At 40.4% G+C, this 279,847-nt stretch overlaps 3 protein-coding genes and 1 long non-coding RNA gene across 6 annotated transcripts; 2 read left to right on the top strand and 2 right to left on the bottom strand.

The window, feature by feature from the left end:
• Positions 1 to 58,905: 58,905 nt before the first annotated feature.
• LOC139470487 (calcitonin gene-related peptide type 1 receptor-like) lies at positions 58,906 to 178,671 on the top strand. The gene is made up of 13 exons (XM_071252893.1): positions 58,906 to 59,002; positions 83,864 to 83,974; positions 88,625 to 88,731; positions 94,187 to 94,302; positions 114,691 to 114,817; positions 116,385 to 116,538; positions 150,845 to 150,911; positions 166,276 to 166,339; positions 167,604 to 167,683; positions 168,587 to 168,722; positions 169,439 to 169,480; positions 176,445 to 176,621; positions 177,783 to 178,671. Exons 1-13 carry the CDS (start codon positions 58,906 to 58,908, stop codon positions 177,840 to 177,842), a joined length of 1,338 nt encoding a protein of 445 aa, XP_071108994.1. The 3' UTR covers positions 177,843 to 178,671.
• Positions 123,108 to 126,509, bottom strand: LOC139470314 (uncharacterized). 2 transcript variants are annotated; one of them, XR_011653770.1, is made up of 4 exons: positions 126,293 to 126,509; positions 125,761 to 125,819; positions 124,535 to 124,613; positions 123,108 to 123,785 (listed from the first exon to the last, which is right to left on the bottom strand). It is a non-coding gene; the product is annotated as an uncharacterized lncRNA (long non-coding RNA). The 2 variants fall into 2 exon arrangements; XR_011653771.1 differs by having other exon boundaries at positions 124,542 to 124,613.
• Positions 178,672 to 238,156: 59,485 nt separating the features above from the next.
• On the top strand, positions 238,157 to 239,687 carry LOC139470175 (uncharacterized protein 1-like). Its single transcript, XM_071252477.1, has 2 exons — positions 238,157 to 238,211; positions 238,984 to 239,687. The coding sequence occupies exons 1-2, from the start codon at positions 238,157 to 238,159 to the stop codon at positions 239,685 to 239,687; spliced, it is 759 nt and encodes a 252-aa protein (XP_071108578.1).
• A 19,877-nt stretch (positions 239,688 to 259,564) lies between these two features.
• On the bottom strand, positions 259,565 to 276,949 carry LOC139470163 (glycoprotein 3-alpha-L-fucosyltransferase A-like). 2 transcript variants are annotated; one of them, XM_071252465.1, is made up of 2 exons: positions 276,881 to 276,949; positions 259,565 to 260,902 (listed from the first exon to the last, which is right to left on the bottom strand). In XM_071252465.1, the coding sequence occupies exons 1-2, from the start codon at positions 276,932 to 276,934 to the stop codon at positions 259,565 to 259,567; spliced, it is 1,392 nt and encodes a 463-aa protein (XP_071108566.1). In that variant the 5' UTR covers positions 276,935 to 276,949. The 2 variants fall into 2 exon arrangements, with proteins under 2 accessions (XP_071108566.1, XP_071108567.1); XM_071252466.1 differs by lacking the exon at positions 276,881 to 276,949 and adding an exon at positions 264,320 to 264,456.
• Between the last annotated feature and the right edge of the window lie 2,898 nt (positions 276,950 to 279,847).

The following is a 279,847-nucleotide window of genomic DNA, read 5'->3' as shown; positions in this document are numbered from 1 at the left end:
GGTGAAACCAAAAGCATGGGAAGGATGTTGAAGCAAGGTGGATAATCAAGATGAATTTTAGTATTCGAACCCAAGATTTGCGGTTCTTGGAACGGGGACGGAGGACGCAAGTCAGCTAAATAAAAAAAATCAAATTAATTAATTCGACACCCAAAATGAAAGTGAACTTGAAAACGCGAAACGAAAAAATAAAATATTTAATGAATATCAAACTGTGGACAACTTAGGTCCCCTAATTTGTTTGGTTACCTATGTCCAAGCGTACATGGGCGAACACCTTGTTTCTTGTGGTACACGATGTATTACCAACGTCATCGAAAAATTAACAAACTTCATGACTTAAGATAAAAAACGTACAAGGAAAAAGCACTTACCAAAGGGAAGGAACGTCACTCAAAAACGCATGTGAAAAACGAACTTTTTCCAGGACCCGACAATTACGGCCTAGTTCTGCAAGGAAGGAAACTGGACTTTTATTGTCAGTTAACTCCCTTGCCTCGTGAAGATGGCATCTCTTCAGGCGTTCGCACAACAGCTGCTACGTAAACAATCTCATTGTGGACCGTAGTTCATTAAACAATACTAGTCCGAACTTTCTTTAGACTTTTGTTTTAAGTTTAGCAGAGTTGACTTGTCTAATGTGAATCCTTTTTACTCAGACTGGGTTTCCCAATAATATTGCTACAGATATCCACCACATTGATCTAATTTTGATAAATGTCTAATATACTACAGAAACCTGCTGAAAGGTTCTATCGTATGATGCAAAGAAGCTGAAGAATCAATTGAAATGCTTGTAAAATAAATATTCCACCTTCGACACGACAAAACATGTCGTTAGATCGCTTTCGCTTTCCTTATTTCAATGAGCGCCATGTGATAAAAATTGTTTAAACAGCGTTACCACATTCAAGGTAGACATGTGGTAGACATTCCCATAATTGACGCATTTGTGACTAAAATTAAGTTTGATACAATTCCCTATTTTGACTTGTACAAATATGTTCCCGTATAGTTGTAAGTGAACATTTGACTTGCCTTTTCATGTGTTTGTGACGGGTGACACCTGGTATCATCACTTATTGATAATGATAAAATATGCTTATGACATAGTTTAACCGAACAAATGACACTGCTGTTTGGTAGAGATTTCTTATTGTCATGGAAATGTTTTCGTCGCTATGCATATGAATTGTGAGTGAGTGAATATACTTTTAGCAATATTCCAGCAATATCAAGGCGGGGGACACCAGAAATAGGCTTCACACATTGTACCCATGTAGGGAATCAAACCCGGGTCTTCGGCGTGACGACCGAACGCTTTAACCACTGGGCTACCACTACCTGTTACCGACCCTGTCATTTGTGAACACAATGTGTGTCAGCGCTTTTAATACAGGATTCCAATTTTTAAATAGCCATTTAATATGGCAATATATATTAGCGTTGTTTCATTTTCTTCCTGGTGAATACACATACAATAGTCGACTTGTGAATTCTCAAGGTTTAAAAATTGTAAATTTGTCAACACATTACTGCCCAAGGAACTGATATGGACGAAAAATGACAGACTATGCCATAGGTCACTGCGCTGATTAATCACGGAAATACCCAGCAACTGACCTTATCAAAGCATAAAGGCACTTGGAGCAAATATTGTCTAAATGCAAGAAGAAATCAAACGCGTTGATCATCCATTGAATACAAGAGTAAATGACAGAGGCCTCACACATTTCAATTACAAGTGATATTTATAGATGCTGACCAATCGGAAGTGTATAATTTCAGCCCCTTGACCAAATATGTCCATCTTTCCACCTTGGGAGACACTTACAGGCCTGAAAGTAATCAACGCGTTTTATTCGCGAGCAGAATGATTTTAGCAAACGTGAGTTATCTACCTTTGCTTAAATAACCCCGACCCCCATATCATATCAATAGATTGAACTTATCCAGGTTCAGTTACATTTGCACTAAGTAACATATACTTTTCTATACAAGGAACACGTGTGTCGGACCTTGACAGACATGGACGGGGGCTTATTGATCAGGTTTTTGAAGATCGCTGTGATTGATGTCTGGCCGCAGCTACATGTATGACGGTACATGTATGCCTAATACGATATCTGATGGGATTTACCGTTTTTATATATTTTCCTGACAAATATAAGTTGTTTTTCACGAAAACACTTAGGGCGTAATGTAAATAGGTACATGTTGATTAAGCTTGTTATTGGTATAATACTAGATACATAATTTGATACTAATTTGAGGGTGGGTGGTGGGGGTGGGTGGGGGGTGGGGGGTGGGGTGGGGGTGGGGTGGGGTGGGTGGGGGGGGGGGTGGGGGTGGGGGTGGGGGGGGGGGGAAGGGGCACGGGTAGCCCAGTCGTGTAAGGCGATGATTCGCTGTGCAGAGTTGCGTCCCTTGGGCACGCCAGAAACCTATGATTGTGGGTTCGAATCCCGGTTCGCCCCGATTATGTTTCTTGGTTTGTCAGCACCATACCCGTGCTCGTGGGTTTCACCGAAGTGGTAAACGTCTGAGACCTGCATCACTTCGGGCTTTCCTTCCACATTAATCTGACACGCAGTGATATAACTGGAATACTGTTAAAAGCGGTGTTAAACCCAACTCACTCACTCACTAATGTGAGTAATTACCTATCTTACTAAAAGTAAAGGTAATATTGTTGTGTTCTCGGACACTCTGTTGGGCCAGTGGACACCAGTTCTCCGATGCAGAGCTGCTCTGGAATGTGTGCCGAGTACCACTAATCATGGGTTCGAATCCCAGAATCATCCAGATTATGTTTCAATGTTTGTCATCACCATATCCGTGCTCGTGGATTTCACCAGACCGCCTCTGTGGTCTAATGACAGAGCGTCCGCCCGGAGAGCGGAAGGTCCGGGGTTCGATCCCCGGTCGCGTCATACCAAAAGACGTTAAAAGATGGTACTTGTTGTTACCATGTCTGGCGCTCGGCATTAAGGGCTAAAACAAGGACTGGTCGGCTCGGAGTCAGTATACTGTGTCTGAGTGGGGTATTCATGTTAAACTGCGGCATGGTATCTCAGTGAGCTAGCACTATAAATCGGCATCAGTCCGGACTAGTACAAGCAGCCACACACACATACACGTGCATGCACGTCGCTATTTAGGTGCAATAATCTTGGACGCGACGTTAAACCCCATTTCACCTCACCTCACCCGTGGATTTCACCAAAGTGTGCTTTTAGACCTGTATCACTTCGGGAAAGCCACCTGCAGTTGACACACCGCGGCATGAAGGGGTTTGAGCAGGCTCATTATGTCCCGGGGGCACGGGTGGCCCAGTCGTCTAAGGCGCCGCGATTCGCTGTGCAGAGTTGCGTCCCTTGGGCACGCCAGAAACCTATGATTGTGGGTTCGAAACCCGGTTCGCCCCAATTATGTTTCTAGGATTATCAGCACCATATCCGTGCTCGTGGGTTTCACCGAAGTGGTAAACGTCTGAGACCTGCATCACTTCGGGCTTTTCTCCCACATTAAGCTGACACACCGCGATATAACTGTAATACTGTTAAAAGCGGCGTTAAACCCGACTCACTCACTCATTATGGTCCATCGTTCATCGAATAGATTAGTCCGAACTTTCTTTAAGATTTTAAGAATTAATATTTAACTCTAGCGGATTTAGTTTATTTTGTAATGTGAATGCTTTTCAACCAGAATCATATTACTACAATGTACTGAACGATTTCAACGTGGAACTATTGAAATCCATTGAGAGTATGCAGCCATTAACAGAAACGGACCGAGATATCTTATCGGGTGTGACAACATCGTACATAAGTTCTACTCCGATGGCGTGGATCGTTGATGACAATAATCACTGGTTTGCCTGGTCCAGACACAATTAGTTACAGACCGTCGTCATGAAGCTGGAATGCAACAGAAAAGGAAACACATGTAGAATGTATGTCAAATCATTCAGTACAAGATTGCGATATGGCAGTGAGAGAGGGTTGACATTTCGAAATTCTGATATCTTACAACGGATTGCCTAGTTCTTTTCAAATCAGGATATACCTCTAATTGTGATGGAGATAGCGATGGGTCGGCGGCATCTGACGCAAAGTTGGGATTACACATCTAGGACGACATTTCATCTGGTGGCAGCATTAAACTAATTCCTTTTAAGGATAATTCAAATTGAGCGGGCAATACACGTACAGTTACATGAACAATGTATCCCCCTCCACCCCCACCCCCACCCCCACCCCTCTCCCCACAGGCAAAACATAAGGTGCAAACATAAGGTGAAAACATAAGGTGCAAATATAAGGTGAAAAACATAAGGTGCAAACATAAGGTGAAAACATAAGGTAAAAACATAAGATGCAAACATAAGGTGCAAACAAAACGTGAAAACATAAGGTGCAAACATAAGATGCAAACATAAGGTGCAAACATAAGGTGCAAACAGAACGTGAAAACATAAGGTGCGAACATAAGGTGCAAACATAAGGAGCAAAACAGAAGGTAAACACATAAGGTAAAAACATAAGATGCAAACATAAGGTGCAAACATAAGGTGCAAACAAAACGTGAAAGTATAAGGTGCAAACATTAGGTGAAAACAAAAGGTGAAAACATAAGGTGCAAATATATTGTGAAAGCATAATGTGCAAACATAAGGAGCAAAACATAAGGTGCAAATATAAGGTGAAAAATAAGGTGCAAAACATAAGGTGCAAACATCATTTGCAAAACATAACCATGATAGCCGTATCAAATACATCACCATCGAATAACCACTTGTTTGTTTGGTTTATTTCAGCCACCATCAGATATGGGTGTAAACTTTCTTTTGCATGGCAGCAGATTTCGACACATGGATATACAGGATGTTGATCTCAGCAAGCTGAGTTGAATGAACCAGCCACAGCCTTGAGAGATGTTTGTGTTGACTTCCAATAGCTAAGTCTGAGTGAGAGTAACACTCAAACGTCAGTGGTTCATTCACTGGGAATACATCAATCTGTCTTTTGAATGAATGCAGTAGCAGAGAGCATGATCGATGTGCAAGCCGTGCCATCATCATAAACCATTGCCTTTGAGGCTCAGTCAATATGCATGTTTGTCAGAGAAAGGCGATATTTCAGATGCCTGGCCTACATACACTGCATGTGTAAACACAATTAACCTTGTTATGTCGAAATTGTTGGCATATTAAAATATTTCGAAGTTCGAGTTGTGACCGAAGGTTTCGAGTAATGGCGCTCGAGTAATGGCGTTCGAGTGGTCGGTGTGTTCGAGTTCAGTTGTACTATATATCGAGGTTGTGAGTTGTAGTTTAATGAGTGACATGGCATACCTTTGTGGGGAGTCGTGGAAACTATAATGCGAGTTGGAATAAATAACACAATCTACATTTGTCTATGTTTTGTGGGGCCACCAGGATCGAAAGGACAATGTTTTAGTGAACAGTATTTGGCAGAAAAGTGTTCGAGTTAACAATATTTCACAAAAGAATATTTTGGATTACACTGTTCCTACGTTGGTAAATAGACGAACACAGGTCTCTCGATATGAAGGAAATGACCGTTTATATGGGTGTAGTGAGTGAGTGAGTGAGTATGGTTTTACCCCGCTTTTAGCAATATATCAGCAATATCACGACGGGGGACACCAGAAATGGGCTTCACACATTGTACCCATGTCGGGAATCGAACCCGGGTCTTCGTCGTGACGAGCTAACGCTTTAACCAATACCTCTGAACTGGTATAGTTCTGAAATGTTTGAGTATTCGACATATAAGTATCATCGAGTCCAAATGTTCTATTTATCTCGTCGTTTTGCCAGCAGTGTCAAGGTACTCATGGCATGATAACCATTTTTGTTGACGTAACTTATGTGTTACCTCAGAAATGTTCGAATTAGGAGCATGTTCGAGTTAAAGTGTTCAAGTTTTATGTATCATGATTATCATGATTGAGTGACATGATATGCATTTATGAAAGTGAAACAAGGAAATCGCCTAAATTTCGTGAGAAAAGAGGTAAGTATTTGTGAGCAGTAGTGTACATGTACTTCACGTCAAAGGTAAAATGTGTCATTCACGCCACTACGTGTAGGAAAACTTATAATGTCGCTCTCCTGGTCGACATGCCAATAACATGGGTTTCCCGTCCCTTGACGTACACTTGGTATTCCGTTTTGTCTTTAACGATCCACAAAGATGGGCATAAAAGTTGAACTGAGAAGCAGATGTTACTATGACCATGCTTGCTCATCTTATTGAATGTGAGCATTTGAATATGCAAAACTCAACCCCCTCTCCCGTGCAACTTTAGAATGTAATTAGGGTGAACTCTTTACCTTCTAAAGATGTAGTATAAAATGAGTAAATTTTAATCAAATTTATAGCGGAAAACATAAATTGTCTGCCTTAACAAATGTTTATATTTTTTTATATTTAAGGTCATAGTCTTAAGTAAAAATGTATATGGTTTTGTAGGTGTAACATAAAGTACATAAAGAATATAACTGTCCAGAACGTCTTTAAATGTATAGATGTAGATTTCTTAAATCTCCCCACGATTTAACTATTGTACCCATTGTCTTTGGTTATCTTTTATGCAATGTTAAACAGGAAAATGTTCATTCATTATACAACTCTCCTACCTATCAGAATGTATTGTATTATTTATTTATAACTATAGGCCTCCTCAGTACGGAAATAAAACTATTCATATTCATGAAAGTGAAGAATGTTGTTACAAAATTAAAGTTGGCATAAATTATAACTGTCTTTATTTGTATGTATGCGTCTGTGTGTGTGTGTGTGTGTGTGTGTGTGTGTGTGTGTGTGTGTGTGTGTGTGTGTGTGTGTGTGTGTGTGTGTATCGGTGCATATGTGTATGTGTATCTGTGCGCGTGTCATTCGTATCATGAAGAATACTAGAGGAAGCATCAACGCTGTGTTGTGTTTTAATATGAAATATATTCGACTGCGCAATCGAACTGCAAGTACTTATACATAAGATACAGTTAAAATAAATTATAAAGTATATGATGCATAATAACTTCTTTATTGATATTATACACAACGTTTCATGGCTACCTCTTGACGGTTCAACGGGTGAATTGGAGTGACAGAACATGACATCCATTTATCCATCCATCCGTCTATCCATACACACACACATACATACACACACACACACACACACACACATACATACAACATACATACATACAGAGAGACAGACATACATACATACAGAGAGACAGACATACATACATACATACATACATACATACATACATACATACACACATACACACATACACACAACATACATACATTCATACATATATACACACATACACACAAAATACATACATACATACATACATACATACATACATACATACATACATACACACAACATACATACATACATACATACATACATATATACACACAAACACACAACATACATACATACATACATACATACGTACATACATACATACATACATACATACATACATACATACATACATACATACATATGTGTGTGCATGTGTGCGTGCGTGCGTGCGTGCGTGCGTGCGTGCGTGCGTGCGTGCGTGTGTGTGTGTGTGTATGATGTTCTCCCATTCCGTCCATTCGCCTTCTGAAAAAAACCAGCATGAATTACGTCAATAGATAAGATTTACTTACAAATTTAGTTAAACATGTAAAACAGAAAGCAAAACATACATATAAACGAATCATGGTTTTGAGACATATACTTATAATTCCCTGGAATAGCAATAATCATAATATCGTTATTATTCAAAGGCTTAACTATATATATAACGATAGATACGAGTTGTTATAAAAGTTACCCACTCACAGTGAAACCTGTTAACCCAGACCCTAAGGTTTCCAGAAAACACTCAGGATAAAAGAGTTGGGATTAGCGAATCATGGCTTTGAGAAATGGTTTCTTTTCAGTCAACACCGCTGTGGATTTCCTGGCAGTGATTTACGTGGGATCAACATCGTCATCGTAATGTTGCCATGCTGTTTGATAAGGTGCTTCAGAATCAGGAGTCCGAACATCCCGATGGCACTGACATTTAAATCCACAGAAAGTTGAATTCGATCCTATAACCATGTGTCTGATCATCATCATGATGGATAATGGCTTGAAATAGTGTCGCATTCTCTCCTACAGGTCTTTACTTAATCCATCAACCCTAAAGGTTAAAAAGGAAAGGAAACACGGCATTATACATCCCTGAGACAACTTAATAAACGTTGCAGGGGCATCATCTTCGCTATGTGTTAGGTAGCTCACAGTGTTCTGAGCTGCATCAGAATCTACGAATTCAGAAGCAATATATCACGAATGATATGGTGGATGTATTATGAAGACGAAGGCTAAAGTTGTGGAATCGCCCACGACTGATCATGACCCCTATAACAGGTATTTCTCTTAAGTTAGCAGTTTTGATAAGGTTATCCTCCGCGTTGTAACTCGAGGAGACGATAACTCTGGATACTGATGACTAACTGTCCGGACAACGGAGAAAGCTATCGGTACGAGTCATGAAATTGTAGAGTTATCCACTCTGTTGTGAGCGGGCACGGTGGGGCGTGATACAGGTTTAACGTTCACTCGTAGCGCCGAAGACATGGAAGCCCACGTTTCAGCACCACACATAGAAAACATCTGGGACCCGTATCATTTCGGGATTTCATCCCATATTATGTTTACGCGCCGTGATATAACTGAAATTCTGCTGAAAGCGTAATTATATGTAACTCGCCCATCTCTCACCTCATTATATAGTAAATGAATCTATTATAAATATGTTCTGACACTTCTATTTTAATATCTTACTAAGTCATCATTTATAGAATAGTTAAGCACACACGAAAAAGAGATATCCGTACTTTAAATGACTTTCTCTTTTATCGTGGATAAAAAAGATCAAAGAGTGTTAGAATAGAATACGTTTCAATTACATACTAGGCTATTTCATATAACAGATGACAATGATGATAATGATGATGATGATGATGTTGATGATGTTGATGATGGTGGAGGTGGTGGTGGTGCTTGTGTTGCAGGTGTTGGTGGTGGTGACAATCACATAGGCTATTTCCTATTCAAGATGATGATGATGATGATGGTGATGATGATGATGATGGTGATGATGATGATGATGATGATGATGATGATGATGATGATGATGATAATGATACATATACGATGACAATAATTCCCTTTAACTCCTTATGCATCTTACATGATGATGATGGTGATGATGATTGAAATTCGTAATGAAATCACCCACGAGTGAATGAGAATGGGGTTATTGAGCTTGCGCTGAATAAACGATATAAGTCCGGAGTCAGTATCACTCGGAGTTCATATGGTAATAGGCGTCTCGCGTTGGGTTCTATCGCACGAGCCGGACGCGAGTGGCTTGAGTTACATGCGGGACAAATAAAACCGCTCGCATGTACCCCGAGTTATACTGCTACAACGAATTTATCTCACCGACACGTTTTAATCTGCTATCGTAGATGAATTGAAACAAATTCAAAATTGATAGAAAACAGCTGTTAGATTTAGCTGAGGTTAACTTGTGCAATGTAATGTGACTTACATTGACTCTGAAACGTTTTTGTTTTGTTACCTTGTCCTCCATGATAGAGGATTATATATATAATTATTAAAACTTAAAAAGCATACCATTAACAACATAACATAATATAATGTAACAGTACCTGTCCTTAATATCCTGGAAACTTCTTAAACCATTTTCGTTAAGTTAACCATGTCTATAATTTGATATATATTTTATATTCACTCAATTGTTCTTCAAAAAGTCGGAATCTTTAAAGCGATTAAGAAAGTATTAAGGCTCCATCATTATTATATCTTAATCATATACATATTTCAGTCTTGCTGTTGAGCTTACACATATAACCCAAATATTTAAAACGTCTTTCCAAAAGAGATTATAGACATGATAATATTGGTATGATCTCCTTTATAAAAAATATTAGGGAAATAGAAAAGTAGGATAGTTTGGCTGTATTTTTATTGCTAGACCGTTTCGGAAATGAAAGTTCTTGAGAGTCATTAAAAGCCATGAAATCGATCATCCGTGAACCACAGTCTTCATTGGTCTTAATAAAATTTATCCTTTTCATTCCATTCTAAATAAAGTACCAGAAAATCGGATTCGGTAATGAGGTAAAAATAACCATTATTTTTGACAAGGCAAGTGTATTGATGATGATGATGATGATGATGATACATATACGATGACATAATACCCATTGAATTCCTTAAGCATCTTATATGATGATGATGTATAGAAGATCACTTATTCCATCAACATAAAAGGTTAGAAAGCTTTTCAGTTACGTATTCATAGCGTTTATTTAGTTGCCAGAAAGGAAAAATGAATTAATTTACTGGACTGTATTTTTTTGCTGATACAGCAACTATCGTATTGAAATCACCCACGAGTGAGTGAGAATGGGGGTTGAAAAAAACGGTATTAGTCCGGAGTTGTGTGCAACAATGCCATATGGATGTAATGACAAAGTGTACGACGTCGGTAGTCTTTCCAACCAATGCACCAACGTCAATGTATACTGAGTCTGTTTCCGGCATCCCAAAGACGCCGTCGCAGCCATGGTCACAAGAAAGGGCGAATGCCAAATGATACCATTGATTTGGACGATATCTTACCCCTCCTTCAAGAACCATTGAAACTGTACAAAGTAGGTAGAAGACAAAACAAACAAGAAATCAGACGGTTTCATGAACTTTTACTGATGGATGGTTCTACAAACAGTAAGAGGCCACAGTATCGACTAGCGAACAGAGTTCTTGATGTTCTTTTGAAACGTTTGGCCAAACCAGAAGCAGATTACACTGACCCAGAAAACAAGAAATTTGCAAACGATGGTATTAATCCTTTAACCGTAAATAACATTCTTAGAAAAAAATATATATTCAGCTTCCCTAAATCTCTTGCAATATTTAAAATTTGAGGAATCACCAACCACTTGATTTTACAAAACGAACGCCGTGTCATCCAAGTTGTTCAGTTATACCGCCATTCAACTAAGCGGCGCTCTCACAAAGCGCCATAGATCGCAAAATAGAGCGCTAAGATCTCCAAAAGCGCTAACGGATCGCTATCTGACTTCTAACTGATCTCCATGATCGTCAAGGTCGCCGCCTGTCGACTCCCCTGCACTAAGATCCGTGGCGCTCCGTCCAGAATGCCGTCAGATCGCTTCTTGATCGCCAAGATCGCCATCGGAGCGCTACGTGACCGCCAAGGTCGTAATCAGAGCGCTACCGTATCACTTTAGAGCGCCGCCGATCGCCACTAAAGACGTGGAACTACCCCTCTACTACCAAGCGTAGAATTGATGGGCGCATCAGAACGCTAGGAGGTCTTATAGGGTCGGACCCAGAATTCGCCGATCGGGTCGCTATAGGATCCCACAGAACGCTGATTGAGTGCTGATGGATCTCCATAGGTCGCCTTGGTCGCTATCGGATTGGAGTGGAACTCATTAGGTTGCAATGATCGCCGTCGGAGCGCAGATAGAGCGCCATTTGATCGCATCATGATCGCCTTGGGTCGCAAAGGGAGCGGGAAATGATCGTACAAGATCGCCTCATTTTGGGTTGTTTTGTTACGATCAAGGGTCTTCAAGTCGCTATCGGGTCGCATAGATCGCTACTGGATCGCAACAGGAGCGCTATCTGATCGTAATCAGATCGTAAGTGCCCCTAAATCGCCGAAAAATGAGGAGATCTATGGCGCTCCCCTAGAGCGCGTAGAGTGCAGTAGAGCGTCGCCTAGTGGAATGGGGTTACAGGAACGAAGCGTGGGCCAAAAAATGGTGAACAACTGACTTGCCTTTGCATGAATTCGTGACGGGTACCGACGGTGGGGCAGGATACGCTAATCTCGTTGATCACTATTTGATAGTGATTCATATACACCTGCTTATCACATGGTCAGAATCGTGGAAATTGTCTGGTTTTGGGAAGGGTTTATTTTATTTTGGTACAAGAAACCACACAAACACAAAAACACCCACCGAGACGTGCATGTACGTCACTATTTTAACGCAACGTTAAACGCAATTTCACCTCAAACAAGCAGGGCATGTTAGGTTTGGGCGGCATGCTGCTTTAAGCTGGCATGCCGATATAAATTTATAAATGTTTAAATACTGTTCTAAGCGGGTTAAGCCCAACAAGGCATATATATGTAACGATTCTGCTTCATCTGAACAACAAAGATGCTTGTCATGTAACGTTAATTTGACAAAAGACGAAGGATGATGTTGTCGTCATTATCTTTACAACTCCATGTGCATAACCGTAAATCAAAGTCATGTCCTACGGCAACATCATTATATAACAGTAAATGACAAGTTGGATTAGCCGACAAACATTGCTAGCAGGCTTCACGTTTCTTCCATTAGGGAAATTGTACCGATGTTGCCGTTTATCAAAGGGAGACGGATACAGAAAAATTGTCATAACCGTCAGTGTCATAGAAACATTTTAGAACGAGCACAACAGAACGCAGTTAAAAAAATGGGAAGCGAAAACAATCCACATGGATATCACAACAGAGGAATGATTGCAAACGTATGAAATGTACAGCCATGTTCTGTGTAAGTAGCTGTGCAGGTACATATATATCTGTCAGAATCTGTGACCTCTGCTGAGATCCTCGAAATCCTTGTAACTGTCTCAATCCGAAATTGGACACATTTCTGAATAATGTTTATCACCTATAATTAAACTACAGATTGGAAAGAGAATCAAGTTAAACTCACTTGGATTAATTTTCCAATGGCATTTCCCTCATTGTAAATATAACCTCAACCAAATACATTTTGAAATCTTGAAACCTTTATTGATTAAGATATCATTATTGCGACGTAATTATTCACGTGATGATGTATTTGAAAAACGGCTTCAATTACTTCAGCAGATCAGGTTTAGGTACAGATTATTCAAAGTGTCCGACACTTATGGCTTATAGTGGCACACAACAAAGGAAGACGTCCAGATTGGGGAATCATGGTTTTGACAAATATCCTTATTATTCCTCGAAATAATCGTTATTTCGATGTCATTTTTCACGTGACCAGGTGACTGAAAAACGGCTTCAATTACTTCAACAGATCATATTTAGGTACAGATTATTTAAAGTGCCCTACCCTTATAGTTTATCGTGGAACACAACAAAGGAAAACGTCCAGATTGGGGAATCATGGTTTTGACAAATAGTTATTATTCATCGAAATAATCGTTATTTCGACGTCATTATTGATGAATTGAATTGAGAGAAAAACGGTTTCAAATAACTCGATAGATACGAGTGACCAGACGTTATACACGTACAATGAAACCTGTTAAGCCCGACCTTTCGGTTACAAGTGACAAAAAACGGATTAAAAAATGTATGGATTAACGAATAGTGGTCTTTAGAAACGTCACTTTAATAAAGGATCGTCCGGGAGAAGGAGTTTCGCGACTTTTCAGTCACCTTCACCCACACATGTAATATATCTGACTGCGATCGACACGGTCGGGTAGCCTAGTAGTTAAAGCGTTCGCTCGTCACGCCGAAGACCCGAGTTCGATTCCCGACATGGGTACAAAGTGTGAAGCCCATTTTGGTGTCCATTTTGGATATTGCTGGACTTGCTAAAAGCGGCATAAAATCAAACTCATTTACTCACTCACTGACTGCGATCCTGACACCGATACGTGAGAATGCCCTGACAGTGCCGTGATTCGTGGGTGTGGTCATCTCAATCCCGGTGCCATCCTGTTTGATCAGGTGAATCAGTCTGAACATCCTCCTGGCTTTGGAATATATATTTAAAGAAAGTTGAATGCTAAAATTCGATCCTGTAACCAGCTGTCTGATAATCATCACCATCTGATAATGGATTGAAATAGTGTCACATTCTCTCCTGCAGATCTTAACTTCGTCCTCAACATTAAAGGTTAACCAGGAAAGGAAACACGGATTCGACATTATACATCGCTCAGGTGGCTTTATAACAGTTGAGTCATCATATACACCACGTGTTGGATGTTTAGGGTGGTCCGGACTATAAATGAATCAGATAAGTAATAACATGAAACCGAATTGATTAAGAAACATAAAAGGCTATTAACGAAAGTAAATCTACCATACCTGATCAAGTAAAATTTACTAGCGATCGGCTAACAGGAAGGTGATCATCTATGTGTTTCGTCAGATTCTCTTTGTGTTATTTAACTCATTATATATTTGTGAGTATCAGAATATGAAGTCAAAATCCGCGGAACGATACTGTGAGTGTATTTGGAAGACGATGTCTAATGGTGTGGAATTGCTCATGAGTGATGAAGACACCGAAAGATGTGGTATTTCTCTGATGTATGATTGATGAGCTCATTTTCTGTGTTTGTTCTCGAAGAGACGATAACTATGACGACTAAATGTGCCATGGATAAAGTAGTAGGAGACTGGTTCCCGTTCCCGTTCTTGTGTTAAAGTGTGGCAGTTACAATCATCTTAACGCCCAGATCGCTATGTAAAAAGAGGCCATGAACTTACTAAGACTATATCATAAGCATTTGTTTATGAATCACCATGAAATGGTGATGACAGCAGATGTTCACGAAAATCTTGGCGTATCCTGCCACACACGAGGCCCCTGTCACAAACACATGTAGAGGCAAATCAACTGAAAAAGCACAGGTGAGAGACATAAAGAGAAAATTAACTATTGGAAAATTGAAGTCATCCATCCCTCTTGTCATACAGTCTTGTGGATAGGTTTTTGACCACTCTGCATCTTTATGCAGACATCTAAATATAGAACTGATGAGGCGGTTTTACTGGTCTCTTTTATTTCTAGTTCAGGCTCAGATGATGGGAATCGGCTGTTTGACCGTTATTGATCGATATGCCATCATCGACATACTTAAAGCTTGGCCACATTATTTTGTTTCTTTCGATCCGAGCAGAAATTCTGATTCATTATGCATAAAGAAATATATAAGTAAATAGCGGAACAAAATTGGTGCACATGGGGACGGCTACTTCTTGCCTCAGTGTATTTTGTCTCATCTTTTATATAGATATTCTCAATGAGGAAGTCCAAAAAGTAGTCATTAATGGTTATACCTCAGAATCAAAATTTGTACAAGCTGGGGTCCCCCAAGGGTCGGTCTTTGGACCACTGCTTTTTATTGTTTATATAAAAGACATTTTCGAAGGTATCGAGAGTAATATACGCCTGTTCGCAGACGATACGTCTATATATGTCATCATTGATGATCAAATCTCTGCAACAAATTGTATCAATAATGATTTGACAAAAATCTCTAACTGGGCCCGAAAATGGCAAGTAGGTTTCAATCTTGATAAGACCAAAACTATAACATTCAGTCGCAAAGTCGATTCTGGTTTTAGACTAAATTTATACATGGAGAGAACTGTTATTGAAGAGGTACAAAGTCATAAACATTTAGGAATTACACTTCAATCTGATTGTTCATGAAAAATACATATTAACGAAATCATTAGAAAAAAATTGTCCAATGATCAACTGCCTAATTTATAAGGAGCTTTAAATACAGACTAACAAGAAATACGCTCGAAACTATGTACACATCTTTTATCCAACCAAACTTTGACTACTGCTGTCATGTTTGGGACAACTGTACAAACGAACAATCATTGTTACTCGAGAATTTACATTTGGACGCATTGAGAGCTATTTGTGGGGCGGTTCGGGGTACCAGTCATGGTAAAATTTATAACGAAACAAACTTTCAGTCCTTAAAAGAACGACGACACCGCTTCAAATTGATTGCATTTTACGAAATGAAAAACAGTATTTCACCTGTATATCTCAACGATCTCAATCCAAGTCAAGTCTCTGATAACAGCAATTATAACCTTAGAAATAGATCTAATATACTAACAATCAAATGTAGAACCCAGACCAATGCTAAATCATTTCTTCCGGATACGATTAACCCGTGGAACACTCTACCCAATGAAGTTACTAATGCTTGCTCATTAAAAGAATTCAAATCCTTAATTAATCGTTCTGATACAATTATTAATAATTTTGACTTCAAATAAGGTCATAGATCATGCCAAATTGTCCAATGTCGCCTTAGGCTCGGCTGCAGTGACTTAAACGCTGATAAGTTTAGACGACATGTATCAGACATATCAGACTGCACTGGTGGATATCACATTGAAGACGCAATTCACTTTTTCTATACCTGTCCAAAATACGATAATATCAGAAACACTATGTATTTCTACACTAAGGGGTTTGATTTAAAAACAATATTCCATGGCAGTAGTTTAGTAAGCAGTTCTAACAAACATGACTATTCTTAAATCAGTTCACGATTTCATTGTCAAAAGCAAAAGATTCGAGTAGCTTAATTTTATGCATGTGGTAGTGGTAAACTGCATTATCTAATTTCACAGACACCACTTGCCTCAATGTACTGGCTTCATGTATTTCATTTGTGCATTTAATATGTTTATGTTTAGCGCTATATCTTATATACTACTCAAAAGAAGTTAAGGATCACCCGATTCTTCCATATTACAATTATAGTTAATCTCTCATGCTATGACAGATTAACATTACCAATATGAAAGAATCGGATGATCCTTAACTTCTTTTGAGTAGTATATATAACCCGCTGGTGTAAAGTTATTACCCGGAGTGGTATTTACATAAGCAGGTTTTGTTTGTTTACCGATCCAGATTTCTTTTGAAATAAAAATATGCTTAAACCATGTAGTGTTGATCCCGTGAGATCTCCAACTCTATCAACACAACTGAAATATACACTGAGTCATGTTGCTTCTGAGGCAAGTGTTTATGATGATTACAACCGTCAGATACATGACATAGGTTAATATATTTTCAGTAGATGAACCACTACCATAGAATAACACGACACACTCTGACGTACACTAATGCTCACAACTCCATACCTCTTTATTGCGGTATGCATAGAGCGGTTCTTATCGATCCGCAAAACTAGCCGCGATACGAACATAGTTCATTTGCGGAATTTAAGCGGTACGTGTGCGAAAATAAACGGTTCTTTTGCGGAACAGCACTTTGAACATAATTTCAGTGCTGTAATTGAGTGAGTTGGGCTTAACCTCATTTTGAACTGTCAGTATTTCAGTGCTGTCATTGAGTGAATTGGGCACAACGTTGCTTTAAACGGTATTCTATGCTACAGCGGCGTGAGTTGGGCTTCACGTCATTTTGAACAGTATTTCAGTGGTGTAAATGAGTGAGTTGGGTAGAACGTCGCTTTGAACAGTATTTCAGTGATGTAATTGAGTGAGTTGGGTAGAACGTCGCTTTGAACAGTATTTCAGTGATGTCATTGAGTGAGTTGGGTAGAACGTCGCTTTGAACAGTATTTCAGTGATATTATTGAGTGAGTTGGGTAGAACGTCGCTTTAAACAGTATTTCAGTGATGTCATTGAGTGAGTTGGGTAGAACGTCGCTTTGAACAGTATTTCAGTGATATAATTGAGTGAGTTGGGTAGAACGTCGCTTTGAACAGTATTTCAGTGATGTCATTGAGTGAGTTGGGTAGAACGTCGCTTTGAACAGTATTTCAGTGATGTCATTGAGTGAGTTGGGTAGAACGTCGCTTTAAACAGTATTTCAGTGATGTCATTGAGTGAGTTGGGTAGAACGTCGCTTTGAACAGTATTTCAGTGCTGTCATTGAGTGAATTGGGCACAACGTCGCTTTGAAAGGTATTTCAGTGATGACATTGAGTGAATTGGGCACAACGTCGCTTTGAACAGGATTGCTGTGCTACAGCGGCGTGAGTTGGGCTTCACGTCATTTTGAACAGTATTTCAGTCATGTAAATGAGTGAATTGGACACAACGTCGCTTTGAACAGGATTGCTGTGCTAAAGCGGCGTGAGTTTTGCTTAACGTCACTTTGAACAGTATTTCAGTGATGTAATTGAGTGGGATGGGCACAACGTCATTTTGAACAGAACGTCACTTTGAACAGTATTTCAGTGATGTAATTGAGTGAGTTTGGTAGAACGTCATTTTGAACAGTATTTCAGTGCTGCAGTGGAGTGATTTGTGCACAACGTCGCTTTGAACAGTATTTCAGTGCTGTAATTGAGTGAGGTGCGCTTAAAGTAATTTAGAACATTATTACAGGTATATCACGACGTGATAACTTTTTGTTCCAGGTAAACCTGAAGTGATGCGTGTACAAGAAGCTTGATGAAATCAACAAGTAGGATATCGTGTGACAACAAGAATCACAGCCAGATCGAATCCAGGGTTCGAGCCCACCGACATCATCGTTCTGGAACCATTAGGTATTCTGACATAAATGAAGGATCACACTTGCTCATCCAGGTTATAAATCACGCAAGAAATTGCTTCTGGACCTCATGTGACTGTACCCGACAACACAGATAGCAATGTTATCCTAATTGATCGGTAGGTTGTACACCCTAACACCGCCCCCCCCCCCCCCCCCCCCCCTTATCAAACTAAGAAAAGAAATATCACACTTTTTTTAGATTCTGATATCCTGAGACGATCATTCATGCATATTATCATGCATAGAGAATCGTACACCTAAATATTCGGATCATTGTGCGATTCTGACGACATCAGATCATGTGTTTATGAACCACGATCAAATAATGACTATACTTGGTGTCAGCGAAAGGTGAATGTATCAAGTTTGTATAGCTTTCGTAATAGGCTTTTATGTTTCTGAATCTAGGACTAGGATTAGTTTTATTACATACTGAAAGGCCTCAGGCCCATAGTACAATTCTGTTTTCGGGATGGTTACAGATCCGTTTAACAGGTCATATTCTAATTAACATAGCATGATAAATGAACATTGACAGATTTTTTAGAGTATCTTTATGAGTTGTTGACATGATCGTTGTAATTGTTTGTAGAGTGGGATGTACATAACAAGGCGGATCAATATATTTTCTTCTAAGGTGGTCGTATTTTGGACAAACTAACAGAAAATGAAAATCATCTTCAATCACATTTAAATCACATTGCTCATATATTCTCAATTCTCTGGCTATGTTTCTATGCCTGCCGACTTCGATCCTAAGTCTATGAGAGCTGCATCTAAATTGTGCTAAACTTATTCCAAACCTTTTAAAGTTGATGTCAAACAAATAGTATTCTGGGGAAATTGTTGTCTTGAAAAGCTTGTAATAACTGCATTTTTCTGAACTTAAAACATGCGATGCCCATTTTTGTAAGTATATATCCTTACGTCTTTGGCGTAAAGATACTGAATCAAATCGGTTTCATGTTAGTACTCTATATCTGATTCCTATGTATCTCCGAGCCCTGTAAAGTATCCCACGCATTGCGAAAATGGTGACTCAAAGTTTATTTTGTCGTCTCAGCGACGGATAATATAGACTGCTGATTTCCATTCTTTTAAAACTTTTAATGTTGATGGATTTAGTTAAGATCTGTAGCGGAGACTGGTACTATTTCAATCCAACATCCGACACTGATGACGACAGTGATGGCCACAACGTTGATATGACGACATCCACGAATCACGGCCATGGATGACACCTGGACAGGTTGTGTATATGTTGGAAGAACGAATAAGGGCATATTCAGTGGCCATTAGTACTGATTTGTAGTAGAACCTCGACAGTTTTGAACCCCCTTCTTCCGAACGATCTTTCAGTGAAATTACATTTCTTGATTCAGACATCCAGACATTTTGTTATCCTGACTGTTTCGCTTGAAATCACGAGGTCCAGATTAACTGGGTTCGCTATAAGTGTATAACTTCTGATAACTATCGAGTTATTTGAAACTTTTTTTTCCAAATTTCCACAAGAGTAATGACGTCGAAATAATGGTATTGCTAAGTTTTCAAGGAAGTTTCAAACGACAACATGGTCGTTTTCTTTACAACCTATATGACTCTTTCTTGGGTAAATAATAAAAAAATGAATCTAACTTGATCCCCTTTTCCCCCCAAAAAGTCGTCAATGTTGCCGAATTGACGGAGTCCGGACTAATGAGGTTTCATCTTATTTTGATACAAACAAATCATCAACAAATAATAACAAGAACTGAATGTAAAAGAACCAGTTGGAATTGTTCAAAACGATTCACATAACAAATGAAATATGGTACGTTTGAGCTTTGTATATTGACGTTTCTTGTTATTACAGTGCCTGATCCTTACACGATCAGCTTGTGAAGAATGTGAAGCACCTCACGCATTGCGAAATTGATGACTCCCGATGTTGTTAAGCCGTCTCAGTGTATAAGCATGTGAATAGTTCTAACACATCTAAAGGTACCTGCACAACAAGTCCAAGGACTTATACACTTTGTTCTCTTAACAAATAAGAGTCAACGACTGATATTATTGGGGTTTAATGGCAACATAAAAATATCCCCTGAAACTTGTGTTTAGCACACACGGTCGTTTAATAATGTGTAGCGGGAATATGTGAGGTGAAAAGGGAATTATCGTCGCGTTCAAGATTTTTACACTTATATAGCGACGTTCATGCACGGGTGCAAGTGTGTGTGTGTGTGTGTGTGTGTGTGTGTGTGTGTGTGTGTGTGTGTGTGTGTGTGTGTGTGTGTGTGTGTGTGTGTGTGTGTGTGTGTGTGTGTGTCCAGTTAAACTTTGTCTGAAGTCAAAATGGTTCATTACATTGCAAAAACATGGCGTTGGAAATGTCAAAAAGGTTCTCAGACATCACCTGTTTTCCTATGTTTTCCTAAGGGCATTGCATCCATGATATGTTAATGGCGTTGGAAATATTAAAAAGTATTAAACGTTTACAACTATATGTCATCTGGTCACAAATATAGAAATATTTATAGAGTAAATGTCTGTGAATGTCACGAATGGCAATTATTCCAATGGAATGGTATTCATGTGGATTGTGTTCGCTTCCCATTCTGGAACTATATGTTGAATTATTCTGGAGAAAAAAATACAGCCTTAAATGTCTTAGAATGTTAAGAAACTAATTCTGTCTCTGTCTCTCTTTGACTAACAGTACCATTGTTAACAATAGTCACGATTTCATTATGGAAGAAATTTGAAGCATGCTTGTCGGTTAATCGAACATGTCATTAACTGTTGTATAATGATGTTTCTGTTGGGCATGATTTTGATTTACGATGTATTGCAAATGGATTAGTACAGATAATGACTACAACAACTTCCCAATATAGCCTGTAGAAAATGCGACGCTATATGCACAAGATTTTCTCTGTTCAGAAGTAAAAGTTTAAGTAAAAGAAGTGGGTGCGAGTTTAACCGACAAGCATTGCTACCAGGCTTCAAGTTTCTTTCATGATGAAATCGCGAGGTTTGGTAGCCATGTTGCCATTTTTCAAAGCGAGATATAGTCAGAGACAGAATCAGTTTCTTAACTGTTTGTGTCACAGAGATATTTAAGGGCGTATCTTTTTCTCCAGCATAATTCGATATAGTTCCAGAATGGGACGCGAACACAATCCACATGCATACCATTACATTGGAATAATTGCCATTTATGACGTTCAAAGACATTTACTCTCATAAATATTTCGACATTTGTGACCAGATGCGATATAGTTGTAACAGTTTAATACTTTTAGATATTTCCAATGCCATTTACATGCCTTTTTCATGGATTCAATGCCATTAGGAAAACATGGGAAAACACGTGATGTCTGTGACATCACACAAAGTTTAGCTGGACAATATTTGCTTATAGAAGTGTGTACACAGTCACATCTCGATACAATTACCGTAGACGCTACAGGCAGATTTTCTCTGTTCATAAGAAAAAGTTTAAGTAAAAGAAGTTGGAGCGAGTTTGTTTCAACACATGGTAAAAGACATAGGGCGAGTTTGTTTCAACACATGGTAAAAGACATAAGGGCGAGTTTGTTTCAACACATGGTAAAAGACATAAGGGCGAGTTTGTTTCAACACATGGTAAAAGACATAGGGCGAGTTTGTTTCAACACATGGTAAAAGACATAAGGGCGAGTTTGTTTCAACACATGGTAAAAGACATAAGGGCGAGTTTGTTTCAACACATGGTAAAAGACATAGGGCGAGTTTGTTTCAACACATGGTAAAAGACATAAGGGCGAGTTTGTTTCAACACATGGTAAAAGACGTAAGGGCGAGTTTGTTTCAACACATGGTAAAAGACATAAGGGCGAGTTTGTTTCAACACATGGTAAAAGACATAAGGGCGAGTTTGTTTCAACACATGGTAAAAGACATAAGGGTGAGTTTGCTTCAACACATGGTAAAAGACATAAGGGCGAGTTTGTTTCAACACATGGTAGAAGACGTAAGGGCGAGTTTGTTTCAACACATGGTAAAAGACATAAGGGTGAGTTTGCTTCAACACATGGTAAAAGACATAAGGGCGAGTTTGGTTGGACACCAAAAATTCACTGAATTTCAGTTGCTCATTCATATAACGTTCATCCCTACATTGCCTGTTACGCCTAGTGCAATCTGTCTCGGCATGAAATCGAGACTAGTTCCCCGACGTTGTCATTATGTGGGTGTTTTTGAACATTTAGACCACGGCGTGTCAGCTTGTGGGATGAAACCCCAAAGTGATGCAGCGAGATGGTCGATCCATCCTGGCATTTCCTGCTTGTTAGATATTCATTCAGAAGATTTTGACTTGAAAATGATGACGGTCGTCTTCTTTCGTTGCCTCATATTGTTAGGTGTAAAGGGACACTGATGGCACATTGATCTACGGTGCTGCAATCTGTCAAGTAGAGCTGTTTGCATGTTTGTTTGTGAACAGTTAGAGAATAGCGTTCTCACCAAAAGCTCAGGACATTCATTACAACTTTCATTTACTCGGGGCAAATGATTCGTATTTCCGAGTTCCGAGGATGTCATTACATGTAGTAGTATGATGAGAGCGGATCTGGGATTCTAACTCAAGATCATCGGATCCTGGAAGGGTTAAGGGAGGCAACTTTGGACATGCAGGTTATTGCGTCGTCTTTGGCTGATTTTCGAGAATTATATCACGTGAATCTATTTAACATTAACAATGGACACAGATATCTTAACACAGATATCTTAACATTTCAACTCTCACAAATTTGTAATAACGGGAAAACTGCAAACTGAAACTCAAACTCGACCAAATTAAACCCACCTCTTTCGAACATTGCAAGTTTAAACCCTAACTTCTCGAACACGGCAATCTGGGACACCGCAAAGTGAGCCCTAACATCGCGAACACGGCAATCTGGGACACCGCAAAGTGAGCCTTAACATCGCAAACACTGCAATCTGGGACACCGCAAAGTGAGCCCTAACATCGCGAACACGGCAATCTGGGACACCGCAAAGTGAGCCTTAACATCGCAAACACTGCAACCTGGACACCGCAAAGTGAGCCCTAACATCGCGAACACTGCAATCTGGGACACCGCAAAGTGAGCCTTAACATCGCAAACACTGCAATCTGGGACACCGCAAAGTGAGCCTTAACATCGCAAACACTGCAATCTGGGACACCGCAAAGTGAGCCCTAACATCGCGAACACTGCAATCTGGGACACCGCAAAGTGAGCCTTAACATCGCGAACACTGCAATCTGGGACACCGCAAAGTGAGCCCTAACATCGAGAACACTGCAATCTGGGACACCGCAAAGTGAGCCCTAACATCGCGAACACTGCAAAAGCGAACACTTCATCTCGAACACTGTTAAGATATCAGTGTTCAGTGTTCGAGTTTGTATTGTTCGAGATGTTAGGGTTCGCGTAAATAGATTCACGTGACATAAATTCTCGAAATGCAGCCAAATTCAGCCAATAACCCGTTATTATTTAGCGTCAATAACCTGTATGTCCAAAGTTACCTCCCTTAGCCATTCCGTGATCCGGTGATCTTGGTTTAGAATCCCTGATACGTTCTCATCCTAATATTACCGTCTGGCACTCGGTATTAAGGGACAAAACAAGCACTGGTCGGCTGGGAGTAAGATAACTGTTTCTGAGTGGAGTGTTCACGTTAAAACTGCGAAATGGTATCTCAGTGGGCGAGCATGCTAAAATCCGCATCAGTCCGGACTAGTACAAGTAACCACACAGATACCCTCAACTCACACACGTGCATACACGTCGCTATATTAGTTCAAAATTCTTGAATGCGACGTTAATCCCAGTTTCACATCACCTTTTCACCCTGCACATTATTATACGAACGTGTGTGCCAAACAGTTTCATGTCCAATGTGATATTTTTTTTGTTATCTTTAACCAGTATTTAATTTCGGAAGCATTGCCATAACACCCCAAAAATATAAATAGTTGACGCTTATCTGTTAGAAACAAAAAAGCGTATACGTCCCTCCTGTGTATGTGTGCAGGTACCTATGTGTCAGAACTGTGCACATTCTGGTACACCGTGACGGCTTTGTCACATTTGAGTCATTATTTTCGCAATGCGTGAAGTGCTTTCATTCTTCACAAGGATCAGATACAGTAATAACAAGAAACGTCAATATACAAACCTCAAACATACCATATTCCATTTGATCCGTGAATCGTTTTGAACAATTCCAATTGGTTCTTTTCCGTTTAATCCTTGCTAGTATGTGTTGCTTTTTTCTTAACGTACATAATCAAATACAGTGAAACCATATCAGTCCGGATTCCGTCAACCCGGCAACATTGCCTACTTCTTTTGGGAAAGAGGATCAAGTTAAATTCATTTGGATTATTTACCCAGTAATAACATGAAACCGATTTGATTCAGAAATAGGCTATCATCGAAAGCAATACAAACTGGAACTCTTACCTTTCGCTGACACCTAATCAGAATCGCCCAATGGTCTGCTGGAGAATTCTTATGATTAGGAAACGGTTTTGTCGCTTTTGATTACTCTGCTCAAGTGAGATTGTTTTACGTTCGCGATTGGATAACATACAGATGATCTGAATATTTATATGTATGAATCTCCTTGCTTGATTTAACACAGTACTGATTTGTCATCTGAGGACAGTAGAAAATTAAAAACATATATCAAAATTAGCAAGAAGGATAGTATTTCGGTGAGTCTATTTCGAGAACGGAGGCTAATGTCGTGGAATCGCCAAAGATTGGTTATGATTAATAAGTGTGAAATTTCTTTCCCGAGTTTGATAAGGTCATCCTCCGTGTTGTACTTGAAGAACTCTGCGTACTGAAGACTAACTATCTTCTGGATAACGGGATCCGGGTTAGAATACGTCTTCAGCATCCTATGCTTGCCGTAAAGGCGACTATGCTTGTCGTAAGAGGCGACTAACGGGATCGGGTGGTCAGGCTCGCTGACTTGGTTGATGCATGCCATCGTATATCCCAATTGTGTGGATGTCAATCACTGGATTGTCTGGTCCAGTGCGGCGTTAAACAACAAACAAACAAACAAACAAACGAATAACGGATAAAGCTGTCAGCATGGTTGGTAATTCAAATGTCATCAGGGAGGAGAATACATACATTGTAGGTAAATCATGAAGACACTACATGCTTGAAAACCTGCATAATCTACAAGTGGTATTCTGATCATTAGCAAGGGTTGTTTGTTTGTTGTTTAATGACAACACAAAATCAGTGAATTATCACTAAATTATATTGATATACACAGTGTAAGGTTTATGATCCAAGAAGGCATTACAATGGATCGGAGGGGACAGCACCAATAAATAACGTGCCTTACAATAAATGCCGGGGGCACGGGTGGTCCAGTCGTCTAAGGCGCCGTGATTTGCTGTGCAGAGGTACGTCCCTTGGGCACGCCAGAAACCTATGATTCTGGGTTCGAATCCCGGTTCCCCCCCGATTATATTTCTAGGTTTGTCGGCACCACACCCGTGCTCGTGGGTCTCACCAAAGTGGTAAACGTCTGAGGCCTGCATCACTTCGGGCTTTCCTCCCACATTAAGCTGAAACGACGCGATTTGACTGCAATACTGTTAAAAGCGGCGTTAAACCAAACTCTCTCACTCACTATAATAAGTGTCAGTGCGCTCACGAATGTTCAGAATTGTTCACTTTCGAATGACTTGAAAACAGGCCAATCTCTGTTCTGTTCCAGAATTGTACTGGAAGCTGGAAGGAATTCGGGTTTTAGATAGACATCCCATGTAGACTTGACATGTAGATACCACTCAAGTCAGGTTGTCAAATCCCCGAAATCGTCCTTGTGTCGCTCTAATAAAATAGTTCGAGCCATTCTTCTAGAAACTGCCCCATCCCCAAACCTCCAACAACGAAGCTTGCTATGTTTGTTTACAACAAGGGTCAATAACTCTAATCACACTTCCAGGTAGCACTTCCCCATTACAACAGTCGACATTTTACCAGCGCTTCAACCATGTGCTGCCACTGACAATGACGACAAATACACATACAACAATCCCTTCTGCCACATGACAACAGCCACAAAGCAATGACTAATGACTAAACCTGCTTATGTTCAATGTAATAATTCAATTTCTAAAAGGGTGTTGGGGTAGCCAAGGGGTTAAAGCAGTCGCTTGTCACGCTAAAAGCCCGGGTTCGATTCCCAAGTGGGTACATCGTATCCTGGAATAGTGAGTGAGTATGGCTTTACGTCACTTTTAGCACATTTAGGGCTTCACACATTGTACCCATGACGTTACGAGCGAACGCTTTAACCTCCCCCCCCCCACCCCTCCCCGGAAAAGGGTATACCACAATGATGAAAACGACATCATCCCCTGCGCATCAGCATCACACCATGACGTCACAGAGGAAACGAAGATGACGTCATCTCGGACATGTTCTCACGTGTATGGTTTCTGCCATGAACTAGATAACCTTCAACAAATGAGAGACCCAACCAACGCCTGAGGTTCGAAGTCCTACATACAGTTTAAAACGAAACAACTAAGTGCCCCTTTTAAAAAAATGGGTTAACTTTCTTTGGAATTTATGATGTTAGCATTGGAATCTCTGACAATAAACCAGCAAGATCTGAGGCCACGTGTGATGAGTGCCCGGATGTCCGCTTCTCAACGGTCACAGGCTTGACCGATTTCAGAGTTCCATTAAACGACGCCAGCGAAGACTTAGGTAAGTCCTTTGATTCGAGATCAAAGTTACCGTGTGAATAGATCACGTAACAATAAAGAAACAGAGACAGGACTGTGTTCGCCCGACACTGGAGAAGAATACCTTACAGCTACGTGCGCGGGGCATGAAAGACTTTCGCGATCACTCCTCGTTATATTCATCTTGTTCCAACCTCCTCAATTAGCTTTTGGTGGCACTTTTTTATGTTCGCGGTTTACGGATGCGCCATTCGGGATGAGAAAAGAAAATGGCATCTGAGAATTGATGTCATGATTCCCCAGCAATCCTTTTGTCTGTGAAAATACGAAAACAATAATACTGGTAAATAGAAAAGATAACAAACATGAAATATTCTGAAAAACTGAATAAAAATTCGGCATGAAATCCAACTCTGACACTTGAAAACACAAGAATTTCAAACTTCCTTCAATTATGACAACAAATTGTATTTTGACCGATCGACTGCTTTATTTTAAAAGAAAATTGAAAAATGAATATAGTATGATGTTTGATTTGATTTTTTACGACCTACATTGAATATAATATCTGCAAACAATTAAAATTAAAATAGATAGAATACCCAGCTTAACTTGTAACGACGTTTGTACTGTTGATGCAACAGTTGGACTAACCATGGATCGAATTTCTACGATATAAATTAAATCTGTTTTGTTGGAAGTTGCAATGTCATGGCCAGATGTGGAGATGGTTTAAAAGATTCCCGTGGTATTTCCAATGTTTGTCGTTAGAGTTAATCGGTTGGTCAGGTTGTATGACGAGGCTGATTACATATCATTGTACCTCGTTAACGTGGAGCGTCGTTAATACTTGCAGTCACTGGTTTGACTGGTCCGGATTCGAACATTTCGCATCTGCCCATCCAACCGTGATCGAGAGTCTTGTGGCCTGCATAACAGGGATGATGTGTCGCACAGAATTGCACACCATCAAACTTCCACCGAATCTGACGACTTTCTGTGGGTAGTTCGGCACACAATGTTCACGTCGACGTCTTTCCATTTGTGCGACGAAACAAACCACACAGCTCTCCGCTAGTGAGGACATACTCTGTGGACATGACACCACTGACGTCGTAGTCGATGATGTCGGTCCGTCAAAATGACAAAGACCTGTCTCACGTAAGCGGTTCCTTACCCTCTGGACTGATACCCTCCGTAAACCCGGTATGGCGGAAGCTGTGGAGGCTGCAGTGGTGGCCATTTGCCGAAGGTTGCAAATCCCGATGTTGCAGGCCTGGGCTTTGTTGATGACATACAGTCTACCGGATCTTGCAAAGTTAAGTCTTGTTCGCTCCTTGGTGGTGCCAACGATTCCGAGAGTCTCCTAAATGTTCACCCTTTTCCAAACGACCGATGGCGTTGTTTCTCTCTGCTTCAGTTCGTCACTGCATGGGTTTGCTGTTAAGCAATCGCAGATATGAGGAGGTAAACGTGAACACCAAAAAAACAGGCACTACAATATATAGGCCTTGTGCAGATCGCGCTCGTGCAAGAAATAGGTTTTGGGTGCGTTTTGGCGAATTTGCCCGTTTGTGGCCTGCATGTTTGCCTCTGAATCGCTATGTGGAAAACCTAAATCTATCTATCTATCTATCTATCTATCTATCTATCTATACCACCATCTATCTTTCCAACCATCATCTATCTATCTATCTGTCCAACCATCATCTATCTGTGCAACCATCATCTATCTATCTATCTATCTATCTGTCCAACCATCATCTATCTGTCCAACCATCATCTATCTATCCAATCATCATCTATCTATCAACCATCATCTATCTATCTATCTATCTATCTATCTATCTGTCCAACCATCATCTATCTATCCAACAATCATCTATCTATCCAACAATCATCTATCTATCTATTTATCTATCTATCTGTCCAACCATCATCTATCTATCCAACCATCATCTATCTACCTATCTGTCCAACCATCATCTATCTATCCACCCATCATCTATCTATCTGTCCAACCATCATCTATCATTTCAACCATCATCTATCTATCTATCTTTCCAACCATCATCTATCTTTCCAACCATCATCTATCTATCTAACCATCATCTATCTTTCCATCTATCTATCTATCTATCTATCTATCTATCTATCTATCTATCTATCTATCTATCTATTAATTTAAATGTATACACACTGTATACTGTTGTGTCATTTTACAGGCGCTTCAAGTGGATCCGATTCCAGTGATTGTGGGTTCGATTCCCAAATTCGTCCTTATTATGTTCCTTGGTTTGTCAGCACCATACCAGCATTCGGGCAACCAAACTGGTAAACGTTTAAGACCTGCATCACTACGAGCATCAACCTGACCCGGCGTGATATAACTGCTATACCGTTCCAAGTAGCGTTAAACACGACTCACTCACTCACTGAAATGAATCGTATTCACACCATTAGTTTCCAATCCAGCTGTATCTAACGTTAATACCAGAACATATACCCCTACAAACACACGGTCTCTCATTATTACGCATTACCGCCTTACTTTATCACGTCTAAAATCTGTTAATCACAATCTGGAATAACAATGTTCAGTTGATTAAATCCCAGTGATTTTCGGCATGAAATATCAGCGGGGGTCTTGCACATGTCACTGTGCGTAAATACTCTTCTGTTCTATTCTATTGTAATTGACAGGAGTGGTGAACCAGTAAATATATTTACACACGTAAGGAGGTAGAAAACATACAATTGTGTCGAGCTTAAAGACCCCGTAATTCATTAATCCCTTAATGGACTGACATTTACAAATATTTACATGGCAGATTTTGTATTACTGACGTGGGTTTTGAAGAGGCTTCGAGAGGAACAGATTCACTTAGCAAATGTGTGATTTAAATCGGATAAGTAATAGATTTTTTTCAGTGATAAGTGATTATGGCTGGGTGCTACTTTGCCCGTTATTTTCAGGGATCTCACGACTTGTCATCGAGCACAGTAATAACACTGGGTGATCGTCAACAACATAGAAGCCCCACGCTTAAAAATTCAAACTGATATCGAAGGTTTTATGAGCAGTATTTTCGATATTCTCAGTTTTGAGTGAGTGAGTTGGGTTTAAGGCTGTTTGGAACAGTATTTCAGTTGCGTCACGACGCTTCAGCTTGATATGGAGGAAAGCCCGAAATGATGCAGGTCTCTGACATTCGCCTAAAGTATTGAGTTTGCAGTAGTTACATGAATGTATATATTATACACAATTCAAATTGAATGAAATTAAACTTGTTTAAACTGAAACAACAAAAGATCGATTATTATTATTATCATAGTGATTATCATTATTATAGTTATTATCATTATCATTATCATTATTAAAGTTGTTGTTATTATTATTAAGACATCGGAGGCCTCACTAAAGCATTTAAGACGTTTTATGGTGGACATGTGGAACACATTTCTAATTTGACGCATCAGTGACAAAAGTTATGTCCGATGCAATTCCCTATTTTGATCTGTACAAGATGAACAATTTACTTGCCTTTGCATGTGTTTGTGACAGTTGCCACCGTTTGGGCAGGATACGCACACCTTTTCGCGAACACCTGGTATCATTACTATTTTATAGTGATTCATAAACACATCCTCATGATAAAGTCGGAATTATTTTTAACAGGTTAAAATAAAAATTGCAGCAAAGTGGGTTTGGGTGATCCTCGCACAGTCAGGCTCATCATCAGCTCAGGGCCCTTGCCCCCTCTACACGCAGCCCAGACAACGAATGGAACTTCTCCCAGGAAGCGATGCTTAGTCGGACCCACCCAGAACTAAATGTGAACTCTGCCTTATTGTGTATCATGCCCGATGGCGTAAATCTTTGTTCACACTATCAACCACTCGTCTACGTGACCCAGATACAATTATTTACTTGCCGCGGCGACATAGCTAGAATAATGCTGATGTTTGCATGAAACATCCACTCACTAAAGGTCGACCATAATCGCATAATATAAGCACTGCGCATCTATCATGGCATTGAGACTGCACGTACAATCGAGATCACGTAATGTAGGCCTTGATACCAAGGAACAGTACGGATCACCGCTAGTCTCTACGCTATGATCAGATTATGCAAGGATTCAAGCCTGCGTTGTCTCCATGATTGACCTATGTAATCTCCGTGTCTATGTATACTATACCAGTCCTATGCTTCCATTTAGAAATCAATATGCGCCATCTATTCACAGAACAGACGGCGGACAGGGTCCCAGTGCAACACCCAAAGCCTATGTAAAAGGATTAAGTAGGTTGGGCCCACGAAATAAATGATTTATCTTTTATCAAAATTTCGGACTCATGCCCGCTATTAACAAAGGGTTTGAAAGCGATATATCATTCATGTCTACAGCTAATGGTGGGGGGTACTCTTCGGCTAAACTGAATGGCCATGCTTATTCACGTGTTCCCAGGGGCACGGGTGGCCCAGTCGTCTAAGGCGCCGCGATTCGCTGTGCGGAGTTGTGTCCCTTGGGCACGCCAGAAACCTATGATTGTGGGTTCGAATCCCGGTTCGCCCCGATTATGTTTCTAGGTTTGTCAGCACCATACCCGTGCTCGTGTGTTTCACCGAAGTGGTAAACGTTTGAGACCTGCATCACTTTGGGCTTTCCTCCCACATTAAGCTGACACGCCGTGATATAACTGGAATACTGTTAGAAGCGGCGTTAAATCCAACTCACTCACTCACTCACGTGTTCCCTGTAGACTTAAACTGTGTTTTCAGTATATATCATCATGATAACGCATTTAAGCTGTAAATTGTAACCGTATGCCCTTTATTTATATCAATATGATACCCCTCTCAGTTCTCATCTTTCAGCATCCTGTTGAAACTGGAACTTATATATCCTTCATTTCATATGATGTGGGGAAGCGAACCCCGGTCTTCGCCGTGACGAGCGAACGCTTGAACCGCCAGGCTACCCCACCGCCCCTGATAGTGATTAATATACACATGCTTATTAGACAGTGAGAATCGTACAATGCACTCTTATGGAGATCCTTATCATTGTGGAAAGGGTTTTGTGATATTATGGCACACTTTCACCTATCATTTGTTCGAGTCAATAGTATATTTCAAAGTTTAATGTAGGATGGTCAAATTTGACGCAGGACGTAGACTTAGTGAGTGATGCGTTACGCCGCTTTTAGCAATAGTCCAGCAATATCACGGCGGGGGACACCAGAAATGGGCTTCACACATTTTACCCATGTCGAGAATAGAACCCGGGTCTTCGGCGTGACGAGCGAACGCTATAACCACTAGGCTACCCGACCGCCCCCGCAGGTCGTAGATATTTACCAGATTGGCGAAACGCATGAGCACTGTATGACGTGGGATTCGAACTCCGTAGGAGCAGATACTGATCTATAAATGTGATCCACAGTAAACATCACAATCCCAGTGAATGAGTTACCGTAAACCACATTTATAACGAACACGCTTATAACGAACTGACGGATATAACGAACTATTTTTTTGTCCTGTCTTTTTGCTGTATATTTTCCGTATATTTGCTTATAACGAACTACGGTTATAACTAATTAAAATGAGGGGTCTCATTGAGTTCGTTATAACCGTAGTTTTCTGTAGTTTAGTATTTGTTCAAATGATTAGCTTGATACGGAGGAGGTTTTTAATTTGACCGTCATCGTTGTGTGTTCCACATCTTTGTTTGTTTATTTAGTTTTCTCCTCACGCAATATTATTTAGCCCTTTATAATAATGACATGAAAACGTTTTCCAAATTTCCTACACAGTAATTACCCCACGGGCCAAAACGTGCCATTGTTATACAGTAAACTACGTTTATAACGAACACTCTTATAACGAACTGACGGATATAACGAGCTATTTTTTGTCCTGTCTATTTGCTGTATATATTCCATACATTTGCTTATAACGAACTACGGTTATAACGAATTAAAATTAGTGGTCGCTTTGAGTTCGTTATAACCGTAGTTTATTGTACCTTATCGTTTGACACATATTCTTTGTTTTCGTCTGGTTTAACGCCTCACTTATTCCAGCTATTTGTCTCGCCAGACAAACCATAGAGAACGTTGTTGGGGTAGAATGACACCTACCAGGACACTGAAGCTGAGCACCCAATCAATGTTTATGTTACTCCCAGTCTGTGTAACTGACCAATGTGTGCAATGGACAGTGACGTGGATGAGTTATAAAATCTTATTCACAGAAGTCAAAAGGACAAAGTTATTTTATAAGGATCTATTCACCGAAATATTTTTTACAAATATCTGTTCACTGAATAGTTTTCACACACAGATGCATCAACATTAAATCATAAATTATATGTTTTTTTAACAACAGTAAAACACAAATAAATACGGCTCGAAAATAATACGTCTGACCAAATGTAGACTTTAATGCGCACCAAATAAATGCGATCATGCATTATTTTATTTTTTAAATTTCTAAACGATGATCTTCGCTGAACTATGTCTACTCACGAAATTGTATTTCCTGCTTACATGGGTCGGGTTATGTATAACTGACATACAGTATATTGTTTTCATATAAATTTACCTGAATAAATAAAACAAGTTATCCTTTGTTCATTGTATTACATTTAGTTAATTTAGTTTCTGCATCTTTGAGAGGTGTATTGATAAGGTAAACAAGTACACCCTTCATCTAATTGCAGTTTGCCTTTGTTCTTCCCAAAGCATTAGCAAAGGCTTTGTCGACAACTAATTAGTCGACCACAGTTGGTTGAAGGGGCCCTGCATAAATTCTATCCAAGTTCTTCTAGTAGCTCCGGCATCTAAACATCAATCTTTAACTACTTTAAGTAATTATATATAATACCATTTAACATAGTCTCGTTAAGTATAGTAAAACATATGTAAATATCGTATCTATTCTGTTCTAAATGTGTGTAATTTATGTCGTCTTTGTTGAGCAATACATATTATCATAATTTGGAAATAACAAGCACATTATTATAATTTGGAAATAACAAGCACATTATTATAATTTGGAAATAACAAGCACACATCATAATCTGGATGGAGAACAAAACGGTGCTGTTTGTTCGTGTACATCGATATGCAAATGTGATAGTTGGCGATCCTTTACAGAGGTTTCTTGAAAACACGGTGCTTGAATGCACGGGCGAGGTCTGGGCGCTTCGTGATGGATATAGGACGCCAAGGCTGTTTTAGACTCAAAAGACTGTATTTCTGTTGGTAAAGTACATGGTCAACACTCCTGGCTGGAGGCTGCCATTTTGGTACATATGGAAATTGGAAAATGGTAAAGGAAACGAAATCAAATATAACAAAAGTGGAAATAAACAACGAAACGAAATAATAGACATTTTGGCTCAAACGGCTTTAATTTCTGACAGTTCTTACAGGATTGATCATATTTTGTCGTCACGGTCAAACAACCCCTTTTAACGAATGCAAACAACCCCTTTTAACGAATGACAGGGGTTGAAATAACAGAGACAAATTAAGCAAAACCAAGTCCGGATTATCGACAAACTGTCATTGCCATTCTGAAATCTCGTTCACGCAGATATGATTAATGAGTTTAGAGTGAAGAAAACTATTTTTTTCGTACGTAGCATGTGGTGGTTATATTTATCCCTGAACGACTCGTGTAAGCTTTTAATACTTAAAGCGACATATGTTGGAGCGGGGTTTGATTACTGCCATACGAATAACATGCAGTGAATTACAGTGGAAAGTTGTCGCCATAACACGGCGATGACGATGCTGTTGTGCAACGCTGTCGACGTGACGTGACGATTTTAAGGCGCAACGATGATGACGTCGACGTGACGACGATAGGATAAACCTATGGAACAACGTTACTGTGATGGCCCCATAGAGCGAAACACTACCGTTGTGAAATGGATATGCCGATCTCATTGAGCAACGTTGATGACTTGACCTGAATCTCATGGAGCAATGCCGACGACGTACACATACGTGACGTGGATATGATGATCTTATGGTGTACAGCTGACGGCGTGACGTAGAGGTGGTGATTTCATGGAACGTTGACGATGCGTGGTGGACATGACGATCTCACGTAGCAACGCTGAAGACCTGAGGTGGAAGTGATGATAGGATGGAGGTACATTCACAACGAGGGTTTGATTGTGATCTCATCAAACTACCATGACGACGTGACGCAAAGGTAACGATTTCATGGAGCAATTTATGGCGTGATTTGAAAGTGACCTCATGGAGCAAGGTTAATGACGTGACGACATGACGTGAGGAGATGACCTCATGGAGCAAGGTTAATGACGTGACGACATGACGTGAGGAGATGACCTCATGGAGCAAGGTTGATGACGTGACGACATGACGTGAGGAGAGGACCTCATGGAGCAAGGTTAATGACGTGACGACATGACGTGAGGAGAGGACCTCATGGAGCAAGGTTGATGACGTGACGACATGACGTGAGGAGAGGACCTCGTGGAGCAAGGATGATGACGGGACATCATGACGCAATTGTGACCTCATGGAGCAAGGGATGACGTGACGACATGACGTGAGGAGATGACCTCATAGAGCAAGGATGATGACGTGACGACATGGCGTAATTGTGACCTCATGGAGCAAGGATGATGACGTGACGACATGACGTGAGGAGATGGCCTCATGGTGCAAGGATGATGACGTGACATCATGACGTAATTGTGACCTCATGGAGCAAGGATGATGACGTGACGACATGACGTAATGAGTGACCTCATGGAGCAAGGATGATGACGTGACGACATGACGTAATGAGTGACCTCGTGGAGCAAGGATGATGACGTGACGACATGACGTAACTGTGACCTCGTGGAGCAAGGTTGATGACGTGACGACATGACGTAATGAGTGACCTCATGGAGGAACGTTGATGACGTGACGACATGGCGTAACTGTGACCTCATGGAGCAAGGATGGTGACGTCACGACATGGCGTAAGGGGTCGATCTGTTGCAGCAAGTCTAATGACATCATGGAGCAATAATAACGACGTGACATGGCGATCACGATGTCTTGGCGCAAAGCATGGAACAACAATGACGATGACTTTGAGGCAGTAGACGTATATATATTGCATCCACAGCTTAATAGGAACGAACACGCCAAGATCTTGCAGAGTGTACATTCAGAGGTTTAACAATATGTTTTATAACGTCGTACTAGGAATATTCCAGCAATGTATCGCCGTCGAACATCACAAAAGCTAATATCACTGATATTCTAGCACACAGACTGTGATACCGCCTCAAAGTAAGACAATATAACTCAAGCCTTTCTGTTCTGTTTCCGTTCCATTTCCAATTTTCAGCAATCTATTACTATCTTTACAGCAAGCAATAACAATCTTACATTTCCATACATTGTTTACGTTCATGTCGGATTTCCAAATCGTTCTACAAAGGCGACAGCCCTGAAATTATTACAAACCTGAAGCCATAAAATAAATATCAAAATGAATATATTTTACTTTCGGACTGAACGTATTTTATTAATCTTTATTCAACATGGTTACGACAATACCAGTAATATCAAAGTAACTTAAGAGAGAACTGTGTCAGTAGATTGACCATTAACCGATTCTGTTGACATGGTCACCTCGGAGGGCCAGGGGTCGCCACGGTGGCCTTTATGATTTATTAGCATTGCTCCATCTGCCGATAAGTATTGACCAGATATCCGTCCCGGTGCCGTGAACGGCCAAACTCTTTACGACTTGCGAGTCGCGATGGAAGAAAAACTATTTGGTCATCAAGAGAGTTGTGCCCTGCCAATGGAACCTCCAGCACTATGGCACTGCATCCAGTGTGGGAATTAAAAGGCAAACAATTGTAGTCTATCCTATGCCAAATCATGGTGAAGGAAGCCTTAACAGCTAGCCACGAGGTTTTATAGAACGTGTAATTATTATTGAAGAGCTAAAGGATTGCACGTATTGGCTAAATTGAAACGGCAGAGGAAAGCTCCGACGATTGACGTTGCCTTCAATGCTCCGAGTCGCGTTTAATGGTTGCGTATCGGCACAACTTTCTGATTGAATTACAAGCTACCCTACTGCCCCGAAGCAAACCTTGTCTGTCCTGCGGAAGGCGCATGGGGACGCCTATATAATGGCAACGTGCTGCAGCACAGATGGCTGGTAGTTTGTGAGAGAGATAGAGAGCGCAACAGATGACTACACGTTAACGTGGAGTTCTCGCATACTAGCTTTCCCTGCCTACCTACAACAGGTGTAGGCGTTTGTGTGTGTGTGTTGTGACGACTTGTCGAGTGAAACATCTATTGGAAAAGTATGTCTACAGAAGATGAAGCCGTTGGGAAACTGAACATCATCAAGGGACACTTTTTACATCCAACCTTGATTGCTAAAACGAACTGTGAATTAGAAGTATTATCCAAGACGGCGCCAGATGATGGTGAGAAAATATATTTCATTTTATTGATGTCTCGATCGATAGTTTGCACATTTATTTTTATTCAATATTGTGTGCGAAAAGTTGAATGAAGTTACTAATTTGATTTTGATATAATCAATACCACACGGTGCACAGTGGGCTCACGCTGAGAGAAACTAATTTACATTCATGTTACAAATATTATGTTTCCGCCGTAAATATTAATGTATATTTACCTTTTCATTACTTTTCAAAACTAAATAGTCCAATATGCTTAATACATACACCATGTCAAAACTAATAACGTCTTGAAATAATGATTTTGTTGAGCATACACACGTGATCAGTACTATGTAGGGTATATACTTTATTTGAAGTTATCAGGTTATACTCATTAGATACACAAACACGTTACGTATTATACATGTTGGTTGGTGAGTTGGTTGGTTTGTTGTTTAACGCCGCACTCAGCAATATTCAAGCTGTATGACTGACGTGCATTATACATGTACCATTACAACAAACAACATATAAATGCATAGACATGCCACTTTAAAATTTATATAATGTAATATGTGCTTATATCTACCAATTTTTACGCGAGTATTCTTTTCTCCATAAACTGTGACACCTCGTTAGTCCGGGCACTCGGCTTTCCGGACGACAACGTCTTAAAATTGCGTCATTTATATAACGTCATTTATACGGCACTGTGACTTGTTAACCAGGGAATGTGACTTGTTAAGCAGGGCATGTGACTTGTTAACTAGGGAATGTGACTTGTTAACCATGGAATGTGTTTATTCGGTTGAACAATATCCGGATTAACAAGTGTTCTCTGCATCGGATTTCCAACCTTCATTACCCTTACACTACTGTTTAAAGCAGCCAATCTGCTTCCAGCGAACCATAGAACAACCATCCTAATAACTGGCGCCTTACCATGACATGAGGGTGCGTGTCGAAATTGCCTCGATTCGAAGCAGATTCTAGTCCCACCTGTTACTGCTTTCTACTAACCTCCCCGAAATATCCCACTTTGTCATATCCCCTATTATCCACACACCAATATATTGATAAAACACTTCTTTTAAAACTAATGTAAAAAAGATGATATGTATAAAATAAAACGAGATCTATAACATGGAATCCAATGTCAGTATGTGTGTAACTCGAAACCCTGTCAGAGTACATACTGTTATTGCTTACTGACAATTAATTATCACTTTCCTCTTGTTAATAAATTAATTTCATATCTGTAATGATAATATGTTTTTCAATAAACACTGAGATTGGGTTTCTAATTATAGCTAGGGATACACTGTCAAATGGGCAAATGACAGGGGGTGGGGGTGGGGGTTGGGGTAGGGGTGGGGGAATGTCATGAGGAAAATGAGCGGCGGGGTGGGGGTGAAGGGGATGGGGTGAAATTATCAGCGATTGTAGGGGCTGGGGCGGTGGTGGTGAAATGAGGGGTCGTGACCGGGGATGGGGGGAAAGACCAAGGGAGAAATAGCCTGCTTCACATGCATCAGGAAACATACAGTCAGTGATTGACAAAGTACCGCTTATTGTAAGATCATATAAAATACACAACCAATTTTTAAAATATCCGTGATAAGAACTGATGTACTGTGACTATAACACATTTAACAAAATTAATCATGGGATTATTTCCAACCAAATAACCGAATACATCTGACGTGCAGGTTGACATTCAACTATTGAAATGTAAATAGAAAAGTTCTTGTGACTTTAAAAATGCTTAATATTCATCGCATGATCGTACCAAACTTAACTGATGAATTAAAAAGTCACATACATTTGGCTGATATATTTTCTATTGACAAAACTAAGAGGACAACACAAATAAAATGTTATGAATCTTATTAATCGGAGGCACGCCTACAGCCACGAAAATGAATTCATGATTTAATCAGAACAGTATAAATATTTATTGTGAAACTGAAGAGGTTCGGTAAACATCAGATTTGACTGATGTACTGATATCTATTGTATTAGCACAATGGACAGACGCGCCGCACCTTGTCAAAGTGACAGACCCATTCAAGCACACATATGCTATCACTCTCAATTTACTATATCGGGAATTCTGTATTGGTCTTGTAGGCATGAATCCCATTCAATTAGTTTAATCCCACCTGTGACTTTATATTAACTGTCTACATCTCGACACCATTGCTATTCCGACACTGAGCAAGTCATTTGGAAGTCATTTGTCATAGCCTGTTGTGCAGAGAGAGTTTTAATGTCAACATATAATTTGTAAATAGGAGTTTGTGCACCGAGCGTGTGCTCTGATTATTTGATAAAGCTTGTCAGTCTTGAGTAGGGACGTGTTAATGGAGACAAGCAGCTGGTTATACAGGAATCTGAGTTTTTCATGCCCGTTGATTTGATCGATCTCGTTCATCAGATCGATATATTTTACATGAAAGCTGATATGCTTCGTTGTAAAGATGTTTTGACATTGTGTTCTATAATGAAATACTTTTTATGCATCGTTTGACAGTTACCTTGGAGCTTTCAAAGTTTTATCATACTGCCATATGATACCATATTTTGTCATTTATTAGTTTTGTTTGTTTATCTGTTTTTGGAATGTCTTCGCCTGTTTTTCTTTGTTACAAATACGATGATTATGATGATGGTAAAAACGACAAAGGCAATAGAGCACCTTTCAGCAGTCCTCATACAAAACAAAGTGACCGGACTTATAATCGTCCATCTACGTTTCATGGAGATGTTGACTGAACTTCGTACATGTATCAATATGTACATGTACTCGCTGGGTATTTTTGGACATGGTACACTTTGCCATTGTGTCTAGGTTGATGAGGTCTCGAGTGCCCCGTGATTTGGCGTTCGTGTAGTCTTTGTGTGGATGCCCGCGTTGATGAGTTCTCGGGCACCCCGTGCGTGGCGTCTTCATGTAGTTGTTGTGAGCATCCCCGGGTTGATCAGATCTCGAATACCACGTGCGTGTCGTTCCTGCAATCATTGTGAGCATCCCCGGGTTGATCAGATCTCGAATACCACGTGCGTGTCGTTCCTGCAATCATTGTGAGCATCCCCGGGTTGATCAGATCTCGAATACCACGTGCGTCTCGTTCCTGCAATCATTGTGAGCATCCCCGGGTTGATCAGATCTCGAATACCACGTGCGTGTCGTTTGTGCAATCTTTGTGACCATCCCCGCGTTGATCAAGTTTCAAGTACCACGTGCTCGTCGTTTGTGCAATCTTTGTGATCATTGCCGGGTTGATCAAGTTTCAAGTACCACGTGCTCGTCGTTTGTGCAATCTTTGTGACCATCCCCGGGTTGATCAAATCTCGAATACCACGTGCGTGTCGTTTGTGCAATCTTTGTGACCATCCCCGCGTTGATAAAGTTTCAAGTACCACGTGCTCGTTGTTTGTGCAATCTTTGTGACCATCCCCGGGTTGATCAAGTTTCAAGTACCACGTGCTCGTCGTTTGTGCAATCTTTGTGACCATCCCCGGGTTGATCAGGTCTCGAATACCACGTGCTCGTTGTTTGTGCAATCTGTGTGACCATCCCCGGGTTGATCACGTTTCAAGTACCACGTGCTCGTCTTTTGTGCAATCTTTGTGAGCATCCCCGGGTTGGTCAAGTCTCGATTGAATACCACGTGCGTGTCGTTTGTACAATATTTGTGTGCATCTCTGGGTTGATCAGGTCTCAGGTACCCCGTGCGTGGCGTTTGTACAATCTTTTTGTGAATCCCTGGGTTGATCAGGTCTCAAATTACCCGTGCGTGTCGTGTTCATGTAGGCTTTGTGTAGACACCTGGGTTGATCAGGCCTCGAGTGCCCCGTGCTTGGCGTTCATGTAGTCTTTGTGTGCATCGGGTATGTTACGGACAAATCAAGAAACATAATCCAGGCGATTATATGTGTTTCACAATCATCAATAAAGGTAACATGTGCATCTAATGTATATACATTTGTTTCTTCTACATCGAATGTTTTATATGATCCAGAAATCTAGGGTCGTTCGCTCGAATCCCATATTGGCCTTCATTATATGTTTCTTGATTTGTCAGCACCCTACCCACGGCTTCATAACAGCGGTAAATGTCTAAGACCCGCATCACTTCTGATTTTCCTCCCACGTCGGGATGAAACTAAATAAGTGTTCAACCAAACGCTCACTGACCTTGGTCTTGATTATTTGCCTATTGTATGATCACAACAAATTTGGAAATGTATTCCTGGATGATGAAGACCCGACAACATATGTTATTAGTTAGATTCAGGCAGTATTTGCAGTTCTGAAGACCAAAATTACACATATCTGCTTGTGTGTAATCCATCTTTGTGATCATAGAGATTGAAATCCTATATCCCAAGGAGAAAAATTAATAAGTCTGATATCTATTTTGGCCCTTTTGATAGGACATTTGGCATCTTTCTCAATGATTTTCACACAGATAGACGTATGGTTCAGAACCCTCACTAGTCTGTTCGGAAGTCTCATATTTACCGTCGGGTAAATACTTAACCTAACTATGCTGGGAAATGGCAAATGTCGGTGAACCCAATATCTCAGGGCATCACCATTGTGACAGCTATCGAAATGGTTTCTGACCATAAACACATCTGTCAGTGTACCTTGAGTTATGGTAAGGAGAAGTATATATATAAGGAGAAGTATAAGTATATAATATATACACAGAGAGAAAGAGAGAGAGGGAGAGGGAGAAAAAGAGAGAGAAAGAGCGTATTAGAGACAGCACACAGAGGAAATCAACACATACAGTGACAGCTGTTGAAATGGTTTCTGGCCCTAAACTTGTCTGTCAGTGTACCTTGAGTAATGCTGAAAAACAGAGTTAGTGAGTTATGTGAAGATGTTAAGAGTCCAGATATTCGTGCTTGTCAAAACTCCTTTATCGACCCAACCTTATGCTGTCGCCTCGGACTACGTTTTACTTCTCCCTCTATTGTCACTGTTACATCATAGGCATTATGACGCCACAAATACTACTGTTGTGCGACCCTAGGACTACAATGTAAGTTGTAGTTTTCATTACACCTGAAGAGCGGTTGTACGGCGAAAGATCTTGTTTGGATAAAGCAGTTTTGGACAAGCTCGAATATCTGGACTCTGTTTTTTTGTATTTTTAATACCTATACACCTGGTAGAATAATTTGTTTATATATATGAGGAAAATATGAGGGAATGATGATCAGAGAAGCACGAAGTGTTAACGAGAGTAACTGGAGAAACAAGATGACACAGAGAGAAGGTGATAGGTAGAGGAGTGAGTGAGTGAGGTTTTACGTCGCTTTTAGCAATATTCCAGCAATATCACGGCGAGGGACACCAGAAATGGGCTTCACACATTGTACCCATGTCGGGAATCGAACCCGGGTCTTCGGCGTGACGAGCGAACGCTTTAACCACTAGGCTACCCGACCGCCCCGATAGGTAGAGGTCGGGTAGCCTAGTGGTTAAAGCGTTCGCTCGTCACGCCGAAGACCCGGGTTCGATAGAATGACTGCGAGTAGGTAGAATGACTGCGAGAGAGTGATATTGGGCGAAACAAAAGACATAGAGAATGATAGTGTATGAGAAATGAGGGACAGGTAGAAGAGAGGGCAACGAACACGCTTATAACGAACTTACATTTTTGGTCCCGACTATTTGCTGTAGCTATGCTGTATACATGCTTATAACGAACTACGGTTATAACGAACTAAAATTAGTAGTCCCTTTGAGTTCGTTTTAACCGTACTTTACCATATATATATATATATATATATATATATATATATATATATATATATATACGAATTTACACGAAGAGAATGATAATGGGAGGTAGGTATTGGACAGAATGTGAGTGGCAGAAACAGTCGAAACTTAGAATGAGAGAGTGTGAAACAGAAATGATAAATTGTGCAGAAACAGGAGAGTGAATGAGAAACAGGAGAGTGAATGGAGAAGAAATACAGCGGAGAAATGAAAGAAAATGAAGAATGTGAGATCAACGAGACACGTAGAAGCAGACCGAAAAAACGAATGAATGGAAAATAGTGGAGAAGGGGACAAGACTGTCAAATCAATATTTCCCTGATCAGTTCACCACAGTCCACCCTATAATTCCACAACCATTATTACCACAACAACTCGTTGCCGACCCAAAACCAGTCTATTGGAGCATACAAGACAATTATCCGTTTTAGTGACGTTTGCCAAATCCACATGCAACGCTTCTAATCCCATAACAAAAAATTGTGAATAAAAGCTATTTTTGCAAGGCAATAATGCCTTTATTTCCTTTGATTTCAACAAGAATGCCCGGTTAGGTAACTGTTAAAATAACGCTCTGCTGAACGTCGCCAAAGACATCGACTTTTGGCGAGACGAATTTTGTCCGTGGCAATAAGGTGATTGCTTACTCGTTTAGTTCTCACTGTTTCATCAATACAGTGCAGGAAGCAGTTCTGTGATTGTCCATTGCTTCCAATATAAAGACCACAAACCCGGAAACCTTGGCGTTATATTTGGAACCATCAATGCATTCTCTGAACAACTCATTTCAGCATTAATGCTATGACATTTCCGTAGCTAATTGACTGACTGTTTTTGCCGTGGATTTCCTGATACACATTTAATGAGATAACGAGGGAATAATCACAAGTGTTAGATATTTGTTTTACATTTCCTTTGCACACATGGATAATGACGTCATGATTCCGGATTGGATTACGTTTTAGGTAAGAAGGGAGGAACTGTTTATACCAATGCTTTCTTTTGATAATAACTTGACGATGGCAGTTTTTTCCGCGAACACCTGTGTCATCACTGGTTTTCAGTGATCCGTTTTTATAAGTTTAACCAATATTTTACCTTTCATGCCCAATGGAATCTGTCTCGGCAGATAATTGAGATTGATTATTCTCTGACGTTGATATTTTATATTTATGGATCAAAACATTTTCTGTTCACAACATGTTGTACCGTATTGTCATTCATTGGTCGATAATATATTGCATGTTCATAAATGAGTGAGTGAGTATGGATTTACGCCGCTTTTAGCAATATTCCAGCAATATCACGGCAGGGGACACCAGAAATGGGCTTCACACATTTTACCAATTTTACAACCTCTGATATTTTGTATGGAAGCTTGTTTGATGACTTGTAGAATTGCAGTTATCTCTTCCATGTGAAAGAGTCTTGTTTTCACAATTTTCAAAATTCTCGGCTTTGAATTGGGGTGGGATTGCTTCAGGTGTCATTTCATAAACCTTCAGTATTATAAAGTATAATTTAGTTCACATAGCATAGTGTGCCATTCTGACAGGTCTTTACAATCATTTGACCCGTGAACATCCGGGGTAGAATAGGTCTTCAGCAACCCATGCTTGCCGTAAAAGGCTAATAGTGAGTGAGTGAGTATGGTTTTACGCCGCTTTTAGCAATATTGCAGAAATATCACGGCGGGGGACACCAGAAATGGGCTTCACACATTGTACCCATGTCGGGAATCGAACCCGGGTCTTCGGCGTGACGAGAGAACGCTTTAACCACTAGGCTACCCGACCTCCCCTAAAAGGCTAATATGCTTGTCGTGAGATCGGATTGTCAGACTCGCTGACTTGGTTGATGCATGTCATCGACCCCAATTGCGTGGATCGATGCTCACGATATTAATCACTGGATTGTCTGGTCCAGACTCGATTATTCATAGACCGCCGTCATATAGCTGGAATACTGCTGCGTTGAACAAAATCCAACCAACCAATTATAATCATTTAAACGACTACTTCACTCTCCTGTTTCCTTTTCGTGTTTGTCTGCGTATTCAAGACAACGTCATGGATGGAAAAGGGATGTGACGCAACGGTCCACCTTAATAAGATATTGTTATAAACCAGAAACAGGAGGCGATTGCTGCTTGTCTGCAAGAAAGGTTAAGCCGACTGTCGTAAATGGCGATGGCCAAATGAAGTTTTTCACCGCGGGAAAGTACAAACTTTAGAATTGCTCAAGTCGTTTAATGGCATTTAGAAGCGATATACATAAGGGGGAGAAGTTTTGGATGTCAACGTCTTTATTATGACGAAACACCACGTTTCGGAGTATATGCTAACGCCTTCATCAGGTGAATGAAGGAGTAAGCATATTTTCCGAAACGTTGTATTTCGTCATAATAAAGAAGTTGACATCCATAAATAATAGCATTGCATTGTGTGTTGTCCTGAAGGTATTACATGTTCCGTGGTGTAGCGGAGAGATTGTCTTCCAGAAAAGCGGAAAGTCTGTGGTTCGTTCCTTTGGCCGCGTCTTAGCACAACGTGAACAGATGGTACTTGCAGTTAACCAGCCTTCGCTCGGTATTCTTTGTCCGAGTGTGGTATTCATGATAACCCGCAGACTGTTATCTATTAAAAACACCAGCATGAGTCCAGACTAGAACCAGCAGCCAAACACTCAGTACAAGCACGTCACCAAACACGACGTTGACCCCGATTTCACCTCACTTGAATATGCAATATTTAAGATTTCTCTTTCTCATTCATTATATCATATGAACACATTTGATAACTCTCATAATGACTGATATGAGTCCTCATTTTTCCTTTGAGTAATTGACCGCCTCCGTGGTCTTGTGGTAGAGCGTCCGCCCGGAGAGCGGAAGGTCCAGGGTTCGATCCAGGGCCGCGTCATACAAAAAGACGTGAAAAGATTGTACTTGTTGTTACCCTGTCTGGCGCTCGGCATTAAGGGGCTAAAACAAGGACTGGTCGGCTCAGAGTCAGTATACTGTGTCTGAGTGGGGTATTCATGTTAAACTGCGGCATGGTATCTCAGTGAGCTAGCACTATAAATCAGCATCAGTCCGGACTAGTACAAGCAGCCACACACACACATACACGTGCATGCACGTCTCTATATAAGTGCAATAATCTTGGACGCGACGTTAAACCCAATTTCACCTCACCTCACCTTTGAGTAATTGTCTTTAGATTCACGCGTAAGAGATGACCCAGACGAATATAAACTTAAATATAGTCATGCTTCACAATTAATTGACATTTTATCTTTAGTAATAACGTACGTTGCTGCACAGCTGGTCATCAATAGTTTGTGGATAGTTCACCTGGATATGAAATATATGCTATAAGATTTTATAAATGACAATACGATATTATTTGGATCATCACCTTAGACATCCCAGAATCACGCTAATCTACAACAAAGGTGCAACGTATTTCTGCCACTGGACCGTGAAATAGTTCAGATGAATTGAACATTCTGGACCCGAGATGAATTAGCCTGTCTAGTCAATATAGTTCGACGCAACACCTGTGTATTTATGGTGTACCAGCTGCATCTACACAGGTGTCGAGAGTTGTGTGGAATAGGTGTAAAAAACGTGACTGCGATAGGATCACTACGAGACGTGTTGATACTTGACAAAGCTAAATGTAGATGAATTATTAATGCAGAATCTTCAGTGTCACTGATTGCGAATAAGATACCGTGAAACTTAATTAATCTGGGCGGACTATCCTTTGTGTTTTGTTTGTTGTTTAACACCTCAGTCACCAATATACCATTACAAGTTATGTGAACATAATTTATCCTCTATGCGTACCCTTATGGGTATCCTGCACAATCGTCATCCATTGTAACAAATACGTACCTTCAGAGTACACGTGTTCAAAGAAAAGACGATTTCTTGCGTGTGATTAAGCCGAGTTAAGTTTTCACGAACGCTACATCGACTTTCCCCAGAAATAACTAAAATCAAGTGGCGGAGATCAGACATGACAAATCTAGAACACTGTTCCTGAAGGTATATAAGAGTGAAGGATGCTTCAAAGAAACATGTAACCGGCTCTTACTCAACTTTCCTGTCACTTGGAACAGTGGATATCGACTCAGGAACATATGTGTTTCAGGGTTTTGATAAAAATAGTTTCGACAGATGTTGGGTTGTCTGAGACATGTTTGCACAACGCCCTGTCAGAAAAGTTGAACACCAGTGTCAAATGTTATAAGGGCAGATATATTTGGGTCGGAGGGTTACAATGTGTGACCAGCTGATTGTGGGTCATCTTGCCCCGACGGCGTCGGTCGTTGCTCTTGCTATCAACCATTGGTCTTGGCATTTATTTACGTTTTGAACACCATTTTGCAGTGTGAATGATTTTGCAAATGGCGAAACAGGAATTTTGTTATCCGATACTAGTTTCCAAAGGTGATAAACACATAGGATATGTAGGCATATGATCATTTGGAGATGTATATTTTCTACATTTTGATTGGTTGCGTGATCATAGATCTCCGATTGACCTCCAATTTGATATAAACGTATGCTTGAGGAATAAAAATTAAAACCAAGAAAAACTTGAGACGACATGTCACCTAAAAATCGAAATGCCCTACCTGTTTGTTTAGCGAGAATTTGAGGGCAATGCGAAAAAGATATATGTGACGCTGGATATTATCAACGTTACAATTTGACGTCTACATTTTGATTAGTTGCGTGATCGTTTTCGATCATAGATCCCCGATTGACCTCCAATTTGATATAAACGTATGCTTGAGGAATAAAAATTAAAACCAAGAAAAACTTGAGACGACATGTCACCTAAAAATCGAAATGTCCTACCTGTTTGGTTAGCGAGAATTTGAGGGCAATGCGAAAAAGATACATATATGTGACGCTGGATAATATCAACGTTACAATTTGACGTCACTTTCGTCAAGAAACGTCACCACAACTCTCACCCAATGTCATGTTTGTGCGAAAGACAGAGATGTCGTTCAACTTTTGAAACAAGGTTGTACCCACATGCAGATACAATGTTTGAGTAAAGCAACACAACTGATTTCACTCTGGTCACGTACATACTAACGACAAACTAACGACATATTTTAAGTTTAATGCATAGTTTGATATTTTGCTTGATCTCTGATACTCCCTGAAACTTTCAAGTTTATCAAATCATTACGTATTTTCTTTGTAATTATTGGTTGAGTATGACGTTGTTAATGGATAAAGTATCACCCTCATATTTTTTTATACCCTCTATTTGTCTTTAAAGAAGCTGGAACGGAGAAATATATAAATAAAAACGACGAAAAACCTTTTCCATAATCATAAGAAATCTTCACAATTAGAATAGTCCGTGGGACACACACACACCGAAGATGTAAAACACACCCTCGAAATACTCTTTTTACCCCTTATGATTTGTGTTCATATAAATCATATGAAGTTTCACTCTGGAGTCTCGATATATCCATGTATCTATGATGTTTCTCAAGGACATATGCACACAACATGGATGTCAAAATAACGTAGCGGGCAAAAGAAACGCCACGAAACAATTTTCTGGCCTAAAACAAAACAGATGCAAAATGTAGTAACAGTTGATGTTTTATTATAAAAAACAATTATTCAAACACGGTATTTGAAAATGACAAGATCAAAAACCATGTACTTAAAGTTCTGCAGACACGTTTATCATGCTGGGTGCACTGTCCAGTACTCGATCACCTCCGCAGAATCAACGTCGGTCTCTTTTAAAGTCCCAGTATCGGATGTGATCCCCTCCAGGAACGATGCAGGCCCTAACACGACGTCGAACTGAGTACACGCGTCTCCTGTCATCCTGATTGGGGATCCTACGCCATTCTTCCTGCAGGGCAATTGCCAAGGCATCGCTCGTCAATGGCGGCTGTTGACGTTTCCGAATCCTGCTTCCAAGTTGGCCCAAGAGGTGCTCTATGGGCGAAAGGTCCGGTGATCTGGCTGGCCACTGTAATACGGTCACGTTGTTGGCGTTCAGAAAGTCGCCAGTGATTCGAGCTGTGTGAGGGGTGGCGTTGTCCTGCTGAAACAGCGTCCGTGGGTGTCGTTGCAGGTGAGATTTCCGTCGATGATGATTGTCCCCGCAGATGCCACCCCAGACCATGACACTACCACCTCCATAAGGCTCCACTTCATGGACGCAACAACGTGCCGTCCGTTCACCACGTCGTCGGTAGATTCGAACCTGCCCTTCAGACTTGAAGAGCTGACACCTACTCTCGTCGCTGGAGAGCACTCTTCGTCAATTTCTCTGCTGCCACTGCTGCACAGTCCTGGCCCATCTCAGTCTGTGACGACGGTGTAGAAACGTTAACGTCATGCCCTTGAAAGGTCAACAGGCACAGAGACCATACAGGCGAAGTCGTCTAGCAACGGTCCTTCTGCTGACGGGATGTCCAATGCTGTTTGCGTATGATGACGTCACAGTTAGGAATCTTGACCTTAGGTAAAGTACCCGTAAATACCGGTCTTCCTGTGGGGTCGTGACCTTTGGTTCTCCACTCCGCGGCCTGTCTGCAGTACTGCCAGTTTGCCTGTGACGTGTGACAAGTCTGGCGATGGTGCACTTGAAGCAGCCCATGATCCTGGCAACGTGCTCCTGCGTCGTTCCCATTTGCAACATACCGATGGCTCTCTCCCTCTGCTCTGCGGTTAGTCGAGGCATGTTCGTTGTTTTAAACGGTTACATGTGATGAGAGAGTACAATCCTGCTCAAGTTTTATACCAGAATTTCATACGGGTAACTTTGTGCGCATTTTGAATTTTTTAGTGATTAAATTCATTTTTCTCCCAAATCACGTGAAGCACGTGCACATGTTCACAGGGAATAGGTAAGTTTAATTCCAGCTATGTGTTCCCAACTATTTTCGTGCTGTTTGGCAAATTTGTTAAAAACTGACGACCATTATTTATTTGGTTCCGTTTCTTTTGCCCGCTAGTTTATATGAGAGAATGCGTCGAGAATGTCTATCTGGGACACAAGAAATACCTAGACGCTTTGATACAGGATAATTGGGACACATTATGAAGACCACAGCTACTGTGTTGTATTTTCTTTCACACGCAAACGCTGTGTAACAGTTACGGTAATGGATGAGATTGTCTGTGAGTGTTCATACTGGCACGGCGGTTCCTGTACATGACCCAGGGGTATACTTGCCAACCTCGTTTACATGATAAATTGGCGGAGCCCTGGGTTCAGTCCGAGTCAAATTTCTTTTCTGACTTCAGCTTGGGAAAAGAAAATGGCACAGAAAAGTAAAATATCCGCAAGGGGTGCTATAAAATAATCCACAAGAAAGTATTTCTAGAAATGGACAGGGGCAACTTAGGTCAACTCTCGCCATGGTGCCGTGTGCCTTCCAAGAATTGCCGAAAAGCGCTCTTCCCCTGTTTTCCCAATCTTAATTGACGTATTTTTGCCACACGCGTAGGTTTAAAGAGTGAGTGTGTACATGTGCGTGCGTGTGCGTGTTGGTTTGGGTAGATTAGCGAGTGAGTGCGTTTGGGTTTGGGTGATCATGAGTGAGCGAGTGAAAGGGTGAGTGAGTGAATGATTCATGAACGTCCCCTCAATTGTAATAAAAAAATTGTTTATCCAGAAGAACTTGCCCTCGTTCCAAAACGAATATTTTGTCAGTCTCTTGCACATTTTGAGTGTGAGTGAGTGACAATGTCTTTAAGCCCCTTTTAGCAATATTCCAGCAATATCATGGAGGGGGACACCAGAAATGGGCTTCACACAGTGTACCCATGTCAGGAATCGAACCCGGGTATTCGACGTGACGAGCGAACGCTTTAACCACTCGGCTACCCGACCACCCCTGCACATTTTAAGAACATTGCTGACGGGAGTCAGATGACATATAAAGATCTGAACAAGACTATATATGTTTCGATTGTCCTTTAAAGTTAAATAAACCTTTAATTACACAAACGTTTGAAAATAAATATTGTTTGTTTCACACCATGTTATCGATCATTTCACGTTTTAAATCAAACGATGCGGGTTCGACCCCGCTGGACCCGTTTTCCGACACTTTTGTGAAAACAATCATTCAATGTAAATACCAAAAAAAGTTCTGTCAACTCCCCCCAACACTCCATTCTAAGAAAATAACGGATCTTTTCAATAAGAGTGGCATCAAAGATCTGTTTTAAGTAGGGCATGCATAATTCAGATTCCCAAAACGACCCCTTGATAAAAGAATACCTACTGTTACGAAAGGGGGAAATCGTAAAGGTTAACCCCATGTGTTCGTGAGGCGAAGGAGCTGTCAAGCCCAACAGGTCACACCAATCGTGATAAATGAATCTCTTTCCAGGCGGCCCTGGTCCTCTATATATTTTTTTCAAATTGAGCCAAGTCTCTAAGTTGCATTGGCACTTATCCCTAAGACGTGAAAGATTTGGAAATGCCACTGGCACACTGTGGGTACGACTAAAAGCGACATGCAACGTTCCTCGGTGTTGTGGATAACTGTATTTTTTTAGGAAACTAGACGGCCAGTCGACATGTTACACTTATGTCGTTGACTTCCCTGGACAGATATCGGAATGGATGTTTCAATTAAGTATTTGTTCCCCACTGATATACATGCTGAAGTGAACAAATCGTAAGTGCCACACAAATCGATTGACTTAACGGAAGAGTTTTATCAGAATCCGAAGGAAGCCTTTAACAAGCCTGTTATTTCAATTGTATCACGGACTGTCAGATTAATGTGTTAAGAAAGCTCAAAACAGACAGGACACGTTATCACTGTAATAAAATCCACAAATCGATGGGTTTACTCAGTTTTGCTTCATCTCTTGTAAATGAAGGATGCTTGCTTCATTGTAGTACAGTAAACTATGTTTATAACGAACACGCTTATAACGAACTGACGGATATAATGAACTTACTTTTTTGTACGGACTATTTGCTGTAGTTATGCTGTATATATGCTTATAACGAACCACGGTTATAACGAACTTAAATTAGTGGTCCCTTTGAGTTCGTTATAACCGTAGTTTACTGTATTGAAATATCAGTACAGATGTCATACTAATACCATATGTCTCCGATCTGTAAACTTCACTTGCATATATCCCTAGCTCTTAAGTTAACACTTGACTTGCCATTGCATGTGTTTGTGTGGCACCACCACTATGACATGTTATGCTCCTTTTCGCGAAAAAACTAGTATAAGCATTATTTGATAGCGATTCACAAAGACATGGTTGCATATATATTACAGTCGGAATCGTACAATCAACTCTGCTATAAGTGGATATTTATCATAATTATAGAAATGGTTGTGGCTCTTTTAATGATTGTGATCATGAAGTACACGTGCCCTACTTGCTATAGTAGTGGGGAAAAATGGTTGAACTTAAAGCATCCACAAGGTAACTAATTTTAATCTGAGTTATGGTTGGGAAATATGACCTGAATTTCTTTCTCATTTCCATGTCTTCCCTCTACACGTAAATCTCAGTATGACGGGGAAGAGCTTTTGATGTTGGTACCTAAGGTATAGCAGTGTCAGCTGCCATTGATAACCACGGAGTCCACGAGAGAAAAAAAACAAGGACAAAACTAATTCACTAATGAAGAAGTGGACCAAGGACAGATTTGAATTATAAAAAGAACTCTTTAATGTGTAAAGCGCATTATTGATTTGAAAGAGACAGTTCAGAAGACGCCGTGTTTATTTTGTTAGAAATCTTTTGAAGTAAGAACCTCTTTAATATGTCGTTAACTATTTCTCAGTAAGGAACACGTAAAAAGGTCGTAAATGAATATAATTTCAAGCTGTGCAAAAGAAAAAGGAAATGAGCAAAGATTTGGTAATTTGGTTTTATTCATGTATGAATGCAATGAGTTTATGATTTCATAATGTTAATTATTTATGAAATGAATTTCTTCTTACATATTCACTCAAGATTAATACTTTTAAAATAAACTCAGCGTCATTATTGAGTGAGTGAGTGAGTATGGTTTTACGCCATAATATCACGGCGGGGGGCGGGGGGCACCAGAAATGGGTTTCACACATTGTACCCATGTCGGGAATCGAACCCGGGTCTTCGGCGTGACGAGCGAACGCTTTTACCACCAGGCTACCCGACCGCCCCGCGTCGTTATTGAAAGGGCACCTAGGTATGTAGGGTGTCAAACATGAACATATGCCATCTAGCGTCATCAGGTCGAAGTATTTTGACAATATAAGAACACCGACAGCGACTATTAAAAACAATGAAATGTGCGAAATTAAAGGTGATGGGACAAGTCTGTGCAAAACACACGCCTGAAAACAACGAGTGGTCTACCCCATGCACGAGCAATACATGACAAGTAACAGTTAATGTGGGTATAAAATAGTTCATTCAAGAAAAAACTGTTATGCTCTCTTGTAAGTTTAAATACGACGTTTTATCTCTTATCATCTCTGTGTCCCCGCAATATTGCAATTGGCGCTGAATAAATAAAGACCAGATTAGTGAATGGTGTATTCAATGAACTACACATTTTGCAAGGTTTTTCGAGGTTTAAACATTTAAACAACGCCTCTCTTCTCCCCCCCCCCCCCCCCCCCCCCCAAACGCTGGTATTTATTTGCGATGAAATGTCCGTGAACACATGGTGTTATCACTGATTTTCAGTGATCAATCAATATAATTGTCATCACTAAATTTCCCTTTGGAATCATTTCGGGACCTTTTTTTCTGATCTCATAATCGCGAATATAAATTGGGGAAAATGATAATAAAACACAACAATTACATTCCATAATAACACTTTGTAATAAAAGTTCATTGACTAAAAATGAATGTTGAATTTGTAGCGTAACTTGTAGTCCAATGTTCTCTGGTGTTAAAGGTTCCCCGCAAAATTAACTATCAATAACCATGATCAGGAATACATGGGACTAAAACCATCACATTTGATAACGGGATGAAGCCCATTCAAATGATAAAACCAGGAACGAAAACACGATTTGTCAACTAGGAAAACATGCTGCAATTTTTCAACTCACCGGGAACATAAAACACCGCCCATCAACCCCATTAGAACAACATTGCCATCAAATACCATCGACGAAGTGCAACACATAACGGACTACCAACGTAGTTATAACACTACAAGACATTTAATGTCTCGTTCCATTGCCTATAGAAGACTTTCAGGGTCGGAAAGTAGAATTATAGGGGTCCCAGATTGCCACTAGTCAATATCAGAAACAGAAACGCCTTTATTGCATTGGAGCCGAATGTCAGGAAGAGCACTTTGTTTACGAATTGAAACAGGCATACGTAATGGAATGAATGTTCTTTTCAAACAGGAGATTCAATCTTCAAAGCATTTCATCCACGTATTGCACTGAAGGTACATGTATTTTTTGTCATCTTTGAATAACATTTATCATCCCAAACTGGCTCCCACCGGAGATATCGACTGTAGATATCGCTGCAATGAAATTAATTCACAATGCTTTGCAGACCATTGTGACGTCACTGGTTACCATGACGTAACAACCAAATGACATCACTAATGGCTCTGCTACTGAAGCTGTTTGCAGTACTTTTTACACTGAAGACACTGCTAATTACTGTCTACAAATTGAAAAAGTTGAATGAATGATGTTGGATGATAAATAAAATCTCATCCTCGTGTCTTTTGATATCAAATATATCAACACTCGTTGATAAAAGTGGCAAAAATCCTCGGCAAGCCTCGGAATGTTTCCACTTTTATCAACTCGTGTTGATATATTTGATATCAAAAGACACTCGGATGAGATTCTCTATGTATATTTATTTAAATTGCTAGAGTGGCAGAAATTGTTCCAGATGCACATCTAGATCAATTCGATAATTCAATAATGTGTTCCTCAACATCTATTACATTAGAGTTGTGTGCCACATGTCAACTTTTTGTAAAATGTCTGTTCGTAAAGTTACATCCTATTAAATATAGGTAAACAGTCTTCTTTGTTGCGTGTTGAAATCAGTTTGGATTAATGTTTTAATGAAGCATTTTACATGGTAACATTCTTCAACGGGATTGGCTGCCATCGTTTATCAGGAATACGATTTTTAATAAAATACAGTAAACTACGTTTCTAACGAACACGCTTATAACGAACTGACGGATATAACGAACTGTTTTTTTTTTGTCCCGTCGATTTGCTGTATATATGTTGTAAATATGCTTATAATGAACTACGGTTATAACGAACTAAATTTAGTGGTCCCTTTGAGTTCGTTATAACCGTAGTTACCAACAAAATTCAGAACGACGTTCCTTTGAATTTTGTGACTAGCTCGCCCAGATAAAAAGTCAATGGTTAAATCATATGTGAAATGTACATAGGAATCAGTTATATATAAAATGAGTTCCATATATAATTTGTCTATCTATCCTTAGGAACTGAAGGTGCCTGAAGCTTGCATATACCGTGTGGATACAATACAAAGTCAATAAAGCTTGTTGCTCATTAGCGAAACGTCGAATATATAGTCACTATAGGACACATTTACAAGTAACGTGGAACAAGCATCTGTTTATATTATAACGTCATGGTAACCAGATGGTTAATTATGTCGATTCCTATACATGCGGCCACAAAGATATGTCATATATGTTTTAAGTGAGCTATATCTGAAACAAGCTAGGACAAAATGGCTATTTCACCAGGGGCAAAAAGCATATATCTAAAGAACTTGTTCGGTTTATATACAGACTTAAGAATAACAGTGCAATAAACACGGTTATATATTTTTTTTTAAAAAAAGCTCGTTATGTAATTTGAAAACCCAAAGTACAGCTCAGCAGGACTTTAAAAATAGTCCTAACTGACACAAGAGAGTCATTGGCAATATAGGATATATACACAACGACTGGTCAAGATGTCATTCACTATTTACATGAAATAGATATGTACATATACACAACTGCAATACAGTGAGTGAGTGAGTTGGGTTTAATGCCGTTTTAGCAGTATTTCAGGTATATCAGGGCGTGTCAACTTCATGTGGAAGGAAAGCCCAAAGTAATGCGGTTCTCAGACGTATTCCAGAAACCTAGGAACATTATCGGGGCGAACCGGCATTCGAACCCATGAGTTTCTGCCGTGCCCAAAGGATGCAACAATACAACATACAACACAAATGAAAGACTCACTGTTTGAAAAAAGGTGATTTTAGATATTCAATATAGATATACCGGCGGCGTAAGACATATATTGTCTCATTATATTGATATTATAAATTGTGCAGCATTGGTGTTTCTATGGTCTAATAAGGCGCCTAAAATCATTGCCGCACTGTAATGGAAATTAATTGTCATGCTTCAAGGGGAGGCCTTTTCGCCTAAGGCGTCGTGATTTGCTGTGTACAGTTATGCCCCTTGAGTGGTCCAGGAACCTGTGATAATGGGTTCGAATCCCTGTTTGCCCTGAAATTGGTTCTAGGTTTGCCAACTCTACACCCGTGCTTGTGGGTTTGGGGCTGTTCAGTCACATCTGACACGTCGTGCTAGTTGTGACACGTCGTGGAATAGTTGTTAAACCCAACTCACTCACTCACACACCATTTGGGAGGAACATGACGTGTAGTGAGGAGTAGATAGCCCTGATACACAAACTGAAAACATTTAGTACGGATAACTGTAACTACAAGCCCAACTGTTATTGTAGACAACCTTTTAGATGACAATTACCCACGCAACAGATATATCATACGTACAATGCACAAGGATATTAGGGTTGCATATTTAGGCAGACCATGCTTTAAGCACGGTTTTGGTCGAACTCTGTTCATGACAAATGTATACCATTTTCAACCTGTTGTCCGATCAAGTTTTGTGGCGTACATTTGGAGGACTTTCCAAATTCGACTAATCAGTGACAAAAATGAAGGCTTATGCTATTCCGTATATTGAGGTGCACTACGCTTTCCTTACTTCGCCTTTGCATGTGTTTGTGACGGGTGTGACGGGTGGGACAGGGTTAGCTCGTCTTTTCGCGAACACCTGGCATTATCACTATTTGAAATCGACTCATAACACGTGCTTTTGATATATTCGGAATCGAACAATGGACTCTGCTTTTAAGTAGATATTTCTTATGATTATGTAAATGTAATGTGGCTTATATTTACATCTTAATCTCCAGAGTTGGAATATTTTTTTCAACAGAAAAACATGTAAATGTGTCGCTACCAATTCGAAAACATAATTAGTTTTGACCATTTCATCAGACATTTGAAAAAATTGTTGGTTTAAAAGCAAGTGCCTACTACATTTTCAAAAACGTCACGAACTTTGACTATAAAAGCGTTGGAGTGCAAACATTGTGAGTGCGTTGATAGTGAGTCCTCAGCTAGATGTTTCCCCTGGCAAATAAAATTTTTAGACCATCATTTTTCTGAATCACGGTTAGGTTTAATCCCGTAATGCATAAAAAGTCAACCAAATAAGGTAATACAAGCCTGGTTGGCTATTCTAGGAAGGACATATCCAGAAGACGCTCATAATTCTTTTTTCGTTTTCTGGAAGCAATTGGACGAACGGGTAATTAGAGGCACAGTCACAGAATAGATGGACATTGGATGTAGCGCATCTCATTAAGACGGAGCTGGAATGCAAATTGCACTCTTCGTCCATTGCACACGATATGTCATAAGACACATTATCCCAGGACACACGATCATGGGACATTGTAAGCATTATCCAGATGCTATTTGGGGTAGTGCAGCATAGAAATGGACAAATGTTACTTGGGTCGCCAAACACAGACGTACTGCTACGTTATACTACGTGATTCTTCAGTGACATACATGTCTTATTTCTCAGGAGATTTTCATTTACATTGGAAAGATGAGACATCGGATTTAATATTGTGTCTTTATTGACACCAGGTAAGTCCAAGATGACTTACAAATGTCTATCGTGATTTGGGAGTCTTGATATGTCCGATAGTAATGGCTGGTTGAAATATCAATATATCCATTTACTCCAGTTTCTTATGAGGGAAAGGGGCGGTCGGGTAGCCTAGTAGTTAAAGCGTTCGCTCGTCACGCCAAAGACCCTGGTTCGATTCTCTTATGAGGGAGAAACTGAACTGAAAGTTCATCTTGCATGTAAGGTTACGAGTGAGTGAGTGAGTATGGTTTTACGCCGCTTTATTCCAGCAATATCACGGCGGCGGACTCCAGAAAATGGGCTTCACACATTGTACCCATGTCGGGAATCGAACTCCGGTCTTCGGCGTGACGAGCGAACGCTCCAACCACTAGGCTACCCGACCAACCCTGTAAGGTTGCGAATGCAGTAAGATCTCGTCGACTTAAAATGACTGCCCCAGTGATCTGGTGGATGGAGCGTCTGCCGGAGAGCGGAAGATCGTTTGTTCATCTGACCGTGTCATACCAAAAGACTTTAAAGGATGGTACTTGTTGTTACCCTGCCTGCGCTCTGCATCAAGAGGATAAAACAAGTACTGGTCAGCTCGGAGTCAGTATAATGTATGGGGTATCCGTGTTGAACTGCGGTATGGCATCTCAGTGGGCGAACACTATAAAACTAGTCCGGGCTAGTACAAGTAGACACACACGTGCATGCATGTCGCTATATAAGTGCAATAATCATTGACGCGACGTTACCCTCGATGAAGACTTTGTAGCTTTATTGTCCACGTAGAATACTTATCGGTAGTTGAAAGACGGAAATACGGTATACTCGACACGTAATGAATGGTCCGCATGACGAGGTCTACAGTATTCACACATATTCATATAAGTACATGAACGTTCATATCATACCCTGAGCATTGTATTTGACTGGAACATGAAACGTGTCTCACACATGTACTGGAGGCACTGTCCAGTCGCCTATAGCGCCGGAATACACTATGCAGAGTTGCATTCCTTAGATGCAACAGGATCCACGAATTGAATGTTTTGGTACAACTGTGAGGGACAACTTCTCACTCACTCACTCACTCACTCACTCACTCACTCACTCACTCACTCACTCACTCACTCACTCACATGTTTGTGTACAAATGTGAGGGACGACTCCTCACTCACTCACTCATGTTTTGGTACAACTGTGAGGGACAACTTCTCACTCACTCACTCACTCATGTTTTGGTACAACTGTGAGGGACAACTTCTCACTCACTCACTCACTCATGTTTTGGTACAACTGTGAGGGACAACTTCTCACTCACTCACTCACTCACTCATGTTTTGGTACAACTGTGAGGGACAACTCACTCAATCACTCACTGACTCACTGACTCACATGTTTTGGTACAAATATGAGGGGCAACTTCTCACTCACTCACTCACTCACTGACTCACATGTTTTGGTACAAATATGAGGGACAACTACTTCTCATTCACTCACTGACTCACTCACTCACATGTTTTGGTACAAATATGAGGGACAACTACTTCTCATTCACTCACTCACTCACTGACTCACATGTTTTGGTACAAATATGAGGGACAACTTCTCAATCACTCACTGACTCACTGACTCACATGTTTTGGTACAAATATGAGGGACAACTACTTCTCATTCACTCACTGACTCACATGTTTTTGTACAAATATGAGGGACAACTTCTCACTCACTCAATCACTCACTCACTCACATGTTTTGGTATAAATATGAGGGACAACTTCTCACTCACTGACTCACTGACTCACATGTTTTGGTATAAATATGAGGGACAACTACTTCTCATTCACTCACTCACTCACATGTTTTGGTATAAATATGAGGGACAACTACTTCTCATTCACTCACTGACTCACATGTTTTGGTATAAATATGAGGGACAACTTCTCACTCACTCACTCACTCACTCACATGTTTTGGTATAAATATGAGGGACAACTTCTCACTCACTCACTCACTCACTCACATATTTTGGTATAAATATGAGGGACAACTTCTCACTCACTCACTCACTCACTCACTCACTCACATGTTTGGGTATAAATATGAGGGACAACTTCTCACTCACTCACTCACTCACATGTTTTGGTATAAATATGAGGGACAACTTCTCATTCACTCACTGACTCACATGTTTTTGTACAAACGTGAGGGACAACTACAGCTCATCACTCATTCAGTCAAACAATTCCCAACTGGCACACATAACAAATAAAACCGAACCACATTTACACGAACATGAAACAGTCTACGTGGACATCCGCTGGTCAAACGTCTATATCTTACCGTTGTTCAAACATTGTCTACGTCGACACCAGATATTCACACCATGGCGATGTAACACCAGGTTTTCAAACATTGTCTACATCGACATCAGATGATCGAAGAATGTTCAGTGACACCGAGCGTTCATGAAAGCTAGGCCTACACTTGCATTTGCACCTGTCTGGCGTTGAGTTGAAGTGCACTTCACCACTGACTGGAATACATCTAATATTTTATACCGGTTTCAAATTGATCATTTATAAGCAGCTAGTCTATTTTAAATATCGAAACTCAAGCTGACGCAATCAGGGTTCGCTATTACCCACATGAAAGGTTACAGAAACGTGTATATTCTGAGGGCGAACATCTTATACAATGGCACTGTTTCTATAGGTGTACCTGTAAATAACGATATAGCATTTCAAACTGGCATAAAAACTATGTGTTAGAAACTATGGACATATGAAGATATTTACAGACGTAATCCGACCAGTCTTTTGCTTACATCGCTGTTCCGATAAAAAAATACTATAAGCTCTGACGCATTCTAAAACCACCTACGCCAGCGGCAACTGTTTTATTGTCATGGCGGATCGTTTTAGTAGTGAAATATGATTAATATTATTGAAGTATGGTTATTTTTGTAAGACTTGATAGGACGTTAGAGCTAGTAAGGCTTCTGATTATAGTCAAACAATTTTTTTTATAAACAATGAGGCATCGATTGGCATCTTGAAGAACGACACTGGATAAGAGGCCTTTTTGGCCGAGTGAAAATGACATATTTTGAAAACTTTAATATGTTGTTTTTGAAGGTTTTTGATTATGTCCATACCACTGACAACTCATTTCCTTTTGTCACTTGCAAGCCTGGATTTCTGACATGAGCAAGAGCAGAGTTACAATGTATATTAGCTTGACGAATCTTCGAACTCCTGGTTGAGGACCGCCTCCGTGGTCTAGTGGTAGAGCGTCCGCCCGGAGAGCGGAAGGTCCGTGGTTCGATCCCAGGCCGCGTCATACCAAAGACGTTAAGAGATGATACTTGTTGTTACCCTGCCTGGCACTCGGCATTAAAAAGCTAAAACAAGGACAGGTCGGCTCGGAGTCAGTATATTGTGTCTGAGTGGGGTATTCATGTTAAACTGCGGCATGGTATCTCAGTGTGCTAGCACTATAAATTGGCATCAGTTCGGACCAGTGCAAGCACACAAGTACACTCATTTCACCTCACCTCACCTGGTTAAGATCTGATAACGAGAATGCCCATTGCACATGATGACTTCAACTTAATGTCCTTAGAAAATCAGCTTCCGTCAAAGACTTGGCCATGTTCAAGGATTAGAGAACGCTAAAAACGCTCTCAATTCGCATTTTTGACACGTTTCGTGTTGCTACAAATTAAAAAAAAACATTCCAATGTTGAAAATTCTCAATTATTGTAATACGTACTTTTAGTACTGTTTTTAAATTTATCCTTATATTTAAATTAGTAGAAGTGGGACGTAATCGGCCCATATCTCACGTCGTCATCTACCTAGAATACCATTTGTTGCCCTTAAAGGGAGACGAGGCTATATGAGCTGGTAGCCATTTCCTGGCGAGAGCTAGACGTTGTAATTGGTGGCTTATGCAAAATTCCAACATTTTCTCTGTGTACTTAGTATAATCGTTTATCATTTATTGATAAAGATAATAAATCATGAGTCACCAGACAAGTGAAGTGTGGCTTCAATTACCTCTTTAGTGTAGACTGTCAATTGGGCTGAGCCACGGCCTCTTTAAGGATTATATAAGGGACACTAAAAGGACTTTATTGATACTGTCTCTTGCCAAGTACTACTGCTAGTGCTATCTTAGTTACGCCGGTTTTTGAACATTCAGTGTACAGTGAACTACGGTTATAACGAACTCGAAGGGACCACTCATTTTAGTTCGTTATAACCGTAGTTCGTTATAAGCATATATACAGCATAACGACAGCAAATAGCCGGGACAATAAAGTAGGTTCGTTATATCCGTCAGTTCGTTATAATCGTGTTCGTTATAAACGTAGTTTACTGTATGTCCATATGAGTGAGTGAGTATTGATTTACGCCGCTTTTAGCAATTTTTCAGCAATATCACGGCGGGGGACACCAGAAATGGGCTTCAAATATTGTACCCATGTCGGGAATCGAACCCGGGTCTTCGGCGTGACGGGCGAACGCTTTAACCACTAGGCTACCCGACCGCCCCCATATGTACATATGAAGACACCGGGGATCTTAATTCATTTAACAACCACGCAGCGTAGAGTATGTGATACTTATATTCTTATATTCCCTGTACATACAGTATGACATGATTATACCGATTCTTCCATATTACTATAGTTAAACTGCCATGCCATGATAGATTGATTATATTGGTATGAAAGAATCGGAAGTTCTTTAACTTCTTGTCAGTAGTACATTCTACTGAAGAAACACGTTTCATTTCTCGTGAAGAGAAATACACACTTTCTGAAATATACCATTGTGTAAGATATAATATCAGATTGGACATGGTCAGTCAATGAAATACATAAAAGAGATGTACGGTGCACTATTTAATTATTTAATTGAAGTGAAAAAAGCTCAAGCCTTAATATAGTTGAAGATAAAGTCGATTAATATTTGCAGTACGAGTGGAACCTATGACCTCGATAATCCAGGCGGCACCATCAACTGTGCCATCGTCCGGATTAAACGAACGTCCAGAGAAACGAATTTATGCTCCACGGTAATGAGCTTGTGCACTTGAATACAGCACCCAGAAGTCAGGTTCAGGGTCTCGACTAACGTTCCCTGCATTTCAGAACCTGTCCTTCTTAAACGTAGATGAGCATGTGTCTCTGTATGTATGTATGTATGTATGTATGTATGTATGTATGTATGTATGTATGTATGTATGTATGTATGTATGTATGTATGTATGTATGTATGTATGTATGTATGTATGTATGTATGTATGTATGTATGTATGTACGAACACAAGCAAAACCAGCTTGTCCCTGGAGTCCTACAGTGATGAATAATTCGCGTGCAGTGCTCTTTGAAGTCCAATCTAAGAACAGTTCCTGCACACAACAGTCAATGAAACACAGAAGTTCAGTATGGACTGTAACAACTGTGATTCGACATAAAGATGAAGTTGTAAATACAAGAATCATTAACTCATTACCGCTTATTCGTCCCCCTATCCCGCCAAGGGCATCAAGGGGACAACATAATTGCAACAATTCATCCCCGGCTCTCAAGTTAGTCAAAACTGATAATGAAGAGCCGTTAAACCTGGAATTATCGGAATCCAGCGACATCCCACTTCCCATATTGGAGGTCACGGCGAAAGGGCGTTGTAATAATGACCAGCCAGACATGCCAGTGCGGCATAGGCCTAACACCATGGGGCAAACAAATGGAGACAATTACATCTCGGTACGTAGCAAATACAATTATGATGGCCTTTACTTGCATTGTCCGTGTGTATGTAACCTCTCTTGGTCCGGGATTTAGGCTAATGGCCATAATAACCACATCCCATTAGCTGGATCCGAGGATTGGAAATTATGTTTCAACTTGTTTTTGTTCTTCATTGCGTTATGGTTCGGAAGGGAATCTTTTAGTTTCTGATAAATGTTGACGTTTCTGCAGTAAGGCACCGTGTTCCATAAAGCTATCTTAGTGTTGCGCTGTCTTAACTACCATTGAATACTGTACGGCAGCAATAGTGCTGGGTTCAATTTTGAACGGTAACCTTGACCCGCTCCACGAAACGATCTTAACGCTATGACTACCATGTTTCTACCCAGGCATGTGTGGACGTTGCGCTAAGCTTGCTTTGTGAAACGGGACCCTAAACTGGAGCATTTGCACAAAGCGATCTCTGAACTATGACTGTCGTAACTACCATACCTTCACAGATCTAGAGATGTACGTAGTCGTAGGACTAAGATTGTTTTGCAGAGTGCTGCCCTTGGTGAGTACACTTCCACAAAGTGATCTTAGCGCTAAGCCTGTCACAACTACAATATGCGCTTAGGACCGACGTGGCAGTATAGTAATCATGTCGAACGGGGCCTACAGCCTAATCCACACTTTTAAAGTGATGCGTCATTAATAATTCCAATACTCTAACACAAACTGATCTTTGAACGTTGAGCTTATATCTATTCCTACCCCTGAACAGAATTTACGTTCATTGTAGAGCTAAGGCCCAAGTCCCTGTTCCAAAATGCGATCATTGGGCTGCTACTAACGTAAGTAAATGTGAAAGTAAAGTCCGAACGCTTAGATCGCTTCTTCAACGCCTTGTACAGAGCAATCTTAGCATCAAGACTATTGTAAGTATATGTTATAGTTAGGTACTAATCATTGCCCATTACTAAGCTACTGATCACTGCCCATTACTACGCCAGTAATCAATGTCGATTACTACGCCAGTAATCATTGGCCATTTCTGCACTACTAAGAAATATATCCATTACTGTGCTACTAATCATTGTCCATTACTACGTTAGTGATCATTATCCATTACTACGTTACTATGCTTTGTCCATTTAAATAGTATGCCACTAATCACTAGAGAGAGAGAGAGAGAGAGAGAGAGAGAGAGAGAGAGAGAGAGAGAGAGAGAGAGAGAGAGAGAGAGAGAGATTTCAGTAAAGGGGCCACCGGCCCATTATACAATACATGATATCAGAGTTAGACAATTTCAGCGCCAATGAGAAAGTTAATACGTTTTTTAAAAGCAAGAAATATAAATTTAGCTAAAGCATTAATTATGCATGGGGTTTTAGATGTACAGAGTGTTACAAATTTATCAAAAGTTACATTTGAGTAAAAATAAATGGTAGAACCTTACGTCTCAAACTGTCATAGTATGGACATTGTAAACAAAAATGATATTCAGATTCCACTTCAGGTCTTACACAAATTGGACATAGTCTTTTAGTAAATTGGACATAGTCTCTTAGTCTCTTACTAGGTTAGTAATCATTGTCCATTACTATGCTGCTAAGCTTCGTCCATTTAATTTATTAAGCTACTAATCATTGTCCTTACTAAGTAACTAATCATTGTCCATTACTCTGCTACTTATCATTGCCCATTACTAGGTTAGTAATAATTGTCCATTACTATGCCGCTAGGCTTTGTCCATTTAATTCACTATGTTACTAATCAATGTGCATTGCTACAAAAAGCATTACTATTCTAGCAGATCTGCTTCTTGATCGTAAGCTCGACGGACTTGGAATGTTTCTTTCAACATTTGCGACCTGATTCAATCAAATGGAACTAATGATAACCGTACGGCTAGACGGTGAGTAGGGTGTGCTATGTATTTTCTAACATCCCTGGGGCAGTCACATTGGTGTTCTTTGTCTGCTAACTCACTGACTGTGTATTGTGAAATAACTGCCCGGCTAGACCAGATACGACTTTATGGGGTCCCTGCTAAAACGAGTCATAAGGCATCTAGCTATTTCATCGTCAATGTTTATTCCTTCTTAACTCCTAACTAGAAGTCAAAACATTGGAGGTGTGTGCGGAAAGAGAATTCCATATGAGGTGAGGTGAGGTGAAATGGGGTTTAACGTCGAGTCCAAGATTATTGCACTTATATAGCGACGTGCATGCACGTGTATGTGTGTGTGTGGCTGTTTGTACTAGTTTGGACTGATGCCGATTTATATCATGCCGCAGTTACCATGAATACCCCACTCAGACACAGTATTCTGACTCCGAGCCGACCTGTCCTTGTTTTAGCCCCTTAATGCCGAACGCCAGACAGGGTAACAACAAGTACCATCTTTTAACGTCTTTTTGGTATGACGCGGCCGGGGATCGAACCCCGGACCTTCCGCTCTCCGGGCGGACTCTCTACCATTAGACCACGGAGTCGGTCGAATTCCATATGAAGACGTATTTTGGTTGGGTGCTTTGTAGGTCTGTCAAACGCTGGATATCGCTGAGTCTCCGATAATTCCTTGTTGTTTCGGTACTCATTGAGGTGTGATTTCCAGCTAATTTTCTATTTCGTGCATTCCTGCTTTTAAAGTCCCATCTGTGTGAGTGAGTGATATGGGTTTAACACGGTTTTGAACAGTATTTCAGTAATATCAGTGAGTGAGTTTGGTTTTACGCCGCTTTTAGCAATATTCCAGCAATATCACGGCGGGGGACACGAGAAATGGGCTTCACACATTGTACCCATGTCTGGAATCGAACCCGGGTTTTCGGCGTGACGAGCGAACGCTTTAACCACTAGGCTACCCGACCGCCCCTCAGTAATATCACGGCGAGTAATCTAGACATGATCAATGTCGTGAAACAAACGTGTAAGGACATGGTGCTGTCAGACTGAAGGTTGATCAGGTAGAAATTACATTCCAACCCAGTATATGCCTCTACGTGACTAAGCTACGGGACACAATTCTTCCTTCCGAACTGCGGCTCCTTCATCACATTAGCCGTTCTGTACAGCGGCCTTGACAAAATTACATTGCCTTCGTTGTCTGTTTTATTTTCCTATCTTCCTCGCAAACGCCCATCCCTGCAACACTCCAGGCTTAACAGTGACAGGAGGCCAATGGGCGTCAATCCAGTAGATCTTGCTTTCAGCATGTTTCGGGGGCCACGTATTCGCTTGAAATAATCTGTCCATACCGTTATCTTATAAAAACCGAAACACTTCGAGCGTTCGAGTCAATTCGGCCCATTTAATTCACATGTCCGTTTTAACATTTTTTGCAATTTAAAACAAAACTGAAAGTCAGTATGACATTGATTCCGTCCGAATTCCACATTAAACTATCATATCAGTAACGATAAGAGTGAGTCAGTGAGTATGGTTTTACGCCGCTTTTAGCAATATTCCAGCAATATAACGGCGGGGGACACGAGAAATGGGCTTCACACATTGTACCCATGTCGGGAATCGAACCCGGGTCTTCGGCGTGACGAGCGAACGCTTTAACCACTAGGCTACCCGACCGCCCCAGTAACGATAAGAAAAAGGACGAAGGTAAAAGACCATGGGTTCATTACACTAATCATTGAACAAAAAACACGAACTAGTATGTGAAAAGCCTTTCATGACATCAATAAGGATGAGGATGCGACCATTGTAGCTTGTGTTTTATTGCCTCTGTGTTCTCCCCTACTGACTCGAGCCGCGTGTTCGCGCTGTCGGTTTTTACAGCCCATCATCTATCCCAGCAGTCTAATAGCGGACACGGCAGAAATCAACAGATCCAATTACTCACCAACTCGTGCTCCACGGCCAAGCTGTACATTCACAGTGTAAATCGGGAATCCCAGGGTGTGCCTGTATATTTCAAACAGCCACCACACGTTTTCCAGTGTTTCCAGTTACGACAAATTATGTTTTTATTTGTACGTTTTTTCTCTCTAACTCTGAAAACTCTCAATTAACTTCAAATCAAGCAGCAACGCTGGTCACAAACTCTAAGCATCTACGCTGAAACCGTATTAGGAGTTATCCAGGATTTATCCAACACAATCACGTATTAATTACGTGTAAACGCCACCCTCCCTGCTTTCAAGATGGTGTTCTGGAGCCTGTTAAACATATCATTTATGTCCAGTCGTCAGTGAGTCTGCTAACTTTACCTGAGTGAGACCTGTTTCCTATCCCTTTATCAGCTGCGTCTGCCAATTATAACCATAATGCTGTTGAAACATCCGCGTTTGATGTGTGTCGTATTTCCCCGAATAAAACTAAAAAAGATGCACCCTTTTCAATTCTTAGATATGGTTGAAATGAAGTGAGGTGAGATGAAATTGGGTTTAACATCGCGTCCAAGATTATTGCACTTATATAGCGACGTGCATGCACGTGTGTGTGTGTGTGTGTGTGTGGCAGCTTGTACTAGTCCGGACTGACGCCGATTTATAGTGCTAGCACACTGAGATACCATGCCGCAGTTTAACATGCATACCCGACTCAGACACAGTATACTGACTCCGAGCCGACCAGTCCTTGTTTTAGCCCCATAATGCCGAACGCCAGACGGTAACAACAAGTACCATCTTTTAAAGTCTTTTGGTATGACGCGGCCGGGGATCGACGCTCTCCGGGCGGACGCTCTACCACTAGACCACGGAGGTGGTATATGGTTGAAATGAACAATCAACTGGCGTTTATGAATGCGATGGCTTAACATGTGCTCCCGTGGGATTCCCTGGGAATTTGGTCCCCACCAACCTATGATGGTTGTAAGAGGAGAGGGGCGGTCGGGTAGCCTTGTGGTTAAAGCGTTCGCTCGTCACGCCGAAGACCCGGATTCGATTCCCGACATGGGTGCAATGTGTGAAGCCCATTTCTGGTGTCCCCCGCCGTGATATTGCTGGAATATTGCTAAAAGCGGCGTAAACTTCACTCACTCACTGTGAGAGGAGAACTGTGTCGGATGGTCATGTTTGGGAACCTGGTTGATTGTGTGTCATCGTTGGGTATTGCTCATGATATCAATCACTGATTTATCCAGTTCAGACACTAGTCTCAACCGTCATATTGGTAGAATACTGATGAGTCTTACTTATTAACAAACAAACAGTTCTACAGATGTCATATGCAGTATGGGTATCTGGAACATATTATCTAAATTGATCTTGATCATAATTGTAACAATGTTTTTGTCCTTTAAAAATCATTTACCCACGATTAAACGCGATGAAACATTTGATTGACGACTCAGCAAGATACTACATTGAACTGTTAGAGCAATAATAATGTATCATGAGTATAGGTGACTGAAACATGACATTTTAATCTTATATTGATGACTGACAAGTGCTATATTTCAATACTGACGACATTTAAAGGTGTGATCTACATGGACTAAATATTACCATATGTCCGAGAGCCATTGGCACGCTATCAGCACGCCCGCGTGTTGACAGTCTGTAATGTCATGAATAAATAGTAGATCAGGCTTAAGTCGGCATCATCATCTTTCATCATCGTCATTATCCCTGATTCTGACTTCCGGTTATTGTACTTCCGGCCGTGTTGAACATTTCAGCGCCATCGTTATTTGGAACTTTATATCTTTTCCCTCTATCCGGGATAAATTGACACACTTATTGAGTGAGTGAGTGAGTTGGGTTTAACGCCGCTTTTAACAGTATTCCAGTTATATCGCGGCGTGTCAGCTTAATGTGGGAGGAAAGCCCAAAATGATGCAGGTCTTAGACGTTTACCACTTCGTTGAAACCCACGAGCACGGGTATTGTGCTGACAAACCTAGAAACATAATCGGGGCGAACCCGGATTCGAACCCACAATCATAGGTTTCTGGCGTGCCCAAGGGACGCAACTCTGCACAGCGAATCGCGGCGCCTTAGACGACTGGGCCACCCGTGCCCCCAACACTTATTGAATATCCCACCTAGTGCTGACATAAAGGGAATAACACAAGGATTGGTTGGCTCGGTGTCAGTGTGCTTTACGGTAAGGTATCTCAGTGGGCTAAAACTATACAATCGGCAAGAAGCTACACACGCGCACACGCGCGCGCACACACACACACACAGCACGCACGCACGCACGCACACACACACAAAAACACACACGCACGCATGCACACACACACACACACACACACACACACACACGCGTGCATGTACGTTGCTATGTAAGTGCAATAATCTTGAACGTCACATTTAACCCAAGCACGCCTCACCTCACTTATATACTTAAATCGTATAGACTGTTTTGAATATCATAATATTCCCCTCTTGAATGTGAATCTGGACTTCGGATAGAATCCACATGCAATTAATGCTATCTCATTAACTGAAACTAGTACCCAAATCATGGCACTAACCTAAACGGGAATTCCGGAGTGGAACTTGTCCCAAATAATCATTTACATCTCGTGAGACCGCCTCCGTGGTCTAGTGGTAGAGCGTTCGCCCGGAGAGCGGAAGGTCCGGAGTTCGATCCCCGGCCGCGTCAAACGTTAAAAGATGGTACTTGTTGTTTGCCTGTCTGGCGCTCGACATTGAGGGTCTAAAACAAAGGACTGGTCGGCACGGAGTCAGTATACTGTGTCTGAGTGGGGTATTCATGTTTAACTGCGGCATGGTATCTCAGTAAGCTAGCACTATAAATCGGCATCAGTCCGGACCAGTACAAGCAGCAATGCACAAATTATAAATGCAGTAATCTTGGACGCGACGTTAAACCCAATTTCACCTCACCTCACCTTTACACCTCGTGAGAGGTGACTCTGTCCGGGTGGTTAAGGACGTGTCTCCGTACCCCGACGGTGTACAACGTTGCTCGTAATATCAATCACTGACTTGTCTGTTCCAGGCAAGATTATTAACCGCTGGGATAAAGCGTCAATATTGCTGACGCTTAACAACAAACAAACACTGTAGTGCATGCACGTTGAATTGATAAGGTTTAATATCAGCATTATTATCAATATAGCTACATTAACACGGTTCGGTTTTTACAAATGTGAAGAGGCGAGCGTGTGATTATATTTGATGATCTTCATCAACAAGTTCCAGGGTCGGAAATGAGGCTTCATCACCATTGCAATCATGCTTTGCTCTAGATTTACCACATATCAAAGCAAATCATGCTGAGTCGTCTCTCACAGAAGCTATATTTTCCTGCATATCTGTCTTCTGTGTTGTGCCATCATGGCGCCAGCATCATTACATGAACCAAAACAGCAATACGGTTGATGGTTCCAAGATATATAGAGTATTCCTGGTAGCACAGGTGTTTTTAGTTTTTCTCAGTTTCGTTTAATTTTTAATCGTGATAAAGTAATGATGTTTCGTCGAAATAGTATTGCCTCTGTAATAATTGAATGGCGATCACTGAACTTAGCAAGGGGTGTTTGATAGGATATGTACACTATCTTCACATAAACATTTTAAATCATATCCTCATGTTGCACCCCCTGACGCATCTTCCCGAGGCAAGTGGGTTAACATACTATAAAAGTCCAGCTTCCACCCTTGCCGAACTATTATGGAGTTACATTTTGATTATAGATCTTGATTATCGATCAGATCGTCATGACTGGGCGCCACCATTTTGTGTGAAGCAAACGCAAGTGATGGAATCTGATTGGCCCATAGGAGAGGATTAAAAGGGACATAACTGGTAATAGCCACTGGTGGCGCTACGGTCGAACCCAGTAATTCCAGGCTAGTTCGGCAAGGGTGGAAACTGGACTTTTAAAGTCAGTTAACATGTCAGTGAGACGGAGGTAAACCCTGTCTTGCACTCTATGAATGACATCACAGGACTGTCCAGTCCTTGTTTTGTCCTCTTAATGTCGAGTGACAATCCATAGCATCATTTAACGTTTTGTTTTATGTATGACGCGGCCGGGGATTGAACCACCTATCCCGCTCTCCGGGCAGACACTCCATAAGACCACGGAGGCGGTCAATATTGGCAAGATCAACCAGTGTTGGACAAAACGAGAAAGGGTCGATGCATCGTGGATATTGCCACTGTTCACTGTCAGCAAACACAATTACTTGTAAACACTTGATCTCATTTTAGGCCCTTCTCAAGGAAACACATCCCCGGAATCGAGACAGTGAAGGATAAGACTGAGTTTCGGCGGATAATCAAGACTGGTTATTCTCTTGCACTGGCGTTCACTATTTTAGTGGATTTCAACTTTTGGGGTGTGTTGTGAACGTTTACCGCTTCGTTGAAAGTGGGACACATGAGAAATGTTGTAACAAACCTAGAACGATAATCAGGGCAAATCTGAGACCAAGTCTCCCGATCATCATCATCATCATCATCATCATGGGGGCATGGGTGGCCCAGTCGTCTAAGGCGTGGCGATTCGCTGTGCAGAGTTGCGCCCTTTGGGCACGCCAGAAACCTCTGATTGTTTGTTCGAATCCCGATTCACCCCGATTATGTTTCTTGGTTTGTCAGCACCATACCCGTGCTCGTGGGTTTCACCGAAGTGGTAAACGTCTGAGACCTGTATCACTTTGGGCTTTCCTCCCACATTAAGCTGACACGCCGTGATATAACTGGAATACTGTTAAAAGCAGCGTTAAACCCAAATCACTCACTCACTCATCATCATCAGTTATGTAATATATTAATCATTATCGTCACATAAAAACACATGCTTTACAAACATGATGAGCTTAGAATTATCTGACAGTCATCCAATTGAGAACATGATACTTTAAAAAGACTAAACGTGGAGACCTTTGACAATCTTATCAGCGCACTCACATCAGACATCAGCGGTCAGACCAGCATCAGGGAAAGCCCTAATCCCTACTATCCCTTTAACTCCGATCAATGCTCATCGTCGGGGGTTGGTCTGTCAAGGAATGATCAAAGGGCTTTTCCTTCTATCGATAGATCGGAAACATGCAATTAACACGGAGGTATGCGAGTAAATCGCGACCAATTGAAGAAAATAGGCAGATGTATGGTCCATTGATCGCTTTCACAGCCTTGATTGTTTCATACGGATGATTTCAATTTGCAGGGCTAGACACCGAGAACGGTTTATTTGCCCATGATTAGCCAGTGTTGACTCTTCGATGACATTTACCGTTATGGATGCTGCTGTGTACATGTATGGTGATGGTAGATAGTCTGGTCTGGGATGTGGATGAACTCTGGAATTCATGGCATTTGAGATGGACAGTCAGATGTTTATTGAGACATTATTTCAACAAATGCGCAAACATATCGGTTTTGTAGCAGAAAAAAAGCGCACATGTCAGGAACGAGTCTGTTGGTTTGGTTTCATTTGTTGGTTTACGTTGGGTAAATAGTTCATGCATTATGTATTCGTTAATCTGATGTTTTATGTTGAAAGAAGCCAAAGTGATCTGAAGGAATGAGTGAACTCGGAAAGTGATGGCAGTTGGGACATGGCGCTGCCACTGACTAGTATTCATGACTTTCAATACTGTAGAAATAACTGTGATCCTTAAGAGCTAACACGTGCTGAAATGACATTGAGTTATGAGGTATTCAATATGTCTCATTCATCAACAAATAAAAGCGACAAAATAGGCGATCGTAACCTGCCCCACCGGTGGCACCCGTAACAAACACATGCAAAGGCAAGTCAATTGTTCGATGCAAAATACACGGGATAATGTGGTCTAAAAGGGCATTGCATCAGACATCACTTTTGTCACAGATGCATACAATTTGGAAATGTCCTCTACCATAAACGTTTGGAAAGCTTTAAGAAGGCCTTGAGTGTTGGTACAATAATAAAACAACTAACGCTCTTTGAAATCTTGGACGAAAGAGCATGCTCGATTGTATCTCAAATGTGGTGAAATGAAAGCACCAATACTTCAAGTTATCCGACGTTCGACACAAGAAATAAGCAGGGACCATGCTTATACTTCGAGACAACCATAAGTTCGATACATACAAGGTTTTCGACTGTATATAATTTACGTTTAGTAGCACAAAGGTAAACACTTGTCAACAATACTTTTGGCAGGGTAAGGTTTTCCAGATTAACGAATCCGTGTAAAACAAATCGGAGTATGTGCTGCAATCTGACAAGATGAAAAAAATATGGTTTAATTGGATTGCATCCCGGAAAGCTTTCCTTTTGGATCCAGGAAATGAATGCCTTTCTTGATAAGTATCTTTTTCCTCAATCGCCTTGGCAAAACGAACGCCATGTTATTAAGGTATAAAGTTTTGATCAATATTTATCAGAAAAAACTTCGATTTAGTTTTTTACACATTCTATTTCAATGAGGTGACATCACCCATTGTATCATGACGTCATCGCATTCCAGAGTGATAGTTCAACTGAAGAGAGAGGGAGGGCGCTTCTTCAGAAAATGAACTTTTTGTATTTTATTATTGTCGATAAGCATTATGCGTTTTCAGGCTTCTCTTTGTATACTTCCCAAAAGAAGTTACATGTAGAGGCCCGATTGTTTCAGATGACTTTAGTTGATCTGTCATGCCATTTACATATGTTGTTGCTTCATCGTACAGCAGTCGCACGAAAAGCCAATTTCCGGCCTGACAATGGGGTCTCACTGTAGGTAGACGTTACTGGAAACCGTCCCGAATGGGGTATTTCAGGATTTTTTTCCGCACATAAGGTTGTGTTGTAAATTACACGTTTTGCTTTAAATATGTGATAAATTAGTGTGAACAATAGCAACAGTCACGCCAATTCAGACTGGATTGTTTGAAGCAATCACAACACACGCTTATGAAAATGCGTCAGTGTACGTTTGGAGTTATCAAACAAGCACTCTTAGTTGTTTTGTAAATTTCGCACACAACTGAGCGAATTAACAAATGCCTGTCTAGCTGCTGATGCTAAAAAGGAAATGTCACTCATCTTGTTTTCTAACCAAGTAATCGTGTTTGTTTAAAAAACATGTTCTTGTCGCTCAACAAATGGTATGGAAACATGTTGTCATAGCGTTTTCTCTGATCTTTCACCGTTTCAGTACATGTATGTCAATGTGTAAATGTCAGACCGTGTGTGAATACTGACGGTGACAATATGACTGATAACATCCTGTTATTTACCATAACATTTAACAGTCCGTTTAACACAAATATTTGGAGACCGTCGACTAGCGTGACTTAAAGTCAGTCCTTTGACCCGCGGAAAAAATGCATGTACTAGAGGTGTAGAAAAAAAATTGTTTGTGAACGTTATAAGGAACACATTACCCCACGACTAACGGAACTTCACAGGCGTTTAGTCAGAGGAGGAATTGAATAAAAAAAACTAGTTTTTGTCTTTGAGGCGTTCGGTCACCTGGCTCCATTAATACATCCCAGGAGTTATTCACGTCCTACCAGCCAACACAGTTAGACAATGGTCACATGTTTAATGTGTGTGCTACTGTATCCGCCTACACAGACACTACGATCCATGCCAACTGTGTGTGTGCTACTTTACCCACCTACACAGACACTACGATCCATGCCAACTGTGTGTGTGATACTTTACCCACCCACACAGACACTACGATCTATGTCCACTGTGTGTGCTACTTTACCAACCCACACAGACACTACGATCCATGTCCACTGTGTGTACTACTTTACCCGCTTACACAGACACTACGATCCATGTCAGTGGTGTGTGCTACTTTACCCGCCCACACAGACACTACGATCCATGTCCACTGTGTGTACTACTTTACCCGCCGACACAGACACTACGATCCATGCCAACTGTGTGTGCTACTTTACCCGCCTACACAGACACTACGATCCATGTCCACTGTGTGTGCTACTTTACCCGCCTACACAGACACTACGATCCATGTCCACTGTGTGTGCTACTTTACCCGCCTACACAGACACTACGATCCATGTCCACTGTGTGTACTACTTTACCCGCTTACACAGACACTACGATCCATGTCAGTGGTGTGTGCTACTTTACCCACCTACACAGACACTACGATCCACGTCCACTATGTGTGCTACTTTACCCCCCTACACAGACACTACGATCCATGTCCACTGTGTGTGCTACTTTACCCGCCAACACAGACACTACGATCCATGTCCAATGTGTGTGCTACTTTACCCCCCTACACAGACACTACGATCCATGTCCACTGTGTGTGCTACTTTACCCGCCCACACAGACACTACGATCTATGTCCACTGTGTGTGCTACTTTACCCGCCTACACAGACACTACGATCCATGTCCAATGTGTGTGCTACTTTACCCCCCTACACAGACACTACGATCCACGTCCACTGTGTGTGCTACTTTACCCGCCTACACAGACACTACGATCCACGTCCACTGTGTGTGCTACTTTACCCGCCTACACAGACACTACGACCCATGTCCACTGTGTGCTACTTTACCCGCCATCACAGACACTACGATCTATGTCCACTGTGTGTGCTACTTTACCCGCCCACACAGACACTACGATCCTTGTCCACTGTTTGTGCTACTTTACCCGCCCACACAGACACTACGACCCATGTCCACTGTGTGCTACTTTACCCGCCCACACAGACACTACGATCCTTGTCCACTCTTTGTGCTACTTTACCCGCCTACACAGACACTACGATCCATGTCCACTGTTTGTGCTACTTTATCCGCCTACACAGAGACTACGATCCATGTCCACTGTGTGTGCTACTTTACCCACCTACACAGACACTACGATCCATGTCCACTGTTTGTGCTACTTTATCCGCCTACACAGACACTACGATCCATGTCCACTGTGTGTGCTACTTTACCCGCCTACACAGACACTACGATCCATGTCCACTGTGTGTGCTACTTTACCCGCCTACACAGACACTACGATCCATGTCTATTGTATGTGCTACTTTACCCGCCCACACAGACACTACGATCCATGTCCACTATGTGTGTTTCTGTATCCGCCTACCCAGATACTACGATCCAGGGGTGGTCGGGTAGCCTAGTGGTTAAAGCGTTCGCTCGTCACGTCGAAGACCCGGGTACAATTCCCGACATGGGTACAATGTGTGAAGCCCATTTCTGGTGTCCCCCACTGTGATATTGCTGGAATATTGCTAAAAGCGGCGTTAAGCCTTACTCACTCACTCACTCACATAAATACATCATATTGCATCAAGGGTAATAATATTAGTCGTCAGAGTTGCGGCCCTTGGGCACGCCAGAAACCTATGATTGTGGGTTGGATCACGGTTAGCCCTGTCTAGGTTTGTCAGCACCATACCCGTGCTCGTGGGTTTCACCGAGGTGGTAAACATCTGAGACCTGCATCACTTTGGGCTTTCCTCCACATTCAACTGACACGCCGTGATATACTAGTAACTGGAATAATGTTAAAAGTGGCGTTAAACCAAACTAACTCACTCACTCCAGACCTACACAACAAGAAAGCCTAATCCACATTGATATGAACATATCTATTATCTTTTATAATGGTACTAAAAGGTTTCTCCATGAGCACTTGTGAAATAATACACGTACCCACCCACCCTCAACCCCACCCCCACCCTCCTCAGATTTAACGCTGCTTTGAACATCATTTCAGTTATATCACGGCGTGATAGGAGAGCCCGAAGTAGAACCATTCTTAGATGTTAATCATGTTCTGAAACCACGAGCACGGGCATGGTGCTAACGAAGCAAAACACATTATCAGGGTGTATCAGGGATTCGATCCCACGATCATAGGTTTCTGGCACGCCTAAGGGATGCAACCCTGCACAGCAAATTGCGGAGCCTTGGGATCCCTTGTCCATCCTTCCTTTGGTGATAACTACGCGTTATTATACACCGTTCCTGAATGCACAGTAGTTAGGAAAGAAATGATAAGCTGTTGAATACAGGACTTAGAATGAATGGATTCTAACTACGGCTGCTGTAGCCCTTTACATATTGAAGTAAGACTCATCATGACTTGCAATCTGTCATCCTCTAGAGGTTTAGCATTATGTGTTGTCAATGCGTGTTAAAGTTTATTTGATGGGAGAAATTTTAACATTTGCAACTCTAGTTATCTCATTAGTTTCAGCTAAACTTCTCACCCTCAGTGTCACAGCTAATCATGTTCTAATGTTACAGTTTTCATTAGCACTGCCATAAAAGTCGATCACTTCCTTTGTAGCAATTTTAATTGAACGATAATTCAACGGCTTGGTTTGAGGAATGTGGAGCCAAATGAGTTGTGAGTGAGTGGCATGTGTTTAACGCCGCTTTTAAAAGTATTCCAGTTATATCACGGCGTGTCAGCTTAATGTGGGAGGAAAGCCCGAAGTGATGCAGGTCTCAGACGTTGACCACTTTAGTTGAAAACCACGAACACGGGTATTGTGCTGACAAACCTAGAAACATAATCGGGGCGAACCGTGATTCGAACCCACAATCATAGGTTTCTGGCGTGCCCAAGGGATGCAACTCTGCACAGCGAATCGCGGCGCCTAAGACGACTGGGCCACCCGTGCCCCCCGACAAATCAGTTGAAAAAGTTATAAAATAAATGATAATACTGTAATAGGACATTTTGCGATAACCAAAAATGTTTAACAAGGAATGAATTCCTTAGAGCCGTCTAGAATGTTCTTATCAATAAACATTGAAACTCCATAATGTGCCATACACTTATGTTTTATAGTATTACCACGTCATGTTACCACGTGTCCAGTTGGCAGAGCGTCTGCCCGGAGAACAGAAGGTCGGTGGATCGATCCCGGCCGCGTTATACCAAAATACCTTACTTGTTGTTACCCCTCCTGGCGGATTGGTCGGCTCGGAGTCAGTATACTATGTCTGAGTGTGGTGTTCATGTTAAACTGCGGCATGGTATCTCAGTGGGCTAGAACTATAAAAGAAGCAACACACACAGACACGTGCTATGTCAACTCAACTGAACTCATGTAATGTTGCTATGGATTAAACCCTTAATGCCCGTCTAAGTTATTAACAACAATATATTATTTTGTATGTGTATATCAGTATAATATATCAACTTCCATACAATATTGCACCGATCTATGTGGTCATTTCATGGAAACAACTACCTAACCCACAAGAAACTATTCAGGTAAAGACGAATCACCATTGTTAGGTTAATCAATATAATCATTGATTTCTGTAATTAGAAAATTCGATGATTTCCAAATCCATTCCTGTACAATTGAAAAAGAGCAATATTATTACCCTTGATGCAATATCATCTATTTATGTGAGTGAGTGTGTATGGCTTTACGCCGCTTTTAGCAATGTTCCAGCAATATCACGGCGGGGGACACCAGAAATGGGCTTCACACATTGTACCCATGTCGGGAATCGAACCCGGGACTTCGGCGTGACGACCGGACGCTTTATCCACTAGGCTACCCGACCGCCCCTCTATTTATGTAATAAGGAAGAACGAAGAGATATTCACAATGATGATGGTGTATTTCAGTGTTAAGGCAAACTGCCCACGTACAAAAACATTGCAGTATGAAATTAACATGATGACAAGCCAATTATGAAACAGGATGTAACTATTCAGTAACATGTTTCTTTGATACAATGGCGTCTAAATCACATAGTTGACATATTCTTTTTCATAACGTAGTCATTTCCACCGTCGGGTAGCACTTCTTAAAGGAAGTGCAGGTGCTCTCAATAGGAATAACAATTGTCATGATTCTCTGTTACAGCAATCAAGTCATATTCTATAAAGTATAGTAAAGATTGAAATTCTTTATCAGTGATTCTTTGTGTTAGAACATCGATGACGTATGCCACATCGCCAACATCTTGCGAAAGATATACAACACTTCATCTATTCTTAAACAGAATTGGCCTTTTAAGAGACCCACGTTGTTTTGTTTTGTTGATAGAAATATGTTTGTATGACATATATAAAGTTGTTGAGGGCATATGTTATGGGGCAGTCGCGGCAGCTTGGACCAATATTTGAAACTAACGTAGGCTACACGTCCACAATCTCCAAGAGCTGTAACATTTGAAACTTGTCTTCCGGTAGATACAAAAAATGTACAGAATTTAATTGAAACTGTTCGATGATTGGTCTTTTCTGAGGTTCCCATATTTCTGATCCGTACAATAGGTTTGGTTTTATCAAATATATTTAAAAGCTTGTCTAGATGTACCATGTATGTTCTTGAAACTTCTTTGTAGTGATTAAATTGTGAAGAGTGCCTTGTTTGCAATCAATGGTAAACTGTGGACGGATTTGTTCCCTGATAATTGTTCGTTCGAAAAAGAGCAGAATGCAAAAAAATTGGAGTCAACCAAATAGACGTTCAATTAACTGGAAAGTAACAATGAAGACACCAGATGTTCACCATGAAGTTTGCTTCGTAATCACTGACAAGTTAAACACGCCGTAATGTTACAACTTAATTACTCTTCAAAGTGGCTTGAAACATTCTAAAGCAAACAGACACATGTATCCTTGTCTGAAAATCACAAACTCAGGCGAATGAATCAAGGACATTGATAATATTCTTTAACATCAGATGTGCCATACAGTAAGTCAATGAACTCATTATTTTCTATACGAAAGATATTCGTTACCCCTGCACGCCAAAATTAAAACTCCTCTAAAGTACAGAGTATTCCAATAACAACCCATACAAAGTCCATGCAAATTAACATACGACCTTATCATGGATAATGAAACCGACAAAGTGCTGTTCCTGGCATGATTAGCATACATTTCCGGATTAATCGATTTATGGGTGCGTGGTATTATCGCTTAAATTACTACTTATATCCCAAACAGTGACCATCTCGGAAGACGTACGGATACGTAGGCGGCAGATTAACTGAGTATCACTGTATACTTCATAATTTACAACCTCCGTTTAGATCCGTTAGAAAAGGTGTTCAGTAACCCATGCATCTCCCTTGTGAAGACCCGGGTTAGAATTGTTCTTCAGAAACCTATGCGTGTCCCTTGTGAAGACCCGAGTTAGAATTGTTCTTCAGAAACCCATGCGTGTCCCTTGTGAAGACCCGGTTTAGAATTGTTCTTCAGAAACCCATGCGTGTCCCTTGTGAAGACCCGGGTTAGAATTGTTCCTCAGAAACCCATGCGTGTCCCTTGTGAAGACCCGGGTTAGAATTGTTCTTCAGAAACCCATGCGTGTCCCTTGTGAAGATCCGGGTTAGAGTTGTTCTTCAGAAACCCATGCGTGTCCCTTGTGAAGACCCGGTTTAGAATTGTTCTTCAGAAACCCATGCGTGTCCCTTGTGAAGACCCGGGTTAGAATTGTTCCTCAGAAACCCATGCGTGTCCCTTGTGAAGACCCGGGTTAGAATTGTTCTTCAGAAACCCATGCGTGTCCCTTGTGAAGATCCGGGTTAGAGTTGTTCTTCAGAAAACCATGCGTGTCCCTTGTGAAGATCCGGGTTAGAATTGTTCTTCAGAAACCCATGCGTGTCCCTTGTGAAGACCCGGGTTAGAATTGTTCTTCAGAAAACCATGCGTGTCCCTTGTGAAGATCCGGGTTAGAATTGTTCTTCAGCAACCCATGCGTGTCCCTTGTGAAGACCCGGGTTAGGATTGTTCTTCAGAAAACCATGCGTGTCCCTTGTGAAGATCCGGGTTAGAATTGTTCTTCAGCTACCCACGCGTGTCCCTTGTGAAGATCCGGGTTAGAATTGTTCTTCAGCTACCCACGCGTGTCCCTTGTGAAGATCCGGGTTAGAATTGTTCTTCAGAAACCCATGCGTGTCCCTTGTGAAGATCTGGGTTTCAAAAGGTCTTCAGGAAATAAAGCGACAAAACGCTTTCCATATCCGATAGAAATCTCTGCATAACGCAGAGTCGATTGTACGATTCCGACTATGTTGTGAACATTTGTTTATGAAACACTATCAAATAGTAATGACACCAGGTCTTCAGTAACCCATGTTTGTCCCTCGTGCAGATCAGGGTTAGAATTGGTCTTCAGTAACCCATGCTTTTTCCTCGGGACGATCCGGGTTAGAATTGGTCTTCAGTAACCCTTGCTTGTTCCTCGGGACGATCCGGGTAAGAATTGGTCTTCAGTAACCCATCCTTGTTCCTCGGGACGATCCGGGTAAATTGGTCTTCAGTAACCCATGCTTGTTCCTCGGGACGATCCGGGTTAGAATTGGTCTTCAGTAACCCATGCTTGTTCCTCGGGAAGATCCGGGTTAGAATTGGTCTTCAGTAACCCATGCTTGTTCCTCGGGACGATCCGGGTTAGAATTGGTCATCAGTCACCCATACATTACCCCGTGGAGATCCAGGTTAGAGCTGGTCTTCAGCAACCCATGTTTGTCCCTCGTGCAGATCCGGGTTATAATTGGTCTTCAGTAACCCATGCTTGTTCCTCGGGAAGATTCAGGTTAGAATTGGTCTTCAGTCACCCATACATTTCCCCGTGGAGATCCGGGTTAGAATTGGTCATCAGCAACCCATGCTTGTCATAAGAGACAACTAAGGAGATCGGGTGTTCAGGCTTGCTGACATGGTTGATGTATGTCACCGTATCCAAATAGCGTATATCGATGCTCATGATGTCAGTCACTGGATTGTCTGGTCCAGATTAGACTATTTACAGACATCCGTAATTTTGCTGAAGTATTACCGAGTTTGGCGTTAAACAGCAACCAACCAACCATAATATAGAACAAATAAAAAAATCCACTTTTTGAATGTAATTCTAAGAAAGAATTTATGAACAGATAACAAGACAAATCGAACCCCTTCCTTGCATAATATATGTTTGTCTGGAAAACCGTCTTTCCCGGCGTTTTCTTCATCTTCTGACATCAATCTCCCATGTTTCTGTTTCTACCAATGTTTTTTACCGTTTTTCAACAGATATTGAATTGAGTAACTATTCTTTTAGATAGTCACTGGCGTTTGTAAATTACCACTGCTAAAGCTGTTAAATGGTTAAATATTAGTTGCACTGCACATTGTACATTTTGCACATATTTGATATTGACGTGTAAATTTCATTGATGTCAACGTCTTGATATTCCAATATCACATGGAATCGTATTAATGCCACAGTCTAAAATAATGTATCATCCACGTAGATGAAACTTATATCTTACGTAGATGTTTCTACTCACATCTACGTTGAATATACTTTCATCTACGTTCATAAAATAATAATCTACGTAGACGAAAGTATCATCTACTGTCAAATTATCGACTAAGGTAAAAATATTTTCTCGAGTACTCGACACTAGTTCCGGATAATTAACATATAACCTCTGGCTTATTTAATAATGACCGATTTGTTAGACTTTCAACCTTGACATGTCTTTATTAAGGTACTACCTAAACATTGCATAAAGTAAATCTTCATTTCAATGTGTCGACGTTTCTTGAGAATGACACGCGCTACCCCCTCTTACAACTGTAATAAAGAGAGAGGATCACAAAATGTTCTCCAAAGTACAAAGAAAGAAAGAAACAACTATATATTATTTAATATTTTAGATAGCATAACATGGTTAAAACCGAAGAAATCACTCGAATATGTCATTCCAACCAGTATTCTATATGCTAGTTTGCTTATTACAGGACGGTCATACTGCAATGCCACGTTTGATGGGTGGGGATGTTGGAACCACACCCTTGCGGGGGAGACAGCCTTCATTACCTGCCCCGCCTTCATCACCTTCAACCCAAATGGTGAGTATAGGCCTTCGTGACCTTTAACCCAAATGGTGAGTATAGGTCTTCATCACCTTTAAACCAAATGGTGAGTATAGGCCTCCATCACCTTTAACCCAAATGTATAGTCAGTTTTATTTTTTAAACTGAATACGTGAGTCGAGTTTGATTCCGCGTATGTTAAATCTTCAAATTGACCTTTTTATTCTAAGATATAAAGCCAGGATATAACCCAAACACTGGGTAGATATTCTTCTACGCGGCATCATGGCAATGTATCAGTAAGATAGTGAGAGAGATACTATCTGTCTATATGACGGCTAGTGACACAGAAATAGACTCCGGGCCTTCGGCGTTATTCACTAGGCTCCAACACCGCTTCAACATTGTTTAGTCCTCTGGCCGCGTCATACCAAAATACGGCAAAAGATGTGCCTGCGCTCTGCATTAATAGGGTCTAAATGACTGGTCGGCTCGGAGTCAGTATACTGTGTCTGGGTTGGGTAGCCATGTTAAACTGCATTGTGATAAGCACAAACACACAGACACACACACACACACACACACACACACACACACACACACACACACACAGACACACACACACACACACACACACACACACACACACACACACACACAGAGACACACACACACACACACACAGACACAGACACACACACACAGACACACACACACACACACACACAAACACAGACACACACACACACACACACACACACACAAACACAGACACACACACACACACACACACACACACACACAAACACACACACACACACACACACACACACACACACAAACACACACACACACACACACACACACACACACACAAACACACACACACACACACACACAAACACACACACACACAAACACACACACACACAAACACACACACACTAAGGCTGCTGAGCCAATAACAATACATGCCTGACATCAGTAAATGACGACTATGCTTGTCTAAACAGGCGACTTACGGGATCGGCTGGTCAGGCTCGCTGACATGTTTGATGCATGTCACCGTATCCCAATTGCGTCGATCGATGCTCATGATGTCAATCACTGGAATGTCTGGTCCAGACTTGATTATTTACAGACCGTCGTCATATAGCTGCAACATTGCTGAGTTCGGCGTAAAACAACAAACAACAACATATAGAACTCATGGTGATGTGTTATATTTTTGTCAAAGCGTCACGTCTAATTTTGTGTTAAAGGGCAAGTTCACACGGAAATGAACCATTTTTTCTTGTACTTGTTCCACATTAAAAGTGTTAACATAGAAGTGTCATAGACAAAAATATGAAAACATCATATTTAATTATAATAACATATTTTTTGCACTAAAACGATTTATATTTTTTTACATTTACCAAGTGTTCTATTTCCATAACAAAAACACCATGGCTTATGCCCCTTGCAATATGACGTCATTGGTGCCAATTGATAAACATTATGACGTCATCATGCTTTGTTAGAGCCGCTTCACGTGGTGTAGGTACAATTTTGTGATTCTAGCATCTCAGATGCCAGCCAGAATTGTGTTATGCTGAGTCACCACTGCGCCGGAGTGTGTCGTAGACCATGTTGTTTTACCGCAAACTGGTCCTTGATATCTTTTGCGTTGAGAATAGACAGGGACCCAGTTGAATTGGCACCAATTACGTCATAATCTAAGGGGGATAACTCAGGCCTATTTCGCTCGTAAAACGAAGGCCTCATAACGGCATATCACTTTCGTACTATTGTGAGCTTCCTACTTTCACTGTGAAAAAAAATGAGTGTATATTTTCAAACACAGATACTAACTAATTCTAAAATTGCGTTTTGTTTAGAAAAAGAAAGAAAGTGATTTTTGCGTGTACACTTCCCCTTTAACGTCATGCAGATCATGTTGACGTCATGTATATGTTGACACTCTTCGTGATCAAACTGATATCATGAGCATCGAGCACGTTGTTTAGTTATGGCGACACAGTCAGCTAGATCGCTCACAATAACCAGCCAATCCCAACTCCAGTTGACTCCTTCGATCCGCATATATAATCAATGGGATTAGGTTTAAAATTATATCATTTTAACGTCTTTAGGCCAAGTCTTTTCATGTGAGACAGAACAATAACTGAACCACTGACGTCAGGCTTTCTCGCATGTTAAAAAAATATTTTTATGGAGACAGAATAACATTTCTGTCACTGATTCGGAATCAATACAAGCAATTTTGTTCTCTGAAAGGAAGCGCTAAAAATAAACTTGGGAGACGCAAAATATATTTTTCAGGACAACTGTTAATACGACCCGAGACAGAAATACAGTTTTACAGTATTTTCATTTCATTTCCCCCCAAAGTGTGTGGACTCATTGTTTGAGTTATTTGAGGTGGCCCGGTGTTGTATAAGCCGAAATTCACTTTACAGAATATTAATCGCTTCCCCTAACCGTGTCAGGATCCGTTGCATATGTTTCAGAATCGCACTGATTGTGAATCTTAGTCGGGTTAGAACTGTCGTAAAAGGCGACCATAAGTGTCGTGAGAGGTGCCTAACGGGATCGGATGGTCAGGCTCGTTCACTTGATTGATGCATGTCATCGTATCCCAATTGCATTGATCGATGCTCATGATGTCAATCACTGGATTGTCTTGTCCAGACTCGATTATTTATAGACCGCCGTCATACAGCTGGAATAAGCAAACACAACCATCCCCGTCCTTAGACTTGGGTTTGGGTCAATTTATATCACATTAGTATGAAACCCTGTTTAACCGTACATAACCTTCCTACTTCACATTTCCGTTCATTACTTGCAATTGCTTGATAACGGTGTTAGTATCTGCGCCGAAACGCCACAGTCATTGTAATAAAGAAGTTTTATTTCCATGGAACTAACTCCCTTGTTCATAACGGGAGGAGTGAGGTGTGAATGATATTGGTGTCAGATTAATTTTTAAAAGAAACCCACAGTGCCGCAGCTCTTAGACGTTTACCACTTTCATGATACCGACGAACATGGTATGGTGCTGACAAACCTAAATCATAATCAGGGTGAATATGGGATTCGAACCCACGATATAGTTTTCTGGAGCGTCTAGAAGACTTCACGGAATACAGCGTTGTGGACGACATTGCCACCTCTACCCCCGTAATGTGAAGACCGAGATAACGTCGCCTTTATTATATGTTCCTAAGTTCTAAATATATGATTTGTATTGTACCTTCACGAACCACATTGAATGGTGTTGTGTTTATGTTCTGAAACATAAATTCCTCTATAACTCCTCCACAAAGTGAAGAGTGTGTGAGTTTGGTTTTGCACTGCTTTTAGCAATATTCCAGCAATATCACGCCGGGGTATAACAGAAATGGGAATCGAACATTTACCCATGTGAGAAAGCGAACACGGGTCTTCGGCGTGACCAGTGAACGCTTTAATCACTAGCTACCGCACCATCCACAAAGCAAAAAAAGCTATAGTATAAATATTGATGCGGTATTATTAAACACATCATTAAACACGTGCGTATAAATGGACCAGAAGAAGGGAGATAACTTTGTAAATTACGCGTCTTTTACAGCATTTGTTGGTTTGTCCAATCACATGAAAGACTTTTAGATGTTTATAAGTTTTATATAACTTCAAACACGTCTGGAACGCCAGCATAAAGGAGTAATGGGAAAGCTATTCCAGGATCCAAAACACAAATTATGTGCTGATTCTGATCTTAAGTAGAATCTACTCTGTGAAGAACAAGCTTTTAGACCAAATTGTGTCCTTGGTTATGGAGAAAATGTTAAAATGATATAGTCATATTGACACTCCAAAAGCCATGAAGACCTTTTAATAGTTGATTCGTCTTTGATTCGTTTCATCACTGGAAAACCCAAATAAAATTCTTTTTGCGTTGATGCGATTCTAAATTGAGTCCATATTAAATAATTGAAGTATACGCAAGATATGGTTTTATACATCTGAGGCAATTACTGGCGTGAATGCAATGACCCTTTTAAATATAATGCAGCGAGTATATTATCAGTGAGTAGTTATTCTGTAACACTTACACATAACATTTTTTTAGAATATTGTTAAAGAACTCTAGTTTGGAGAAAGTCTAAGCTGACATTTGTTTTAGTAATAAACTAATCGTTACCTATAATTTTAAAACGATTGGGCTCGTATGATGCAATATGATTGCTTGAAAGCTTTGCTAACTTTTATTTGAAGACAGAAATCTTCAGGATATTCTCCTGCGGGTGAATACATTAACAAGAATAACATCAGAATGTGCGAAACGCGACATAAGGAATATTAATGACAGCAACAATGCTGCATTGTGTTTAATTCATCTTATCAGAAAGACATAAAATGAGTTGACCCTTCTGACAAGAAGTTTTCATTTGTCACAGTCATATGCCGTCATCAGTTGTATCATGACGTCATAACATTATAACCTGACTTCTTGTCTGTATCGCAGTGCAACGGAAAACTACCGATAGCGTTTTGTATATACTGTCGATAAACATTAGGTTGGAGATTTGCAGTCGTTACTGAATATTCGATGCCCGGTTAAGTGGGCTTTAAATACTCAATAACACCCTCAAATGTTCTACTAAGATCTTACGATATATGTTTGAACTGTTTCAGCGACCGCTTTCAGGGAATGCGGAGATAACGGGACATGGAAGGATCACCCGTTATCTGGTCGGCCGTGGAGCAACTACTCGGCATGCAGGCAGAGAACGACCAATCAGGTACAGAGAACATTTCTCAAACTTAAACCACTGAAGGTCATTACCACAGAACACCTCTCCCCTTTTGCTTTGTAGAAATACTTGCAGATATATACAGACCATCTTATGAAAATGGCCTTATAGACGCTGGGCTGTATACATTCACTGACAAATGACGTCATGCCTTTTTCGACGTCATCTACATTTGACGCAATGCAAGTGTGACGTCATCGAATAGACACCACTCGTGTATATCGTGTTTTAGTCTTAATTATCTTATTCCTAGCGCACTCTTTACTCTCTCGCAGGTTTGTTTAAATATTAGGTTTAATGGTTATTCATGTATAATTCACGTACATAAAGGTTACCGTATTATCTTTGTTATTGATCATGTTTGTAGATACGTCATAGAAAGATTAGTCATAGATAGGATAGAATCCGACCACACGTTTGGGGGAAATGAAATGAAAATACTGTAAAACTGTAGTTTTCAACGGGTCGTATCGACAGTTGTTGTCCAAGGGTATCCTGAAAAAATATGTTTAGCGTCCCCCAAGTTTGTTTTAGCGCTTCCTTTCAGAGAACAAAATTGCCTGTGTTGATCCTGAATCAGAAATGTTATTCTGTCTCCATAAAAATATTATTTTAAGATGCGAGAAAGCCTGACGTCAGTGATTCAGTTATTGTTCTGAGTCTCGCATGAAAAGACTTGGCCTAAAGACGTTAAAATGATTTAAATGTAAACATAATCCCATTCGACATTTACACACTTTTGGCAACGATGTTTAAGGGATTGTATCTCACTTTAGTCGACGTACATTTGTATCTTGGCTTGTGAGGTTTAGAACTTATCACTTTGCCTGACAATCTGATCCAGTCAAGATCCCTGTTTGCATTGGAACAACTGTTTTAAATCCTTTATTTTAAACTTAATATTTCACAAGGGAATTAAATTCAGACTGATGAATACATAAACATTGACGCCATGATGTCAATTATTCATACACTAGTTATTAAGTGCATATGTTTATGGTGCTTCTCAATCACCATGAAAATAACGCACTTTATTTCAAACAGTTAAGGCAGAGATTGTGCGAAACACAAGAAGTCATTCCCGTGCAAGTAAAACACTCATACGTTTTGAAAACAGAATAAAGTAACTACTTTCAACAACAATAAATAGTTTTATCACGTTATTGCATACTCTGCGTCATTTCCTAAAGGAAATGAAAACACCATCGATAATAGATGAAATCCTTTTGTTCTTGTTATCGAACATCCTACGTTATTCTTGAATAACACCTTTGAAAAAATGCTTTTTCTGTCTCTATGAGAATTGTCTAAGAGCGATCAAATGTTTCACGCAAATATAGGCCAACATCTTTCAACAGCAGTGACATATCATGAATATATGGAAGGATATTTCATTGATTAAGTAATCCTCGTGTCGGATATCATATCACCATTGACGATAATTCATATCCCCCACGCCCAGTAATGAGTCTTGATCGAGGTTTTCGCCGTCACCGTCACTCTCCTAATTGTTTTCTTTAGTAGTGAGTTTTAGTCGTATTACTCCTCGGGTCAAATACGTCCTCAGTGGACGTGTAGCCTAGTGGTCTAGGCTTTGTCAATTATGGGTCAAACATATATCATATTCGGTACAGTAACAGTCTATTTCACCAACATACATGTATACATATTCTGAAGTGGCTAGCGTTCAAGAACGGAAGGTCTAGATGTTTATATAAATCTTTTTATATGATTATATTACATTTTTTATAAAAAAAATATGATTAATTTGTTAAAGGCGTTAAAATAAAAAAAGTTTTTAGATACATAATAAAGTGTCATACATTGTAAAAAAAATCTTAATTGATCTTAAGTAATTCTTGTCAGACACCACACAGTCGAGGAGATCGGAAACATTGATATGTGTATCATCCCCAGGGGCTGATGAATGGATCGTGTTTGTGCCAGTAAAAAGAAAAGTCGTTCTTTGACAAACTTCAAAATGTAATATACTAAAGAGTGAGTGGGTATGGTTTTACGCCGCTTTTAGCGATATTCCAGCAATATCACGGCGGGGGAACCAGAGATTGGCTTCACACATTCACACATCAGGAATCGAACCCGGGTCTTCGGTGTGATGAGTGAACGCTTTAACCACTAGGCTACCCGACCGCCCCATAAACTTGAGAAACTTCTTCTCAGAAACCAGAAGACCAAGAATACTGAATTTTTACATGCTGTTTTGGACTCTAATCTTACATGATTGTTTTCGTGGCATGGATTTGACTAATTTGGTTATCTTTTCAGAAATCAAACGTTACAGAGAGTTGATATTTTTGTACGCTGTGAAGCAGATTTAATCAAGGCAGTTAGTGTAATAGATAAGATTTCTTTGACATATAAATATTGTGGTGAAAGGTTGTTCAAGATGTAATGGTGATCAGTATCTCTTAGGTGCTAAACTTTGGTTATCTTTGATAATATTGCGAAAACTTTTAACATCTCAGCATCATGGGAATGAGATAATATATTGTTATAGATATTGTCCTCTTTAAGTCACATTAACAACCTAAATAACAGCAACGGTCTCCTTATTTGATGGTTAATCATTTCATTATAACATCTAGCTGACGTGTATCTGTTGAACAACAGTGCATTGTAATACTATACATTACAGATGCTGTCATACACTGCTTAGCTATTTCACGAACATCTTTTTGTATATCAATCAACCCGCATCAATGCTTGGATTCCTCACGCATGAAGCTTGTGTAAGTTTTGATTTAAACATATTTATTCACAAGGAGTGAACGGGATTGGGGGACAAGTTCTTCCAACTTAGAATGCCCTCTCCCTGGCTTGTGTAAGTTACAGTGTTCAAAACAGAGTCGATCAAAACTGACCCCTCAATGCATATTTTAGGTAGTAAAGAGCCTCGATATGCTATGATATCCCAGAGGGTTGTTAAGATATATGCAAAAAAGTTAGTTTAACTTTTATCATTTGAGTGTGGGTGTATCTGAGGAATATCCTTCACATAGTAACACTTGAACTTCTGCCACGCAGGATCTGGGAGGCTAGAAGCATTAGTATGATCAAAGACGGTTTTTTGGTAAATCTTTTTGACACTTTCAATTGGATGTGAAAAAAATCTGTCGTTTTCGGCTCTGCAGGATCTTTATATTTCCTTTTACCTTTTGGAAAATGAGAGTGATTATTGCTTAGTGCCGCATCAGCCATCTTCCAGCTATTCGCGGAGATTTGGGAAAATGAAGTCAGCTATTTCAAACATTTGCACCTGAAAAGCTTCCTGCATTTCGTCTTGTTGTAGCCATAAAAACACATTGCACTATGTTTTGTGATATTTCGCAGGCCAGCTATATCTTGGCAGCCTGTAAAATATACGTGTCTAGAGGTGACATCAGAGATCCTTTCACGATACGATGGCGCCAGGCCTGACCACCTAATACATTAAGTCTCCTCTTACAAGCATAGGTTACTGGGGATCTAGGGATATCCCGGTGTTAGGTTGTAAATAATAATAAGTGCGTCACTAATAAGACAATTATTTATTTCTTGCATGTAACTAAAAAAGACAGAAATAATTTCCATCATCATACATAATCTCTTCTAAAACGAGGGTCCATTGTACGATTCAGACTGTATCATGAGCATGAGTTTATGAATCACTATCAAATAGTGATGACACCAGGTGTTTGCGAAAATGTGATCTTATCCAGCCCCGACTGGTCGCACCCGTAACAAACACACGCGAAGGCAAGTCAATTTCTCATTGCAAAATACACGGGATAAAAAGCAAACTTTAAGGCAAGCCAAGTACTAGTGTTCACCATATCACATGTGGTACAAAAAATAGGAAATTACTTCGGACATCATGTTTGTCACTGATGATTCACATTTGGAACTGTCCTCCACATGTCTGTCACAAAACGTTTTAAAAAACGTAGTGACGCCTTGAATGATGTAACCTTTATTAAACAACTCCAAAATATTTTTTGTTTGTTTGTTCAACGCCGCACTCAGCAATAGTCCAGCTATATGACGGCAGTCTATAAATAATCAAGTCTGGACTAGACAATCCTGTGATTGGTGTCATGAACATCCTTCCACGCAATTTGAATAGGATGAAATACATTAACAACGTCAGCGAGCCTGACCACCCGAACCCTTTATCGGCTACTCCTCTTAATTCTGTTCACATTCAACTGCCATTGTGACCACCCGATCCCCCTCTTTACGTCTCGTAAGATAAAACCAACATGTGCGGTACTGGAAGTGAGTGCTTGAGGTCGGTTTAACGCCGCTTGGAGCATTATTCAGTTATGTATCAGGCGTATCAGTTTCATGTGGAGGAAAACCCTAAGTGATACATGTTAAAACATTTTCAACATTAAGTGAAAGCAACGAGCACGGGTATTGTGCTGACAAACCACGGATCCTGGTCAGAACAAATTGGAGATTCGAACCCGCGATCATAAGTTCCTGGGACCTATAGGGGACACACGTATGAACAGAGAATTGCGTCGCAGACTTGGTTACCTTTTCCTTACAAGTACTAGCGTCTACGTCACGCCGAAGACCCGGGTTCGATTCCCGACATGGGTACAATGTGTGAAGCCCATTTCTGGTGTCCCCCGCCGTGAAATTGCGGGAATATTGCTAAAAGCGGCGTAAAACCATACTCACTCACTCACTCACTCTTCTACCAGGTGTTGAAACAAACTCGCCCTTATGTCTTCTACCATGGGGGCGGTCGGGTAGCCTAGTGGTTAAAGTGTTCGCTCGTCACGCCTAAGACCCGGGTTCGATTCCCGACATAGGTACAATGTGTGAAGCCCATTTCTGGTGTCCCCCGCCGTGATATTGCTGGAATATTGCTAAAAGCGGCGTAAAACCATACTCACTCACTCACTCACTCTTCTACCAGGTGTTGAAACAAACTCGCCCTTATGTCTTCTACCATGGGGGCGGTCGGGTAGCCTAATGGTTAAAGCTTTCGCTCGTCACGCCGAAGACCCGGGTTCGATTCCCGACATGGGTACAATGTCTGAAGCCCATTTCTGGTGTCCCCTGCCGTGATATTGCTGGAATATTGCTAAAAGCGGCGTAAAACCATACTCCTTCACTCACTTACTAGCGTCTACTGCAATCACAATGATGATGTACAGAGAAACAGAAGCTCACAAATAAACTTTATAATATAATTATAAGCGCTAGAAAGTAGAATGACATTGAGAAATATGCACACATTCAAGTACTATTTTGATGACTGTCTTAAAGACAACTTCCTGAAGGCTCCAACATTTTAGAAATGTCAAATTGTAGCCTAGAGTCCCCTTGGTGTCGTTTACTTCGGAAACCGCGGATGACCGGAAATGCTCTGAAGTGAGTTGCTTTAGATATTTCAAGAGGCAATTAGAACTGGTGCACGTTATCGTTTCAGCTGCTCCAACTTGACTCATCGGACGACGATCGCCGCTTCATCTATATTTTTATTGGTGGATTTGCCTTTTCAATCGTGATGCTTTTAATCTCTTTGATAATCTTCTTCTCATTCAGGTAAGTGAACCAATACTTATCATCTAGAAGAGTTGCGTTATCCACAGAACATGATAAGATCTTTGAAAGTGCATTGCAAATATCCGTGACAGATGTTGACTTATAGACTGATGAAGACAATGAAGACATGGCAACTTGATTGGCTGTAGTTGGTCATATAGTCAGGAAATAGCAGATACAGTGAGAATGCAACTATTACAGGTTCAGGATGTTGGAAGTACACAGATCTAGTGAACGCAACATGGAGACTTGATTGGCTGCAGTCAGACATGTTAACAAGGATGAACAAGATACAGAAACTATTTAGGGGTGTTATGTTGCTAGTACCATAATCAACACTGCCCCTGTATTCTTGGGGTAGAGCGTCCGCCCGGATAGGTGGTATGTTCACATCATATATATGTACAGCATCAAACTCATCAGTCGAATGACCGCCTCCGTGGTCTAGTGGTAGAACGTCCACCTGGAGAGCGGAGTTCCGGGGTTCGATCCCCGGCCGCGTCATACCAAAAGACGTTAAAAGATGGTACTTGTTGTTACCCTGTCTGGCGCTCGGCATTAAGGGGCTAAAACAAGGACTGGTCGGCTCGGAGTCAGTATACTGTGTCTGAGTGGGGTATTCATGGTAAACTGTGGCACGGTATCTCAGTGAGCTAGTACTATAAATCGGCATCAGTCCGGACTAGTAGAAGCAGCCACACAAACACACACGCGTACATGCACGTCGCTAAGTGCAATAATCTTGGACGCGCCGTTAAACCCAATTTCACCTCACCTACCATAATCAACCTAACGTATCATCATCGACGTATTGGCCTAATAAGCAGATTACAGGGGTGTCTTCTTGGCAGTCCATAGATCTAGTGAACAAAAAATGGTAACTAGATTGGCTGCTGTAGGACGCATTAACAATGAAAGAATAGATACAACAATCATTGAAGGGGTATTATTTTGCTACGTCCCACAATCAACCCAACATGGCAGCTGTATCTTGAGTGGCGAATAAGCAAGAAAGAATTGATCGACAGATACGACAAATATTGCAGGGGTATTAAAATGGAAGTTCCCCGAATCAACCCAAAGTGGAAAATGGATTAGCTACGGCTATGCCATAGGAGGAAGAAATGAAATAAGAAAGCAACTGTTCTGACAATACAAGCACAGACCCTAATGTACCCTATATTTCGGATTAACGCTTACACTGCGTGCATACGGAACCAACATCAGCTGGTTCTAACGTACCTATGTATGAAGGACTATGTTAATATATACATAACTGACACATAAGCCAAATGACCTTTACATGTACAAGTGTTGTCTACATTGCCTGTACTTCACATGGTAAAGATCTATCAGTTGTACATGTATGATATACCAGTACTACAGTTGTACATCCATCAGTTGTATGATATGCCAGTACATGCGCAAGGGCTGCCTACTTTGTCAGTACTACAGAACTGTACATGGTGAACATCCATCACTAGTATGATTGGTCAGTGCTACAGTTGTACATCCATCAGTTGTATGATATGCCAGTAAATGCGCAAGGGCTGCCTACTTTGTCAGTACTACAGAACTAAACATGGTGAACATCCATCACTAGTATGATATACGAGTACTACAGTTGTATGATATGCCAGTAAATGCGCAAGGGCTTCCTACTTTGTCAGTACTACAGAACAATACATGGTGAACTTCCATTTAGAGTATGATATGTCAGGACGTATGCAAGGGCTGCCTACTTTGTCAGTACGACAGAACAATACATGGTGAACTTCCATTTAGAGTATGATATGTCAGGACGTATGCAAGGGCTGCCTACTTTGTCAGTACGACAGAACAATACATGGTGAACTTCCATTTAGAGTATGATATGTCAGGACGTATGCAAGGGCTGCCTACTTTGTCAGTACGACAGAACAATACATGGTGAACATCCATTTAGAGTATGATATGTCAGGACGTATGCAAGGGCTGCCTACTTTGTCAGTACTACAGAACTATACATGGTGAACATCCATTTAGAGTATGATATGTCAGGACGTATGCAAGGGCTGCCTACTTTGTCAGTACGACAGAACAATACATGGTGAACATCCATTTAGAGTATGATATGTCAGGACGTATGCAAGGGCTGCCTACTTTGTCAGTACTACAGAACTATACATGGTGAACATCCATTTAGAGTATGATATGTCAGGACGTATGCAAGGGCTGCCTACTTTGTCAGTACGACAGAACAATACATGGTGAACATCCATTTAGAGTATGATATGTCAGGACGTATGCAAGGGCTGCCTACTTTGTCAGTACTACAGAACTATACATGGTGAACATCCATTTAGAGTATGATATGTCAGGACGTATGCAAGGGCTGCCTACTTTGTCAGTACGACAGAACAATACATGGTGAACATCCATTTAGAGTATGATATGTCAGGACGTATGCAAGGGCTGCCTACTTTGTCAGTACTACAGAACTATACATGGTGAACATCCATTTAGAGTATGATATGTCAGGACGTATGCAAGGGCTGCCTACTTTGTCAGTACGACAGAACAATACATGGTGAACATCCATTTAGAGTATGATATGTCAGGACGTATGCAAGGGCTGCCTACTTTGTCAGTACTACAGAACTATACATGGTGAACATCCATTTAGAGTATGATATACCAGTACTACAGTTGTACATCCATCAGTTGTATGATATGCCAGTACATGCGCAAGGGCTGCCTACTTTGTCAGTACTACAGAACTATACATGGTGAACATCCATTTAGAGTATGATATGTCAGGACGTATGCAAGGGCTGCCTACTTTGTCAGTACTACAGAACTATACATGGTGAACATCCATTTAGAGTATGATATGTCAGGACGTATGCAAGGGCTGCCTACTTTGTCAGTACGACAGAACAATACATGGTGAACATCCATTTAGAGTATGATATGTCAGGACGTATGCAAGGGCTGCCTACTTTGTCAGTACTACAGAACTATACATGGTGAACATCCATTTAGAGTATGATATACCAGTACTACAGTTGTACATCCATCAGTTGTATGATATGCCAGTACATGCGCAAGGGCTGCCTACTTTGTCAGTACTACAGAACTATACATGGTGAACATCCATTTAGAGTATGATATGTCAGGACGTATGCAAGGGCTGCCTACTTTGTCAGTACTACAGAACTATACATGGTGAACATCCATTTAGAGTATGATATGTCAGGACGTATGCAAGGGATGCCTTAATTGCCAGGCATTGACACGCACCCACATATATATGTTTATAAAATCTAAATACTAGTATTTCCGTCAATCGTTAACAAAGTGTGTGCGAGTTAAACATTATACTTTAAAAAAACAATCAATTCAATGATGCAAAACATTGGAACTCAATCCATTATTCCTCCTGTACTGTTACCACTTATTATAAAAAAAGTAATAAATACGTTATTTGCCATGACTAACAAATCAGATATTCTTTAATTAACAACCTTGGAAAACAGAGTTAGAGGATTAAACAGTGCCCGTAAGCGTTTCGCGAATGTTGGAACCCATTATATGAAGTGAAATTGATTTTGTCCAGGATTGTTATAAGATAATGGTTGTCTTGTGAAAGAGTAATGATCAAGAGATGAGCCTTGAGGGATGGAACGGAAATATAACTCTTGTCGAATTTATTTGTTTTGAAATTGATTATGACATGCGCGTTATCGATATGAAATCTTTACGTTCTATCTATTCCATTTGCATGGACACTCTCAAAGAATATGACAAGTGAGTTATCGATATGAAATATGCACGTTCTGTCTGTTCTTTTTGCATGGACATTATCGTGTACATATCGGATGCAACGACAGATTTGAAATTGAAATGATCTAATTTGGCTTCTTAAGTGACGCTAAGTACGGACTCTGATACATTAGATATGCTTATCAGCTTCCGATATTGAGAAGTTAAGTTCGAAAAGCCTTCCTGAGGTTTGTATTTCATATTGCTCGTGAACACTTCTTCTTGAAGTTAATGTACAAATATTGACTGAAATGAAACATCACTCAAGCGCCCAGCAGCCCAGTGCTAGCCATCAAGTTCTTGACTTTTAGACGATGGAACTCATGACGAAGATAAAGAAGTTAAACTGCATTAAGAATGATTAAAAAAAGCAGTTACCGAAATAAAGTCTTTCAGATTTCATTTGAAATGTCAGCGACTTCCATCTCAAATTCTAAAATTGAAAGGATAATGTTTATCGAGGTTTTAAACTAGCAAAATTTCAGTCATGTTTCGAAGCTCTCTCTCTCTCTCTCTCTCTCTCTCTCTCTCTCTCTCTCTCTCTCTCTCTCTCTCTCTCTCTCTCTCTCTCTCTCTCTCTCTCTCTCTCTCTCTCTCTCTCTCTCTCTCTTGGGGGACACGGGTGGCCCAGTCGTCGCTGTGCAGAGTTATGATTGTGGGTTCGAATCCCGGCTCGCATCGCGATCGGTTATGATTCTTGGTTGTCAACACCATGCCCGGGGGTGTCACCGAAGTGGTAAACTTCTCATCACGAGTCCTGCATCACTCCGGGCTTTCCTCCCACATTTAGCTGACAGACCGTGATATAACTGGAATACTGTTCAAAGCGACGATAACACCAACCTACTCACTCCCTATCGACCTTAACCCTCACAATTGTGAGACAGACATGACGTCACTCTGGAGTGCTATGACGTTACCACTGAGGGCTATGAAGTCACTATACAGTGGCGTCAGATGCTTCTTTGATAACTGGACTCGCATGAAGCAGAAAGTGGAAATGAACAACTAAATCGAAGTTGTTCTGACAGATGATATTCAAACTTAAGCTGCTATAACGTTATATAGTCTTTTTTCAATCTTTGGATTGAGAAACATATTCTTATCAAGAAAAGTGTCCCTACTTGAACCCAGTTAAAAATCGTCTTCAAACATTCAGTTTGCAGGATACACACTGCAATTCACTTTACAATGTCCGTTACTTTTCGTGTAATTTTATTCGTATTTGACCCACGATGGAAACTAAATACGGTAATTTTCCTACCCGTGAAGATCCGGGGTAGGCTACAGCTTGTTGTTAAAGGAAACTATTCTTGTGGTAAGAGGTGACAACCGGGATCGGCTGGTCAGGCTCGTTGACTTAGGTGATGCATGTCATCGTATCCCAATTGCGTGGATCGATGCTCATGATGTCAATCACTGGAGTGCCTGGTCCAGACTCGATTATTTACAGACCGCCGTCATATAACTGGAATATTGCTGAGTGCGGCGTTAAACAACTAACAATCAAACCGAGAATTTAGAAGCCTCGACGCGCTTCAACTATCGCAATCTCTTATGGAGGTGTCCGCATGCTTCACGCAGAGGTGAGGTGAGGTGAAATTGGGTTTAACGTCGCGTCCAAGATTATTGCACGTATATAGCGAGGTGCATGCACGTGTGTGTGTGGCTGCTTGTACTAGTCCGGACTGATGCCGATTTATAGTGCTAGCCCAATGACCTTCCGCTCTCCGGACGGACGCTATACCACTAGAGTTGCGTCCCTTGGGCACGCCAGACACCTATGATTATGGGTTCGAATCCCGGTTCGCCACGATTATGTTTCTATGTTTGTCAACACCATACCCGTGCTCTTGGGTTTCACCGAAGTGGTAAACGTCTAAAATAGAACTGCATCACTTCGAGCAGCTTCTCCCAAATTAAGCTGCTATGGTGCGATCAGGGTGCGATCTAAGCGCGATCTAAGTGCGATCTAAGTGCGATCTAAGCGCGATCGGGGAGCTATCTAAGCGCGATCGTAGCGCGATCGTAGCGTTATTGCATTACTATCAGTCGCGAAAGGACCGCAATCGAGGGAATGATTGTTATGAAGTATAGTGCATCCACGCAAAGCAGCCGTGACATTTAAAGAAAATCCCCAAAGTTAACGCCAGAATAATCTTCCTCTTACATTTACATATAGCATCATGCCAAGTTGTATTTTCATTTGCACATGTCCGATGTCAAACGGCATGGAGATCTAGCGTGGTTCGCAAATGGAAACACACCCTTTCCATCACGCCAAATGGTCAATCCATAGGCTAAATTAGCCAGGAGTGCACTGGTTATTCTCCCGGGTAATAAACTGGCATGTATTCCTCATTCCAAGCCACCAACCTTGTATGATTACCCACTAATATTCCTCTGTCTGATTGGCGAGTGATCGGTTTAAAACAGTCATATACGTCAGTTGTCTGGCATATTGGGCGAGATATATTGCCGTTGTGTCATAGTTTATCCTGCAATCATATCAATTCGACCTGCAAATAAACGAGCCCTTAGGTACAAGGGGTTTGTAGAATAAGTAACGATCTATCAGGATGATAGAGGACCAACAATGGTTCCCATTGCAGCCACCGCATCTTAAGGGGGACAGAGTGTAAACGTGCCTTGTGTCCGACTGGTTGTAATTGGTCTCCAGCAACCAATGCGTTTAATGGATCCTGTGGTCAAGATTCGTGAGTGAGTGAGTTTGGTTTTACACCGCTTTTAGCAATACTCCAGCAGTATCACGGCGGGGGACACCAGAAATGGGCTTCACACATTGTACCCATGTCAAGATTCGAACCCGGGTCTTCGGCGTGACGAGCGAACGCTTTCACCACTAGGCTACCCGACCGCCCTCAAGATTCGTGACTTTATGGGGTGGATCGTTACTCCCAATCAATCACTGGGTTATCTGGTCCAAGCTCAAATATTATTCTTGGAATGTGGCGTCGCAAGCATTTACACGCACGAGTGAGTGAGTGAGTATGGTTTTACGCCGCTTTTAGCAATATTTTAGCCATATCAGGGCGGGGGACACCGGAAATGGGATTCACACATTGAACCCATGTCGGGAATCGAACCAGGGTTTTCGGTGTGACGAGCGAAAGCTTTTACCACTCTACCCTACCGTCCCTACACGCACGGACACACACACGTAACTTACTTTGCGGCTTCAAACAACACACACGCACGCACGCACGCACGCACGCACGCACGCACGCACGCACGCACGCACGCACGCACGCACGCACGCACGCACGCACGCACGCACGCACGCACGCACGCACGCACGCACGCACGCACGCACGCACGCACGCACGCACGCACGCACGCGCCATACATTGTACCCGTGTCGGAAATGGAACCCGGGCCTTTGAGTTACGAGCGAACGCTTTAACCACACGGCAACAAAACCTCCCCTTATATCCCTTCAATAGTGGTGGAAATATGTGGAATCAGCACTTACCCGATAACATGACAATAATAAAACCATTAAGCGTGTAAGAACGTAAGTAACTCCGAAAGACCAAAGTCGAAACGCCAAGAACGCACATTTGATGTACTGTTAACATCAGTTTCTGCAATGTGTTATTCCTATTAAGCCATGATGCCACTGAACCTGTCTGCATCTGATTACGACACATGCTATCATTACATTACTTGTATCGTCGGGATGACATCAAGTGGCCCTCACGACCGATATCAGAAATAGTGTTTTTGCTGCTGATAATTGAAGCATATCACAAAAACATCGTACGGCGAATTATCATTTCTAGAGATTGAGTAAAGGTTGTACTTATCTGGAACCCTTCTGAAATAGCTCCAGAAGATCACCAAACAACTTAAAACATGTGAACGCTATAGAATGGAGTTCTTCTTGTAATAGAATGTAAAAGACGAGTAATAGTGCGGGTGATAGTATACTTATATGTTTATTAAGGACGAGGTTGAAATGGTTCAATTCTCATCTCGGTAAAATGTGTGAAGCCAATTTCCTGGGTCCCCTGCTGTGATATTGCTAAAAGCACATTGTCCTTGGCGTAAAACCATACGATGGGCGGCTGAAGTGAGTGAGTGAGTGAGTATGGTTTTAATATTCAATATTCCAGCAAAACCACGGCGGGGGACACCAGAAATGGGCTTCACACAGTGTACCCGGGAATCGAACCCGGGTCTTTGGCGTGACGAGTGAACGCTTTAACCTCTATGATACCCTCACGTCCTAACCAGGGGCGATGTACAGTACACTCTTAACAGTTTGCATGTATTAAATACAATAGTTTCCAAGCTTACAGACTGCATTAGAGATAAAACCACAACCAGACAGAATATTTCTGCAAGCATTAAAGTGACTAGGTATGTTGATGAAAACGTACAAAATATGCTACGCGCTATCACCAAGTAACTGCATCTCAAACTGAAAGGGTTAGCTTCAATAGCCATCTATGCAGACACAAGTTTAGGGGATGATGCTGTTCAGAGGTGGGCAGCGTTGTTCAGAGGGAAAGAGAGAGCCTCGAAGATGTTCCAAGATCAGGAAGACCTTCAACTGCCACCACTAAGGAAAATGTTGATAAAATATGTGATGTGGTTATGGATGATCAACGAGTCCCCACACGCCACACCGTTTGTGAGAGTTGAGGAATGAACTGGGCATGACACTGTTTTCAGCACGCGGGTTCCAGGGCGTGAGAATTTACGTCTTTCTAAAGCAGACCCAGCTAATTTGTAACCATGGTTGAGTGTTGGGTTTACAACAAGAGACTAAACAACAGTCAAGGCAGTGGGAACATATAAAGTCTCCTCCCCGAAGAGGAGACTAAGAAAGCTGGAATCTACTAGCCCTACAACTGAACTATCTCCCGAAAGTCAGACCATTAATAGTTAATATTATGCTAATTTGTTAAGGCAAGTGCGTGAGAATATCTAGGCTAAACGCCGTAGTTCCTCAGCAAAGGTGTTTTGTCCAGATAGGACAGTGTACATGTGCACGGGCTTCTTGTCCCCATGGCTGCAATGCAAGACTTTGGCTTTGGAGTCATTGAACATCCTCGGTAATCACCAGGTTGGTCACCGTCAGATTTCCACCTCTCTACTAACTTAAAGAAAGCACTTCCTGGCAAGCTTTATGCAAATAATGATGACATCATTTCTGCTGCGGGAAACCTTTTACGCCACCAGAAGGAAGCCGTCTACGTCAGTTGGATCCAGGCACTCCAATCATCTGAAAACGGGGAAGACATCAGTGAGGTTTATCTGTAGATGTCTTTTCACACGTTTTTCTTTATTTTGTTTCTAAAAATTACAGTGAGCAAAATATATGGTATAATAACCTACTCCAAATGTGGAGGTAAGATTAATATAAGTTGTCCTTGTGGATGTCCTTTATATATATATAAAGTCAACGCCAGTGAAGAACTAGTTCGATTATTCACAGAAACAAATACCAGTGGGCGTCAAAGGGAAATTGCGGTGACTTTTATACTGTATGATTTTTTTTAAAATCAGTGATGACACCCGGTGCTCGCGAAAAGGGTGAACATGTCCTGCCCTACCGGTAGCACCCGTCACTCAAGTTCCCGCCACTCTCAAGTTCTTCACCAAAGGCGAAAGCCTTTCACCATGTCTTCACTGGCAGATTATCAGTAATATTTGTTCACCGTAGCCAGTTGGTTGTCCTCTAAGTCTTACCATTACCCAAAAGCGTGTCCTTAACATACCTTATCCCGAGATTAAAAGTATTCCCACAAGACCATCACATATGCAATCATTTTTGCATTTACAGATTCTATCATCATTTGACGTAAATTTTACGAAACCGAAAAGTGTTATATATTAACGTCAAATGTACGCCCCAACACTGAATACAATTTCCTGAAAGTAGAAAATGAGACTCCTCAAGAAACATATTCATGAGGATTATTATTAATAATAGCATGACCATTATGTGTTGTGCTTTGAAAAAAGACCAAGTTTCGTAACATGATGCAGACCAGTTGTACACCAAAGCGTATCCCTATCATACCTTTCCCCGAAATTGCACTGTATGCAATGAGTGAATTAGGTTCTAAACCATCTGAACGCTATTTCAATCATTTTTGCATTTACAGATTCCATCATCATTTGTCGTAAATTTTACGAAACCGAAACGTGTTATATATCAAGGCCACAATGTACGCCCCAACACTGAATACAATTTTCTGAAAGTAGAAAATGAGTCTCAACATGAGACAGATTCATGGGGATTATTATCCACAAGAACATGACCATTTCCCCAGACTGCAAGTATCCCTGCAAGGCCGTCACAATATACAGTAAGTGAATTAAAATACAGGCCATCTAGACACAATTTCAGTCAAATTTGTAGTTACAGATTCCATCATCAATTGTTGTAAATTTTCAGAAATGTGTAACCTAATTAAGGTAACATCTTAGGATTTTTCAAAAGGTATAAAAAATCTCATCAGGATCCATACTCACAGGAACGAATGACAAAACAACGTAACCGTTGTGAATTGTACTTTGAATAAAGATCAAGTGACACTGAACTACAAATAAATGAACAAGTTCTTATGGACCAATTTCAAAGCATTTTGACACAAAGCAACACCGTAGAGAGCTTTTTTGTATATAGTTGTCATTTCCAATTAGGGGGGCGGTATGGACACGTTGAAAGCACACATCCCCTGTTAACGTTGAATGGCTTAATCTTAAAGTCAATTAGTGTGTGGGTGTGACTGTCATCTCAACGGTATTGGCGGCACAAGGGTCGCACAGAAACACATTACTATAGATTGCAATGAATGTCAAGTTTGGAAGGCTGTGAATACATATGTTTTACTTCCCGCTTATACTAATTTCAATTATAATATTTCATATTTGATGTGGAAGAGCGTCTGACCAGAGCGGAAGGTCGGTGATACCCAGGCCACGCCATACCAAGAAATGTTAATGAATTTTGTTAAATAACTCTTTTGCGAAAATAAACAGGAAGGACTGCCAACTTTTAAATATTTAACTTAAAATGTCAGAATACGATAATGTAACAAAATGTGCAGCTGCTATCGATAATTTGTCCTGGTCAACATGTCATATTTCTTTCATGTAATTGTGAAATTATAGATATATATGCAATAAAAATGTAAAGGAGAAAAAAAAGAAAAAAATGTTAAAAGATAGAACTTGTTGTTACCCTGCCTGACGCTCGTCATTAAGGGGCTAAAACAAGTACTGATCGTCTCAGAGTGGGGTATCCGTGTTGAGCTGCGGCATGGTATCTCAGTGGGCTAGCACTATAATACTAGTACGGACTAGTACAAGTAGACACACACTCGTGCATGTATGTCGCTACATACAAGTGCAATAATCTTGAAAGTGACGTTGAACCCTATTTCACCTCACCTCATTAAAGACTATGTAGCTTTTTTGTCCCTGTAGAATACTTATCGGCCCTTGAAAACACGGATCGGAGTCAGTATACTGTGTCTGAGTCGGGTATGCATATTAACTGGTACTTCAGTTGGCTAGCAATAATATAGAACCGGCTTTTGTCCGGACTAGTACACACACGCACGCGTTCACACTCACAATGATCTCGGCGGGCCTGTTTCACACAAAGTCTTCACCCCTGACGTCAATGATCTCGGCGGGCCGGTTTCACTCAAAGTCCTCATCCCTGACGCCAATGATCACGGCCGGCCTGTTTCACACAAAGTCTTCACCCCTGACGTCAATGATCTCGGCCGGCCTGTTTCCCACAAAGTCCTCATCCCTGACGCCAATGATCTCGGCCGGCCTGTTTCACACAAAGTCTTCACCCCTGACGTCAATGATCTCGGCCGGCCTGTTTCACTCAAAGTCCTCATCCCTGACGTCAATGATCTCGGCCGGCCTCGTGGCTAAATATGACAATGATGCTCGGATCGTCATGTTTTTGGTTAACAGATTGCAAACTCAGACTAATATTTTAATCTTAAGACCCCCCGTCTTAGTCTAGTGAGCTTTTCCAACCAAGTACCCCGTGGGACCGAGGTCCATATTACTGATATTTCTTGTCGTAAGATTAAGTGAGTGAGTAATTTAGGTCGGGAATACGACTTTGGTGAGTTCAGTAAAACCCCGCTTTGAACAGTTTTCCAGTTATGTCACGGGATGCCAGCTTAATAAAATGAAAGTCTGAAGTGATGCATGTCTCAGACGCTTACCACTTCGGTGAAACCCACGAACGCGGCTATTGTTCTGACAATCCTAAAAAATGATAGGGACGAACCGGGATTCGAACCCCCGATCATATGTTGTTGGCATGCCCAAGTGACGCATCTCTGCGCACCGAATTGCTCTTGCCGTAAGATGCGACTATTTTGGGTAGGGGTAGCAGGATCAGTGTCGTCATCAATGTCGTCAATCGTCACCTTCGGCGACATCAAAATATCGCTCGAATAATCCACGAGCTTGATAAACAACACCAGAATAACGTCCAGTGAGCTTTATCTATGCCTGTCTGTCAAATATGAGTCATTGACGTAGACATGAGGCATTACATACTCTCCTTACCCGACAACCCTATATGCAAGTTCTATAAGACCAATGCGATTAAAGAGATTTAAGTTTATGAGTCATAGCAAACTTTTGTTATGTCTTTCCGAGAATATCCACAAAATGAGAAGCAGATATAATGCTCAAGTGAAACTGGTTTTGTTCATAATTGTCTCAGGGCTAATCTTTGAAAAATATTCCCTCTTTGGTACAGTATGCCTACAGCCTCTATTCATTCCTTTGTCAGCGAGTTGTCAAGAATATACAGCCGTTACAAGGCGGTGCAAGAATTAAGTTGAAAGACGCGTTGAACGTTTATCTTACAAGACACTCTGCAAAAACTCAAGCCTTGGGGGATTTCAATCGTGACACATACATACAATGGTTAACAAATCAAAGTGCACATTCCTGTTCCTTTAGGACCTTCTTTGTCAAAAGTATCCCGATATACCTACTCCTTGACAGAAGACTAATTGAATAAATTATACCCTATCAACCTGTGGGTTAATCGAATTCAGTTAGCCCAATCACATTTTACCCTTCTGAGAAAGCAAAGGCTCACGGGACCTTTCCAAAGGGATTCAATTATTTGGTTAATCATTCTTTCGACTGGTATTATTTTTTTATTTTTTGTCAATAACATGAGCTTTGTTTTGCTAATTGTATGTAGATTGAACCAGTGAATGGTATATATATATATTACATTTGTCGTTATGAAAGTCCCTTTCGGATATCGCAAGACCGGCTCCGTGGTCTAGTGGTAGAGCGTCCGCCCGGAGAGCGGAAGATCCGGGGTTCGATCCCCGGTCGCGTCATACCAAAAGACGTTAAAATTACTTGTTGTTACCCTGACTGGCGCTCGGCATTAAGGGGCTAAAACAAGGACTGGTCGGCTCGGCGTCAGTATACTGTGTCTGAGTGGGGTATTCATGTTAAACTGCGGCATGGTATCTCAGTGGGCTAGCACTATTAATCGGCATCAGTCTAGTACAAGCAGCCACACACACGTGCATGCACGTCTGTATATAAGTGCAATAATCTTGGACGCGACGTACCCAATTTCACCTCACCTCGGATATCGCTAAAACGAAGTCAGAGAAGTAACTGCACTGCAGTTGGTTACTGTTAGCCTGTCTCACAGTCCCTGAACCGTATTATTTCCCCCTTCCATCAGCCTTTACTGTAGTGCTATAGCTACTACACATGAAGCATGTCTACATTTTCCACAAGTTCATCTCCCATCTTTGCCTCCTTTTAAAATTTAATGTAGTTGCTTGTCTCTGTCAAAAGTATATATTACTAAGCTCTTTTCAACAGGAACTGCTTGTTTGGCATGATGCTATATCTAAGCATCCTCTGAAGCTAATCGCTTGTCTTACCTTTTTCAAACATTATTGCAATGGATGTTAAAAAACAACAAATTACAGCTACTGCATGTTTGTTATGATGCTCCGAAGCTGAGCAGTCCCTGAAGCTAAGTTTTCTAACCTTTTCAAGCAATATGGTAATAAATTTTTTATCAGGTGAGGTGAATGGGATTTAACGTCGCGTCCAAATTCTTTGCACTTATATAGCGACGTGCATGTAGTCCTTGTTCATCGCAGACAGGGTAACAACAAGTACCATCTTTTAACGTCTTTCGGTATGACGCGGCCGGCTATCGAGCCCCGGACCTTCCGCTCTCCGGGCGGACGCTCTGCCACTAGACCACGGATTTTTATCAGACAACAAACATGAATTAAGTGAACGGAATTGGGTCAATTGAAAAAAAGGGTATTCTAAACAAGTCACAATAAGGCAGGGCGGGACAACTTAGGAATGGCCAGGAGTCCGAATTTGACCACACAGAAGGAAGCGAGCTACAAAAACATGTTTTATATCATTATAAAGCTCTCGAGGAGTCGAATCCAAATAATGTGTGTCCCAGTGTGTTCACATGTTCACAAGCTCAAAAATTGGCTCAGAAAATGCATTACTGCAGAAATTTCTGGCAAAATTTTTTTTTCTGCAGAAATTTCTGGCAGTATTATTTTTTTCTACAGAAATTTCTGGCAGATTTTTTTTTTTCTACAGAAATTTCTGGCAGAATTTTTTTTTGCAGTAATATTTAGAAGAATTATTTTAATTCAGGAGAAATAAGATTCAATCATTGGATAGTTTAACCTGGAGTTGCTTCAAATGACCTTTTTCCTCAAAACAAACATTTTTAGTTTACATGATTACAAGCAAAAAATAAAACTTTCAAAAAATTATTTATTCACATGCTATATTTCAAGACAATTCCTTGGGAGACTTTGCACTTTTCATTCTCATGAATGAGTCGTATTTTCTTGGGTGAGGTGATTTTTTCAGAGATGGGTCCTGTCACAAAAGAAAATAGATGTATAGATGAGTGGATCCATATTGTCTAATATAATGGATAATGGCAGCCTATACGCAGCTAGAGTTTAACTTTACAATAGAGCCTGTGGAATAAAATGTATTGAATGTTTGAGCGTGGCAATATTAAATCAACGAAGGAGTGTTCATGAAACGAACACTTGTGTATTCCTCTATCAGTCCCTAATATGTACACTACTGTCTCTTTTTCCGATAGCACATCGGTCCGATACGGTCGAAAATATATTGTGTTTCTTTGGATGGGAAGTTGCCCCGAGTATGGGGCCTACTCATTCACGTAGTTATTTATATTTAATTATTTCTTTACCCACCAAATCCATATTGTCCCCTAGGGTATCTTATAGCAGAAACAAAAGAAAATTAGAAAACACAATTCGTGAACAGATCAACTTGATAGGTTTCTTTTCTTATAATATGAAATCGATTTCCCTTTATGACAAATGTTGTTCAACAGTAGCTTAATGTGTTTCGCTAATCAATTTCACATTGTCTGAAATGCGTGTCACACTGACATTGCATCAACCCATTCCACCAGTTTTCCCAGCTTGTGTTTCGGTGTAATCTATAGCTGTTTGTTTCTGTCAAGTGAACGTCTTACGACTGCAAAGAACTACACTTCAGGGACCGATCGACTTCATTTCGATCCGTTAGCGTTGGCAGCATGGTAGTATTACGCGTTTCCAGCTCGTCTGGATATTGGCAAATGAAGGTCCAGATTAATCTTCCGGCCTGTACACAGAAATGCAGCAACTGATTTTAATCCCTTTCTACTCAAACGTAAACTCAGCGTCGGAACATGTCCAATGGGGGCGTCATTGACACCAAAAATATTTATTTTATCTCAGGTTGAAGGATCTCAATAACATGATCTTATTTCCCAATGGTTCTTCTGTCACTATTCATTTATAAAAGCAAGTACAATAGAAAGGCTAAACGTTTTAACAGGCGTTATTTATACAATCCTCTTCACACTCAAGTTCAGGGGCGGTGGGGTAGCCTAGTGGCTAAAGCGTACGCTCGACACGCCGAATGCCAGGGTTTGATTCCCCACATGAGTACAACGTGTGACAACCCGTGAACATCCGGGGTAGAATAGGTCTTCAGCAACCCATACTTGTCGTAAAAGGCGACTATGCTTGTCGCGACTAACAACAAGCATACACGCTGACTTGGTCGATGGATGTCATCGTATTCCAATTGCGTGGATCGATGTTCATGATGTCAATCACAGGATTGTCTGGTTCAGACTCAATTATTTACAGACCGCCGTCATATAGCTGGAATATCATTGAGTACGGCGTTAAACAACAAACAAACAAACAAAACAACGCGTGAAGCCCAGTTCTATTGTCCCACGCCGTGATATTGCCGGAATATTGCTAAAACGGCGTTAATCCTATTCACTTACAGTAAACTACGGTTATAACGAACACGCTTATAACGAACTTACAGATATAACGAACTTACTTTTTGGGTCCCGACTATTTTCTGCTAATTATGCTATATACATGCTTATAACGAACTACGGTTATAACGAACTAAAATTAGTAGTCACTTCGAGTTCGTTATAACCGTACTTTACTGTGTTTATTAACGCACTCACATTCAAGTCTAAATTCCTCTTTGTAGGCTGAAAGGGAAACAAAATTCATACCACGGTTGATGGAAATATGATAAACGCCTCCGTCAGTATGTCAGAATAGTAGCTTATTCCATAACTTGATACGTAGATTGACCTTTCTTATACGCTCACCTTTTCGCGAACACCTGGTTTCATAACTATTTGATAGTGATTCATAAACACATGCTCATGAGATCATGAATCGTACACTCTACTCGATATTTCTTACGATTATTGAAAGGGTTTTGTCACGTTTATTTATATTATCATGTGAACTTACATGTAGGCTTTATATTTACTGTAATATGGGGATAATTGATAAATCTAAGTACAAACTGTATACGAATTCCGATCGAATACATCCTGTATTCGTGTCCTGTCGAATACATCAAGATGCAAGCATGACATTTCAGAAATATGAAGCCTTGGTAAAAGAAAATATAAAATATACGAACAATCTTTTCATTTATCATATAATGGGTAGGTTTCTCGACAGGATAAAGCCAACGGATAAACACGATATCCGTTGGGGTCATATGCGGATAGAGATGCAAATATCAAAGGTCAAGTAGGACTACTTTCACTGTTTATAAACAAACATGGCGTCGCCCTCGTCATTCGGCGATCGAGTCAGAATTAACCATCGGGAATCTGGATAGACTACAGGGATAATTGCTATCATTATCAAAAAAACAGTCTAACATACTGAAAATCAGTGTCTTACCGTGACGTAGCTAAGGCATTTTATAAGTTTTGGCAACTTTGGAAATATAAATTTCGAAACAATTTTGCGAGGGCACGAGGCCGAGCCAAGCGGGATCAGTAGCCATATCTTTGCTTGTAGACCTCTGCGGCTTGAAACCTTCTCCCCAAATTAAAATAGTTGTATTTGGCCGAAATATGTTTGAATTGTTACCTTGTTTCGTTTTGTCGCCACTTCTTAACGTTATGACAGAACAGACCGACTGTCAACAACATCTGACTGTGGCCGTGACGTCTCATAGACTAGGGTTAGAGTAGCTTCCCTTTGGCAAAGGGCAGTTACTCTAGCGAATAGACCGATGGATTGCCGCGAAAGGCAATTTAAAACAACTGTTGTTTTCTGTATATGTTGCTTCGCCACTGTATAAGAAACAGATTTTAGTTTGAACTATACTGGCTACTGTCACTGTCCGACTGACACATCACTTACCCTGTGACGTAATAAATATTAATGCGCGCATTCCAGGAAAACTCGCAATGTTTCGGTAATGTTTGTGAGAGAGGGAAAGCGATTTTGAAACACAGAATTAAAGAATGACATTATATGATAAAGAGGTTATCACGCTTGTGTGTTTGGGGATGGTAAATATCCTGCATTAGGAATAAACACTATGTATTTAGCTCGCCAAGGCTCGCTAAATACAATGTTTATTCCTAATGCAGGATATTTACCATCCCCAAACACACTCGCGTGATAACCTCTATATATTCATGCTAGCATTTATCAAGAAAAAATATATCTAATATAAATTATATATTTCTTCGGAAACATAAATGTCCTTTCGAAAGAACTATAATATCACTCTTGCTTTCTCGATTTCGAATAATAAATTGATTATTTATTAAAAATGATTATGATGGGAGTGGTGAGGCAGAGAGCATAAAATTATCTATGTTTATGTAAGGACATATATATATGCTCTCTGCCTCATGGCATTCATTCACCTGATGAAGGAGTAAGTATATACTCCGAAACGTTGTGTTCCTCATAATAAAGAAGTTGACATCCATATAGTCTCTTCCTTGTGGAATATGGACATTCAAATATTGCCGATCTCGGTATCAATTCAACATTGAATTGTAAACGTGTGAACTCTGATTATTGAAATACACTGCTGCCCACACCTTCTACCCTTTCAATATCAGCCAGTTCCGGAGACATGCTGCTGTACCCCAGAAAACCTTTGTGGAGTTTCCGCGATACGTTTGCGTGAATAAACATGTTGGAGATTTAACGTGCGTTCCCTGAAATTATGCGTATGTCGCACACGGGTAATAAACACAGAGCGCTTGGGGAATTGATAGGTACGTTTGTTGAGTTATCGCGGAACATTTGCGGAATAATCACGGTACATTTGCGAAATTATCAATATGCTATTGAAAAACAAATCACAAAAATATACGTTCTTGTGAGCGATGGTGTGCATAACGACAAATGAGATCACACACTCATATTGGTTTTCACTGGGAATATTAGTATTATCGCGATGACAAATCTGTTCAACGGTATGGTTCCTGCATGGTGTTGGGGTCTAACATGAGTCAAGCCCAAGGTGTTTTACACAATGAAGGAAAACCTTTCTCAAGATTAATCTGATAAAGCCCTCTTTTTTATGCTGATGCCATTATTAAAACAATTGGATTGTCAAGAATTTCTTTCACCACTTTTAGAATAACAGTGTAGATCATTTGTTGGGTTAAAGGTGAGATCAGATGCGATGTATTGGCTATGCACTGGAGCACACATTGTACGTAGGATTACCTAGGTGCAAACAATATGATCTATGTTCAGCAAGTCAAATAGAACATGCATGTATTACCGATGCGACGAACACATATAAGACCCTTTATAACGATAAGCTTTTTACTTTTGGTGTTAGTGTGAGTCATACACTATATATGTTATCTTTATGCTTATACAAGAGAAATCGTTATTATTATTATTATTATTACTACTACTACTACTACTACTACTACTACTACTACTACTACTACTACTACTACTTTTACTATTATTGTATACAATGCAGCAAAGAGGGTTTGGGTGATCCTGGCACAGTCAGGCTGGTTAGGCTCATCATCAGCTCAGGGTCCTTGTCCCCTCTACACGCAGCCCAGACAGCGAATGGGACTTATCCCAGGAAGCACTGCCTAGTCAAACCCACCCAGAACGTTTCGGAGAATGTGAAGACTCCCCAACACTGCAGCCTTCTACATTATTCAGATTGTCAGAAGGGCTGTATTCCTGGTAGCAAACCCGGATATTCTCCCAATGTCAGATAACAGATTAGGAGGTACCAAACCTAAGGCACCAAGAATAATGGCGAGTCGGACAACTTGGTACTTGGGATGCAAGCGTGACATTTCGAAAGCAATGTCTGCATATGTGCCATGCTTTTCCCGAATCTTGTCAATCACATTGGTGTCATATTTACATTTTGATGCAATATCACACATTGACGTTTTGGAGTGGGAAGTGACTGGTCCTGAGCAGCAAACAGAAAGTCTTCTGTTTCACTTTTCAGGCCAGCCGACTTCATCTCAGCGAAGGACTCTACAGGGTTGCTTTTCTTCTCGACACACTGCACATAAACTCGATGCAGTGGTCGTTCAGACAGCCTCTCTTTGAAGAAACTGAGTCTGGGCTGATTTGATATGGCATTTTGCTTGGTTGACACTCATTTCTGTACCGTCCAGCAGTACAGAACAACAAAATCAACCTTAAGATTGCGATTATGTCCCACATCCTTGGGTATGCTATGCGATTGAGTTAGTAATGGAACACACTATCTTAATATGAAAAGAAAGGCACATGAATATATTGCCTCGAAGTCATGAATAGATCTCTTATAATAGCTTTCAACAGTTGAGTAAAAAGTGGAACAATATTACAGTAAACTACGGTTATAACGAACACGCTTATAACGAACTGACGGATATAACGAACTTATTTTTTTGGTCCCGACTATTTGCTGTAGTTATGCTGTATATATGTTTATAACGAACTGCGGTTATAACGAACTAAAATTAGTAGTCCCTTTGAGTTCGTTATAACCGTACTTTACTGTACATCATTAATCATTAAGAGTACGTGCTCTAGGGCTGGTAAATGCCATTACGAGGAGGATATTGAAGTAAAAGTTTTGTTTCTGTCCTGGAACAGTTTATTGCAATTAGCTTTTGGCATTGGAGGATAACAGTCGGCCACCGTGTTATGGTGCTTTAACTCTTTCTTACAGACAGCTGAGATGTGAACGCATCACAATCCACAAGAACATGTTCATCTCCTACCTGTTGACGGGCGTGGCCTGGATCCTATACTACACCCTCGTCACCCTGGACGGAACTGTGCTCGTCGAAAACCCGGTAAGTCTTTAAAACGAGTAATAAGATCGACGGAATGCATAATGTCTCCATCGTGCATACTGTCCATACTGTTCTTACATCACACATACTCTAAACCCTAATAACCCTGGACAGAGCTGAGCTTGTCGTAACCCGATGAGATTTTAAGTAGGACGTGAAATACGACCGACGACTACAATGTATTACTGTGCCCACTGTTCTGAAATTACATTGACTTATTCTAGGGGTAAATGGCATTACATTGTGGGGTATTAATGATAACTGACCATAGGACATTCTTTATCGCCAACTATTTCTTTTTCATAGGAAAACTGAAAAAAATAATTTGTCTCAAGTTGTAAATAATATTGTTCACCGAATGTTCTGAAAATATGAGCCATCGGTCCCCAAAAGCAGTAACCCAAAAATATTCTGTCGCTAACATAAATATCCCAAATCCTTAAGTACCCCTCTGGACGAAGTAGTTCCATTTATTTTCTTCTTCATTCAACGTGCTCAACGTACAGGAACCAGCATACTGAAAATATTACACTATCTTGTGCCATTCGAGTTGAAAATAGCACACACCCTGTTCACAATAGTACCAGTTTAAAAAAATATATAATTCCACTTCCTGCTGACTTGAGAGTTTATACCACGTCTGGGGGTTGCATTCGTGGTTTATCATTCTTATATTGAGTCCTGGACAACACGTTCCACTTCCGAGATCTATTCTAGAATGTTAAACGTCAACGCCCGAAATGGCTTCCATCTGGCGTTAAAAGCAATACAGCGGGGAAATTGTATGAATAGATCACTGAAGACGTATACCTTTCCCATGTTGCATTCTTTAATACTCCTTCCTAACACTAATCCAGGGAAGTCATTGATTGACTCGTCACATTCTGTAACCCCATAGCCATCCCTATTTGCATGTTTGTCTTCAGGCACTGGCAGCGTGTCTGTCAGGCACGTTCGATCATGAATGTTTTAGTTTAATGTGTTTGTTTACGTATGAAAATACTCTGAATTCTTATTTACTAATAAATATTGAATATGTATCCGCACGATGATAATACAAGAGCATCTAATTAAAATCAGATCGTGTACTTCCATACGAGCTCTCTCTCTCTCTCTCTCTCTCTCTCTCTCTCTCTCTCTCTCTCTCTCTCTCCCTCTCTCTCTCTTTCTCTCTCTCTCTCTCTTTTTCTCTCTCTCTTTCTCTCTCTCTCTCTCTTCTCTCTCTCTCTCTCTCTCTCTCTCTCTCTCTCTCTCTGTCTACGTGAAACATGCGGACACCTCCATTCCATAAGATATTGCAACAGGTGAACGCTCAGATCGACGAGGCAGCGTCGAGGCTTCCAAATTATCGGTTTGTATGTTGTTTAAAGCCGCACTTAGCAATTTTCCAGCTGCATGACGGCGGGCTGTAAATAATCGAGTCTGGACAAGACAATACAGTGATTGACATCATGAGCATCATATAGTGGAACATTGCTGAATGCGGCGTTAAACAACAAACAGAAAATATTGCTTAAATATCGCGTTGGTTTTATCCCACTATATCACACGTTTATTGTTTTGGCAGGTTTGGTGTAAGGTGTTGCATGTGATTGCTCAGTACTGTACCGTGTCTAACTTCGCCTGGATGTTCTGCGAGGGCCTCTACCTCCACACTATAATGGTGCAAGCCTTCAGGACAGGAAAAGCTCTGATGGTCGTTATTCTCATTATCGGATGGGGTAAGGCACTTAAATAAATATAGAAGTAGAACCAAAGGACAAGTCACGGATATAGCTCTGTGATTACTGCTATTAACAATACTTTTGAATGGACGGCTTCCTGATTTTTGCTGTATTGAGTAGGTAACCAAGGACATAACGATCTAAATAGATCACGTTGGATTTGAACAAAGTCAGTACATGCGCTATCGTGTCACTGGATTGTCTGAGCAAGATCCAGGCAACAAATATTGCGTTAGGCAACAAATATTGTTTTTTGCAAATTGTGTGAGTGGCGGGTCACGTCCAAGATTATTGCACTTATATAGCGACGTGTGTGTGTGTGTGTGTGTGTGTGTGTGTGTGTGTGTGTTTTGTGTGTGTGTGTGGCTGCTTGTACAAGTCCGGACTGATGCAGATTTATACTGAGATACCATGCCGCAGTTTAACATGAACACCCCACTCAGAAACAGTATACTGTTTTCGATCCGACCAGTCCTTGTTTTAGCCCCCTAATGCCCAGCGCCAGACAGGGTAACAACAAGTACTATCTTTTAACGTCTTTTGGTATGACGCGGCCGGGGATCGAACCCCGGACCTTACGCTTTCCGGGCGGAAACTCTACCACTAGACCACGGAGGCGGTCGGCTCGCATGGAAAAATGACAAGTATTATGTAACTGTGTTATTTTTATTCTTTGTTTCTTGTTTTATGTCACAAAGAACAGTATTCCAGGTATATTAAGCCAGTAAAATAATACCCCAGCCTACAAACCAATGATTGATATTATGATCATTGTCGGAGTAGGACGCCATGGTAGTATAGACGATGAGGGTACGACAACATGCGGTGCCTCAAAATTTAAAACTTTAAACCTCCACGAAAGCTTGTCACGATCTTGGTCTCATCCAGATGGGATGGCGTCGTGCCCCCATCGTCTGTACTACGTTGCCACACAGCAACCCATATATCGCCTCGTACAAGCAGAGGGTACTTGGGACCTTTTCTCACCTGGAATCCCCAAATGGTTGTTTTCCATTCGTACTTTGAGTTGTTCAACTTGATAAAGTACCTCACTGGAATATGCGATGAAACAAAGTAGCTCTTTAACAGTGACCACAATGATATCCGATGCAATTCCCTATTTTCATTATGGAAAACAGTTACGACTGAAAAGGTTTTTGTCCTTTACAAATCCAATTTGATGGCATCTTCATGCATAAGATAATGGGGTAATAGAAAGATCAGTCATCTTTCCTTTCCAAACTGTGACATACATGTCTAATGCGATTTTCTTTGACTTTAACAAATGTTCTTAGTTAAGTACATTTCTAGTATGAGTCCGATACGAGTGAGGCACCTAATCGCCAGAACACAAATTCAGCGATCTAATCCACTCAGCCATCGAGGCTTCCACCAAAATGAAAGTCCGGCAATAACTGGTAGTCTGGGTCACGTACTGTGTGTAACCCCCTTGACCGAAAGCTATGAACACAAAGTACCTTTTAGAAAGTTGCCAGATGTAACAAATGTTATATTTGGAATAACACTTTCTTAGTAAAGTACAGATTCTAGTACTTTTGGGGGTTGAGCCCCTTTCGAGATTCGAACCCACACTGCCAGAGTGAGGCACATAATCGCAAGCACACAAAGTCAGCGATCTAACCCACTCAGCCATCTCAACCACTTTCTTGGTAAAGTGGGGCGGTCGGGTAGCCTAGTGGTTAAAGCGTTCGCTCGTCACGCCGAAGACCCGGGTTCGATTCCCGATATGGGTACAATGTGTGAAGCCCATTTCTGGTGTCCCCCGCTGTGATATTGCTGGAATATTGCTAAAAGCGGCGTAAAACATACTCACTCACTCACTCACTCACTCTTAGTAAAGTACAGATTCTAGTACGTTTTTGTGTGTTGGGTCCCATACTGGATTCTGCCTCACTCAAGCCCAAAACGTACCAGAATCTGTACTATTTACTCAGAAAGTGCTATCCCAAATATAACATTTGTTACATCTGACAACTTTCTAAAAGGCATTGTGTGTTCTTTGACTTTGTCCAATCTGAATATATAAAATCCCCGAATCTCAGAAAGCTGATTGGTTCCTTCATCAGATGAATCTAACACTTGGCCCTGATTACTTTTTAATTTTCAAAGACAAAAGAATAGCTATGTATGTGTGAATAATGAAAGCGTATAAACAGTTACTTTACCTTAGAGGGAAGTCGTATGCCATTAACTGACGGGCAAAAGAAAGTAGACAGTCACTTAGTCTTGAAAAGTGGATTTGACCAAGATATTGCAAACTTTATGGAAACGTTACTCGGCTGATAACAATCCTCGAAACACTGCAAACTTAAGGTCCAAAACACAACTATGATCCCGTATCAAATACATCACCATGGAATAACCATTTTTTTGTTTGTTACATGAGTGGATACTTTATTTTGCCCGGCAGTGAATATGAGAGATATGTTACAAAAGGATTTCATGTAACATTGGCTTTAAACATTTCTGTATTAAAGAACTGTGATCCATGAGGTATTGTACTTCATAACCTTAAAACAATACGTATCTGTATGTCAGAACGCTTAAACCTGTATATTCAATTGACTTGAAATTGAAATTTATATACTGTAACAGTTATGTATGTAACGCAAATAGCTGTGGGCATATGAATACCAAAGTTCTCAACATTCCCAGCCGAATAGCCGCAGACCGTGAACTTACAGACATGACATACCCTCTCGAACGAACGCTATTAAGTTCACTGCAATTGGGATTTTAGTACGTTGTTTGCGCCATGTTGTGCCCTTTTGGACCAATTTTATAAATAGCATGACACAAATTACTTGAGGCGTGAGGGAGGTCGAGAGTAATAACAATATCCAAAATGGCGGATTTAAATCCATTGCACTTGCACTAAAGTTGATTCCGCCCTTGATTACTCGCGCTGACATTGGCAAACCTTTGAGAAACGTTTTCTGGGTGATGCATTGTGTGGGGATATCTTTGAGCATTGATCAGTGACGAGTACAGTTTTTTTTACAGGATATACACGTATTTCCTCCGAAGGCGTCCATCATTCTATAATTGCTTTCCTATGATCAATACTCAGTACGGGCGGTCATTCCATCAAGCTCAAATATCGCATTTCTGTACATGCTTTGTATAAAATTCTATTTTATAGCATGTTCATTATTTTGTTTCTGTAAATGTTTCATAGAAATCTTCAAACTGTATTGACTACAATTTGTATTTGTTCATAGTATTGATCATTTTAAACATTTAGGTCATATGTATCATTAAATTCTAGGCCACTTGTTCATATACAAGTGTGGTCACATGTCTTTATATATATTTAGATGTCATGATGAAGGCCTAGGGTATACGTACTCAGCTTCTATTATTGAAGGTTCACCTAGGTGAGGTGAGGTGAAATTGGGTTTAACGTCGCGTCCAGGATTATTGCACTTATAAAGCGACGTGCATGCACGTGTGTGTGTGTGTTGCTGCTTGTATTAGTCCGGACTGATGCCGATTTATAGTGCTAGCTCACTAAGATACCATGCCGCAGTTTAACATGAATACCCCCTTCAGACACAGTATACTGACTCCGAGCCGACCAGTCCTTGTTTTAGCCCCTTAATGCCGAGCGCCAGACGGTAACAACAAGTACCATCTATTAACGTCTTTTGGTATGACGCGACCGGGGATCGAACCCCGGACCTTCCGCTCTCCGGGCGGACGTTCTAACACAAGACCACGGAGGCGGGTAACCTAGGTACGTAGGGTGTCGAACATGAACATATGCTATCAAACTTGTACAGGTCTGAGTATGTGATTAACTGTTGAAGAACATGTTGTTTATGCCCGTCCTACTGATTGGATGGTGTAATGAAACTGCCAAAACGACAACTATTAAAAACAATGAAAAGTGCGAGACGGAAGGTGATGGAAAAAGCTACCAAAACACACGCCTGAACACAACCAGTAGTTCAGCCCATAGAGGTCGAAACATCACTTGTTACGGTCGATGTGGGTATATAATGATTCATATAGATGTACTGAACTGCACTCTTGAAAGTTTAAACTGCGACTTTTTTTTATACGTTAATGTCTTATTACCAGCGTGAACCCACAATAATGACGTTGAGTATATTTGGTTTTCATTACTATGGGTAACAATGCATGATACATGAAAACATCTGGGTTGCATTGTGTAGTTATCCCGTAAAGATTCCGGGTAAGAATTGGTCTTCAGCAATCCATGCTTGTCGTAAGAGGCGGCTAACGGGATCGAGTGGTCAGGCTCTCAGATTTAGTTGATGCATGTCATTGTATCCGAATTGTGTAGATCGATGCTCATGTAATCAACCAATGTATTGTCTGGTCCAGACTCGATTATTTACAGACCGCCGTCATATAGCTGGAATATTGCTGAGTGAGGCGTTAAACAACAAACAAACAAACAAACAAACATTGTTTAGTTTCCCTCATTTCCAAACATTCATTTTCGTTCTGAAACTGTTTTGGTTTATAAAACATACATCCTTAAAGGAATGGTATGTTCAATAGAACGCCTGTGTAATATCAAACGCTCCTTCGAGGGATCAAGAGTAATATCTCACTACTCTGAGGTCAACCATTTGGCTATTTTCTCTACGTTTCTAGAAAGTAACAACACACCAATCGTTAGGCGGAATCTTCACTCTAGGATGTGGAATAAGGAAGCCAATATGACCACTTCGAGAATGTTGTAGTTGGATTTATTCGGTTCTATCGACGCCATATCACAAGGAAACTGATCGGATTTACTGAAATTGATCAGATGTTCACATTACCATAACTCTCACAATTAACGTGACGGTGGCTGTTTTTTATTGAACGGTCGAGTTTAAGGTCGATGTGCTGGTTATAGTTCGTCAATAAATGTCTCGGCTCATTCGACGTGATTTTGACACTAAGACGTGTTTTAATTACTTTGTTGACAGATTCGTCCACATGAAATTCCACTAATGTGGCATCAATGTGAGTTTTTACAACTTCCCATTTGCCCCACGAAGTCTTTTCACTAGTTTGAGCGAAACAAAAATAGATAAACAAAGGAAGCGAACTTACCCTTCTATTTGTTACCAACAACGCACTTTTCATGTTGTCATTATTTCACTGGGCCGATAGTTCTTTTCAGAAAGAGTGAGTGACTGAATATGGTTTAACGCCGGTTTTAGCAATATTCCAGCAATATCCTCAGACACCAGAAATGGGTTTCACACATTCACAGCAAAAAAAGTGTAGGTTTCCGTCTTCCGGAAACCTTCCGGAAACCTTCCGGATACCTTCCCATTTTGGATCCGGCCCGGATACCTTCCGGAAACCTTCCGGAAACCTTCCAAAAAAAATGTCAAATTTTGGGGGGTGAATTTTGTTCACTTAAGTGTGAAACACATAAAAAAATTAACTTGAAAATACCAAGCAATTTGAAGGTTGTTGAAGGCATCTGGAAGGTTTCCGGAAGGTTTCCGGAAGGTATCCGGATGCAAATTTTCTTCATGACTTACTTCTGGTAAATAATGTTAGCCTGTGCATTACAGATACCTGTTGTAATATTCTGTGTTATTTGAATGGTAAATATCCTCCTAAAACATTTTTGGAGAAGAAAATTTTTCAATTTCATATTTTGTCCTTTTTGGATGTTAATGGTATTTAATGAACAAACATCAGTTCTTGTATAATGATATCCTTAAATTTCATGTCCAGACTTCCAGTTTGTACTGAGAAAAAGAAAAAGTCATTGACAATGTGCTCACTTGGGCCTTTGGTCCTAGTGAGATGATAATAAGACTATTTGTAACGGTACATGTACCAAAATACTAACTTCATTGACATTTGCCTCACCCTAGTTTTATGGTACTACAGTAAGCTCTTCCTCAGTTACTGTGAATTATTTTATTAAAAGGGATTGACAGTTAATTTGACACTGGAGTTGTAACCACTGCACATATATGTGTATTCAAATAATATAACAACGATGTGCTTAATACTTCACAAATATCTCCAGAAATGGGCATTTTAGTTATAATTGCAGAAATACTTTATGAATGACCCCTTCACTGTTGCCTTGATCTTACACTTCAACCCCTCATGAGTTATCACTTTTGAGTGTGAATTTGACCTTCAATACCAGTGATAAATATTTCAAAAACATTTCAAAGAGCTATCCAGCACATAAACCAAATATGCAGTCCTTTGGTAGAATTCAACATATCATTGACCAAAATATGGAAGTAATGTAACCAGTATATGTATAAGAGTTACTAAGACTTCTGTAGAAAAGGCAATTTAAGGGAAAATGAAGTATATATAGATCACACACGACCTTTTTCCAACTTCGACCCCTGCCCAAAGGAAGAGTTAGACCACAAACAAACTTTTTGTCTGGTTGTGACTTTAACCTTTGACATAACAGATCAATGTGTCATCAGACGTTTTCAGAGCAAAGGAAACATGTGTTATTTATCTTGAGATGCCCAAGCAATGCATGGTTTCATAAGATAAGTGTGGCTATTAAACTAAGGCAAAATCATGAAACATCCCCAATTACACAGCTGGTAAATGAAACATAAGCAACAATCAAATTATCAATTTCTTTTATTCATATGCCTATAGTATATCGCACATTGAACAGTGTTCACATGATGGTACCTGATGCAGTATGCAATTTCATCCTATTCTTCAATACTCATAACAGAGTGTGATAACTGTTCGCTTGACAGTACCTACGGATTATGTTCACCAGTTCAGATAACTTACTTTCCCTCAATCCTCCTTTTCTTTCTATATTGCCATGGATGAACAGGAACCAGGATGAGGGGATAACAGTTAGACTCTATCTCTGCTGCATTGTGTTAGTAGAATTGTGAACTTTCCATTTGGTGTTTGGGTCCACATTTAAAGACAATAAGTCCCATTTATCATTCCTTTCAAGTGTTTACAAGAATTTCCTGAATGTCCTGGAAGAATTACACTCCAGCTTGGCATTGGTTGGTCTTCTCACATTAGCCAGACCAGCCTTTGTGTGTCCCAGTACCATTTGGCATACAATTTCTCGGTCGGCCTCCATTGAAATAACAGGACCCTCATCATCGCTGTCTGCAAATCACCTCTGATATCTGAAGGGGTGCAGCCTCTGTTTAGGACTCCCTTGTCTGGTCCTTCCAGACTGTCAACCTGGAGTACTCATCCAGGGATCTCAAGCAGGACTTCAGTTTCTGCAGCATTATGTAAAAAAGATTTTAGCAATCAAAAAGAATTGTTGCCACATGTACTTACAGATAGAAGGCAGCAAAATCCCTTAAGTTGTCATATGTGAGTCTTGTTATATGCTAAACATTTAAGATAATCACATCTCAAATCTCAACCAGGCAAACCAGTGACTAATGTTATGAACTCGGTCCAGACAAACCGATGATAACTATTATGGACAATATCCCACATCAGTGTGGTATGATTACATGTGATCAATGAGCCTACTCAATCACAACCTTATCTATTAATTAGGCTTGGAATGCTGGGAATCTTTTTAAGAGATGTCATTTAGTGATTGTTTCAACTCATCAACATGGAAAAATATATATTCACAATCCTTGTCATATAGCCAAACTATTGCTGGATGCAGTGTTAAATAAATGATTTGGCTTTAACACTGCTTTGAACAGTATTCCAGATATATCACCGCATGTTAGTTTGATGTGGGAAGAAAGTCCTAAGTGATGCAGGTCTTTGATGAATCCCACGAGTATGTGTATAATGCTGACAAACCTAGCAACATAATCAGGGAGAACCAGGATTTGAACCCATGACTATAGGTTTCTGCTAAGCCCAAGAGATGCAACTCTGCACAGATAATTGTAGTGCCTTAGATAATAGGACATCCGTGCCTACAGCGATAAGGAACAAACTGAAGACATATTTGCAAAATAACCATATGAACCAAACAGAATAATTTCAAAATATTTACCACTCACTGTTGCTCTTCTATGGTCTTTCTTTGCATTGATGCTGCACGGATGACTGTCTCTTTTATTCATCCGGACATTCTACAAACATAAGTAGCATTCACATCACAGAAATGTCCAAACTGTACATGTTGTACATTTGATTCAAATGAAAAGACCCTGGTTGTGATTCCGACTTAGAACTACCCTAATCATAATAATTCATGTCAAACATTCAGAGATGACATTTATCCCCATATTTAACAAATGTTAAAACAATATTTTGACAACAAAGTCAGGGTCATTCAACACATACATTACATAGGAAATAACTTGTTCGACAATGCAGAGAGATCCTCACTGAGGTGAATATCATTCCATGAATTATTGCCACATTTTCTTGAAATGCAGATTAATACAATGCAGTATTTACTTTTATTTCTAGGCTATTTGTTTGGCTTTTCCATGGCACTGTTTTGACAGAGATCTAACCTTGATATGACACTTTGTTCAGAAATGATATAAATAAGAGAAGACTTTATTATTCCAGAGAAAATTTGGGTTACATAGTAAAAGCACAGAGAAACAAGTATAAGATTCATGATTTAAGTTAAATACACTCGACCCGTGAAGATTCCGGGGTAGACTAGGTCTTCAGCAACCCATGCTTGCCGTAAAAGGCCATTATGCTTGTCGTAAAAGGCGACTAACGGGATCGGGTGGTCAGACTCTCTGACTTGGTTGATGCATGTCATTGATCTAAATTCCGTGGCTCGATGCTCATGATATGAATCACTGGGTTGTCTGGTCCAGACTTGATTATTTTCAGACCGCCGTCATATAGCTGAGTGCGGCGTTAAACAACAAACCAACCTAAATACACTCATACATACACACACAAACACAACATCCAAACACCAGGGTTAGAAATTGGCACTAGTCATTTTGACATTTTAAAGGTTTTGCTATATGCTATCATTTTAGGACTAGTGGACTGAAAGTGTTAGTTTCTACCGCTGCAAATACTAATCAACTAATGAATTGAGTGGTCAGACTAGGTTGTCATCATACTCTGAGGGCATGGATCTTTGCTGAAAATAACAATCACTAGATTGCCTGGTCCATGTTCAATTATTTACAGGCTGCCATCACAGAGCTGGACTATTGTGAGTGTGATGTTTCACATTACATTGAAATATACCATGATGAATACATGTAGTTTGTATTTATCACAAACAAAAATACTCACTCAATACTTGGTATCCTCCCTGAGGATGTCTGTGAACCTGCCCACAAACCCTGAACATGCTGAAACAGAAAACAACAACTTGTCTTTATCCTTTCAATGTTTCAGTGTGAATTTGTTAAAGATTGATAAGCTGTCATTATTCATTGTAATCCATATCTCACTTTCAGGTGGTTCAGGTGGCAACACATGATTGGAATTGAATGCCACGTTTTGTTTGACATGCACTTTGCCAGATTTATACCCTTGGTAACTAACCCTCATCATCAAATCCCAGCGTTATGTTGAGAATAAGGACACGACCCTTAAAAGTCCTGCACCTGTAGCTCTTATGCAATCCCAAATAGAAATACCATGTCACAACAAACACTTGATCATAATAATAACAAAGGGTTTCCGAAAACAACAAAACTAAAAGGGCCCTTGACGTTTACAGTAGTAACATGGAGATCAGGAAAATATCTAAATCAATCCATTCCATAAGATCTCTGTATAGAAATCATGGAACATTATGTCTCGAAGCCCTGCTACGTACCTGGCATCTGCAAGCTGCTCTTCCTTCCTTCGGCTGTCAATCGAGTTTTCGAAATACTTGACGTCCTCGTTGTGGATGGATCAGGTGGATTTCGACCGGGATTTCCGAGTTAGAGGTGATTGAGAACAATGTATCGATACACGAGGTAAGCATATCGCAATCAAGCATCACGGTGTACATCGATTACACGAGGTTTGAGTGTTTGTTTACATTTGTGTTCCAAAATGGCGCCCTCGGCCATACATGGAATTATGGGTAGACTTGCTTGTCCCGGAATAACACGAGTTGGTCACGAATGACGAGCGGTCATTTCTGCAGCAGTTACGGAAAGAGACGAGGTTGGCCGATTACAGTTCACACAGGCCATATTGGGAGCCGCGGGGATTTCGACAGTGTGTATTAGGAAGTATACCTATGTGGTGTATGGAATATGCGTTTGCCTACCATGCCAGGCAGTGTGACAAGGGATATCCCAGCGGATGTAATATTCCTACAGCAGAAATGTTTCACAACCTCGATTGCAGGGAGCTGAAGATGTGACATATTCAGACAGAGACCATAATACATAGACTGTTATATGGTCTCTGATTCAGGTAAGGAATATGTTAATAATATTGATCACGTATTAAAGTTATTTATCTTCTGTAAGCCACTTATTCTGTTTTATATATGTTAGTAAATGTGTGATTTAATTTTTGTAGGATAAGCAATCTACCTAACTTATGTTAATCCTTGCTAATTTATATGATGTAGAAATATGTTTGCTTATTTATATTCCTTTATCTAGATACTCTATAGTGACTCATTTTTTTAGTTCATACCGTACCGACTAAACTTACTTTTGCAGGTGTGAATAATCAAGAACAAATTAAATGACAGGAGTTTTGCAACAGTGAACATTGTGAAGTGGAAGATAAGACATTTGAAAGGTATGGATATTTTCACTTGAACTTGTTGAAGAATACTGTGATGACAACTTTATCATGTTGGGAATTTTGGCAGTGGGGTAGCCTAGTGGTTGAAGTGCTGAAGACCAAGGTTCGATTCTTGTCATGGGTACAATGTGTGAAGTCTATGTCAGGTGTCCCTTGCTGTGGTATTGCTAAAAACAGCGTAAAACCATACCCATTCATTTGGGGATTCCGGGTTGGAATTGGTCCCCATCAACCTATGCTAGTTGTAAGAGAGGGTTATACTATAAAGGGAAATAGTACCTCGCCTACTATTGCCTGGTAAAAACAGCACCTTGTTATTTTTTTTACCTTGGGTCTGAATATGCCCGAATACATGAAATTAAACTTGCATGGTCACTTGTAAACACAAATAACTGAGAAATGTTCAAAAAGGTTTACATTAAAAACTAGCATCTACTTGCCGACTCTGATTTGGAGATGCAACTAAACTTATTGTGAAAATATAATATGCTTTGATTTCTTTGAAGTAAAATAAATGCAATTAAACTTGCAAACACAAATAATTGTTAAATGTTAGTCACCTAAAAATAGTTTACATTAGAAATTAGCCTCTGCTCAAATTTACTCATGATTCTGATTGGGAGGTGCAACTAAACTTATCATTGAAAGATCACATGCTTTGAAGTTTTAAGTAGCTTTACTCAGATTAGCTCAATGTCAAGCTGAACCTGAGTCTGGCGAAAATGTCAAGAAACTGGACAACAGGTATACTATATATGTCATATTTATTTTAGTAAGTAGGAAATAAATAGTAATTTTATATAAATTTCATTTATATATATTTCGGCCAGGAATCAACATGTCTCTCCAGATAACAGACAACAATTAGTAGCCTTTTTTGCCAAAACAAGGTGCTGTTTTCGTTGGAGAAATCAGTGACATTTTGCTGAGGTGCCGTTTTAGCCTCACCCATAAGAGATAACCTAATAGATCAGGTGATCAGGCTCAGTGACCTGGTTCATGGCATCTGACAGTGACCATCTAACAGTGTGGATTGATGTTCACAATATCAATCACTGGATTGTCTAGAATTTTGGGCCTACCTTTAGAATACAGTACCTAACTTTTCAAACAGGTCACAGTATCCTGTGATGTAATTCGTAGTATTCTGTTGCCTGGCACACTGGCAAAACAATGCATTGTGATGTCAGGGGTCATTGGATGTGCATATATATGCTCTTTTCAGTGGTCTATCGTCTCCACACACTATGTTGTTGCATGAGTTTAAATTATTTGTTTACTAAATATTGTTTTAAACATTTATATGTGAACTGGATGGGTAAACAAGCAAAAACTTATTTGAATACCGCTCCAGAATTAGAATACAATATGATATGACAAAAGTACAGTCAAGGAATACAATTATATACATGTTCTTATTATAGAAACTATGTTGTCGGCGCTGTCAGGTCGCATTTTTAGTAGTAATAGTGTAGTGCAATATACGGCAAGGAATAGTATTATAAATTTAAGATGCTATGTACAATCACAAAACCTATTGGATAGCTGAATGTAGTCTTCTACTGATTTAAGAATTTCTAAGTTTATTTTTGACGTCCTTTCAGGATTACCTAATAGAATTGAATTTAGATCATATCCCTTAACATAATAGTACATATTCTGTCTTAAATCATTGTAATTTGGACATATGAGAAAGAAGTGAAGTGCATCTTCAGTGTGATGGCCACAGCTACATGCAGGATTATCTTATAAATATTGCCTGCGGATGCACATTTTATAACAAGTGCTTGTTTATTTTCTATATACTTTTATTTCATTTTTTACTTATTACAGTGGTTAAAATGATTATAAATATAAATTGAAACTAATAATGTGCAATAAGCGGGTTATAGCTGAAACGACACCTTAGCAAAACAGCACTGACTGGCGAAATACTCGCCGAAAGCGAAAACGGCGATTATTACTTGACGAAAATGACACCTTATTTTTTTTTTTACCTTGGTAAAATAAATGAAATTAAACTAGGATTGATAACTTGCAAAGACCAATAATTGTGAAATGTTAAAACAAGTTTACAATAGAAATTAGCCTCTACTCCAACTTATCCTATACCCGACTCAATTTATTGTGATAACATGCTTTGAAGTAAAATATATGGAATTAAACACACATCGTCTCATACAAACACAAATGCATGTAGTTGTTAAACGTTGAAACAAGTTTACCTTCGAAATTAGTCCCCTACTCCAATTTACTCACCGACTCTGATTGGCAGACACAGTCACTTGTTGTGAATGTATTTTTCACTTTAAAGTTTAAAGTACTCAATGTCAAGCTGAAACTGTATTTAAGAATCCTAACATGGTGCAATTTTTCACAATGGCCTTTCGATGTGTCATTTGAACATGTTGAAAGGTTTTACAAGGGATATTTGTAACCCAATACTTTCCGTAACGGGCGACAATGCTCGTCTAAAGAGTTGACTAACGCCATCAGGTGGCGATCAGGCTCGGTGACTTGGTTGATGCATGTCATTGATGCCAATTGTGTGGGTCGATGCTCATGATGTCAATCACTGGACTGTCTGGTCCAGACTCGATTATTTACATATAGCCGGAATATTGCTTGAGTGCGGCATAAAACAGCAAACCAAATCATAAGTGTGGGATGAATGATTTGAAATTAGCAAGTTTAATGTGACCTTCAATCACTACAACCTGATCTGAGTCTTGAGAAGATATGACTTTGATTCAGTGAAAATTTGCATCATGATAGTTTCAACTGTAGATACAGTTAATCTGTTTTTTGTACAGTTTCTGTTTATTCAATATATATTTTGTTCAAATAAGCTTTGCCTCTTCACCAACCCTATTCCTCTTTTGGAATAAATAGTGTCTAATAATTCAAACACCATCACCATCATCCTAGTGAACACAACAAAGAAATGCACATCAAAAACGTCATTATTATTATTTCTGATTTCTGATAAATTAGAAAAAAACTGTTATCCAGCAAGATACATTTTCTTGGTCCCAAGAAGCATGTTACATAGTAAACTGACTCGATAAGTTGAATAGCAGTTGTAAAGGCACAACTGACTAAGCCGTCACTACTCAATTAAGTAATTAACAGACAATTGCAAGTACTAATACCCACCCGACACTAATTGCCCTGTTAATCCCTAGTCCACAATGAGTTGACATTGAGTTCATTTTGCTAATTAGCTGTTTTTAGAGTAGCAAGGTAATAAACATCAAAGGTGGGGCAGGCTTTGATCATGTGTTCTGTAGAAGAGATGATGTCACTTGTTTTATGTTTATTTAGGATTAGCTACATCCCTTGATGCTACCAAGGCAGCCCTTGAGATTATCAGACAGTTTGGCTAGACACAAACTGATGTCTCCCTTGTAGCACACTATGTGTCAGACACAGACTTAAACCACTCTGTGCAGATGCATATCAATGCATAAAGAACATTGGGTAGATGATTCAACAATGCCACACAAGTCAAAGTTGGGTTTCACTGTATTTAGAAACAGACGATGGATCCAAAACTTTATAACAGTAATTATGATTAATTTAAACTATGCCAGGCCAATATTTTGGCAGATTTGCATGTTATTGTTAATCTTCATTTAGTTAATTTTCAAAAAAGATAGGATGAATGATAAAATATGATAATGAGTCATGAATATTTGAATTCAGATCAGAACAAACAGGGAGGGTCACCCCAAAATGTGAGAGTCTCTAGGGGAGACTTTTGACAAAATGGACAATAAAATATAAAGTGCTTTGCATTTTCTTTCAGGGAGGGTTGTGTCAAAAATGAATGAGAACATACCGGTAATACATGACCGGCCCCTTTAATGTAATATACATAGTTTTTAGTTGATGGTTCAGGTTGTACTTTTCAGTTGAATTTCTTATCACTGTCTATGATGGACTACCAATTAACGGTAGATATTTAATATCCATAATAACTTAGATAAATGCTTCTACAGTCTCATCCTAATTTGTCAAAATTTGAATTTCAATATAGCTTCCATTAATGAATTAATGAATTTGGTGAGAATATCTATTGTCTGAATTCCTAATATACTTTCTTTTGTATTTGGTGTGCAAGGGTAGCCTAGTGGGTGAAACAGTTTCTGAAACCCGGGTTCAATTCACCACATGGGTACAATGTGTGAAGCCCATAGCTGGAATATTGCTAACAAGCTGCATGAAACTATACCAACTCACTCGCTCATTATGTTGTATTTTGAGATCACTTACATGACATGTGTTTTGATAATTATGAATAGTTGCATTTATGTATAAGAACCTATGTAACTTAGTTTTGCATAGTCTTGTTTACCCTTCCTTACATTTTGATGTAATCCAAACATTCAAGCAAAATTCAGGTAAACCTTGTGGTATTGTTTTAGAAGACCGGATACATTTTTGTATTTTCTGAACACTTTTCTGTTTGCAATGGCTTATTTACATGTTCAAAGATTGGTTAAATATCAGTTGCAAGATAAATTGTCAATACCTCACAGAAAACAACTTTAAACATTTGTAAATATGTGTGTGTTTCATAACTTTTGACTAACAAGTTTCTAAAGATGTTATGAAATGTTTCAGGTACCTGGATTTCACAATCTGACACCAGCTACATTTAAGAAGATCTTGCTCCCACAATTCAGACAAGGGACTCGCCGGAAGATGAACAGTACTCCTGATAACAACCAACAGATTCACCTCAGAAAGTGATGATTCTGAATGAATAATGCCATATCAGTGTGACTGTAGGTGGTTTTATTATGACACTAATGAAGTCTGAATGAATTTATGCCAAAGCACTGAGACTATGTCCAGGTTGTGTACACCGATGCTGACCATACAAATCTGAATGACTTTTGTGGTTTACTGCAGAAACATAATTTACTTTAGATATTCTTCTTCAATAAAATTCTTCTGAGATTTGACTAATTTGTTTATTTAGAAAATGGCATTGAAGCGTCTGTTCTGTAAGGCCTTGCAAACACCACTGGTTACTTTATGCTAGTTCCTCTTCTTGCTTGATCAAATTTCAATTTGTGATATGTACCAATGAAATGCCATATAATCAATAAATAAGATTTTTTTCCAAAAACATGATTTGTTTTGCTTCATTAGCATAAAGATATATAATACTGATCAGCCATAACATAGGTGCTGAACAAATATGAAATGTACTAATGCCCTGAATGTTTTCCTACTATAAATACTTAACAAAAGTTGTAGTTCCACCATAGTAGACAAATGACATTGATATTTTTTCTGTACTTTATTTAGGTGTTTTCTATGGATGCCATTAGTCTTATGCACCAATTTGGGACAATTGTATTCTGTTTTATATTCCCATGAAACTACACTGTCCCGATATAACAAGTACTGATACCGTTCCAAACTAATCTGCCAAAGCACATAGCCAATGACTTTCCATTTTTTTCTGAGTGAGAATGCTGTTTTGCCACTTTTAGCAATATTGCAACAATATCATGGTGGCGGACACCAGCAATAAGCTTCACACATTGGACCCATGTCGCAAAACAACTTGTGAACAATGCATGCCCAAATATCTCAGTTTGAGGAGGATATTTACCATTAAAATAACACAGAATATTACAAGAGGTACCTGTAACTTTTTCTTTTTCTCAGTACAAACTGGAAGTCTGGACATGAAATTTAAGGATATCATTATACAAGAACTGATGTTTGTTCATTAAATACCATTAACATCCGAAAAGGACAAAATATGAAATTGAAAAATTTTCTTCTCCAAAAATGTTTTAGGAGGATATTTACCATTAAAATAACACAGAATATTACAACAGGTATCTGTAATGCACAGGCTAACATTATTTACCAGAAGCAAGTCATGAAGAAAATTTGCATCCGGATACCTTCCGGAAACCTTCCGGAAACCTTCCGGAAACCTTCCAGATGCCTTCAACAACCTTCAAATTGCTTGGTATTTTCAAGTTAATTTTTTTATGTGTTTCACACTTAAGTGAACAAAATTCACCCCCCAAATTTTGACATTTTTTTTGGAAGGTTTCCGGAAGGTTTCCGGAAGGTATCCGGGCCGGATCCAAAATGGGAAGGTATCCGGAAGGTTTCCGGAAGGTTTCCGGAAGACGGAAACCTACACTTTTTTTGCTGTGATTGTACCCAGGTCGGGAATCGAACCCGGGTCTTCGGCGTGACGAACGAACGCTTTAACCACAGGGCTGCCCGACCGCTCTCTTTTCAGAAAGAAGCACTATTTTTTTTGTTATTGACCACCGACCAAACTCAGTTGTAGAACAGTTTATTTGAATCACGCAATTCAGCTCATTTCCATCCGCAAGGTCCTATAGGCAAGAACCAAGAACAAGAACTAGTGCACATGTCTGTGACATGGCACAACACAACCTGGCATTTCTGTTACGCAAAGAATATCCTATCTTCATGAACGAACTATATGCGGTAGGATCTGGCTTTGCGTAATTTAAAGTCAATTCATGCTATATACTCCATTAGTGCCCGAGGTATGATGTGGGTAGCGGTTGCTTATGTTGCCATCAACTAGTTAAAGCTACCAATCAATCGTAATCCTAATGGTCATATTACTAGACTTTTACCGTATTTCACCCGCTTTGTGCACATAACAGGCCGACCGCGCCGTGGTCTTGTGGTAGAGCGACCGCGCGGAGAGGGGAAGTTCGATCCCCGGCCGCGTCATACCAAAAGACGTATAAATCGGCATCAGTCCGGACTAGTACAAGCAGCCACACACTCACTATATAAGTGCAATAATCTTGGACGCGACGTACGCGTTAAATCCCATTTCACCTCATCTCACATTACAGGCTTCTCCATCCCCACAGTAACGACAGCCCAATCTATTCAGCTGTTTTAACTGTACCTCAAACTTGTTCATATGTTCCTCATCCATGCACTTCACTTGCTTGATAACGGTGTGTTACGACGTAAATTCTAATAATGCGGTAAAATGTAATAAACTGCGGTAAAATGTAATAACACTGCGGTAAAATGTAATACTACGGTAAATTGTAATACATAATGCGGTAAATTGTAATAACTGCACTGCGGTAAATTGTAATAATAATACAATATACCGCAGTTCTTATTACAACTTACCGCAGTATTACATTTTACCGTAGTTACAGTTTTATTACAATTTACGTCGTACAACGTTGTTAGAACCTACTCCGAAGCGTCGCTCTTAATTGTAATCAAGATGTTGTTCACCAATATATATTATCTTTTACTGAGTACTCAAACTTCTAAATGCCTCTCAAAGAAGAAACCGTAATATCGTTCAAAGCGGCAAAAAAAACCAACTTGAACTCAGACATGGAATATAGAGCCTGTTCTTGCCATAAATAACGAATAATGCGGACTCTTATTCTCAAGATGGTTGTGTACATGCAGCTGTACTGACAGCACAAACGAGTGACCACCGCGGAAGACTAGAGTGAGTGAGTTAGTTAATATTTAACGTCACATCGGCAGTATTTCAGCCATATCGTGACGAGAAGTTATACATTAATGATACATATATTTAGACTACATACAAATCTGTCAACGATGGATAGTACAATAACTAGAATATCACAGATTTGTTTTATAACTAGTTGAGAATATAAGGTTAGTAAGTATTAGAGAACAGCACAATATAAGAATGAGCTAGAGATCGTCAGCCACTGAAGGATGCCGAAGATTAGAAAATAAGGCAACATGGCAGTCTGTGACAGACATCGTGACAGGTGACATCATCCCCCCCGTCGGGATGTCATGGTGATTCCAGTACCCAGTGCTTGTAACAGCCGACTGAAGCAGATAGGATGATTACAATTTTTGACCTGGTTGGTAATGTGTCATCGTAAACCTTGATGACGCCGTGATGAATCTGGAATATTGCTATGTTCGGCGTAACTTCAAATAAAGAATACATGTATTCAAGTCATATTGCACCGTTTTTGCCTGGTTGGGTTATTGTTTCATCGTACCCAAATCACCATTCGATATGATCTTACACTATCCGTAGCAGCTATTTTCAGACGACTATTGATGACATGGGCCATCACACTCCTAACTGCCCTGGTATTCCGGTATTCAGATACAATGGCCCCTGATGTGTGCATAGTAATCAGACTGTGGGCTTTCTCGACAGATTGTAAAGGTTTAAGTAATTGCAAATATTCTTTCAACCTGGCTCTGTTTGCATTTGAATGTACCCTTCACAACAGTTCCATGAAATGGCATGTCCAGTGCTCTTTGATCTTGTAAACCGGCAAGAAATATGTCGCCTATCTCACCAAAATGCTTTCTGACAAAATGCTGAATTTTTACGAATTCTTCAGGCCTATCAGATTTATTCGAAGATTAAAGGTAGTGTTATTGCGATTTAGTTCGACTAATCACTGTGGATGAACTCTTACAAATACTTAGAAGTTGTGACTCTTACAAATACTTAGAAGTTGTGTGGCGTGAGTGTAAGTGATTTCCATCATAATGTATTCCAGATCCATATGGAATACTCGTCAATCTGTTTGAAGAATTAGTTTACTGTCAGACTCACTGAGACTCTGCTGTAGATCATACTTTAGAATCCATGTTGTAGAAACGTATGGATGTGTTACACGTTATCTTCATATCTCAAGGTGCATTTATTCCCACCATGTTCCAATAATATCCCTGGGCGTCTTACCATTTCGAATCTTGGAATAAGTGAGCGAGGAAATACTGTTTCTTCCTGCAGAAGTCAGCAATACATTAAAGCAAGAACACGTTTTGATGTTAATATATTCCACGACGTGTAGTCTTTTATACATAATATTTGATAGTTGAAGTTGAATCATGGATAGGTCGGAAATTAGCGTCTGCCACTGACAGAATTTCCGGACATTAACTCAAGCCATATTTCCACGTCAGTTGTTATTTCACACAACACAGACCCGTGTAAAAGGCGACTAGCCGGATCTGGTGGTCAGACTCGCTGACTTGCTTCATACATGTCTTCGTGTCCCAATTGCGTGGATCGATGCTCATGTTATCAATCAATGGATTGTCTGGTTCAGACTCGATTATTTCCAGACCGCCGTGATATAGTTGGCCTATTGATGAGTGCGGTGTTAAACAAGAAACCTGAGAAAAAACGTTGTGGGCAATTATTATTTTTGGACAAAAGATCCCAACTCCAAATGTATCTCATCCCCTCCACACACACACACACACACACACACACACACACACACACACACACACACACACACACACACACATTCAGCATATCAAATGGTCTTCGTCGCATACAAGGCCATCACTGATCCGTTCCTTGGATGAATTCCTAACAATGCATGAAAAAGTCAGATTAGAACACAATGAATGATTTTTAGAGAGAATATATATAGACACAGCTGGCAGGTTAAAATGTGACACGCCGATGTCAGAGAAACATTTCCATTTTGAGTAACCTTGCCTTGCTTAAAATTAGTGAAGGCAGAGTTAGTTCATGGCATTTTGAACTTCTGTATTCTTTCAATGCGACGTTTCAGTGCAGATGTAAGTAGCTTTATCAGAAATAGCTCTTGCTTGATAAGTGTACCAGCATCTGTGCCGACGTTTCAACTCTTTCTTGATTGATATTGCTGCCTCTAAAATATCACTCTAACATATTACTTCCAGAAGAAGTAATACGTTCTTCTCTCATTTGATCCGTGTACATATATCATTGCCTTGCTTATCAAAAAGACAGACACAAAAATAATTTGTTAGCAAAGTGAAGGAAGTGAAGTGCCCTATTAATGTAGTTTCACAGGTTCGTGATGTAGCAATCATCAGCTTTCAAGGGAAGTAGGCAATGTAACAATGGCCTATCAAAGTACACAGATTTGGTACATCAAGCATATGCTTTCAGCGGAATATAGAAGCACATCTCTGAGTGGCAAGCTAAGTGAGCTGACATACTGACCTCAAACTACAGGATTATATTCAAATATACTGGTTTTGTTACATGACACTGGACGAAAAAACATATTTCCGTTAAAGGCAAGAATATGTAATGAACGATTATTGAAACTCGACCCTTTTCATTTCTGGAACATTATTGTAGTTACATGGGGTGGGGAGCCCAACGTGATGCAGGTCTTATAACTATACGTTATTCATTACTACAGGAAAACCCACGTACAGAAGAACGGATCACAATCAGGGCAAATACGTAATTCGAATAGATTTGTGTTCGCAATTATGTGATTACACAGTATTGGATTATTTAGATTATTTCTATAGGACAGAACAGTAATTTTGATGAAAGATCAATATCCAAAGTTTTATAAAATATTTCTATATTATGCAAGGTTTGGATTGTTTGAAGTTTTTTGTCCAGTCTAATAAAAATGAGGATCACCGATTCTTGTATGTACAGTTAATCTGTCTTGGCATGACAGAGTAACGACAGGAATATGAAAGAATAGGGAGGTCCTTATCTTCCTTTGAATAGTATATGACTGACGATGTAGTGGAGTACACATATTAACTTGCAATACAATTTTCAGGGTTTGTGAATGACTATCAAATAGTGCTGTTATCATGTGTTCACGAAAAGGTGAGTGTATCCTGGCCCACCGTTGACAACGGTCACAAACACATGTAAGGGTAAGTCAACCGTTCACTTGCATCGGACTTCGTTTTGGTCATTGGTGAGTCAAATTTGGAAAAATCCTCTACACTGAAAGCTTTACTTAACCCTTGAATGTTGTAACCTTGATCAAACAACTTTTGAGCAAGAGTCAAATGAAATCTTTGTGGTAAGAGCATACTCGAATGTACCATACAAGTTGTAAAATCTACACCAAAGGTTGGGGTTGCTGGAATATTGCTCGACAAAGGTGAAGACATTTACAAATTTGACGCATCAGTGACCACAATGACATGTATCCTATGCAATTCCCTCCTTTGCCTAGTACCATATGTTCCCTTTATTCAGGAGGATACTTGACTTGCCTTTGCATGTGCTTGTGACGGGTGCCAGCTGTGAGGGTACTCACTTTTTCTCGAGCACTTGGCAGCTTCACTGCAGCGATACTATCCAATCAAACCTGCCACATATGATAGTGATAGGAGCTTGAGACAGTGACGTCGCAGCATGATGGTGGTTTTCATCGTAAACGAATGGAGATATGTTAAAACACTACTCGAACTCTGAATTGCAACACTTGTATGTTCATTGGCTTAAATGCTTTATCGTTTCATCTTCACTCAAATTTGTTTTTCACAACTTCTGTTCACAAAGTCTTGATTAGGATTTGTTTAAAATCAGCTTCAACATGTTTTAATCCCTAGCTACCATACATGCTTTATATAGACCAAATTCATACTGTAAGACTTCGCGATAAGCACAGTCGGTCTCCACACTGTTGACAAGAGTTGCTGATTGACGCTATAAATCACAGAAATCTTGACATTGTTCCCAAGTGCCAAATATTTTCCTTACGATCGAAGAAAGCAACGAATGGTTGATTAAAGCCATTCAATGCAGTCTCCAGTTAGCAGAGCCTGAAAATGTTTCTGAAGAAACGTCATTACAACCTGTGGTCCCAATGAAATCTAGATAATTATGGCCTTCACATGCAACATTGTTGTCACTTGTTTAAATGATTTTTTTTGTTCGGATCCATAAATCTCTGAAAGTTCTTTTCCAAGAAAGCGAATTATTTGAGTGATCTATCAAATTTGTAATCTACGTTTGAAAATGTTTGCGTTAGATATTCGTATTACAAACCTTGAACATTAATTGTCCCAGTCATGCTATCGATCGAGCAGGTTTTGCATTACAAACACAAATTGCAATTTGACTTTTATATAAAACGGCTTGTTTTAATAATCTCAGGCGCCAATTGTGCTTGTCATCAAAACAATTTTTAATCAAACTTTCGATACAAATTTAAAAATCTTTGATTTATTCATTGTTTACTTGATGCTAGCCTTTATACCCTCATGTATATATCAGACCTGATGTGGGACTGTTCATGAAGTATACGACATAGGAATCAATATCAGGCGCCACCGTGTAGATTGCGTCTATGACTGATGCTGAAATGATGAATATGATCCGTGTTTTGATGCTCGTAGCTGTCTATCATGATACACAGCAATGTCCACAGCTCTTCAGCAGATACCATCGGGAAGCCAGCAACGTCGCCCTCTATAATAAGTTGATATGGTGGACCCATTACACTAAGACTTTGGCATATTTTCATCTATTGGAGCAAAACACGGTTTGACAATTCAATAGTTTCAAACGTACGTTGTTTTTCTTGTGTTTTGTTTGGTTCTTGTTTTTTACAAAAAGTTCCAGTTAATTATTTCAAACGTGGTAAATATATACATTGCTTCCTAACTGAAGTGTCTGTTGACATTTTTAAACGTGGTAAATATGTTAATTTGTTCCCCCTAAAAGGTTGTAGTTATTTATTTGAAAAATGTTTGATTTGTAAATTGGTTCCTAACTGCAGTTTAAGTTGTGTGGTGTTGGGATAAACATTTTCCAATTTGCCGCTGAGTAGTTTTATTCATTGAACACTGGCCATTGGATCTTATGAGAATTTGGTAAGAATTTTGCCCTGTGGCTTGGGTAAAGGGGTAATTGTTGGAATGTGTTGTCTTTCATCTTGACTTATATGATCTGGCGTGGAATATTTATGAAAAAATAGACTCGTTGTTCAAGCAGTGTGTAGGAAGGCGTGTTGAATACATGCCTGTGTTCAATTCCGAGGCATTAGGCCTTGAGTATTTCGTTTCTTTTAACATTTCGAACAAAATGACGCAGGCCTATTGATGAATAACTATCATAATGTATCGTGGATATCTAGGATAAATGTTTTTTTTTCCTTTTATGGCTGTTTGACTAAACGGGACTAAAACCTGAGTGTTTTAACAATAAACGAATCAGAATATCAGATTGTTGTTAGAAGAAAACACAAACGATAATTGTAGATAATTACTTGGTGAAAACCACGAGAACGAACTTATGTGTGTGAGAGAGCTGAGCCCATACTTGGGATGACCTAAGGACTACCCAGTTTACCCGTAATGTGATTTAGTCAACTAATGAAATTGAATTGAATACATTTTTAAACTCCCGATCTATTCTTGGACGATCTCTGTCAAGCTATCAGTTACTGTATATTCTATAACGAGACTTGGGGTTGTACTGTATGATTGGAATTGTGTGACATCTTTGAGATGAACACTACATCGAGGCAATTAAATTCGAAATAAACGAATGTTGTATGATTATTAATTACAGAATACAAAGAGCAACTAAGAAATTCGAATTCTGTGTCCTCAGCGAAGGAGTGATGTGAGCTCCGAGATTCTGTTTAGGGACATAAATGCACGAGAGGCAGCTATTTTGAGTTGGTAATTTCAAATACTATGATAGTTTTAGTGAGTTGATTTTTATGACGCTAGGCACAGTTATATCACGGTGTGTCAGTTTTATGTGGGAGAACAACCCGAAGCGATGAAGGTCTCTGACGTTTATCACTTTGGTGAAACCAACGAGCATGGGTATGGTGCTGACAAACCTTGAAAGATTATCGGGAAGTTCCATGGGACGCAAACCAATTGCGGCGCCTTAGACGACCGGTACCCGTGCCCCTTTATTATCATTTTAAGAAAGAAAAATAAGAGAAACATTTGCAATCTCACCCCTTCAGACACACTTCCCTGAAGTCAGTTATTGTGTGGTCACATGACTAACGGACATTCTTTCTCAGATTGGATATGAGCAAATCTAAACGACATTACCTGGTCACTTTACTGGAAAAAAATGACTCCTCGAATGCTCCTGGATTCAGATAGTTTGAGTTGTGTCTTTAAGCATGATGAGTCTGTATTTGATCTAAACTAATCAATGATGTATTGTTGTAATCATTGTTATAATTGTTGTTCACTATTGCCGTCATAAACAATGGATGACGTGTCATAGTGATGTTCACAACAACGAGCCAATGTCACATCGCTTCACCTGACCAATCGGAATGGAGAACAACTAAGCTGCATTCCGTCGTTCTATCTGTTTTGCAATATTGAGGAATTATGTGATTATGATAATGAAATATTATCCACACATGTTACATAATATGAGGCGTATAATATTGATACTGTTTAAAGTTATTCTGAAACTGGAATATATCACGGCGAATACGTGAAGGATCTGTGACAGAAATACCTGGCAGTTCACAGATTCCCAATTGTTTACTGCACTGAAATAGAATAGGAAATAAAATAGGAAACCCTTAAACAACCGACTATTTTTGCGCTCATTATATAATTGTGGCACGTAAAATGAAATCACACAAAATCCATATAGAATTGCTTTGGGTGTAACAATTTTGTGAACCATTTGATCATTTCTACACACGAAAAAGACTGATTTCGCACACCCTTGAAGGTTTCTTTTACCACGAACAGCTTCCTCCTCCCGGATAGAATTGACTTTTTCTTTTTAAAAATACGACTGATTCGCGATACTTCTCGTCATGATGTGGCTGAAATATTGCCGATGTAACGCTAACTTTTAACTCAATAATTCTAAAAGGTTCAACGCAGCTGATTAGGAAATATAACACCTTAAGAAATGCATACACTGCACTTCAAAACGTCCTCTCGATCGCGGTCGGGTTTTGTGGACCGATCGATCCTATCGCGATCCGATCCCGATGCGATCGCAACCAGAAAATCCTTCGATAGCGATCGGATCGCGTTCGGGTTGTGATCCGGTCGCGGTCAGGTCGCGGTCGGGTTGATGTTACGACAAGGTCGCGATCACGGTGACGTTAGTTTTGAATATAGTTTGAATATAGTTAGTTTTAAATATTATGAATTCTCTCCGAAAAAAATTATCAGTGTAGTCCATGACAACATTGATTGTAATGTATGTGAACAAAATTATTATCGAAACGTTGACGCGAATGTGGGTTTTCGTTCTGTAAATGCAATATTTATTGTTTTATCTTGTCTTGATGACAGACTAGGTAGCAGCTAAGTGAGTGTGTATGGTCTTACGCCGCTTTGAGCAATATTCCAGCAGTTGGGCTTCCCATATTCTACCCAAGGAACAACTTATCAACGGCAATGTAGGTATGATGTGCAGGTATATAAATTTATTGTGGTGGTACTGGTGGATCATTAGTTGTTAGGATCCGTTGGTGGTGGGTTCAAATCCCAAGTTAAACAACAATATACAAGAATTGCGAGTGGGTTAAAAATGAAAGAATGAAATGGACAGGATTACTGAATAATTATGTTCTCGTATAAAATGTTTATGGAAACTATTTTAGTGTCAGTTGTCGAAAATTCCAATTACAACTTCAACACTTAAGATGTTATACCAAATATGTTTGTCCGTTTGTTGTTGAACTCCGCACTCAGCAATTTCCCAGCTACATGTATATGACGGCGGTCTGTAAATAATTGAGTCTGGGCCAGACAATCCAGATGATCGACATCATGAGCATCGTTCTAAGCAATTGGGATACGGTAACATGCATCAACCAAGTCAGCGAGCGTGAACACCTGAACCCATTAGTCGCCTCTCATGACAAGCATTGGTTGCTGAAGACCAATTCTAACCCGGGGGCACACTCGGGGCACAAACATTAATAGTTATGAGTGTTGTAATACAAATACTGTGAATAGTGTGAATAGTTGACGTTAGAAGCAAATAGCTGATGATGATGCTATGTTTTAAACAAGTTTTAAACAAGCACATGAAAAAGTGTTTTCAAAGTGGAATAATATTCAAGTTCTCTACTACTTATGGACCATTTAACCCCAAACATGCCGCTAAGGTTAATCCTACTTTATCCTTTATGGACATGAGTGGCAAATATGTTCTTCAGACAGCAATCAATATGGCCTGATAGCAAAAGAATACCCAGTCTCTTTACGACGCATCACGAACTACAGTTAAAAATACCCTATACATCTCAATACAATTTGATATGACAAGAAGTAATTCACACAATGCATTAGCTAAATGGGGCACAAAATCATTGTTGAATGGTCAATTCATCAGGACAATGTTAACCGTTTTAGCCTGAAGATCACCCGCTAATTCCCCCACTGAGCGACATCGTCTTAAACGTTCTGCGAAGCAACCATGCCGATGCTATTGTGCTGATGGATATCATTTCTGATTCTTTCTCAGGTCAATCTACTGATGTAGTTATCGGCAAATCCAAACGACATTTCTTGCTCACGGTGCTGGGGAAATTGACTCAAATGCTTCTTGATTCAGATGGTTTCAGTTATCTCCAGAGGCATGGAAAGTCTGTACTCGATCTCAACTAATTAATGATGTCTTATTCTATTACCGAAAATGCCCTTACGATTTATTGGTTCATACCTTGTTTTGTTCATATTTGTTCAGACAATTTGTTTTGTATAAATAATTCATTAGCCAAAGATTGATGGCAACGCCAGAAACCTATGATCGCGGGTTCGAATCCCGGTTTCCTCCGATTATGTTTCTAATTTCTCAGCACCATACACGTGATCGTGTGTTTTACAAAAGTTGTAACCGTTTAGGACCTGTATCATTTGGGGATTTAATCCAACATCCAGATGACATGCCGTGATATAACAAGAACACAGTTCAAAGCGACATTAAACCAAACACACCTAATCAACATATTGGCAGTAGTTAAACGATTTCCTCATAGATAATAACATGCTCATCAAACCAACATAGACCACTATCTTCACAATCTTGAGAGAAAACTTTAAACGTATAAACACGAAACTCATGAAAATAGCGTACAAGACCAATACTTCTCTTCGTAAAAACCTAATAGAATTTCCAGAAGTAATTGCCCAGTTAATCCTACTGACCTTTTGGTCTGTACAGTCGAGCACAAACATGCCAGTATGTTTAATCATTTTCTATGCATGTCCGGGAGATTTAAGCTCCAAAAGCCATACAATAGGCCTGGTTGATTGGCTTCTCATATTAGGCTTATTGGAGACTAATATTGAACGTAGATAGGCCTCATTGAAGCTCGCGAGTGACACCTGGTTACACATTTCTGATCGATACCGATATCGTATTTGCCTTTACACATGTATCACGCCAGACGCGTGTAGTATCTGTCACAGACCACTCGATACTCCTACTACTGGATGCTTCATGCAAGAGTAGGCGAGAGAGCAAATGGGAATTCTCAAGTAGTTTTTTCCCATCAAGCATTAGCTAGATTTTTTCACCTCAGGGAGTGATATGGAGGAACGTTGCCTTCTGGTGTATTTGTGTAGATATAATATACTTCATGTATGTCACATTCCTCTCTGCATTATTATATATGAAACATTTTGTACAGAATTATAGCTACTTTTTTAATATGATTTGGAATAGGTCAAAATCATTATTACATGTAGTTTGTTATTTGGTACTTTTTCAATACTTTTTTAAATTGGTTATTGATTCTGAATTCTTAAAGTATTATTTGTGATTGTATGTTTCTTAAAGTTCTATATGGTTGAATAGTTCAAACAAAGAAATGCTGTGATGGTTTATTTTCAAATTCTATTTCCGATTTATTATTTCTCCAAATTATTTTCTTTAAATTGTATACTTCTTCAAATTGTAACTTTATTGTATACTGCTTCTAATTTTGTTTTTCATGAAATTGTATTTGTGATGTTATATTTCTTCAAATTGTATTCGTTGTTGTATATGTCTTCAAATTGTATCAGGTGGCGGTCGGGTAGCCTAGTGGTTAAATCGTTCGCTCGTCACGCCGAAGACCCGGGTTCGATTCCCGACATGGGTACAATGTGTGAAGCCCATTTCTGGTGTCCCCCGCCGTGAAATTGCTGGAATATTGCTAAAACCATACTCACTCACTCACTCAAATTGTATCAGTAGTTGCATCTTTTTAATCGTATATGTCACTGTAGTCTTCTTGAAATTATATTTTGTGGTTGTACACATGATATTGTATTGGGATTGTTTATTTCTTCAAAGCGTAATTGTGATTGAATATTGACGGGAGACCTGTGGTAGAGAAGGCAAGACAATAATTGTGTCTGTCAAGCACATGGTCGTTGTTCCAATATGATTTGTATAAGAGTACTATTGACTAACGATGTTCACAAACATATGTGTAAACCCCTTATGAACTCGTCTTCAGTCAGGATATGTCGAAAACATTCATCCTTTCAGTGACATTCAGGTGAACAATTGGCGTTGCGCGTGTTTGTGACTGGTGCTACTGATGGAGCAGTATAAACTAACATTTCGCGAACACCTGGTATCACATAACACATGCTTATGACATAGCCGGAATCGTAAATCGACTCTGGGTTTAGCGGAGATTTCTTATGAATGTGAGGGGGCACGGGTGGCCTAGTCGTGTAAGGCGCCGCGATTCGCTGTGCAGAGTTGCGTCCCTTGGGCACGCCAGAAACCTATGATTGTGGGTTCGAATCCCGGTTCGCCCCGATTATGTTTCTAGGTTTGTCAGCACCATACCCGTGCTCGTGGAATTCACCGAAGTGGTAAACGTCTGAGATCTGCATCACTTGGGGCTTTCCTCCCACATTAAGCTGACACGCCGCGATATAACTTGAATAGTGTTAAAAGCGTCGTTAAACCCAACTCACTCACTCACGTATTAATTTGAAAAACGTTTTGTCGTTTTTATTTTATGTAACATATTTTGACGAGCGCTTTCAAGGTGTGGGTTTCAGCCACAATGCCCGATGGCTCTTTGCACCACGAAAAACTCTGATCATATCGCATACATATATTGGTACCATTATATACGCATTTTGTAAATGTAAACCTTTTCAGTGTCAGTGAAAGGGATTACATTTCCTGGAATGGACTTCCTTCCGCACGACGTATTCCCAAGGTGGAATCATCTATCGAAGTGCTTGAAGTAAGAGGCAATGACAAGAGGAGAGTGCGTCCAGTCGAGATTGCTTTGATATCCAGTGCATGTTATTCTTATACCAGCGTGGACTAAATTCGGACCGTGAGCGGGATATGCTCTGAAGCAATTTTGAAATAACATCAGTTACTTTGATCGACCTGGGGGTAGCTTTCTGTCTAAATGGTTGTTTAATGGAACTGTCTCCACGGTCTAGCGAATACAGCCAGTCTAGGTCAAGGCTTCCGAAAAAACTGCTCGTGTGACCTTTGGACGTTTCTTCGATATAACAGTCCTTTGCGACAAGATCTAAGCAGATTAACAACCTTGACATTCGTGACAAGTGTGTTTTCAATGATAGTTGTCGGTTACGGAATACGCATGACTGATTTGTGTGTGACGCCACTGTGAACAGTATTTCAGTGTCTCGACGTGTCAGTTTTAAGTGAATAGAAAGTGATGCTGGCATGAGACGTTTACAACTTTGGTGAAATCCATCAACATACTTTTGTTAGGTTTTGTGTCGACAAACCAAAACACATTGTCAGGGCCAATGTGATTCGAACCAATGGCCATAGCTGTCTGGGACGCAACCAACGGGCACGGTATGGTGTTGGAATATCAAAACTCAAACTAGCATTCCCAAGGGACCGACCATTTTCTTTTCGGGGAGGGTAGGATGAAGTGGACGGGATGTGGTTGAAATGAACAAAAATGTGGACACTTTAAATAATGATCGGTCCCTTGTGGTCGTGCGGTTTCCCAGGTTCGCCCCTCTTACAACATAACCTCACGCGTGAGATCAATGGAACCGTCTCACCTGTTTCGTGTTTCTGATCGAGTGAACAGTTGTTGATTGTTTGTTGTTTAACGCCGCCCTCAGCAATAGTCCCGCTATATGACGGCGGTCTGTAAATAAACGAGTCTGGACCAGACAATCCAGTGATTGACATCATGAGCATCCGAAACATGTCCTTCAACAAATACAGTAAACTACGTTCATAACGAACACGTTTATAACGAACTGACGGATAAAACGAATTTATCTTTAGTCCCGACCATGTGTTGTATATATGCTGTATGTATGCTCATAAAGAACTACGGTTATAACGAGTGAGTGAGTATGGTTTTACGCCGCTTTTAGCAATATTCCAGCAATATCACGGCGGGGGACACCAGAAATGGGCTTCACACATTGTGCCCATGTCGGGAATCGAACCCGGGTCGAACGCTTTAACCACTAGTTATAACCACCGGTTATAACGAACTAAAATTAGTGGTCCCCTCGAGTTCGTTTTAACCGTAGTCTACTGTACTACAAATAAGAGTGTTCTTTCTGAAACTAATTACTGTTCAGAGGTCCGATTGCAAAAGCACTATTGACACAAGACGATTGACAATGATTTTTGACGAAGATGATTAGAAATGTAAAATATTTCAAGTTCCGGACGAAGGAAATCCAAAGCGCCAGGCCAGAAAAGGGCAGCGTCTAAATACGGGACTTCCAGTCGAGCGTTGAGCATGTCACAATGACCTACAAAGAAGTTTACTGCAATTAAAGTTGGCGATCATCTCATATAAACTTATGTCTGATTAAAAGTTTATGTCGAATATGACGAATATGAGTGATTAATGCTTTCAGTAAATGATACCTACAGCAGGAATCTGTTAATGTCATTTGGAAAAATGACAAGCGTAACGATGTTACGAGTTACACAGGCTACTTCCATATTTCCATACACAACAATATTAGTGACAAAACTCTTTCCTTTCTAAATTCATGACATTTCCGTTAAATGTGGAGTAGAGTACGATTCCGACTATGTCATGAGCATGTGTTTTTAAATCATTGACAAGTAGTGCCAGGTATTTGCAAAAACGCGAGCGTATCCTGACCCATCGGTGCCACCCGTCACAACCACATGCAAAGGCAAGTCAATTGTTCACTTGAAACAAATAGGGAATTGCATCGGACATCATGTTTGACAATGATGCGTCAAATTTTAGAAATGTTCTCCACTGTCTAACATAAAACTTCGAAAGCTTTACTGAGGCCGTGTATGTTGTATCCCTTTTGAGTGAGAGTCGTATCGCGCTCTTTGAAGTCTTCGAAAAAAGACCATGCTCGATTATATGTCAAAAGTTGAGACATTTGTACGTCAAAAGCTGGAGCTGAAGGGAAAAATGCTCGACATATTGGCGATGCTGACTATTGTTAAGTTGAAGTCATCCCTTTTGTCATATAGTCTTGTGGAGACTTTCTTTTTGTCACTCTGAATCTTTATGCACATATATAGATAGGAAACAGATGAGGCGGTTACACATCATCAAACTCGTTGGGAAAACTTAAAAACTTTTTATCCGATGAATGACACATATAGGGGAACGATTGTAGTGAGTGAGTGAGTGATTTGGGTTTAACGCCGTTTTTAACAGTATTCCAGTTATATCGCGGCGTGTCAGCTTCACGTGGGAGGAAAGCCCGAAGTGATGCAGGTCTCAGACGTTTACCACTTCGGTGAAACCCACGAGTACGGGTATGGTGCTGACAAACCTAGAAACATAATCGGGGCGAACCTGGATTCGAACCTACAATCATAGGTTTCTGGCGTGCCCAAGGGACGAAACTCTGCACAGCGAATCGCGGCACCCCCTGGGAACGATTGTAAGGTCGTATTATCTGCTTGTGTCAACATATTATGTGATTATTATGTGATTATTGTAACACTATGAGTGTGGCGTCCCAAGTGTGGGGTAACCAGTTGAATGTCTACTCATTGATAGTAAATAGTTGATTTGTGTTTTCACTTCATATTTTAAATCCCTCGTGAGGATTTTCGGGTTAGGATTAGTTCCCAGCAACCCATGGTTGTTGGGGGTAGGCGACTAACGTGATCGAGTGGTTAGGCTCTTGGTCGTATCCCATTTGCATGGAACGATGCTCATGATGTCGATCATTGGATTGTCTTGTCCAGATTCGATTATTTACAGACCGCCGTCATATAGCTGGAATGTTGCTGGGTGTGGGGTCATTTGGCTGGTTTGTTGCAGGCTGCTCGTTACAAAAAAGGTCGAGAATGTATAAGAACCTTAAGCTCGTGAACACTGATTATAAGTGAGTGAGTATTGTTTTACGCCGCGTTTAGCTATACTTCCAGCAATATCACGGCAGGAACACCAGAAATGGGCTTCACACATTGTACCCATGTCGGGAATCGAACCCGGGTCTTCGGCGTGACGAGCGAAAGCTTAAACCACTAGGCTACCCCACCGCCCCGAACACTGATAGTAATGGTATCAGAGAACTCAGTAAATATAGTATTTATAAAAAGTAGACGTTATGTTCAAGATATAGTAGTTATCGGTCAGACTCAAATTTGACGATTATGAACTTAGGCCTGGGGTGAGTGAGTGAGTGAGTGAGTGAGTGATTGAGTGAGTATTGTTTTACGCCGTGTTTAGCTATATTCCAGCAATATCACGGCGGGAACACCAGAAATGGGCTTCACACATTGTACCCATGTCGGGAATCGAACCCGGGTCTTCGGCGTGACGTGCGAAAGCTTAAACCACTAGGCTACCCCACCGCCCCGAACACTGATAGTAATGGTATCAGGGAACTCAGTAAATATAGTATTTATAAAAAGTAGACGTTATGTTCAAGATATAGTAGTTATCGGTCAGACTCAAATTTGGCGATTATGAACTTAGGCCTGGGGTGAGTGAGTGAGTGAGTGAGTGAGTGAGTGATTGAGTGAGTATTGTTTTACGCCGTGTTTAGCTATATTCCAGCAATATCACGGCGGGAACACCAGAAATGGGCTTCACACATTGTACCCATGTCGGGAATCGAACCCGGGTCTTCGGCGTGACGAGCGAAAGCTTAAACCACTAGGCTACCCCACCGCCCCGAACACTGATATTAATGGTATCAGAGAACTCGGTAAATATAGTATTTCTAAAACGTAGACGTTATGTTCAAGATATAGTAGTTATCGGTCAGACTCAAATTTGGCGATTATGAACTTAGGCCTGGGGTGAAGGTGAGTGAGTGAGTGAGTGAGTGAGTGAGTGAGTGAGTGAGTGAGTGAGTGAGGTTTTTCGCCGCCTTTAGCATTATTCCAGCAATATCACGCCGGGGGACACCAGAAATGGGCTTCACACATTGAACCCATGTCGGGAATCGAACCCGGGTCTTCGGGGTGACAAGCTAACGCTTTAACCACGAGGCTACCCGCCCGCCCCCAGGTTGTGCAATACATTAGTTATTCATTGGTGTTTCAGGTTCAACAACCTCGAATAAAATACGCCCGCCCATCGATAACTGTTTAACCCTTGCTCTATATTTTCACTGTTTCGTTAAAGGTTGTATCTACTATGTTTAACGGGCGGTCGGGTAGCCTTGTTGTTAAAGCGTTCGCTCGTCACGCCGAAGACCCGGGTTCGAGTCCCGACATGGGTATAATGTGTGAAGCCCATTTCTGGTGCCCCCCGCCGTGATATTGCTGGAATATTGCTCAAAGCGGCGTAAAACCATTCTCACTCACTACTATGTTTAACAATGGAAAGAGATTATAACCATCCCAAATGTCAATATATGAATCAATGTGTAAATGCCATTAACAGTCGTGTATTTATTTCAGGTATACCTGCTCTATTAACCATAATATACACAACAGTGAAAGCTACACGGGGGCATCATAACGACAGGTTAGTTTACTTAAACCTCATATAGTTTTTACTTGGTATATGTGTTTTACTTGTTTGCGTGTTTACATATTTACTTGGCATATTTGTTTTACATGTTTACTTGTTTTACTTGGTATAATTATTTTACCTGTTTACGTTTTTACTTGCTATATTTGTTTTACCGGGTATATGAGTTTCATTTGTCTATTTGTTTTACTTGTTTTATTGATCCGCAAGCCTAACAACAACCAATCAGTATTGTAAGTATGTTTTGCCGCCGACAGTAAAAAACATTTTGAGAAGAAATATATTTCTCAAAATATTTTCCTTCGACTGATCATCAAAACTTGAAATGTCATGAATACAGACCTTTACAAATCTGACGTAAAATTATTATATGAGGGACCCATTTAAGTTTCAAAATTTCCGGGCAAGTGACTTTGTTCGAATTGTGCCTCTGTTCATCCTGCAGTGAATGGGTACCCGTTAGGATGAGATGTCAATGTGATTGTTAACCTTTGAGGGCCTCACATACAGCTTTGGTTGTATACTCCCCAGGGAGCTGAGAATGATTTTTTTTATAGTGCAAACTGATCTATTGACCGGGGTAATAAAATGACTAAGCGCTGAGAGCATGCCTATGCATGGAGTACTAAATGGATTATTATTATTATGATCATTATTATTATGATCATTATTATTATATATTTTGCCGAAGCATCATATTTTTATTTCCACCAACCGACCAAATTTTCTGCAATAAGACCTGTTACCTTACAAAAAAACAACAACAGTCTGATAGTAGTACTACCTTGAAATTCTTTCTGAACTCTCTTTGTTATGAACTATTCGATTTCCGGATTTGTTTTGGGGAAAAGCACTCTACCCCTGCGTAAACTCTCAGAGTGATAAGTGAGAACTGACGTCGCGCTAGAAATGTCATTACGTCATGAACCAACAGATTACGCCATATGACTCCATGATAATTAACCCTGCCTGCTTAATTAGCAGAATGTGGAACATTGCAATTAAATCCATATTGTTCTGTATTGGTGTGGTATCCATTTTGTCTATCCGAGTGATACGTTTACCACAGCAACGAAGCGCGCTGTGTGCTGTATTGGCAGACAGACTCATAACAGGGAGGAATGTAGACTTGGAAGGTCGAATGTAGACTAAGAAGGTCGAATGTAGACTTGGAAGGTCGAATGTAGACTTGGAAGGTCGAATGTAGACTAGGAAGGTCGAATGTAGACTTGGAAGGTCGAATGTAGACTTGGAAGGTCGAATGTAGACTAGGAAGGTCGAATGTAGACTTAGAAGGTCGAATGTAGACTAGGAAGGTCGAATGTAGACTTTGAAGGTCGAATGTAGACTAGGAAGGTCGAATGTAGACTAGGAAGGTCGAATGTATACTTGGAAGGTCAAATGTAGACTTGAAAGGTCGAATGTAGACTTGGAAGGTAGAATGTAGATTTGGAAGTTCACCTAACAAAGAAAAATTGGCATTTTCCAGAAAAGATAATATTCTTATAAAATTATAGAAAAACGCTGACTGATTTGTTGCAATATAATATTTTGGGTCGAGATTTTAGATTTCAAATGTTACGTCACCAATTATGTATGATCTATACAAATAAACCTCTCGTTGTGTATTTACAAGTGCAAAGAAACGGCGCACTGACAATCTAGTTTCAAAACCAACATTCAGTTATGTATTCACTGACTGCTTCCTTGAACACGCTTGTTAAACATCATAAAGATGCTAAATGCGAACGTTATTTAAATGACATTGATATCTGACATTTGAGACTTTGAGACATCCCCTGCGATGTATGTGGCGCCATCAAGTGAGGGATCCGAAACCTTACGAAAGTGGGCCAAGCTGTGATTGTTCGTTGAAAGTAATCCCCATTTCAAGAATGTGGCTCTAAAAACAGACGGCTATCTATGATCATGCTAGGTGCCACACAGACCATGAAGGATCAAACCTCTGACACTGAAACGGCATTGCCATTAACAGGGTGTCGAAGATGTACACTGGTTTGGCTTTATCACATTGAATGAAAGAAAAACAGCCTCATTATTTCTGATTCTTGAATCTTCTTCAGCAGAATCTGATAATTGAGTGTTAACGGTTCTTGTGTTTTCCTCTCAAACTCATATTTAATGTCATAAATGTAATGCACAATGTTCTACTAGTATCTTTTTCGTAGCTTAAAACAATGATCCTATTAATACCTCTTAAGAACGATTGTCAGTTGAATTGATGTCGTTATTAGTACGACCCGGCCTTTAGGTCTTGTGTCTTGCCCGTCATATATGGCGTTTTATGTCTTGTGCGTCATGTCTGTGCTTGTATGTTACGACTGCGTGTTGCATTTTGTACGTCATGACTACCTGTTGCGTCTTGTACGTCATGACTTGTGTGATGCGTCTTCTACGTCATGACACGTGTTGCCTTTTGTACGTCATGGCTGTGTTGCGTCTTGTACTTCATGATTTATATGTTGCATCTTGTACGTCATGACTGACTATTGCGTCGTGTACATCATGACTTGCACTGCAAACACGAAAACGTCGTTTTTTCCGTATATGGTCATTGGACGGAAAAACGACTAAAAATTCATTAAAATTGATTAATTAGTCAGCGTCTAGAAAGTGTCCAGAAAAGGGTCGAGTTTTTCAAGCGTAAAATGGACGGAAAAACGATGCTTTTTGCTCCGCCTTGTACAACTGTTAACGGCCAATCAGATGGCGCTGGTCCCCCGACGCACGTGATGTCCAAGGCTTCCTTTCGGAAGCTTTAGGTTTCGTATTTCTGGCATGCCTTGCTCTAGTATCTGTCGCGCGCAGTGCAGCGAGATTTGCTGATAAGCTAGTTTTAGGATATGTTACATGTTAATGGAATTCAGACACGCGCCAAGAAGTCAAACCAAACAATGTTACTAAGTTTATTGTGGTAACGGCTATGTACAGTTACCCCTATCGGATAATGGGTTGTGTTTCATTTGGTTATAACAATAACTAATTTTTTAATGTGAAGTTTACAAGATATACGACTTGGACGCGAGGTCGGTCACATGACGTTCTTCACGTGACTGTATTCTTGAAAAGGCGTAAACACTGACTACTTCCACATTCCTGGGGAAAACCCTTGGAATTCCCTGGTACGAATTCATACAGAAGCGTGGTTGCAAGCCCATTTAAGGATACCCTCGCTTCAACCCATCCCAGAGAGAAAAAACACGAAAAAAAATCCAAACTGTCGCAGTGACAATTTACAGAAATCTATGAATTTACCTTAGTATCTATTTGACACATCTTCACAATCACCTTTCAATGATCGGCCAATTGATCAGTGATGCCAAAGGCTTGAAATAGCCACAGGTTAATTAACAACTTCGAAAATATCTCCCGTCACGTTTATCGTGTCGGCCATTTTGACGTATTGTACTTGATGTAAATGTATTACGACGCTCTGTCATTGTAATTGACTTACTGAGGTAATTCTGTAAAAGATCTTCTCATCTAATGAGGATATTGTTTGGAATATATGTCTTGTAAACATACTAAAACATATGTTCCTCGCTTTGGGGGGAACTATTTTATTCCGGGATGGCCTATTACAGCTAGTAGTAAGTCAAGGCACCATGCGTGATCTGTTATTTTATGTGTTTAAATTACGATTTGGGGCGTTAATAAAATACACTGACGCAAGTATATTCTATTCAAATCAATTGGATAATTGGATAATTGAATATGCTTTCTTTTACATATTACATAACATCACTACACAAAATATGAACAGTTGCAGTAACACTACGGTTAACGCATTAAACATCATTTTCAACTGTACAGTATTTCAGTATTTCAGTTATATCATGGTGTATCAGACTGATGTGGGATAAAAATCCGAAGTGGTTCAGGTCATCCAATGGGTGTTCGGGAAAAGGTGAGCGTATCCTGCCACACTAGTGGCACCCGTCACAAACACATGCAAGGACAAGTCAATTGTTCACCTGAACAAAGCACGGAAACACATAATGATGCCCGTCCTCAGTTTTACCGAGCATGTAAATTATTTTGTCCGTCAAAAACATGGACGAGTATAAACAATATGTTCATTCACGTAATACATGTCATACATTTGACAAAATGTATTGACTCGGAGCATCATTGTTAATCACAGCGTATGCAGTTGAACTCATCACCCATCCCCTTATTGATAACCCTTCTTGAAGATCTATGAAATCAGAAGCTGCAACACTATCTTTTAACTGGCATGTCAGACTTCTATTTTATTACTCAGTTTTATTTGCACGGATTACTATGGAAGGGACATTGTCTCGTTGTCGCATTGTCGCATTGACGCCTTTACAAAAACAAGCAAAACGTGTCAAAATTGCGCGACAATTGGCCATTTGTCGCATCGTCGCGTGTTCGCATTGTCACTCTTTGATAATCCTTTTCTTTATTTTACAAAAGGGCGACGATGCCGTAACGCGACATTTTCAAGGTCAAAATATGTCTCGTTGTCGCATTGTCGCCCCATCACAAATGTGTATAAAAGGCGTAAAGTTCAGTTATTGTTACAGTTAGGAAGTTCAACCTGATAAATGTACGTCTTGAAATGAAAACACAAGTCCGTCCGAGAGTCAATAACGTTTTATTATGAGCTCTTCTCTAAAAGTGCTTAGTGTTCAACTCCCATTTCCAAACACGTAGTACCTCCTCAATAATCCACATACCTCCAGTGCAGTGGTCTTCCGGAAGATCTTACTCTTTACCGTATTAGACAACTGACGAGTGCACGCCTGACCTGTGACCTCGTTGCAACCTTCGTGATGTGTTTGCCGAAGAGAGGTGTAGGAAATGTGTGCTCCAGCCCAGCGCAGAGCTCGCGACACACTGTATACTGATGTATACAGTATATTGCAGTTGATATACTGTATACTGCATGTGATACTTATTTGCGGAAATGTTACAACTTTCAAGATTCAAGATTCAATTTGCATATATTTCATATACAACAGACCGCCGTCATATATCACTGGAATACTGCTGAGAGCGGCGTTAAAACAAATTGTTTTCATAATGGAGCGCTGCAGTCATTTAAAATAGAACCGTACATATGTACATGTAGTACCAACTCACTCTATTTGTTTCGAATATTCAGCAGAAAATATATTATTAACCAGGTCTTTGGGAAAAGATATCAGATTTTTATAAGCAGCCACATAGGGATGATAAAGGACCCCTCGCTGATTAGGTTCTTGTTTACTTAAGAGCAGAGTTGGCCATGTTAGATGATATAACCAAAATCCGGGAGCTCCGGCGGGGGGCAAGCTGGTCTTGTTAGTGTATGGTATGAGCTGTGACGTTGACCAAAGAGAATAATGTAAAACATGGGACCAACTCAAATCTTTAATGATTGGGAAAGTCTAGATTTCCACAGCTCTAGCCTGAAATTAAGAATTGTTCTATGCTCCATTTTAATTGTATTATTTTCATTTTGTAGACATGGATGGACCAACCAGGAAAGAAATTGATGGAATATTAATATCACATGTTACCACTGATCCAGTTAAATTCATCACACAATGATAAATTAGTATTTGACATTACGGCATTTGATTATTAGGGCATGATTATGTACATGTTCACTGTAGTAATTTACACACCAGTCAACTTGATTATAATTTTTATCAAAGTTTAGCGCGGCATCAACGATTACTTTATGATATCCTCACTTGTCATCGATGTATTGACATCGAACAATGGACGGCAATTCGAAATTCTTATGGATAGCTTCGATAGGGACAGCGCCGGTGTCAGTACAATTTTCCTAGTTAAAATAAGTATCTACAAAATATAATCTGAAGCAGACAAGAACAATATGTTTTTATTAATGCTTACTTTCATCACGGACCTATATAAATACAAGTCCGTGCTTTCATGGATAGAATTAAGGCAATCTAGGCTTGCCAAATCGTTCTAGACTTGAGTTGGATTCCTTTTAAGTTTATTATTCTGTATGGTCTGGGAGACGAACGGGCGTCAGTATCGCATGGAGAACTGGGACAGCCTTAATCAGTGTAATCGGATATGTTGTGGAGTTTCGGTTTGGGGCTGTTTGCTGAATATATAGAATTGCGAGTTATGTATACTCTGTATTCTTTCGTCATGGTAGCATATATATTTTCTATGTTGCTTTTTGAATTATCCACAAATATTGAGAACTACAATGTAAACCTCTCTCTGGAGATATGTAATAATACTACTGAAGGGCATATCTGAAAAATGGGACTTCTCGACAAATATTTCTTTCTTAAATACTACCCGTTACAGGCATTCTGATCATTATATCATACTTTGTACAGTTTAAAAGTCAAATAATGGCAAATTGTGTATCTTTCTACATTTTGAATTAATTATATTTTCTGAAATAAAACCTTAGCATCAGATAGTGATATACACGAATATGATCTATACTATTATAAATGAATTAACAATTTCGTATTATGAATTAGATAAACAGAAATATGATAGTAAAACAAATTATTTTAATCTATTCTTGTGAATAGGTAACGAGAGATCTAGGCAACGCACTAACGTAGCCATTTATGAAAAATGAAATATTAAAAGTTTAGGGGTTTGAACATGCACATTGAATGACAGGGAAGAAAGCAACGCAATAATTAAATTATGAATCAAATTATGTTATAAATATAACAGAATATTTAGAAAATATAAGTTTAATTTCTCATTGTTGGAAGGTGTTTAATAATTATATAGATTTTGTTTGATTGTTTGTTGTTTAACGCCGCACTCAGCAATATACCAGCGATATGACGGTGGTTCGTAAATAATCCAGTCTGGACCAAACAATTTAGTCATTTTCATCAAGAGCACCGATCTACGCATTTGGGATACGATGACATGCATCAACCAAGTCAGCGAGCCAAGTCGCCTTCGTACAAGCATGGGTTGTTGAATGCCTATTCTAACCCGGATCTTCACGGGTATTTTTTTAAATAATAAGGTACAATGAAATTCTGTATATGTCCATAATAAGTGTGTATAAGTAGATGGATAATATGTCCATACACGCCAAGTAAATGGTATATGCATTAATTTAAATGCAAATGATTCAATGATGAGTTCTTTCACAAGTCCATATTTCAAGGCATGTATTTGATATTCATAGTAACTCCACAAAAGCTACACAATGGCAACAAAACGGTACCAGCATCACAGATACCAATAATACATGAGATACATATAATTACTTTAAAGTTAAAACATGTATCTAAATAGAAAATTAGAAGGATACACTTCCGACATTTTTCGTATTTTGTTTTCGTTTGGAGAGAGAAGTTGTGATTGGTATCTGATGGGTGCAAACAGGTGTTCCCTTCCGCCCAGGCCTTGCGGCAATGCTATAGCCCAAAATGAAACAAGCCTTGTTCAACAGGTTCAGACTCAAATTTCTATCCCACTTGGGCTCCTTTTAAATTTAAATATAATTTCTCGTGTCGATATGTGTCAGAAGAAATGAAATATTACAGCACTGGTGAATAGGTTATATGCGCATGTCAGCGTCGATCCTATAATATCCTTTTATGCAAAATACATATATACTGATGAATTAAGGTAGTAATACTACGCAAATATATGTCCAGATGCATACATCAGTATCATCTCGTGATCTTAATTCGTGCTTTGAGCCCTTTTTCTACCGGAGATTCTGGGGTGTTACATCACATCAGAATGCCAGGTCCAAATTCAAGTCAAAATTTCATGGTCCGTCTTGTATGTTGGAAACCAATATCGCAATATGGCTAAATATTGCTGAACGTGGTATTAACCCGATTACTCACATAATTATTCCATTTTCTACAGTCATCTATGAACACTATCTTTAAGGAGGTATATCTGTATCATCCAAATGTCCATACATATATGTCCACATTTATATGTATAAAGCAAGTCGTCCTGCACTCTTCCTTAAAAGATAAATGTTAAGCATTTCCTCTGTGTGGATTTATATAATGTAATATCGTTTTAATGTAATGCTGATGCAGTAAACGTACCACAGACCTGATGCTAGAATAACATCTAATTTCTGAAATGAACATATTTTACAGAAAAAAACAGTTGTTTAAACAATACTTATAAAAAATAAGAACAAGGAGCCAAGAGCCAAATATTGGGCTATGTTGGACATATTTGTTTCGGGGTCTTATGACAGACAAACCTGGTGCCTTTAAGTATAAAGATAAGTAAGTATAGATGTTGTACATATTCAAATATGTTCGTGATTAACCCAACCTTGAAAAATATTGAAAGATGAGTGGTAACTATTTATGCCATTATTTTAAATTAGAATGAGAGCACATCAGGAAAGCATGGTACTCTAATATACGTATCTTGTTAACCCAATATTCTTTTTTAAGTAAGAGCAGCATGTATATCGAGAGTATAGGTTTGGTGCGTGAATTAACACACAGTACTTTCAGAAAGTGTGCATATTCTGTTTATCGGCAATAAATAACATAAGACGATTCATACGGGTAAATACGATTTACTTCAGAACTAGTATAGATTATTTAAGGTTAGGGGGAAATGTATGTAATTAACAGAACTTTGGCCGGGTTTGAAGGATTTGGGTCCTGGCTTGGGCTTTGTGTTGGACGTGTAGACGGCATTTCCAGGTTTGACGTATCAATGACAAAAATGATGTCAGATGCAATTCTCTGCCTTTTCGGGTGAACAATTGGCTTGCCTTTGGATGTGTTTGTGGCGGGTGCCACTAGTGGATCGGAATGAGCTCGCGTTTTTGCAAGCATCCAATGTCATCATTTATTATGATGAATCATGAAACATGCCCCTGATGTTGTCGCAATGGTGCAGTTGGCGCTACTTTTGGCAAGGGTTTCTCATGATAATGGAAATGCTTATGTCGCTTTTGTTGACCGATAAACATGAAAAGATATAATGTTAGTGTATTGGTCATGTAATTAAGAAACAAACGACGAGTGGGAGTTGTTTATTGTACGATAAACAACGACCGAGACTCGTTTATTTCTATATGAGATATCAACATTACGTACAGCCTCTTTTAGGGTGTTAAATTAGGAAAAAATACACGCTTTACAATATTTACCCGTACTTAAATAATGATGATTCCTTGAATAGAATCCGACAGCGGCCATGCTAGATAAATCCATTTTAGGATTTGAGTTTGGTCCCGCATATCCTCACAATTTTCTCGTCAATCATCTGTACCTTTTCTCCCAATACCGATTGTCATATCACTCTCACTTTCGGATTCTCCAGCAACATTTATTGGGAACAACTCACGTGACACATACCTCTCAAAAATAAGGTCAAATTTACAAATTTTACTTTTCAAGTTGCGAGTGCATGTTCGAATCTCAATAAATGACGTCATGATAGAACAATGTTTTATCGTGAAATAAATATCGCTTCCTTCTTTGTTCTTTATCGCGTAGCTATCTTATATCATCAAATGCCAACTTCTAACTGCTTTATCATGACGTATCCGTGTCATGTAGCAATAACATACACAAATATCGTTGACTTCGACGTTGAATAGTGTCATCAAATATGATTATCCTCTTGTGTGCAATATTTCTGGTTGATAAATCTAACATATTCTTACTTTAAGAATAGCGACTATACATCATTATATATCCCTTATCAGGTCTCTGTAACATTTGCAAAATGATACAAATATAAAAATACAACTGAACCTAAATGTAATGTTTTAATATCCTTACGTTGCTGAGTGCAGCATTTAACAACAAACAAACAAAACATAATATCTTTAAGAATTATGTTAACAATTCCGATGCTAAAAATAATCTCACAATCTCCATACCTCTTTCTCTCTATGAAAACATAATAACTTTTTTTTTAATAATCTGAAGGAATAATAATGGCAATACTATCATAATTATCATCATTATTTATGTTACTTATCCTCAAGTGAAGTAGTCCTCCACACTATACATTCAGTGAAGAAGCCCATGAACATATGAACTATGTAACATACATTCATGGAAATTAGATGAACAGTTGAAGTTAGCAAATGATATTATTCGGTCGAACGTCTATCAGCCATCTATTCTATTCATGAAGAACATTTCACGTGGGACCAACAGATGGAATTATGACTATCGACTTGCTAATTATTTTTTATATTCATGCCAGCTCAAACGATCTATTGACTTGATTTATTGCTATGGTATCCACAAAATAAGTAGGATCCGATTTTTTCCGTTTTTGTTGAAATAAAACTGAATAATATTTGCTTTTTACATATCAAAGTTTGCCAAATTGTTACAAAATGTTTGCCCACAGCAAGGCTACGTATCCCCAACATATTGTGCTAGGCACAGTATCACTGGACTGAGGGAGGGCGGTATTCCTCCTTGTGGGTCACCTGCTTGGCAATATGGGACGGGGAAACTGCAGGGGGTGAGGACAGTTAAGTTGATGGTACAGACAGATAAGAGAGATCATTTTACAAATGTGAAACCTCAGTCCACAAAGGAAGAGGCGAAAGCTGAAACTTGGTGAGGTTTACAGAACAAAGGCAGTTATTTCTAGTTTCTTACTGACTCTCGAAGATACATTTAATAAAACAATTAATGCGTGTGTGTGTGTGTGTGTGTGTGTGTGTGTGTGTGTGTGTGTGTGTGTGTGTGTGTGTGTGTGTGTGTGTGTGAGAGAGAGAGACAGGTAGAAGAAGAATTGTACACCATAAAAATGGCTACGTATGTAGTTGGGGTAAATATGCTGAATGCCCGGCCAGTATGATCTTTGAGTCACTACAGTTTCAGTCTGCATGTACCAATACTCATACCTGCCACATCCTCAACCACTTAACTTACTCACACAATCATCTGACAACATGTTCGCCAACCCTCGTATCACAACGCATGCACGCACGCACGCACGCACGCACGCACGCACGCACGCACGCACGCACGCACGCACACACATCACATTCTTCTTTCCCCACCATTATGTCTACGTCAGCCATCATGGATCCATGCGCATGCTTTCATACATAATCCATCCTCCCACCTTTCCCCAACATCCATCGAACTATAACTATATCCGCCCTCATGTATCGGTATTCGTGCTTTCATACATACATACATATACATACACCCCACTACCATTCCCCTACATCCATCGCAGTATAACTATGACTATAACCGCCTTCGTGCATCCGCACTTATGTTCACATTGCATTGCATATGCATCGAATTACACATTTAAAATATCGTAACTATTTTACAACATGTACATATTATATATCAGCAAACAGAGATTATTATAACGCAATAGATTTCATCCGTCAAAACATCACAGAAAGAGGGGCAGCCTGGAATTTTACAATGGCATCTGAATGCACTAAGACGTTCAACTGGTCAGGAGGTGAGAGTTGCGGAAGATTACGGTAAACTTCAGTTACAGATCTCCATTACGAATATCTAAAGTATGAATAAAGATCACAGCTTGCTATGACGTTTTCTTCATGCCTGCAGAATTAGCAATGTCCTTAGCTTTAAATTGTATGTCTAAATGCTTATGTAGACAAAGACCCAAATGTATATAGGCATGACCATATTATATTCTACGCAAAGATCACCACATTTAAAAACAAAGCTAGATTGAGTCTTTGAAGGGCATTAAGAACTGATACACACAAGGAAAAATATTTATGGATGTCAACGGAGGAACACTGCGTTTCGGAATATATACTTTCTCCTTCATCAGGTGCATATTATTAAATGCTATGAGGCAGAGAACATATATTTGTACCTGTAAGAACAACAAAAGTAAAAAGATAGCAAAGAAGGGAACGCAACAAGGGAAGCCAACAGATAACTGGCATGGCGCTGAATACCCCGCCTCCCGTTTGCCCATTGTCCATTTCCCATTACCAATCATTCATAAGTTAAGTTTTGGCTTTAATTTGTCCATTGATAATCAACCATCAACGTCTATTATCTCCACCCTAAAAATATGTAGTTTACTGAGAAAGTGGTATCCAAATATAATGTGTGTTACTGTTGACCACTTTCTTAAAGGCATTGTTGGTTCAAAGTTTTCAGTCATAGAAGCCGTGCCATTTTTCTCTTGTCAGAGGAGTACACAAAGTATGCGTCATCTGGACTAACATTTTGGGTTCGGCGGCTGGGTTAGATTGCCAACTTTGTGTTCTGGCGATTGGGGGCCTCACTCACAGTGTTGGTTCAAATCCCGGACGGGACTCAACCCAAGAAAGTACGAGAATCTGTACTTTACTCAGAAAGTGTTATCCCAATTATAACATTTGTTGTCAAGAAAACACAATAAAGGTATATTCGGCTTTGGATGGGTAATGATATCACAGACATTTACGGATATTGATGATGACTTGGAGGAGCTTCGTAACGCACGTCTTCTCAATTCAGGGATTGGTAAATCCAAATATGTGTGTGCGCGTGCGTGCGTAAATGTGGGCCTGTTGGATGTTACATAAAACATTCATCTTGAGCGGGATGGTAGTTCGAGTTGGATTAGCATGTTAACTATATGATCTTCTTTTGGCAGAGAATGCCGCGCATGAATGTATTGATGAAATTCCTAGGTACATGGGGCCTTTTCGTCCCCAGGAATACCCACAGTGGAGACTTCAATGGGGATAGGGTGTACACAATGTGCTACCTGGTAGATTGTGTGTCATCAGACCGGACAACGTTGGTCTTTGACTGATTGTGGCGTAAAACACACTTATTCATTTACTTATATCGGAAATTGAATGTTCATCTTAATTGTTATTGTTGAACATGTAATTAATATATTTTTAAAGAAATAAAACAGTGACATAATAACTACAACTTTATGTGAGCGCGAGTAGCTTTTTTGGAATAAGTCTTATAAAGTTGTAAGCTTCTTCACAACCGTGTAACTATGAATTGACTTTATTGGGTAATCAAAAAAGAGATAGGACATAAAATAGCCAAATTTCATACGATTTCACTTGTCCACCATCTTGGATGCAAGGCGAAAACATTTCAGCGCGTTTGAAGCCACTGAGAATGCCCCCTGCAGAGTTGGACGAACATTCTGCGGTGGCGCGGCTGAGTTGACCAGAGGCTATCAGCAGTATTTCCTGTCCAGGTTATTTAGGTCAGTTGTTTGTGTTTGTGTGTTTGTGTGTGTGTGTGTGTGTGTGTGTGTGTGTGTGTGTGTGTGTGTGTGTGTGTGCGGGTGCGCGCGCGTTTGGGTGTGTTCGTGTTTGCGTGCGTGCGTGCGTGCGGGGGGCGGGGGGGCGGGGGGGTGAGATTGGGGGGATAGATGATAGATATAGCAATAAGTAAGGTCATCTTGAGTGGGAGGGTATTCGCAGATGGATTAGCATATGAACTATGATTCTCTTTAGGCAGAAAATGAGGATCCACGATGTTCGACCTGGTAGAAGTGTGTTATCAAACCTCACAGCATTGGTTTTTTGACTGACTGTAGCGTCAAAACAAACTCATTCATTTACTTGAACTGAATGTTCATCTTAATTGTTATGGATAGTCACGGAGCCATGATCCAGAGTACAGGGTGTCATTAGATAGAAATAAACTAAGTTATGATAGGATTACCAGAAAAACGGGGTTTTACACACAAGCCAATAAACTTCGCTCATTTACACCAGAGTAAGTCAGTACAAGATTGAAAACTGCCCCATAATTATGTATGACATGCTTGTCGGGTATTGCTACATATATATGTGAAAACAAAGTTATTAAAATGAAGAGCAAAACTGATGAAAGTTAACAATAAACGTGTATACGTGTTATATCGTCACTGCAAACAATGATTGTTTGTCTTTAGTATTAACATTCAAATACGTTATATATGTATTAGCGATATTGTCTTTGTTCTACCGGTGAGTCAGCGTTAGCCGTACTATCTCGTAGTATAATTGTATTTCTGAAGACATCACGATACAGTTTTTACGATGCATCACGTTTGCACTAGCGCTTGATAACAGCCTTGTGATTGGGTGTTTCAGTGGTTTAAATCGCTGCTCTTGATTTTGTTGATTAAACTTTGATACTATGAACAATATAATGTTATGTGAGAGGTTGACTTTAGAACGGTAACATACTAATAGTATATAGGATGACATAAACAGCACAATGAGAAGTTCGTCCAGATTAGTGTATAGGCAACATTTAATAATTTAAATAATTACATTCAACAACTCCCCTTTTAAATCCATTTTCCTGACTTATATGCAAGAACAATCGGCCGGAATACAATGTATAGTTCTTGTCCACTTCCATATGACTATATAGCATACAATAAGCTATCGGGTCCCGTTTAGATCGGTTTGGGTGGCAGCCTAGATAGCCATAGAATAGTTTCATCTTGGAATCTCCCATATCACTGGGGATACTCTTCAATTTAAATGGAGTTACTCGTTACGATTGCGAACCTTCACGTGACTGTGTTTATGAACCATTGTCAAATAGTGGTGACATTAAATCTAGGAAACAATACGCGAAATCGCGCATGCACAGAACGGAAAATTTGGTCAAGGCATTAAGTAATCCGCATGCGCAGAACGATTGATTTCAGTACTTCCGCTAAGCGCTTCGAGTACAGCGTCAAACGCGGGCCTGTAATCTAACACGCGAGGACTGACCAATGAAAACTGAGAAGTAGAAATACCGGTAGACGCTGTTGCTTGATTGACAATGTCAATCAAGAAAGGGAGGAGCTTAACGCTATCGTCCTCTCCCAGTAAATTCCGATGTCAAATAACGACGTTATTTGGACGGAAAAAACGTTGGTTTGAAAACGTCCAAATAACGTCGTTTTTCCGTCCAATGACCATATACGGAAAAAAACGACGTTTTCGTGTTTGCAGTGTTGTGTGTTGCGTCTTGTACGTCATGACTGCCTGTTGCGTAGTGTACATGACTTGTGTGTGGCGTCTTGTATGTAATGACTTATGTTGCGTCTTGTACGTCATGGCTTCGTGTTGCGTCTTGTACGTCATGGCTGCTTGTTGCGTCTTGTTCGTCATGACGTGTGTCTTTTACCCTTTGTCTCGTGTCTTGTACGTCACATCTGGAAATTACTGTACGTCATGTCATTTACTGTGTATTGAGTATATCATACGTCATACACATGTATTCTAAACCGTGTTTGTTATCAAGTGTACGTCTAGTCAGGTTCGTCGTGCTTGGTACATATGTGGTATTTCTCGTATATACATGTGTATGGTATATCTTGTGCGTGTATGGTGCGCGCCTCTTTAATTTAACAGGCAATGCAAAAATAGTATATCTTCTTTCAGCTGCTGGGTATTTCCTGATTCTTACCAGTGGATTCTGTACGGTCCTGTAATATTTTCAGTACTGGTAAGTACAACGGAATTGTCTGAACTAGCGGCAGTACCCAAACTCTTTTCGCCAACATTAGATTACACCTCAAAACATCCTCACATTGCTTGTTCCAATATAAGAGTGTGAGTGAGTTGAGTTTTAACACCGGTTTTAACAATATTCCAGTTATATCGCGGCGTGTCAGCTTAATGTGGAAGGAAAACACGAAGTGATGCAGGTCGCAGACGTTTATCATTCGGTGAAACCCACGAGCACGGGTATGGTGCTGACAATTTGGGATTTGAACCCACAATCATAGGTTTCTGGCGTGCCCAAGGGACGCAACTCTGCACAGTGAATCGCCGCGCCTTAGACGACTAGGCCACCGGTGTCCCTCCAACATAAGAACGGCAGAACACACAGTTTCCAATGCAGGCTGGCGAAATGCCTTCACGTATAACCATTGAGTAAGTAGGTTGGCTTTTACACCGCTTTGAAAAGTATTCCAAGTTTATCAGAGCTTGTCAACGTAGGATGAAACGATAAAGCATTTGACGTTAACAGTGTTGTGAAACCCACGAGTACAGATATGGTGCTGACAAACCTAGGAATTAGGCGTGCCAAAGACTTATGATCGTGGTTTCGAATCCCAGATCTACCATGATTGTGTTTCTAGGTTTGTTAGGACCATTCCCGGGTTTATGGTGATAAACGTCTGAGACCTGCATCACATCAAGCATCACATCGAGCTGACCTTCTGTGATTTGACTGAAGTACTGTTCAAGCCGTCCTTAAACTCACTCACTCACTCACTCACTCACCCAAACGAAACCAATCCATCCACCAACCGATCCACCCACCGATCCACCAACTGATCCACCCACCGATCCACTCACTCGGTGACAAATTGCTATAAAGTTAGGTAACTTATGTTTTGTTTCATAAACGAAAAACATGAACACCATTTCATTGTACCATTTCCTCACTGTAGATACACATGTATTTTGCCCAACGCACGACATCCTGGAAGCTGTTTCTAATAATTAACGGGCCGATGTCCCCTGTGATTAATAAACCTCTCTCTTGTTGGTGTCGGGTTCTGGACAGGCAAAAAGACCTCAAAACTAAACTGGCAGAAGCTTTTGAAGTACGCTCCATCATATTAACGACACTGGGGATGGAGGTGGCATATTTTGAGAACGAAAAAAACATGGGTTGTTTGTGTTATTGATGTATCATCGTTTATTATCTTGCCACAGCTGTCGTGATGTCGTGACTTGTATCTTTTGATCCGTTGCAGGTCAACATCTGTATCTTGATCAACATCATCCGTTTACTTGTCACAAAGTTGCGACAAATTCCAGAGGCGTCACAAAGCAAGTGAGTGCATAGAGTGAGTGGTTGATTGCATAGAGAGTGAGTGGGCGAGTGCATAGAGTGAGTGGGCGAGTGCATAGAGTGAGTGGGCGAGTGCATAGAGTGAGTGGGCTAGTGCATAGAGTGAGTGGGCGAGTGCATAGAGTGAGTGGGTGAGTGCATAGAGTGGGTGGGCAAATGAATAGAGTGAGTGGGTGAGTGCATAGAGTGAGTGGGTGAGTGCATAGAGTGAGTGGGCGAGTGCATAGAGTGAGTGGGTGAGTGCATAGAGTGAGTGGGCGAGTGCATAGAGTGAGTGGGCGAGTGCATAGAGTGAGTTGGCGAGTGCATAGAGTGAGTGGGTGAGTGCATAGAGTGAGTGGGCGAGTGCATAGAGTGAGTAGGCGAGTGCATAGAGTGAGTTGGCGAGTGCATAGAGTGAGTGGGTGAGTGCATAGAGTGAGTGGGTGAGTGCATAGAGTGAGCGGGTGAGTGCATAGAGTAAGCGGGTGAGTGCATAGAGTGAGTGGGTGAGTGCATAGAGTGAGTGGGTGAGTGCATAGAGTGAGCGGGTGAGTGCATAGAGTAAGCGGGTGAGTGCATAGAGTGAGTGGGCGAGTGCATAGAGTGAGTGCATAGAGTGAGTGGGTGAGTGCATAGAGTGGGTGGGCGAGTGCATAGAGTAAGTGGGTGAGTGCACAGAGTGGGTGGGCGAGTGAATAGAGTGAGTGGGTGAGTGCATAGAGTGAGTGGGCGAGTACATAGAGTGTGCGGGTGAGTGCATAAAATACGTGAGTTAGTCGTTGAGTGCAAGTAATACCTTAGTTGGTAAGTGCATTGAGAGGGTTCATGGAGTGAGTGAGTGGAGTAGTAGTAGTAGTAGAAGTAGTAGTAGTAGTACTGTAACAATATGTATCCCTATTCCAGAAAGGCGGCTCGGGCCACGCTGATCCTGGTCCCCCTGTTCGGCCTGCAGTACCTTGTGTTCCCAGTCCGCCCAGACAAAGACTCTCCCCTCTACGAGTTCTACCATTACTTCATTGCGCTGTTGACGTCACTGCAGGTATGTGTTTTGTAACTCAGGAGGTGTACATGTAAGGGGTATGTGTGGAACTTGTGAATACAAAAAAGGAACTATTAGTGATCATAATTCTTTGCGCGTACTCAGTCTTTTGTGAGACAGACATGATGTCACTCTCAAGTTCCATGATGCAGCGTGTGCTTGTTTGTTGTAAAACGTCACACTTACCAATGTTCCAACTGACTGACAGAGGCCTGTCAATAAATGAGTGAGTGAGTGAGTGAGTTGGGTGCTTTGAACAGTACTTCAGTATATTACGCGTGTCAGATTGAACATTTATTTTGGCATCAGCCCACCGACGTTATGCTCTCCGGGCAGATACTCTGTTTACTACACCAAGGAAACGATGTTCAAGTTTAGAGGACAAATACATTTCCACAAGAGAACATGAAATACACATGTTCTATCACCAATTCAATTCTTTAGACCCACGAATAGGTTAGAATAGGTTTTCAGCAACCCATGCTTGCCCTAAAAGGCGACTCGCTGACTTGGTTGATGCATGTCATCGTATGCAAATGGCGTGGATCGATGCTAATGATATCAATCACTGGATTGTCTGGTCCAGACTCGATTTACAGACCGCCTTCATATAGCTGGAATATTGCTGAGTGCGGCGTTGAACAACTCCTAAACGAACAAACAAGCACAAAACTAAAATCCCATTCTTACCAAGTGATTTTGTTCTCTGATTACAGGGAGCCCTAGTCTCGGTCATGTACTGCTTTTGTAACGGCGAAGTAAGTACAAGTCTATTAATTCATTGTTATCCGCCGCCCAACAAAGTTGGCGGGGGATATAGAAACGGCTTCCGTCCGTCCGTCCGTCCGTCACGTTTCGTTTCCGGAGCATAACTCAGAAATCGTTCAATATATTTTCACGAAACTTTGCAGGCCTGTCAAGTACATGCAGAACTGGTGCCTTTTGCTATTAAGAAATTTTAGAATTTTTTATTTTTTACGTTTTTATGGCAACAAGATGGACTTCAAGATGGTTCCAAACTCTTCATTTTTTTACAATTTCCATGACAAGTTCCACCTCGGTTAAAAAAGGAAGGTTAGGGTTTGTTTAGATTTCATTATGTCATAAATTCTGCAACAGGGGCAGGGGGTATAGCCACGTTAGTGGCAAACTCTTGTTTCTTTTACACCACAGTGTCAAAGGTTTAAAATGACGGGGTGTAGATATTCGACTCTGGATAAGTCGATCCAATGGCCAATACAATGAGCAGTGAGTAGCACCAAAACCCCTACCCCACCCCGGGATAAGTAGATACCACCTAGGAAACTTATTGATCCCGATCATCCTATCCAACTTATGGCAACACCTAACCTGGTCCCCACGGAGTATTTTGTTACAAACACATACAAGCCAAAAAGGCCTTCAGTAACTGGACTCACTTGCAAAGAGTTCACACTTTGTTTGATTTCACGTGTATATCCTGGGTAAATATCCTTTTGTGCAAGTGATGCAAATTCTATAGCATACAGCGACCTTTGTATAATTTCATAACGTTAGCAAAATGATAATAAGATTATACCCCTGTTAACCCACCTGTGAATGGGTACCCTGTTGGATGTGATGGTAATGTGGCTGTTAACCTTCTACCACCTCACTGCGATGATTATACATTCAATCTTTTTGTTACGTATTCCCAATAGGACACAACTTCAATTTTCTCATGTCAACTGAAACTGAAACTGCAATCAAGCAATTATCATAATATGTACATCAAGAAATGTTATCATCTCGATCTCTATTAATATATAATAGTTTCTCACGCAAGGTGATGGTTTGGGGTCAGGACCTACGGCCTATGGTACGAGATGAATAAACACATTTGATGTCCCATAACTGGCTTGCTGTACAGGCGTGTGTGGGCTTTTAAGATCTTGCTCTCGCCTATCGGTGTATCGCTGGTACAGAGGTTATGTATCTGTCCGACCTACTGCAGGCATACACGCCCTTGAAATCTCTCTGGTCCTTAAGTCAGATAAAGGAAGAGCACAGCTAACGACTTATCATTTCGGACTCTATGCCAACCTATAGATTCTGTTATTGTTATGCGCTCTGATTTTGGTGCTGCAGCGATGAGTTTTTATTTGAAAATAGTACCTCCAGGATTAAAGTTGGTTCTGACCGGAAAGATCCCATTACATTGTATCCATTGGACGCACAAGAAGTATCGTAATGTTGTTTTTCATAAGGGCATGTTACAAATACATGCATATCAATGTTAATGTATGACAAAATGCTTACTTAGATGCATTGGAATCAAAACCTTACTGATATGCCTTAAATTTAAACCCAACTGATAAACCTGACACCCGAGCCTAACTGATACATTTATGCAGTGTTGGAAGAACATTAATACATGACACTTTTCTATTTTTCTTGTTTCTTTTATAATCTTTGTTACAATTATCATTTTTATTTCAGCAATACATGTATCGGGAAAACATGACACTTGTTTATGGATTACAACCCTTTCAGATATATGTATGCCTTAAAATGTAAAAAAAAATGTTGTTTAACATGATAAATCTAAGCTTGCAAATATACCTAAAACAGTTCTTGTTGGTTGGATGGAGGATGTGGTCGGTGTCGAACACAACGATCCATGACATCCCAGAGGTGTTCTATTGCGGGTATGTCAGGGAAACGTGCAGGCCACGGCAACACGTTGACGTAGTTGGCTGCATGGAAGTTCTGTACGATTTGGGCTGTATGTGGGTCTGGCGTTGTCATGCTGATAAAAGACACAACGTGGCACCTGTTGTAGAAATGGTGGTATAATCGGACGAGACATGAGCTGTCAAATTACCGTTTACGATTACCAGAGGTGTTCTCTCCTGCCCACACCCCCTGCACCTCCTCTTACAGCACGACCTCGTGAAGGCAACATGCCACAATTCGTTTTCCCCTTCGGCGGTAAACACGCGGTTTTCCATTAGCTCTGAACAATAACTAACCTTTAAAAGGCCTGGAAGCCCTAATTCCTTGAACCCTGAATCGCCTGGCCACTGTTTGTCGACTGACTATATGCCTTAAGGCATTCCCCCTTATGACGTCACTGTCGGGAATCGTTTCCGGAGATGCAAAGTACGGAAGTACCGGTCTTCATTGGGCGTAGTTACCCAAGGTCTGCCTGTTCTTGGCCTGTCTGCCCGATATATTGCATCAGGTTAGATACAGCAACACTGAAGCAACCAAGCGTGCTAGCAATGTGGGAATTGGTGGCTCCAATCTGTATCATTCTGAGGGCCCTCTCGCGTTGTTCAGTGTCAGTCGTGCATTTCTGTATTTTATCAGTGTGAGTGTCTGACATTCTGTCCGTATCATTTAATTATTTGCTTGTGTAAATTTGGCTGCCCAAGCGGCACACTTGATGCACGTGTTTTTCACTTTCTCTCATTTTCTACAAGAAAGTGCCTTGGACGTGTATCCCTTTCTGCCTAGTGCACTGTTGTGTTTGGACGATGGGACATCTTAGCTTGTGTTTTTAAATTTTTGCAATTTCTTTTTGAGACTGGTAAAGTTTCTTTTGGCCGTCAGTTCATATACGCCTAGAATAATGTTATTTCTATTTCTCATTGTTATCCCTTATATGGCAAACTACCATATTAACGAAATATTGACACATGCTTTTGACGCTATTGTGATAAATGTCCAACATACCAAACTCTGCCAGATTAACAGTTGGTGTAACACTGTATGTTCCTCCAGATGATTGCAAGGATTTTATCATTCGATGCGAAGGCTAAGAGGGAGCAATGAAAAGTGTAGAATAAATATTTGATATAAAGCACGTCATTGAATAACTAATTTTCTGTTCCTGTATCTCAATATGCATGCCACTCAGTAAACAAAACCAAATGTGCTTCGTCAGAAAATAAATACTGGATACGATTTTAATAATTGCTAATTTACATGGAAATATAGATAGTTAGCGGTGCTTCATTATTGTCCAGACGTGTATACCGTAGCCTATGTTATGTCATACTACTACATTATTTACGGATAAATCTTAATAATAACCTTTTGTATGTTTCCCGAGGCACATACAAATACAGTAGACAGTTGATTCTCAATTCTGTGCACAACGACACACTTCTATAACGTTATCACTACACGTTCACCTTTTCGCGAACACCCAGTGTCATCATTATTGCATAGTGATTCATAAACACATACTTATGATACAGTCAGAATCTTACAATGGACTCGGCTTTTAGTAGATATGTCTTATGATTATGGAAAAGGTTTTGTCCTTTTTATGTACATCTTGAATTGGTCGTCATGTACAGTTCACGGAAGGGCCACACACTGCTGCGGCCAGGCGTGGTGCCAAAGTAAATACTGATTTGATGTCAAGGGGCTGAATGCATGAAGAGATTATCAGACAACATATAACGTCTTGGATGATGAACCCAAGTGTTTACAACAGACCAGGAATATTATTCTTCCCCAGATAGCATAGCAATATAGTATAATGGTACACCTGATTAGGAGTTTATATGTCCTATTAAATATATAGGTCAAGGGGTTTCAGATTTGCTGAACCCTAATTAACTATTAACTGTTTTTTATCGCTAAGCTGTTATCTTAGGTTAAAAGCGGTTTCATGATTAGATGCTTCACCTTTAAGTATATATTGACATTGTTGTATTGATAACAACATTTAAGCATGATACGTACAAATACATCATAGGTGAGTAGCTGTTAGCTATATTCCAGCAATATCATAGCAGGGGATATCCAAACGGGGCTTCACACATTGTACCCATGTTGGGAATGGAATTCGGGCCTTTGGTGAAAAGTGAACTTTTATCTTCTTTTCTTCGTAAATACTTTGACGAAAAATTATTTCGGGAGCAGATTATTCAAACAACCATTTCGACACTTTTCATACAAGCATATCTTGTAAAGAATAGTCCAAAACTGATACACGGCTTTATTTGGTACAGCGTTTCAATAATCTTCAACCACATTTATAATTTAGAGTCTTGAGTTATGTTAGCAGAAAATCATTTAAACTGACTTATATCAGTTCAACTCTCCAAGGACCTCCACGGTTCCATTTGCGAATCCGTGTTGCCTCTCAGACGCCAGGAAAGAGGCTGTCCACTTCAAATGATTTAAGTACCTTATTCTCAAGACAAGTGGAGAGCATATCAGATTCCATTTGGACAGTGCGTGACTTGCAACCAATTGGCAGAACTGCTGCAGAATCGCTTAATATGGAAGGACCTTTAGCTCCTGGCACGAAACCTGCCAATTCTTAAAATCTCATCGACTGGATGTTTCAGTTGTTCTTTCTGGCTTAAACTCGAAATATTGCGACAAACCTCTGAGGTATCTGCGTGCTGTGTCTATTACACTTGAGGACAATTTGATTTGACGTAGCTGCAAATGGCAAATAGTTCCCCTTAAGATTCCCGACTTGCGTTTCACGTCCAATGAGTTAGCCAAGTGACGCTGTGAATAAAAATGGCTACTTATTTATGCGTTTTACTCACACCAAGCGCGTGATCATCATTTGTGTATACAGTGAAATAACGTTATTAAATTTCTAGAGGAACATGTCAGCTTTTATATGAATTTATCTAACACTAATAGTTCTAAATAGAACAGACAACCATATAACTAAGTTACAGCCTTGGTCTTGTTCCGTTCCAAAGTGGCCCTTGATTTAATATCACGTTTAATGTCAAGACTAATCTCATGAAAAGTAAACACGTTTTTGTTCACATTGTGCAGTGATGAATTTAGTTGATGCATATGGACGTATCATCGCATTGTGAAAGAACGTAAAAGTCCAAAGGGTGTAGGAAATTACAAAGTGTTACTCACTGGTATTCCCAATGTTAGTACTGTGTAAAAGAAGCGTTACTTTGTGGCAGTACATAAAACGGTTTTTTTGAAGGTTATAAGATGTCTTCGTGTTGGATTCAGTTAAAGGTACTTTGGTTGAGGTTTATTTGAGTGCATGAACACATCGAACGTGGATGAAAAAATCTATATTACCAGAGAGCTGACAACCTGTTTCAGGATATGTTGTGAAGTTCAGGGTAATGGGTATTTTTGGATGGTTGTTTACTCAGCAATATTCCAACTATATGACTGCGGTCTGTACATAATCGAATCTTGACTAGACAAAACAGTGATTGACATTATTATCCACGAAATCGGGATACGATGAAATGTAATCAACCAAGTCATCGAACCTGACTACCCAATCCATTTCGCCGTCTCTTTCAAGTACAGGTTGCTGGGACATATATTCCTACTCGTGTCCCAATCGGTCATTTCAGTGTAAACGATTATGAGGACATGAATGTATTCTCATATTTATAACCCAATGTAGTATTTTTCAACAATATCAAGTGTATTGTTGTTTTTTGTCACGTCATGGTGTACAGGGAGTGAATAAGTGAGTATGTTTTTTTGCAAAATTCCAGCAATATCACGGCGAGGCCCCGGGACACCAAAAATGGACTTCACTTAACGCCGCACTCAGTAATATTCCAGATACATGACGGCGGTCTGTAAACGATCAAGTCATCATGCATCAACCAAGTCAGCGAGCCTGACCACCCGATCCCGTTAGTCGCCTCTTACGACAAGCATAGTCACCCCTTACGACAAGCATAGTCGCCTCTTACGACAAGCCTGGCTTGTTGAAGACCTGTTCCACCCCAGATCTTCGCGGGTAGCTTTAACCTCTAAGTTACCCCACCTCCTTCATGTATAGACAAATTCGAAGAATACAATACGATCTATTTCATCTTTCATTGCACAATACATTTATCTCCTTTGAATACACAATATTTACCAAAAGCTGGCTCGACTTCGATATCATAATCTAGACTATTTTTGGTTTCATAAAATACATATATTCGACAGTCCTGCAGAACTGTATATCACTGACTTTCGTGTCACCATATATAAAATAGATTTTGTCAGGACTACATATAGTACAGACACAGATTGCCTGAAACGACATACATGTATAGTGAGTCATAACATTCGTCTTGTTAAACCTTGCACCCATACCTAACGGATATATGAACCATGAAGACATGAAGAACATATGATAAAATGATGACATATTAGGAACTCAAGTTTCTGAAATTCTACTAAAACGTATTTATTACAGGCAGTTAAGTAATTTGCTCACAAACAGAGCTCCTTAATTGTTTACAACTTCATCAGTAATATCCAGAGATCCGATAAGCAAAACGTTTGATATGATATACAGCCATAACACAAATTCTAAATAAGGTGTACGCTGTCTCGTATTTTTCAAACCAGCTCTGTATCGGAAGTATCGCTTTGATGTTGAGAGTGGGTATTGGTTTCCAGGATTCGATTCCTCAATTATACGAGCTGTGCATTGCGGCGCCTTAGAAGACTTGGATGGCAGAGTTCTAATACAAGCGTAGAATGATTCATTAATCGTATTTATGGAAGAAGAAAAAATACCATAAGAAACATATTTGCTAACAAAGAGCATCAAAAGTTGCTTAATTAGGTTAGTTAAGTAGGGGTTGTATTATGGTGGGCTGTGTCTTTAGAAAATTGGAAATAATAGTGTTACCCGAGTGTCCTTGGGCATAAATGGGTCGTTATTCTTGTGATGCTTCTTCAACGTTGACGTAAATCACTGACAAAAAAACTCATTAGTTTTGTCTGTTCTGGCAGGTGACATCAATAGTCCGCCGGAAGTGGCACCAACACAGACTGATGACTGGCCATGTCCGGAAGAACACGACCTCTGCTACCTTGTATACAGAAGCCTACTCTGTCATGCACTCCTCCAACAAAGATCTCTCTGGACAAAAGTCAAAGGTCGCTTCCGATCTTTACAATAAGGCGTTGGTAAGTAAAGTAAGTATACACTTAGCTTTTTCAGATATTCTTTGACCAGGGTTTCAATGTTTATCGAAGGTTGCATCATCAAAGGCCCCTTTTAGTCATTCAAGAAATGTTATAGCAGATGTTCAGAGGGATTTGCGTTTTTCATCACGATGCTCGAAGCTATTCCATGATATGGCCACTTCACACGTCCTTACTCTCTAGCACTTAGTTCTTTTAAGGGAAATTGTGTGAGTGGTGGGTGCTTCAGGTAGAGCAAGACATGCTTACCCTTTTTGCAACACCTCTTGTCGTCAGTCATTTTTCAATTTGTGACTAAAGGCCTTTTACGCCAAATGGATTCTGTTTCGGCAGATATTCGACACTGGCTATTCTTTGACAATGATGTTTAAAATTATTATACTGGATTCCAAAGTCCGGTGCCTATTTACAAGCATTTACAAGGGACGTTATTCCGCTGTAATCAATGTTACTGGGTGTTTATCGTCACTTCAGGAAATTATTCCTTTCATTGAAAGGAGTCATATTTTTATCCAAAACAGGCAACCAAGCATTTCCTGTGAAAAAGTTAATATATTTCAAAAACCTGAGGCCAAATAATATTTTCCCATCATTTTCTAAAACCTAATATTTATTAATTATAAAAAAAGTATCTTCTCTACTTCATTTTAACTAACTTTGAATTTTCTCTCATTCTTGACTTGGTTTGAAGAGAAAAAGACTGTTCTCAACAATTTAACTGTATTGTGCTCAAGAGATCACCAGTCTTTATTATCCGCCCAAACAGATTCCATTTGACGTGAAGGGCGAAATGGCTGTGAAATGTAAATTAATGAATCACTGGCAGATTTTATGTCTCAGCCCAAACATTTCGTGGTCCATAGACTAAGGTATTACAAAAAATGGTTTAGATTGAACTAGAAGCAACACACATTAAGTAGAGCCGTGTAACATATCGTTTCACTTATTTGATTGCAAAATTATATGATCGATTGTTTCAATTCAGTCTCATATTTTAATATAACTAGACACAGAAAAGATAGGAAGACCTAAATAACTATTAATTAATTACTCTAGATTTGATATATAAGCTTCTTATGGAAAAGGATTTATTTTGTCTTATATATCAAATATTGACCACGACCTCGTTTTAAATTTTGATAGGATTCTGTCCAAATGAAGCCTTTGAAGATAGAGACAACATCTACAACAACTCTAACGTGATAACGTCAACAACGACGTTCAGAGGTCAACGCTTGCCCTCGGGAGATTCAGTGGTCTGACGCCGACTAAGCCAAAGAAGGCATCTTCGATTGGAAGGTCTCACTCACATTCCTGTGCACTCGTTCCCACTCGCGCCTATTGTCGTGGCATGTTCGTTTGGGGAAAAGCAGTGACGTTACCGTGATACCATACACATCGGTAAATACAGAGCACGTTATGTCTGAATATTCCAAACAAAATTGGTCTGTTCTTGCAAGACATAATAAAGATGTTCTTGTAAATAATTGTGGTCCCTGGCCCATATTATTTGTTTATGTTTGTATATTATTTAAAGGGATATTCTAATCAAATATTTAAAGTATTGTATTAACTTTAAATATACCCAGTACTCATATGCATAATATGTTTAACTTGATTATTTACTCTTATATGCTACAAGGTCACGGGTGGCCCTGTATTCTAAAGCGCCGTGGTTCGAATCCCGGTTCGCCTCGATTATGTTTCTAGGTTTGTCAGCACCATACCCATGCTCGTGGGTTTCATCGAAGTGGTAAACGTCTGAGACCTGCATCATTTCGGGCTTTCCTCCAAAAATTAAGCTAACACGCCGCGACACAACTGGAATAATGTTAAAAGCAGCGTAAAACCCAATCACTCGCTCATATTTATCAGTTCTATTTATATTCTGAGTTTCTACACATACCACAAATTTTAAGAAAATTCTATGATTTCATTTTAAGGTGAAAAAAAGCTGTTGCTCCAAAAATCTAAGCATTCGTAAAATAAAGAAACTACAAAAAAACGTTCGATTAATCATAAGAAATTAAGAATCATTAGGGAAGCTTCATAGACTTTGTAGTTATGCATTATTTGATGCAATTGTATGTATGTAGTTTATTTAGATATAGTTGGTTTAGAAAAAAAATGAATTAGTTTTTCTACATATACCACATCCACAAAAGAAAGGTTTGGGGACTATTATACTTCTTAACATCTATATTTTGAGGGAGTAAGACTTATAATACATGGATATATAATCACCTCAAGCCATAATTACCATCTTGAGAATCACGAAGAGATCGCCAAGAAAGTTATCCGTCATCCGAAAGAGCCCCACTTTGAATGTACTCATAACAATAGACTGTGTCCTTCAATAAGAAGATAGGCGACTGAAGCGTGGGTCGATCTCTGAAAAAGTAATAATGAAGACTGCGTACAAGTACAAAAAAGAAAATGCAATGTGAATATGTTTAACCATAGTAAACGCTATGTTTCTATCAACAGCTAACAGCAAATTCGACTGTCATTGAACCTATCTGATAGCTTTAACCCCATCATTCTGAAGTCTCAATAAACTTTCTAAGGTGAAGTTCATCGCTTGCATCATGTCCGATCATGTCCTTGACGCATCCATTGCCATCTCACCAAAGTTTAAAAAGCTGAATTTGGGAATTTACTTCAATGTTCAATGTTCTTCTCCATCGCCATTGGATTATGCTTGCATGGTGTATCGATGATGCCATAATCTCGCGACCTATCGTTCTCGTAAGACATCCGAGACAACAAAATGGCGACCTCCACAAGAAGGCAAAACACTTTGCTTACCATAGCGCTTTAAACAGCCTGAACCAAAGTTTCAAACACATCAGTTTGCCTCTGGAATATCCCTGTATGTGTGTACATTTCTTCGGGTCAGTCATTTCTGTGTAGAATACCAATCAATATATATTTCGTTAACTTACAATAATTATTCACCTATTTAATACCGTGTTAGAGGGGTTTCGTGAAATGGTAGCACAACAGTGTTTTGTTGACATGTTAAGATTACAGGTTTATTATTTTTTTCATTTCTCATCATGTTCAGTAAAAGCATCATTTTTGTTCTGATGTGATTATGGTATATACTGTTATGTTTCTTTGTTGTTAGAAAGAAATATGTACTGAATTTGAAGTGGTATGCATATAAGGCCTCTATATATCAGGCTTGATTATGTAAAGAAAGAATATGAAAGAATGTCGATAGCGCTAAACATTAGCATTGTACATAGCATCAGCCAGTATTATAATATTTTCTATATAAACATATTTTGTATTGTGTATGTACTGTATGCGGAAGTGAAAATAGTGTCATTTGTGTAAGGTATATGTTTTTCTATCACAGTGAATCGCTTTCTTCTTTAATAAAATCACAATTATTCATTTCACGATAACGTACTAGTAAACATTTGATCGGAAATGTCAAAAGAAATGTTGTTTTAGATTGTGTATCTGCATGTGCTTGTTTTAAGATGGAAAAAGATAGACGCACACCTGCAGCTGTTTGTTGATATATACATACTGTTGATGACATAGTGAGTGTAAGTGTTTGTAAGTATTTTACAGTTGGTACTCTATAGTATTCTAGAAACATGTTGTAAATATGATAATCTATGTTTGTAGTGTAATGTTATTGTTATCATAAAGTAAGTTTTTTTTTAAAAATCTTAGTGATATAGTTTTATATATTGTTCGAAATGGTAAGCACATAGATCGTTCTCTTAACAATATACATTGTGAAAACTAGGATATATTTATATATATATATATGCGAATGTTAATGAGTATTCTATTTCTAAATCTGACAACACATGTTTTCCGACAATTCAGAATACATGCCATTTTGGTTTTCGGAATCATTCACCCTTTACGTTAACTCTCAAAGACTGACATGACGTCACTCTGATGCAATGGATGACGTCGTATGCTTCTGAGACAAGTTAACCCGACTGTAAAATAAAACATGGAGAGAACAAGCTAAGTCGAAGTTGTTCTGATTGATACTGATCACACTTAATGCATAATTAATGTGGTATTTTGCCAAGTGTAAGGGCAAGTTTTTCTTGTAACCTGGAACTGAGAAAAAATAAATGCTTATCAAGGAAGTATTCGTACGCAGTTAAAAGACTCGAGACGATGTCTGGGGCCCAACCCCATTTGAAGACGTATTTAAACAAACCAGTCTTCCATTCATTCAAATGGATTATGATATGTTATGTGCAGAAATGCAATGATGTTATGTTTGTTTCCATGACGATATCTTACATTGTTATTCCAACCTTAGAGGTGAAAACAAAACCGTTTTCAGTTTCAGTACATATGGATAGCCTTGATGCTATCTGAAGATGAGAACCATGTAATCTACGATTTAAAACGCAATTTTATATGTTTGATATTATCTTGTTCAACCTGATCCTGTAGAAATTGAAAATGATACTTTTGAACTGATAATTGGATCAAGTGTATTTATTATCAAGTCCTTTTATGACAATGAATGTTTCTGCCCAAACAATTGGTTGGTACAACAAAATTATCTTCTGAGAGATATGCAAAAGTAATTTATCATCCTGATACAAATCTGTACCTTTTTAGTTGGAAGATACTGTAACAACCATTAACATATGCGTTCAATGTACAACATGTGGACCCTAGGTGTGAACACAGTTATGTAGCTATTTGTGTGTATTTTATATCTTTTCATTTTCATCTGTTTACTATAGTCTGTGTACGACATACAAAAGATGTGCGAGAGGAGTGGTTATTACTTACAAGTAGTCACTGTCAAAATATTGTTACTTTGCGCTGTATTGTTGACGGTCAGGCATCTATTGTGATAAATAAGCTTTGCTTCAACTGAATTGTTAATTGTTATACAATGTTAATGGAGTGTTAATAAAATTTATGTTGATGAAACTTTGCTTGTATAATGTATCCTTTTTCCTGGATATGACCAAGACTATATTGTCACTGGAAGCTTCAGAATCAATGTCTTAATTATCTCCAGCTTCCAATATTATAAATGGGCATACATACGTTTCACTTCATTTTATACATCCTAGGGAAACAACTGTCATTTAGCAAATAGTTAGTCATAAATATTATGCAATCTCATTAAAATCAGATCTCTTAGTTCTCGCCACCGCTAAACAAAGATCTGAGGACATCCCATTACGGGTCACGTCAGAAAGAACTTTCATCCAACCAATCAGAGCGTCGCTTACCAGATCATGAAAGTGACAGTCGGAACGTGTTTTCTAATCACGCAACCTCGAACTATTTAACAGAGGGTATTCCGAACGATAGTTACGGGTTTTATGATTATATCCATACAATCTAAGCCATCTATAAACCATTCCAGAATGTTCTTTTGATCAGTTTTAAAAATCTTAATCGAGAATACGTCAAAATATGTTTCGAAGCTTAGTCGCCAGTTTGAAACTAGTATCGTAAAACTCGAGAAAGCTGGCTTTTGATTGGCTAATGTCGCTTTCTTGTTAGTCATTTCATTGGTCGGTCAAAGTTCGCGAAAGGTCGTTCAGACGTGACCCGTAATGGGATGCCCTCAGATCTTTGTTTAGCGGTAGCGAAAAATAAGATCTGATTTTAATGAGATTGAAATATTATGTTAATGCACAGTTATATATTGTTCAATGATCTAGTTGAGCAGTCTTATCAAAATCATATTTCTTACTCCGTTACGATACCCTCTGCATGAAGACACTTCCATAGGACATCCGGCGCCATTGCCCCACTAGTGTCTGAATAGCGACTTCAACCAATTGGACACCGTTGGGGATTTTAGTAATTAACAAGCTATGAGAAAAGGTAAAGAAACCTCGGAACTGTTTTGCACGTACATTTTCCTTCACTCACTTAATGAACCGAAAAGTGTGTAAACTGAAAATACAAATAAACATCTGAGGTCGGTGAATCGTTGTAATCGGGCTTTTAACAATATTTTAATTATTATCTGAAAATATGAAACATAAATTCGAGTGAAAATTTTATATATTGACTGATCTTACTTCATTTGAGTGAAATAATGCTTTATGCCACAGGTACTTTAAAACTGCATCAATGACAATGTGGCTTTTAGAGCTCGATCATGAAGATCAATACATTGTAAGTTATTTTCGTCATAAAAGACATGTTCTTCCTATCTCGTTACCCGACAAAGTGCCACTCATGAAGATTCCATTTGCCAGATCACTGGATAGAAAAAACATCAGTAGTGACCTGGCTAAATATATACGTACCATTTGCCACTGTCTCGTGTCGTGCACTGGTAAAGTGTTTGGTTCCATGCGTCTGTAAAGATTATTTAATCATATCACGGGGTGTCAGCTAATTGTCAAGCACAAAGTGGTGCAGGTCGGTGACATTTGGTAGCAGTCCGAATGGTGCTGACAGATCATAAAAGAGGATTCGAAGCCAAGACCACCGGATACTTGCACAAATAAGGGAAACAACTCTCTTGCCACGAACTCAACGCGAAATAGTCTCAAACGGGCAACATGCCAATGGGTTAGAAGAACCGGGTTTGATTCCGAGGGGTTCAATGTGTAAACAAGTACTGATGTCGCCTGCTGAAATGCTAAATCAGGCCTGAAAGCTTACCTACTCCGTGCATTGAAATCCCCCAACAACCAGAGTCTCCAGACCGTCAGGCACCACGCTATTCTGCAACAATGCTTCCAGATTGCGACAGAAACTGTATACCAGTATTACTGATATTGATTGCTCTTTTAGTATAATAAAATCGACAAAACCCTTTCAATAATCATAAAGAAAGCTCTTCTAAAAGTAGAAGTCCATTGTACGATTTTTTCATATGGAAGTGTTTCACCAGGTATCATCACTATTTTGATGATAGTTATTCATAAACACCTGCTTTTAGTAAAAACAGCTTCAGTAAAGCTTTCAAAGAGTTTATGGTAGACATGTGGAGGACATAATCCAATTTTGACACGTCAACTTTACACAAATGATTTCAGATGCAATTTTCTATTTTGACTTTTACCATATGTTCCCGTTTTAGGTGAACAATTGACTTGCCTTTGCATGTGTGCGCGACGGGTGCCACCGGTTGGGCAAGTTAGGCGCACCTTTTCGCGAACACCTGGTATCATCACTATTTGGTAGTGATTCATAAACACGTACTCGTGATATAGTTGGAGTCCAATCGACAATAATTCTTATGAATATGGAAAGGATCATGTCGCTTTTATTTAACATATTGCAGAGATCTCTTTTAATTATGGTATTGATTTTGTCGCTTTGATTTATGAATCACTATAAAATAGTGGTGATACGGGTATTCGCTGAAAGGTAAGCGTATCCTGCCCCACTGATGGTAAATGGCAGTTTTGGGTTGAACAGATGAAACGGTATTGCAGTTGGTGAAATCCCTCTTGCGCTGGTTGGTATCATCAGCTTGAACATATGTGTTTGTTCCTTATAGTAAAACTGTACCTCTACATCACTGTCAGAACATACCATTTGTGCGAAGCCGCCTGACGCTGTTCTAACATGCCGAGAGCATTTCTGTAATCTCGCGATTACCTTATGTGCGATGCAGATATACCAATTAGGTATTAGGTATGTGGTGATGAAATACTACATTTATCTGGAAAAAAGAAGAGACAATTTACTCGTGTAAACATCTGTTATTTCCCTCGAGTGAGTTAGTGATAGTGAGATAGTTAGTGAGTGAGGTACGATTTATGGTCACATCGGCAATATTTCAGCCATATCGTGACTATATCAAGTTGTACAGTAATAATACATAGATATAGACTATAAAACAAAGGACAGTAACAGAACTAGAATATCACAGCGATAGATATACAACTAGTCAGTAACTATAAAACTGTGACTAATCAGTACAACATTATAAAAGTAGGCTAGAGATCACCAGCAACCAAACTTAAGCCTCAATCAAGGGACCTAGGGGACTTACGGTACATCTGCTTCCTGCGTGGTACCCCAGCAGGATTTACACCATCCCTCTGGCAACTGTTGATAGAAAGTTTAAGACAAAGCATTTTTAAACAAACAAGTATTATGCAATTAAAACCATATAAAATGAAACATACTTTGAATGGAATGGAACACTTACATAACCTTTTCAAACTGCCTCCACGACACTGTGTTTTTCTTAATAATAATAATTAAAAAGATGCATTATTAATCGAACATTTACCTTTTCTTGTCCAAATACATTCGTCATCTCGTGAAATGATCATGAAAATTCCATTTAATAGATCACTCGATGAAGTAAACAAACCAACACACTGTGAAGTAAACAAACGAGGGTGACTTGGAGTGGGTGAGTTTGAATAGTGTTCAACTTTTATCACCGCGTGTCAGCTTGATGTGGAAGGAAAGCCCGAAATGATGCAGGATATCAGACGTTTACCACTTTTGGTGAAACCCACGAGTACGGGTATGGTGCTGACAAAACTAGACACATAATTAAATCGAACCAGGATTCGAACCCACGATTATTGCTTCTTGGCAAGCCTGATAAGGGATGCTACTCAGTACAGTGAATTGCGACGCTTTAAACGACTGGGTCACCTGTGCCCCCATACCTGGATGAAGAAGCTCCATTTTCAAGCAAGGAAAGAACACAGAATGTGTGACTGAAAGAACACTGAATGAACATCCAATGCCCGTGTATCGAGTGACCGCTATTTATATTTCCAGTGAGTTTCGTGTGAATTGTATTGGATGTCATATGCCTGCATTGGAATGTTTTCGATTGTGTTTCAACAGTGTTTCAGTTATATCACGACGTGTCAGCTTGATGCTAGAGGAAGGTCGTAGATGGTCAATATTTTGGTTGACACGCGTATGGTGCTAACAAAACAAGGATCGGAATCGAGACGAATATTGGTTTGAACCAGTGATCGTCGGATTCTGGCATTGGTAAGGGACGCAATCTTACTGCTGCACCTTAGACCACGGTTGCACATGTGAAAATTACACAAGCGTATTTAGGTCACGTGTTACGGTAGGTCTTCCAGCCTCGTTTTATTTTTTTATGTCTTTTCGAAACGCCCATGACATGGGTTCGATTCCTAAGCATTTTGTTTGGCGTCCACATTCGTGATGTTCCTGCAGCTGCAGCCATTGGTGTCTACATTTCATGACTTTTGAGGTACATCGATCATTCTCTTTCTTCAAACATTTTAAAGAGCTTACATTTACACGAACATTAGGTATCATCACTATTTGATACTGATTCACAAACACACGGTATTGATAAGGTCGGATTTTTCTTTAAGTAAAGATTTCTTATGATTATGGAATAGTTTTTGTCGCTTTATATTTGCTGGTGATATTGACAGTGGCGGAGAATCATTTACTTATGATATGTATCAAAACAATGAGTTTGACGTTGCAAATATTACGTGATGTGCTACATGCAATCTTCTTGAATTTGCTGCTCAGTATCTTCTTCGTAGGACGTAATATTTCTTTCATAAGACTTCATGTCTCCTTCAGAGGACTTAATATATCCTCAATTAGAGGTTATGTCTCCTTCGTAGGAATTAATGTCTCCTTCGTACATGTGCATGTAGGACTTAATATATCCTTCTTCGTCGTATGAAATATATCCTACGCAGGATTTGATATCTCTGCATGGATTTAATATCTCCCCCGTATTATAAAATATCTTCTTCATTGGACTTTATATCTTCTGAGTAGTACGTAATATATTTTTCGTAGGATTGAATATCTGCCCCGTATGGTGAAATATCTCATACGGTGGACTTAATATCTCCTTCGTACGATTTAATATTTGCCCCGTATGGTGAAATATCTCGTTGGTAGGACATATCTATTTCATACGATTTAATATCCGCCCTGTTTTAATACCTCTGATCCTACGAAACACTTAATCTCTCCTTCGTAGGATTTAATGTCCACAGGATGTAATATCTCCTTCGTAGGACTTATTATCTCCTTCGTACGATTTAATATTTGCCCCGTATGGTGAAATATCTCGTTCGTACGAATTTTTCATAGGATTTAATATTCGCCCTGATGAAATACCACTGATCCTGTGAAACACTTAATCTCTCCTTCGTAGGATGTAATATCTCCACACAGGATGTAATATATCCTTTGTTGGACTTAATTAGGAGATAGATATACTGACAATGTATTTTCAATGTAGAGACAGGTTACCTGTAGATTTAACAGCGCAGCGATAACAATAAAAAAACACACATGAAAACACAAGGTGGTGAAATAGAAATACAGGCAATAGTGGCATACATGAAACTTAAAATAAAACCCAATCAGCTGATACGACCTAGAATGAATAGACCATTGAAATAGATCGAAAGAGAATAAAACACCTTTCTTAATACCAGATTTATGTTGCACAATTTACCTATTCCAATGTACGCTGTAGGAAGAACGAATATAAACCCTTCTATTATAATGCCTGATGCCATGATCAGTCCGCAATTCTTTATAAAACCAATTCCTTCATTTCTGCACTTGCATCCCGCAGTGAAAAATGAATTTCAACCAAGACACATGACTTTGAGTTATCAATCACATCCTAGAATACATAAAAAATCGCGCTAAGCGTTCCTCGCGAGGAGGATTTGGACAGGGAATGACAAAGTTTTTGACCCCTCAAGCTCTCAAGTACCCCATCAATTTCTATGAATTCACACCACAAATCCCTATCACTATGTGATTTTTTTTATATCTCTAGCCTTGGGCAAACCTCCTCCCAATAGACGTAATGAGAAAAGAAGCATTTGTGCTCTCTCCTGATACTTCATATTCTTCTTCACATAAATGAATCAAAATCACTGGCTGATTAAAATTCTTCTCCATGTTTGAATTTTTGTGTTGAAAATTGCTCTTCTAGACGCCAGGTTTTAAAATATTCTATCACCTGATTGGTTTCTAATTATAGTCCTTAAAATAACATACGTTCAGGGCATGCATATGGTATTGCGGACCAATTCATAGAATAGTAATTAATTTTTTTTAAAGTTAACAGTAATTTTATCTTCAGGCCATTAGGCTTTACTGAACATGAAACTGTTCATTTAGAGAACACAAACAAGAATCAAGGATGAACGTTACCTCATTTTTCAAACGTAATCTTGCAATCTATCAGGATGCTGGACGCTTAATAGTTTTCTTACTTAATGGAATTGGATTGGAGGAATTCATGTAATTACGAAATGCAATACTTATCGTAATATTAATTTTATTTAATAGCTGAAGCATCAATTCGTATCAAATACAGTAATTGTCCACAGGTGGTTGTTTTGAATATGCTTTTAACTATTCCTTTTTATCTGTACCTACTTATTAATCCTTCTAATAGTCAGTCCACAAATTCATTCCGTGGTGTGGTCTACCCAGAGAGCGGGGGTCGGTGGTTCGAGCCCTGGGCGCATCACTACAAAAGACGTACATGGTACATGTTGCTACCCTGCCTGATGCTTGGCATTAGGGTATAAAACAAGGATTGGTCAGCTCGGAGTCAAAATACTGTGTCTTAGTGGGATATCAATTAGTGGTGTAACGATAAGGCGATACAGTAATGTATCGCGATACAAGGCCCACAGTATAATACGCCGATATACAACCCCTGTATCTCGATACATACAATACATTTCCTTTTACAAGTTATATTGGTGTCAAAATATGAATAATAACGGAAACTGTACAACTACCAGCTTATGTAGATTCTCTAGTATTTCATGGTTGGACAAACTTAGCATAACATTCACAGTGCCTTGTACTTTCCATCCTACAACCCAACTGTCATCTCTGAAATTTAAGAACAAATGATTCAAGGTTGTGAGTGAGTGAGTGAGTGAGTGAGTATGGTTTTACGCCGCTTTTAGCAATATTCCAGTAATATCTTCGGCGTGACGAGCGAACGCTTTAACCACTAGGCTACCCGACCGCCCCTCAAGGTTGTGATTCACCTGCAAAGAGAAAGAATATTAACTTGTGAAATAAAAGTACTATATCGCGATACGAATCGTATCGCATCCTAAGCATCGTGATACGTATCGTATCGCGACCCAACCATATCGTTACACCTCTAGTATCAATGTTAATCAGTAGTATGGTAATACGATGGCGCCGCTCTCCGAACTCAATGACGCTTGGCCTTTCCAATATGAAACAATCCACAGTATTTATTTTCAATTTCAAATATTTTTTTCGGGAGTTACTAAAAATTGACGATTAGCAAATCTGTGCGACTAACAGACATTATATAACTGACCAACATCAGTAGAGAATACCTCATTAAGTATTTATTTCTGATTTCATTTTCTAACGAAAATCTAAAATATCCGCTAATTGATTTCAAAACAAATTTTAAAGGCTTCAATTATATATAAATCGTTTTAGATATGGTTCGTAATTCTAAAAAAAACGTATATGTTTTGCAAAGAAATTATGAATCGTTACAATTGACTCGTTGTGCAGTTTGCCATATCCGTTTTAAATTTACATGTCTCCTGCCTGGTCAGTGATATGTTGTATTACTTACGTGTAACTGCACGTGTTATGACACACATTTCTACATTTGAATTTGGTCATATGCCGGATAACCCATATTTCTTTTATTCTATTGAGACTCTAACGCCGAGACTTTAAATGAGATACAAGCTTACCATGTCTTGTGTTACATTAACGTTGTGACTCAACCTGTGATGTGGAAAAGCTCAGTCGACAATCCCAAATCATCCATACAAATTTATAACTTTGTTTACGTTTGCATTCAACGATGAATTGACAAGGCAGATTTCTATCAAATCAATATGTCGTACATAGTAAAGCCAGTATCACAATTCTAACTAAATCTGAGTAACGTTCATTGCAGGAAGGACATACAATATGAGGGAAAAGTGTGATGCTGGTCGCTAGAAGCCCCTATATTGCCTCTCAATGAGTATGATATATTGAAACGGTTACATTTGTGGAGACGCTATCACAATTTCGATCGTACGAGTGAGACCTTAAGTCATTACAATAATTTTGAATGTCTGGGAGAGACAAGGAAACATTACAATAACTTCCATCGTCTAAACGAAATCTAGTAGTGTCTGTTACATTGGTTGTCAATGAAATAGGATTATTTCCAATTTAGAAATAGGCACCGCTGGTATATAACGCCCTATTAATGGAACTCACTCATTGTACTGACAGCGCCAGAGTACACCCTGGCGCCAATCGTGGCGTTAATGTACATATTTTGTCAACACATGCATCACGTATGTTATCTGCTTGTTGACTTGGCTCTCCACGCAAAATGCTGCGTCGGATTGAACCTGTGTCCATCCCTAGAGAATTTTTTAATAAAACTTGCTTTCATGTTATCAACGTCAATTGGCGTTGTATTAACGTACATGACGCGATGACGTTCTTATAGACCTCGGATTAGGTGATACCTCGCTGTGAAGGGTCCATAGATGGTAGTACTGATGGTGGCGGTGATGAGGACAGCAGATGCAGAAGATTTTGTTACCGTGACTGCACATCAAACGAAACGGTGTCTCTTGGGAAGTTTAACTATAACGACCATTTTCAGAAACGTGTTAGTACAGTAACAGATATTGGGTTAGTAATACCGGTTATATTTTTTATCACGAGAGGATGTTAAAAAACAGGACCTTTGAAATAGATCATGAGATATTGATAGGCTCGTTATTTAACAACTTTCGGACTTCATTTTGGGAATATGTTAGGCATGATGGGCTTGTGTAGAATTGAAAAGGTTTTGTTTCTCACTTGTTTTCATAGTTACACGTAAATGCAAAACGTCAACGCCAGAAAATAACCAGTCTCTCCGAAACAGATTCCATTGGGCGTTAAAGGCAAAATAGCAGTGACAGTTATATGAATGGATAACTTATAATCAGTGATGACACCAGATGTGCAGAATGGGTTTATCTTCTGAAAACTGCAAAAATGAGTCGTAGTATTTGGTTTTAGATTAGCTTTCTTGATGTTCAGGAACCCAAAACAGTTTTCCAATGAAAACAGGTGCTCAATTAATTATTATAATGTTTTTGAAAACACATAAAGAAAACGATAATTTTTATGTATTCTTTGGACACTTGTCTGCAAGAAAATGGGACATTATTTTATTCTTACAATGTAATATATCTTCAGTGACACAGGGGCTTGATTATTAACCTACATACACCACATGAAATATGAAGACGTACATTGTACACAATAATGCAAAACCTGGAACCAAGGCTTATTTCCCTCATTTAATCGAATTGTCCAAACTCAGCGCATGCACAGGACAGTAACATAAACACAGTAAACACACAACCTGCTGACATAATGGACATAAAACGCCATGGTGGCGTAACGTAAGAGTTTGCTTGTAATTGTGCTCGCCTAAAGGGATTTAGTATACAAATTTACTGCTTTGACTTGTTTCCAAAATTATAGCCCATTTCTGGTGTCCCCCGCCGTGATATTGCTGGGATATTGCTAAAAGGGGCGTAAAACCACACTCACTCACTCCAAAATTATAGTTGATGGTCTTGGTCGAACAAAATCACATAGATAATAAAGGGCCACGTAGTTAACCATTTCATAAAACAGCCTAAAAGCAAGATCCTTTGGTCGGTCAGTTTTATTCCAGAACCAGAACAAGTCATGATTGTTTCCTTAGTTCTTCATCCTACTCTTAACACTAAGCAAATACTTTCGAAATTACATTGATTGTCTTAAGACATCTAATTCCAACCTAAGTACAGTTTTTGTCGGTCGATTTCCTATCGTCTCGCCTTATTGTGTCATGCAGTACATTCTCTCTGTCATCGCAACTAAACTGTCCATCTCTCATTTCTGTAACAGCACCTCACATCAGTCGTTGGCAGAGAGACATGTCGGATCAGAGGGTCACCCAACACACCCAGAGATATGGGTCTTTGGGAGTTGCTTGCGTGTCAGCAAACTTACCAGCTGAGGGGATATCGACCAAGGGCAGGACGAACCTGTGGCGCCCCCACAAGAGGACAACGGAGAAAGGGAATCGAATCCCCAATTAGTTGGGCCTCGCTGAGAGATTATCCATGAGGGTCGTACATGTCATTGAAGGAGCCAACATGTAGCGAGCAACTACGATGGGGTGTTTTCAGAGCATATGATTTGTGTGCATCATTGAGGCTGCGTACGTGTGTATGGTTCTCGTCTTCCTGCAGCTGAGCTTTTGCAGTTGGTGATGTTTGTCTTCTGTAAATTCTTGATTCAAGTCCGTCATGATAATGATGCGCGAATTCTCTTTACAAGTCTATGGATATAACTATACTGTAATCCCCCCCCCCCCCTCCCTCAGTTTTGTGGATAATGAAATGAAACTTTTAGGGCAGTAAACAGTAAATATGTTTCTGTTTACTGTTCAGGACCAGTCACACATTGTCAGTACATATGTATTGTCCTTTTCATAAATCCAGTGAAATCAAAACATCTTTGAATTCTCTATCCCTTTTTGGCGCTTATCTGATTGACAAGATTCGGAAAAAACATGGCAAATATGCGGACCTCGCTTTCGAAATGTCACGCTTGCATCAAAGTACCAAGTTATCCGATTCCCCATTGTTCTCGGTGCCTTAGGTTTGGTACCTCCCAATCTTTTGACTAACATTGGGAGAGTACCCGGGTTTGCTACCAGAAATACAGCCCTTCTGGCAATCTACCCATGGGTAATGCAGAAGGCTGCAGTGTCGGGGAGGCTTCACATTCTCCGAAAAGTTCGGGGTAGGTTTGACTCGGCAGCGCTTCAGGGATAAGTCCCATTCGCTGTCTGGGCTGCGTGTAGAGGGGACAAGGGCCCTAAGCTGATAAAGAGCCCAACAAGCCTGACTGTGCCAGGATCACCCAAACCCTCTTTGATGCATTGAATATTTTAATCTCTACATAATAATAAAAAATGAACCGCCATTTCAACAATCACATGAAATCTTTACTGAAGGCAGTCCATTGTACGATTCCCACTATATCCCATGTCATATGTTGTTCACTTGAAAACAATCTCATACATATGGCACAAGAAAAAAATGTGAAATTGCATCGAACATCATTTTGGTTACTTAAGTAAGTGGGACGGTAGCCTAGTGGTTAAAGCGTTCGCTCGTCACGCCGAAGACCCGGGCTCGATTCCCGACATAAGTACATTGTGTGAAGCCCATTTCTGGTGTCACCGGGGCGGTCGGGTAGCCTAGTGGTTAAAGCGTTCGCTCGCCACGCCGAAGACCCGGGTTCGATTCCCGACATGGGTACAATGTGTGAAGCCCATTTCTGGTGTCCCCCGCCGTGATGTTGCTGGAACATTGCTAAAAGCGGCGTAAAACCATACTCACTCACTCACTCTGGTGTCCCCCGCCGTGATATAGCTGGAATATTGCTAAAAGCTGCGTACAACCATACTCACTCACTCACTTAAATAATTAGTGGAACTTAATAACTGTTTTACCATTTGCCTCATTTTGACTGTAACCTGTAACCTGATCGAGGAGTTCCAACTTAACCACTGCCACTTATTCCCCGGCTTGTTTTATTTGAAGCTCACATACATGTACATGTCAAGTAGAGGAGGACTCCAAGAATTTTGAATCAGGGCCCACTTGCACAAAACTGTCTTAGCGCTACGACTCTTGAATGCCTATGTTAAAGCATGGGAGTTACGATCATCTTAGCGCTAAGATCGCTTTGTGCCCTGGTCACCGGAACACCCCATTAATGTCGTGCTAAGTTACATATTATCGATAGGATTACTCTGGCAATGAATGGAACTAGGACAGCTTCACTAAAGAGATGCAATATGACACTAGACGCTCATTTAGCAAAGTCTTGACCTATGTAAGGAAATTGGCACCAAATTCTTTGAGCCTAGCGCCCTACCTTGAACATGATAAATGTTCGGGTTTTTCTTCAAAATGTCCTCTTCGGTTTCGCCATAAGTAGTGCATCGGGAAGCTTACTGACAATAGTGTCAAACAATAACACATTATCATTGAATTGCTTCTTCGAAAGTTTAATCTTGATGTTATGAGTAGATTAATGGTCAAGTAATACAAGACTGATGTTGTTATTCTCATATTCTGGGTAAAATCATTCTAGGCCTCAAGCTGTATGCTCCCCAGGGGAATGAGAATGATGTTTGAGTGCACACTGACCCCGAGATCGAAGTATCAATTTATTTTTGCTAACTTTTTGTGTGTGTTGCATTTTCATTTTACAGTTGCGCATATTACACATATAGTAACTGTAGAGAAGATTAAATGACAGCTTGACCAGTACCTGTTGAAATATCCAATATCATAATTTACATTTTCCAAGATATGTTGGCAGTGAGTAGTATTGAGCAAGCTCCAATTGCATATCCTTGAAATGAGTATTAAAGTACTCACGGAAATGAAAAAAACTGTTTTTCTCAATTTAAAAATCGACACAAAGTGTTACGTAGCTGTAAATACGAAATAACAAAACAACTCGAAAAGTACTAGTCTGGATTTGCTAGTTTGATCTCAGTGAACAATACAAAATGTACTTTACAGGAGGTAATTTGTCGGCACTTTCAACATTTAAAAATAAAACTAAGTCCAAATTGACATAGCAGAAACAGACTATAGGCATTACGCACCTGTTCTCACCTGTCGTCAAGGTGTCATAGGTCACCTTGATCTACTTACACCTGGTTATGCCCTGTTTCACAATAGTCTGTTTTATTCACATTTTTACACACTTTTACGTGCAAAAAGGCATAAAAACATTTGATACGCTGTATTTGTGCCACGGCCCATTTAGTACTAATTTAGTTGTTTGAATATTTACATATTTTGTATATTAACTGCAATAATCTAAGATCTGAGGTTGAAAAAACAGTTTTTTTCCATTTCCGTGAGTACTTTAATAATGTAGCACCATGAGCATTCACTTTTTGGTGAATGGAATCTAATGCATTATAGATGGGATTTTAAAATTACTTCAAATAAAAGTGACATAACCATTTCCATAATCATAAGAAATCTCTGCTAAAAGCAGAATCAATTGTACGATTCTGACTATATCATAAGCATGTGTTTGTCAATATTTATCAAATAGTGATGAAACCAAGTGTTCGCGAAAAGGTGAATCCTGTTCCATCCGAAGGGGCACGGGTGGTCCAGTTGTCTAATTCGCTGGAATTCACTGTAAAGAGTTGAGTCCCTAAGAATTGCCAGAATCACACTGCTTTTAAAGAATGTCTGCCTTCCTTTTCTGGGTCCATCATCACGAACTGGATGACCTGCGTCAGTTTGGTTTCCTCCCCAATTAGGCTGATACGGCTTGATTTTAATGAAAACCTACTCACAGAGGTATACTTTGATATTAGGCAGCTAAACGTAGACATCACACACAGCGGTAGAGCTTCCGGGACAATAGTTCTGCTAATGAGACCACTGCGATTCTAAGAGTATCATTTTAACGTGGACAAAACCTTGACCCGGAGTCCCTTCTAACCCTACTACTACCGCAGAGAGACCAGAAGTAGTGAGCTCTATAATGAACTTTTTGTTCTGCCTTCGTTCAGCATCAAAGGACCATAGATTTCATGATTTACAGAAAAAAATCATTTTCCTTCATTCAATCATATATTTTAACTTGATTTGCACTCTATTGTGTACCCGTATCTATTCCATTAATGCAATACAGTGTATTTATTGGAATTTGGCTGGGGTAAGTGGGGAACTTGTCAGTTTTAGTATCGTTGTTATGGTGACGGTTACAAGGGCCAGACGTCGTGCCCTCTACTGCCATTCAAACTTCAGTTGTATTATCTGTTTACTGTACAATCAAGGTTATCACATAAATACAGCATTTAAAGTGGAATTGGTTTCACTCGATGTGCCCTTGTGCTAAACTGAGCACAAATCCATCGCTTTAAGCACAACACATCCATGAAGAGACCCCCAAGTACACCAAGTTGTGTATGACTTTAACGCTACTAATTATAAGCATTCATTTCACAATTTACACATACAAATTAAAAAAATCTACATATTGTATTTTTATTTTGTACAGACCTTTTTTCACATAATTAGTTTGAAGCATAATACTTTTATTTGTCTTTATTTCGAGCATCGACTCGAGATTTCGATGAGTTATATCCGTGAAGTAAATAATATACATGTATACTAGTAATAAAGGCCTAACTGTAATGTATATTGACAACACATGTTTTTACAATACAAACGAGCATGTTCCGCCATGCTGACAGAAGCTTTGTCTTGTAAGGTAACAGTAAAGGTGGCCTAAAAGGAAATTCGCAGAAAAAAAACTGTTTTTCTTCTTCATCGTAGATGTATAGAGATTTCTTTTCGCGAACACCTAATATCATCAATAATCTTCAGTAGTCCATCCATACAACTATACAGCTATTTTGCCCTAAAAGCCAAATGGAATCTGCTTCGACTGATAATCAGTACTAGTTATTCTGTTGCATTGGCATTGTATATTGTCATACATGTATAAAGATGTCTTTATTATACACGTGTAAGGATTCTTTATCATACATGTATGGTGGTTTCAATATTTCTTGTATCATACAATGAATGAAAAAATCTTTATTTCCTTCATTAGTATCGGAGAATACAAACATGGAAATTAATTAATCAATCTCTACGCCCACGATTTCCAAGTTTGTGATCACAAATATGATCTATATATTGGGAGGTGACATACAGACAATATGTGTGAGCTTATTTCTTAGTTTCCTTTGTAATCTTGTGAATTGAGCCCATGTGTCTACTGCAAGATGCGTGCTGCCACAATGTAATGTCACAACTCTGACTTCGTTGTTTGTACAATCTTCTAGTTTCAAATATTGATTAAGGCGTAGTTAATCAAGAGGATATTTATGTCGGGAACCAGACTGTTACAGTTCATTAACTGTTGAGGGGGCAAGGTTGGGCCGCGATTCGCTGTGCAGAGTTGCGTCCCTTTGGCACGCCAGGAACCTATGATTGTGATTATTGACCTGTAAAGGTTATACATATTTCACAATTTGTTTGGAACTAGTCTGTCATGTATCATATTGAAACGTTTCAGATCTTGGTGAGACCTTTGCGAGGTACTGTAGAGTTAACAACCACTTTCCATGGTATCTTTGGTTCGAAATGTCCAGCAGAGAGATACGTGTCTATGAAATAAGATAGATTATACTTTTCAGGAAGGCCTAGTACATCATGGATACCAGATGTATCTGATACACTGTTTTAGGTGCTGTCCCAGTCTGATGAGAAGTATGGTTTTAACGCAATCTACAGTCTACCAAGTTCAGCAAGTTTAGCCTTGTCAATCACTGCTTCCATTGCCCATAGAGCATGAGGTATAGTAGTTACAGTTAGTGATCCGTTGTGGAAGGTCCGTATTGATCTGGCAAAGTGGCGTTGCAGTAGTTCTAATTCACGGAGATCATTTGATGAAAACGTTTCAACATAGTTCAGAAGCATAGATGGGTAATACTACCACGATCTGTCAAACATTCATTCCATCGACGAGGTATACTGCGTATAAATCTCCCATTGGTGACTTGAGGGAGTCTGTCCCTCTCCTCTTGCAGGGCCTGGCAAGGTTCAACCAACGTAGTCCCTATCACATCCAGTCGTTTTCAGTGGGGCTGGGCTCATTGCTGGTCATGTCATTCTATTGTGATGCTGGAGGCGAGCATTGACGATTCGTGCACGGTGAGAACGGACGTTGTCCTGAAAGACAAAACGTCGACCCACACGCCTTGCAAACGAGACAACAACGGGTGTCAGTACCTTGCCCCGATAGTACTGTTCAGTGACCCTTCCTTGCACAATATGGAGTGGGGTTTGCCATCGTCATAGTGATGCTACCCTGCACAATACCGATACACCGCCAAATCTGTCATGAGGTCTCAGTTTGACATTGGCTTGACGGTCATTTCGACTTCACCAGACACAACCTCACCTTCAAGGAAGAGTAAAGTGAATCGGGACTCACCTGACACGTGACCAGCAACGATAACTCCAATTTCGACGTTGTGTACACAAATGACGTCTGTTAGTAATGTGGGGCGGTGGGGTAGCCTTGTGGTTAAAGCGTTTGGTAGTCACGCCAAAGACCCGGGTTCGATTCCCCACATGGGTACAATATGTAAAGCCCATTTCTGGTGTCCCCAGCCGTGATATTGCTGGAATATTTCTAAAAGCGGCGTAAAACCATACTCATTCACTGTTGGTAATATGACGACTTGTAAAGGGCGGCACAGCACATGGTCGGCGAGCATGGAGATAAGCTGCATGTCTACGATTTCTAATCATCCGACCTGCAACTCCAGTAGCCTGATGAAATCTTGCTGCAATTTCATTCAGGCTTCGGATCAATCGATCCTGTACTCTTGTCGTTGACCTTGGACGCCCTGATCGGGGTCGATCGTCAACATTTGAGGCTTCTCGGTACCTGTTCCATAGTCTGCTAATCACAGACTTAAACACTGAACGTATTTGCCACTGTATGCTGACGTCTGCAGTTTCCACTTGCCAAAAGTCCGTAGACGCTTGGCGCGTTGTAGACGCCGTATTGCTTGTTCGTACACAGACAATGAACAAGTATGATAACATTTGGCTTTGCCTAACACCTTGTTGGTCTGTACTGGAGATTGACTAAAAGTCGGGCAAGAAAAGTCGGACCGGGCCAGCAGGTCATACTGTTTATCCGTGGTACGAGTGTCGTATCGGATCGCAGGCGCAACCATGTATTCCAGATTCAAATAGTATGAGTAGAAGTCCATCATGCCAAATGCGGTCAAACGCTTTCTCATGATCTAGGATTACAGCACATACACTCGTTTTTTATGATGAAATATATATATATATATATATATATATATATATATATATATATATATATATATATATATATATATATATATATATATATATAGTAAATACCAGTTGTACCTGCATGTTCTTTTCTAAAACCTCATTGAAAATGTTGGATTTTGCATTGTCATATATACTTCTAGTCTGATTAACAAATTCCGTTCAAAGATCTTTCCGAAATATGAAATGAGAGACTGTTTTGTATATGTCTTTGTTATTCATTCGTTTTCATACACCTTCACATTCACATATAATTGAATAGAATATTTATATATTAAAAAACAAAAAAGGGCATTAAAATAAACACTTGAAAATATTCCACCATATATTGTATAGAGTACACGTAATTCAAATTAGAATTTTTAAGATAATACAATTTTTAATCCGTTTGATAAACGACTGAACGTGGGATGATGATGTCCACGATTCATCAACATCAGAGAGAGAGAGAGAGAGTGAGTGAGTGAGTGGGTTTACCGCTGCTTTTAACGGTATTCCAGTTATGTAACGGTGTACCAGGTTAATGTGGGAGGAAAGCCCGAAGTGGCGCAGGTCTCAGGTGTTTGCCATTTCGGTGAAACTGATGGGTATGGTGCTGACAAACCTAGAAACATAATCGGGGCGAACCTGGATTCGAACCCATATGTTTTTGGGGTGTCAAAGGGACGCAACCCTGCACAGCGAATCGCGGCGCCTTAGACGACTGGGCCACCCGTGCCCCCGATTAATATGATCATGAACTTGTAACAATGATGGTGTCGTAATATTTGCAACCAACCATGCGAACAAGTGAATGTAGCATCTCCTGCAATTACAATCGTTCCGTGCAATAAATTGCTTTCTGTGTGAAGTATTGGGACCTTGGCGTCATAATCATAAGGCTTATGTTTTCATAATGGCGGATTGATACGATCAACGTGACTCGGTCATGACCTCTTCACAACTTTACATGCCCCAGGAAGTTCCTCCGCGTCGATTCAACATTGATCACGAGTCATAAAACCTGATTAATACAGTCTCCGTCACAACTAGTTTTATATAAGTTGACAGCAGCGATCGCCACTATGATTACATGTTCTGTGAACATAGCGCTAACCGAATTATTGCAGCGATTTTTATTGTTCAGTGGTAGTTGTCTATAAAACTTCTTGGTAAGGATAAAGATATTTAACCACCGTAAGCCTCAAAAATGGCTGCACATAAAAACTGGAACTGAAATTTAGTTGCAGATTCGGGAATTTTGTCCGATTTTATTATGGATTGGAACATTTATAACTCCATCATGTAAATACTCGACGGTACTACTGCGAACCGGGTTTCCTTTGTACCAAACCACTACTGTCATTTTATGCGAAATAAATCTCTCCATGGAGAACCATTTCAAATCTTCTCAAGAGATGCTCTTATCTTTGATAGTAAATCCAATCTAAGTACTGTGTGATCGTTTTCCAAGATCGTTTGATGTGGTGATTATTTTTTCTTTACCGACAGGTTTCTAGTTTTTATTCCCAGACGAGTTACAACATGAAATAGTTTTTTTTGGTAATCTGGTTACCAAAACATTCAGAGTTTCACTCTTAAAACAAGCCATCTTTGATGAATTAAAGTACCGCGGTAACATAAACATACTATTAGTGTACAGAATACTAAGGAATCAGTTAGGTCAGAATGCATATCAGAGGGGCAGATGTTCTTCAGGCGTTCTTTTGATGTAAAACATTTACAGAAATATTTACATTGTAGGTCGTTTACCTCATCTTCGGTTTATGAATTTGTGACAGAACACAACTTTTTTATGTAACGTTTTTTGAACACCGAAAACCTTCCGTGATTATTCGGAACAGAGTCTTACTTATTAAAATACATGAATCATAAGAAACACGAATACAACACAGTCAGAGCTCGAGGATTTTTTGAGCAGGTTTAAGCTATGCTTTCTTTATCCCGTGGTCCTGATTAAAAGAAGGAGAGTGTTCAACAAGATTTCAGCACTATAATGTAATGTAAATAATCGAGTCTGGACCAGATAATCTATTGTTTGACATCATGAGTATCTATCTACGCCATTTGAATACGATGACATGCGTCAAAAAGTCAGCGTGACCACCCGATCCCGTTAGTCGCCCTTTAAAACAAGAATATAATAAGAATAAGAATAATAGTAATAGAGAGAGAGTCCGAAGTCTTGGGATTTGGGAGACTAGTGTTACGGCGCTTCTCCGCTTGATATGGGGAGAAGGAAGCCATACGTGACCATACATGTCCAAGGTTTTTACCAACGATAAAACCCACGAGGACGTGTTTGGTGCTGACAGACCAAGAATCCCATAATAAGTGTGTTTGAGATTCAAACCAACGATTATACGTGGAGTGTTTACGGAACGCAACATTGCACGGAGAATTGCGGGGCCTCAGACAACTGGGCCACCCATACCACCCACGGGTGCTGACAAAGAAAGGATCGGCGTTAATCTGGGATTCGAACCTACCATCAGTGTGTCTTCACCTGTAGTCACGTTTCAGTTTTGAAACATAGTTTACATTAAATGTATGCACATAGTTAACATTAAGTTTATGCAAATTGTTAAAATTAATTATATGCATATAGTTAACATTAAATTTATGCATTCGTGAATTCCATATGTATTCGGGCATTCAAACATGTTGTTGTCATGACATTAATGCTAATGTAACCCAAAACTGTAAACTGTATATTAAATACCAGGCAGTGTTCCAATCCAATCGGGGGGCACGGGTGGCCCAGTCGTCTAAGGCGCCGCGATTCGCTGTGCAGAGTTGCGTCCCTTAGGCACGCCAGAAACCTATGATTGTAGGTTCGAATCCCGGTTCGCCCCGATTATGTTTCTAGGTTTGTCAGCACCATACCCGTGCTCGTGGGTTTCACCGAAGTGGTAAACGTCTGAGACCTGCATCACTTCGGGCTTTCCTCCCACATTAAGCTGACACGCCGTGATATAACTGGAATACTGTTAAAAGCGGCGTTAAACCCAACTCACTCACTCCAATCCAATCGCAATCTCGCAACTTTTCTGACTTTTAGCCTAATCCCCGATAATAATACATAATGTGGATACGTTCACATTTATCCATAAATGTATTCATGTTTCAACCTCTGTAAATCAAATATGCACATTAATTTTAAATATAGTAAGCGTTTGCATGGACCAGACTGTGAGTTCGACACAAGCGGGAATTGTACCAGTCTCCCCGAGGTCCAACTGTTTATGTGTATGTAATTTAACTGTTATGAAACCACCCAAAATTTGAAATGTAATTTCGGTTTATCCTGCACAGGGTCCCTGAAGGCATGATGTTTCTTGCAGTTCTTGAAGCAAATAACCAACCACGGCTGAAGCGAATACAATGTAGTCCATCATGAAACCAATTATAATCACATCCAAAAATCGTTTTGATGAAGGAAACGATGAGGAAAACACACGCAGAGCGTTTTCAAAGCTGTAACAAGTCCTAAGCCATTTCCATTTCTTTGAGAAAATAACGCTTTCATTTTGTTGTTACAGGCCTAATCATCACAGACAATTTCATGTTCCGTGGATGTGCATTCATCAATGTGATGAGGAACATAATTTATTTGTGTCCTCTGTCCGACGAATTCAACCGCTTTATGACACTTTAACATGCAAAAACGAGCATGTGGAGTTTTTTCCATGTTAAAATTCTTATTCGAACCACTACTATTTCAATCGCTCCTTGAATAAACAGCCTCATTCTTATTCCATGTCATTTAGGTTTTGTATTGGGCCTATGTGTCTTGTGTAAAGGACTCGGTCAAACGGAAAATTGAATTGCCGGGACTTCGCTGGGGATATTGTATGGTGTGATGCTTCAGGGTTTAATAAGATGGGCACTTTGAGTGCAAATGAAGTGAGCGATTGATTTTGATTTAAAACAAATTCGTTATCACATGCTTGTGTTTATTGATCCCCCATAGCGTTGTCTTTGATCTATTGATATGGTATATGTTAAAAGTTAAGCAAATGTTTGTATTTGAATCTCGAAGCAGTTGTGTGCCTTAAACTATGACCTGAAAGACATTGAGTGGGTGGGTTGAATTTAATCCCAATTTGAACAGTATCGCAGTTGTATCAGGTGGCACGGGGACCTAAGCGTCAAAGGCTGCGCAGAGTTGTGTCCCTTGGGCACGTTAAAATTTACGATTGATTCGGATCCCGGTTCGCAGAGATTTTGTTTCTCAGGTTTGTCAGATCCACTCGTGCTCGTGCTAAACGTCAGAGACCAGCATCAATACTACCAATATCCAATGTGAATGACACGCAATGGCGAAATAGATTATCTGGAGCCCATAAAATGGGGTTGGACGTCGCGTACAAGATTATTGCACTTATGTATGGACGTCCATGCACACGTGTGTGTGTGTGTTTGTGTGTGTGTGTGTGTGTGTTCGTGCGTGCGCGTTCGTGCGTGCGTGCGTGTGTGTGGCTGCTTGTAATATTCCGAACTAAAGCCTGTTTTAAACGCGTAGTGCTAGGCCAGTGTTACCATGCCACAGTTTCAATGGTGATCAATGCCTTACAGATTACGCAGTCAACACACGTTATCAGGACGGTACAAATATCAGAGTAAACGTCCTGATCAACTCCTTTCCAGAGAGACGCATTATATAAATAACCATTACGGAGTACTGTCCTTTGTTACTCTCTCGACTGAGAGTGTTATTTATGTTTCTTTTGTTATATTTTTACGCCTCCCAATATGACGGCGGTCTGAAAATAATGAAAACTGGACCAGATAAACCAGTGATTGATGTTACGAGTAACGGCCAACGCCGTTGGGTTACGCTGGAACTCAATCAAGTCACCAAGCCTGTCCGTCGGGTCCATTCAGTCGCCTCGTCCAAAATCACAGATTGCAAACTTCAACAATCTACTCTCACCTGAATTCCCACGGTGAAGTGGTCTCTCTTTAAACCTCAAGTGACGAATTTGAATACCATGTGAAAAATAAAAACTCCTCTGCATAAATACATGGGAAGGTAACATAACACCCTACAATGGACTAACAGCAGATCATTCAACAATTTCTTACGTCAAATAATTACACGGAATATAGTCATTTTGCGCTGACAGGTGAAGGTCAAGCAGGCAGATCTGATGATGAAGAAGGAGATGTACACGATGTTATATGGATGTATTTGTGTCACCAGTTCTTGAGACTGTCAAGTGTTTTTTTGTCGGGACTTCGGAAGCCATCAATTTTAACCTTGTAGCACTTTTTAATATCCATTTTCATTACATGCTTTTAATTTCATGTTTTTGTCTTCCGTTTGAAACCGTTCAAGAGTTGTGTATGATTTAGATGCATCTACTTCATTATGGCATTCGTGCAGTGCATGTGACCAACGGCCATTTGGTTTTACGTTTTTCAATGATTTAGTTGTATGTAGACCTTTTTTGTAATATAGTAAGTGAGTATTGTTTTACGCCGCTTTTAGCACTATTTCAGCAATATCACGGCGGGGGACACCAGAAATGGGCTTCACACATTGTACCCATCTCGAGAATCATTAGGCTACCCGACCACCCCTGTTGTACGATACGAAACACGAGATGAAAAACTGGACCATATGATTTATCATTGCTTCTCTATTGCTTTCCTATGCTTCTCAGTAAATGTAACATTATGGCTGCTTGAGGGTGTGTATATTCTCCTTTATCTGGCGAAATAGTAAGCCTTTACATTTCACAAAAGGAAACTATTTTGGTTAATTAAATCAATGACGTAACGTAAATCGAATCACTTAGTGAGTGAGTGAGTGGGAATGTGAATGAGTGAATGAATGAGTGAGTAAAACACATGAGTAGTGCGTACGAATCTTTACCAACGTGTCCCGTAAACTGCTTAACATCGCAAAACAAGTCTCCAAGTGAAATGATAGAATGTTCGTTGCATCAAACTTTGAACAGAAGTACATGTGAGATTTAGGAAGCGTCATTGGCGCTCGGGTAGCCTGGTGATTAAAGCGTTCGCTCGTCACGCCGAAGACCCGGGTTCGATTCCCGACATGGGTACAATGTGTGAAGCCCATTTCTGGTGTCCCCCGCCGTGATATTGCTGGAATATTGCTAAAAGCGGCGTAAAACATACTCACTCACTCACTCACTCTTAGTAAAGTACAGATTCTAGTACGTTTTTGTGTGTTGGGTCCCATACTGGATTCTGCCTCACTCAAGCCCAAAACGTACCAGAATCTATACTATTTACTCACAAAGTGCTATCCCAAATATAACATTTGTTACATCTGACAACTTTCTAAAAGGCATTGTGTGTTCTTTGACTTTGTCCAATTTGAATATATAAAATCCCCGAATCTCAGAAAGCTGATTGGTTCCTTCATCAGATGAATCTAACACTTGGCCCTTATTACTTTTTAATTTTCAAAGACAAAAGAATAGCTATGTATGTGTGAATAATGAAAGCGTATAAACATTTACTTTACCTTAGATGGAAGTCGTACGCCATTAACTGACGGGCAAAAGAAAGTAGACAGTCACTTAGTCTTGAAAAGTGGATTTGACCAAGATATGGCGAACTTTATGGAAACGTTACTTGGCTGATAACAATCCTCGAAACACTGCAAACTTAAGGTCCAAAACACAACTATGATCCCGTATCAAATAGATGATCTTTGGTTTGTCAGCACCGTGACCTTGCTCGCGAGTGTCAACAAAGTGGAAACACCTTGACCTACGTCACTTGAAGCTGTAACTGCACAGCTGGTATGTTGTTCAAACTAAATAGGCCAACATATTGTTCTCGTCCTGTCGCTACTAGAAATATTAGGGGCGGTCGGGCAGCCTAGTGATTAAAGCGTTCGCTCGTCACTCCGAAGATCCGGGTTCGATTCCCGACATGGGTACAATGTGTGAAGCCCCCGCCGTGATATTGCTGGAATATTGCTAAAAGCAGCGTAAAACCATACTCACTCACTCACTCACTCACTAGAAGCGTCATATCAATCATACGATTCCCTTTCAAGTCATTCCCTTACTTCTCTCTGTCAGTATTTATTCGACATTACACGAGTCTAATTGTAGACCCACTTCGTCAATCCTTCAAGTTATTCTAACTCCAAGTACTATTCATAAACAAACTGACAAGAATTTATATGATGATAAGTAGCAAATATATATACTGGTAAAATACTTTTCATGTGCAGCGAAAAGGAGATTTCGGTGTATTCCTATGAATAGTGGTTAACGTGAACCAAGGCACCATGTTCTTTGAAACCAAAACACGATATATACTCAGATAAGGATATAGGTACACGAGAGCATTATTCCGAAGTAATGGGAACATACATCGCCATGGCTGAGGAAATGAACCTTTTTTTAAAAAGCATGATAGATATATAGGGGGCAAGAGAGTACCCTTGCATTACTCCCGTCTCTTGTAATAATCGAACCACGAAACGCCTTCTTGCCTTAGCCATATCCTTGACGCCAAGCTCAAAGGGTATTTTATGAATATTCCGAAATTACCCCCAAGCCGCATCTGGCCTTAAATATACACCAAACGCTGAATTGCTGGTCATTAAGAACCTATACTTTACTGAAGAATAAAAGACAAATTATCGCCGCTTAGCCTGCGTGTTTCAACACTCTTTGTGTACACAGACAACAAGCCTGGGTTAGAGCAGTTTTATGGGGGGCAATTATTGGACTAGAATGCGGGATTTATAGAACGAAGGAAAAGTCGTGAAGCTTAATGACACATTTGTTATTGGGAAAGACGGTATGGCCAGCATATACTTCACAATGCAGACTTTTGAGAAAGCCTCGTGATGTAGTCTTGTTGGAAATCGTTGGCAGCGTCTTGCAGATGTGGGAGGTTAATGTTAGAGGCAAATGCCAATATTTTTTTCAGATGGTAGAAAGATGCAGCGTGTTTGAAAGGACACTGATTGCTGTGGTATTAAATCCTGTGGAACAGCATCAGACTAATGATGCAACATGACTTACAAGTACTGTTCATAAAAGATTTTTTTTAATTGTCACCTTTTCAGTTCGGGTAATTTTTATATATACATCTGGATATTGTTTCGGTATTTCCATATAAAAAAGCCATGTTTACAAACTCGTATCCTAATTTTTTTGTTACGAAGCAATATTCATGTTTTAGCGGGTTCGTTTCCGGAATTAACGCGGTACTAGTGCGGATTTTATTTAACGCGGTACCCCAAGAAACTACCGCCGTGTATTGTGGAATCCTCCTATCGTACCGCGGGGATATGAAAATGAAACAAAGCTGTGAAGATGATCGTTAGTGCGGGAAATGTAGAAAAATGTAGGACTATGGTCCACAAAGCGCTTATGTCGCTACGCCTATCGCAAGTCTTGGTTGTGGTATTGAGTTTGTGCTAAGATCGTTTTGTGAAACAGGGCCTTGATGATTAAACGGATCGATACCAAGAAGCGTACGGCCGGTCGTTGCATTTATTAATTATGATAAATATTGATTATGAAATTATTGACAAAAGTCGTACCTGATGCAATTACCTTTTTCACATTACCGTGTGTTCCCGTGTTTTTTTCAGGTGACCAATATGACCTGCCTTTTTTTATGTGTTTGTGACGGAAGGGCAGGATACGCTCATCTTTTCGCGAACACCCGGTAAATTGTTATGTGATAGTGATTCATAGTGAGTGAGTGAGTTGGGTTTAACGCCGCTTTTAACAGTATTCCAGTTATATCGCGGCGTGTCAGCTTAATGTGGGAGGAAAGCCCGAAGTGATGCAGGTCTCAGACGTTTACCACTTCGGTGAAACCCACGAGCACGGGTATGGTGCTGACAAACCTAGAAACATAATAGGGTCGAACCGGGATTCGAACTCACAATCATAGGTTTCTGGCGTGTCCAAGGGACGCAACTCTGCACAGCGAATCGCGGCGCCTTAGACGACTGGGCCACCCGTGCGTAAGGGGCGTAACTCTGCTCTACACTTATGATGATTTGGTCAGTGCGCAGAGTTGCGTCCTTTACCTTTGATCGTGGGATCGAATCCAGGTTCGTCCCGATTATGTTTCTAGGATTATCAGCACCATACCCGTGCTTGTGCGTTTCACGAAAGTGGTTAACGTGTAATTCCTCCCAAATCAAGCTGACATATAACTGGAATACAGCGGCGTTCAAAGCGGCGTTAAACCGAACTCACTCACTTACTCGAAATAAAGTATTTGACACATACATATACATCACATCCATCCATAAGCTTAGAAAAACAAGGTTCGAAAATACAAGAATCTGGTCAAACAGTAACCTGTAAAATCACAACCAATTATGGGGGACACGGGTCGCCCAGCCGTCTAAGGCGCCGCAATTCGCTGTGCAGAGTTACGTCCCTTGGGCACACCAGAAACCTATGATTGTGGTTTCGAATCCCGGTTCGCCCCAATTGTTTCTAGGTTTGTCAGCACCATACCCATGCTCGTTGGTTTCACCGAAGTGGTAAACGTCTGAGACCTGCATCACTTCGGGCTTTCCTCCCACATTAAGCTGACACGCCGCGATATAACTGGAATACTGTTAAAAGCGGCGTTAAACACAACTCACTCACTCACAACCAATTATAGTCATAACGCAATGATAGAAAAACTACATCACTGCCACTGGGCGTCGTACCACTGGTGTTCAAGCATGCTTAGTCAGCAAAGTGATTAATCTGTTGCGCATAACCACTATTATACTTGCAAATCGGAGCCATGCGCCAGCGATTGAATCAGCCAAGTTTTATTAGGCAGTGAACGATCCATTGATTATTCGAAATTGGCCAAAGTGATCCGAGGGTCATCGCGAAGCTCCTGAGAGATTGCTAAAGCCCTGTAATTTGTTCGTTAAATTTCACCCATAGTGTTAGTACTATTAGTATTGGGAAGTCAGCCGTCGAACCACATGACTCGTTTGCTTCGCAGGACAAGACGTGGTGCCCCCAGCAGCGATTTCCGACGTCATCGCTTTGAACCACGGCGATGATGAGTTGCAACAAAAAGATCGTCGTTAGTGGTAGGATTATTTTCGACTTAAGCCATCATGGAACTGGGCTTCTTTATTTAATTACTTCGATGGTTTGAAGCGCAGTAATTCATAGTACAAGCTAGACCTAGCTGTTTTATCGGGTCGCTTTAGTTTTTTTAGGGTAAAAGCTTATTGTATCATGTAATAATTACTCGTTGGCGTTAGTGTGGCTTTTCTGCTTAGCTAATGGCGTTGTGGGGTTTCATCGTGAACGAATTCAGCACGGCATTCAGGCTAAAACACAAAATTAGCGAATGGGAATGTGTGCAGCAAGCTGATTTGTTAAATTGAGTGCGTTGTTTCGTTGCGTGATTTCAGCGTGAACGAATTCAGTACGAGGCTAAAATGCAAAAATAGTGAACAGGAATGTGTTCATCAGATTGATTGGTTGAATTGAATGCGTTGTTAAAAGGTTTTCGGGACGCGTGGATCGATGATCATGATATAAGTCAGTGGATTTGAGTGTTTCATACGGGTATCCTGGTTGTGTTTTGGACATGAAGTTTGCAGTGTTTCGCCGGCTGTTTTAAGCTCAGTAACGATTTGATAACGTTTTTGGTCAAAGATAGTTTTCAAGCGTATACTTTCCTTTGCCCGGCAGTGTATATTTCCATGTTGAATATCGACTTTGTTAGGGTGTACAAACAAGAATGGGAAAAGGACAAACACATAGAGTATCGCAGTTAATGCAGATTGGACAATAGAGAATTACATTTCGTTCAGATTGGACAAAAGAGAATCCATTCCATTCAGCTTGGACAATAGAGAATCACATTTCATTCAGCTTGGACAATAGAGAATTACATTTCGTTCAGATTAGACAATAGAGAATCACATTTCATTAAGATTAGACAGTAGAGAAACATATTTAATTCAGATTGGACAAAAGAGAATTACATTTCATTCAGCTTGGACTAAAGAGAAACATATTTTATACTTCATATAATAAATTAACCGCTGGCATTGTGAGTTCAAATGCGGGATGGTAAAACAAAACACACTTGCTGGTTCTCCAGCTCACCAAACAGTGATACCTACAATGTTGCTGACGTTTATCAGATGAAGACGGACGATGCATCAACAGAGTATACTGGCAACGTCTCGCTGTACGACGCCGTGTCATGCCAGAAGAACCATGATGTATGACTTGAATCTCGACCGAGATATCTCACAGGGTATTTACTCGCCGCGTGGAGGTCAAGGCGAGACCAAGAGAAAGACGCTTGACGTATGGCAGTATCTATATCGTGAGCTTTGGTATGCATTGTGGGATGATATTTTTCTTAATGGCCGATTATTTTTCCGTCACACCACATACTTTTTCCTCGCATCCAATTTAAGAACTCATAAGTCATATTGATGTACACAGCTGCTTCAAGTAAATTAGTTAGTGGGTGAATATGGTTTTACGCCGCTTTTAGCAATATTCCAGCGGGGGACACCAGAAAAGTCTTCACACAATGTACCCATGTCGGGAATCGAACCCGGGTCTTCAGCGTGACTCGCAAACGCTTTAACCACTAGGCTAACTGACCGCCCCTCAAGTAAATGAGTCTTGGATTTACACATAGACTGCATGCCGAAGCTTGGTAATAAATATGCAATTGATCTGTCACGATTTGCAAGAGCGAAAAAAAACGCTGAAAAATAAAGTTCAACATTGAAATATTGGCATCCGCGTACCAGATATCCATGTTATGGTATCTAGCATACTGCACTGTGGCATCCGGATGCCCCCTAACAGGGCTCGCATCCGGAGTAGTGAGTGAGTGAGTGAGTGAGTGAGTGAGTGAGTTGAAATTTAAAGCCGCATCGGCATTATTTCAGCCACATAGCGACTGCACCCGGAGTACCAAAAGGGGTGTGACATCCTCTTTTAAGAGTGACGTTCCACGCTGTTCGGGTCAATTACAGGCATACAACCATTGGATAACCATACTTTAGGAAAAGACAGTAGAGAGTGATGGCTACATTCCTGGTCCCAGAGGGTAAAATGGTTTTAGGCCATCGTGTAAAAACGATAAATTCGTCACATATATCATGTTACATTTGTTACTCATAATATAGTTTTGTTTGTTTGTTTGTAGCTTAACGCTTCAAAACGTTGTGTATGTGTAATAAAGATGTTATCCCTAATAATACCACTTGTCATGCCTAACACACATCGGGGCGGTCGGGAAGCCTAGTGGTTAAAGTGTTCGCTCGTCAAGCCGAAGACCCGGGTTCGATTCCCGACAGGGGATATAATGTGTGACGCCCACACTTTCTGGTGTCCCCACCCGAGATGTTCCTGGAATGTTGCTAAAAGTGGCGTAAATCCTCACTCATTCACTCACCAAACGCTTACACCGAATTTAAATATTTCTCTTTTTTACATATTTCACATCATAATCAAGTATTACGATTTTAGATAGGGTTTTATGATTGTTTTAGTATCTTGAGGCAGCGGTTACACGTGAACGTTTTGCTGTTCACGTCACCCCAGCGCATGACGTGACATCTCGTTGCTTGTTGTGCACGTGCGAGACCGACAGCCGTTAAATTAGAGATCTGTCGATACCACGTGGCAGTTCATTTGAGCTGATCAGACGAGGGAGATGGTATGACTTTCCTGTACTCGTTAACCCCCCTCGACATATTTCGTGACACACTCGTAATTCAATTCAGTGACTAATACTTGTGTTTTTGTGCTCATTTCCCGTTAACATCCATCCATTTAACTTGTGGATAATTAAGAATGATACAATAGCTTGTAAAAATGTGTATCGCTTCTGTTTTTATTTCCAGCCTCCAGCCTCAAATTTGCTGTTTAGCTAGATTAACGCTTAGTCTCTGAAAATAGGTAATATTGATAGAAACAAACAACTCCTTTTAAATTGAAAAGGAGCCCATGTGAGGTGGGATATTCAGAAGCTGAGGCAAATCTAGATTTGTTTCATTTACGGTTTCTGCATTACAGTAATAGCTGGGTGGAAGGGAAAATAATATGTTCCAGGGACTGTGAGACAGACTTAATATTAACTTGAAATAAAGACTAGAACGGTTACCCGAGCAGGCGAAACCATCTGGCCAGAATCTATTTTCTAGGCCAAATGCGATGTCGCAAGGCACACACGCGCAAGAACTACACGTTTTCATCTTATCGCGGGCACCCGGTATCATCACTATTTGTAGTGATTCAAAAACACATGCCACAGTCGGAATCGTACAATGGACTCTGTTTTGTGGAGAGAGTTCTTATGAAAAAGGAAAGGGTTTTGTCCCTTTTTTATATATGTTGTGGAAACTAGATCTCTGAAACATGGTGTCGGAGGCCCGACCCCTTGATCGGGTATTTTTGCGGTTATTGTACGATCGCCATCAAAGGGAAAATGACACATCCATGCAGCAACAATGTATTTTCATTCAACATAACGGTTTGTGTAATTGAAGGGTTAGTAAAATCAGTCCACAAGTCGATCAATGGATCTCTCAGTGAGAGGAAAGGTTAGTTTGAAGTGCTTGTAAAATCCTCAAAAGTTAAAAGTTATAATATGATGTTTTAAAGTGACTGGAGTGCAATACAGGTGAGTGAGTGAGAGAGTTTGGTTTTACGCCGCTTTTAGCAATATTCCAGCAATATCACGGCGGGGGACACCAGCAATGGGCTTCACACATTGTACCCATGTCGGGAATCGAACCCGGATTTTCGGCGTGATGAGCAAACGTTTTAACCACTAGGCTACCCGACTGCCCCGCAATACAGGTGAGGTGAAATGGGGTTGAATTAAAGCACGAGTATAACGACGTATGGGCATGTGTTGTGTGTGTCTGCTTGTACCAGTCCGATACCATGCCGCAGTTTAACATGGACACACCACTCAGACACATTTTACTAAATAATATATTCGAGTCCAGACCATGAAAACCAGTGATTAGAAGCCACTGATCCTGACTATCCGACCCATTACGATACATGGACAAGCGGGAACACGTTTTTCGAAAAGGAGGTTTGTAATTTCGTAAATCGTCAATTCGTGAAGATATTATTAATAAACATTTTATGGACACTAATTATGACGTAAATCATTTGTTTACCGTTGTTGGTTTATTTGTTTGTTTGTTGTTTAACGCCGCACTCAGCAATATTCCAGCTATATATGACGGCGTGTCTGGACAAGAAAATCCGGTGATTGATATCATGAGCATCGTTCCACGCAGTTGGGATACGATGACATGCATCAACCAAGTGAGCGAGCCTTCCCACCCGATCCCGTTAGTCGCCTTTTACGACAAGCACGGTCGCCTTTTACGGCAAGCATGGGTTGCTGAAGACCTATTCTACCCCGGATCTTCACGTGTCGATTTTCTATAGATAAAGACAGCACGAATATGTTATGAAAGCATATCGTGCGCCACGGACTTGTTCGCAGTTTGATTTTCTCATGAACAATAAAAAAATCAGCATTTGAACGAGTCATTTTTGCTATATTGTATTTGTACCAATGAACCATAACAGGCTATACCCATCCAGTGTACTTTGATTAATGTTTATCAGAAAATGTCATTGTTGATCTCGGTTGCACTTATGAACCTTCTTTCAAAGGAAAGACTTGCAAATGAAGTCACTTTAGGATGCAATAGCGCATTCAAACAATGCATGTCTGGATAAGATTTTAGTACCTGCGGCGCGCCACTTCAGGTTTAGATTGAGAAGTGTTGCCGTAAGCGTGACGTTTTCTTTTCAAGTTTAATATTAATTTCAATTTAAAATTCATAAAATATTCAAATCATCTTGTTAAACACCTTTATGGCTTATTATGCAGTTGGGGAAGATTAACTGGTCCAAATACTTTCCCGGTTCAAATCGCATTTAACAACGCTTTTCAACCAATCGAACTGCTGCATACTTGTTAATGTGCATGTAGAACGGAGTGTCAGGAGTCAAGACATGTTCTTATTTGGGGGAACGCCACTCAGTCGTCTTATATACTGAACTGATGTGCGGAATGAGAAGTACATGAATGTCAAACTTTGTGTTTTGTGTGTTTTAAGATTCGTGCCATAAAATCAGCGAATGTTATGTGCCATAAAATCAGCGAATGTTATTCTGCATTATAGCATTATACAGTGTTATGTATTCAGTGAGAACGGTTTGAATATTTCTAGTGAGTGAGTGAGTGAGAATGGTTTTATGCCGCTTTTAGCAATATTCCAGCAATATCATAGCGGGAGCTTCACACATTGTACTCATGTCGGGAATCGAACCCGGGTCTTCGGAGTGACCAGCGAACGCTTTAATCACTAGGCTGCCCGACCGCCCCTAATATTTCTAGTAGCGACAGGACGAGAACAATATGTTGGCCTATTTAGTTTGAACAACATACCAGCTGTGCCGTGTCAGCTTCAAGTGACGTATGTTAAGGTGTTTCCACTCACGAGCAAGGTCACGGTGCTGACAAACCAAAGATCATCTGGGATTTGAACCAAAGACCATCAGATCCTGATACGCTTCAGCGAAATGCCTCTGCACTTCCAAAGATGATTGGGGCAATGAGTAGATGTGACAAAGATAACTGGGAACAGAAAAAAACCGAGAGATCCACTGATAGAGGAAGGGGTGGTTAGATGATGGAAAAGGAAAGGGTTACTGGCATTTCATGTGTACGTCACTGAATACGAGGAATGACAAATACATGTTAAACATCATGTTCTGTGTTGCAAGCGTCGTACCGTAAAATGTTATTGTTAATTTTAGCATCATACTCAAAGAACACTGTGTTCAGTGAGAACGGTTTGAAGATTTCTAGAAGCGATAGAACTAGAACAATATGTGAACATCCGGGTTAGAATAGCTCTTCAACAACCGTAAGATGTTTTTTTTATAACAACAAGGTTATTTTTGTAACGACGTAAGAACAGTTGTTTGTACCCTTGCTTGCCGTAAAAGGCGACTATGCCTGTCGCAAGAGGCGACTGACAGGATCGGTGGTCAGGCTCGCTGACTTGGTGTATGCACGTCATCGTATCCCACTTGCGTGGGATCACTGGATTGTCTGGTCCGGACTCGCGATCATACAGCTAATTGATGCATGGCATCGTATCCAATTGCGGATGATCTTGATATCAATCACTTGATTGTCTGGTCCAGACTCGAATATTTGCAGACAACCAACACATAGCTAGAATATTGCTGAGTGCGGCGTTAAACATCAAACAAACAAACAAACAAACAGACATTAATTTGAACAGCATACCAGCTGTCATAAACGTGTACCACTCACAAACCAAGGATAAGTATCAGGGCGAATCTGGAATTAGAACCAAAAGGATCATCGGATCCTGATACGCTTGAGCCAGACAACTCTGCAGTACCAAAGACGCGTGGGGCAAAGAGTAAAACGGAGGATGAAAACATAGCGTGACAAAAATAAAGGAGAACAGAAAAACGAAAGATCTTTCGCTGATGGATCTCTTCGAAAAACATCTTTAATACTTGTGCGTGTATTAAATCATTATATGTCTATATTCGGTGACATCAAATGAGCACGATCTCTGCCCAGGTCTCATTGTGACGTTTATAGCTCAATTGTCTGAGATTAAGGAAGATATATGTGACATGAATACACATACCTGAAGCCAAAGGGGAGAGACCGGGAAAGAAAAACATTCCTCCGAGATTAAAATGTCGGTATTAGTCATAGGATCATTAAATCATATCTATCTTCGTGTTGGAAATTACCGTCAATAATATTAAAAACGTATTAATTCAGAAATACGAAACATCATATAATGAATTTCTTTGATGCTTTTAAAACATCTTTTCTAATGTAATTTGTAAGCTTTCTTTGTTTTGTGTTTCTGGGATTATGATATTTGGGATAAAAATGACAGTTGCAGATATATCGTTATGAACATCTTTGAAATACATGTGTCACACTAAACCATGTAATACATGTGTCACACTAAACCATGTAATACATGTCCACTAAACTATGTAATACATGTGTCACACTAAACCATGCAATACATGTGTCACACTAAACCATGTAATACATGTGTCACACTAAACCATGCAATATATGTGTCACACTAAACCATGCAATACATGTGTCACACTAAACCATGTAATACATGTGTCTCACTAAACCATGCAATACATGTGTCACACTAATTCATACAATACATGTGTCACACTAAACCATGTAATACATGTGTCACACTAAACCATGTAATGCATGTGTCACACTAAACCATGCAATACATGTGTCACACTAAACCATGTAATACATGTGTCACACTAAACCATGCAATACATGTGTCGCACTAAACCATGTAATACATGTGTCACACTTAACCATGGAATACATGTGTCACACTAAACCATGCAATACATGTGTCACACTAAACCATGCAATACATGTGTCACACTAAACCATGTAATACATGTGTCACACTAAACCATGTAATACATGTGTCACACTAAACCATGTAATACATGTGTCACACTAAACCATGTAATACATGTGTCACACTAAACCATGTGTAACTTTTTACACTTTTTACGAGTATTTATGTTTTATGTAAGATTGCGCTGATGTTTATAACATAAGTTAACGTCGTAGAGTGTTTGAAAAATATTTTCATTTGTCGAGATGTAAATAAAAGCGACAAAACCTTTTCCATATTCTTCAGAAATGTCTGCCAAAAGTAGCATGGATTGTACGAATAAGACTATATCTTGAGCATGTATTTATGAATCACTATCAAATAGTGATGATATCAGGTGTTTGCGAAAAGGTGAGCGTATCCTGCTCCTCCGTTTGCCATAGGAACATAGGGTTCAAGTCATAAATGCATCGAACATAATTTTGTCAATGATTGATAAATTTTATTAAATTTGGAAATATTCTTCCCATGTCTACCATAAAACCTTTGAAAGATTTATAAGAGTCGTATGACGCGTTTTGAAATTTTGATAAGGGTGAGCATGCTCGATTGTACCTGAAAAGTGGGAAAAGGCTGGAGCTGCGGTAATATTGCTCGGGAAAGTTGGCTATTTGAAAGTTGAAGTCATCCCTCTTGTCATACGGTCTTGTTGAAGTGTATTGTCACTTTCAATGATCTTATGATCTTTGGATCTAAATATGAAACAGATGAGGAGGTCTCACTTGTCTCCTCTGCACGGCTGGAACTGAACTGATCTCTGTCAATATCGTGTGTGTCCCCATTGGTCTCGTACACGTCGTCTTGCAGATTTCGTTAGACGTTGGATTACATCATTCGGTACAAGGTGCCATTCTCTGTCCAATGCAATTCCCTATTATGACCCTGTGTTTCCGTGTAGTTTGAGGTGAACAATTGACTTGCCTTTGCATGTGTTTGCGACAGGTGCCACTGATGAGGCAGGTGAGGCTGCGAACACCTAGTACCATCACTGTTTGATAATAATTCCTAAACAATTGCACATGATGTAGTTGGAAGCCCACAATCGACTCGTTTTGCAGATATTTCTTATGTATAAATGAAAAGAGTTTTGTCGCTTTTATTTAATTTCAACCATATTGAGTTTACAGTGACAAACAACATACCCTGATGACATTGTCGTCCTTTTGGGGGGAGAGGGGGGTTGTGTTGTGGGTAGCCTTGTGGTTAAAGCGTTCGCTTGTCACGCCGAAGATCCGGGTTCGATTCCCATCATTGTCACAATGTGTGAATATAAAATGTCAATGCAAGAGAATAACCATCCAAGAATTTCTGTCGAAACCCTTTTATGCTGCTAAAATAGACGTAAAACCATACTCACTAATATACTCGACTATTGTCGCTGCCAGTGCATTAATGCGTCATTGCTATCTATAGAATTATTTCATGATTATAAACCCTCCATTATATCTGATATATTTTGGTATACAGTAAACTAAGGTTATAACAAACTCAAAGGGACCACAATTTTAGTTCGCAATTACTGCAGTTCGTTATAAGCATATATACAGCATATATACAACAAATGTCTGGGACTAGAAAATAAGTTCGTTATATCGGTCAGTTCGTTATAAGCGTGTTAATTATAAAAGTAGTTTACTGTAATTTCGTTTGCTCGCCAGTGGGACAGGTCCTTCTTGTACAGAGCAAAATCACGACTGTTTCTACGGAGAAACAAATACAAGCTACTGACGTTTACACTGTCAAAGCTAACAATGATATATAAAGGCTGTTTTCGGGAAAGGTACAAGTACAGTATATACATTGTTGGCAGCCTCATGAATAGTGTACGACCTGAGGGCATAGATGATACGCCCGGTGTTGTCCGTGGACGTAACGTGATCGTCATAGTAGCACTGTGAGCCATGCGCACCCAATACCCTTTATTGGACTCCGGTTCAATGAACTTCTTATTTCCATTGACACACAACCCATCGAACAATAATAGTTACGCTCGCATTACAAATGATGACACTACCTCTTTAATACATGGAACTATTAAGCCGTTAATGTTTACATCACGAACTGGTCAAGACATTTATTGGGTTGTTGATAAATCATGAAGATATTCATCAATAGACTACATTTATTGCTATTCTTCTCTTTTGCACTCTCGCTCTATCTCTCTATCTCTCTCTCTTTCCATTCCTCTCTCTCTCGATGAATGGATGGATAAATGAGAGAGAGAGAGAGAGAGAGAGAGAGAGAGAGAGAGAGAGAGAGAGAGAGAGAGAGAGAGAGAGAGAGAAATTATCCATCTCGTTATTCCTAACAGGGTAACAGGTATTTTTGCATCGAATTTATCTTAGGTGTAAAAAGAAAGTGGGGTTCTGTTTGCAAATGGTTGAAAGTAATGAAACTCACTAGTTAACATAAAGTTGATTTATCACTAATATATGTGAAAAGATTAGAATAAATATTACAGTGCTGGGTTTGTTATTTAATTCGGTGACTTTAGGTGCAGCGTCATCTTGTCTATATGTTGATGGTAATTAAAGAATAATGATAAATTCCTTTTGTAGTCACGTCATGTCAAAACTACCTGAAGTGCCGACCAAACGAAAGTATATATTTGAAAATTGGATTTGATCCAAGAACATTGCAAACGTAATCAAAACGTTACTAGGCTGAAAACTTAAGGTGAAACAAGATTACTATGATGCCCGTATGTAAAACATCATCATCGAATAACTCTTTCTTAAGCTTGTTTGTTTCATTCTTAGCAAGCATGGTGTACACTTTCTTTTTCCGACATTTTACTCAACCATAATAGCTTGGCATGTGCGGGGGCTATAGGGTAGCTTAGTGGTTAAAGCGTTCGCTCGTCTCGCCGAAGACCCAGGTTCGATTCCCGACATGGGTACAATGTGTGAAACCCAAAGAATCGAATTTTTTTTATCGGACTATCGAAAATATCGAATTGTCAGTAGTTTGTACCAAGCGCAATACGCAATGGGGATTATGCCGTAAGCACGCACGCACATACGCATGCGTGCGTGCACGTCGCTCAACCTACCTATTTCACGGTCGATATTTAGGGGTAAACTATAATATTCTTAGATCTACATAACTTACTTACTCACTCACTCATAATCTTAAACGCGACGTTAAACCCTATTTCACAGCATAAAGGGTGTTTGATCTAGTTAATTAAACTGCGTCATGGGCACAACTCTATAAAACCGGCTTAAGTCCGGACAGGTAAATGCAGCCACACACTCGAGCATGCACGCCACTTACCCCACCTATTTCACGGTCTACATTTGGAGGTAAAATAAAATATTCTCAGATCTACATAACTTACTTGTGTACAGTAACTTCACAAGACCGAGCTTTTGACCGACAAAAGTCAAATCAGAGGGGCATGCAGCAAATAGTTAAGACACTTACAAAACAAAACTTGTCCGCTGTACATTTTATCTATCGCACGCCACAGGGTAACATGGAAGAGAAGTCAGTACATGCGTTGTCCCTTGTCATGAAAATATATAGCAAACCCTGTACCCTGGATTGTAGGGTAGCTAGCTTCGAAACTGATTGATGAACCTGTACATGAAGCATGACAAAAGTCGTGGGTACTTCATCAAAAGGGTTTGGTTAAATCTATTTGAGAGCCTCGTGTGCCTTGTACGAAGACAAAAGGAAGGATCGTTTATCATCTGTTTAACCCCTTCTTTATGTACAATTCGGATGAACAGTTTTGAAACCGGCTTAAACACTCCATCACTACATCATTATTTAGTTTTGAACGACTAATATGTGACTCATGTTCCAGTCGACAACATGTATGTATGTATATATATGCACACGCATAATGTATTTGTACACATGTTTAGTTTTCTTACAATTAACGTTACTGTAATGAATAGTCTGCCTGTAGAATTTTGTTTAACTAGATCTTAATCTGAGAGAGAGAGATGCCATTCAAATGATAACCAACGTGTCTGTAAAATAAAAATTGTCTATAATGAACAGCCCCGACTTTTGTCGGTCATATAACAATAGAGATACAAATTATTATGTATTCGAATGCTTATTTCGTGTAGTGTAAACAGTTCGATCTTGTACGCATGTATGTTGTCCATTTTGTTTTATAAATTATCAGTTGCGTCTTCAGTTTCCGCATTTTAGTGAAGAATAAGCTCCCAGTTGCCGTATAATGAGGATTGAATGGTAGCAATGTGTAACCTTATGCATGCCGTATAATGAGTATTGACTGTGGCAACGTGTGACCTCATACATGCCGTATAATGAGTTTTGACTGTAGCAATGTGTGACCTCATCCATGCCGTATAATGAGTATTGACTGTAGCAATGTGTGACCTCATGCATGCCGTATAATGATGACTGAATGGCAGCAATGTGTAAGCTAATGCATGCCGTATAATGAGTATTGACTGTAGCAATGTGTGACCTCATGCATGCCGTATAATGAGTATTGACTGTAGCAATGTGTCAGCTCATGAATGCCGCATAATGAGTATTGACTGTAGCAATGTGTAATCCCATGAATGCCGCATAAGGAGTATTGGCTGTAGCAATGTGTCATCTCATGCATGCCGCATAATGAGTATTGACTGTAGCAATGTGTGACCTCATGCATGCCGTATAATGAGTATTGACTGTAGCAATGTGAGACCTTATGCATGCCGTATAATGAGTATTGATTTTAGCAATATTTACTTTGTTTACTTGTTTTAATTACCTTAAATTTCACCAACGTGGAATTTAAAAAAAAATATGGGGACAGTCGTGTTTTGTTCCCGCCGAGTCGGTTTATCTATTTAAAAAATGGCTGTCAGGATAAGCTAGCTCCGATGCCCGTAAAGAAAGACATTAAAGATGGTATATGTGTAATAATTGTTACAGTGCTGACAAGGCGTACCGCTTAGCTGTAAAAGTTGCTATACTGGTTATGGGCTTTAGCTTGTTTACCCATCAAATATACTGAGAGTCTTAACCTACAGACAATGCCAATGCCAAACCAAGTACATCTGACATTGTTGAGTTCATGCTTGTTCCACAACACGCACTTAGTCAGAGATAAATGTCTTCACGTTTATATATGAAGACACAATTAATACTGCTTGTATGAAAATGCAATGTCAGCAGTTTGTCCATCTTGTAATTATGCTGAATGTGACGGACAAATGAGACAAACGTGTCACGATAGTGTTTTATCATTCTTCTTGCAACTCGTAAACCTCGACCAAATAAGCCACATCACAACATGTGAGATGTTAACGATATATAAGTGTCTCCTTAGAGAGAAAGACTGCATGTAAAACATCAAAATGCAATAAAATAGTATGTATTGACTATTTAATTTCTTTTATAGGTATATATCTGAACAATGAATTTGCATATACGGAGACAGAGAGAGACACAGAGAGAGAGAGAGAGAGAGAGAGAGAGGCGGGGTTGAAAGATTGAGGGAGAGATATACAGAGAGAACGAGCGAGCAGTGTGTTGATAAAGCAATTAATACAATATCTAAGAGGTTATAATATGTATTATATACAGTTCCACGTTCATACACAAACACTACATCGTGAAGACCCATATTTAATTGTTACTAATTTAAATTTGAGGAGCTGCGACATCATGATTTCACCTTTTCACGAACACCTGGCACGAGGGGCGTTCAATATGTTTTGCAACTTCAATATCAGACCAAGTCGCAGAATATATTTTGTACTTTTGTACATTCATTCACTTCACTACACTTATTCCATTTGTCCTTCGAGGTTTGAATACCACTTTTATAGAAATCCGCAGATTGGCCTTCTAACCACACCTCTGTGGCAGCCTTTATGTCCTCGTCATCCTGGAAGCGTCTTCCACGTAGGGCAGATTTCATTTGCCGGAACAGGAAATGGTCATTGGGGGATAAGTCTGCGCTGCAGGGTGGGTGATTTAACTGTTCGAATCCACATTGACATATGGTGGCCTGTGCAATTCTCGACTTGTGAACCGGAGCATGTAAGGAACTTTATTACAGCGTGTTGTTCATGTATGAGAGAATCCATGATTGTGACCACCCTTAGGTGAAAAAAGCCATCACATCTAACTTATTGTTGTGTCTGGATCTTGTTATGACACGTGTCAACCTGATGTTATGACTAGTGTCACACCTGCCACAAGCTGACATTGTTTGTGTAAACACAAATGCCCAGGTTGCAAAACTTATTGAACGCCCCTCGTATCATCACTATTTGATAGTGATTCATAACAACATGCTCAGGATACAGTCGGAATCCCGCAGTCCTCGCTGCTTTCAGCATTTATTTCTTTTGAATATTGCAAGGGTTTTGTCGCTTTCATTTGTTCTATAAAACAGCAATCGTGTTGATAAAATCATGCAATCTTGTGTGGGAAGAATCGGGTTAAGACGCCGTTGGCCGTTCCTCATTAATCAACCACTGGGTCGATTTGTCAAGACTGCAACATTTACAGGCACCTCGAAATAGCATAAGGCATATTGCAAACTGCGGCGTAAAACAAAAACAAATAATACAGAAAAGCACAATACTTGTCTCAGACGCTGCAATTCGCTATCCATAGTTTCTGTCCTTTTGCGTGCCATAATCATATAACGGCGGGTTCGAATCCGCAGGTCGTATATATTTCTTGGCTCAGCACCATACCAATGCTTGTGATTTTCAGAACGTCGTGTAGTAGATGCGACTAAGTGGAACACCTGCCAGAATACCTTCGTCAAGTTCCGTCTCTGATATGTTTCAAATCACAGCTGAAACCTATCTATTCGAAATGTACTACTCTTGAACCAGGAACATAAACAGGAACACAGTTTGTGTTTATAGTAGTAGTAGTAGTAGTAGAAGTAGTAGTAGTAGTAGTAGTAGTAGTAGTAGTAGAAGTAGTAGTAGTAGTAGTAGTAGTAGTAGAAGTAGTAGTAGTAGTAGTAGTAGAAGTAGTAGCAGTAGTAGCAGTAGTAGTAGTAGTAGTAGAAGAGGAGGTAGTAGTAGTAGTAGAAGTAGTAGTAGTAGTAGTAGTAGTAGTAGTAGTAGTAGTAGTAGTAGTAGTAGTAGTAGTAGTAGTAAAAGTAGTGAGTATGGTTTTACGCCGCTTTTAGCACTATTCCAGCAATATCACGACTGGGGACACCAGAAATGGGCTTCACACATTGTACCCATGTCGGGAATCGAACCCGGGTATTCGGCGTGACGAGCAAACGTTTTAACCACTAAGCTACCCAACCGCCCCAATTGTAGTTGTAGAAGTGGTAGTAGAAGTAGTAGTAATATTTTGTTGTTGTTGTTTACCGCCGCACTCAACAATATTCCAGCTATATGACTGTGGTCTGTACATAATCGAGTCTGGACCAGACAAACCAGTGATTGACATCATGAGCATCAATCCACGCAATTTGGACGCGATGACATGCACCAACCAAATCAGCGAGTCTGACCACCCGATTCCGTTAGTTGCATCTTACGACAAACATCGTCGCCTTTTACGTTCAGCAACTGGTCCTATCACTAATTTCATAGAAATTAATTGACCAACAACTGATGCTACAGATCTAACCGATACACGTTTAGTCTTGTATTGTAACAGTTTAGTTATAGCTTGTTTGACCTTGTCAACCTTCTTGAAGTCTGTATAAACTCTTCCCTCAATGAACCAATCTTCTCATTAAGAGAGGCTTGAAACTCTGTTTTATTCGAATTGAGCTGTTGCAAAATGGCGTCCAATTTAGCTTCTGTATCCATATTGACGAAACAATGGTGAGGCAGTGCATGCACAGTGAGCGAGAGAGAGTACAATTCAAAATTGTACTACCCCTTATATACCCCCTTAATCACGCCACCTAGGGGCACATAATCACCTTGATTGACATTCCGCTAGGAGAAAATAATTTCTATCTTATTCATTCTTCAAACGAGAGAAATATTATTCCCTGTGTCAGAACAATTACCCTATATCAATTCTCAAGTGACACGTGGAGAACAACTGCCCTGCCCTTGCATGTGTTTGTGACGGGTGCCACCGGTGGGGCGGGATACGCACATCTTCAAAATAGAACCATAGTAGATTTGATGTTTGCTAATGACTTGTTTTTACATGTAATTTATCATGTAAAATGTAGAAGTAGTATTTATGCGATGTAGGCCATGAATAGTTCACATGTCCTCATCGAAAAAGGTCAATAACACAGTGACATGAATTCCGTGAACTCCCATAGCACGTGGACCGCATCTCACGGGGATCGTTAATGCCGTTTATAGTCCCGTGTTCAGTGTTCGTGCACAAAGAGACACATGTGGGAATGATGGGGACATGCATCATGTGATACTGCTGCAGAAAATGTCAACATTGTCATTTTCTTGAAGTTTTCATTTTTGACGCGAAGGACCTATTTATATCTAAATCTATAAATCAATCAAGTGTCAGAGATGCTAAATATATACATAAAATGAGATGTGTGTGACACGTAGTGAACGCAGAATTGATACACGAAGTCAAACCCTTGGCTTCAGAGAGCGAGTTGGGCTTCACACCACTGTAAACATTATGTCCGTATATCAAGGTGTGTTGGTTTAAAGTGGGAGGAACGACAAACTAGGTGCAGGTCATAGGCCTTTAATTACCACAGCCCAGGGAGCTGATAAACAAAGGGTCATAATCAGAGCGACTTTGTGATTCGAAACAACGATCTTGGAAACGTCAAAGGACTGCGCAAACTGACCATTTGATATGCAATGGGGCTACAGCTATGGGCCTAAATATTTGAGAAAAAAACATATTTGGAAAAAAACATTCTGCAACAATGCATGAGGAAGGAAGGCTTTGGGTGACGTATTTTCATGTCTTTGACGAAATAAACTCAAAGTAAACAATGCAATGTACTATTTATGTATTTATACTTGGAGACACTAATGAATATATTACAGTTGAAATACCCTTCTTCCGAGATAAATAATAATCTGTGGTCAAAATTATATACAATTATATAATAATCACAAAAGTAACATCAAAAGATTGATGTTTCCAATCCCCATATATCAGGACATTTTACGATATGCATATATATAGTACCTTGTTCAATTCCAAAGACTTGTGATTGTGAAACATTATAGAGAAAAAGAAATACAAGGTTAATTCAATTGTTGTCACATGTTGCAATCACATGTTAAAAGATAAAAAAATGTTATAAGTTCAGTTCAAGCTGATAAGCAGTAAGAGCAGATGGTATTTATTAGATAGTATATATGATAGTTCTTGATATTGCCTTGAAATGTTTGGCCAAACCAGAAACAGACTCTACAAAATCAGAAAAGGACCACATATATTATTATTACTATTCAACTATATAAACTTTATATAAATATTTTTGTCTTTACCCGAAATAAAAAATAATTGTCAACTGACAAGCCACAGTCTTGTTCCAAACCAACGACAGAGTAAATAAATGAATGCTTCCTTTTCAGGTCAGAAACTGGTGATGGTCATGATCAGGTTCATTTATTAGACTTGTCGTTTCGTTAATATCGGCGGGTCGTGCAAATGAAGTGGCTTACACATGCGGATTTGGACCACGTACGGAAAGCAATGAACTATTGTGAAAAAAATACAGTATGAAAACATTACATACAACAGCAGAAGAGCTCATATGCCCTGACTGTGGTAACAAGCCCGTAAGCACATTAATGTATGAATAGCGTTTATCAAACTGTACGTAGAACATGGAGAAATTACAATGTTTAAGCCAAATGGAGCATGTGAAGAAATGGCTATATTTAAGCCATATGCGAATACCGCATTTGGAGAAATGACAACATTAAAGCCACATTAAGTATATTGAAAAATGGCTACATTGAAGAGATACGTCTGATATGGAGAAGGGGCAACATTGAAGCCATATGTGTGATATGAAGCAATGACAACATTGAAGTCATATGTGTAATACCGAGAAATGACAACATTGAAGTCATACGTGCGATATGAAGAAATGGCAACATTGAAGCCATATGTGTGATATGGAGAAATGTCAACATTGAAGCCATATGTGTGATATGGAGAAATGGCAACATTGAAGCCATATGTGTGATATGGAGAAATGTCAACATTGAAGCTATATGTGTGATATGGAGAAATGTCATCATTGAAGCCATATGTGTGATATGGAGAAATGTCAACATTGAAGCCATATGTGCAATACGGAGAAATGGCAACATTGAAGCTATATGTGTAATACGAACAAATGGCAACATTGAAGTCATACGTGTGATACCGAGAAATGGCAGCATTGAAGCCATATGTGTGATACGGAGAAATGGCAACATTGAAGCCATACGTGTGATACCGAGAAATGGCAACATTGAAGCCATATGTGTGATACCGAGAAATGACAACATTGAAGCCATATGTGTGATACGGAGAAATGGCAACATTGAAGCTATATGTGTTATACGGAGAAATGGCAACATTGAAGCCATATGTGTGATATGGAGAAATGGCAACATTGAAGCCATACGTGTGATACCGAGAAATGGCAACATTGAAGCCATATGTGTGATACCGAGAAAGGGCAACATTGAAGCCATATGTGTAATACGAAGAAATGGCAACATTGAAGCCATATGTGTAATACCGAGAAATGGCAACATTGAAGCCATATGTGTGATACGGAGAAATGGCAACATTCAAGCCATATGTGTGATATGGAGAAATGGCAACATTCAAGCATTGCGTGTTGTACGGAGAAAAACCACGGGCAACATATGAATACATGAAAACATTCAAGCCATACACAGCACAATGGATAAATGGTAACATTGAAGCAATACACAACATATAGATGCATGGCAACATTCAAGCCATAAGCAGCATACGGATAAATGACAACATTCAAGCCTTACGTGTCATACGAAGAAAAGGCAACACTTCGTAATGGGTCACATGGAGACCATTAAAGCTATACGGAGCATACCGGAGACATGGTAGTATTCAAACTGTACGAAAAATATGGATAATTTACATTATTCAAGCCATATGGAGCATATGGAGATATGACAACATTGAAGCCATACACAGCATATGGAGGAATGGCAACATTGAAACCATACGTGTCATGTGGAGAAAAGGGAACAGTCAAGAAAAACGGAGCATGTGGAGAAATGTCAAGTTATACAGAGTATATTGATAATGTTTACATGTACATTCAGGCCAGGTCATATGATAAAGTGGCAACATTCACGCCACAATGAGTTACACATGGAGAAATGGAGAACTTTCTTATCATCCTCATCTTACAGGGCAATGACAACATTCATGTAACACATATTATATTTGGGATTCCACTCTCTTTGTAAAGTACAGATTCTACTACTGTTATGGTTGAGCCCTAACCGGAACTCGAACCCTCACTCTTAGAGTGAGGCATGTAATCATAGGCCCGATGCTTCCTCGGTGGCTGAGTAGGTTAGATCGCTGATTTTGTGTCCTGGCGATGGCGGGTCTCACTCTGAGAGTGTGGCTTCGAGGGGATTTTACTTATCATGACATACATGAATAATCTTATAAAACAGTAATACATCATGACGTATACTAGATAGAAGAAACTGAATGAACGTATCACTAGTATTGTTAACACCAAATGACCCCCAGCCAGATTGGTTGCCACTTTTTTTAAAAATGCAAGAAAAAGAGAAAAAGTATCAACATTACTAGTAGCATCTAAACAGATAAAAAATATCTGCCAAATACATTGGAGTCGATTGTACGATTCCGACAATATTATGAGCATGTTTGGCAGGTGAGGTTACCCGTCACCATGCCAACACATGCAAATGTTCACCCGAAAAAACATGGTAACATATGGTACAAGTCAAAATAGGGAATGACATTGGACATTGATGAGTCAAATTGGGAAATATTCAACCATAAAACTTTTCGAAAGGTGTTTTGAGGCCTTACAGGTAGTACTTTTATCAAGGAACTTATGAGCACGAGTTGTTTGACGCTCTTTAAAATCTTGATAGAATGAGCATTCTCGATTGTACCTCAAAAGTTGTGAAAAGTAAACACCAGGGACTGGAGCTCCAGGAATATTGCTCGACATGAAGGGAAGGTTCACTATTGGAAAGTTCAAGTCATCCCTCATGTCATACAGTCTTGTGGTGAGTGTTTCTCACTCTGAATCTTTATGCATAACTCTAAATATGAAACAGATGAAGCGGTCTCAGTGTTCTCCTTTTATTTCTTGTTTAGGCGGGTAAATCAGTAGGAATTAACTATTTGATTGTTATTGGACAATATCAGATCATCGATATACCTTAAGTGAAACTTCTTGGCCAATTTATCGTGTTTTGAGCAGCAATTCTGATTGATGATTTATGAATACAGAGACAGATCAACCAGAAGGGGAGAGCAGTTGGTGCCCACAGGTGCCAACTTCTTGCCTTCATATCTTACCCCACAATTATACATAGATGCTATCAATGAGGAAGTCCAGCATTTCACACATTGTTTTCTCAGTAAAACTTCAGATGGTATTCGCTTTCACGTTTGACAAATTGACCTGAACCTCTGAAGATAGAAATGTAACTATATCTGTGGTCACCACGTTTGTAACAAAATCGCCAATGAATGAAGTTTTTCCTTGAGTTTGTCATCTCGGATAGAAGTGTCCAAAGTTGAAAAATCAAACGTTTTGACAGAATTGAACCAGGTTCTTTTCTGAGAATGTTAAAAGTCAAGCAATTCTATTTTGAAAATCCACATAGTATCAATTCCACTTGTCCCAGATACTTTCTCTGAATATAAAGACAGTCCTTCCTTCATTGTATTAAGGATTAAGGTTAATCTTTGAAACAGGGATTTCGGTGGTGCATTTGCTTGACCAAGCTATATATTTCTCTTCGTACGGATTTTTGTGATGCTTTAGAATCTAGTAGAAAGGAGGAATTGACAAGTCAAAAGTTGATGGTACTGATGCTTGTTTTGGAAGATTTCTTCCTTCAGTTAACACACTGACCTTATATGTGGCATTATTTGATATGTCGCTTAAAGCTAAAGCTAGTGCACCCAAACGTTTCTCCTCAACCAAACATGTTACATCACGATTCTAATTATCAATCTTTTGCATTGAAAGCATAGCATTAAGACTATAATTCTTAGCTAAAGCCAAGAAATTTAAAAAACACAGATTTTTTCCTTATATAGTGACTCAACTCCATAATGATAACCCTTTGTAACGAGTGAGTGAGATTTACGCCGCTTTCCTGGGTGTTCGGCGTGACGAGCCAACGGTTTCACACCACTTGGCTACACACAGCCCCACACACCCACGCCATCACCAAACATCCCACTCCACCCTCCACCCACCCCACGTTCCCTCCACCCGACCAACACCAACACCACAAACACCCCACTAAACCATCGTAAAGAAACAAAGGTAGACTGAACACTGAATGTTTTTGTTTACAAATGTAGAGTTCTCAACAACAAAAAACACGTCCGGAGGAGCCCCCTATTTATCATCCAAAACTGGCTCCCACAGGAGATATCGCTTGGATTAGATCAAGCGATATCTACACTGTAGATATCGCTGCAATGAAATTACATCACAATGCTTTGCAGACCATTGTGACGTCACTGGTTACCATGACGTCACAATCAAATGAAATCACTAATTGCTCTGCTACTGAAGCTGTAAGCAGTACTTTTTACACTGAAGACACTGCTAATTACTGTCTACAAATTGAAAAAGTTGGAAGAATGATGTTGGATGATAAATATAATCTCAACCTCGTGTCTTTTGATATCTTAATATCAACACTCGTTGATATATTTGATATCAAAAGACACTCGGGTGAGATTCTCTATTTATGTTACGGTGTAATTTGAACTCTATATTTCACAAAAGGTAATACAATGGATAAAAAAGTTGCAGCAGAAATAAGTAACTGTCCCCATAATATATGCTAGTGTACTCACGAATACAGAGGTTCTACAAAAATGACATTTTTGCACTTTATCACATATCACTAATTTAAAATAAGTGTTCCAACAAAGAAAGGGCTTGTGAGCTTTTAACAAAAGGTCTCCCAGTAATATATTTCCTTTATGCAAGTACACGACGTAGTGACATGATTGTCAGATTTGGAACAATGCATTGTAGTTGACTGTCTGCCGTGACAGTGTTTGAAAATCAAATGGATTATGAAGGTTAGAAATCTGACAGCAAACGTGGAAGTGTACATGTCATCAACATGAGATCACTGATGCAGATGTACCTGCATCATAGGAAAGCTTTTTGACCGATGTTCGTGTGCGGTATGATTTGTTCTTTCACATTCATGTGAACGCATTAAGCCTTTCACTGGACCAAAACATTATTCGTTCATTTGGATACTTTAAACTTGGTTGAATACTTATCTAAGAAATATGATTACTCTTATTTATTGGGGTTAGAATTGGTCTCCAGCAAATCATGCTTGTCTTAAGAGGCGCCTAAAAGATTCGGGTGGTCAGGCTCGCTGTCACCATGTCCCAATTGCATAGATGAAAGCTCATGAAGTCAATCGCTGGATCGTCTGGTCTAGACTCGATTATTTTACAGACCGTCGCCATACAGCTGGGATATTGCTGAGTGCGACCTTAAACAACAATCAAACAAATCCAATACAAAGTGATGGATTGAGGTAAAAACCTCATCCTTGATACAGATGTACACAACAGAGATGGACGTATGAGGTGATGTAAAATGGGGCTTAACATCGCGTTTTCCAAGAACGCATGTTTGCTCTGGGATGGCAGCGATTGAAGACAAAATGTAGGGGTGAAGTTTTAGACGACAGCAGCCAGTTTAACTGTTGATGAGTGAAAAACAGTCGAAAAGGTGTATGATGGCACCGTGTGGCCGATATTTGTGGTGCAGAGACCCGCTATCGCTGCGATCAGATCATCGATGATCGGGGTCGGTGTCCGTGATTGATCATGTTAGACACGTTGTGCAGATAGATGTATTTAATAACGTGGGGCAAGATCAGCGTAAGATACATACGTAAGATCCGACAACGTAAGGCAGTGTTGATAGACATTTAAAGGTAGCGCTGGGGATTAAGGGCCCTGCCCGGAGGGGGTTATATGCCCGGTGGGGTTAAGCCGAATGCTTGCTGAACATATTAAACAGACAAAGGAGTATTTAATTGGATAGAAGAATTTCAGTGCAATTTTTTTTATGAAACCTATTGAAGCGGTTTCAAAAATGACACGTTAAAGATTAAACATTTATACAGCTACGTGCATGTGTGTGTGTGTGTGTGTGTGTGTGTGTGTGAGAGAGAGAGCGTGCGTGCGTGCGTGCGTGCGTGCGCTCGCTCTTGTACTACCTCGGGCGGAGGCGATAATCACCCCGCCTCGCCTCGCCTCGCCTCGCCTCACCTCACCTCACCTCACCTCACCTCACCTCACCTCACCTCACCTCACCTCACCTCACCTAAACAGACACTAAATCACTACATCCAAAAAACAACTGTGATACCCGAATCAAGTACATCACCGTCAAATAACCATAATTTCCTTTTTTCTATCTTTTTCACGTAATATATGTAATCCCACATTTACGTCCATTTGGGCCAATACGTAGTAAACGTAATTGCTAGGGAAGTTACGGTACGTTGAAGGGTTACACGCTGACAAAGTATGGCATTAAAAAGACAGTAAAAATGTGATGTATATAGCTGTCCTCTTTGTTTAGCAATGCTGAACACGTGCTGCGAATAAATCAACGGACCCCTGATTGAATACGATGCGTTCATGCCACGCTTTTTTTTCCTAGCCAACTGTATATCCATACCAAAAAGTAAAGATAATGTATTCAAATATCGTGGACGTTGATGTGGATAATGATTTGTATATTGTAGTATAGTAGATATAGTATACAGGTTCATATGGCTGTTTATCAAAGCCGTATATAACAGGATGGACGTGTCCCTGGGTTTGGCGTAATATGTAATCAGGGATTGAACAAGGGAAGAAAGATATGCATCTGGAAATAAAGTTAAGCACCGCCTCTTCTGTCTTATCTATTCCGAGCTGCCATGTTTGGAGTGAGTGAGTGAATGAGTGAGTTGGGTTTTACGCCGCTTTTAGCAATATTCCAGCACCAGGACACCAGAAAGTGGCTTCTTACATTGTACCCAAGTGGGGAATGGAACTCGGGCTTTCGGCGTGACGAGCGAACGCTTTAACCACTAGGCTATTTCACTGTCCCTCCATGTTTGGAAACGTCTACTTGTGACATTGTTCTGATTTTTGAAAATGACCATTGTTACAACTGAAACAGTCCACTTTGTACAAGGACCATGTAGGTGAGGCCAGTCACAGTTACAACCGATTCCGTGGTCTAGTGCAAAGAGCGTCTGCCCGGAGAGCGGAATCGCGGTGGTTCGATCCTCTGGCCTCTTCATACCAAAAGACGTTAAAAGTTGGTACTTGTTGTTGCCCTGCCTCGCGCTCGGCATTAAGGGAATAAACAATGAATGGTCGGTACCTTATCCGAGTGGGGTACCCATGTTAATTGTTTACTGGTGTGTCAGTGGACTAGGATTATAAAATGGATTATAAGTACGGACTAGCACAAGCAGCCACTCACAAAATTAGTGGAATAATCATGAACGCGACATTAAACCTCACAGGCACTAATTCACTGAAGGAGATGGATAAAAAAAAGTGTATTGCCATGGAACAGTCGCAAAATATGTCATGAGATGATGGATTATTTGGTTTCTGTAATTCAATATGGGAATGCCAATTTGTAAACAAAAAAATGTAATCCCAGAAATTAATGCAGGATGCGATTTAAAAATTGATATTTTGTAAGGAAACATGTTTCAGGTGTATAGAAGTAGTGAGTGAGCTGACGCCGCTTTGAACAGTATTTCATTTATATAACCATGTGTCAGCTTGATGTTGGCGTAGCCCGACGTAATGTATGTCTTGGAAGTTCACCCCTTTGGCGAAACTAAACAGACAAAAAGGCGGGGAAACAGAAAAATGAAAAGTGATGGAGTGACCCAGAGATGGTGGTTTGAATGAGAGCAGAGAGTGTATTAGAAAAAAGTTTAAAAAGAGGGGAGCCAAGAGGGAGATTGAAAGAAAGAAAGACGAAAGATTCCGACGTCTCATTCTAATTTAAAATATGTCCTCTCCTACACTCTCTGACGTCCGCGCGAGTTTAGAGCTTCATAGGCCTGCATTCTGATTGGTTGACAGACACATTGACTGATTGGAGGTGCGTGACGTACATGACCATTCCATCACGTTTCACAGGGAGGTACTGAATATAGACACACACTCATACATACACACACACATATATATATATATAAAACAGTCTGTCTTTTAGTTAAGAACGAACTCTGTTGTCGCTGAGGCTGATACACTGCTCATCGGTAAGTATATATTCTACATCAACGTTTACTCACATTTTTGTATTTGCTTGACATTGTCCTTTCTATTCCCAAATTCCCATTTTTTCAGTAATTGTTTCACCTAATTGGAGATTTTTTATCAAATAGGTATGTGTGTAGTGGTCCTTTTAAAAGATGGTTACATTTGAATTTGTGAGGATAAGGGTTTCTAAATCACATCGCGTTTTCATTTCAACTTTAAATTTGAAAATACTTATTAGAGATGCAATTCTCTGAAAAAAAATTCATTGACCCTTTTACTTTTTGACAATATATGCTATTTTGAACAATGGTTTCTTCTAAAGTATTCGGCTCGTGATTAACTATCTTTTATTTTCTTGTCAAAGTAGGAAACCGTGCATAATATCCCCAAGTCTGCCATGAAGCTGGCCAATAATGAGATGCACAAATGATTTTGCCCTATAGTACTTTTAAAATGCTATCAATAATACTTTCATAAAACAAACGTATTGTTCTTACCTACAAATAACATACCTATCCAGGGTGGTTCTGTGATAGTGTACATTTAGATCACTAGTACCTCATTATTCGATAAGGTTCGACTTCAAAAGAAATCGTGATGCCATAACGCCATCGCATCGCATCGAATCGCATCGCATCGCACCCCTGCGACCTGGATCATTGACAATGCTTTCATTGACAGATGCGTCTGGTCCAGACTCTGTTAGCTTGGAGCATTGATGAAGCTGTGCCTTTGTTAACTGTGGCTTGACAAAAGCATCTTTGCTTTCATTTTTAAAGAAGGCCTTAAGGGTAGACCTCCAAGTTAAGGAGATGTGAAGTAGCCTACTGGTTAAAGCGTTCGCTCATCATGTTGGCACAATGATGTACCCGTCGTGATATAACTGGAATATCGCTTAAAAAGGCGTAAACCAATTATCACTCACTCGGTCACGCTTAGGGATATATAAGTAAATTCCCTAAAATAAAACGACAGAGAAGTATCAGTCTCGAATATTTGCTGAAACAGATTCCATACGGCGTAAAAGGCACTATGGGAATGGATAACTGAAAACGAGTATCGACACCAGGTGTTCGAGAAAAGGGCAAGCCCCATATGCACCTCCTTGTCGCACACCGACGTATACGTCCTACGTTTCTTCATTTACGTTGGGGGCACGGATAGTCCAGTCGTCTTAGGCGCCGCAATTCGCTGTGCAGAGTTGCGTCCCTTGGGCACGCCAGAAACCTATGAGCCTGGGCTCGAATCCCTGTTCGCCCCGATTATGTTTCTAGGTTTGTCAGGTTTAGTGGGTTTTACCAAAGTGGTAAACGTCTGAGACCTGCATCACTTGGGCTCTCCTCCCACATGAAGCCGACACTGGAATACTTTTCAAAGCAGCGTTAAACCCAACTCACTCACTTGTTCACACCTTATTCATGAAAGTTTCAGAGGGCTTCATTTTGTTTGTATCTTTGTTGTATAGTTATTATTACTCTAACTGTGTCTGACGTTTTAGTAGCTTAATACTAAGTATTCACGAGAAAAGTTTGGTATTTATGACATACACATTATGACATACACATAAATCTACCCAATGATTAGTTATATATGGAGGAAGGGTTATAAGGCAATACTCCACATTAACATAATATCGCAGTAATACAGCGACAAGAATTATGTGTAAATAAAATCCATAATGCCCTCTATATATTCATTTGAATCTCGATTGCACAATTCCGACTATATCATGGGCATGTGTTTATGAATCACTATCAGATCGTAATGATACAAGGTTTTCGCGAAAAGGTGAGCGTACTCTACCCCATCGAAGGCACATGCCATAAACACATGCAAAGGCAAGAAAGAAACACTTGTAAGAAAGACTTTTTTTAATTACACGTAAATTCATCAACCTGTTTGTTGAAGTATGGAGAGTACCTTTTTAGTTGCTACTCAGAGAATTATGGTAAAGTATCATTTGTTGAACAGTCTGAAGATACAGTATTCACCAAATGCCAATTTTAAGTCATCGTGTAAAACCGCCTCCGTGGTCTAGTGGTAGAACGTCCGCCCAGTTAGCGGAAGGTCTGGGGTTCGATCAACGGTCACGCCATACCAAAAGGCGTTCAAAGATGATGTTTGGTGGCCCCCGTCGTGATATTGCTTGAATATTGCTAAAAGCGGCGTAAACCCATACTCACTCAATCACTCAAAGATGGTACTTGTTTTTACCCTGTCTGGCGCTCGGCATTAAGGGGCTAAAACAAGGACTGGTCGGCTCGGAGTCAGTATGCTGTGTCTGAGTGGGGTATTCATGTTAAACTGCGGCATGGTATCTCAGTGAGCTGGCACTATAAATCGGCATCAGTACGGACCAGTACAAGCAGCCAAACACACACACACGTGCATGCACGTCGCTATATAGTGCAATAATCTTGGAAAAATACCACCGTTTTACGTCTTTTGGTATGTCGCGGCCGGGGATCGAACGCTCTTTCACTAGACCACGGAGGCGGTCCTAACTTGACAGAACCTAAAAGACAACGTAAAATGCAAGGAAACAGTGTTGCAATGTATCGTTATAAAAAGCCTGTCCGTGTTCCTTTGTGTAACAAATTTCAGAGCGAGAAGGAAGTTCAAAATATCGAACACCAACAAAGTTTCATTATTTTATGACAATATCAACAATAGATATTTTACCTTCTTGGTGCATATCAAAATACATAATTGACTATCAATACCCATCTATTGTACTTATTCATTTAAAAATTGTTTTTATTTATTATTGAATCGGTTAATAAAACTAACAAGCTGTATCTTTGCGGCTCCTTGCCAAGGAGTTAGATGGGCAACATTGGTCTACGTCAATCCGTTGCAAAGTTACGTTTGTCTTCAGGTATGCTGACCAATGCTTTGTTTGTTTGTTTGTTGTTTAACGCCGCACTCAGAAATATTCCAGCTATATGACAGCGGTCTGTAAATAATCGAATCTGGACCAGACAATCCAGTGATTGATATCATGAGCATCGATCCACGCAATTGGGATCGATGACATGCATCAACGAAGTCAGCGAGTCTGTCCACCCAATCCCGTTAGTCGCCTCTTACAACAAGCATTGTCGCCTTTTAAGGCAAGCATGGGTTGTTGAAGACCTATTCTACCCAGGATCTTCACGGGTCGCTGAACAATGTTATTATATTCAACTATATATTTTTTTGAAGACTTCTTATTAAAGTTTTTTTTTCAAATAGTCTTCTAATCATCTTTGAGTCTTCAAAGATCAAGAAACCACCTGTATTTTAATTTCCCGTCGAACGTATACTGATAAGTGTTCAAAGGTTACCATTTGCTAGGGGCGGTCGGGTAGCCTAGTGGTTAAAGCATTCGCTCGTCACGCCGAAGACCCGGGTTCGATTCCCGACATGGGTACAATATATGAAGCCCATTTAAGGTGTCCCCCGCCGTGATATTGCTAAAAGCGGCGTTAAACCATACTCACTCACTCAATTACCATTTGCTAATTGATTGAATTAATATGTAGGAAACTGTGTCTAAAGCTCTTATCTGTCAAATAAAATTTGAGTTTCTGCAACTACCGGTCAAAAGTAAGTATACCCCGATGCTCAATGCTGCCTAAAAATGAAACAAACAAGAATGGTTATCCGATTGTGATGCATTTGACAGGAGTAACCATAGTTGTGTTGTGGATCTCAAGTTTGCAGTGTTTCGGCGATTGTTGTCAGCTCAGTAAATCTTTTATAGCATTTGTAATTTTTTGTCAAATTTCTGGTCATTTTTTTTCTCAAACTTTTACTTTCTGCTCTGCAGTTAATGTGATCGACCTGTATGAAGGTAGTGTGACAAATAACGGTCACGCAACCCTCCGGCTGACATATTGCTGTCAAGATTGTGAGAGGTGTTTGACAAAGATATATTGTGTTTTGCCCGTTCTGTCTTCAGGGTTAGTGGAGGCCGATCTCGCGTGTCATATAAGACAAATGTGACCCAATCTTAGCTACCGCTATTAAGTGACACGTGAGACCTAGGAGTGAGTGAATGGGTGAGTGAGTGAGAGAGTGGTGAGCGAGTGAGTGAGTGAGTGAGTTTGTGAGTGAGTGAGTGAGTGAGTGAGTCAGTGAGTGAGCGAGCGAGCGAGTGGGTGGGTGAGTGAGTGGGTGGGTGGGTGGGTGGGTGAGTGAGTGAGCGAGCGAGTGGGTCGGTGAGTGAGTTGGTGGATGGGTGGGTGGGTGAGTGAGTGAGTGAGTGAGTGAGTGAGTGAGTGAGTGAGTGAGTGGGTGAGTGAGTGAGTGAGTGAGTGAGTGAGTGAGTGAGTGAGTGAGTGAGTGAGTGAGTGGTGAGCGAGTGAGTGATTGTTGAGCGAGTGAGTGAGTGAGTGAGAAATATTGATACCCACAATGCATTAAAGACAGCCTGCACAGGAAGAATCGTGATTTCGAATCAACGGCGGATGGGTTCTTGTACGTACTACTTTCAGAGGCCGGTTGCAATATATGTCATGCATGCTGACGCCGCTTGTTTTTTTAGTAGATTTATCGTGTTTGAACGTTTTTAGTATTGTTGATACGTTTCCTAAAGTTATGTATCTTCACACAGATCTCAAGACAGCAGCAACAAGATGGTTCTTCACGTAATTACAGTCCTGTTGTCCGTGGGACTATGCTTCGGCATGCGTAAGTAACATTTGTTTTTTACCAATAGCATATATGTGTTCTTAAATGAACAAGGGGTGGTGCGGTAGCTTGGTGGTTAAAGCGTTTGCTCATCTCACCGAAAGTCCCGGTTCAATTCCACATGGATACAATGTGTAAAGACCAATTTCATGGAAATGGTTTTGTTGGCTATTTTTGCATTTCGTCAACTTAACCACTCTTAACAACCTAACATCACGATTGAAAAAGTAGAGAGTATGTTTTTGCGACCATATCAGAAATATTATATTTCGTTATGAAAATAGCAATACAAATGCGGAACCCGAATCCAATGTGGCATACCAAAATGTAAAAATAACGTATGATCCGGTCGGATTTTAAGGTTGGTGTAAGTGGATGAGTTAGATTAAACGTCGCATTGAACAGTATTCCAGTTAAATCGCGGCGTGTAAGCATAATGTGGAAGGAAAACACGATGTGATGCAGGTCTCATGTGTCTGCTACTCTGGTGAAACCCACTAGCATATGGTGCTGACAAACCTTGAAACATAATCGGGACGTACCGGGATTCGAAACCACAATCATAGGTTTCTGGCGTGCCCAAGGGACGCAACTCTGCACAGCAAATCGTGTGTGTGTGTGTGTGTGTGTGTGTGTGTGTGTGTGTGTGTGTGTGTGTGTGTGTGTGTGTGTGTGTGTGTGTGTGTGTGTGTGTGTGCAAAGGAGAAGTGCAAAACGAAAACATGTATCCGTTTTTAATTGCATAACGAAAACATGTATCCGTTTTTTTCAGCTCCCGCCAGTAATACCAAACCTGCAGTCTACACTGCCTCGCAGCAACAACAACAAGCGGCACAGGCCAGCCTCTTCAACCAACAACCAGCACAACAAGCACGTGGTGGACTCTTCCCACAACAACCACCAAATCCTTCCTACCAGCCACAACAACCAAACCTCGGTCCCTTTGCCGCGTCACTCTTTGGCCAAAGCACTTATGGTGCCGCTAACGCTCCTCGGAGACAACGAGGCGGTCTTCTGGGACAAGCCGTAGCCGGAGCCAACAGGCAGCAGGCAACCAACGCTGGCGCCGGCAACCTCATGAGTTCGATCTTGCAAAATACAATGACAGGCCGTATGATGGGATTGGATAGCCAGGAAATTGCTTACTTGAATTCTGTTCGTACCCAAGGTGTAAGACGCGCCAACATCGACCGTCTGATGAAGATTGACCAGATACCATCCTACAACTACTATCTATCTCTTAAAAACAACCCCGCTCAGTTTGCCAAAGCCCAGAGTTACCTTATGCGCTTGAACACGATGGAGAGGGTAGGAACAGATGCTCAGCTGGAAACAATGGGCTTGACCATGATGATGCAGCCAAATCAGGACCCCGTTATTGCAGGGATGCTGCAGATGGATGCTGCCAGGGGAGTCTACGGCGACGCCCTGCAGCGATTGATGCAACGTAGAACCCAGATGTCTGTATTGGGATAATTTCATTAATCTTTAAATTTTCAATGCATAGCTCTGATTGTGTCGGACCATCATTGTTTGCGTGTTTCGATTTTCTTATTTGTCGCTATTTATTAATCTGCACCGGCTGTTCTCACACCAGCGCAGGATCCGCTTTTCAAAAGTGTTTGGGAATATGATGACGTTGACTTTGGGTATGTAATAAAAGCTCAATGAGTTTTTGTCTTGGTAATTACTATCTTAGAACATTTGTCGGACAATACACGAAGGATCATTTCAATTGGTGTATGTGTTTAGAAACTAACCAATCAGCTCAGAATCACGATTAATTAATTGTTTATTGTTCAACGCCGCACACAGCAATACTCCAGCTACATGACGGTGGTCTGTAAATGATGGAGTGTGGACCAATCAATCCAGTATTGACTTCATGAACATCGATCCTCGCAACTGAGATACGATGACATGCATCAACCAAGTCAGCGAGCCTGATTACCCGATCCCTCCCGTCTTACGACAAACATGGGTTACTGAAGACCAATTCTAAACCGGATCTTGATGGGAAAGTATACTTATACCCATATTATATACGGGCGGGCTGTACGAACAGATTTCATTCTCGAGAGTCAGACGATACGCTAGTTTGTGTTTCAAGTAAGCATATATGTTTTTATTTGTTTGGTTAGTTGGTTGGTTGTTTCACGCCGCAATGTCAGCACTGATACGCACATGAATTGCCCTTCGGGTCTCCACACAGCCCATGCTGGTCGTAAGGCGACTTAATGGGACGGGCAGACAGGCTCGGTGACTGTTGATTGCATGACACCGTACCCCAGAGGCGTGGATCGTTGGTCATAATATCAATCACTGGTTTGTCTGTCCCGGATGTGGTTATTTACAGGCACCATGATATAGCTGGGATATTACTGAATGCAACGTTCAGCTACAAACAAAAGAAAAGTGAGTTAATGATGATGATGATGATGATGATGATGATGATGATGATGATGATGATAGGAAATGTGTTGTAAAATATGCTCTAAACAGTTATCATCAACAGTAAATTACTGCATATTCTATAGGACTATCTCGAAACAAAAGCAATCATGTGGTTACACATTTTGTATAGAATTTCCGTATAAATAATTACACTGGGTAGACCTCGATAGCTGATTGTAGGAATACCTTATGTAAGAGTGAGTGAGTGAGTGAGTTGGGTTAAACGCCGCTTTTAACAGTATTCCAGTTATATCACGGCGTGTCAGCTTCATGTGGGAGGAAAGCCAGAAGTGATGCAGGTCTAAGACGTTTACCACTTCGGTGAAACCCACGAGCACGGGTATGGTGCTGACAAACCTAGAAACATAATCGGGGCGAATCGGGATTCGAACCCACAATCAAAGGTTTCTGGCGTGTCCAGGGGACGCAACTCTGCACAGCGAATCGCGGCGCCTTAGACGACTGGGCCACCCGTGCCCCATCCTTATTTAAGAAATCAGTTCGCTCTACTCTATATGTAGGGTCATAAAGGTGATGTGAAATGGGGTTTAACGTCGCAATCAAGATTACTGCACTTATATAGCGCATTTATGCACGTGTGTGTGTGCGTGTGCGTATGTGTGCGTGTGTGTGTGTTGCTGCTTGTACTAGGGGCTAGTGTCTAGGGTTCGGCATTAAGGGGCTAAAACAAGGACTGGTCGGCGTGGAGTCAGTATACTGTGTCTGAGTGGGGTATTCATGTTAAGCTGCGGCATGGTATTTTAGTGAGCTAGCACTATCAACTGGCATCAGTCCGGCCTAGTAAAAGCAGCAAAACACACACTCACTAGAAAGCACGTCGCTATATAAGTGCAATAATCATGGACGCGACGTTAAACCCCACCTCACCTCACCTTGAACATTAATGCCGGGCGTCAGGCAGGGTAACAACAAGTGCCATCTTTTAACTTCTTTTGGTATGACACGACCGGGGATCGAAGTCCGAACCTTCCGCTATCTGGGCGCTCGCTCTAATATAACACCGCGGATATAATAAAGTATAGTTTTCTTCTGAACTATTACAGTTAAAGCACGAGGACGCGTATTGACAACCATCCAATTTAGTTAGAAATTTCAGGATAGCGTTAACACCAGATTGTGTTCCATATTCCGTGTTGACATCCGACTGATCGTCTTCACTCGGTAAATCTTCATCGCTTTCCTCGCTGCTGCCAAGACTAGTTTGACAAACCACTGGCTCCTATCGATATGGACGAATACGTGTGTGGTCACTGAGCGAATATTCAACGTTTTCAACGACGGAATTGTCTACCAAATACTACGGAAACAGTAGTCAATGAACAAGTCATCAACCCTAAAATTGACGTCACGTCACGTGATGACAACGCTTTTCATTAACTCTCGGTAGTTTCCGGAATACGAGTAGGTTTTAACGTTTTGTGTCACAAATATGCCTTGTAATTATTTTCCTTCCACATAGTTGTTTTAATATGCATATGAATGAGTAAATCACATATTTAAAGGTTACTGTAAATCTCCTTTAAAATGGATGCCACACTCAGCCATGGTATACTCCGAGCTGACCAGTCCTTGCTCAATCTCAGAAACGTCTTTTGGTATGACGCGGCCGGGAATCGAACCACAGCCCTTACGCTCACCTAACAGACACTCTTTATTCTCCTGACTAGGGGGGCAGTCAAATCGAGATGTAGTCATATCGAGCTACTTACCACAGTATTACGCTGTTTCAGTAGTTAACGTCGTGATTTTAAAACCAAATTCAGTGAATCGTTATAACGCCCACTCATTGATGATATATTGTATCTGTTGCATGTCATGGTATCCCAATCCAGTGATTTCGTGTATTTGTACTCATTTCATTTTACCTAAGTGGATTCTTGTTTCGTACATGTAGTGAGATCCAACCGCCTCCGTGGTCTAGTGGTAGAGCGTCCGCCCGGAGAGCGGAAGGTCCGGACTTCTATCCCCGGCCGCGTTATACCAAAAGACGTTAAAAGGTGGTTCTTGTTCTTACCCTGTCTGGCGCTCGGCATTAAGGTGCTAAAACAAGGACTGGTCGGCTCGGAGTCAGTATACTGTGTCTGAGTGGGGTATTCATGTTAAACTGCTGCATGGTAACTCAGTGAGCTAGCACTATAAATCGGCATCAGCTCGGACCAGTACAAGCAGGCACACAAACACACACGTGCATGCACGTCGTGATATGAGTGCAATAATCTTAGACGCGACGTTAAACCCCATTTCATTTCACCTCACCCCACTCGTGTATTATCTGTTTTGTCTGTCTGTCATTAAATGTTTGTTTTGCTAATGTAAGGCGAAAAATGAAAAGGTGGCAGAAGATAGAGTTTTTGTTTGCTGATATTCTGTCAACACAGATTGTCCTAACAGGATCTGAATTGACCTTCCGTCTCCTGCCTTCGTGACGTTATGGAAAGCTAAGGCAAGATATTGTTTGTTTGTTGTTTTACGCCGTTCTCAGCCATATTCCAGCTATATGACGGCGGTCTGTAAATAATCAAGTCTGGACAAGACAATCCACTGATTGACAACATGAGCATCGATATACGCAATTTGGATACGATGAGATGCATCAACCAAGTCAGCGAGCCTGACCCCACGATCCCGTTAGTGGGCTTTTACGACAAGCATAGTCGCCTGTTACAGCAAGAATGGTTGCTGAAGACCTATTCTACCCCGGATCTTCACGGGTCTGTATCCTAGTTACTTAGATCGAGGCGCATGATGCCGATCACAGGATTGCCTGGTCCTGGCAACATTATTTGCAGACCGTCGTCATATAGCCGGAATATTCCAGGGTGCACGTAAAGCAACAAGCTAAAGTAACAGAAAAAACAGCCATCAATACAATATAAAAAACTATGAATGAAACTGAATGAGTCTGGTTGTAGGGACACCAGAAATGGGCTGCACACATTGTACCTAGAACGAATCGAACCATTGTTTCCGGCGTAACAAGCGAACGCTCTCCCCTCCCCTAACGCACACCCCTCTCCATGAATAAACATGGGGAAACAGAGACAGTACAGTATTCAGTGAAAGATGTGAAGGTTTGATATTTTACACTCAATGCTCATTGATTGTCATATTTAGCGGAATAATAGGTCGTGGTATATGTTTACTGAATTGTTTTTCGCAAATTTAGATCTCATCTTTCGCTTACAGGGTTCATATCTATCTATGAATCGTGACAACACCTCATAAACGGGTCCTTGAACGTTGAAAGTCATGCTTATGTCACGTTATTCTGATAACGTCACACGTCATGTTCAATCAATCATTTTGTCAGCCTGGCAAGTAATACGTCTTTATATATGATACCAAAATAAACGTCAATTAATGACTTTCAAAATATATATTAAAAAGTAACGTGTTTATGGTTTGTTTGTTGTCGCACTCAGCAATATTCCAGCTGTATGACGGCGATCTGTAAATAATCGTGTCTGGGTCAGACAATCCAGTGATTTCGTGTATTTGTACTCATTTCGTTTTACTTAAGGTGATTCGTGTTCGTACATGTAGTGAGATTCAACAGCCTCCGTGGTCTAGATCTAGTAGTAGAGCGTCCGGCCGGAGAGCGGAAGGTCCGGGGTTCTATCCCCGGCCGCGTTCTACCAAAAGACTTTAAAAGAAGGTACTTTTTGTTACCCTGTCAGTATACTGTGTCTGAGTAGGGTATTCATGTTAAACTGCGGCATGGTATCTCAGTAGGTTGGCACTATAAATCGGCATCAGCTCGGATTAGTACAAGCAGCCACACAAACACACACGTGCAATGATCTTGGACGCGACGTTAAACCCCATTTCATTTCACCTCACCCCACTCGTGTATTATCTGTCTTGTCTGTCTGTCATTAAATGTTTGTTTTGCTAATGTAAGGCGAACACTGAAAAGGTGGCGGAAGATTTTTGTCTGCCGATATTCTGTCAACACAGATTGTCCTAACAGGATCTGAATTGACCTTCCGTCTCCTGCCTTCGTGACGTTATGAAAAGCTTAGGCAAGGTATTGTTTGTTTGTTGCTTAACGCCGCACTCAGCAATGTTCCAACTAAATGACGGCGGTCTATAAATAATCGAGCCTGGACCAATTGAGGTAATTATACCATGCATGAACCAAGGACAAGGACTGGTCGGCTCGGATTCAGCATAATGTGTCTGAGTAGGGTATCCATGTTAAACTGCGGCATGGTATCTGAGCTGACTTGCATTATAAAAAACGGTACTAATCTGGGCTAGTACAAGCAGCCACAAATACACACACAAACACGTGCATGCTATATGAGTGCAACAGTCTTGAAAGCGACGTGAAACCTCATTCCACTTCACCTCCTGGTAAATATGGTTGAGTAAGTATAGTTAAGTTAAGGACATTAAGAATGATGTTTTGCTTTGTACCCTTGTGTGGAATCGAACCCGGTACATCGGCGATACGGTCCAACGATTATTTACAAACCGATATGTATCTCCTGTGGCCACACGTGTATAACTGTATATTAAACACGTGTATAACTGTATATTAAGAGACGCTAAGAACTGCTCATGGGAGGGAGGGGTGTGTGTGTGTGTGTGGGGGGGGGGGGGGGGTGGTCTCACTAGAAAACGCATATTTCATTTTTTAAAGTATAATTGACTTTTGAGCAGCAATTTAACACGTCATTTTCATAAATAATAATTATGTATTTTATCAAATATTATCTGACCTTATTCTTACATATTCCTTTCTGAACAGGTAGTCAAAAGGGTTATCGAAATAAACATGTAATAAAATATGTCCTTCAACTTCAAACCACATTTTTTTTTATTGTTTTCTCTGTAAATGATTTGAATGATTGCAAAGTCGACATTCAATAAGCAGATACACTGGCGTTATCAACCTTAAAAGTGCATTTCGAGGAAACCTGAGCTGGCAATGAAATATTGAAAAGGTGAAATACAAATTCTGTAAAGATACAAAAAGATCAGGTAAATTATGTTACAACACCGTTGTCCTACACAAACGTCATACGTTGACGCGTTCTAGTGGTAGCCCAGTGGTTAAGGCGCTGGTTCTTCACACCGAAGACCCAGGTTCGTTTCCCCAAACATGGGCACAGTGTTTGGAGCCAACCTGGTCGTGGTGTTCCCTGACATGATAAGGGTGGAATATTGCTACAAACGTTGTGGACCTCTTTTCACTCACTTATAGTGGTATAGGTTAAGGAAACAGGCCGCTCTACGTACCATGTTGTACGAATTACACTTCCGGCACATGGACAGGTTATTTAATGTCAGCAGGAGGATCGGGCCCCTGGTTACACGTCTTAAGATTACTTGACCGAACCATGTCTTCTTTTGTGTACTGACAATAGATTCGATAAAACTGGTTTATTTATCTTATATCCTTTACAACATTGTACGAATATACTAAACTTAATATGGAGGCGGTCGGGTAGCCTAGTGGTTTAAGCGTTCGTTCGTCACGCCGAAGATCCGGGTTCTATTCCCGACATGGGTACAATGTGTGAAGCCCATTTCTGATGTCCCCCGCCGTGATATTGCTGGAATATTGCTAAAAGCGGCGTAGAACCATACTCACTCACTCAACTTAATATGTTGTACTAACTTCACTATACTAATTCTCTGACAAATATTTATGAACCAGTTTTGTATTATGAACGTATTATTTATCATAAAGGTTAATAATTCATATGGGCATAGGCAAATATCCTCTTCTAATTCTTTGCCAAATATTTATGCATCAGTTTTGTATTATGAACGTATTGTGCTTTAAGGACAGTAAGTTACATAATTGTAGGCCGGTTTATCTGCAGTCTTCCGTGTGAGCCTTTGTTAACAACAAATAGGGTTTAAATAGGAAGGTACTCAAGGCACCAGTGCAATCAGCCGTGAGTTTAAACAACAGTAGTTTCCCCAGGTTCCACGATGACGTCTGACACCCCAATAGACCATGGCTGTCTGAACAGACACAAAGAAGAATTCTCACACTGCAGCTGAACAATTTCTGAAGACATACTTTCGTGTGTTTGTGTGTGTGCAAGCATTTATCTGTGTGTGTGTGTTTGTATTTTGTGTGTGTGTGTGTGTGTATGTGTGTATGTGTGTGTTTGTGAATGTGTATGAGTGAATTGTGTGTGTATTTGTGTGTGTGAATTTATGAGTGTGGGTATGAATGTGTGTAATTGTGTATGAGAGTGTGTGTTTGTGTATATGTGTGTGTGTTTTTGTGTGTACGTGTGTGTATGTATGTATTGGTGGATGTATATGAGATTTGGGTGCGATGGAATTTGCGTGCATGTGCTTTTGTGTGTATGCATTTGTCTGTATTTGTGAATAAGTGTGTGTATGTGTGTGCGCGTTAATTTGTGTGCATGCATCTGTGTGTATTTGCCTATGAGTGTGTGAATTTGTGTGTGGTGTGTGTATTTGTGCCCGTTTGAATTTGTGTGTTTGTGTTTTCCTTTGAGTGTATTTGTGTATGATTGTATGTGTTTGTGTGTGAATTTGTGTATGTGTGAGTGTGAATTTGTGTTTGTATGTATATATGTGTGTTTGTGTATTGTATGTGTGTATTCGTGTACGTGTGAATTTATGTGTGTATTTGTGTGGAATTGTGTCTGTGTGTCTTTGTATTGGTGTGTTCGTGTTAATGTGTGTGAATTTGTGTCTTTGTATTTGTATGTGTATGTGTGTATACTTGCGTGTCTGTCTTAGTAATTATGCATTTATGAACATATGTGTGTGTATCGTATATGTGCATTTGTTTGTGGCTGTGTGTGTATTTGTGTGTAATTGTCTTTGTACTTTTGGGTACGTGTGAAATTGTGTATGTGTATTTGTATGAGTTTGTACTTGTGTGTGTATGTGTGAGTGTGAATGTGTGTATATTTGCATGTGTCTGTAAGTGTAAATGTATGGATATATGTGTGTGTGTTTGTATGTGTGTATGTGTGTGCATTTTTGTGTGGTTGTGTGTGTATTTGTGTCCATTTGAATTTAAATGTTTTTGTTTTTCTTTGAGTGTATATGATTGTGTGTATTTGTGTTTGTGTGTATATTTGTTTGAGTGCGCATTTGCGTGTTTGTATTTCTGTGTATATGTATTTGTGTATGTGTGTGTATGTTTTTGTGTATGTGTTTGTTTATGTGTGTGTTTGTATTACTGTGTATGTGTGTTTTTGTGTGTATGAAGTTGTGTGTCTATGCGTGAGTGTGAAATTGTGTAGGAATGGGTGAGTGTGAATTTGTGTGTTTGTATATGTGAGTATTTCTGTATATGTGTACTGTGTGTTGTATGTGTGTATTTGTGTAAGTTTAATTTATGTGTGTGTATTTGTATATGATTATGTCTATGTGTGTGTATTTGTTTATGTGTGAGCGTGCGTGCGTTTTGGGTTGTTCTAGAACATCGATGCATGTTTCTTTTTTCTGAAACAAACATTGTTTAAACAATAGTTTCCAGGTATGTTTTCTTAAACATATGTTGGTAATTTCAGTGCAGCTAGTTCTGTTTAAAAAGGTTGATATTATGTTCTGTGCAACTGGGTTTTTTTCCAGGTAAGCCCTATTAATAAAGAGTATATGACGACTTTTCTTTGGTCCTGACACCAGTCGATCCAGAAAAGATAACCGACTACGTACACAACTTTGGCTCAGTGCGTTTTAGTACTAAATAACGAGTTTACAAGACATTTTGCAAGGTATTACGCATAGAGGTATCGTTGCTTATGTATGTTTAAGTGCTTTTTACAGCTTGTACATAATACTTGCCAGACAAATTTCGTTTTTTCACATCGAAAAACTTCATCATTCTAAAATTATTTACAGCAGTTACAACTCTGTAAAAAGAATATCTGTACCTCGTTATTCAATAAATTGTGGCAGAACATTCAAACACATGCGCATATTTTCTCGTAAATATTTTATTGCTTTCAGTTAAAGCAGACTTTCTTGCGTCTTATTTTTGTCTCTTTTATTTCCCATTTGCATTCCTCTAACCAAACGTTATGTCGGCCACCTTCTGTGGTCTAGTGGTAGAGCGTCCGCCCGGAGAGCGGAAGGTTAGAGTTCGATCTCCAGCCGCGTCATACCAAAAGACGTTAAAACGTGGTACTTGTTGTTACCCTGCTCGGCGTTAATGGGCTTAAACAATGACTGATCGGCTCGGAGTATACTGGGGTATTCGTGTTAAACTGCGGCATGGTATCTCAGTGGTCTAGTACTATAAAATCGGCATTAACCCGGACCACAAACACGCGCGCACGCACGCACGCACGCGCGCGAAGGTCGCTACATAAGTGCAATAATCTTGGACGCGACATGCATTACCAGCCATCGACAGAACGAATCAAAGAACTGGATAATATATCGTTAAATTTTGAAGCAGGTGTAAAAGGTACTTGTATATTCCATGAACTGAATCCGAATCGGCACGACAACGCCGAGTCAACGGAAGCGGACGTAAACGAAGATACGTTTCCATAGGGAGAGCGCTCATATCATTTGTTTGTTCATTTGCTCGATTTGTTTTCGTTCGTTCGTTTGTTTATTTGTTTTTTTTTGTCATATTCCAGCTTTATGCCGGCAGTCTGAAAATTAACGAGTCTTATCCAGACTATCCAGTTATTGGAGACCTACCGACGGTCCTGATTATATCGACTTTAAATCTTAATGTAAAGATGACGGTTATCTGCCGTTACCGGATAATTGAGTTCGATGACATTGTTTTTTGACAATCCTATTTGATAAGTTACGGTACTTGTCTCAACGTTCATCAGAGGACCGAGTGAGGAATGAAAACTGACAGAGATTATTAGATTACCGTTAATCGTGAGAATTGTCAGCGGCGGAGTCTCATGGTTGGTTGCTTGGTTGGTTTGGTGTTTAACGCCGCATTCAGTCGTCTAAGGCGCTGCGATTCGCTGTGCAGAGTTGTGTCCCTTGGGCACGTCTGAAACCTATGATTGTGGGTTCGAATCCCGGTTCGCCCCGATTATCCGCGCTAGTGGGTTTCACCGAAGTGGTAAACCTCTGAAACCTGCATCACTTCGAGCTTTCCTCCCACATTAAGCTGACACACCGCGATATAACTGGAATACTGTTAAAAGCGGCGTTAAACCCAACTCACTCACTCACTATTGAAAAATGCCAGCCCATTAACAAGTACGCTTAAGCACACAACACAGGCAGAGGAGGGGAGAGGATTTTCACGTGCAGGTTATGTTTATAATTTGTTTGATGACGAATGTCACATGTCACCGTCAGGGTTCAAGGCTGCAGAGAGAAAGTTCGGTAATTTGGTAAATTAATCCATGTGTTGCATTTACCTAACCTGAGGCTGCTACAAAAGAAATGTTTGGTCCGAGACATTAAAACCGCCACCAGCGGTGTTCAAAAACGAATATATTTCTCAAACGTTTTTTCTTTACTTATGACCAGCAAAATCTCTGCACTTGTACGGAGCGAACGTAATTCAGACTTGACATATTGTGTTTAGTTTCAACAACACCAGTAAAGGTGCAATCGTGTCATTAATTTTTCTGGTCCATCGATCGCTTGATTGTCTGTTTTGTTTACTGGCCTCCGTTGCATGAGAGGGGTACTTTTGAATTACGTCTGCTGTGTACAGTTGTAGATATTGTGCTGCTTGTTAGTAAAGAAAAAAAACCGTTTAGATAATATTTCGTTTGCATGAGAGTAAAACCATCCAATTTGAGGAGTGTGGGATGTTAATTTGGATTGTTTGTTTGTTATAATTTAACGATGCACTCAGCAATACTCAAGCTATATGACGGCGGTCTGTAAATAATCGAGCCAGGACCAGAGAATCCAGTGATTAATATCATGAGCATCGATCAACGAAATTGAGATGCGATGATCTGCATTAACCAAGTCAGCGAGCCTGACCACCCAATCCCGTTAGACGCCTCTTACAAGAATAGTCGCCTTTTACGGCAAGAATGGGTTGCTGAAGACCTGTTCTATCCCGGTTGTTCACTGGTTAATTTAGAGCCGACGGGAGATGAGACACACACATAAAAATACAAACGGCTTTTGATAACCTACACCTGAATTTATTTTGAACAATAAGGGCTGTATTGGTAACCCGGACATCAATGTGGATGATAAAATAAAATGCGAATATTTTATCGAGATAGTTCGACATATCAACACTCAGCAGGTTTGAACTCTCAAAAGGTTTGAATAACGCTATTATGTATTATTCATGAGCTGCTGTAATTAACAGAAACGAGAAGGGCGTTTCATTGTCAAATAAACCTCAACGCCTATTCCTATTCATAACATTGTTCGTGAAGAGACATGACTCTATTCCGTTTGTTTGGACACCCACCAAGTGAAACATGCGGGTATTTGAGACATGAGGACAAGTGTACGTCGTGGTCACAGACTCTGCACACTGCCCTTTCATACCGTCACGGAGATTGCTGTCAGGATACTAATGAAGAGAGCTGGCATTAGAGGCTTGCATTGTTGGTTGATCATCATTAATAAAAGTGGGGACATCTCATGATGCCTTCACACTTCTCCTGTTGTGCCTGCGTACCCACATATTGCCAAAATAAATACCGGATGATATACTACCATGTGGAATGAACGCGAGTGTGTTCTACAATCTTACTGGCTGAAACACGTTGTTTCTGCGACTGGCTCTTGGAAGTCATTCGAACATTTCACTACCTGTGAATATTCTTCTTGATAAGTAGTTTGACGAAAGAAACACCATTAAAAAAATCGTGTTATTCGGCTTGCCGAAATGGATATTACTTCATTAAATATTACGTTTGATCAATGTATACAAAACAAGTTATTTTTATAATTTGTCCCACATTCTGCTGACCAAGTGGGTTCGGGTAGAACAGAAGCAAATGACGTCATCAATTGAATCATGACGTCATATATGACGTCTATTTGAAATTATGCGGGTTTCATTGACTATTTCAATTCCAGGAAGTTTGAACTTTTGAAACCTCTGCTTTACCAACACATTTTGTATAGAGACTGGATATGACTCAAGCGTCTATCATAAAACTTTTTGAAAGCTTGAAAGCACAATTTTTCAAGAACCTCGTGCACATGGTGCACATTACTGAATGCTTCTTTCCATTCATGATGAATATTTGAGATACTACAAGGGTTACCCAAACATTGTGAAACGGGAATATTTCAATCTTTATTTGTTGGATGATATTTTGTACCATCAAACTTGATCCGTAGCAAACTTTGAGTAGTATATTTTAAACTTCAACGGACCTACCCTGATTTCTGTTTTAAACAGAAATGATTGTCGGTCTTTTATGTCAAATCGCCTTAGGTGAGGTGAAATGGGGTTTAACGTCGTGTTCAAGATTATTGCACTTATATAGCGACGTGTATGCACGTGTGTGTGTGTGTGTGTGTGGCTGCTTGTACTCGTCCGATTTATAGTGCTAGCACACTGAGATACCATGCCGCAGTTTAACATGAATACCCCTCTTAGACACAGTATACTGACTCCGAGCCGACCAGTCCTTGTTTTAGCCCTTTTATGCCGAGCGCCAGACAGGGTAACAACAAGTACCATAGTTTAACTCTTTTGGTATGACGCCGCCGGGGATCGAACCCAGGACCTTACGCTCTTAAGTCTCTTTTAACGTCCACAAATATATAATTGTGTAAAATATTGCCTTGGTATGCGGGATATATTGCATCGTATTGCAAGGCGGCCTGAAAATAATCGAGTCTGACTCCTGGCCGTAAGAGAACGACGACAGGAAATCAACCTGGTCACTGCACTTGACAATCACTTTCCTAATGTCTCTTGTTAAGAACAGTAGAGATTGCTGGGGACCAACTCAAGCCACGGGATCCTCACTTGTTGTATGCTCCAGTGAAACCCGTGAAGATCCAGGGTAGAATTGGTCTTCAGTAACCCATGCTTGCCGTAAAAAGCGACTTTACTCGTCAGAGGCGACTAACGGGATCGGGTGGTCAGGCTCGCTGACTTGGTTGATGCATGTCATCGCATCCCAATTGCGTGGATCGATGCTCATACCTTACGTTCCCGTGTTTCTTCTGCATGTGTGTCTTCTTGCGTGATTTACGTTCCACATGTGCCATATATTCCTGTGTTTCGTTTTGTTATCTTCTGCATGTGTATCTTCTCCTGTGCCCCTGTGCGTGTGACTTACATTCCACATGTGCCATATATTCCTGTGTTTCTTCTTGGTATCTTCTGCATGTGTGTCTTCTCCTGTGCCCCTGTGCGTGTGACTTACGTTCCACAGGAACCATATGTTCCCGTGTTTCTTCTTGGTATCTTCTGCATGTGTGTCTTCTCTTGTGCCCTTATGCGTGTGACTTACGTTCCACATTAACCATATATTCCCGTGTTTCTTCTTGTTATCTTCTGCATGTGCGTCTTCTCCTGTGGTCCTCTGCGTGTGACTTCCGTTCTATATGAACCATATGTTCCTGTGTTTCTTCTTGTTATCTTCTGCATGTGTGTCTTCTCCTGTGCCCCTATGCGCGTGACTTAGTTTCCACATGAACCATATGTTCCCGTGTTTCTTCTTGGTATCTTCTGCACGTGTGTCGTCCCCTGTGCCCCTATTCGCGTGACTTACGTTCCACATGAACCATATGTTCCCGTGTTTCTTCTTGGTATCTTCTGCACGTGTGTCGTCCCCTGTGCCCCTGTGCGTGTGACTTACGTTCCACATGAACCATATGTTCCCGCGTTTCTTCTTGGTATCTTCTGCACGTGTGTCGTCCCCTGTGCCCCTGTGCGTGTGACTTACGTTCCACATTAACCATATGTTCCCGTGTTTCTTCTTGGTATCTTCTGCACGTGTGTCGTCCCCTGTGCCCCTGTGCGTGTGACTTACGTTCCACATTAACCATATGTTCCCGTGTTTCTTCTTGGTATCTTCTGCATGTGTGTCTTCTCCTGTGCCCCTGTGCGCGTGACTTACGTTCCACATGAACCATATGTTCCCGCGTTTCTTCTTGGTATCTTCTGCACGTGTGTCGTCCCCTGTGCCCCTGTGCGTGTGACTTACGTTCCACATTAACCATATGTTCCCGTGTTTCTTCTTGTTATCTTCTGCATGTGTGTCTTCTCCTGTGCCCCTGTGCGCGTGACTTACGTTCCACATGAACCATATGTCCCGCGTTTCTTCTTGGTATCTTCTGCACGTGTGTCGTCCCCTGTGCCCCTGTGCGTGTGACTTACGTTCCACATGTAACATATGTTCCCGTGTTTCTTCTTGTTATCTTCTGCATGTGTGTCTTCTCCTGTGCCCCTGTGCGCGTGACTTACGTTCCACATGAACCATATGTTCCCGCGTTTCTTCTTGGTATCTTCTGCACGTGTGTCGTCCCCTGTGCCCCTGTGCGTGTGACTTACGTTCCACATTAACCATATGTTCCCGTGTTTCTTCTTGTTATCTTCTGCACGTGTGTCGTCTCCTGTGCCCCTATGCGCGTGACTTACGTTCCACATGAACCATATGTTCCCGTGTTTCTTCTTGGTATCTTCTGCACGTGTGTCTTCCCCTGTGCCCCTGTGCGTGTGACTTACGTTCCACATGAACCATATGTTCCCGTGTTTCTTCTTGTTATCTTCTGCATGTGCGTCGTCCCCTGTGCCCCTGTGCGCGTGACTTACGTTCCACATTAACCATATGTTCCCGTGTTTCTTCTTGGTATCTTCTGCACGTGTGTCGTCCCCTGTGCCCCTGTGCGTGTGACTTACGTTCCACATGAACCATATGTTCCCGTGTTTCTTCTTGGTATCTTCTGCACGTGTGTCGTCCCCTGTGCCCCTGTGCGTGTGACTTACGTTCCACATGAACCATATGTTCCCGTGTTTCTTCTTGGTATCTTCTGCATGTGTGTCGTCCCCTGTGCCCCTGTGCGCGTGACTTACGTTCCACATGTAACATATGTTCCCGTGTTTCGTCTTGTTATCTTCTGCATGTGTGTCTTCTCCTGTGCCCCTGTGCCTTGTGACTTACGTTCCACATGTAACATATGTTCCCGCGTTTTCTTCATGGTCCCCTGTGCCCCTGTGCGTGTGACTTACGTTCCACATGTAACATATGTTCCCGCGTTTTCTTCATGGTCCCCTGTGCCCCTGTGCGCGTGACTTACGTTCCACATGTAACATATGTTCCCGTGTTTTCTTCATGGTCTCCTGTGCCCCTGTGCGCGTGACTTACGTTCCACATGTAACATATGTTCCCGTGTTTTCTTCATGGTCTCCTGTGCCCCTGTGCGTGTGACTTACGTTCCACATGTAACATATGTTCCCGCGTTTTCTTCATGGTCCCCTGTGCCCCTGTGCGTGTGACTTACGTTCCACATGTAACAAATGTTCCCGCGTTTTCTTCATGGTCCCCTGTGCCCCTGTGCGTGTGACTTACGTTCCACATGTAACATATGTTCCCGCGTTTTCTTCATGGTCCCCTGTGCCCCTGTGCGTGTGACTTACGTTCCACATGTAACATATGTTCCCGCGTTTTCTTCATGGTCCCCTGTGCCCCTGTGCGTGTGACTTACGTTCCACATGTAACATATGTTCCCGCGTTTTCTTCATGGTCTCCTGTGCCCCTGTGCGTGTGACTTACGTTCCACATGTAACATATGTTCCCGCGTTTTCTTCATGGTCTCCTGTGCCCCCGTGGGCGTTATTTCCTTCCGATTTGTGCCATATATTCCCGCGTTTCTTCTTGGTATCTTCTGCACGTGTGTCGTCCCCTGTGCCCCTGTGCGCGTGACTTACGTTCCACATGTAACATATGTTCCCGCGTTTTCTTCATGGTCTCCGTTGCCCCCTGGGCGTTATTTCCTTCCGATTTGTGCCATATATTCCCGTTATTCTTCCATTTCTTCTTTTGTACCCCCGCGCGTGTGACTTACGTCCCATATGTTTGCTTCCAGGTGAATAATTTCCTTGACATGTTTATTATATAGCTGGATTCAATCGAACAATGGCCTCTACTTTTAGCAAAGATTTCTGGTTACTATCGATATATTCTTCAGCCTTTGTAGACATTGTCTTCCACTGTTCCGCGGTTTTGGCAATACATAATTATCATGCACCGCGTTGAATGTGTTTTCATTAATTCAACAAATATTCCAGGTATATATAATACAATAAATATATAACTTAATGCAGTAGTTATGGTAACAACTCAAATACTTTACAAATTGGACAGAAAACAGTCAAAACTACCTTATATACATATTCAGAGATAAATTCACATACAAAGAAATTAGATGTTTTACATAATTTATTATTTATTTATTACTAAATTGTGATTTCTTGTGTCCTTCCATGCCTTATTTAGAAATACACAAAAACTATGTATGAACCAAGAAATACCAGTAAATGTAGAACGTCCACGTCAGAGAATAAGTCTGGACTATCCGACGAAACAGTTTCCATGTGGCGTGAAAGGCAAACTAGCGGTACAAATAGAAGGTTGACATGGGCAACGTTTGAACAAGGTAACGGTAAATCAACCACATAACCGGTCTTGACAGCCCGATCCAATATATTTGCCCTATTTGCCCACATGTTCTTACAACCCCGTTTATTCTATTTTATTGGACGTTCTTTTACAGTTTGTCTTATGAAAAAGAATGGATTTATTGCCATGTATATTAAAAGAAGTGCTCGGATAGACACACACTTGAATTTTCTTTAAGCTTTCGTATGACACAAAAATAGCTTTATGTGACTTTATAGAAGCACGTCATGAAATATACAACACATGTGAACAGAATATATAAATATTTGCCCCCTAACGAAACAAAGAAACATTGTTCACATGCGTGAATCGGAGCATGTCACCCTTTTCATTCGAACAGCCCTGTTTAATATGGCATACATATATACCACCGCACTGGAGCGTTCTTTGAAGTTGTATAAGTGGCGCTTAGTGTAGCCATGAAGTAAATAAAGTATTGATCGATATCCTGTATCCACTTTTATAAGTGGAATTATTTCGGCTGAGAAACTCGAGGATCGGTGAATGCCTTTATTTCTCCGAACAATGGCTGGTTAGGTGTGTCTGTAGGCAAGTCTCGTGTATTGTTAGATTTAATGTTTGAGCTCACCTTATGTGATCCCTGACGTGACATATCTGAAGTATTGCTTGGAGCTTTTCACTTAAAGTGACATGATAGCAAAGCGTTTGTCAAGTTGCATGATTGATAGTCAAGCTGGAAGCATGAGAGTACTTACTGGAATCTAAATGTCAAAATGTGCTTAATTTCAAACTTGGTAAACTTTTTGTTATTGTAAGACGTGATAGAAACCGATTTGTTCCTTTTCAGGGTGAGGGTGGGTTTGGGGTGGCGGTTGATAAAGACATTATATATTTTCATTCACTGATTTAAGACAACATATTTCTTTTCACGACTATCAACATGTTCAGTGACCATTTTTTTTGTAAAACCCGAGGACCAATTCATTTTTCCTATTATTTCTGGTTCATATTATAAATCTACCCACCAGATCACTCACCCGCCGAGAGATGGCACAGCCGGTCCCTGGGTGCCACGGACCATGGATTGTAGGCTATGCAAATTATTCATCATGGCAGACTGGGCACAATGAGTAGACTTCTACGTTTGGTGTCATGTCTTGCTTCAAAAGCTCCATGGTTTTCACCCGAAATGTTCGTGAACAATATACAAATTGAAATTAATTACTGATGTTTTTTGTTTATCTGTGGTTTAACGCCACACTCAACAATATTCCAGCTACTGATGGGGTTGGGTGGCCAGTCTCGCTGACTTGGCTGATGCATGTCATCGAATCCCAATTGCGCTGATCGATGCTCATGATGTCAATCACTGGATTGTCTGGTCCAGACTCGATTATCTACAGACCGCCGTCATATAGCTGGAATATTGCTGAGTGTGGCGTTAATTACAAGCAAAAATAAAAAAAACATTCCAGCTGTAGGACGGTGGTCTGTTAATAATCTTGGTCAGACAGTCCAGTGGTTGATATTGTGAGCAAACGATGCACGTCGTCGGATACGATAACACGCTATCAACCGAGCCTGACCACCCGATCCGTTTGGTTGCCTCTTACCACCAACGTAGGTCTGGGGGACCTTCTCTAACCCGGACTATCGGCGGGGAACCACCAGTGTTCAGGGACAAGAGTTGTGTTCCTTGTAACATGCAGTTTATCCGACTTCGCTCTATTCAGGGGGTACTAAGAAAGTGTTGAAATATGTTTCAGTGCCATAATCTAATACGTTTCCGCAAACTACAATGGTTACACAGTTTCATGAAACATTATATTCACTGGTTGTGCGTTCGAATCCCAGAATTGACCCACTTTTCATTAATGGTTTGTCAGCACCATATGCGTGCGTTCGAGTTTCACTAAAGTGGGGAAAAGTCTATTCCAACTGCGTCACTTGAGCTTTGATAGGGGCACGGGTGGCTCAGCTGGATAGAGCACGGTAGATCAGTTGGATAGAGGTTCCGTGGACCAGTTGGATGGAGGCACAGGTGGATCAGCTGGATAGAGGCACGAGTGAATCAGTTGGATAGAGGCAGAGTGGATAAGTTGGATAGAGCACGGTAGATCGGTTGGATAGAGGTTCCGTGGATCAGTTGGATGGAGGCACAGTAGATCAGATGGATGGAGGCACAGGTAGATCAGTTGGATAGAGCACGGTAGATCGGTTGGATAGAGGTTCCGTGGATCAGTTGGATGGAGGCACAGGTTGATCAGTTGGATAGAGCACGGTAGATCAGTTGGATAGAGCACAGTGGATCAGTTGGATAGAGGCACGAGTTGATCAGTTGGATAGAGGCAGAGTGGATAAGTTGGATAGAGGCACAGGCGGATAAGTTGGATAGACCACAGTAGATCAGTTGGATAGAGCACAGTGGATCAGTTGGATAGAGGCACGAGTTGATCAGTTGGATCGAAGCACGCAGGATCAGTCGGATAGAGGCACGGGTGGATAAGTTGGATAGAGGCACGGGTGGATAAGTTGGATAGAGGCACGGGTGGATCAGTTGGATAGAGGCACGGGTGGATCAGTTGGATAGATGCACGCGTTGATCAGTTGGATAGAGGCACGGGTGGGATAAGTTGGATAGAGGCAAGGGTGGATCAGTTGGATAGAGGCACGGGTGGATAAGTTAGATAGAGGCACGGGTGGGTCAGGCGTCTATAATGTTGCGCAATTCGCACTGCAGAATTGCGTCCCTTAGGCGTGCCAGAATCGTATAATCTTTCATTTGTTCTCATTATTGTTCTAGGTTTATCTGCATCATGCCCATTCTCCTTTTTCACCAAAGTGGTAAACGTGAGTGAGTTGGGTTTAACGCCGCTTTTCACAGTATTCCAGTTACATCACGGCGTGTCAGCTTAATGTGGGAGGAAAGCCCGAAATGATCATGATGCAAGTCTCAGACGTTTACCACTTCGGCGAAACCCACGAGCACGGGTATGGTGCTGACAAACCTAGAAACGTAATCGGGATTCGAACCCACAATCATAGGTTTCTGGCGTGCCCAATTGACGCAACTCTGCACGGCGAATCGCGGCGTCTTAGCCGACTGGGCCACCCGTGTCCCCGGTAATATAAACGTCCAAGACCTGCGGGATTCGATCCTACCTTCGACATATCAGGCTGGCCTACAGTGATATAACTGAAATACGCGTCACACCAAACATAACCAGCAAGAGACCGGCATGGCTGAAGTTGTTCCCAAACGCCGTTTAACTCTTTCCTCTCACCAATGCGGAAAATGGTTCCAGATTGTCGCTAAGCTGGGAGAAAAGCTTCAATATTAACTAAAATGAATAAAAAAAGATTTTACTTTATTATGTCATTTGGTAAATGACATTTTTCTCTGGACAACCAGTGGTTGATATTAGCATAGTTTTTCTTAACTAAAGGTTTGTGTAGCTTTTCACACAGACCACACCATGGTAATGGAAAATATACCCGTTGTTTATCTTTTTCTCTCAATAGTTCTATGTAGGCTTTATCATTGGTTAAAAGAAAGTTCAAATAATAACCTAGCTCTCTTATGGTTGCAAAGTCTTTTGAGTCTATGATGTAACCACTTCCATAAAGGCTCTTGTAATTTGGGCCACCACGTACCACTGGAATCACCTCATGCAGAAATGTTTTGAAGAATTTCTCGGTGACATAATTCTCACAAAAGGAATTTTCAAAAGCAAGAAAGAATTTATAGGATTTTAACTTTTCATAGCAATCTCTGCCGCATTTGCTATCACCACACCTCCCGAACACATCTATATCGACATACTTCTGTAATTCTTTGACGTATTTCTCTCTTTGGCTATGTGAAACGCAACGACTTGCGAACCAAGCGACACTGTTCGTTTTTTCTTTCACTAACTTTTGATAACTTTTCCCTTTCAAACCAGATCGCCTTTTTCGTACCATTCCATAAGGCCTCCATATATCCGAATCTGGACGATAGCTTATTGTCCAGTTAAAAGCGTCTTTCCAGTTTTGGGGTATTGTTAAATATGTCGGTGGTTCAAAAGAAAAGAGAGCAAATATTTGATTGGCTGATCTAGGTGGTGGCGCACCCTGGTGTAGATTAAATCCATCTACAAGCACTACATCTGCTTTAGCGAGATCTCGACGATCGTACGATACTGTACACATTTTGTATTTACAACCTCCAAACAGTTCTGAACCTTTTTGTCTTGGAATCCATGCTGGTGCATTGAACCACACAATTTCTTTCACTGCCTTAGGTTTGCGTGTAGTGTGAAGCAATTCTGTAACACTTCTTGACACGCCCTTGACACTTCTTGACACGTCCTTGACACTTCTGCCCGCGTCCTTGACACTTCTGCCCACGTCCTTCACCTTCAAAGAAGTCCTCTTAGAAACAGGTGATGTGCCCACACTCTTTACTTGCGTGATAACGTCATCAAATTTTCCTTTCAAATTTCGCTCGAGCCACTGTTTTCTAAATAACATTCCTTCATGAAGCGAATTCTGATTAATTTCAGAGAATTCATTAGGAGCAATTTGATTTGCTGAACCTTTACTCTGAATTTGATCTAGTCTGGATATTTCACGAAAGCTGAGGACGAATGTTGCCACAGCGAACATTGTGGTCATGTAGACGTGGTACTTTCGAAATTTCCTGGATGCCAGTCCCAAAAACTGAAACATTAATGCACACTTAAAAGCGACATAATCATAATTATGATATAAAACATTAACGCCAGAGAATAATCGCTCTCATTTATCTACGGAAACAGATTCTTTTGAGCGTAAAAGTCAAAATAGCGGTGAAAATGATATGAATGGATCACTGGTCATCTGTGATGACACCAGGGCCCACTTGCACAAAGCGATCTTAGCGCTAAGACTATTGTAAGCCTATGTTAAAGTATGGGAGTTACGATCATCTTAGCGCTAAGATCGCTTTGTGCAGGTGGGTCAAGGTGTTCGCGAAAATGGTAAGCGTGATCTGTCCAACGTCATATCCTGGTTAATCGTACTTGGGGTTTGATTTAACACTTGACGTTGTCCACACTACAGGGTGAATAGGTGTGGGAACCCCACGCTAATAGTGTTACTATGATGACACAAGGTGTTGTTTGTTGTTTAACGCCGCATTCGGCAATATTCCAGCTCTATGACTGCGGTCTGTAAATAATCGAGTCTGAATCAGAATTCATCTCGGCTTGGACACTCGCCCCGTGCAGACGTGTCCTTCCTTGCTCGCAACCCACGCTCAGCCATGAGAGTTATTGCTCTATCTTTACCGAGGGAGTTAGGTGCAATCCTGGAGCCCTTGCTCGTTTACAGGGTTGAAGACTACTCCCTCCGGACTTCGTACAAGTCCAACTCTTCCACCCTCTCCATCTCCTTTGACCTATGTCAAAGGAAAATGCCTCTGGTCAAAGCTCCGGCCAAGACCAAGCCAAAGGTGAAGAAGACCCCGGCCCCTACCCCTGCTGCACCACGCCCGGTACAGAAGGCCAGGCCGCCCACAGCGAAAAAGGCTCCACCAGTCGCCCCCATGGAGACCCAGGAGAGCCTTCCCACCACCCCAACAGCTGCACTGGAACTCGCTCCCCTCGAATCCAGAGGGGAGGAGCCCTTTCGCACGCCGGAAGGGACCCGCCACGGAAGGAAAAAGAGGAAGAGGAAAAGTATCTTCTCCCCCGACTCTCCACCCCTCCCATCATCACCAGCAGGCAAGACTACGGAAACCCAGACCGCCACACCACCAGGCCCCTCCCTCAACACCAGTCAAGTCCAGACCGACCCGGTCCCGGATCAAGATGTTGGGGTTGATGACCGTATCAACCTTGCACAGCAGGCAGACCTCATTCTGGAGCAACACAAGGTCCACCCTAACCCTTGCTACCAGAATGAGAGCGGAAAGATATACCCAGCAACCGCCCACGCCCAACCCTGGTGCTGGTGCTGGTGCAGTACTGGGGTGAAGAGCGTTTCGAACACGAGATTCACAGCTACGCCGCCGCCCGCCTCACCATCGCACTGTTCCGAGCTCTTCCTCCCGGGGAGCTCGACCCCCCCCCCCCCCCCCCCCCACACACACACACACCCAAGCCCAACTTTTTCACAATGTTATTATTATTTGATTACAACCCTAGATTAAATTTATAGGTTTACCGCATTTATTTTTTGGGGGGTTGCACTTCTTATTTATTCATTACACCTTTTTTCCTATTTAGTATACGCTAAAATGTAATTTATTACATGCGGAAAGCGCACGTTAAATCCCCGAATATCCAATCCAATCCAGAACGTAAGTCACAAGCACAGGGACACAGGAGAAGAGAAAGACGAAGGAGAAAAAAAGAAAGAAGAATGACTTTTTTGTATATTTATTTCGAAACCCAACCATCCGCTCTCCGAGCAGACGCTCTACCACTAGACCACGAACACTGCCTTCAGTTTAGAAGATACTTTTATTTGCGAGAATTAAATGTATAGAGAAGTGACAATTATTTATCAATTTTACACTCAAGAAATACTAGTATCAGCTGTTTATAGTGACTTTACGGGTTATGTTGTCCAGCTCGCTGCGTTTCATCGTACTCCAATGACCACATTGCTCATAATGTCAACCCCTAGTGTATCTGCCCAGGTTAACTGCAGACATATGTCATCGTGTGTATTGCACGTCAGATATATCAATATATCTGGTTATTGAAGAATATTGATATCCATTTTTTATGGATATTTCTTTTTATCTTTCCATGACACACAAATCTGATTAATATATCATAATATGTCAAGTGTTTATCTAAACATATCTGACAGATCTGAGTATCCCTATCACAATTTAGTAATATATTTAAACTCCTCAGATGTTATGAACATAATGCATTTGCGTGGAAATTTAAACACCTGGATTCGATCCCAACCATAAGCAAAATGTGTGAAACATGAATAATATTCCTCAAACATTTGTAAAATCGCACTCACTCACTCATAGAAATTTCAAAATGTGGACTATTTCAACAACTTCATCATAGTTTTAACACTAGTCAGTCATCAGTAAGGATTCGGTGTGTACCAAACTGTTTACATAGACGCAGCCCCCGTTAAGATGTGGGTTAGAATTGGTCTTCAGCAATCCATGCTTCTCTTTAGGAGCGAATAACGGGATCAGGTGGTCAGACTCGCTGACTTCATACGCATGTCATCGTATCCCAATAGCGTAGATCGATGCTCATGATTTCAATAACTGGATTGTCTGGTCCAGATTCGATTGTTTACAGACAGTCGTCATAATTATAGCTGGAATATTGGTGAGTGTGGCGATACAAAACAAACAAACTTAGACGTAGCATCGTTTAAATTACTTAGGAAAAATACTTCTAAAAGTGAATTGGTTCACATATGTGACTACCATCACGAAAGCCAATTTTACACTGTTGTAGTTTGTATTTTGATTCAGCCTCTAGGCTAGCCTTTATTTGAATATGGTTTCTTTTACTTTTAATTCACACGGGCCATAGCTAGACACGCACGCAGGAATATATTTAAAAGGATTAATATTTGAGGTATGTCGAGTAGTCATGAATGCTACCAATCCCTGCTTTAGACCCATCCTCTCATACTAACACAATATGCCAAGTTATAATCCGAACATTAGGAATGAATTAACGAAACTTTTAAACATGACTCAAGAAAATATAACATGATAACTACTTTCAATAACAGACTTAATGTTGTGTAAGAACATATGGTGCATTTATATCATTTTTTTCCGATATGGCTCTTTCAATTCATCCTTTTGCTTCATCATTATGGGACCATCCTATTTTTTTCACCTCTTTCTTGAACCTAATGCCCCGACGGCCATTTACATTTTACATATCTGCCAAAAGAAGAGACCATTGCAAGATTCCGGATTCTATCCTAACCATGTGCTTGTTAATCACTATCAAACAGTGATGTACCAGGTGTTCACGAAAAGGTGAGCAAATGCAGCTCCATCGGTGGCACGTCACAAAATACATGCAAAGGCAGGTAAATTTTACATCTGAAACAACACTGTAGCATGTATGGTACAAGTGAAAATAGGGAACTTACCCCATTTTTCCCCATGTCTCCCCCAGGATCGTCCCGGCTCGTTGTCGTCTCCCCCTCGCAAGACGAGCAAGTGAGCCAACAGCCGGCGTAACCGCTCTGTATTGCTTGGAGACACACCGCACGACACACGGTATGGACAAACACCAAACCGTTTACTCGGCGGCAGTGGTCACACAACGGTTTTTGTGTAGTATGGGAGTTCGTCAATAGATGGTGTATTTGCACGTGGTTTCGGGCCAAAATATTTAAATTAACTTTTTACAGGTCACGTTCATTGCAAACAATGTCCGGTTTCAACTTCGCCAATGAAATTTTTAAATTTGAAAGTATTTCGCTTTGATACTTGATATGTGTTCATGTCTTTCTCGCATCAATGGATTTATAGCCGTTATACTGACGTCAAGCACTTGAATACCCGGCGTTTAAGGACAAACAAAGATTTATTTGCCCGCTTGTCAAAGTAACTCCACCCAATTGTGGGAGTATGAATGTGATCAATTGATTGACTCAACTGAATACTCAGGTACGTCGTGAGATTCAAATCGTATAGTCGCCAAGCGTTTGTGATTCAGACAAAATACAAACATTGTAAACAGGGTTATATGAGTAATCAAACTGAAAATCACTTTGAAATCGAAACGATATATCTGAATTGTATTCACACTTATATATTATATCAACCATAAAATGGTTCAAAGGCAAATTATATGAAACAAGGTGTGAACGTGGGCTCCAAACCATGTTACTTAATTAGGGGCCCGACCATTTGGTATTCGTCGGGTGGTGAGGGGATGGGTGGGTTTTGGGGTTGGTGAGCTGGGATTTTGTCTGGAAATTACATATTTTTATCAATTATAAGTCCAAAACCACTTATTGTTAAAATAAAAGCTATGAGCCTGAATATACATTTTTAAGAAAAACACCTCGCAACAATGACGTTTTTGTGGTCCTTTTTCTACGATCTCAAGCATGAATAATTTTTGCCAGAATTATCTGGGACAATATTTTTCCCCCGGTAATACAGACCCCCGCCACACACACACACACACACACACACACACACACACACACACACACACACACACACACACACACACATACTTGCCTTTGCATGTGTTTGTGACTTCGGTACCGGTGGGACAGGATACGCTTATCTTTTCAGAACCACATGGTATCATCACTTATTGATAGAGATTCATTAACACATGCTTCTGATTTAGTCAGATTCGTACAATGGAACCTGCCTTAGGTAGATATTTCTTATGATTATTGAAATTGTTTTAATCCCACAATAACCAGCCACGCCGTGATATAACTGAGATTAACAGTAACATTTAGTCGATCATAAAATTGACACACTGTTCTCTCCATCCACCGATCTCAAACAGATCTGGTTCGCATTTCGGTAGACACGTGCTCACTTAAAGTTCATTGTGAGAGTGAGTATTGGTTTACGTCCCTTTTGGCAATATTTCAGCAAAGTCGTGGTCGGGAAGACCCATGAGCTTCGAATGTGGGGAACTGGCTTTCGACATGGCGAGCATTGCTACAGAATATAGTGAGTGAGTATGGTTTTACGCCGCTTTTAGCTATATTCCAGCAATTACACGGCAGAGCCGCAGGTCACAGCTGCAGTACACAGCTGCAGAAAATAGTCGCGGAACACAGCTGCAGAACATTGCCGCATGGCATATCCACAGAATATAACTGCAGAACATAGCAGCAGAACATGGCCGCAGAACACAGCTGCAGATCGTAGCCGCAGAACATTACCGCAGAACACAGCCGCAGATCACAGTTGCAGAACAAAGCCGCAGAACATAGCCGCAGAACACAGCTGCAGAACACAGCAGCAAAACAAAGCCGCAGAACAGCAGCAGAAAAATAGCCTCAGAACACAGCTGCAGAACATAGCCACAGAACATAGCCACAGAACACAGCTGCAGAACATAGCCACAGAACATAGCCGCAGAACACAGCTGCAGAACATGGCCACAGAACACAGCTGCAGAACATAGCCGCAGAACAAAGACGCAGAACACAGCTGCAGAACATATCCGCAGAACACAGCTAGAGACCAAAGACGCAGTAACGCTCAAATACCAGGCGTTAGGATGGTTATGTTTTCACACATAAATACAATTTCTTGTGCAAATAGTCATATTCATACAGGGTTTCACGTGCAACGTTATGCAAACACCCCTGCTTTACATTCACACGTATGTTTGCAGGAAGGATCATGCCGCTGTTCAAACAGCCATTGTAAAACAGAGGCAAAGAACTACACCACACATTAGTGACAGTAGCTTTATCCTTCCTTGGAGACAACCTTTAAGTGTTACGACTCTGCTCCTGCAGGCCTAGTTTCACTTTGCCCCCCTTTTGTTACAAGACTAACTGAATACCAGGAGCCCCCCACCGTGCTGAGTTGTTCCATTGGAGTATACCCTCTACATTGTGTTCATACCCTCTTCAGAGATTGAAAAGATTTTTCCTTTCCGCAAATGAAACAGTTTATATATATATATATATATATATATATATATATATATATATATATATATATATATATATATATATATATATATATAATGATAATAATAATAATCTATTGTTGATCATGTCACCTCTACATATGTACCATTGTAGAAAAGGGTGTTTGATCTAAATATCTTCCCATTCAAAGTTGCTCCGACAGAATATTTATGGGAAAACTGAAGCAACTATGAAATATCGCTGTGAGAAAAACCTTTGCATGGTTTAATGCATATTTGCTAAACATTTAAACTGCGACACTTCGGGTATAGAAGAAGGTGTGTATGAAAGGTATGTGTCAGCCCTGAATGGCTGCAATCCTCTTTAGAGGGCGTTCAGAAAATCCGCTCTTATGTCAATGGGCTTCCCACCACTAACCCACAGAATATCACCCGTGCGTGATGAGATTATTAGCATAGCCATTGAACATATGTTCACGCTGGTTGTAATATTTATACACATTTATATCACCATATTCCATCAACGTATTCAGTTAAATCGCATGTGTACCCTGTTTGCATGTGAATATGGTCCCTACAGCGCCCCGTACTTGACGTATGAGACAACAGAATAGAGATCAGTTGGGCACAGTAGGTAGGTGTCATCGTACATGGAGGCTTCATATTAATGATACATCCATTTATAATGCGTCAGGACCTGTGGAGGTCAGGCATAGAATAGGTCTTCGGCAAACCATGCTTGCCGTAAAGTGCGACTATGCTTGTGGTTGGAGGCGACTAACGGGATCGGGTGATCTGGCTCGCTGACTTGGTTGATGCATGTCAATTGCGTGGATCGATGTTCATGATGTCAATCACTGGATTGTCTGGTCCAGACTCGATTATTTACAGACCGCAGTCTTATAGCTGGGATACTGCTGAATGAGGCGTTAAACAACAAACAAACAAACAAACATAATGATGATCATTACCCCGGTCTTTGGATCAGTGTGAACTCAATTTTCAATCTCAGCTCCCTGAGGAGTATGCACACAGCATGGTCGCTTTTGGTGATATTATCGATTTGTCTGGCACGTGATTAAGCTGGCGTAGTGGTGACTGTGACGTCATTTGGCTTATTGTTTCTTTGTTGTCTTACATATGCATTATTCCAACTATATGACGCGGCTTGTAAAAATCGAGACCAAAACAATGGATGATATTATGAGCAACATCTCATGCCGTCCGGATACGATACCCTGAGCCTGACCACTAGATTTTGTTTTGTTTGTTGTTTAACACCGCTCTCAGCAATATTCCAGCTATATTCCGGCCGTCTGCAAATAGTCAAGTCTGGGCCAGACAATACAGTAATTGACATTATGAACATCGATCCACTCAATTGGGAACGATGACATGCATCAACCAAGTCAGTGAGTCTGACCGCTCGATCCCTTTAGTCGCCTCTTATGACACATATGGGTTGCTGAAGACTAATTCTAACCCGGATCTTCACGAGTCACGTTTGTAAAGGTATAGCGCATGCTTTGTCAAATGTCACGACCAGCATTGTATGCTCTACGGCACAAAGTGAATAAGGCACACAGCACTGACAGATTACATTATACATTCTATTAATGATATTGACAGGACGTTACCAAAGGGGTACACTGTGTGAAGCCCCTTGTGTCCCCGTCGGGATATGGTTGGAATATTGCTAAAAGCCTCATACAACCATACTCTTTGGTTGGTTTGGTTGGTTGGTTGTTTTACGCCGCACTAAGCAATCTTCCAGTTATATGACAGCGGTCTGTAAATAATCGCGTCTGCACCAGACAATCCAGTGATTGACATCATGAGCATCGACCCACGCAATTGGAATACGATGACATGCATTAACCAAGTCAGCGAGCCTGACCACCCGATCCCGTTAGCTGCCTCTTACGACAAGCATATTCGCCTTTTACGGCAAGCATAGGTTGCTGAAGACCTATTCTATCCCTATTCTTCGCGGGTCAAACTGTATGAGGAATTGAGGGATGTGTGTATCGCCCTTCAGTGTCAAATATATGTAGTGTTCATGTTGCGTATTTGCTGAAACATGCTAAACGATTCTAGGTTTCATAATTATCATTGCTGATTTGATAAATCACAGATACCCGCGATAACTACTTGCTATACTCACTCCATTCGCCATATCACTCACTCACTCACTCCATTTACCATCTCTCTCACTCACTCCATTCGCCATCTCACTCACTCACCCCATTCGCCATATCACTCACTCACTCCATTCGCCACTCACTCACTGCATTCGCCATCTCACTCACTCACTCCATTCGCCATCTCACTCACTCACTCCATTCGCCACTCACTTATCTAAAAATAGTGCCTAGCGTTATAACTGTTTTCAAACACACTATGAGAGCAAACGTACATCGCTATAGGGTGTGGGAGGTCTTGTCTGTGTGCTTCATGCATGCCGGTGAGGAACATAAGCGTGATGTTTGTATATACTGACACAATGAGGATTGTGTCGATCCTGTACGGTACATGCCGGTGAGGAACATAAGCGTGATGTTTGTATATACTGACACAATGAGGATTGTGTCGATCCTGTACGGTACATGCCGGTGAGGTACATAAGCGTGATGTTTGTACATACTGACACAATGAGGATTGTGTCGATCCTGTACGGTACATGCCGGTGAGGAACATAAGCGTGATGTTTGTACATACTGACACAATGAGGATTGTGTCGATCCTGTACGGTGCATGCCGGTGAGGAACATAAGCGTGATGTTTGTACATACTGACACAATGAGGATTGTGTCGATCCTGTACGGTACATGCCTCTATTCAGGATAACGGCTTGTGATGTGCACTGTAATGTACCGCTTCACCTGTGATGAATATAGACTGCACTATAACTTTTCACTTTGAATATATCCATACCTTTCTGTCAACACATACATGATACTTATTATTATCATCATCATCATCTTCTTCTTCTTCATAGTCATCATCATCATCATCATCATCATCATCATCAGGGGGCACGGGTGGCCCAGTCGTCTAATGCGCTGCGATTCGCTGTGCAGAGTTGCGTCCCTTGGGCATGCCAGAAACCTATGATTGTGGGTTCGAATCCCGGTTCGCCCCGATTATGGTTCTAGGTTTGTCAGCACCATACCCGTGCTCGTGGGTTTCACCGAAGTGGTAAACGTCTAAGACCTGCATCACTTCGGGCTTTCCTCCCACATTAAGCTGACACGCCGCATTATAACTGGAATACTGTTAAAAGCGGCGTTAAACTAAACTCACTCATCATCATCCTTATTATAATTATTATTTTTATTATTTAACTGCGTTTTATTAATGCACCAAATCCATCTTTTCTAAGCATGCTCAAGCGCGACACTATTACCTCGGTCACTGGATCAGTGCACATGTCTACGGAATTTCTTTCTCAGCTCCCTCCCTGGGGAAAATACAAGCTAAGCTACACGGGTAAACGTCACTTTCTCGTCCTGTCGGATACCCATTTACTGCCCCAAACTGTTCTCAGTCGTCAACGTTGCAGAACCCGGTCACCCATCCAACTCTTCTCCGCAACCAACGTTGCTTAACTTCGCCTGATAAACCTGTGCGTTTTACAAGGAACCAATAATGCCATTCCAATATCCCCAAAGAGATTACAAAGAAAGAAAAACAGATTTTGTCACGAGTCACCGAATGTAGGGTTAATATATTCTCTTAAACTTTCCACGAAATCGATTGTGTTCCACAAATTGCAACACGAAAAACACGTATGTAATTATCAGTGCCTGTGACGTCAGAGTGACGTCATAAGTACGTCATCTACGAGAAGCAGTGACAAAGTTCAGGAACAGCCTTCTCCGACATCATGATGAGTGAGAGGATTTTATTTCGCTTTTAGCAATATTCCCGATATAACAACACCGCTGGGGACACCAGAAATGAGCTCCTCACCTTGTAACCATGTAGGGAATCTAACCCAGACCTCCTGTATTATATATCTTTTCCCACCTGCAACATCTTCAAACCCCAGCGTCTACTTGTTTATTTTCCGATTTTTTAACTTAACACGAACGCACGCAAAGCCTCGTTCCCTCGTGCACGGCCAATACAGCGCAACCGCAGCCTACCCAGAGAACCAGGCTGAGGTACCATGTTTGTTTGTTTGTTCTTTAGAGTTTTCGTTTGCCGATATTCTGTCAACACAGATTGTCCTAACAGGATCTGAATTGACCTTCTGTTCCCTGCTTTCGTGACGTTATGAAAAGCTAAGGCAAGGTATTGATTGTTTGTTGCTTAACGCCGCACTCAGAATTATTCCAGTGATTGGCATCATGAGCATCGATCCACGCAATTGGGATACGATGACATGCATCGACCAAGTCAGCGAGCCTGACCACCCGGTCCAGTTAGTTGCCTCTAACGTCATGCAAAGTCGCCTGTTACGGCAAGCATGATCATCAATAAGACATCATGATCATGTACCGAACATTTCTGAATCACTGCGAAAAACACATCTTAATATCGGAAAACAACAACTGCCATTCAAATAAGCAATTTAGTCACGTCATTTAGTCCAAACCAAAATACAAGAAACATCATTATTTCTCTGGTCTTAAAGCATGCAACGAGTGTAACATTGACCAAAAAAAGTTTGATAGGCATTACTCAGAAGTTGACGGATGACAAAATAGACACAATTTATGGATAACAACTTCTTTAATAACTGTGAAGGAGACGTTTCCGTATAGATCCTTATACCGTTGGCAAGCAAGACTCAGCAGTCGCCTTCACAGTTATTAAAAAAGCTGTTATCCCTAAAGTGTGTCTACATTGTTGTCCTAAAGCTTGTCATAAAATTATACTCAACGGCTTGAAGATACGAAGTAGCACGTGTTTAATTTGACACAGTGGATTTGCAATCCAGCAGACGTCCGATTAAACGTAATTCGCAAAACAAACAATTTATTGATGAATACTATAATGTCCTGCCATACTGTAGCATAAACGTACGATCGTCGTAGCGCGAAGACTGATTTGTAAGGAGTACTTCTTTTGCGACACAACCCTTCGCTCTAGCCGTTTGACTACCTTTGTCCTTTCTTGCTAAAGGTACCATCCTCAATACAAGCCTTTTGTACTTACTGTTAAATCAGTACGTGTCAATACAATTGGACCGGTCTTGTTGCAAGGTGCGGGAGCCTTCAGTTGTTGTGTCTGGGGAATTCCTGATGTCATGGTGTACTAGGTGTGCATTCCGACTGCTAATGCTAATGTCATGCAGGCCCGTGCCTGAGGGAAATACGAGCACAACAGCATCCCGGCACGTGTTTGTTGTCTTTTTGAAGTCTCGTGTTTTCATCTCCCAGCACTGTTACTGAGTACAGACTAGTTTTGATATTGCAGGACTTATTCTGATTTATTTTGTGTAAATATAAATATCTTATCATGTTTAGTGAGCTGTTAATTAATATGATAAGATGATAATAACTTTTGTTGCACAGCTCAGTACTTGTACAAACATTGATCTAGCATAGTTCTAGTTAATTTTCTTTTCATCTTATTGTGCTGTAAACTGTTCAGCTTGGGCCATTTGCCAGTTGTATTTTTCTGCCTATCTATCTATCTATCTATCTATCTATCTATCTATCTATCTATCTATCTATCTATCTGTCTGTCTGTCTGTCTGTCTGTCTATCTCTCTGTCCGTCTACGTATCTATCTGTCTTCCTGTCTGTCGGTTGTCTATTTATCTATCTGTCTGTCTATTTACGTATCTATCTATCTATCATCAGCATCTATATACCTAGCAAGCTAGCTATCATTTATCTATCCATCCGTCCATCTATCTGTCTGTCTGTCCATCTACCTATCTAGCTGGCTAGCTATTATCTACCAATCCATCCGTCTGTCTGTCTGTCTGTCTATCTATCTACCTATCTAGCTGGCTAGCTATCATCTACCTATCCATCCATCCATCCATCTTTCTGTCTGTCCATCTACCTACCTATCTAGCTATTATCTACTTATCTAGCTCCCTATCTACCATCTATCAATCAGTATAGCTAGCTAGCTATCAAAATATCTATCTACGTATCTATCAATCCATCATCTTTGCATTATCGCCCCCATTAAGCTTTGTGTTGTCAGAAAATGTACAACTTTTCGAAAATATCCTATCACGTTTGGTAAACAGTAATTATACGCAGAAAACCTTTGCTTACAAAACTCAGTACAGTCAGGGACTTAAATAGCATAACCCTAGTTGAGGTAAGGTGAATTGGTTTTCAACGTTGCGTTCAAGACGATTTAACTTATATAGCGTGTATGTCGCTACTTGTACAAGCCCACTGATATACCATGCCACAGTTTAAGATGTATACCCCACTCAGACACAGTTTACTGACTCCGAGCTGACCAGTCCTTGTTTTTAGACCCTTAATGCCGAGCTCCAGGTGGGGTAGGAACAAGTACCATCTTTTAACGTCGTTTGGCGGGCGGGAATCGAACCACCGACCCTCCGTTCTGTGTACTAACGCCAGTCGACTATCCTATATTTAGCGAGCTGTAATTAAACGCCGCGTAACTGAGGGTGCAAATATCCGAGTGTGCATTGTCACTTGACCCGTGAAGATTACGGGGTAGATTAGGTCTTCAGCAACCCATCCTTGCCGTAAAAGGTGACTATGCTTGTCGTAAAAGGAGACTAACGGGATCGGGTGATCAGGCTCGCTGACTTGGTTGATGCATGTCATCGATCCCAATCGCGTGGATCGATGCTCATGTTAATAATCACTGGACTGTCTGGTCCAGACTCGATTATTTACAGACCGCCGTCATATAGCTGGAATATTGCTGAATGCGGCGTTGAACAACAAACAAACAAACCAACATTGTCACTTAATCAGTATTCCCTAAAACAGATATCGTAGCTTGTTTAGCTTTGTAAAATGTACCCACCTACCTGCCGGATAACTAGGGATGGGGGGTTACCTGTCACAGAACGTTAAGTGACATAAAAGGTATATCCCTACTTATGTTTATTATTGTGTAAAATGGAATGTTATTAAACTCAGTATAATATGCTTCTATATCCTAGAAGTGTGAGTGAGTGAGTGAGTGAGTATGGTTTTACACCGCTTTTAGCAATATTCCCCATGTCGAGAATCGAACACGGGTCTTCGGCGCGACGAACGAATGCTTTAACCAGAAGGTTACCCCACCGCCCCTCATCAATCTGTGATGCCATTAACATACATAAACATCTGAAATTCTTACACATTATTGCTTTTTGTGCAACATACGTGCCTCTCGTCACACATTTCAGAAGGAAAAATAATTTCCTCAGTCTAGATTGTCACCCCAAAAGACAGGTGTTTTATCTTTCAACTGCGTGCGTCCACACTGGAGAATCAACTTTGAAGGCGAATAAGGAAGTCACCGCCCCTGAACCATAGTATTTTCCCGTTCGCCAAGCCCTTAATGTAATACTTTAGCCCTAAATGAAGTCTAGATTTTCAACAGGCTCTGAATCGCAAATCTCACTGTTTGTTTGTTTGTTTGTTTGTTTGTTGTATGACGCCGTACTCATCAATATCCCAGTTATATGACAGCGGTCTGTAAATAATCGAGTCTAGACCAGACAAGCCAGTGATTGACATCACGAGCATCGATCTACACATTTGGGATGCAATGACATGCATCAACCAAGTCAGCGAGCCTGACCACCCGACCCCGTTAGTCGTCTCTAACGACAAGCATAGTCGCATTTACGGTAAGCATGTGTTGCTGAATACCTGTTCTAACCCAGTCTCGCGTGGGCTCCTTTCATGTTAAATGTAGCTGCCCGTTTCTCTGAAAAATATAATTATCAGAGACAAAGCGTTTGTCTTGTTGATGAGGTTAGAACATGTCGGAGAGTTGTTTGAGGTAATTCTGAAAGTACAAAAATGTGCGAGATTTGTTTGATGGGTTAAAAACGTGTGCTTAGGTATTCTTGTACATAAAAGTCATAGCACTGTTGGGAGGATGATTTATAAGGAAAACAGGTGACTGTTTGAGTGTTTGCTTCATCAAAACAACTTTATAACAACGTATATCTTTCTTTGTCGCTACCATTGCTGAAACTACCAACTCCATGGTTCAGTCGATAGAGCGTCGCTGGAGAGCAGAAGGTCGGGCATTCGGTCCCCGACCGCACCATGGGATAAAACAAGGACTGGTCGGCGCGGAGTCAGTATACTGTGTCTGAGTGAGGTATCCATGTTAAAACCGCGGCATGATATCTCAGTTAGTTGGCGCAATAAATCTGGCATTCATCCGGCCTTGAACAAGCAGACACGCATGCACGCACACATGAATGCAAAACGTGCAATGGTGCACGAAACGTTAAAGCCCGTTCCACCTCACTTCACACCGCCGCGATTCGCTGTGCAGAGTTGCCTCCGTTGGGCACACCAGAAACCTATGATTGTGGGTTCGAATCCCGGTTCGCCCCGGTTATGTTTCTAGGTTTGTCAGCACCATACCCGTACTCGTGGATTTCACCGAAGTGGTAAACGTCTAAGACCTGCATCACTTCGGGCTTTCCTCCCACATTAAGCTGACACGCCGCGATATAACTGGAATACTGTTAAAAGCGGCGTTAAACCCAACACACTCACTCACCTCACCCAGTAGAACATGGTTCTGGGGTTTTGTATCGAGATTAGATATTTATTCAGCTCAGCTACAAAACCAGATATTTTAAACCTTGCAACAATGTTATTTCTTTATTTTTCTCACAGTCTGAAGCACAATAATTGTTTTCAAACAGTTCGGCAAATGGTCGGTCCCTTTATGTTTTCTAACATCTTGACCAGCACATTGTGACAACACTACAGGGGGGCATTCAATGAAGTGAGTGAGTGAGTTTGGTATAACGCCGGTTGTTACATCCCGTTGCATGTTCACGTTATGCGCCAGAAACAAGCCTCAAGTAATGACGATTGTTTATACTTACCACTTTGATGAAACCCACAAGCACGATATGATGCTGACAAAGTGTTAAACACAATGGAATTGTGGATTCGAACAAACGATCATAGGTTTCTGTCACGCCAAAGGGAAGCAACTCCTCACGTCGGATTACAACGGATTATGAAAAAGAAATTACTGGAAAATAAACCCTGAAGGTATTTGACATTCAACCCACAATCTCCGGCCCCTTGGCCGACTGGTGGAGTGAGTGAGTGAGTTCGGTATAACGCCGCTTTTAACAGTATTCTTGCTATATCGCGGCGTGTCAGCTTAATGTGGGAGGAAAGCCCAAAACGATGCAGGTCTCAGACGGTTACCACTTTGGTGACGAGCACGGGTATGGTGCTGACAAACCTAGAAACATAATCGAACGAACTGGGATTCGAACCCACGATCATAGTTTCCTGGCGTGCCAAAGGGACACAACCATGCACGGCGAATTGCAGCGCTTTGATGACTGGAAGCTAGAGGAACAACCATTTGCAGCGGTTAGACCACACGGGTTGGCGCAAATAGGTCTCTTTCGGGACCAGCTTGGCTCTGCATCCAATTATAAATACTACTAGACCACATGCCTGTCTGTCCCATGTTTCTGAAACGTTCATTCGCACACGTTTCCTATTTGTCATATTTTCATTCCAATATCCGCTACTTTGCTTGAACGGAAAATCTATTTAGCTGACTATACACAGTTTTGACGAGCGTCGGAAATATTTTCTTAACTGAATCTGTGACATTTTTTGCGTTTTCGCACATGTTAAACATCCTTCACCAACTTCAACGAACAGACAGAGCATTCACTTACACACTCTCTCTTTCTCCCTATCCCACTGTTTCCTTCCTCCTCCCTTGCCTTCTTTCCCACCCCCTTTTTCTCCCCTTCTCCACTTCTCTGAGAGTAACCCTTAAACGCAGTGCTTAGACATTATCCGTATCTAAGAATAGCATCACCAGTCAGTCTCTGCAAATACAACGCCATCGGGTAACTTTCTCACGTTCAGCGGATCATACCTAACATCTGTATTCTTACCTTCATATTGTCCGACCATGGGCAGTCCAGTCTGGGTGCTATCCATCCAACCATACGTAGTTCCTCCTGTCGGCCCCTGGTTCCCCTCCCCTCGACCAAGCAGTCTATGTTCTCTATACTCCAAGCACCGGATGTCTCGTTAAGATGTTCACAGCTGCAGCGTCGGATTCGATAGATTTGGTTACGTTAGTAATGACTTCGCGTTGATGGAATTGTAACGGTTAAGGACCTTTTTGTCTCATGCAGGGTGGCTTAATGGTTTGTGTGTTCGCTCATCATGAAGAGGTCCTGGGTTCGAGTATTCTAGGAAGCATATTAGTCCATACGATTGTGGAATACACACACACACACAAACACACACACACACACACACACAATATATATATATATATATTGTATGTGTGTGTGGTTGTACGACAGACCGTCTCCGTGGTCTAGAGGTAGAGCGTCCGCCCGGATAGCGGAAGATCCGGGTTCGATCCCCAGCCGCGTCATACCAAAAGACGTTAAAAGATGGTACTTCTTGTTGCTGTTGCCCTGTCTGGCGCTCGGCATAATAGGGCTCAAACGAGGACTGGTCGGCTCGGAGTCAGTATACTGTGTCTGAGTGGGGTATTCATGGTATCTCAGTGAGCTAGCACTTAAAATCGGCATCGGTCCGGACTAGTACACGCAGCCACACACACACGCCCTGCACGTCGCTATATAAGTGCAATACTTTTGGACGCGACGTTAAACCCAATTTCACCTCACCTCATTGTACGATAAACAACGACCACGTGTCGTTATTTCTTATATGAAGGCGTCGCAATTCGCTGTGCAGAGTTACCTCCCTTAGGAACACCAGAAACCTATGATTATGGGTTCGAATCCAGGTTCATAGGGATTATGCTTCAAGGTTTGTCAGCACTTTACCCGTACTCGTGTGTTTCACCAAAGTGGTAAACGTCTGAGACCTGCATCACTTCGGGCTTTCCTCCGACATTAAGCTGACATGCCGTGAAATACCTGGAATACTGTCACAGGCATAACAACTCACTCATTCACACAAATGAGATGTCAATATTATGTACAGAATCTTTAAGGATGATGATGAAATGTACAAGTTTTAACAATAGTTACCCATATTTTGATAATGATGACTGCCTCAATAGAATCCGACCATGGCAATGTCGGACAAGTACATTTAATGCACAGGTGGGTAGTTCCCGCATATTCTCACTGTTGTGTTTCAGTGTGTGTTGTGTGTGTTGGAGTGTGGTGGGTGTTGGGGGCCTCAACACTTATGGGATGAAGTTCTTTATCCGACATCGAACCTTTGATCTGGACAGTTATGCCACCAAGGAGTTGTTATGCCTGTGACAGTATTCCAGTTATTTCACGGCATGTCAGCTTGATGTGGGAGAAAAGCCCGAAGTGATGTAGGTCTCAGACGTTTACCACTTTGGTAAAACACGAGTACGGGTAAAGTGCTGATAAACCTTGAAGCATAATCACTATGAACCTGGATTCGAAACCACATTTATATATTTCTGGCATACCTTATGACATCTCGCAGGACATCGAATTGCGGTCATCACCAAGAATAAAAATGCAATAAAATGTATTTTATTTTATTACGAATTCATGTAAGTGAAAATACAGAAGAAATAATCGTGACACATATACAAACTTATGTATATACATAAAATATAAATAATTTTGATACCGTTTTCTTACAAATTGTTGAAACATTACACGTTGATATGTTTTAAAATACAATATCATTCCTTTTACGTCCCATGGTTTGCTTTTTCAAACTGACCATAGTCGTCGGGCCATACCAAAACAAATCGACACCTAACGTAACACGTGACCTAAATACGTCAACATTCAATTGAATCTACCTTTCTGCATACATCAACAATAAAAGAATTGTTAACGTTATACTAAGACACCCACTGTAGACCAGCTAGTTCATACAATATCCAGAAATCCCGACCTCTTGGTGACCGATAGATCATACAATATCCAGAAATCCCGACCTCTTGGTGACCGATAGATCATACAATATCCAGAAATCCCGACCTCTTGGTGACCGATAGATCATACAATATCCAGAAATCCCGACCTCTTGGTGACCGATAGATCATACAATATCCAGAAATCCCGACCTCTTGGTGACCGATAGATCATACAATACACGATATCCAGAAATCCCGATCTCTTGATGACCGATAGTTCAAACAATATTCAGAAATCCTGACCTCTCGTTTATACAATAGATATTAAGTAACAATGATTTGCTAATCATTTAATCCAGTCGATTTTGATGTAAACGGTACAGTCCAGTATAACGAGGTGTCGTACTTCTCATATGAATAATAATTCCCAGCTCAACATACCCAAAGAGCCAGTATGATAGAAATTTATCTTTACTCCATTTACCAATAACATTCAAGTATTTTCATTGTAAGGTAAGATAAAAGTTTTAATTGGCCCCAACCTTACAGTTTCAACACAAAACATATTCAGACTGAAGACTGCCCAAAACTAATTTGATCAATGAAACATTTGAGAGCTACGTATCTCTGTGACGTCCAACTATTGAAAAATAAAAAAAAAACACTGTGATGAGATATTCCGCTGTTTTCATGTTATATACAGTGGGGGATTTCAACGGGGCCTTGAACAATATCTAATCATATCGCGATTGTCAGCCTGATGTGGGTGTAGTTAGAAGTTATGCAGTTCTTTGAGCATAGGCGTGGTGCTGAGAAATCTAGAAAATATAATCAGGGAAAATCTGGGATTTGAACCCACGATCCTAGGTTTCTGGCACGCCTGAAGAAGGCAAGTTTGCATAGCGAAATTCTGCGTCTTAGATGACTGGGCCACTGTGCCCCTTTGCAAATAGAAAAAGGTGGCATTCCAGACGGTAGACTAACGCCAAGTGTCTGAAAATATATAACTTTGATGGAAACAAAC

This window comes from Haliotis cracherodii, unplaced genomic scaffold (genome assembly GCF_022045235.1).
Source record: "Haliotis cracherodii isolate W230 unplaced genomic scaffold, xgHalCrac1.p SCAF_20, whole genome shotgun sequence".
In the NCBI taxonomy this organism is placed as follows: Eukaryota; Metazoa; Mollusca; class Gastropoda; order Lepetellida; family Haliotidae; genus Haliotis; species Haliotis cracherodii.
Note: the sequence above shows the minus strand (reverse complement) of the source record. Positions and strands in the feature narration are given on the sequence as shown.

Coding starts and splice junctions, on each gene's coding strand:
- LOC139470175 (XM_071252477.1), top strand. CDS start 238,157: ATGGTTCTTCACGTAATTACAGTCCTGTTGTCCGTGGGACTATGCTTC. Junction 238,212..238,983: donor GGGACTATGCTTCGGCATGC/GTAAGTAACATT, acceptor CGTTTTTTTCAG/CTCCCGCCAGTAATACCAAA.
- LOC139470163 (XM_071252465.1), bottom strand. CDS start 276,934: ATGGTTGGATGGATAGCACCCAGACTGGACTGCCCATGGTCGGACAAT. Junction 260,903..276,880: donor CATGGTCGGACAATATGAAG/GTAAGAATACAG, acceptor TTAATGTTTCAG/TTTTTGGGACTGGCATCCAG.
- LOC139470487 (XM_071252893.1), top strand. CDS start 58,906: ATGACTGCCCCAGTGATCTGGTGGATGGAGCGTCTGCCGGAGAGCGGA. Junction 88,732..94,186: donor GGCAGAGAACGACCAATCAG/GTACAGAGAACA, acceptor TTATCGTTTCAG/CTGCTCCAACTTGACTCATC. Junction 94,303..114,690: donor ATAATCTTCTTCTCATTCAG/GTAAGTGAACCA, acceptor TCTTTCTTACAG/ACAGCTGAGATGTGAACGCA.